At 42.2% G+C, this 288,358-nt stretch overlaps 3 protein-coding genes across 4 annotated transcripts; 2 read left to right on the forward strand and 1 right to left on the reverse strand.

Annotated features, from left to right (window-relative positions):
- Positions 1–16,336: 16,336 nt before the first annotated feature.
- On the forward strand, positions 16,337–20,601 carry ANAPC13 (anaphase promoting complex subunit 13). Its single transcript, XM_063431281.1, has 3 exons — positions 16,337–16,439; positions 18,681–18,787; positions 20,411–20,601. The coding sequence occupies exons 2-3, from the start codon at positions 18,689–18,691 to the stop codon at positions 20,534–20,536; spliced, it is 225 nt and encodes a 74-aa protein (XP_063287351.1). The 5' UTR covers positions 16,337–16,439; positions 18,681–18,688; the 3' UTR covers positions 20,537–20,601.
- Positions 20,602–25,610: 5,009 nt separating this feature from the next.
- FAAH2 (fatty acid amide hydrolase 2) lies at positions 25,611–204,112 on the reverse strand. Its single transcript, XM_063432421.1, has 10 exons — positions 203,544–204,112; positions 149,132–149,351; positions 148,818–149,027; positions 127,786–127,905; positions 111,603–111,738; positions 80,539–80,656; positions 63,219–63,338; positions 45,415–45,514; positions 29,061–29,255; positions 25,611–26,025 (listed from the first exon to the last, which is right to left on the reverse strand). Exons 1-10 carry the CDS (start codon positions 203,718–203,720, stop codon positions 25,853–25,855), a joined length of 1,569 nt encoding a protein of 522 aa, XP_063288491.1. The 5' UTR covers positions 203,721–204,112; the 3' UTR covers positions 25,611–25,852.
- A 36,274-nt stretch (positions 204,113–240,386) lies between these two features.
- Positions 240,387–253,714, forward strand: MEGF9 (multiple EGF like domains 9). 2 transcript variants are annotated; one of them, XM_063432426.1, is made up of 3 exons: positions 240,387–241,102; positions 250,858–251,311; positions 251,358–253,714. In XM_063432426.1, exons 1-2 carry the CDS (start codon positions 240,661–240,663, stop codon positions 251,304–251,306), a joined length of 891 nt encoding a protein of 296 aa, XP_063288496.1. In that variant the 5' UTR covers positions 240,387–240,660; the 3' UTR covers positions 251,307–251,311; positions 251,358–253,714. The 2 variants fall into 2 exon arrangements, with proteins under 2 accessions (XP_063288496.1, XP_063288495.1); XM_063432425.1 differs by having other exon boundaries at positions 250,858–253,714.
- The last annotated feature ends 34,644 nt before the right edge of the window (positions 253,715–288,358 follow it).

The following is a 288,358-nucleotide window of genomic DNA, read 5'->3' on the forward strand; positions in this document are numbered from 1 at the left end:
CAGATCATTATCCTTCATCCTGTATCCTGTACCTGCTGTTTCCTGGTTCCCGTGATTCTGACTCCTTGCTCCTGTGCCTTGTATCCTGTGTATCCTGTGTATCCTGATCCTGTGTTCCGATGTCCTTATGGTCCTGTGTTCTCGTCTCTGCCTGGTCCTGCGTCCTGTGCCTCCTGTTCCAGTGTTCGCTTGCAGTGTTCCTGCCTAGACTCCATTTCCAGTGATTCTGACCTTGCTGCCTTATTTTTGTGTGACCTGCTTTGGGCTTTGCTCCTTGGTGTTTATTTAGTGCTTGGTGGCTTAGGATCTGTGCCCCACTTATATTCTGTGGTGGCTGCACTATCCTGCCTAAGGCCTTTACTTTTGCCTAAGGACAATCACGTGTACTCTGCCTGCTCTATTGTATTTATATTGATTTCTTGTATATATTTATATTTTTGTGGCATTGTACATATTTTGTTTTGTGTATATATATCCTTTGGTTTTCTTTATTACATTTTCTTTATTACTCCATTCATCGTGTCCTTGCATTATTTCTCTGCTAAGTTGGTTCCCACATTTAAAGGGACAGTGCTGTCGCAGGGCAGCACCCCTTCATGTCCTTACAGAATGATCTGACCACTTGGAACCAGCAGAGAAAAATGTCTAGGATCACGATGGATAACATTGTTGGTATTCACGCTGATTCACAGCAAGAGTGTGCTCTCATTGAGACTTGTTGTAATCAGTTAAGACAAATTCAGCGGCAGATTGGAAAGGCCTCTAATTTATGCTTGTCTACTATAGACGTCTCCTGTCAAATCCAGAAATCTGTATTATGTGGATTTATCAATGAACTTCAAACTTTTCACAAAAATATATGTGACTCGTTGCTTTCTCAGTTACCTGATTGCGATAAATGGTAGAGAGCCTCCTGTGATAAGTAGGGTGTATGCACTTATCCGTATGTCTCTTAAAGAAATATCACATAAAAATTTCTGTCATATTTGCAGAAACAAGTAAGAGTAATGCACAATAATTTTGTTGCCTTATTACCCAAAGTTCAATTTCTTATTGATCTTGTACAAGAAAGAATGACTGTCTTTATGCCTGTTAATAATGATGGTATTCCCTTTTCTGATGTACATAGCATAACTAATCCTCCTGACTCAGACTCTGGCAAATGGCTTGTTGGTCCTCCCGCCTGCAAAACCGAAGTTCCTCACGAATTAAAAGCTGAAAGCTTTTCATTCCAAACTGCAGAAGACTATATGGAGGGGTTGTATAGCACGGGCGATCCCCTCATGGACCAGATCTTCGATGATATTGGTGCTCGCTGTATAGCAGCTCTCGATGACGAGCAGCCTGAACATGAACGCTGTACCAGTACGCAGTTTTCAAATATTGTCTCGGTACCAGAGACCCACAGTGCCCTTATGCCACCGTCTCTCTTCTGCAAGATCCACTCGCCTATTCCCAGAGTGAGAATACCGACTACCAAGATGAGCGATCTCGACACCGTTCAGGAGGGTACTAGTCTGGTCAGAAAGTGTCTCAAGCAAAGTCTGCCCAGCCACGAAGCAGAAACAGACTCACCTGAGACAACAACCAGAGAAACTAATTCCTCCATCACCGTGACTATTGAGGAGATCACCAGTAACCTTGACCAGGTAACTGGATCTGATCTGGATAGCAGTCCCGCAAAGGACAATGCAGTTCATGCTCCGAGGGACAATACTGAATCCATAGAAACAGAAGTTCCAATTTCTACACCTCTTCCTGAGTCATCTAATACTGGAGACTCGAAACTGGGAGAGTCACCTATGAAAGTTGCTTAGGGCGATGCTATTGACGACAAGGCTGGGTCACTGAAGTTGGAAGCTAATCTCGTAGAAGATGATCTTCCTGTCAAAAGGCCACCACGAAGGAAACCTGGCAAATGACATACTTCTTCAAAAACCCTGTCTGAGAAACTTAAGGGGAAAGCTTCAGAGCAATCAGTGGAAGAGGAAGTTATCGTCCCAAAGGCAGCTCACGACTTTGATATGGAGAGGTTGGATGATACCAATTCTAACCCTTCTGCCTCCGGGGGTTCGAGGATTGGCACCTCTCTTGCAACCACAACTGTAAAAGATGAGTTGACACCAAGTAAACAAGACTGTCATCCTCAAGTGGAATTCAACGAGTCAAACTTGGTGCAACATGACAAACACAGAAAGGATCTGAATGAGACAGGGCTTGTTCAGAACAAACAGTCTGAAGAAGAATCTACGGTTATAGGCAAGTCTAACCCCGTTCTTCAAATTACAGGGGGGGGGGGGTACTGTCATGACACTCCCTAGTTAATATGCCCTCGTGCAGTACTCGCACTCACCACTGTTTCTGTTTGGCACTGTTTCTCATTTCTTTTCGTTAAGCACTACACCTGGCCCTTGTTTAGCACCTATATATTCTGGTTTCTCCCCTTACTCCCTGTCAGATCATTATCCTTCATCCTGTATCCTGTACCTGCTGTTTCCTGGTTCCCGTGATTCTGACTCCTTGCTCCTGTGTCTTGTATCCTGTGTATCCTGATCCTGTGTTCCGATGTCCTTATGGTCCTGTGTTCTCGTCTCTGCCTGGCCCTGCGTCCTGTGCCTCCTGTTCCAGTGTTCGCTTGCAGTGTTCCTGCCTAGACTCCATTTCCAGTGATTCTGACCTTGCTGCCTTATTTTTGTGTGACCTGCTTTGGGCTTTGCTCCTTGGTGTTTATTTAGTGCTTGGTGGCTTAGGATCTGTGCCCCACTTATATTCTGTGGTGGCTGCACTATCCTGCCTAAGGCCTTTACTTTTGCCTAAGGACAATCACGTGTACTCTGCCTGCTCTATTGTATTTATATTGATTTCTTGTATATATTTATATTTTTGTGGCATTGTACATATTTTGTTTTGTGTATATATATCCTTTGGTTTTCTTTATTACATTTTCTTTATTACTCCATTCATCGTGTCCTTGCATTATTTCTCTGCTAAGTTGGTTCCCACATTTAAAGGGACAGTGCTGTCGCAGGGCAGCACCCCTTCATGTCCTTACATATTCATGGTGAGCCGTAATTGGGGAGGAAACCTTGAGCATTTAATATCTGATGATCTCTTTTGGAGGTTTTTAGTCAAAGTTGAGGTAAGAAGATGAAGTGCACTCTGTCCACATGTAATTCATTCAGGCTGAAGAGACCAATATTGTATGTCCTGGTGAGAGTGAGGGGGTTACAAACTTCTGTATTTCTATTTGATAACGTAACAGAGTAGATTCACTGTATATGAGATCTATGCAAGTAGTTTATTTTTTATCGTTTTCTGCCCACAATTTGCCAAATATACAGAATACGTTAGTGTTTCGAGACGTTATATAGATGACGTCCTGATAGTCTGGACAGATTCAGCAGACATGTTCACTAACTTTGTGGTCGAACTAAATAACAACAATTTTAACCTCAGGTTCACTCACGAGTTTGGAGGACAGAAACTTAACTTTCTTGACATTACCTTAGGGACCACTGATGACAATCAGATTTCCACTACCCTTTATAAAAAACCCACAGCAACAAATAATTTTCTGAACTGGGGAAGCCATCATCCACCCGCTTTGAAGAGGAGGATACCAATTGGCCAGTATCTTAGGCTTAGAAGAAACTTGTCACATCATGCCTTGTTCTGCGGATCAGTCTGGTGATGGCTTCTGGTATCCAGTACTCTTTTACAATTCTTGTTTAGTTTTTCTTGTTTTTTTGGTTTTCTAGTGTATGTCTGGTTTTCTTTAATGCTGGGATTTCTGGGTTCATTCTTATATTCCGTCCCCGAACTTCCCAGTCTCTTGGATTCATTTAAATGTTTGTTTTATTTGCCACACCCGTTTGTTTTCCATCATTCCTTTTTGTTTCAGAGTTCCTGCAGGCAGCTGCTCAAGGCTTCTGCCCTTTCTTGCAGGTAAGTGTTATATATGTCTTCTTTGGTTGTTTTAGCATACATTAGGCAGCATAGGACCTGCCAGATATGGGGTACATTGGCATTGTTGGCAGGCTTATGCAATGTATGATCATATAATGTGACTAAATCCCCATGATTTTCATATATAGTACTTAGTTATTTCTCCTCTTGTTTTGCCTCTCTTATCTGGTCTTGTTTTAGTTTGTATTCCCAGTCCTGTCCAGTCCTGCCCATGTTATGTCAATGTTTCCCTTATGTATTGTGTATATGTTCTGGGTTTAGCTTCCTATCCTTCTCTGGTTCTGGGTTCTACTAGTTTTGTCTTGTTTTCATGTTTGGTGACTATCCTAGCCTTGCCTTGTTTCTGTACTGGATACATACTTGCTGCAGAGCCTCCCTATTCAGCTCCTTTGAGGTCTGCTTACTTCCTAACTTAAAGTTCCTGGGATCCGCTGTAGCTGCATCAGGGTTCTGGTATGTGGCCACACTAACGCTGGTGCTCAACACCAGAGGGCGTGTGGTTACCCTGCACCAGGCCCTGATAATCCACTTCCAGACCGCCACCCGTGACAGAATTGTTCTTCCGTAGGGGAGTCCAAAAGTAAAGCCAAAACTCTCACGGTCCACTTTAAAGCAAAAGGGTACCCGAATAAATGCCTTAAGAGAGCATACCAAAGGGCCCTTCTAACTGAGAGGATAGATCTCCTGACTGATAGCCCCACACAGAGAAAAAAAGTCAGAATGTCATAAGGTGCATTGGAACCTTTGACTCGGGCTGGGTTAGGGTTAAACAGATTTTGGAGAGATACTGGCCACTTTTGTACCAGGACCAACATCTGAAGGAGGTTTTAACCCCCTTTGTCTCTCTCACGGCCAGGAGGGGTCGTAACCTTAAAGATATCTTAGTACCGAGCCACCTCCCTACACTCACTAGCCCCTCGTCGTGGCTGAAGTCTCCAGCAGTAGGCACTTTCCAATGTGGCCGCTGCAAGGCTTGTGAATACATTAAAAAACAATCAAAGACCTTTTCTTATTCATCCAATACGGAGACCCACACAGTGAAAACTTTTATACCTTCTGACTTGTAGCTGTAATATAAAATATGCTGGCAAGACGTTTAGACCCTTTAAAAACCGTATTTTAGAACATATCAACTCGGCAAACACATCTAGACAGACCGACACACCAATCTCACGTCATTTCAAATTGAAACACAGTGGGTCGGCACAGGGTCTACATTTCAGTGGGATAGAGAAAGTTAAGTTGGGCCCTTGAAAAGGGGAAATTGATAAAAAAAAACTTTTACAACATTAAAGTTACTGGATTTATAGACTTAAAACACTGTCCCCCTTGGGCCTTAACGAGGGGTTCTCTTACACGTCCCTTATCTCTGAATAGACACTAACCGCCAGCAACTAACTAGCACGCATTTTAGAGATATCATCTTGTCTGTTAATAGTGTAAATATGTATATATGTACAGTACGGTTTACCCATTACTTATTGATGTCATAGTACGTTCTGCCTAAAAAAACACCCCTAATGGTGTGATTTGTGCCACTAGGACCAGTATGGTTAGACTCTGTCCAATGCTGCTCATTGCAATTATTGATAAATTAGGTAAGCTATGAAAGATTGACGTCTATGCACATAGTTATTCCCATTTTTGGTCCATGAATCCATATATTATACATTTTCAATAACCTCCGAGGAATGAGTACCGTGAATACAGTCCGGTCTATCAGGATCCATATGAATGGATCTGCACCTCATGTTCACAGCATGAATTAGCACATACTACACAGCAATCATGTCTCTTTACTGTCAACCAGGACAATTATTTTTATGGACCTTATCGGGACATCCAGGCAACTATCAATACTGCCTCACACATTCGTATTTCCGCAGTCAGCAGGAACATGTAACATAGTTGCATAGACCCAGTGGTGCATTCAATCAATTTAGCGCTCTCTAAGTACCAAACATTTGTGACGACTAGCGGCACCGGATGGGTTAATAACTCTGTCATCAAGTAATAGCATTGAGCAGGTTCACTTATTACTAGTGAATCATCGCATTGGATTTATCCAATTATAAAAATTGGAAGGGTTGTAATACACTCAGTTATTGATAATTTTCTTTTACATGCAAGGGTTTTATTACATACTGGCCGTTTTATTAAATACACACAAATCAAGCTTGGTAGTCGGCAGCGATATAAAAGATTATCACTGTGGGGCTAACTGATTGAAATCAACCACCGGACAAGGTATACACACGATCAAACCCCACAAGAAGCTACTGTCAGCACACCATGGGGTTAACAGCTGGTGTTACCGCCTGTCGAGCGCGTCAGTCCAGCGCGATTGGATCATTGGATCTTGAAGACAGCATTGAAAGTCATGTTTCAGTGTTTGCAGATGACACAAAACTCTGTAAAATAATACAATGTCAGCAAGATATTATTTTGCTGCAGAGGGATTTAGATAGACTGGGGGACTGGGCACTCAAACGGCAGATGAAATTTAATGTTGAAAAATGCAACGTTATGCACTTCGGCGTAAAGAATACACAAGCAACGTATACCCTTAATGGAAGCGAATTAGGGATAACAACACACGAAAAGGACTTGGGAATTGTTATAGACAACAAACTATGCAACAATGTGCAACGTCAATCCACAGTGACCAAGGCCAGTAAGGTATTGTCATGCATGAAAAAGGGCATTCACTCTCGGGACGAGAATATCATTTTGCCTCTTTATAAATCACTGGTAAGACCACACATTGAATATGCTGTGCAATTTGGGGCACCTGTTCTAAAGAAGGATATTATGGCACTAGAAAAAGTGCAGAGGCAGGCTACAAAATTAATAAAAAGAATGGAACATATCAGCTATGAAGAAAGGTTAACAAATTTAAACCTATTTAGTTTAGAAAAACGTTGCCTGAGAGGGGATATGATAACACTATAGAAATATATTCGAGGCCAATACAAACCATTGTGTGGAAATCTATTCACAAACCGGACTTTACATAGGACACGAGGTCATGCGTTTAGACTGGAAAAAATAAGATTTCGTCTAAGGCAAAGGAAAGGTTTTTTTACTGTAAGAACCATACAGATGTGGAATTATCTGCCTGAAGAAGTGGTTTTTATCAGAGTCCACACAGATGTTAAAAACAGCAACTCGATGCATACTTGCAAAAACAGAATATTCAAGGATATAATTTTTCATTTTAGGATAATAGCTTCTTGATCCAAGGTTAAGTCTGACTGCCATTCTGGGGTCAAGAAGGAATTTTTTTCCTAGCTTGTTGCAAAATTGGAAGTGCTTCAAACTGGGGTTTTGGCCTTCTTTTGGATCAACAGCAAAAAACAAATGTGAGGAAGACTGAACTTGATGGACGCAAGTCTCTTTTCAGCTATGTAACTATGTAAAAAAAAAAAAAAAAAAAACAGTGTAGAACAAGAGTATGTACACACCGGAATGCACCCTAACTCAACTTTTTACCCTAAAAATTTAAAAACTGACTCTATTAAGGTGTTCAAGAAGATGGTAGAAAAAGATGTTAGAGAAAAGTTAACGAAAAAGATTAATAAAGACAACCTAACGAAAAGAGAGAGAAGTGCACTTAAAGGACTCAGGAAAGCTGAAGATCTAACCATCAAATCACCAGACAAGGGAGGTGGGTTGGTCATCATGAACACCAAAGATTACATTGAAGAAAACCAAAGACTTTTAGGGACACTTGCACATACCTCAAAAAAGACAACGATCCTACCTCACAATACAAAGAGAGACTTAAAGGAATACTCGACCAAAGAAAGGAATGAGGCATCATTGATGAGAGAGAATTCAAATACTTATACACACAATTCCTGAGGATACCGGTATTTTACCATCTACCCAAATTTCATAAACAATTGACTAAACCACCTGGGAGGCCTATTATATCTGGAATTGGATCCCTCACTGCCAATCTCTCAGAACACGTCGATTTTTATCTGCAAAACCTGGTTCCATGTCTTTTATCCAATTTTAACTGGGAAGAGCATATGTTTTTAGTGACAGCTGATGTCACCTCCCTTTACACTGTAATCGAACATCTCCAGGGATGCGAGGCAATACAATATTCCCTAGCCATCTACTCTGAGTTGAAAAATTACCAGATCAACGTTTTAATCCAATGTATTGCTTTTATCCTCACTCACAATTATTTCTGGTGTGATGACCAATTTTACCTACAAATAGAAGGCACAGCTATAAGGACACGATTTGCGCTGAGCTACACAAACCTTTTGATGGGAAAGTGGTAAGAAGAGTCCATATGGGACCACTGCCCATTCGGTGTAAATCTGTCCCTGCGGCGTAGGTACATAGATGATTGCTTCTTCATATGGAAAGGGGACCCAGAATCCCTTGAAAAATTCAAACTCTACCTCAACAACAACCCATATCACCTCAACTTTTGTTTTAACCAATCAAAGGAGCAGATCGAATTATTAGACCTTCATTTTTACATTGAAGAAGGAGAACTCCACACAAAAACTTAACAGTCACCATAAACCCACATGGCTCAGGAATATACCTCAGTATCAATTCAGGAGAATCAGAAGAAACTGTTCAAAAACAGATATCTGTAAAGACCAAATGGGTGAAATGCAACAAAGATTCCAAGATAAAGGATACCCAGTACCACTCTTGGAAGATGCCATGAAGAAAGCACTGACCATTCCGAGGGAAGAGACTCTATGTAATAAAACCAAAGATACAGAACCATTCAACTCAATCCCAACATTCATCACCAAATGTAACCATCAATCACGCACTATAGAGAGAATTCTGAGGAAACACTGGGGAATCCTCCGAAATGACACAACCCTCTCTACACTTCTTGATACTAAACCAAAAATCATATTCACCAAGGCTCTCAACTTTCAACTTCTACTGGCCCCCACCATGAAATCCTCAAACAACACCATCGACCAAGAACCTAACAAAGGCTTCACAAGATGCAAGAAATGCATAGCCTTCCTTAGAAACAGTGACCACAAGTTTTCCATCTATACACAATATGGAAGAATTTGATTTAAAGACAGATATGAACTGCATATCCCCCGGAGTTATTTACCTCATTACTTGTCCCTGTCCAAAACAGTATGTAGGACGCACGAAAAGACCACTTAAAACAAGAATTGCGGAACATATCCACAATATTAAAAAGGGACTTCCAACACACAATCTGTCTAAGCATTTCCAGGAATTTCATGGAGGTGACCTGACGGGACTCACTTTTCTAGCCATAGAAAAGGTTAACGTTCATTGGAGAGGAGGCAGTATAGAGAAGAATTTAGACCAGACTGAAGCAAGATGGGTATTCAATTTGGAAACTCTGGTCCCCAAGGGACTTAATGTGGACTTTGAACTTCGTGCATTTTTATAGACCAGTCCAATTTTTGAACTCTTTTTTTTTTTTAACTACCATTCTTTTCTCATCTTTTATTGTCCATTTTTATTATCAAATTAAATTTTTTTTTCATTGTCAATTGCATTTTCTTATTCGTTTTAATTCATTCTCCAATTGTCCAATATGTCTGTTTAGAACTTGGAAACATAGAATATGACGGCAGATAAGAACCATTCGGCCCATCTAGTCTGCCCAATTTTCTAAATACTTTCATTAGTCCCTGGCCTTATAATATAGTTAGGATAGCCTTATGCCTATCCCACGCATGCTTAAACTCCTTTACTGTGTTAACCTCTACCACTTCAGCTGGAAGGCTATTCCATGCATCCACTACCTTCTCAGTAAAGTAATATTTCCTGGTATTATTTTGAAACCTTTGCCCCTCTAATTTAAGACTATGTCCTCTTGTTGTGGTAGTTTTTTACCTTCTCAGTAAAGTAATATTTCCTGATATTATTTTGAAACCTTTGCCCCTCTAATTTAAGACTATGTCCTCTTGTTGTGGTAGTTTTTCTTCTTTTAAATATGGTCTCCTCCTTTACTGTGCTGATTCCCTTTATGTAGTTAAATGTTTCTATCATATCCCCCTGTCTCGTCTTTCCTCCAAGCTATACATTTTAAGATCCTTTAACCTTTCCTGGTAAGTTTTATCCTGCAATCCATGAACCAGTTAATAGCCCTTCTCTGAACTCTCTCAAAAGTATCAATATCCTTCTGAAGATACGGTCTTCAGGTACTGCGTACAATACTCCAAGTGAGGTCTCACCAGTGTTCTGTACAATGGCATGAGCACTTCCCTCTTTCTACTGCTATTACCTCTCCCTATACAACCAAACCTATTTAGTTTTTTAGTGTTCTACATCTAATCTCTACATCTATTTTTCATCTCATCTCCTCCCAATTTTAATTGATCTAGTGAATACTTTTACGTTTTTATTCTCAATTTAACGGTTATTGTGATCTATATTTTTTATTCCCCATCTGCATTTATCATCATTTTTTCAGCCCTCCACTGTCTCATCTGTGACTTTTATTTTTTAGACACACCTTCTAGTCTCTTTCTTTCCAGATTCCCTTTCTTTTGTTTCACCCCCTTACCCCTTTATTTTAGACTATTCCCATTCCACTATACTCCTTCTAGACTATCCATTTCCCACTTCCCTTATTTTTCCTTTCCACCATGCGTTTCACTGTTCTCTATTAGGTAGATCCAGCACCATTCACCCCTAAAACTACCAATTCTCTATACACATCCATATATTTTTTTCCTATAAGCTATCGTTAGCCACTTCTTTCCATTAACCCGTAGTTCATTAGGTCTTAACCCACACGCATCTCACTCTCTTTTACACACCGTTTGTATTCCACACACACATACAGATATATTCAACTCCCCCCCTTCTTTATTCACATCATCGCTAACCACTCCCACTATTAATCCGATCTTACCTTCGCAACCACGTATAACTTTCTTCTTCTCACTATACCGCACTACTTTCTTAGTCATCCCTTAAGACCACGACCACTACTATTTCACATATATCTTCTCATATGTTCCTGTCATTCATTTCCCTATTCACATGCTTCAATCCTCTATCTTAGATATTAACACTATGCATACTACACCTTCTTCACACACGACTGTGACAACCTTCCACTTCATGATTTAATTTTATCATTCTTAATTTTTTTTTTTTTTTTTAATTCTTTATTTTTTCTGTGCACAAGATAACAAAAGGTCTTACGTTGCCACGACGGCAGAAGTAAGCGATAATATCAATGCAATACAAATACATGGCATGAATAAGTGGCACATTTTTAAGTATTATGGTAAACAGGCTAGTCATAGATGTCCAGTTAAGCATTCGAGTAGAAGTAGAGACAAGTGTAAAACAAGTCAGACAATATTAACGTCGCGAGATGGGCAATATGGAAAAACAGAATGAACGTCGCTATATGGGCAATATTTGACAAAACAGTGTTAACGTCGCTTGGTAGTGCTATAAATTAGTGATATGTCAATGGGAGCTTTCTCTGAGTCTGACACGGTGTTAGGTATCCTAACATATTCAATAAAATAGAGTAAACATGCTTAAGTGTTGCAAGACAGAGCAAGCTTCGGCAGGACATTTATATGTTATGGTGAGCTATATAGCTTTCAGACATGCTGAGGGAGATGAACATCACATGCTCACAAATTACTTTTGGTTCATGCTTGGGATAACAATTAGATCTGCTACGCCACTACTGCCACAGGAGACTATTTGACGACATATTGTAACATGGCATGGGAGGTACTGAATTTATCAAGTAAAAAATAGTAAGGAAACATGCTATGCAATAGTTAGAGACGATAATAACATTGTGTATGTTGGACAATATAATCAGCTTTGCAGTAGTAGTGATAGGTATAGTGAGTTATCATTGTAGTGTAAAAATAGGAAAGTAAAGGAAAAAATAACCAAGAAACAAGCCGGGATAATTGTAGTCAGCTGGTAGATTGAACCCCTGGGTATGAAGTCACAGCAGGGTTGTAGATGCAGCTCCGTGGTACGCCTGAGGGAGACTGTCAGGTGTCTGTGCCTTGTGCTGCGCCCGGGTACCTGCATAGCGTCCATAACAGTGGGCACTTCCAGGCCTTGGGAGCCTAGTCAGCCTATGCCCGCAATGGGAATTCTTTTGTCCTGTGATGCATCATGGCAGTGTCCTAGAATGACTTTGCCTGTGTGGCAGGGCTTGCGCCCCATCGGGATCTCCTCCCCGGTGTGCTGCAAACGGGTCATCTGTTGCCTTCGTCCACCTGCAGTCGTCTTTGCTGTGTCCCGTTCAGCAAACCAGCTGGCTTTGTGTGTATCCCCTCGCGGGGTTGCACTTTGATGTGTGAAGGTTGGTGGAGTCGCTTGATGGGAGGCTGGTCGGGTGTACCGGCAGGACCTCCTCTGAGGCTTGTGGTCGTGAGTAATGTTATCAGAGGGTTCCGATGCTGGTTCCCGCCATGATGAGCTTTGGCTTTGCTTCCGATGGGTTGCTGCTCGGGAGTTACTTGGTGGGTACCCCTGCAGGAGACGCCGGGTAGCCGGGCGGATCCACGCCAACACCTCCCTCAGTGCAAGCTTGTAGATTCGTCTTCGGGCTTGAAACTTCGCCCAGAAGTGAGTGCATAGCCGACTGACGAACTCCGATGTGTGCGTGGGTGGCTTAAGGGGTGTTCGTTTGGTCCGAGGTTGCTTCTGAGCCTCCATCTTGGCTAGGCCTTGTTTATCCTGTTTGGCTGGAGATTTTGTCGCTCGTTCAGGCGGTAGGATGGGGGTAGTCGTCCCCTGCGAGGACCGGGATGTCCCCCACCGGTCCAGAGGGGGGGGTAGCAGGGCCGTAGTGGGCTCTCGCTTGTGGGCTCGTCCCGTGTCGGAAGAGCGGCCATCTCCACCGGACCTCAGGCTTTGCCCTGAAGTAGGCCACATGGCCAGTAGCGATTTGTTGGCAGAGCACCGGTGCTGGATTGGTACCGTCCTGTTCAGCATGGCACTCTGAGTCTGGTCCCGGTCACTGTGAGTCGCTTGTGTGGTTTTGTTGCACGATTTTAGCTTGTTTTGTGCCAGGTATTGCTGGAGCTCTGAGAATGTGCTACCAGCCATCTTGGCTGTCAGGCCCCGCCCTCTATCATTCTTAATTTTATCATTCTTCATTGTGTTGTACCACCTATTACATAGATTTATCTATTCCTATTTGTATCAGTTTTATTTGTATTATTTTTATCTGTATTATAATTATTATTTTTATTTCTATCTATATTTCAGAATACTTATTCAAGAATCCATGCACCAGAACCTCCATAGACATTGCGTGTCAATTAATAAGACCTAACCCATTTTACAATTATAGAGGGTTCACAAGTATAGATGATATGTAATGTCCGATCTACAATTATTCCGTGTGCTGATGTTACATGCACTTAGATCTGTCTTTCGTTAGGTTCCGAAAATATCTGTATATATAAACATGAATTCAAACTTTTATTTTATTTTAGTTTACCTTCAACATTTATATGCATTCTCATGATAACTGTTATTTTAGAAGTACATGTTCATGCATAAATGTAACCAATTAATTCACATCAACCTTCCTCCAGCATTCACACCAGTATATGATAACATACCTCACACCAGTTTTTAATTGTTATTTATAAGATATTATTTCCTTGTATTTCTAATCATGATTGCAACAGTGTTCTAATGTATAACAAATTTATGTACTTCTTTCTTCCTTTATATATTATAGAAATTACACGTGTTTCTATTTATTATTGCTCAACTGTATCAAATGTTTTATGACAATATTACAAACTGACAATTGATTGCAATTAGCACCTTTATTAGCATTGAGAAAAATATGTATACACAGAACCACTTGAACACTGTATGTCATCAGGTCTCTGAAGAAGTGAGGCAGACTACCACGAAACGCGTAAGACCAAGACCACCCAGAACTAACAGGATACAGACACGGATTAGAGATCAGCAGGAGAGTCACGTGTACGGTGACCTCTGACACCCCTGGACCGTAGCAGAGTTCGCCGCTCAGAGTGAGGTATGCAGCTGGAACACACTGAGACGCAAGCCATTCTCACAGGCAGCCAGTTCCCAGAGGGCTTACATCTACAACATAATCCAAATCCATCTTAGCCGGATTCGCAGGTTTACTGTTACTTTTTATCTCCACTTTGCTGACCTCATTCTTGTGAACTGTCTCAGATAGTTTTTTTTTTTATTATTTTTGATTTTTATGTTCAATAAACTGGCTTTTATTCATCCAGTTATACCATCTATTTTGTTCAAGAGGTTTTAAGAGATTTTAAGCGGTATTTGTACTGCATTGCAGTAGACAGTTCCGTATACTGTTTTACTACTATCTACTATTTTTCCTCACATCTTTATCACAAAAGTATATTATTTGGTGACTGTATCAACAATCCTGTATTATTACAGAGATCAGGATACCTACACCACATATAACTGTTGCATTTTATATTCTACCCAGCATATTTGTACACATTTTTAAGGCTCCTTTTAAGTTTATAGAAACATTTAAAGACACAGTAACCTTCTGTTATATTCCATATATTCTCCATTTATATTCCTTATTTTATCTATTTCACCCAGCATATTTGTACACATTAAACACACAGTAACCATCTGTCATATTTCATATATCCTCCATTTATATTCCTTATTCTATCTATTTTATCCTAGAGTTGTAACTTTCCACATTCATACACACTGCAAAGCATTTTCAAGTATATTTTAATATATCCATCTTTCTTTGTATTTGTATTCACTTTTGTATCACACAGCTAGGTTGCATTGCTGCTGCCATGTGTTCCCTATTAAGGGTTAATAAGCATGTAGGGATGTATATAAAAAATACCCCTGTCTCATTAAAGATATTTTTTGCCAGAAGCTCAAGGAAGCAAGGCGAATGGTTAGCGTTAGGACCCACCTAAGAGGTCTGCCTTGATGTGGCAGGTGGGCTTACCCATTAATGGCCATTGGAGGTAACTAAAAACCTCCATTTGTTTAAAAATACCATAGGGATGTGGAAAGAGCACAGGTAACTTTTTTCTTTGGTTTTTACTAAATATATCCATCTGAACCTTCCACACAGGCTAGCTCCTGGATCACATACGCCTTACTGTGTAAGACATTACACATTGCCATCCTGGCACCTTAGCCTGATACATTATGGATGCATCCAATTGATACATATTAGGAGACTCAAATTGTATCATTGTGGCATTCATTCTGCTAGTGTGTATCTCCTGTGTCAGTATATCTAGTTATTTTCCAGCTACTCTACTGGGGCGTACTTCTACATCCCAGAGTTTTTTCTTTTCACCCAGTATTTTATTTGTCTGTGTTTTCACATCCTACTGCAAATTACCCTTACCCATGTCCATTCAGTATATTTGAGCATTTTGCCACATTATATTCTTTCAATGTGGTAATTGTAGTATCTATATTTATATATGTTTGTTTAGTTTTTGTTACCAATAAAGTATTTCTTCGATTTTAATTTATTATTGGGACAGATTTTCTCTCCTGTTTCTGACATTAACAGTTAAATTGCCATGCAGAAATTGAAAAATTACAAAATGTCTTAATCTTTTTAGATTTTATTTATATAAAATGGAGTTCCATATATGAATGTTTGATATGAATCGAAAGCTCTGTTTCCCCTGAACAAAATGATATATAATAAGTGTGGGTGCACTTGGTATGACAAAGGTAAATTATTGTTGAACAGACATATAGTCAAACTCTGTGGTTTGTTTACATTTTGTTTTGCTCACTTTGCTCAGTCCTTAAGACACATGACATGTGTGACATGTAATGATTCCCTTTTATTCCAGAAGTTTGGTCCTTAAGGGGTTAATAGAGAAAAAAAAAAAAAAAGCAAAAAGCATCTGTTTTTGTGCAGTGGTCCTACATATTTTTTCCCATTAGATACCCATTTAATGAAGGTTACATTTTTCTAGTGATTTTAACTGACTGAGCTGTATGGTGCAGTAGTAGATGGACACTAAATACACTTCAACCTCACCATGTTAGCCCATTAGCTCTCTGTATGTGATTATTGCTCTCCTATGAATGGTGTGTATCCCTCCTAAATGTCTGTAACTTATAGCTTCTTTAATATTGGGTTTTTAACCCAATAATTCCTTACACCTAATGTTACCACTAGTACACATCCCCTCCACATATATACAAACACTATGCTGTGAACATGCATAAAAAAAAAAAATATTGGTCATCTCTCTTCAGCCAGCCATCCCCTGCCCCCAACTCCCAGGAGAATGACAGCCTCCCGTAGCGTTGTCTGCGGACAGCGCGGTCAGAGAGGCGTGACCAAGACTGGAGAAACAGGAAACAATTCAGGCGACGTCGGAAGTGACCCAGCCAGGTCAAAGAAGGAGGGAGGAAGTGACGTCGCTGTGGTCCCGAAACCCGGAAGCGGTGGTGGACTGAGAGTGAGTTTTGTGTTTACGAATTCATTTTGTGTGTGACTAGCGATTCCGTGCGTGAAATGTTAGGCTCTGATAAGAGGACTACTTGCTTGCATGTGTTTTACCTCTCAGTTGGCTAGGCGTCAAATGACTGCTCATGGGTATAGGCAGTGGGGGGATTACAAATCCCAAAGCTCTGTGCATAGTTCCAATCTAGTGCTTCTGAAAGATGGCATCGCTAGCACATATTGCACTAGTAGTAATCATTGTTTTATAAAGCAGATACAGTAACGTATTCGTATCTTAATTCAGTGTTTGTCTTCAGAGCTCATGCTTTATGGTACTTCTATCTTTTTGTTTTTGTAAGCCATTTACATTACTTTATCAATTCATGCCAAAGATATCCACTTATCTTCTGTTGCAAATTACAAAACATTTTACCCACTCCTTTTCTTTATTGGATTAAAGGAACACTCTGACGGACCACCTGGCAACCTGACCAGGTACCTCTGTCAAATCACTGCTTCCTTTTACTTGCAAGCACCATAACCACCGTAGACCCCACAAACTGCCGCAGCTTGGTTGGGGTCTCGCCGTCCTCCACCCACCCTGGACCCAAGACCAGGATCTAGCTTCCAGTGGGTAAACCTCTCCTAGTCCAAAGAGCGTAGCAGGAACGGCTCTTATAAGAGCTAGTGATTATAATCAGATCAACCGCTGCCCATAACGGTGCTAGTTTGGGGCATTGCCACCATTGGTGTATGTATGTTCCCCTCTGTCCACACTGTTTCCAACAGAGGTCTGTGTCAGTCGTACCCATGTGATATAGTCGAGCGCAGGGCTCGAGTCCTGCAGGAACGCTTGGGAACGGTGTTCCTGCCCTTTTTTTACAGCGGGAATGCCGTTCCCGTTGCTCCTGCAGGAACCCCCGTGTTCCCCCTGTTATGGGGTCCAGTGGGGCTGAAGCCCGGCGGGCGGCTGTGGTGTCTGATGCACGCGGCGAGGGAGCTGCTGGTCTGTCTCCTCTGCTTCCTCGCGCGCTGTCTACGGAAGCCAGAATATGAAGTCATATTCCGGCTCCCGGCATTAATAGACAACCCGCGAGGGAGCAGAGGAGACAGACCAGCAGCTCCCTCGCCGCGCGTATCCGGTACCACAACCGCCCGCCGGGCTTTAGCCCCACTGGACCCCAGGGACAAGTCCACGGCAGCTCTCCAGGTAGGGAGGCTGGGTGGACATTTGTTAAGCATTTTGTAAAAATGTATGTTTGTGAGTGTGAGTCTGGGAGTGTATGTGTGTGTGTGTTTGTCTGTGAGTGTCTGGAAGTGTGTGTATGTGTCTGTCTGTGAGTGTATGTATCTTTCTCTGGGAGTGTGAGATTATGTGTGTTTGTCTGTGTGTGTGTGTGTCTGGAAGTGTGTGTGTGTGTTATTAACAGTGCAGGAGATAAGAAATGTGTAATTAAACACTATGCAATAAGGGAAGAAATTGTGTAGGGAGGCTGTGCGAGTCTTAGTCAGGCAAGATGTGACTATGGCTCCTGAATTGCAGAAAATTATATAATGAGTGCAGTTGCCTGATCTATACACCAAAACCACTTCATTAAACCAAATTTTGTCTTGAAGTTTAAACTGTCCTTTTAAGTACTGCAGTTATACAATACTTAATCATCTATTCTTGTCTAGTTGACGTACCTTAATGGAATAATTAAGATACCTAGAATTATGTAAAGTGATACTCTAAGCACTGCAGCATGTAGTACTGTGGCACACCCTCTTTCTCTATTGTAAGTAGCTATACAATTTTTAGAATGGTTTACCCTCTTACCTGGGGCCCACTGGAAGCTCCTAAGCGGGGTATGCTCGTTGGGTGTTTGCTTCAGCTGAAATCTGGGTGTGATTCTAAGTAGGAAAACATTTTTTTTTGAAAATGTGGGATACTGACCAGGCTGGCACTAAATGTAGTGGAATAAGGCATTTGCCCAGGGCAGTAAAACAAATTATACTGGTATATTATTTGTTTTAGCCCATGAATCATTAAACCCTCTATGCCAAATGACTTGCCAAGACTGTCTAGATATGAAGAGAATTTTGTAAACCTTTAACTTTCAGAAGAGGTAAAACCAAGGAGTTCTGGTGTCTCAACAAGGTAAAAAAAAAAAAAAGTTTAAATTACTGAGATGGTATCTTTAGCGCTAAGGTAACTTTGGATATATGCACTGTAAATAATAGCATATGTTTTCTTTGTTTTTTTCTTTCTTTCCAGGTTTATCCATGGACAGTGAGGTCCAGAGAGACGGACGCATTTTGGATCTGATTGATGATGCCTGGAGAGAGGATAGACTGCCGTATGAAGATGTAACTGTTCCCCTGGTGAGAGAAATCCACATCTAGTACTTTTTTTTTTTTAAATCTTATATTTATTTTTGTAGTGCTAATGATAATAAGTAAGCTTGTTATGCCACAATAACAAACACTTCAAAAACAGACCATATGAAACCATAATATGGCATTCAGAGAGACTGCACAGTTTTGATTGATACCAACATGCTAGCAATAGAGGTAAGTCAGTAGGTAGCAAGGACAAGACTGTCAATCAAGCTATACTGACTGACCGTTTGAGTAGTAGTAAGCTGCACAAAATTACGTTATTTAACAAGATAAGAATGCCACTAGAGTCACCCACTAAATAAAATATAAATGCTAACTGAAAACATAAAAATACATTCTAAAAGCAGATAGTGGGTGGAGAGGGTATGTAATACATATTTAATGGGGCCTTGAGCGCCTCTAGTACCTGTCTGTATGATACCCATACAGGTGGCATTAATCCTGTAATGTAAACATTATTGCATTTTCTAAAACTACATTGCAGGGTTAAAAGGATCATACCTGGGGGCATACAGTCACTTCCAGGAACCTTTTGTTCTTTATGCTGAAGATCTGTAGTAATGACTTTGGCTGTATTTTTTTAGGGTCTTTGCCATTCTGCAGAATAAATTTGGGGCCAATCAAATGCCTTTCTGGTGCTAGTGGCTAGTGGATGGGTCTGTACTTCTCAGCATTGAGGAGACCATTTATTTCTGACCGAATATTTTTATTTGCAGAAATGCAGCCCAAAGCATGCAAGGAAACTATGCCAATTGTTGCCTGCAGACATTCATTTTAATAGAACTGATGCTGTTAAAGGACCACTATAGTGCCAGGAAAACACTCGTTTTCCTGTCACTATAGTGCCCTGAGGGTGCCCCCTCCCTCAGGGTCCCCCTCCCGCTGGGCTGGATGGAGTGGAAGAGGTTAAACTTACCTCTTTTTCCAGCGCTGGGCGGGGAGCTCTCCTCATCCTCCTCTCCGCCTCATCGGCTGAATGTGCATGCGCGGCAGGAGCCGCGCGTGTATTCAGCCGGTCTCATAGGAAAGCATTTACAATGCTTTCTTATGGACGCTGGCGTCTTCTCACTGTGATTTTCACAGTGAGAAGCACGCAAGCGCCTCTAGCGGCTGTCAATGAGACAGCCACTAGAGGCTGGCTTAACCCTAATATAAACATAGCAGTTTCTCTATGCCTCCATCCACTCAGATCTGCTGTGCACAGGCATCCTGTGATTCAGTATCTCCTCCCACTGCATGCAGACAGATTTACAGCTTCTGGCTTGAATACAGTAAGATTTGTACTATATTTATGGAGGCATGAGGGGCCCAGGGGGGGGGGGGGGGGGGGGGGGGCTAGATGGTCAGGAATACATGTAGTTGCACTGGTGACTATAGTGTCCCTTTAATAAACTATTTACAAGTTTATTTTTAAATGCATTATTGATTTACAGCATTTTTTCATTTTATTTTAACATCTGCCTAAAACTTTTCCGGTACATTGCTGTTGTGCTGTTCTGGTAACTATTGGTTACACTTACTTATTCTTGTATTATTTATATAAAGTAATAACATGTTGTAAAATGTAAATAAATACACTTCGCCTTTTTTTCTTTTTCTTTTTAGAACGAGCTCCCTGAACCTGAACAAGATAATGGTGGTGCAACAGAGTCTGTAAAAGAGCAGGAAATGAAGTGGGCAGATTTGGCACTGCAATATCTACATGAAAACATTCCATCATCAGGGAGTTGATATTGTAGTTAAGCAACAAAACTGCCTGGCTAATTGGTTCTTTCTTAATTGGAGTTTGCAATTATAAATGTGTGTACATTTACTTATTAAGAATAAAGTGTACTCTTTTCAAGCATTACAGTTTTGTTTTTTTTCTTTTTTAAAAGATTCATAACTAGGACAAGGCCATTTTTTTCAAGCATTAAAATAAGTGAAAATGCATTTGTACTTGCTATGACCTTCCCAACATGTTCAGTCCACAATTCTGACATATGGGGTTAGTTTCTCCTGACTTAAGGACAGAATGCATTTTGTTTTCCAGTCCTTTTCTCATTCACTGTCCTCTTTTGTAGTTTAGCCTTTTTCACAGGATGGCTTGACTTTAAAACCCTGAAGATTTTGCTATTTTCTTCAAGAGTGAAGGTCTTCTGTTTGCAGAATTCCAGGGTTGATTCAGGATCCCCCAAATTAGGGACAAATTATTCCCACAGTGAAATGTATCTCTCTGGTCCCAGGAGATTAAGAAAGACGTGAGAAGGTTGTCATTGTCCTTGTGGACCTTGAAAAAGTGTAATCTTTGTCTTATTAGGGTGCTAACTTCTCATGGATGGCTCCATGATGCTGGAGAAGATTCACCCCGCTAGCAAACCTATCCTCTTTATATTTCCCTGTGGTGTCTCCTTAATGACCAGGTTAACTTTTTGTGGGGACAGTTCGTTTAACCCCTTCACTGCAAAAAAAGATAACTATGTATGTTTATTTTGTGAAAAAACAAATAAAAAAAAAACTACCCTAGATCTTTAGGTCCACCATCAGGATCCAGCTTCTGAAACTGGGTATCAGAAAGGTCAGAGTGCCGCTGCGTAATGGCGCCGCAGGTTGGGTATGGCAAAGAGTTACTGGTTGGCTTAGAGCAGGCTTCCCCAAACTCCGGCCCTCCAGATGTTGCTGATCTTCAACATGATTCTATGAATGAAACAGGCTGAGAATCATGGGAGTTGTAGTTCAGCAACATATGGAAGGCCAGAGTTTGGAGAAGCCTTGCTTAGAGCATCAGGCGACCTCTCTAGCCAATCAACGACACCCACTACATCTGCATCCACATATTCTGCATCCATTATTTACACACTACATCCCCACACAAACACACACTGCATTCACTATACACAAACTACATCCCTACACAAACATCACACTCTGCATTCACTATACACACACTACATCCACTACACAAACACACACTCTGCATTTATTATATACACACTACATGCCTACACAAACACACTACATTAACTATACATAAACTACATCCCTACAAAGACACCACACTCTGCAATCACTATACATACTACATGTCTACACAAACACACACTCTGCATCGAATATACACTACATACATTACACAAAAATACAATCTGCATCCGCTATACACACTACATCCATTGCACATTCAGGGCACTCACTTTACACACGCACTCTGCATCCACTACACACATTCTACATTCAGCACACAATGCATCCCTTTGGGCGGACTCGGGGGCAGCCCTGTGGGTAGACTCAGTGGTGGTCTCCGAGGGCCCAGACCTTGAGTTGTGTCAGGGGCCCCAAAATTTCTCATGGCAACCCTGTTTCCATCTATTACAAAATACTAGGATAGGCAGTCTTACTTGGACAGTAGAAATAACATTACAGTTACAAGGAGTTACTCGCGAAAATCTACAATTTTAGAGGCACGGTGGTGAGATCTAGACATTGGACTCATTTTTATATAGCCTACAGCTACTATACAGTATAATGGTCATCTTTCCCCTTCTTTCATTATAAGGAATGGAACGAGACAGGGGTGTCCTTTTAGATACACATGTTATTTGTTTCTAGTGATGGAACCACTTCTTCAAGCCATTGGTAGTAATCAACAGATTAAAGGCTTTAGATTTCCTGTGGGGGGAGATGAAGGTGTCGACGTCCACAGACGATATTTTATTTTTGCTGATGGACCCGGTACACACTCTCCCTCATGTGCTCAAGGAGTTAGAGATGTTTAGTTCCCTGACTAACTTCAAGATTAATGTACACAAATGTGAAATATTGGGCCTGTACATCCCAAAAGAGCATAGGACACAGATAGTTAGTTCATATGGTTTTCGGTGGCTCTCCACAAGTACATATCTGGGAGTCTACTTTACCCCCTCTATAGCAGGTTTATACAAAGCTAACTACTTACCCCTCATTGTTCGTATAAAGACAGACCACTGAAAATGGTACCGATCGGAGATAAACGGAAGTGACGTGTCAGGAATGCTCTCCCGATACGTCCTTTCCTTTCACGAGCGGAACCAATGAGCAGAGCCCCAGTGGAACCAATACGCACGGGCATGATCTATACACTAAAACTGATTCAGTAAGCTAAATTTGTTTTGGTACCTATATTATCCCTTTAATTCCTGGATAATGGCAGCTTGTGTCCCTACCTAAGGCTTTGACTGCCCTTCCTCGTCTCACCCCTTCTGCTAGATGCCCCTCTAGACAGCACAGGTCACTGACTCTGATGGCTCTGGCGGCTCAGACCCTGCTGCAATAGATACTGAAAAGGATAGAGTGCCTACACCAGCAAGAGCAAAGACCTGACCACTTCTACACCACGGTCTCATGATGACTCTGAGGAGAGGAGACCGAGCTGATTATGTGTTGCTAGATGTATACGCTGGGTACACAGATGAGGGCTCTACCCTTCCAGCTGCTGATGTTGTAATACTCCCATTTTGTGCGAGAGTTGTTTGTTGGTAACAAAGTTCAGTCATTGTTCAAGAATGTCTTTGCAAAAGCCTGTTTTTACCCTAAGGCTGGACAGCAGTCGAGATTCCACCAGTTCCACCTTCCAAGGCAATATACCCTTATTCTCTGTGCTGTCTACCTCTCAACACCTATTGTAACCATATAGCTCCTTGTTGTGGTATCCCCGGGAATCTGTCTCAAGCTCACCACAGGTAAACACTCTTTGACTTTATACTTTTTTCATTGGCAGACAAAATTTTTACCTCAGTGGTGCTCCCTCATTTGGAATCGTTCAGTCCCCCAGACTGTGACTGGCTATGTTACAGATTCCAACTGTTTCCTCTTGTTCAGGCCTCTTGCACCGATGCGCATCTTAAACACGCAGAACTTCAAAAGCTCTTGGAAAAAGCTAACTAGCCAGTGCATGTTCCTTCTGTGGTTTATCAGCAATATATTTCTGCTGTGCAAGAAGATGGGAGATGTTGTGTTTGTGACCTTGCACTACATCAAGATATAGGGCATTCACCTTTTCAAGCTCTGTCTCGTTGGGTTTTCCAAAACCCAAAATTAAGCCTTTGTGTGACGTTGTGATTTACTCCATTATATATCTGGATGTAATTCTTCTGTTGGTTCAGCATCTGGGCTCTCTTCGACAGTAAACAACCTATCTGGTTCAAATACTACAAAATCTGAGTTTTGTCCTCAAGAAAAAGTCAGCCTCTGTACCATCAGTCTTGGAACCATCCCACTCAGTCCAATTCCTATACTTCGACGTAAAGTCCCAGACAGCTACCCTCTGTCTTCCAGCTCTCACAATTCAAGCGATAAAGGAGACATGCATCAGAATGTGGTTCCCCTCCAAAGTTGGCCAGGATTATAAGCCTCCTGTCATCCTCCATCCATGTCCTCTACATTACTAGGCGAGTTCTCCACATGCAGATGCTCATCAGTCAGCAGCTGCCTGTCACGGCTCCCGGTCCCTCTGCCAGTGTGGCTGCACAAAAACTAAACAGCCATGCCGACAGAGATGTTTCAGACTTACCTTGGTCCTGGCGGGCAGCTGCCCGGTCTCCCTCCGTTCTGGTCCACAGCCGGCGCGACATTTTTAGGAACGCCGGCTGATATGGTTCGTGCTTTTATAAGAAACTTACCTTCGCCCACATCAAAGATGGCGCCAACGTGCATGTGACGTCACATCATAGACGCACATTCACGTTTTCCAGTCAGAGACAGCTAATTTACAGCCTAAGGAGGGTTATTTACACCCAAATTACCTTTTTATCTGTGCCCTGTCGTGGTTTCCACTACCTAGTTATCCAAGAGTGTGTTCCTGGTCGTTTTTATTCTAGTATTTGACTTCCCTGATTTCTGGTATCCTTGACTTTTGGCTTTCTCCATCATTGTGTCTCTTCCTGTGTCCCTGACCTCGGCAAGTATTTTGACTATCCTCAGGTACGTCTAAGGTCCGGTTAAATGTTATCCTTAGTCCTAGGTGTGATACTATTCTGTGTACTGGATCAACAGTAATCCTGACACTGCCATCTTATGACCAGATGGAGCCATTGCTATTGTCCCACTTTGGCCTTGCAGAAGTTAGTTTGTCCACACTGAATACCCTTTCAAAGAGAATACAAGAGGACATAATGGAATATAACCTGCTTCCACTTCAAACTCTTAAGACGTTCAAACTGTCGGCCTGGTGGCTTCAGCAGCAGATCCTGTTTTCAAACTTTTTTCAACTTTTGAGGTTGCTTATGGCAAACTTTGATGTTAAACAAAAGATGGTAACATTACATTATACATGAGTGAATAAATTATTTGCTGCAGCTTATTTTCCTTACAATAAAGTTTACAATTACGATGCCTCTTGTAAAATATTAAACCTGCATGCAATCTCCAGGTTACAATTGTACAGTAATAAGAATCGTTATTGTAATAATGAAATCATACTTTGTTCATAGATAATGGAGCTACCCCCTTTCCAGTTACATTTATCCACAATGATTTGCTAAATTTCTTCATTTTCATCACGTGATTAACTTATGCTTCCCACTGCTAGGCAAGGCATTTGCCCACTGGGTAGAGACATGCACATCTATGCTTACATTTGAAAAAAAAAAAAGGAATGCTGTCATGTGCTTGACTAAATATACGACAAATACTAGCCGAGTAGGAGTTTCGGGGTGAAGTTCAGCACTCCAATTACACATAATGAAATGGAGAGGATTGGCTGATTAGCGTTAGCGCCATTGTTATGTAGGCTGAGCTCAATAGAGGGATATGCAAATGCTTGGAACAAACACAGAGCCGTTAAAACGTTTTTTGTTTTTTATTTTAATGTAATTTGCACATTTTATGAATTAACTAAATAATGCATAATAAAATGGGGTCAGCATTAAAGAGTGTACATTTTACCAAACAAAATTAGCCAATGATACTTCAAGAAAACGTTGTTTCTAGTTGATACAGATCTTCACATACTGGAATGTAGTTTTGTTTTTTAAAGCTCTTCAGAATTATTGTACGAGATCAGGGCTTCATGGACCAAGTTATTTTTTATTTTTAAGCCTTTGGTGGTTTCCAGCCCCCCAGACCAATTTCTAGATGCTTTGCAAGAGCCAATGTTAAGTGATCATTGTAGTGAGAGGCAATAAGTTGTATTCCTAAAGGCAGTCCAGTCTCACTAAGCCCCAAAGGGCACTGAGTGACAGGAAATCCCAAAATATTGAATATCCCTGGAGGAAAAGCATAAATAAATATTTAACAACATTATTTTTCTTTTTTTAAACTATTCTAATTAGCCACATAAATAAGACAAGAAAAACAAAAATAAACAGTGGTGCACTAGAAATCATGTTTAAAGGGACACTATAGTCACCAACACACCTTTAGCTTAATGAAGCAGTTTTGGTGTAAAGATCATGTTCCTGCAGTCTCAAGGCTCATTTATCTGCAATTTAGGAGTTAAATCACTTTGTTTATGCAGCCCTAACGACACCTTCCTGCATGTGACTTACATAGCCTTCCTAAACACTTTCTGTAAATAGTCATCTTATGTTTACACTTCCTTTATTGCATGTTCTGTTGAATTGAGAGTTCCTATTCTCCTGCTCGGTTAATAGCTTGATAGACCATGTAGGAGCTTCATGTATGTAATTAAAGTTCAATTTACAGAGCAGGAGATACAAACTTATAAAGTAAGTTACAACTGATTAAAAATGAAACCATTTTGTTTTCATGCAGGCTGTGTCAGTCACAGCCAGGCTAGGTGTGGCTAGGGCTGCATAAAGAGAAACAACTGTGATTTAACTCCTAAATGGCAGAGAATCGAGCAGTGAAACTTCAGAGACATGATCTATGCACTAAAACTGCTTCATTAAGCTAACACTGTTTTGGTGACTACAGTGTCCCCTTAATAAAAACTTCTCCTCAAAATCAAATCTGTAAATAATATAAAAATATAATACTGCAGACCATCCAATTATAAATAATAATAATAATGTAGTTAAGAAAATATTTATTTATATGGGGTTGCCACTCACATTTACCAGAGCCTATTTTACCCTGGCTCTGTGATTTTATGGCTTCACTTGAGAGGGGTATATCCCACACCTTGCACACAGCTCCAGTATAGTGTTTTGGCTTTAGGATCTTTTACTGGGGGAGATAGACACCAGGACCCAATGGTGATATATCCACACACAATACTAATTTATAGAAAATATATTTACCTCTACAAATAATGGGAAAACCAAAAATAGTTTTTTTAAATGAGGACAGTTTGAGTTTTTTTTTTCTTTTTTTACATAGAGGGACAGCATCCCATTAGATAACCATTTAGAATTTTGAGGGGGCATCTACCGGTAAAATATACACAAATAAGCAGCTATTAATGTGTCATACTACTAACATATTTTAACATAAATAATGTTATAAGTTCCAATATGTAGGTAAAACCTAAACACAGGTACACATCCATTTTGAGCAACATATTAAGAACATTAGGAGAAATTTTAAGGAATATCCATTATCCGCTCATTTTTTTTTTTAAAGCAACACAATGGAGATCAATATCAATTAACTTTTGGATTGAAAAAGTGAATAGGAATTGGAGGGGAAGGATTAGGATAAGAAGCTGTCATGGCAAGAGAGGAGGTGGAAACTAAAAACTATTTCCCCAATGGGTTTAAAGGGATACTAAAGTGACAAGAATACAAAGCTGTATGCCTGGCACTATAGCTCAGTTTGCCTCCCCTCTCCCTCATGCCCCGCCCTCTGCAGTAAATAAAGGGTTGAAATTCCTTTATTTACTTACCTGATCCCAGCTTAGTGCTGCAATGTAAACATTGTGGTTTCTCTGGAACTGCAATCTTTAACGTTGCAGCAATAGGTGCAAAAGGGACACTGCCCTGAATGACACAAAGAGCTGAAGGGTGCCTTAAAGGGACACTATAGTCACCTGAACAACTTTAGCTTAATGAAGCAGTTTTGGTCTATAGAACATGCCCTTGCAGCCTCACTGCTCAATCATCTGCCATTTAGAAGTTCAATCCTTTTGTTTATGAACCCTAGTCACACCTCCCTGCATGTGACTTGCACAGCCTTCCATAAACACTTCCTGTAAAGAGAGCCCTATTTAGGCTTTCTTTATTGCAAGTTCTGTTTAATTAAGATTTTCTTATCCTCTGCTATGTTAATAGCTTGCAAGACCCTGCAAGAGCCTCCTGTATGTGATTAAAGTTCAATTTAGAGATTGAGATACAATTATTTAAGGTAAATTACATCTGTTTGAAAGTGAAACCAGTTTTTTTTTTCATGCAAGCTCTGTCAATCATTGCCAGGGGAGGTGTGGCTAGGGCTGCATCAACAGAAATAAAGTGATTTAACTCCTAAATGACAGTGAATTGAGCAGTGAAATTGCAGGGGAATGATCTATACACTAAAACTGCTTTATTTAGCTAAAGTAATTTAGGTGACTATAGTGTTCCTTTAAGTGTTTTTGCTTTTGGAGTATTAGGGTACTAATGGCTTTTACAAATGTTGCAATGCCTCTCCATTCAGCACATAGCAATACTGGGGTGCATAATTAGTTCCTTATCTCATCTCTATTTAGCATTTACCCTCTGATATTCCTTTTCAACTTTTAAGATCCATTCTCTAAATCACCCAGAAGTATCCTACTTAGGGGTGCAGTTTATTGTTTAAATATGGAAAGGCTGCTGAATATGAGAGCAGTGATAAACGTTATATGTCTAGAGCAGGCATTTCAGGCTCTGGCTGCCACACATTGCTGAATTACAACTCCCATGATTCTCTGGACATCTATTGCACTCAAAGAATTCAAGGAGTAGTAGGCCTTCAACATCTGGGAGATCAGAGTTTAAGATCCCTATTCTAGAGTAGCAGTTTGTCTACCCTTGTTATTGTAGCCTGCAAGTATAGAGCTGCAATCATTCTAGCCACACATCTGATTTTTATCATTGGGTTATTTACTAAACACTACATTTGAGCAAATTCCATCATAATTGCAAAACTGAGGCTAAAATATCCAAGGTGTGATTATAGCCGAGTTGGAGAATGTTTATAAACATAAAGCAATTCTATAACTAAAGCTAGGTGCAGTTTTTATGTTTTTTCATATTGTATAAAAAAGATGCAATTATATGCCAAATTAATAAAACGTGCTTAATAATGGTGCCAAATAATGGATGATGTAATAATGTGTTTGAGATGTTCCTTTTTTTGACTTACAAGGCACTACTAAACTTACCTGTATATGCAAAGTTGAAAGGCATAGCGATTGGTTCATGGTGTCGAGGTGCAATTTTTGGATGTGAAGGATAAATCAGTATTCCATCATCTCCCAATAAGGAACCAATTTCTTCTTTTAGTTGTTTTGCCTTCTGTGCCATCCTCTCATTTGCACCAGTATTCACCGTGGCCAACTTTTCAGTAAGGCAAAGACCTGTACGATGAAAAGAAAGATAGTAGTAACTACTATGCTATCAAATATGGTAATACCATTCCCACACATAGTGAGATCAACTTTCTTCTTAGAGAAAGTTGGCATCAACTGTACCAACAAGTGTATCAAACAAAATGTCAAAATCACATGGCATTGGAGTGTATGGTAACGATATTGCTCAGTCCATTGTATTTAAGGGAACAATCCAATGTTAGTAATTGTCATCACAATCCAAGTTTCATCCAATATGATTTAGTATAAAATAAAATGAGCACCTATGAAAAAGGATGAGCCCATAAAAGTCACTCACATATTCAAAACAAGTTAAAACAAAGGATACACAGAGCCATGTAGAAAATAAAGGTTTGTGATACGTTATTAATATGATTAGAATACAAGGTATCGATTTAAGATATATCATAGAGTCTTTACTAGATCCAAGGTCGTTATTCCTGAAATCAATATTTAAGAGCGTTTGAGAAAGCCAAATTCATTGAATAGAATGCTTAGTCTGAACGGGTTGTCCGAAAAAAGTAGTGTGTACGTGGGGCTGAAGCCGATGTCAATACCTTCTGGTCAAACCAAGGAATAAGCATGGGTCTTACTATAGTAAGAGCTATATTCCTGGCACTATAGCTTCCTCCTTCTCCCCCTCCCTTCCAGCAGTTAATAAAGGGTTAAAAACCCTCATCCCAGTGCTGATGTCCCACGGCGCTGGGTTGCACCTCCTCTGATGACCCTCGACAAGCAAGCGCTAATGCACATGCGTGGAGAGTGCCCTGCACGCACTAGGCCTCCCCATAAGAAAACACTAAATCAATGCTTTCCTATGGGGAAATAGCTGAAACTGGATGTCCTCATGTAGAGCGCAAAAACATCGAGTGTCAGTTACCTGACAAAAAGTCTGTTAGGATCCAGGAAGCGCCTCCAGTGGCTGACTGGTAGACAGCCATTGGAGCCAGACTTAGTGTTGCAATGTGAACATTGCAGTTTCTCAGGACTAAGTGCAATAGGGACAGTGCACCCAGACTACTTTGTTGAGCTGAAGTGGTCTTGGTGCATATAGTGTCCCTATAAGTTATTGCTGACATTGGGTGCGCTCATTTCAGAGGGTTTCTCCAGACCATCTCCTGAAGGAAGCTATATAATCCTTCACCTACTGTTTGCCTTGTACAAGTTGGGTTAGGGCAGTTTCGGCTGTGGTAGTTGTATCACTATGGTTGCAGGCTTCAATAAACATATATAGGTTCTCTGTTAAGGGATCTTTAGTAAACAACAAATTGTTAGCCCATTTGTAAGGATCACCATGGAGCAACTTGATTGTGGTGTGAGCCTTTGTGGAGTTAGAAAGATAAGTAACTCCACAAAGTACGAGAGAAGAGTAACTGACATATACTGACATAACTGACATACACTGCATAGCATGTAGAGGATTTTAGTTGGGCTTGGAAGTCTAATTGCTTAACGTGCAACCCTTGGATTGTTTGGGCAAAACCGCTAAGCCTTTCATTTATGTGTTCCAGGGATTGGGATATGATATTACTATCCATTTTACATTGGGCTTGATTATTTTGTCACATCAGTCACAATCTATGTTTCACCCAACTTGGTTTAGTATAGAATAGAATGAGCACATATGAAAACTCATATGAGCCAGTAAATACCCCTCTTTTATATGTTCAAAAGAAGTTTAAACAAAAGGGTTTTTATGGCTCCAAATAGAAAATATAGGCTTGTAATAAGTGTAACTTTTATTAACATGACTAGAATTCAAGATATCAAATAAAAAATAAACAACCAAAATCATAAAACTTTTAACGGGTCTGAGGTCATAATTACTTAAATCATTATTAAAAGAGCGTGAGAGTAGTAGGCCTGTTGAAAAAAAATTGCAAGTAAGAACTGTTCGGACTGATCTGAACAGATTGTAACAAGGTGGGCTCTATACACACTTAAAGAACGCACGATCAGTGGATTTAAATTCTCTCCACTACCTGATATCGGCATTTACCGATAGGAATGCAGTGACGCCATTTTGGCTTCGTTTGCGTTCCACAATGGAACGCATAGATCACCACTCTATTAAACGCTGCGTCAATTCCGGTGTGACGCGTGCGTTCCAATAGTGGTTACAGGAAACAGGAAATTATATCTGTAGTACACCAGGAGATAATTACTACTAATAGACTGCCTATATAAACTAATGTAACCAGGACTTAACCCACACTTCTGAAGAAGCCTCCACAGGTGAAACGCGTAAAGTGGGACTCTTTTAGCCCCTTAAGACCGGAGGGCGTACTATTACGCCCTATTTTAAGCGGCTCTAAACGCCGCCGGGTATAATAGTTCGCCCTCCTTTTTTTTTTTTTTTTTTTTTAAACTTACCCGGTCGCCGGTGATCGTGGTTGGGGGGACTCCTCCTGGGGGCCCCCTGGCCATGTGAGAGTGAGGTCCTTGCGAGGACCTCACAATCACATGGCTGGGTTAGCTGGCTGAGGCATTGCCAGCAGGGGGACTAACTGTAATGACAGTTAGTCTCCCTGCTGGCTGGAAATCAAATAAAATGAAAGTTAATCAGTGTAGAAAAAAAAAATAATATACTTAGATCATATATATATATATATATATATATATATATATAAAATATATATATATATATATATATATATATACACACACATACACTGTCTAGGTGTATTTTACTATTAATATATATATAATTATATATATATATTTATTAATATCAAATTACATGTAGACTGATACTGATTAAATATATATATATAATTATTGTTATATATATTTATATATAATATTAAAAAAATATGTAAATACGTTAAAAAATAAAATTAAAAAAATAATTAAAAATAAATAATTAAATATATAGATGTGTGTTACTTCGTTCTAACTGTATTGTGATATTAATATATATATATATATTTATATCAAAATACACATAGAACGAAATAATATATATATATCTATATACATAAATATATACGTATATATCACTATATATATACCTATATATAAATAAAATATTTAATTTTTTTTATATATATATATATATATATATATATATATATATATATATATATACACACACACACACATACTTATTTATATACATATATTACTTCTACACATATATTTATGTAATATTTTTACATAATTAGGTATCTTAATTAATTACAATTAGCGGGACCTGCCTGACAACCCATGCCGAAAGTAAAGGGAATTTAATTTGCTAGCACTATATTTAACCCTATAACTTTTCAAGACACCATAAAACCTGTACATGGGGGGTACTGTTCTACTCGGGAGACTTCCCTGAACACAAATATTAGTGTTTCAAAACAGTAAAATGTATTACAACGATGATATCGCCAGTAAAAGTGACGTTTTTTGCATTTTTCACGCACAAACAACACTTACGCGGACGATATTATTGCTGCGATACTTTTTACTGTTTTGAAACACAGATATTTGTGTTCAGCGAAGTCTCCCGAGTACAACAGTACCCCTCATGTACAGGTTTTATGGTGTTTTCAAAAGTTACAGCGTCAAATATAAGCCTTGTGTTTCATTTTTTCCACATTAAAATTCGCCAGATTGGTTATGTTGCCTTTGAGACCCTATGGTAGCCCAAGAATGAAAATTACCCCCTATGATGGCATACCATTTGCAATAGTAGACAACCCAAGGTATTGCAAACGGGGTATGTCCAGTCTTTTTTAGTAGCCACTTAGTCACACACAAACAAATACGAACGCTAACTTTGGCCAGTGTTTGTGACCAAATGGCTACTAAAAAAGACTGGACATACCCCATTTGCAATACCTTGGGTTGCTACTATTGCAAATGGTATGCCATTATGGGTGTAAATTTTATTCCTGGGCTACTATACAGTCCCAAAGGCAATGTAACCAATCTGGCGAATTTCAATTTCAATTGTAACGTGTGTAACTTCCCAAAACACCATAAAACCTGTACATAGGGGGTACTGTTTTACACGTGAGACTTTGCTGAAAACAAATATGTGTATTTGATTGCAGTAAAAGCAAGCAGTATTATGACATTGACAGTTAAAATGTCATGTAGAACTAAAAAAATAACAAGATTTCTTATTTTCTCCCATTTATTTCATATTAAATTATGTTTCATAGCTAAATATTTGATATTAAATGAAAGCCATGTTTCCCCTGAATACAATGATATATAATAAGGGGGGTGCATTTAATATGAAAGAGGTGAATTATGGTTGGACAGACATATAGCGCAAATGCCAGGTTTTGTTTACGTTTTCTTTTGTTCACAACGTGTACATTTGGCTCACTCCTTAAGGGGTTAAAGATACTCTACACAGATTTGTATTATTTTTGTTAATTAATGGTACATTTTTAATTTTTTAAAATTTACTCTATACCTTCGATTTTTTATTTGCTGGTTACCATCATATTCCCAGGTGGGGATTATACCACCCATGCTGTATACACTAGCGCAAGTTCTGCTCTAGTAAATGTGAGTACATTACTTTATTTTCTTTTTAATATCTATAAGTACTTACTTCACTATTGGATTATTTTTCCATGTCTTTTTATATATGACCTGCATACTGCACTTTGCCTGAGACTACCAAGACGCCAATTTCTGCATATATCCTTAGACGGGGATTGTTCCGTCTATGCTTACTAACAGCTGAGCTCTAAATTAGCTCTGGCAAATGTGAGTGATACCATATAAGAGTACTTAAACACTCACTCACTGAATATAGCATATTGCACTATTATTTCTTTGTGTCCTTTTGTTTTTTAGATCAATTGTATATATAACACCACTAAAGACTTGTGTACCTATACGATTTTTAATTATACTGTTTGGGGCGCGGTATCCTCCCTTTTCTCTATACTTTCTCACAAGGTCGGGAATCCTTGTATTGGTTACTGCTGCCCAACATCATCCCAAGTTTATTACTATAGTGAGCGCCTATTCCTTTTTCTTATAAAATATCTTTAATTGAATGCGGAGAGAGTTTGCCAGCCTCCATCTCAAGCCAAAGGGGATGGTCATGCTCTTGATTGAATTTCAGCGCCATCGCTGCATTAGTTGTGTAATCATAATGAATAAAATCCGGCAAACCCACACCCCCGCCAACCCTGAGCTTTTAAAGTATGGATAATGTAATCCTAGATGGTGTTTTAGTCCAGATAAGTTTCAAGAGAGCAGAATGTACCTTTCGAAAAAAAGGTAAAGGTATCGAAAGGGGGATGGCTCTAAGAAAACATAACATTTTAGGAAGGAGAGTAATTTTCACCGAATTAACCCTACCTAACCATGAAATTTCCAGACTACACAATCTCTCAAGATCGTTCCTAAAGTCGGACCAGAGCTTACCCAGGTTATAAGAATGCATCTTGGACAAGTTCTTGCATAGGTTAATGCCCAGATAAGAGATATAAGAGTCCCTCCTATCGAAGTCCAACCGACCTTTCAAAGTTTCTAAATCAAACCAGGGTATGTAGAAAGAGAGCTTGAGTTTTGGCTGTATTCAATTTATAGAGCAGAATTCCTGCAGAATCGACATCAACCGAGTTGGGGAAGTCATTGGGTTTTTAAGCGCTAACATGATTTCTGAAAAATTGCTAATTTTATGTTTCTTAACCCCCTACTGCAATACCTCCAACATCTGCACTGCAGCATATCATCTCAGCCAGGGGCTCCATTGCCAGCACGTATAGGAGTGGAGACAATGGGCACCCCTGTCTGGTGCCATTGGACAATGAAAATTTTTCAGAAACAAAACCAGTCGCAGGTACTCTGGCAGTTGGGTGACAGTATAGTGCAAACACAGCCCTGGTGAAGGGGTCTGGGATGTTAAAGTGTGACAGAACTTCCCTCATGTAATCCCAATGGATCCTATCGATCGCCTTCTCCACATTCAAAGAGAGGAGCAAAGAAGGTGTGCGATTTAAGATGATTAATTAAATTGATGAAACGCCTGGTGCCATCTGTATCAAATATTCTATACAAGGCCTTTTGATTTTTACGCCCAAGATGCATTATCTAGCACTTATTCACATTAAATGTCAGTTGCCACAGTTCTGACCATTTTTCTAGTTTACCTAAATAATTTGCCATTTGGCTTATCCCTCCTGGAACATCAACCCTGTTGCAAATCATAGTATTACTTGTATCACTTTCACTTTCAAATGTGGGGTTTCAACAGGGTATTCAAGCAATGGTTAACCAACTAGCAGCATCTAGTGGTAAAATAATAATACAGCATGTTAATTCTGTATGGACAGTACATTCTGATTACACAGTACTAGAGGTACAGGGGATTTTCTCCATAGTAATACAGTATGTGTATTTGGTTATTTATTACACAAACAACGTTTGGATTTCGGCAATTACAGGATTATATTCAATCCATTTCTCATATATTATTTAAGTGGTTTATGGGATTGTGTAAAAAATATATATTTTTCTTCTTTATCAAAGTTTTTCAAATAATACAACAAGCTCATCATATTATTACATTACACAATTGGATATTTTTTCTTAAGCAATCATTACACATTACAGTAATCATTCTAAGAATGATTACCCAACGCAACGACATTTTCATATGTCCATGGTCCTGAAAGGAATTCTACTCATTTTCCTTAAAACAAGGGAAGACTCCCAAGGTGCCCAAATCTTCAGATATAATTCTAACTGGTTAGTCGTTACATAAAATCCTTTCTTCATTTGAAATTAATAGTTATTTTTTTTAATTAATGAAATTAATAGTTAATTTGATTTAAATTTTTTGCCCATTATTGTTGCCCTTGTCCTTGATGTTTCCAATTTCTAGGTAAACTGATTTTAAATGCAAGCAGAATATGTAACAGTAGATGTAGTAATAATTTTTCCCATATAGGCAAACTGATATAAAAGAGGAGGAGCTTGGTGGTCAAGTTGAGATCAAGTCCAAATATTATTTTATAAAGTGCATTCAGTTTAAATTAGAGGTAATCTAATTAGCTACATTCCCACCATATGTGATCATGGTACTTAGCATTAGCATTATTGCATCTCCAGCATTGGTCGGAATAGTTTTTGTTCATTTTATTTAGACAGAACCATATGGAATTATCCAGTGGATACTTTGTTTAACTAATTTTATACTACTTCTCCATTCCTGGATTTCAAAGGTTGTTTTTTATGTTGGATTCCCATTTAATCTGGGATGCTTTTTTGGTAAAGGCTTCAAAACAACAGAGAAGACAGATTTTTTAAACTGCCGCAATGTTTCTAAAATTTTTATCGAAATAAAAAAAAAAATATTTTGAAGACCGCCAGAAGTTGCATATAATTACATTCATATCATTAAAATGAGTGATCTTCACATCCAAATAATCTATTGCTGAATGGTCCTGTTTAAAATTATATGAAAATCTAAGATAAATAATTTCACAAGGTTGTTACCCATTTGTCATTATTTGCGTCAACCATACTAGAGGGAAACTATAGTGCCAGGGAAACAAAGTTGTTTTCCTGGCACTATAGCTCCCAATAGTGCCATAGTGCCCCCTCCCACCGTTGTGCAGATGGAATTAAAAACCCCTGGTTTAGGCTCTGCCTCCGCTCCTCCACCACAGACGTTATTCAATGCTTTCCTATGGGATTTCGGGTGACTCTCGATGTCCTCATGCATAGTGTGAGGACATCAAGCGTCAGGCGACCAAAAATCGTCCTACGGCACGGAAGTCCCTCTAGTGGCTGTCTGCCAGGTGGAGTTAACCCTGGCAGGTAATTATTGCAGTTTATTAAAAACTACAATAATTACCACTGCAGGGTTAAGGGGCCCAGGACACTGCAACCAGACCACTTCAATGAGCTGAAGTGGTCTGGGTGCCTGTAGTGTCACTTAGAATAATAAATTATAAAGAAATTGACTCAAGTGGATTCACCAGGGTCAAGAGGGCATCATTTGCAAAAAAAGGTGATTTTATGCTCAGTTGAGTTTGCTTTAAACCCCTGTACCTCCATTGATTATCTAATTAGAGCAGCCAAAGGCTCCAATGACAATATATATATAGCAGTGCTACCAAGGGGCAGCCTTGGTGGATTCCATTTTTAATACAAAACTAATCAGACATCAGTCCCAATCATTTATCCACGCAAAAGAATATGAATATAGAATTCTTATGTTGTGGCCAATATTCCCCACCAGGCCAATGTGCTTTAAAACCATGTTCATAATCCTCCTGTACATTATATCAAAGGTCTTTATGGCATCAAGTGCCAAAAATGCTACTATGATATTCTTTTTGCTAACTCTATGGACAAGGTTCAAGACCTTGGGCCCTGCTGCCCTCAACTATTAATGTTTTCCCCCCATGGGTCCAGGTGCAGCCAGGGGCCCGCACACTAAGAAGGCCCACAGGGTGGCCGATGCAGGAGCCCGGTCGTGCACTGGGGCCCTTTAACCCCTTAAGGACCAAACCTCTGGAATAAAAGGGAATCATGACCAGGGAAGGCACCCTTCAAGGTTGGAAACGGGAGGTAGGTTTAAAAGTGTAAATTGTGTATATGTGTGAATGTCTCTGTGTGTGTGTGTGTGTGTGTGTGTGTCAGGATGTCTGTCAGTGTGTGTGAGTATGTCTGTCCATCATTGTGTGTCAGTATGTCTGTGTGTCAGTATGTCTGTCAGTGTGAGTGTATGTGTCAGTATGTATGTTAGTGTCAGCATGTCTGTCAGTGTGTGTCAGTATGTCTGTCAAGGTATGTGTCTGTGTGTGTGCGTGTGTCCTTATGTCTGTCAGTATGTCTGTGTATGTCAATATATCGGTCAGTGAATATGTGTGTCATTATGTTTGTATGTGAGTCTATGTATCAGTATGTCTGTCAGTTTATAGGTTTGTGTAAGTATGTCTTGCACCTCTCTACCTTGGTTCCCCCACTGGGTTAGGGTTAAATGTGTGATTACATGCCAGGGAGTGGGGGCAGGTGGAGGAGGCAGGGTCCAAGGTGCCCAAGAAAATGCTTTGCCCCAGGTACTATTAATATTATAGATAGCTCTTCTAATTCCTTCCTTATTTTTGGAAGTTTTCTTTTAGAGAGAAAACATTTTACTTTTTTTTGTTTATAACTAATAATTTTCTGTTTAAATGCTGTCTTAATTGATTCAATTCTAAAATGAAATTATCATCCAAGTTGTTTTTAATGTACTTTTTCTATATTTGACAAGTTTATATATAATTATTGTAAATTTTTACCTTTTGTTCCTTTAATGAATGAGCGCTCTTTAATATATAGATCTCTCATTATACAGTTAAATGTTGCCCACAGCGTAATATCTCATATATATGGCTCTCTGTGCCTCACTGAATAATACATTCAAATTATTTTCAGACTTTATTACATTGTATTTAACTTCCAACTGAATCTAATCTTTTAATATTATTTTTTATTTCCATAATTAAAGGTGCGTGGTCAGACAACATTATTGGGCCAGTCCTAATGATTTCTTACCAGTGGCTAAAAGTGATTTCTGATTAGAAATACATCTATTCGAGAGTATGATTGTTGGGTATTAGAATAATAATAATCTATTTGTGACGCAGGGATGTGTGACGTTTGTGCATAATGACTTCTTGGCCCCCGAAGGCATACGTACTCAGCTTGATCTGAACCAGGTAGTCCGCCTGCAGCCTACCACTGCACTTCGAGTTACGGGATCATGGTGACAGCCTTTCACCGCATTCATTGATACAATGTCACAGACAGTAAATTCAAACATTGACATTGTATTTTGCCTCTCTGTAGAATCATAGAATACAGTTTGTCTGCAGTGTTCTAAAGTGTAAAAAAATATATGCTAGTTTTAACTTGTTCACAGCTGTGATCACTGCTATCAGAAGAGTAGTTTTGGATACATATTTGAATTTTTTTGTTAGAAATTTAACCATTTCTATCTAAACATTTAATAAAAGGTGTAATCCTTTCCTGCGTTCGGATCACTGTTTTGAGTCTGTGTTTAGACTGATACTGTTTTACTTATGCCATGTGATTGCGGATAGTGACACTCTTATAGCCTCTGACATAGAAGTCATGCTTCTAGGGATGGGGATCCCACTGAACCACCTTCTATTAGAAGGTGGTCAGATTGCCCCATTGTGTCTGATGACTGGGTACCTCCAAATGTATCTGTTACGCAAATACCCCTATTTTTGGCAATTCCTGCATCACAACCAGCACAGATATTTGAAAGTCAGTTAATTATTTTTAACTATTTATGATGGATGACATCCTGAGCATATGGCTACTCAAACCAATATGTAGGACAGCCAATATCACACCACAGTAAAATGAACACCTGGCACCCCACCGACCTCACTGAAATGAAGAGGTTTTCGGCACCAAACCCATTGTGAAATTCAAGGTAAGACTGCTTTTCAAAGAGTATATTGCATCTAAGCGTACTTGCTAGAGAGTTATTTTATAAATTTTGACTGTAATACTGGTTATACCTGGACATTACAGATTTATGAATGGAAAGATTACATAGTTACATAGCTGAAAATCTAGATCCATCAGGTTGCCCTAATTCTGTGGGTACAATTGGAAAACTTGTTTAGAATATCCTCCTACCCTTGACGAACAAAGATTATCACTTATGAGTAGACAATTATTACACTGGCATAGATTTATTTACCTATATCTTTTATTTTGTCACCCTAGCCTATGGCACAATGCGAGAAACATTATTATTATTCATAAAGCACCAACAAATTCTGCAGTGCTGTACAATGGGTGGACTAACAGAAACATATATGTAACCAGACGAGTTGGACACACAGGAACAGAGGTATTGAGTACCCTGCTCAATGAGCTTACATGCTAGAGGGAGTTGAGTATGGTGACGCAAAAGGCAAGGGTAGGGTAGACAAGTAGGTTGCTAGTATAGTATTCACTGTGGGCTTAGTGTTTTGTTTTGATGACAGTTGCAGGAGAGGAATCAGGGTGCTTGGAGAGAAAGTTTTTGACCGTTTAATTGATATGCCTGAAGAAGTAAGTTTTCAAAGATTTTTTGAAGCAGTGGAGACTGGGTTAAAGTCTAACAGAGAGGGGAAGGGCATCCCATGGGAATGGTGCAGCCCTAAAGAAGTCTTTAATGTGAGCATCTGAGGTAGGAGTACATACAGAGGTTAGACGTAGGTCTTCGGACGGGGTGTAGGGGCCCAGACGGGACATATTACCTCTTGTGTCACTTTACCCCACTCCCTATAGAATGTAAGCTTGTTTGAGCAGGGCCCTCAATACACACTGTTTCTGTGCGTCCATGCCAGTGTCAGTCGGGAGAAGTGATGCAAAAATGTAACAAAAAGTGTATTGCTGAGTGCAAAATATGAGGGGAATAGTCTTGGCTGATCCGTGCATTCAGCCATATCTGGTTCACTGCAAAGATTTCCAGAGACTTTGTGGCAGGCGCATTCCTTGTACAATGCCTCAACAGACTGCAAAAAGACAACCCAGAAAAAGTGCAATCTGTTATAAGAAAAAGAGTTTGAAGGAACTGTCTGTGGCATTGCCCTCCTTGCCCACCTCTACCTGGCCCAAGTGTTTCTTACTCTTACACTACTAAGTTAAATTACTCTGTATGTGACTTGATTTAATGGTTATTAAGGATTCCTGACCTTGGCGTGTCCTAATTACTCTTTGCTAGATGATTGTACAGATTTATTGGCTTGTTATACCAATTACTCTGATTTCTGGATGATCTGACCTTGGCCTGTCCCTGTTTAAGCTAAACAATTCAAAATAACCTATTTGAAATACCCTGGGTTGCTTCTGTTTTGATATATGGTATCATGGGAATAATTTTCTTTCCTTAAGTCAGGGCTTGACAAATTTGGGAGCCAGCTAAATAAGTTAGAAGCCAGATTATTTTTTTTATTTTTTTTAAACTTACAAAGCTTCATATTCAATGACAAAAATACAATTCTTAAAGAGACACTATGGTCACCAGGACCACTGCAGGGTCAGTCGAGGGGAGACCAGCATGGCGTGGGAAAAAAAGGTGAACAAAAACACCATTCCCTTGCGAATGGAAGGGGTCTGGCCACATAAATACACACACACCATGACAGACACACACAAAACATAACCATGACAAACAGACACACACGCAAACCATGACAGACAGACACACACACATACCATGACAGACAGACAGACACACACACACACACCCCATAAGAAAGGGATTTTATTGTTCCCAATTAACTGCAGAACTGAGATGAGGAAACATTCCTTATCCAGCTAATACAAAAAAGGCTAAGTTCTAAGACTGATGAAGTCCCAGTCTGAGACACTCAGACCAGGAACAAGCAGCGAAGGATATGTCTCTAGCAGCTTAAAAGAGCTCCACTCGATGATGTAATCCATGAACACAATTAGAGAAATAAGAAATGGCAAATCTATCGAGCCCTTCTGGCCCCGGCCACAGTAGCTCAAAGTCCTGAAGGCCTTGGTGTTCCACAGGGTAATGCCCCAGAATAACCTCTAATACCACCCACTACCTCTTCTCACATGGCAGTTCCTGCCCAACTTGTTGCTCCAGTTGTCAGGAAGAACATTCTGGAGGGCAAAGACGCTAATCTAGTTTCATTACTGATTGCATTACAAGATATGATAGAGAACAAATCCTACTACTATTATCACTACAGGGACATCTTAGTAGTCTAGGCACGCAACCCCAGGCTGCTCCAAGTTCACGCACCACAGAGAATTACAAGTACAGCAGTAGTGTCTTTTATGATTACCACAAGTCCTCAGCAAAGGAACGAGCCACCTTGGACAGAACAAATTGAGGATGCCTACAGTCTTCTTCAGCAAAGCACAAGTGTGCAATAAGCTCAACTCAGAAGGGTGTAAGGTTAGTACATGTACTCATTCACTCTGTTTTAGAGTTCATGCCACAACAATGTGCCCTAACAGACTTTCCAAAACAATGGCTAACATCAGTCAAAACAGACACTCTGGCAGAATATCTACAGAATCACCTCTCACCACACTACGTTTGCTATCTGATCATGGGCTTCACCTCAGGTTTCCACACAGGCATAATTTCAGGCACCCAATAATAACCTAACCCGCAATCAGCAGTTATTTACCCACTCTCTGCCGATCTTCTTTTTGCAGCTGAAGTAGAGCAGGGTTTTATGATAGGTCTTTTCCAGACTCCCCGTTCACTTCTTAGCATATCAATTCATTCAATAACATAAAAACAAACAAAAAAAGGCTTAACACTGACCTCTCAATTCTTCTTCGACACCCAGCTTGTACTTATTTTATTAAAATCAATAAAGCACCACAATTGGCAACAATCAGTAAAGTTAAAGGGGCTTCACGGAGTAAAACAGATTTCAACAATGCATTTAAACTGTTCCGTATCGTTCATTCCTTATGGTATGGCATGGTATCTGCATGGCGTCAACTAGAGGAATAATTACTACTTCACTATTAGACTTCTCTTTAGAGTGAAAAGTATCCCAAAGATTTACGATGTATTCACTCAAATCTTGTGTTGGCTTCTTCTTAACCACTATAGATGCTCAACAGTTATTCACTGTTTAGATTATTTTCTACTACGGTAATTGAGCAAGCTGGAAATGATCATTATCTTTGCTAATGCTTTGCTGCTTAATGGTCTTCGATCCTATTGTCTATGCAAGCCAGTTTACAAATTAAAAAGGTTCAGAGCATCCAGGAAACCATTGCAATATGCTAGCACGCAGTGTCTATACATGTAATCAACTGCAGTCACTCCTGGGCATGCTGAACTTTGCCAAGTGAATTATCCCCCAATGCCTTTCTTTTATTTCTAATTTACACTGCCTCCTGACAGGCCTGCCAGACGACAGCAGAGTAACCTTAGGGCTAATTCTTAGTGATACCTGCCTATTATAGACAGGAGCCTGAACACTAGACTGCTACATAATTTTCCCATATTAGCACTGATACTCTATAATAGAGTGTGTCCAAATCATTACCATTTGCACAAGTGTTAAAGGGCCACTATAGGCACCCAGACCACTTCAGCTTAATGAAATGGTCTGGGTGCCAGGTCCATCTAGGATTAACCCTGCCTGCTGTAAACATAGCAGTTTCAGAGAAACTGCTATGTTTACATTAGGGTTAATCCAGCCTCTAGGGGCTGTCTCATTGACAGCCGCTAGAGGCGCTTCCGCGCTTCTCACTGTGATTTTCACAGTGAGAAGACGCCAGCGTCAATAGAGCATTGAGAATGCTTTCCTATGGACTGGCTGAATGCGTGAGCGGCTCTTGCCCCGCATGCGCATTCAGCCGATGACATCAGAAGAGGCAGGAGAGTCCCCAGTGCCGAGGGAGCCCGGCGCTGGAGAAAGGTGAGTGTTTAACCCCTTCCTCCCACTTCAGCCCGGCAGGAGTGGGACCCTGAGGGTGGGGGCACCCTCAGGGCACTATAGTGCCAGGAAAACAAGTTTGTTTTCCTGGCACTATAGCGGTCCTTTAAGTGGCTACATTTGTTACTTCAGCTTTTTGGAAAGGTTTGCAACCAACCTCCTTTGGTATTGACTTTTAGGTGCTTACCTCTACATTTGTTACTTCACAAAGTGGATAGACAAACCCACTTTTTTTATGTATTTGTTTTATTATGTTATATTTAATTATCTATTAACTACTTTTAAGATATATTTGTGGTGTAAGTGTTTTATGAATGATTGATTTTAGAAATCAAAAGTCCAGCTAGCAGCTGATTTTTATATTTTACTTGGAATTTGTCCCGTTGGGGTTACCGTAATTTTCTTTGTTTTAATAAGATTGAGGCACTGTATGAATTTTCAATGGCCTTCTTACTCGTTTTTATTGATTTTTTATTTGTTATTTTTAACTATTTTTATCTTTATTATCCTGTATTTATTTATGTATGCATTTACTTAATTACTTATCTAGATAAGATCTCCTGGTACAAACACATCTAGTATTCCCAGAAACAAGCAACACCACAAGCAGCCTACCCCCGGAATGCAACACTGTATGCATCCTCTACACACAAATATATATATATATATATATATATATATATATATATATATATATATATATACACATACATTAAATTAGAGGAGCAAAGGTTTAAAAATAATATCATGAATTATTACATTACTCAGAGGGTAGTGGATGCATGGAATAGCCTTCCAGCTGAAGTGGTAGAGGTTAACACAGTAAAGGAGTTTAAGCATGCGTGGGATAGGCATAAGGCTATCCTACCTATAAGATAAGGCCAGGGACTAATGAAAGTATTTAGAAAACTGGGCAGACTAGATGGGCCAAATTGTTCTTATCTGCCGTCACATTCTATGTTTTTATGTTTCATACCCTCTCCTTCCCCTGTCCCATGTATTATACAACCACCCATGTAGTTACATTTACCATGCAAAGGGATATGAGGTGCACTGAGGAAACTGGCCTTGGGGCAGGAAGGAGAAGTTTGTGGGCAGAACAGGAAAGCAGCAGATATTATTCAATGTATTGAGCATTGATTCAAATGATAAAAAAATATAATATTGCCTCTGGCAACATTTTGGTCTTCTGTTTTAAAAAATATTAAGAAACCAGGATAAATTCAGCGGTGAGCAAAACAATTAATAAGGGAATTTGATGATTTTTACCAAGGCATCTCATAGGAGACATAATAATACTGTTTATATTATTATCACAAACAGCTCTCTGGTAACCTATTTTTTAAAGGGTATGTATCAGAGAGAAAAAAAGCAGAAAGAGGTCATCCTATCACATATACAGAAATAAGTTTTCACCCACAGCAGAAGAAAGTATTCTTTAGATTATGGATAATAAAGATGCAGCCGGTTTAGCAACTTCTTTATAGATTTTTAAGTAAAAGAGTTCTGTGGTAACACTTAGAAAGTGGTATCTGCTATAAAGAGTGCATTATTTATATGCTACCGGTATAGAACATAACTATATTAAATAGAAGTTATTTTGTTTGATAAAGATATTATATTATTATTACATTATATAACGTTATATGTTATATTATATTATAGACACAACAGGCAAATTTCACACAAATGCACACAAAATTAGCATGCTAATATATTCTTACCAATTCCTGGCAGCGTGTACTTTGAGAAACCAAACATCCATTTCAAAATTTCCCAGCTTGGCCACAAAGGTCTCTCACCACTCATCAAATCTGCAAAGCTCTGTGGAGAGTTAAAAATATTATATTATAAATTGTCTAACTACATATGGTTGAAAGTGTTTTTTTTATGCATCCTGTCATAGCATGCACAGCCAAAAACAATTATTCTTGCATTATTACTGAATGAATTAAGTGAACATTTGTGTCAATCTTTCTTTTATTGAGACATATGATTAAAACATGACATAAAATATAATTAGGAGTTATGGCACAGGTACAAATATTGCAACCCATTGAAATAAACTCCTAGGAAAGAAAGACTCTTCTTTTCTATGCTAAAGTAAAATAACAATGAAAAAGTAAACAAACAGAATGTATATGTCTAAAGCGTCATAAGAGGATAAAGTTAGTTAGTGGTGGATAACATGTAAGTGAGAGGAGTGAACCCCTCAGAGGGCCCCTTAATAGGCTGAATGCGATTGTGCTACATCGAGATCCAGAAAACCAGATAAAGCACACAAGGTGAGTAGCTGGAAGGCAATGACGAGACACAATGCCAAAGAAAGAGTCCTGTGCCCAGCACTGAAATCAGCTGATGCCCTTCAGGGGCCTAACAGAGTCCCGCCATGAAATCTCCAGGATCGGATTCACTTACCCAATTGTATGGACGTGAGAAATTGCCATGCAGCCACCAGGTAAAGCATGTACAGTCGGCAGAGTTCACCCTGTATTTCTCAAGTCTCAACCATGTTTTGAGGCATAGCCTCACTGCTCTGCTGAACTTCCTAGAATCGGACCTCTCTGGCCTCATGATTGAAATTGAACCCTTGCAGTGTCTTTGCACCATTCGGGCTTGATCGGGAAAGGGCTCTGCCACCCTCCGCACCGCTTCAGATTGTGTACTCATAGGCAAGCTGCTAGTCGGGTCACCAAATGCTGCAGGTATCAGACATGAATTCAGTGGTGCTCATAATGCCTTGGAAATTCTGTTTAGTTGGTGCAGGACAACACAAGTTTATCCATCTTGTGTGCATCTGAGTATCTGTTTAGTCTACTGCAGTGATGCAAAGCAAGGAAGCCTCCAGGGAGTCGTCCAGGATCAGCACCACCAGTCCAAAGGCGGGGGGCACCAAACGGCAGCTCTGTCTCCAGTCCTTCAGGTGCACAACTTTTGTTAAAGGGGGCCTCCAATAGGAATACGTTTATTTCCCATGGGAATTTGACTTCAGTGCACCTGCTCCTTTCTCCCTCACAGTGCCCGATCGGCACCTCAGTGTGACCGCACCTGGCCCTGTCACAGTGCCCAATCGGCACCCCGATGTGACCACAACTGATCGGAGAGGTTACTCACCTTGCCTCCAGCGCCTCTCCCTCCACACAGCTCCTATGACAGAGGCCGGGTCCAACGTTAGAACGTCACGAGTGACGGCGTCATGTTTTCGCTGTGCACGCATGTTCTGGAGTCATGGGACCCAATCTAGCAAATAGCAGGTTTTATTTAAACACAAACCTGCACCTGTTCAGTGTCCTGTCGTGTTTCCCATCCTGTGTTGATTATCTTAGAGCTTGTTCCTGTTTCCTGTTATTTGGTTATTGATCTTGGTTTGCCTTTCCGTATTTCTGATATCCCTGACCCTTTGGCTTTGTTCTTACCGTATTTCTGCCTTTCTGTATTCCTGACCTCGGCTCGTTACTGGTCAAGCATGGTGGTGGGAGTGTCATGGTCTGGGCCTGCATGAGTGCTTCCGGCACTGGGGAGCTACAGTTCATTGAGGGAACCATGAACACCAACATGTATTGTGACATAACAAAATAATAGGTCGCGCTGTACAGAAATAATACAATTTAAAGGTAAAATGAGAAATATAAAATATAAAATAGATAGAAATTTTACTCACATATAGATATACACTAAAATAAATATAAGAAAAAACGTAATAGTCCCAATATGTGGTGGATTCCAATAGGCTGATGGAAACTTGATACTGTAGTCAAAATAGAACGCTGGGTCTTCTATGGTATAGGCAATCTTGGTTCAATTTTATATATATATTTTATACTTGTACTAATAAAGGAATATTGGCTTTTTTTCACCATACATTTGCCATATACCCTTTATTTTATTTTATTTTATTTTATCCGTATATTTTATATTATATTATCTTTTCCTCTTTTACCTGGTTACACGTCATTTTGGAGCTGACTATTGTCTAAAGAATCCTAGGTGGGGATTATACCACCCACGCCATCATATTGAGCAGTATATCCTGCTCATTCAAATGTGAGTACGTTCTCTATTTTTTAAGTCTTACTTTTATATTTATATACAGTGAGCACTATATTTTATTTTTTTTACTTCGAGGAATTACCCGCATCTATGTCCCGCCAGTGGGGGATAAACGCCACTGAATGCTGATTACACTTGAGCAAGTACATGCTCTTGCATAGGTGAGTGAAATACCTCCCCTACACCTATTTCAGTTTATTTTACTTCTGCCAATACAGTCTGCACTATTGGAGTCTCCCTGTCTTTCTATTTTGCATGCCCATCATTGAACCAAGATTGCCTATACCATAGAAGACCCAGCGTTCTATTTTGACTACAGTATCAAGTTTCCATCAGCCTATTGGAATCCACCACATATTGGGACTATTACGTTTTTTCTTATATTTATTTTAGTGTATATCTATATGTGAGTAAAATTTCTATCTATTTTATATTTTATATTTCTCATTTTACCTTTAAATTGTATTATTTCTGTACAGCGCGACCTATTATTTTGTTTTTTCCACATTCTTAATTGAGGACTTTAGAGGGAACCTCATACCCATAGGTTGCAGCTTCTCTCTTTTCTCTTCTCCTTTAGACCACCTAGCGCTGAGCCTATACCCCCTTTTTTCTATGTATTGTGACATACTGAAGCAGAGCATTATCCCCTTACTTCGGAGACTGGGCCGCAGGGCAGTATTCCAATCTGATAATGACCCCAAACACACTTCCAAGACGAACACTGCCTTGCTAAAGAAGCTAAAGGTGATTGACTGGCCAAGCATGTCTTCAGACCTAAACCCTATTGAGCATATGAGGGGCATCCTCAAATGGAAGTTGGGGGAGCGCAAGTTCTCTAACATCCACAAGCTCCGTGATGTAGTCATGGAGGAGTGGAAGAGGACTCCAGTGGCAACCTGTGAAGCTTTGGTGAACTCCATGCCCATGAGTTAAGGCAGTGCTGGAAAATAATGGTGGCCACACAAAATATTGGACATTTCCACTTAGGGGTGTACTCACTTTTGTTCCAAAGGTTTAGACATTAATTGCTGTGTGTTGAGTTATTTTGAGGGGACAGCAAATGTACACTCTTATACAGGCTGTACACTTACTACTTTACATTGCAGCAGAGTGTAGTTTTTTCAGTGTTGTCACATGAAAAGATATAATAACATATTTACAAAATGTGAGGGGTGTACTCACTTTTGTGAGATACTGTGTGTGTATATATATATATATATATATATATATATATATAAATCAAAAAAGTATTACCGGCACTCTTGGAATAAATTCTCATCCAGTTTATTTGTAGATAGAACCAGTCAACGTTTCAGCTCCCGGTCGGAGCTTTCATCAGGACACACAAGGCATAAAACATTGCAAAAGACAAACATATATAAGACATCTCATCCAATAATCACTCACCAAATCAGCTGTAACTCATCGCTCCTCCTGCACGGCGTGTACCCGGCATCACAGCGCATGTGCCGTAGCAGTCCACACTTCCGCATCACGTGATGGAGGGGGGGCCATATGTTAATCCAGGAGGCGTCATAGTATCCTAGCAACCTCCGATACGATCGGCCATGGTTGCTACTATGTAAACAGCTACCGGTGGCTGTTTACATAGTAGCAACCATGGCCGCATCACGTGATGGAGGGGGGGCCATATGTTAATCCAGGAGGCGTCATAGTATCCTAGCAACCTCCGATACGATCGGCCATGGTTGCTACTATGTAAACAGCTACCGGTGGCTGTTTACATAGTAGCAACCATGGCCGATCGTATCGGAGGTTGCTAGGATACTATGACGCCTCCTGGATTAACATATGGCCCCCCCTCCATCACGTGATGCGGAAGTGTGGACTGCTACGGCACATGCGCTGTGATGCCGGGTACACGCCGTGCAGGAGGAGCGATGAGTTACAGCGGATTTGGTGAGTGATTATTGGATGAGATGTCTTATATATGTTTGTCTTTTACAATGTTTTATGCCTTGTGTGTTCTGATGAAAGCTCCGACCGGGAGCTGAAACGTTGACTGGTTCTATCTACAAATAAACTGGATGAATTTATTCCAAGAGTGCCGGTAATACTTTTTTGATTTATATATTATTGGGACCTGGCACCTGGTTACATTTCTTAAGTAGGAGTGCAAGAGGCTATGTCTTGTTTATATATATATATATATATATATATATATATATATATATATATACACACACACACACACACACATATACATACATATATCCATATAGACTAACTACAAGTATATTTAATCATATATAAATAGTACCTATGTTAGTAATATTGAATATTCATGGATAGAATCCCAATGAAGAAAACTAATTATTTAACTAATATTAGCTGAATGTGTGTAAAAGACATGTACAGTTGCAAGAAAAAGTATGTGAACCCTTTGGAATGATATGGATTTCTGCATATTGGTCATAAAATGTGATTTGATCATCATCTAAGTCACAACAATAGACAATCACAGTCTGCTTAAACTAATAACACACAAAGAATCAAATGTTGCCATGTTTTTATTGAACACACCATGTAAACATTCACAGTGCAGGTGAAAAAAGTATGTGAACCCTTGGATTTAATAACTGGTTGAACCTCCTTTGGCAGCAATAACTTCAACCAAACGTTTCCTGTAGTTGCAGATCAGACGTGCACAACGGTCAGGAGTAATTCTTGACCATTCCTCTTTACAGAACTGTTTCAGTTCAGCAATATTCTTGGAATGTCTGGTGTGAATCGCTTTCTTGAGGTCATGCCACAGCATCTCAATCGGGTTGAGGTCAGGACTCTGACTGGGCCACTTCAGAGGGCATATTTTCTTCTGTTTAAGCCATTCTGTTGTTGATTTACTTCTATGCTTTGGGTCATTGTCCTGTTGCAACACCCATCTTCTGTTGAGCTTTAGCTGGTAGACAGATAGCCTTAAGTTCTCCTGCAAAATGTCTTGATAAACTTGGGAATTCATTTTTCCTTCGATTATAGCAAACCGTACAGGCCCTGATGCAGCAAAGCAGCCCCAAACCATGATGCCCCCACCACCATACTTCACAGTTGGGATGAGGTTTTGATGTTGGTGTGCTGTGCCTCTTTTTCGCCACACATAGTGTTGTGTGTTTCTTCCAAACAACTCAACTTTGGTTTCATCTGTCCACAGAATATTTTGCCAGTACTGCTGTGGAACATCCAGTTGCTCTTGTGCAAACTGTAAACGTGCAGCAATGTTTTGTTTGGACAGCAGTGGCTTCCTCTGTGGTGTCCTTCCATGAATTCCATTCTTGTTTTGTGTTTTACGTATTGTAGATTCGCTAACAGGAATGTTAGCATTTGCCAGTGACTTTTGTAAGTCTTTAGCTGACACTCTAGGATTCTTCTTCACCTCATTGAGCAGTCTGCGCTGTGCTCTTGCAGTCATCTTTACAGGACGGCCACTCCTAGGGAGAGTAGCAGCAGTGCTGAACTTTCTCCATTTATAGACAATTCGTCTTACTGTGGACTGATTAACAGCAAGGCTTTTGGAGATACTTTTATAGCCCTTTCCAGCTTCATGCAAGTCAACAATTCTTAATCGTAGGTCTTCTGAGAGCTCTTTTGTGCGAGGCATCATTCACATCAGGCAATGCTTCTTGTGAAAAGCAAACCCAGAACTGGTGTGTGTTTTTTATAGGGCAGGGCAGCTGTAACCAACACCTCCAATCTCATCTCATTGATTGGACTCCAGTTGGCTGACATCTCACTCCAATTAGCTCTTGGAGATGTAATTAGTCTAGGGGTTCACATACTTTTTCCACCTGCACTGTGAATGTTTACATGGTGTGTTCAATAAAAACATGGCAACATTTCATTCTTTGTGTGTTATTAGTTTAAGCAGACTGTGATTGTCTATTGTTGTGACTTAGATGATCAGATCACATTTTATGACCAATTTTTGCAGAAATGCATATAATTCCAAAGGGTTCACATACTTTTTCTTGCAACTGTATATATCACATGCTGTCACATTACTAAGTACTACACATAGATTCACACAAAAACCAGACACAGGATTACAAGAAATAGATAATACTAAAAGTTATTATTTTACTTTTTAAAATATAATGGAGGCTACAAAGTTCCATTGTATTAGAGAAGGTGAAACAAAGGGCAGATGCGTCAAAATCTACTTTATGGCCCAAAAGAACAGACGGTCAGTCTAATAGAATTCTTTGAAGATTGACAGATCTCTGATGGATGGGTATCCATAAAGATAAGAATAATAAAGACAAAAGCATGACTAAATTCAATTAACCCCTTATACAAAGTGGTAGTTGGATTTCCTGATAAGAATTTCTTGTGGTGTTACTGTCAGGGTACCTGAAGTCTCTACCTCGGAGGAGGTTGGACTTTCTGGCGGCCGTCCTCTCAGGGGGACTGATTCACCCAATCCTCACAGCTCTCATAACCGTTTACATGCCGGCCGCGATAGCCCCGCTTCCTTTTATGACGCGGCGCTCAGGAGCCGACGTCATGACGGCAATCACGTCCCGACCTGTCAATCTAGTTCCGAACAACGAATCAGGGCTCGGCAGGGGCAGAGTCATCAATCAAAGAGCTAGGTATAAAATAGGGATGTGTGTAATGGTTCATTGCCCTGTCGTGGTTCTAGCTTGTCTGGTCACTCAGTGCTCTTATTACTATTGTCTCTTTGGTTTTGACTCGGCTTGTACTTTCGTTCCTGCTTATCTCTCGTGTCCTTTGACCTCGGCTCGTCTCTCGCTTACCTGTTCTCTCGTTCCCTCGACCTCGGCTTGTCTCTGACCATTCTTTGCTTTCTCCTTACGTTAGTCCGGCCATTCTAAGGTCCGGTATACGTACCTATCTCCTGTTTGTATTCTGCGTGTTGGATCCCTGTCCCGATCCTGACATTTACAACGCCATCTATTGACCAATATCTAGATGATGAACTGTAGAAAAGATACAACCACCTGACTCTATTGTTCACTTTAAATTAGTGACGTAAAGAAAGTTTAGGGAAGCTTTTCCTTTAAAAATTGAGGCTGGCCGAAGACAGGTCTTAAGTTTGAGATCTGGAGCAAGAAGTTAGAAGGTCTTTGTTCTTTTATCACTAACCAAAAGCTGGACACACCTAACTCTCTGTATCTGTATATAAGTCTTAAATTAGAGGGGCAAAGGTTTAAAAATAATATCAGGGAGGGTAGTGGATGCATGGAATAGCCTTCCAGCTGAAGTGGTAGAGGTTAACACAGTGAGAGAGTTTAAGCATGCGTGGGATAGGCATAAGGCTATCCTAGACTTAAGATAAGGCTAGGGACTAATTAAAAGTATTTCGAATTATTGGGCAGACTAGATGGGCCGAATGGTTCTTGTACGCCATCACATTCTATGTTTCTATCTGTTCCAACTAATTCTGGAACTTAAAAAAAATAAAAAAATCTAACAGCCTATTTCCACAATTCTCTACTCATACTTGCATACACTATTCATGGAATATATCTCCAAGCCTAAAGAGAGCTGGTAAATATGCTGGTTTAATGTAATTTAAATTAATATTTATTTACTTAAAGCAGAAATATACCTGGATAAAAGCTGGTCAGATTTCAAAGCTTATGAAATCATAATTAGCTAAGGAAATATACGGTTATACATTCCATTACATATCAAGCTATTATCCAGAGATATTGACTTATCTGAATTTAGTGATAATTAATCTTTAATCAGGAAAGCTAATCTTCTGCAAATGTAACATTTGGTTAGAATTATTCTTTTGATATTTACTGGATGGAAAGAATAGTTAATTAAACTGATCTGGTGTGAGAAATATTGTACAGTATTTGTTAATTGAATATTAAAGCTATTTTTCCTGTGAGAATTGTAGCCAGCAGTGACAGAGTTAACACTGTGTGATTCAAACTGACAGCAAAAGTTTTTTATTCCTGTAAGCTGCGTCCTGTTGTGAGACGCTGTGAAAAGTTCTGTGTTAAAGAATGTCTAGCTAATTTCAAATCTGTGTTCGGTAGTAAAGCTTTCTGAAATTTGCACCTATGTGGATATGTTGCTATTTAGCTATCTGTAATTGTGTCATAACTGTTGCCATATTGTATAATTATTGTGACAGATTCCCTGTCCCTGGATTAAAAAACTGCTGCTAATGTCTTGAGCCAGATAACACAGGACATGTTCAGACGCATTAAAGCTATTCTGGCAACACAAAAGAGACCTACATGATATTAGTCAGGTGGTTTTAATATTGTGGCTGATCAGTGTATGTGTCTTACCATACCAACTTTGAAGAACTTCACTCCATTTAGAATTTTTTAGATCAATTTAAAAATTCCAAAAATAGCATAATAGCAGAAGGGGTGTGCTTACAAGCTAAATGTGTTTCATATTTAAACAGCACTTTCTCAACAGTTCCCATGTTTAAAAAAAAATCTGTATTTAAACCTAAGGGTATTTAGCTTGTAACCCTGCCTCCTCATTTTACTATATGTGCATTTGCCTGGAGTAAGGTTGCTGCAGCTATCAAAGACAGTGGATGGGGCTTACTTACTAAATGTGGTTTCTTTTTTTTTTTTTTTTTTTTTTTTTGTAAATTTTTTTATTATGACGAACAGGTGAGTACAGAAACAAACAGTCATACACCACAACAGTGTATATACGGCAGGTCAGTTCGAAAATTAACATCAAAAGTAAGCATGTTTATCTTCTGATCATCTGATATGCAACAAACGTCATATGGTTGTTCATTAGCCAATAAAGCGTAGGCAACTCTAGCAAAGTGACAAGCGAACAAATATAGTTAGATGCATCGTTAAAAGCTAATGCCATTCCAGTAACATCAAAAACCTCTCAATGAAAGCTAAATAATGGGATAACTTAGGGCCCCTATTCCGTGGCACCTTCAGGTGGCCCGGTTTGAAGTCTAATAGCCGGGAGAGAAGGTGGTGTTCATATTTGTAGTCATAACGAGTTGCGACATACATGGTTGAGTGCCCCTGCGTAATCCTGAGTGGGAGCAGTGTCGAGGACATGTGAGTATTTATTGATGAGCTAAGTGCATTGTGTAGCAATTGAGGGAGTGATTGTCTAGCACATACAGTGCACCACTAGGGGTGTAACCCTCAAGTCCTCGTCCTAGTCTAGGGTCCCCTGGGGGAGAACCTCCAGTGGCTACTCGTGTTACAGGAGTGGTTTAGGTGAGTCTGTCCACTTCGTAAGTCCGTCAGTCAGACGCCTGATGGGGTGCCTTGGAGTGTCGCAGGGCGTATGTTATGTTCCCTTCCCCTCGTCGGTCTATTGAGTCATACTGTGGAGTCGTTGTTCAGTTCGTTCAGCGTCCTAGTCGTCCCTGTAGTCAGTTTTTTGTTTTTTATTTAATGTTTTGGGGGGTGATGGCACTGGAGCGCCTCTCTGGTATCTACTACAAAGTTCTCCTATAGTTCACGCATCCTCACAGTCAGGTACCCCCGGTCCGGCCCCCCTGGGGCAGTCCGAGCCGCCACCACTGAGTCCCAGAAATGGGTCGCGTGGGGATGAGTAAGAGACCTCGTATATTGTTGGAAGGAGAAGAAGAGGGGGGGGGAGGGGTTGGGTTTAGATATGGCACCAGACATCAGCGCACGCTCGGTCTCTCCAAGACCGTATGAAACGGTGTGTTTCATGGTCTCCCTGCTCCTGGTCGTGAGAGGTATACATACCACGGGGTCCAGGCCTCTACATGTTTGGTGCTCCTTCCTAGCAATTCTGCATATCGCGCCTCAGCCGTGTGGATGTCTTCTACTCTCTGAAGCCAGTCCGTCACAGTCGGTGGTTGTGTTTGCTTCCATTTAGCGGGAATGGATGCTTTAGCCGCATTTAGTAGGTGTCGAACTATCGACCTCTTGTATTGGGCAATTGAGCCCTCGGTGTGATGGAGTAGGGCCATTTCTATGGTGAGGTCAGGTATGTCTCCCAGTATGGTCTTCATCTCTCGTTGTATATCCTCCCAAAACGGCTTAATCCGTGCGCAGTCCCACCAAATGTGTCTTATTGTGCCTGTGTGGGATTCGCATCTCCAACATGCGTCTGAGGATCCCGGGAATATTCTATGTAGCAAGGAGGGGGTCTTGTACCAGTGGGAAAGCAGCTTGAAGTTGACCTCCTGGTAATTGGTGCTGATGGAGCTCTTGTGCTGCAGAATCAATATCTGTTCCCATTGTGTGTCAGTGAACGTCCTATCCGTCAGCTCTTCCCATCTTCTTTTGAACGTCGTGTTCCTGGAGCGTTCTCCCGTTATTAGCCGTTGATATATGACTGAGACTCTGCCATCGGCATCCGAGTCAGTCGTGCAGAAATGTTCAAACCACGTTAGTTCCCTATGTATTGCTACCCTGTTGGGAAGGTTATAGTAAAAATGTCGTAGTTGCGCATAATGAAATCTATGCATGAGTGTTGGATGTGGTATTCCACTCCAGTCTCGAAGGTTCTGTATACCCGCGTTACTGAGGACTTCGGATATCGGGACAAAGTCTTCATTTCCTACAACTGGCCAGGAAGAACGGGGAAGTCCTCCTCCTATATCAGAATTGAAGGTGATCGGTATCAGGGGGCTCGGCTGCGGGGAGATGTGTTGGTTACGTCTCAGGTGGGACCATGTCTTCAACGTTTGAGCGACGGGTGATTCAGCACCTAGCATTGACGTTGTGTCCACCGAAGTATGCCACGTGAGTCTGTGGAGGGCTTTGTTACTACCCTCTCTATTCAGCGCCACCCACAGTTTGGTGTCAGGTGCCACATGCCAATCCCTAATCCGCTGTAGTACCGTGGCATGATAGTATTTGCGGATATCTGGCAAAGCCAGGCCTCCCCAATTTTTGGGTAGGCATAACTTGTCAAAGCTGAGCCGAGCCCTTTCTCCCTTCCAGACGTATTGTATCACCGCTGACTTAAGAGATGCAAAAAATCCCGTCGGGATGTGCCAGGGGATGGTGTGAAAGTAGTAAAGGAGCCGCGGGAGGACGTTCATCTTTATTACCGATATACGTCCCTGCCAGGAGATGTGGTCGTAGTTCCAGCTTTTGAGATCGTTTAGGATTGTGCGCAAAAGGGGGATGTAATTCGTGGCATAAATTTCTTTCGGGTTCCTGGGTATCCAGATTCCCAGGTATCGCATCTGGTCCCGACACCAATGAAAGGGGTATTCACGTTGAATTTGCTCTCCTACGTCCATCGGGGTCGAGACATCTAATATTTCGCATTTAGTTAGATTGAGTTTCAGTCCCGATAACCGGCCATACGTATCGAATTCTCGCATCAATGCCGGCAGGGAATTAGTCGGGTCGCTCACGAAGAAGAGCATGTCGTCTGCGTATGCAGCTACCTTATGTTCCTGAGTCCCATGCCGAAACCCCCTGATCTCCGGGGTATGTCTCACCCTATCCAAGAACGGTTCCAGCGAGATGGCAAACAAGAGTGGTGATAATGGGCAACCCTGACGCGTGCCGTTGTGGATGGTGAAGGCGTCCGTAAGAGCGCCATTCACCCGTACTTTAGCGCAGGGGTCCGTATATAGCGCCTCTATCCAAGCCATCATCCCTCTTCCTAGTCCCACTTTTCGTAGCGTCGCCATCATGAAGCTCCAGTTTACCCGGTCAAAAGCCTTTTCGGCATCTGTGGAGAGCATTAGTAGGCCTGATTTTTCTCTAAGGGCTAATGCCTGAACAGAGAACGCCCGGAGCGTGCAATCTCTGGCTTCCCGTCCCGGAACGAAACCCGTTTGGTCCGGGTGTATCAAGCGTGGTACATACCGTTGTAATCTGGTAGCAATGATCTTAGTGAAGAGTTTCACATCCGTGTTAAGAAGCGAGATCGGCCGGTAGCTGCTGCAGTTTTCGGGGTTTTTGCCAGGTTTAGGAATTACCGTGATGGTGGCTGCCAACGTCTCCTGGCGTAGTGTGTCCCCCTGTTGGAGTCGATTGAGGGCTGTCATTAGATGCGGCGCGAGGATGTCCCTAAATGATTTGTAATATCCCGCCGAGAGTCCGTCCGGTCCCGGAGCTTTCCCTCTTTTTGCTGTCTTAATCGCTGCCTGTACCTCTTCCGTGGTGATCGGGGCCTCCAGCAGTTCTGCTTCTTCTGGTGTTAGAGCGTCGGGTTGGAAACCTTGTAGGTAACGCCATGTTGCGTCTTGTAGGTTCGCTCCGTGGGCGTCGGGGAGTGTCGGTGTGGAATTGTATAGTTGTCTGTAGTAGTTACAGAATTCAGTGGCAATTGCTTCAGGGAATTGAGTAAGTGAGCCATCCGTCTTCCGGAGTTCGTGAACCTGTGCCCTCGCTTGTTGGGGCCGGATCATGCGAGCCAGGAGTCTCCCTCCCTTATTCGCATGGATGTAGAAGAAGGCCTTGGATCGTTGTGTCACCCTATGGTGTTTGCTGGCAACCAGGTCTGCCAGTTGTCGGCGGGCATCCAAAAGTGGGCGATAGTGTTCTTCAAGTTGTGATCGTTTGTGTTGTGTTTCCAAGCGGGAGATTTGGTCGGTGAGCTCCAACAGACGTCGCTGCGATTCCCTCTTCTTACGGGAAGCAATTCTAATGAGGTGACCTCGAAGTACACTCTTATGTGCCTCCCATAGCGTCACTTTTGATACCTCTTCCGTGTCGTTTTCCCTGAAGTAATTAGTGAGGTGTTCGGTCAGGTCAGCCAGCACACCCGGATCCGAGAGGAGCGACTCATTTAGTCTCCACTCCGTCCTGGCAGGCCTGAACAGCGGGGAGTCGAGCTTCACGGTCACTGCACTGTGGTCCGACCACGGTGTAGGTGCAATTGTTGCCGACTGTAGGTGTTGGAGGCCTTCTTGTTGGATCAGAACATAATCAATGCGAGAGTATCTCCTATGTATGGCGGAGTAGTGCGTGAAATCACGGGTTGTTGGATGAATGGTCCGCCACGCGTCCACCAATCTCGAGTCTCGCATGGTCTTCTTGATGGCCCTAATCGCGGATTGTGGGATACAACTGTGTCCTGTCGAGGAGTCCAGCAACGGGTCCAGTGGTGCGTTAAAGTCCCCCCCTATGATGAGGGTGCCTTCCGTGAATGCTGCCAGTTGGCGGAATGTTTTGCATAAGAACATCGCCTGTTTTGCGTTTGGCGCATAGATAGAGGCAAAGGTGTATGTCTTCCCCGTAATCATGCCTTTGATGAAGAGAAACCTACCGTTGGGGTCTGTCTGTCGGTCCAGCAGAGTGAAGGCCAGATTAGCGGCCAACAGTATCGCAACTCCTACCTTGCGGGCTTCGGGATGAGTGCTGTGATAGTTAATTGGGTAAACTCTGTCTTTCAGTCTATGGGTGTCCGAGGGTTTGAGATGTGTTTCTTGTAGCATTGCTACCGAGATCCGTTTGCGATGGAGTTCTCGTAGGAGGTGTGCGCGCTTCTCAGGTGAGTTAAGGCCTCGGCAGTTTTGCGTAAGGACATGTAGAGGCGCTGCTATGTACGCCATTGGGATAGTGCGGGCGAGGTTGCTGGTGACTCCGCGGTCGTGTTTAGGTGTTCTGGGTCTAGTGGCCTTCGCGCGCGCTGCCTGTCGGTGTGAGAGGGGGGGGGGGGGGGGGGAGATGGGAGGGTGGAAGAGAAAAAAGAAAAAGGATATAAGTGCAGTTAAAGAAGAGGAAAGGTAGAACCTTTGTAAGTTACAAGTCCCACGAGTTGGGGGCGGCTCGGCCCACACCCAGTGTAGCCCGTCCCAGGAGGCCCCTGCTGTAAGTGCTCAGTGATACGATATCAATAAGAATTAAAGTTATCCCCTCCACTCGAGGGTGTCCTGTGTAGCTGGGTGGATAACAAGACCGTACCGTTCCCTATCAGGCTAGGGCAGCCACGGTCCTGGGGCCCCCAGTAATGTGGTCTACACAGGTGTATGTCGGGGTGGCGGTGTGGTCGAAGAAGTCCAGTGTCACTGTCCAGTCAGTAACGGATGTACAGTGTCCAGTGATGTAGTAGTGTGTGTACTCTCAAAGGAGTGTCCGTGTCCCACATGTTCCTAAGTTGAATTTAATGGCCAATACTTGTGAAAAAATCGAGTATTACGGTCACGAAGTATGGGGGTGTGGGTCTACAACTGTAGGGATAGGCGGTACGTGTGGCTGCTGGTCCTACCCTGTGTCGGGGCGGGTAGCCCATTGCTGTCGTAAGGTAGTTCAAATTTTGGGCCGTGTCTGGCCGGGCCGGCCGCATAGGGAGTTTGGTCTTAGTCCCCCTGTCTCCCATATCGGGCTCCGTCCCCGTTCCTGTGTTCCGGGGACAGGAAGCGGGGCTGGCCATCCATGGGGGGGGGGGGGGGGGGGGGCAAGAGTCAGGCGGTATTGAAGTGCGTGTGTTTGTCTGCCAAGAGTGAACATCGCAAGTGAGTCTTATCATACATTGCAGGGTATAAACAATGCTACCTAATAAACATATGACATCACATCTTAACATTATTCAGAAATCAGCCGCCCCCCCTCCCAGCCCGACCCCCCCACGCCCCCCCGACCCCAGAAATCTGATACTATGTGTACATTCGTAGGTGTGGTCCCAGGTAAGCTCACTTCGTGGCCCCCATCTCTTTCGTAGCCCTATGTCCCCATGGCGTCTCCTCCCTTTTCCCACCCATAAAGCTATCACACCCAGTATGGCCCGGCAAAAACAATATCAACGAAATAAGAGCAATATTCACATAAAAATCCCCCATTCGTTCCCCACCTCCCTCAATCTATCCCCCTTCTGGTGCCATAGCCGGTGGTAAGTTACAGCTACGACCGGACCAGCTCACATCACAGCTTCAGTAAAACCATAATACATCAAATGCTTGAGTGTCCCGTGAATAACCAACAGTCTCATGAAGCAATCTAGTTCGTGTTCCGCGTGCACAAGTGGGGCATGTCTTGCAAGAGTCCCATCCCGCGGGCAAGCTAGAAGGTGCGTCCTATCTCCCTTAGGCCCCCCTCCCAAGCAACTTAGAGCAGCCTCCCGTCTCCCGGGGCATGTTGAGAATGTGTGGCAACACCCTGCCTTAAGGAAGTCTCCATATTTGTGCACGTGTGTATAGCAGTTCAATAGTCCCGTATAGCGACATAGGTTGTGTCTTACGTGCACTTGCGGGATATGCCCTGCAAATACCCCATCCCATGGGTAGGCCAAACGGTGAGTCCCCCCCCCAACAGGCCCCCCTCCCTAAACAACTTGGGGTAGCTTTCCTCACCCAAGGGCGTGTTAGAAGAGTGTTGTAGCACCCGGTCATGGATAAGTCCCCTTACATGTGTATGCGTAAACAGTACTTATCTGGCATCTGATGTACACGGGATAGCGATGTCATCTGTGGTTGTCAGCGGGCCGTGGTACGTTAGTGTGTCTTGGTCGGTCTTCCTTGCTTGGTGGATACAAGTGGGGGGTAGAACTTTATTCCTCTGGGTCCGTGGGCATCAGTTGCCTGCGGGCCTGTGGGCGCCTAGGTGTGACGTCTCTCCGTCTTCGTTGCAAGTTCGGGGTGTGAAGTCCCTGCCTCTGGTCCAGTGGCCCCAGGATCCAGTCGGTGACCTCTGTAGGTGGGAGGTTGAGGCGCTGAAGGAACCTGGGCACCTCCTCCGGCCAGCGTAGCGGTAACCAGTCGTCATGATGTCTGGCTAATAACATAAAGGGGAAACCCCATTTGTATGGGATCCCTCTATCCCTGAGTAGTGCTGTGATGGGTCTCAGTGCCCTACGGGCCTCAAGCGTGAGGGGAGATAGGTCTTGAAAGAGGGCGACTTCTGCGCCATTGAAACGCCAGGTGGGCCTTGCGCGGGCTTTGTTCATAATTTTCTCCTTCAGCTTATAGGAGTGGAGGCAACATATAATGTCTCTCGGTGTGTTATCAGACGTGCGTGCTCTGTTAGCCCTATGCGCCCTGTCAAACGTTATGGAGTCTGGCGCTTCTGGGCCCAGTATGTCGCGGAACAGCGACTGTAATGTTGCTTCTACGGCTTCCGCCCCTTCAGGTTCCGGTAGGCCACGGACCCTAATGTTCGATCTGCGGCCCCTGTTATCAAGATCTTCGGTTTGGCGTCTCAGGTGTAGGAGGATATTGCCCTGTCTATGTATGGCCAGATTTGAGGCTTCAACCCTCTCCCCAACAGCTTGCACTGAGGCCTCAGCTGCCTGTATCCTGGAGGCCTGAGTGGAGATTTCGGCCTTAATAGAGTTAACCTCAGTGCGGATCGCTGAGTGTAGATTCTCGGATAGGGTCTGCATGTCTGATTTAGTTACCATTGCTGCTGCCAGGGCTTTAATTGCCTTTATGTCCGCACTGATGTCCGCCAGCGTGGGTGCAGCCGTCTCCGGTACTGGTGAGGAGGCCGGGGAGTCGGCCATGCTTGCGCCGGCTGCCTCGTGGTATTCGGCGGGTGCCGGAGCCAGGTAGCCATCCATGGGGCCCGTGTGTGCGGCCGTTGCTGGGTGCCTGGGTGTTTGGGATCCGTCTGGGCGTTTAGTGCGCCCCATTTTCGTGCCGTGCTGATGAGTAAGTCCGCTTTATTAGCTGAGTGGGTCGGAGCTCGTCCTTTACGCGGCCATCTTCGTTCACGGCCAAACCACGCCCCCGTGGTTTCTTTTTTTGGGCACAGATAAATAATGATGAATATATAAATATATAATTAATAAAACAATATAATTATATATTGGGGATCTGCCTAACAACCCAGGCAGTCCCCCTTAGAAAATCTGTAATTCCCGACATTCTGAGTCATGTAATAGGACTCGGATCAGCAGGATCGGATTAAATCTGGTGAGTATTTGCGCTAGAGGGAGTTACCGACCGTTAGGGGGTGCAATGCCACTCCAACGTCATTAAAGCTCTCCTTTTGTAGAAAGGCATAGCACACCCTAACACCCATAAAACTCCCCTAGCGTGTTACTTCCTGCTTCCGTTAGCTCCCATAAAAGAGGTTCATGCATGGGACACTACTTTAGATGATTCTCAATAAGGAGAGGCCTTGCAAAGGCTGCTGTTCATTAGAACTGCACCTTTTGCACCTCCAGTAAATACACACATGAAAAATGCAAGCCTGTATTTATTAAGGGTATATATACTAAATAGTGATTATTTTATTTTATTTTTAGAATTATAGTGTGGAGTGGTCCTCTAATGCATGCAGACAGTACCATGACATATGTAACTAACCCATACAGATGTCGTGTGTCCTGTTTTATCCAGCAAGGTATATTTGTTTTAAAAAATGTTTGTATTGAAAGTATTTATATATATATATATATTAATATATTCAGTTACATAGGAAAGTGTAAATATTTGCTTTCACAATATAAAGAAATATATTTGAACCAATGTACTAACAACAATAGAATTACTTCATTACATTATTATCACTCTTGTATATTACAATAAACCTTTTTTGGCGATAAACAAAAGAGATTTACAAATGAAATAAGTCTGAGGAGGAAAAATTGAATTAATTACCTGTCCTTTGCTCCCATCTGACGACATCATAGCTGACCAGATCTGAAAAGAATAGCGCAGGTTGTGTATGTTGACTGGTTGGACATGAACTCCAAGGTCAGTTTCTAAGTACTTAATCAACTGCAGAGAAAAAAAAAAAATCAACATTAAAATTCATGTTAAAAATCTTTTAAAGGGGGGTGGGGCTTGAATACCATGCTGGCAGGTCGCACATAGCCTGAGCTCCTGCCTGAACTCGCTTAAATTAAGATTTTCAAGGTGCATTTCTCTACAAAAGTGTCTCAAAACTACAGGAGCGGGCGTAAAGCCTGCAAACACCGCTTTTAGCCGGTTCTGGGCAGGCTGCTGCGGTGTTCAACACAGCACACACCTGAGGCCTACTGGGGCAGGTGCGCAGAAGGCTAGGAGAGATGGATGATCTCTTGATTCTCAGCTCCCTCCTTACAGCGGACGATCCACAACCCTGTCCCCCCCTCCCCCCCCCATACTTACCTAGCATGCTCCTTGTCTGAAACGCGATATATGTGCAAATTGCTTGAACAATTACATGCTCACATATATGCCTATCAGAAGCAAGCTAATATTTATTTATTTTGACTACCAAAAATGCCACTTTACATAACCTTTTACTTCTACTCCTACTTACTCGTCTTCTGGCATGACTTGCATTATCCTGTTTACTTCTTTAAAAAACTGTGCAATTCAGTCCTATGTCATGACACTGTCTGCTTTGATTTGCCTGTTACTGTTATTGTGGCACTGCAGTTCTGTTTGTAATTCCTTTGGCACAGCAAAAATAAAGAATTAAAAAAAAAATCAATTAAAATTCTGGTAATTGCTTTATGTTGCCATTTTAAATGCAATATATTGATTTATTTCCTTCATTTTAAGTTGTTACCCAAGTTTAAGAGGACACATAGGTGACAAACTAATTTTAATTGTGGATATACACATACATTCTCAAATTCACAGCCAAGGTCAGTTAAAGTCAATTGGATGGTATGGGCTAAATTAAGGAGCACTCACTTTTTAATCCATGGATACCTTTCATAATCATATTGTGACTGAAAGTAGAGCTTCATAAGGTGAAAGATTGTGGGGGACATTAGCCTCCTTATTTCAGGCACACCACAAATAGTATGCACAGTAAACTGAAAATGTTGACACTCACAGAATCCATTACAATCTTTTGGCTCACACAGTGAGATATATAACGGATTGATCAAACTGGAACATACTTTTCGGTATCTCTTGCTTGCCTGTATTCGCATCAAAACAACAATTCCACCATATGTGTATCTCATCTGCCCCTTCTGATCTGCACCTCCAACACTTCTGAGTATCAGAATTAGAGAATTTACCTAATTTGGCAGGGGTCAAGTACCACCTATTCAACAGTTTCAAATGTGCCTCTATTATATTTAAACAGTGGACTGAAGAATATATGGATCGTAAGGCTGCATGCCACTCTTTATTTCAATTTTAATATGCAAGTCCTTTTCCCATCTGCATTTAGCAGGGGGAGAACAGGAATTTTAACCATTCTTTTAATATCTACACATTTAGTTAATAACTTTGCAGATTTATCATTTTTAATTAGCTCATTTAATTTGAAAACTGAAGATATCCCATTCAGATAATATATAGAGCTATATAGAAAACGTTTTAGTCTAATAAAGTAAAAATTCTGTGTTACAGAGAGCCCAAATACACTCTGTAAATCAGCAACGGACATGATATTTGATTATCTCAATAGATCTGAAATTGTCTTAATGCCCTGTCGTGTCCACTCCTTTATATCCAGGTTATCAATCCTATTTAAATGTGTAAATGGTAATGCCAGAAAGATTTTTTTTTAATTTTATTTTTTAACCCCTTAAGGACCGGACTTTTTTTGCGATGTTGTACATTTGCGACCAGGCATCTTTTTGACACTTTTGTGGTGTTTGTGTTTAGCTGTAATTTTCCGCTCTCTCATTTACTGTTCCCATACAAATTATATATTGTTTTTTTCAGGACAAAAGGGGCTTTCTTTACATACCATTATTTATATAATCTCATGTAATTTAATTTTTAAAAAATGGAAAAATATGATGAAAAATTGAAAAAAATACACGTTTTTTGAATTTTAGGTGAAAAATCTTTTACTCATCTACAAAAAACTGCTAAATAGATTCAAAATGTTGTCCTGAGTTCAAAAATACCCAGTGTTTACATGCTTTTTGCTATTTTTTTGCATGTTATAGGGCTATAAGTACAAGTAGGATATTGCGGTTTCAAAACATACATTTTTAAAATGTATCAATAGTGACATTCTAACACTATTATCTGTCATAAATTGCTAAATAACACCCCACATGTACATATTTTTTTTAAAAGTAGACAACCCAGGGTATTCAATATGGGGTATGTCCAGACTTTTTTAGTAGCCACTTAGTCGCAAACACTGGCCAAAGTTAGCGTTCATATTTGTTTGTGTGTGAAAAAAGTAAAAAACTAAATTGAACGCTAATTTTGGCCAGTGTTTGTGACTAAGTGGTTACTAAAAAAGACTGGACATACCCCATTTGCAATACCTTGGGTTGTCTTCTTTTGCAAATGGTAGGCCATCATGGGGGTAATTCTCATTCCTGGGCTACCATACGCTCTCAAAGGCAACCTAACCAACCTGGCCATTTTCAATGTAAAAATATTTGACCCATATATTTGACCCTGTAACTTTCAAAAACGCTATAAAACCTGTACATGGGGGTCCTGTTCTACTCAGGAGACTTTGCTGAACACAAATATTAGTGTTTCAAAACTGGAAAATGTATCACAACAATTATATCATCAGTAAAAGTGCTGTTTGTGTGTGAAAAATGCAAAAAAAAGTCACTTTCACTGACAATATCATCGCTGTGATATGTTTTACTGTTTTGAATCACTAATATTTGTGTTCAGCGAAGTCTCCTGAGTAGAACAGGACCCCCCATGTACAGGTTTTATAGCGTTTTTGAAAGTTACAGGGTCAAATACAGTGATAGCAAATTAAATTCTCTGGACTTTCGGCCTGGGTTGGCAGGCAGGTCCCTTAAATTGCAATCAATAAAATAACTTAATTATGTAAAAATATTACATAAATACGCACGTAGAATTTAAATATATATATATATTTGAAGTCTACGTGTATATTTATATAATTATTTATGTAATTTTGTATATGGACATATGAATAGTTCACATTCTTTTTATTTATTTATATATACATAGATATATATATACAATTTCATTCTAAGTGTATTTTGATATAAATATATATATATTAATATCAAAATACAGTTAGAATAAAATTTCGTATAGATATATAATTTTTTTTTAATTTTTATTATTATTTTTAATTTTTTTAATTTAATTTAAATTATTTATTATTTGTATTTTATAATAACATATATATACAATATATATAGTTATTATATATATTATATATATACGTGTGTAAATTAATTATAAGTGTATTTTTATATTAATATATGTACATATTAATATAAAAATACACTTAGCATGACATTATATATATGATATATAGACATATATTATATAGGTATAATATATGTCTATATATCATATATATACACATATATAATAATATTTTTTTTTATTTACTTTCACTTTAAATTTTTCTTTGATTTTACAGTTACATAGTTACATAGTTACATAGTTACATAGTTACATAGTTACATAGCTGAAAAGAGACTTGCGTCCATCAAGTTCAGCCTTCCTCACACCTGTTTTTTGCTGTTGATCCAAAAGAAAAAAAAAAAAAAAACCCAGTTTGAAGCACAATTTTGCAACAAGCTAGGACAAAAAATTCCTTCTTGACCCCAGAATGGCAGTCAGATTTATCCTTGAATCAAGCAGTTATTACCCTACATTGAAAGATTATATCCTTGAATATTCTGTCTTTGCAAGTATGCATCTAGTAGCTGTTTGAACATCTGTATGGACTCTGATAAAACCACTTCTTCAGGCAGAGAATTCCACATCCTGATTGTTCTTACAGTAAAAAAACCTTTCATTTGCCTTAGACGAAATCTTCTTTCTTCCAGTCTAAACGCATGGCCTCGTGTCCTATGTAAAGTCCGGTTTGTGAATAGATTTCCACACAATGGTTTGTATTGGCCTCGAATATATTTGTATAATGTTATCATATCCCCTCTCAGGCGACGTTTTTCTAAACTAAATAGGTTTAAAAGTTGCAGTTGCAGGGAGACTGCCTGTCAGCACAGACAGTCCCCCTGCAGGCAGAGACTAGGACACCTATTGTGACCATGTGGTCGCCCTGTTGGGCGATCACATGGCCACAGGGGTCCTAAACCGCCATGGGGAGACTGTCTGGGCTGCAGGCAGTCTCCCCACACCGGGAGCACCGCCGATCGCCGCCGGGGGAACGACGGCGATCGGGTAAGTACATTGGACGGTTAGGACGGTTCAGGACCGTCACCGGTCGGCAACGCAAAAATGCCGATGATGGTCCTGAACCGTCCTCCGTCCTTAAGGGGTTAAAGTGAGTCCAGAATTTAATTACAGGTTTTAATATTAAATTGTCAGTTTGACATATCTTTTATTTTGAGTATTCATTCTTGTTGACCAGAACAAATTAACATGGCTCCTTGATATCATTAGATTCAATTTCAAACCAATTTTGGATATTATTTCCTTGCTTAATTGTGGTAATCGTATGCATTAAAAGGTTTGCTTGATGGTATAAAAAATGTTTGGTAAATCCTATTCCTCCTTGTTCATGTTTTAAAAATAAAAGATCAGTCCCTATTCTGGGTTCTTAGTGAGCCATTTGTAATTTCTAAAGATTTTATTTAGAAGAGTCAGCCATGAGGGCTGTATAGCATTGGGATCATTCTTAATAAATAGATTATCTTAGGAAAGATACATGCTTTTATAGAGTTGACTCTGCCCCATCATGATATTTCCAGTGTACTCCATTGTTTTAAAAGGCGTGTAATTTCTCTTATTAATGGAATTAGATTGGCTTTCATTATGTTAGAGGTATTTGAAACCCTTCTTTTCCCATTTTAAGGCATAATGTTTATTCAAAAAAGATAATCTTTTTCTTTTATATACATGGGCGGTACAACAGTTTTTTGAACGTTGAGTTTATAATTTGTAAGAAGGCTATATTGCTCTATTATATTCATTACTTCTGGTACTGAAGAAATGGGGTTCGCAAGAATTAATAAAGTATCATCCGTATATTGGTTAATCTTAAATTATTTATCATTTCTTTGAAAGCCCTTTATTTTTTAACTCAAACGGATTTCATGTGCTAATGGTTCGGCCACTAGGATATAAAGGAGTGGAGAAAGTGGACAACCTTGGCGGGTGCCATTTGACATGTGAAACCATTCACACCTAATTCCCCCTCCCACTATACTACACGATGGAGAGGAATAGAGGGCCATGATTACCGTGAGAATCCATCCCGAAAAACCAAAAACCTCTAAAGTTGTTCTTATAAAGGCCCAACTAACTCTATCGAAGGTTTTCTCTCCATCGAGAGCCATAGTGAGAAAGGGGATTTTCATGGCATGGACTTTCACATATATGTTTAAAGTTTTCCTAATATGGTTGGACGACGTTCTCCCCAGAACGAAGCCCACTGGTTCTTCTGAAATTAGAGTGGAGATGATATTTTTAATTATTTTAGATAAAACCGAAGTATAGATTTTTTTAGTCGGTATTCAGCAATGCAATTGGTCTGTAACTGGCTATTTCTTCTGGGTTTTTATTTTATTTGAGTATAGGAACAATGATAGCTGCAAGCATCTCTTTTCTCTCTCCCCCATAAATATAGCTGAATTAAGAAAAAGAAGAAAGGATAAGGTGGGGTGGTTACTCCCTCCGCTATTATGCGGGTGGATGTCAACTCCACCATGGGATATCTCTTAAAAGTGCAAATTCATATGTATGGTACAACCTTTATTAAGCCAAAAACATATATTTACAAACTAACTACAAGTGAAAACTTCTAAATGTGTGAAAAGTCTATAGTGAGAAACAAGTGGTAGTATACCTTTAAAAGTTGGGTAGACTAAGTTGTAAAGAGCCACACAATGCCCGAAGTATAATTGTATGGAATACACCGCTTCCAATTACTTAAATACGTATAATACTTCAAAAATATATTGTGTGGCAAAAAGTTAACTAATAAAGCTATAAATGGAGATCGCTCTATTGACAGGATAAGAGGCTTAAGATTCCAAGTCTATACATCCCCACTACACTATATGATGCTATTCTAATCAAGGACGTAGCCTCTGTGGACAGGTTCTATATTTATCTCAAACAGCAAGTTTCTGTATTTGATACTGTTTAAAGTATCAAGATAAAGTAAATTGCTTGTGAACCTGCTACATTCAAATTAGTAATGTTGCAAGTTCCACGTGTGCACACCTCCTGTTAATCTCAGAGTGCACCGGAGAGGGGGTAATATAGTGGGAGTCTTAATATCATTAATCAGACCTAGTAAACGAGACCAGACAAAGCCTGTGTATTTGAGTGGAGGGTTATCAGGGTAGATTAGAGACACTGAACTGTGTAGTCATAAAAAGAAGAAGGGAAAAAGGCAGGTGCTTAGCGAAATCAATGAGGTGAATCTTCAAGTATATATCACCTACAGTTAAAAGATCGCCTATCAGCCAAATCAAGAGACAGTGCTATTAGAGAGAATGTCTGTGAACATTCTGAGCTATCTCCCACTACTGCTTCAAGGCAGCCTGTCAAACTAGCTTGCCCAACGCCCCCCAATCTCTATGAAACACTCCATATAATCAGCTAAGTCCCCCAGCATTAAAAACAAATTGGCACCGAGAAACACTCATAGCTGAATTAAAACAGTCAGCGAATTTCTGAAGGAGCAACTCCATATATATTTTATAGAAAGAATCAACAAAACCATCAGGGCCCAGGAGACTGATTTATTTTAAGTGCATTAATAACTTCTGCAATTTCCTGGGGCGTTTTTCTTTCATTCAATTGCTCTAGCTGATAATTATTTAAGCAGGGAAGATCCTTATCAGAGAAATATTTATTTATAGATTCTTGATTGGATGTTACAGGCAAATTGTATAAAGTACAATAATATTTTTTAAAAACAGTGCCAATTTTTCTAGGGTATAATATTACTTCTTGGCCTTGTCTTATTTTATTTAATGATTTATTATTTTGTTGTAATTTAACTTTATTGGTAAAATTATTTGTCCGCTTTATTCCCCCTATAGTAAAAATTAGTTTTTATAACTTGCATGTTTCGGTTTATTTTAAATATTAAGATGTCATTGATTTTATTTTCAAGAATATTTATTTGATTTGATAGAGCTCTAGAAAGAGATGATATTTTTAATCTATTACATTCATCAAGTTCGATATATAAATCTGATAGAAACTTTTCCCTGGTTAACTTTGCAAAACTGATTATATGACCTCTAATAACACTTTTAAAGGCACACCATTTCATCATAGGTGAAACTTCATTATCCCTGTTATCTAACCAATATAGATCAATTTCCTCTGCGATATGGTCTCTGTTAACTTTAGATATGAGTAATGTATCATCTAATTTCCAATCTGGGCGAGTTCTAGTAAATGTGGTTTTCAGTTGTAATTTAACCATATTGTGGTCCGACCAAGTAATTGAAATAATGTTAGAAGATTTTACTCTCTCCAGCAAATTACGAACTATCAGCATTAGGTCAATTCTAGAACACACAGTGTGTTTTACTAAAACAGGTCAAATCTATTTTGGACGGGTGATAAATACTCCAACAATCTTAGAGAGCCACATTTTGAAGAATGTTACGAAATTTCCTGCCTTGATTAAAGACATTCTTGGAAGGTTTTTTGCCTTTCTCTGACCTTTTATCTAGTTTAGAGTCAATTACACAATTAAAATCTCCCATTACTATAACTGATCCTTGTTTAGGTTTATCTAATTTCGAATCAAATGTTTGTATGTACTGAATTTGAGAAGAATTTGGGCATAGATATATTAGCTATTGTGTACAATTTCTCATCTATATTACAGATCGTTATGATCCATCTGCCCATTTTGTCTATGCACTGATGTTTTATAGAAACATTCAACTTTGCTGAGAATACAATAACTACTCCACCTTAAAAGATAAGTAAATGGAGAGAGGAAAATCTTTAAACTTATATTTTTGTCACCAGCTTGTCACCAATGAGTCTCTTGGATACATATAATGTAAGCCTTTTCTTTTTTCATGCGGTCAACTAAAATTCTCCTTTCTCCGAATTGAGCTCTTGAGCATTAATAGAAACAATATTTCATATTTTTGAAAAACCACATAATATCAAATTGTGTCCCATATTTGGGGCACAAGATACCCTCTGTTTAATATCATGACCTCAGAAGAAAAAATTAGAACCGCCACAGGGGTTATCCAACACAACACTTGTTGATTACATTTTACGTGAAGACAAGACAATAATACAAAGACAGTGACATGTAAAAAGAACAACCCTAGAAGGAAGTCTGGAAGGGTCCCCAATGGTTTACCCCACCTCACTGGGCCTTCCACCACGATCATATTTAATGATCAATCGTGATGCTATGTTACCTCTGTGAGAGAGATTTGTAACAAATAATCACAGAAAACTCTAAAAGCTTGAATTTTAGAGTGAGGGAAGAAAAAAAAAGGCAATACAAATGAAAATAAATAACCTCTTGTAAAGTTTTTCGAACATACATAATTGCGAAAATTGTCATCAAATCAAATCAATAGTGATTTGTGCTTAAGATCGTCTTTATCCTTTTATGTGTAAACATTACTTTACATACCTATAATTTTTTTTAACTGTTATATTCGTGAGCCTAATATTTTAAATCTAAGAGAGAAAGAGAAGAAAAAAAAAAAAACAACCCCAACAAATTACCGTATATACTCGAGTATAAGTCGACCCGAATATAAGCCGAGGCACCTAATTTTACCACAAAAAAAATGGGAAAACGTATTGACTCGATTATAAGCCTAGGGTGGGAAATGCAGCAGCTACTGGTAAATTTCTAAATAAAATTAGATCACAATAAAATTACATTAATTTAATATTTATTTAAAGTGTGTGTACATAATGAATGCAGTGTGTGTTTGTGTAGTGTGTGAGTATAATTAATGCAGTGTGTGTATATCTTTAGTGTGTGTATATAATGAATGCAGAATATGTGTGTTTGTGTGAATGCAGTGTGTGTATATAATGAATGCAGTGTGTATATAATGCAGAGTGTGTTTGTATGAATGCAGTGTGTGTATATAATGCAGAGTGTGTTTGTATGCATGCAGTGTGTGTGTATATAATGCAGAGTGTGTTTGTATGCATGCAGTGTGTGTATATAATACAGAGTGTGTTTGTATGAATGCAGTGTGTGTGTGTATATGATGCAGAGTGTGTGTGTGTGAATGCAGTGTCTGTATATAATGCAGAGTGTGTGTATATAATCAATGCAGTGTATATATAATGCAGAGTGTGTTTGTATGAATGCAGTGTGTGTGTGTTTGTGTAGTGTGTGATATACATAAACTGGATGGGGGGAGGGTATTATTTATTATTTTAATATTTGTATTATTTTAATATTTGTTTTATTTTAATTTGTAATATTTATGTTTAATTTTATTTTTATTTCTCCCCACCCTGCTCATTGCCTGGCCAGGGAGGAAGGGCTATGTAAATCCCTGGTGCTCCAGTGGTGTGTACTATGCAGGGGGGGGGCTGGGAGCGAGCTGTTACTTACCTATACAGCAGCTCCGGTCATCTCCGTTCAGTTCCCCCGTTCAGCTCCCAGTGTAAATCTTGCGGTCTTGCGTGCCGCACGGAGCGTTGCCACGGTAATCCGTGGCAACGCTCTGACGGCAGCGAGTATCGCGAGACTTACACTGTGAGCTGAACGGGGAAGCTGAACGGAGATGACCGGAGCTGCTGTATAGGTAAGTAACAGCTTGCTCCGGCCCCCAACAGGACCGCCGGGCTTGTAATGAGCCCGGCGGTCCTAGTCTGTATTATGGCAATGTAAGTTGCCATAATACAGACACTGACTCGAGCATAAGGCGAGTGGGGCTTTTTCAGCTCAAAAAATGTGCCGAAAAACTCAGCTTATACTCGAGTATATACGGTAAACCGAAAGCAACCTCTTGTAACACTTTTCCAACATGAATAATTACATGCATTATTACTCTTGCATGAATTGTCATGCTTATCATCCTACTTGAAATTACATACAGTGATTAGTGCTTACGGTCATCTTTATCATTTTATGTGACCTGTGTATAGATTACTTGACATGTTATTATTTAATTACAATTCTTTTAAATTCTTTATTTTGGTCACTCAGCATGTCAAGAAAGCAATACATTACAATATGTGGGCTATCACCCTTAAAATTCACACGTAACATTACATGCATAGTCGGTAGTTGGGTCACGGTCCCATGCTGAGTGGGTTTTAGTTTTTTTTTTAAAACAAGTTAGTCCGTTTTAGAACACAACAGAATAACATCTGTCTGGACACTAAAGACAGAACATAAGCAATAAAGGTCTCGTAGGCTTAAGTGTAACAGGGAGATGAGGGCCCCCTCTGGGAGTATATCGCAGTAGGTTATCTTATGTTCAGGTTTAAGGAGTAGGGGGGGGGCAGGGGGGAGAGAGTTTGAGCTTGTGCTATATCGAACTTCTCTAATCTGGGGCCACGTTGTATATGGGCATGGTCACTGTGGCTGCGTGGTACGCAGTCAATTTTAAATACAGTGGAGCTTCAGTCCATTCTGGCATGCCTGGGTGTGCAATGTAATAGGGGTTTTGAAACTATGAGCAACATGCCAGAGTAATAACCTTAAAGCAAAAAGGAAAAAGAACAAAAAAACAATTGTAACTTGGTGAATATAGTCACAGGCTTCAGTGGCGGAATCTGTGGTATCCTAGAGGATGGAGAGGTGATCTGTTGGCGTGGGTTGTTCAGGTTGCATCGCCTGCTGATGTAGTGCATCTAGACGACCTGGGTATAAATTCTTTCATGGCCGTGGGGTCCAGCCTGGACATCGTGGTCATGGACTCTGGCCGTGGGATCGTCAGGCCCAGTTGGCTCAGGTGAGTGTCCAGATCTTGTGGGCTTCTCGCCCGATAGGTGTTCCCTGGGAATGTAAAGGTAAGGAGCCATGGTGTTCCCCAGCGGTACTGTATGTTGTTGGATCTCAGGTGTTGTAGGCTGGGTTGCAACGATTTGCGCTAGCTTGGAGTACTTCTCGTTAGGTCGGGAAACAATAATAATTGAGAGTCCTCAAATGATAGAGGGGTTTTCCCTCGGGTTGCTGTTAGTACTGCGGTTTTATCTTGGTGGGATTGGAACCTCACAATAATGTCAGCTGTGGCGGTAGGGGGTGCGTTTGTCGATTTGGGCAGGCGGAAAAGTCCATCTATTTTGATAAGTTTCGCCTGTTTGGGTTGCAGTAATGTTGCTATTAGGCGCCTCACATAATGTGGAACGTCTGCTAGCCCTATAGTATCCGGTACCCCTCTGACCTTTATGTTGTTCCTCCTCCTGTGATCCTCCATGGCCTCCACCTTCACTGCTGTGCTTATTTGAAGTCTGTGGAGGTCAGACATTCTTTGTTCCAGGTTGTTAAGACGTGTTTGTTTTGGCTTCCAAGTGGGCAAGCCACGTGGTGGCCCCCTCTATGGCCTCTTTGAAGTGTGCTCGGTCTGCTGCCAAGTCTTGTCTGAGTTCCATGAACATTTTTGACAGCAGGGCTGCTGTGACCGGTTCTCCCGCCGGAGATGCTTTGGTCTTGTGCCCTGTAGGCTGGCTGATCGCTGCGCATTCTCCTGGGTCTGGGTAAAAATCTCCTGATGAGTTGGAGCATCCGTCATCCCTGCGTCATTTTCTCCCATGCGGCCTTCTGTGAGTTCCGCAGGAGTTCTCCGATATCATGGCTTAGGGGAGTTTTGTCCGATCTTGGTTTTTTATTTTTCTTGCCCATGATGTGTACCCGTGGTGAAGGTTTGGGGAAGGTAGGTGCCCGGATTCCGCCGTTAAATCGGGTTAATTGTTCGTTTTGGCTTGCTCCGGCCCCACCCTTTTATTTGTTTTTTAAATCTATGTGATATTTGTGAGTTATACGTTATCCTGATATTATAAATCTAGTTTCCTCATAAGAAAAATCTAAAGTATATCAAAGTAATCACTTGTGATACTTTATCAGCGTGCAAAATTACGTGAAATATCCCTCTTTTGAAAACTGTCATACTTATTAACCTGCTTTAAATTTTAATAGTAATTAATACTTAAGGTCATCTTCATTAAAAAAAAAAAAAGTCCTTATACTGTGATCATCTTCTTTCTCTCTTCATTTTTTTTAAGTTTTAGGTACCTCTTAACTCAAATCAAAGTTCAGTTCCTTGAACCACTTAGATAAGGCTAGTGTGTCCGAGAAAGCGTGTGTCTCCGCCTCATAAAAGATAATGATTTTACATGGGTATCTCTAGGCATAATGAATGTTAACTCTTTGGCGTAAGAGTTTTGTGTAAGTTGAGAATGAATTTTTTTTCATCCTGGTATATTAAGACAGATCAGGAAAAATAGAGATGCTATTTTATGGTTCCTTGAGTCTAATCACTCTTGCTTCTTTCAAGACTTGTTCTTTCACTTTATATGATGTGCAACAGATGAGAACATCTCTTGGTAGACTTTCAGGTACAGTAGATGGTTTCATTACTCTATGATACCGTTCTAAAATGTTTAGGGGATTTGTTGGTTGGATGCCTAACTGTAGGAATAAATCTAGAATGAATTACGGTAATTCAGTTTATCACTTGCTATTGTTTCGGCGATTACCCTAAATCTTAAACTGTTGCGTCGCGATCTATCTTCTAGATTGCCTAGTTTAATTTCTAAATCTGCCATTTTCTTTTTTAGACTTTTCTGTGAGTCTTCTAATTGGGATTGTTGGTATACCAAGGATTCTGTTTTTTCTTCATTCATCTTGACTTTTTTCTCCAATAATAGGAGTTCCGTTCTGGATTCTGTAAGACCGGTTTGAATTTAATCTTTAATTTTATCTAATTGGCGCTCAAACATCCATCTAGGTATCCACGTAAATCGTCCTGAATGATCTCGTTAGGAAGCTGTTTAGTAGATATAATCTGTGTTGTCGTTATTTCTGTTTCTTTGACTGCAGGTATCAAAATATCCATTTCTTTCTGATGATCTGTTTCTTGTCTCTGTAAATGAGGCGGAGTAAAAAAGCAGAACCGCTTTTCTGTCTTATTCTCCGGTTTCTTTTCTTTTTCCCCTTTTAAAAGTTGCTTGTTTTCTTGGGCTTTTTTTTGAAACCATAATAAATGGAACGGAACAAGGGCCCTTACTTGTCACAATAAAAATTTAAAAAAGCACAAAAACCTCTTAACTCTCTTTGTCCGAGTCTTCCACTAACCCATAAAACGTCAGTAATATCTGTGCTGTTGCTTTAAATCCTGATTCAAACTTGCACCTTTTCTTTTGCTTGTATCTCTGCTTTTCCTTTAATCTTTCCCCTTAATTCAATTAATTTTTCTGTATTTTTGCGCTTTTGGTCTCAGTGCAAGTATTTTCTGTGATTAAATAGGACTTCTCAGGCTCATTCAGGGGTTCTTATGTTTACTGATAATTCCTCTTAATATATTTTTTGTGTTATTAGTATTCAATTGTATCTGACATATACAGGTTGATCACTCTAATACTAGAGGATGGTTTTACATCACTGAAGGGATGAAGAATAAAAAGGAGAAAAAAAATAAAAATATGAAAAAAAAACTACAAAGGGTATTTAAGATCAATTCACTTTTACTTAGCTTTTACTTAGCATGTAGTGGTAACAGGGCTCGAGTCCTGCAGGAACGCGTGGGAACGGCGTTCCTGCACTTTTTCCACAGCAGGAACGCCGTTCCCATTACTAGTCCTGCAGGACCCAGGGCTGGCACAAGCGGCTGCGAGAGCAGGGGGAGCACAAATCCGAATCCCCTGCCTCTGACTGGGGACTCAGATTTCTAAACTCACCTCTCCCCCTGCAGTCAGTGGAGTCGTCCGGCCTCTCCTGATGATGTCAGTAGGAGGGGGCGTGACTTTCTCTGCTCTTCTCACAGGACCGCTGGGGAGCAGAGGAAGCCACGCCCCCTCCTCCTGACATCATCAGGAGAGGCCGGCTTACTCCACTGACTGCAGGCTGCAGGTTCCAGATCCTGTCCCACCCCTCCTGGCCCAAGGTAAGCCTCAGGGAGGGGGGAAGGCACTTTAGGTTTTTTTTTGTGTTTTTTTTTTTTTTATCCCTTTCCTCAGTCCCTGTCCCTGTCCCCCTAGTTAAGGCCCTGTCCCCCCTCCTCAGTCCCTGTCCCCCTATTTAAGGCCCTGTCCCCCCTCAGTCCCTGTCCCCCTATTTAAGGCCCTGTCCCCTCTCCTCAGTCCCTGTCCCCCTAGTTAAGGCCCTGTCCCCCCTCCTCAGTCCCTGTCCCCCTATTTAAGGCCCTGTCCCCCCTCCTCAGTCCCTGTCTCCCTCCTTAGTCCTTTTCCCCAGTCCATGCCGCCCTCCTCAAGCCCTATCCCCTTACTCAGTCCCTGTCCCCCTCCCCAGTCCCTGTCCCCCTATTTAAGGCCCTGTCCCCCCTCCTCAGTCCCTGTCTCCCTCCTTAGTCCTTTTCCCCAGTCCATGCCCCCCTCCTCAAGCCCTATCTCCTTACTCAGTCCCTGTCCCCCTCCCCAGTCCCTGTCCCCCTCCCCAGTCCCTGTCCCCCTCCCCAGTCCCTGTCCCCCTCCCCAGTCCCTGTCCCCCTCCCCAGTCCCTGTCCCCCTATTTAAGGCCCTGTCCCCCCTCCTCAGTCCCTGTCCCCCTCCTCAGTCCCTGTCTCCCTCCTCAGTCCCTGTCTCCCTCCTCAGTCCCTGTCTCCCTCCTCAGTCCCTGTCTCCCTCCTCAGTCACTGTCTCCCTCCTCAGTCACTGTCTCCCTCCTCAGTCACTGTCCCCCTCCTAAGTCCCTTTCCCGAGTCCCTGTCCCCCTATTTAAGGCCCTGTCCCGTTACTCAGTCCCTGTCTCCCTCCTCAGTCCCTGTCTCCCTCCTCAGTCCCTGTCTCCCTCCTCAGTCCCTGTCTCCCTCCTCAGTCCCTGTCTCCCTCCTCAGTCCCTGTCTCCCTCCTCAGTCCCTGCCCCCCTCCTCAAGCCCTGTCTCCCTCCTCAGTCCTTGCCCCCCTCCTCAGTCTCTGTCCCTTTCCTCAGTCTCTGTCCCTTTCCTCAGTCTCTGTCCCTTTCCTCAGTCTCTGTCCCTTTCCTCAGTCTCTGTCCCTTTCCTCAGTCTGTCCCTTTCCTCAGTCTGTCCCTTTCCTCAGTCTGTCCCTTTCCTCAGTCTCTGTCCCTTTCCTCAGTCTCTGTCCCTTTCCTCAGTCTCTGTCCCTTTCCTCAGTCTCTGTCCCTTTCCTCAGTCTCTGTCCCTTTCCTCAGTCTCTGTCCCCCTCCTCAGGCCCTGTCCCCCTCCTCAAGCCCTGTCCCCCTCCTCAAGCCCTGTCCCCCTACTCAGTCCCTGTCTCCCTACTCAGTCCCTGTCTCCCTCCTCAGTCCCTGTCTCCCTCCTCAGTCCCTGTCTCCCTCCTCAGTCCCTGTCTTCTTACTCAGGCCCTGTCCCCCTCCTCAGCCCCTGCTCCCTTCATCAGCCCCTGTCCCCCTCCTCAGCCTCTGTCCCCCTCCTCAGCCCATGGCCCCTTCCTCAGCCCATGGCCCCCTCCTCCTAAGCTCCTGTCCCTCTTCCTCAGCCCTGCCACCTTACTCAGCCCCTTCCTCAACCCATGTCCCCCCCCCTCCTCCTAAGCTCTTGTCCCTTTTCCACAGCACTGTCACCTTACTTAGCCCCTGTCCACCTTACTCAGCCCCTGTCCACCTTACTCAGCCCCTGTCCACCTTACTCAGCCCCTTTCCACCTTACTCAGCCCAGTGCTCTTACTCAGCCCCTGCATACGAGCATCAGCCCCTGTCCCCCTCCTCAGTCCCTGCCCCTCTTCTTCAACCCTGCCCCTCTTCCTCAGCCCCTGTCCCTCTTCCTCAGCCCCTGTCCCTCTTCCTCAGCCCCTGTCCCTCTTCCTCAGCCCCTGCCCCTCTTCCTCAGCCCCTGCCCCTCTTCCTCAGCCCCTGCCCCTCTTCCTCAGCCCCTGTCCCTCTTCCTCAGCCCCTGTCCCTCTTCCTCAGCCCCTGTCCCTCTTCCTCAGCCCCTGTCCCTCTTCCTCAGCCCCTGTCCCCCTCCTCAGCCCCTCAGTTCCTGTCCCTTTCCTCAGCCCCTATCCCTTACCTCAGCCCATGTCCCCTTCCTCAGCCCATGCCCCCCCCCCACCCTCCTAAGCTCCTGTCCCTCTTCCTCAGCCCCTGTCCCTCTTCCTCAGCCCCTGTCCCTCTTCCTCAGCCCCTGTCCCCCTCCTCAGCCCCTCAGTTCCTGTCCCTTTCCTCAGCTTCTATCCCTTACCTCAGCCCATGCCCCCCCCCCCCCACCCTCCTAAGCTCCTGTCCCTCTTCCTCAGCTCCTGTCCCCCTCCTCAGCCCCGTGCCCTTACTCAGCCCCTGCATACATGCGTATAATTTTTGGGGGGTGAGGGGGAGGGGGGGCGGGGTGTGGATCTGGATCTGGGGTGAGTTCCTGCACTTTTTTACCCAGGACTTGACCCCTGAGTGGTAATCACATAGCTCGTCTCCAATATGCTGGCTTTAGGTTTCTTCCACAAGTCTTTCATCACAGACTCCACACTCTGTTACTGCATACTTGGCTTTATTTTTAATTTTTTTTCCTCTTCCAAGATGTACACCACGTGATGCACTGTTTATTATTGCGGGTTACCCCACACCTGATTCGCTGCTATTATTCTGGGGGTCCGTCTGTGGGTCTCTGCCGTGTCTCCACAGCGTCTCTCCAGGGGAAGAAGGAAAGCAGGTGCAAGTCGAAAGTTTGCCGGTGCAAAATGAACGAGCAGGCCGTGGTTCAAAGGTATATCCTCATACTTCTCACCCTGGGTCACAGCATCGCCACAAGTGTAGGCGCGCACATCACGCGCGTCCTACATCATCGCTCTTCCCCCCCCAGGGCTCCAACTTATTAGTGCAATGATGCAACAATTACTGGACATAATATTAAATGTCGTATAACTATTTAGAAAACAGTGCAATTTTTCTGGCGTTTTTTATCTTTAACATAGAAATAATTGTGCCTTCACAAATCCTTCTAAACACTTGTTTTTATATATTTTGTCTTACCTGTCTCTGTGCTTGAATAAGTTCCTGGTCTACATCACTTACAAAAATACCACCCCCATCATTCTCCATGTAAAAGAACTGAAGACTACGCAAGGAGACTTCCCGATCAAGAGACAGGCTATAAGGCAAAAACAGAGACCATGATCAACATTAACCATTAAAAGATTCCAGAAGTCATACCACCACTGTGTCAGTGAGGAGGTGCAGCTGATACTCATTGGGTAGATTCAGTACTATTTTTATTATGATCATTAATAAAAAAAAAAATTCATTTGATTTGTGATATGTTATTGTCAAGCATGGACTGATTAAGAAGGTTGGATTCTAATGGCAAACATAGATAGGATAGAAGAACATACTAGTGACCTTAAAGTGGTTGAAGTTAAAGGAACACTATATGGTCAGGAACACATTTATTCCTAATTCTATAGTGTTAAAACCACAATTTAGGTGGCTTGCCCCCACTTAGCACCCTTAGAAGGGGTTAAAATTACCTTATTACCAGTGCCGCACAGGTCATCTGGCCCCACCCCCGATCCGCCTCCTTAGTGACGTCATCTTAATGTATGATTAAATTCTGATTACGTCACTAAGGAGGAGGCGGGATGGGGCGCGGTCAAACACCCTTTTGGCCAATCAGCACCTCTTCATAGAGATGCATTGACAATGCATCTCTGTGAGAAACTTTCAGCGTCTTATGTGCAGCACTGCCCCAGGAAGCACTTTCAGAGGTCATCTGAGGAGTGGCCACTGGAGGTGTCCCTAGGGGGCAATATAAACACTGCCTGTAGGTAATTATTATACTCACCAGAACAACTACACTAAGCTGTAATTGTTCTGGTGACTATAGTGTCCCTCTAATGTTAAAAAAAATTAAAATCTCTAAAAGGTTAAATGTCAGAAACAGGAACAAGCCAAGATCAGGGATGCCAGAAGTTAGAATGATCAGATAACATGACAGGGTATAGGCAGCAGGCAGAGAGTGGCCAACTGAAAAGTTTGGTCAGGAATACAGAAGACATGATAATCAAGGAAACAAGCCACTAGTTTAATTGCCACCTGTAAAAGTTTGGTCTAGCCTTGTCACAAACAAGCACTATGTGTCATACAAGACAATAAATGTTGCACAGATCAAGCACCCTGCGCCAAAAAGTATGTTAGGGTGCAGATGTGACGATAGTTGTTCGGTATTCCTAACAGCTATAACTGAATAGAAACTCAAATTAACAACCAAAAATAGAATGGTGTACATGAGTCTACTAACCCATTAAATGTGTTTGGCTGTATTGTGTCACACTTTCCATGTTTGAGAGTGAGATCATAGCATCAATGGAATGCATACATATGAGCAACAGATTGCCAAAACTGCAACTCTCCCACTTTGTGGGAATTTTGGAGTATTCTACTTCTTCTGTAAGCCGGCACAGGGAGGGACCTGTCAGAAGTCCCAAAAGACAAATACAAGTTGTATATGATACAACTCCTGATGAGCGATAATTTACTCTTTATAATTTTACTACTGAAGGATCCAGAGTTATTTTAATTCCTATATACTTCTGACCTACTTTAACCCCTTAGGGGCTAATGACGGTTCAGGACCGTCATCAGAAACATCCCCTTGAGGACCAATGATGGTCCTGAACCATCAAAACGGTAATAGTTACTTACCTAATCGCCGCCGTTCCCCCGACGGCGATCGGCGTTGCTCCCGGTGTGGGGGGACTGCCAGACAGCCCAGACAGTCCCCCCTCGGTTAATTAGGCCCCCGCGGCCATGTGATCGCTCTAACAGAGCGGTCACATGGCCACAATAGGCATCCAAGTATCTGCCTGCACGGGGACTGCCTGAACTGACAATCAGTCTCCCTGCATGTGAAAATAAAACTTAAAAATTTTAATAAATAAAAAAATAGAATGAATTATATAAAATATTAATAAAACAATATTAATATAATTAATTAATAAGCATGTTCAGTTAACAGTAGATTTGTGTAGAAATAGTTTATTTTTTCAAAATGGTAAATGTACAGAATATCGGTAAATTATCGGCTATCGGCCTGAAAGTTCACAGATTATCGTATCGTATCGGCTCTAAAGAAAATATATTGGTCGATCCCTAGTTAATTTCCATTTTAATTTGGTTTTTTTACTGTTTATTTATATTCAACCAAAGTGGAGCTAGAGGATTTTTCAAACTACGCGCAATTGCAACCTTTCAGCCAAAAAACATTGTATGGTTTAAAAAAAAAACATAGCTTGTGGCTTAGTTTAAGCCAATTCAGGTGCAAAAGACCTATTTCTGGATTGAAATTCAAATATAAATTAGTATGAGTTTTTATAAAATGAATAATCTTTTTCCAAGTGTTAACAATTTTATCACAGCTCCACCATATGTGAATCAACCTTATTGCCTCTCCAACATATGTGAGTGTGCAGGGTACACACCATCTGTGTGTTACTTTGAATTGTATTTCTGCCCAGTTTATATAATGCATTTCTTTTTTACCTTTATCAATGCCTCACACCATTCTTTCTTATTTATAGTATATTTTATTTCTCTTTGCCATATTTGTAAAACAGGGAATGTTTGTAATATTTCCATACCTTTAGATGTTAAATCATAGACAAAACTTTAGATGTTAAATCATAATTTAAAATATTGAAATGTTTGTCTATCTAAAACAGTACTAGAGTTTCTGACCATAACCATCTTATTTGAGTCCTTTGCTTGCCATAACAGAGAATTCAGATCCTCTAGGTGGCAAGATTCGGTCTCCCTTTGATACCATGCGCTAAAATATTTTGATTAAGTCTTGTTTTTCCCCCCGCCAGATGAAGTTTATAATACGCTTCTGGATCAAACTTCACCAATCTGAAACGTTTAGAGGAATCATCCTAAACATATATTAACATTTGTGGAGAATATATGAGTTCATTATATTAATTCTTCCCATCCATTATTTTTGTTTTGTCGACGTTAAAGGACCACTCTAGGCACCCAGACCACTTCAGCTTAATGAAGTGGTATGGGTGCCAGGTCCAGCTAGGGTTAACTAATTTTTTTATAAACATAGCAGTTTCAGAGAAACTGCTATGTTTATCAATTAGTTAAGCCTTCCCCTTTTTCCTCTAGTGGCTGTCTCACTGACAGCCGCTAGAGGCGCTTGCGTGATTCTCACTGTGAAAATCACAGTGAGAGCACGCAAGCGTCCAAAGGAAAGCATTATGAATGCTTTCCTATGCGACCGGCTGAATGCGCGCGCAGCTCTTGCCGCGCGTGCGCATTCAGCCGACGGGGAGGAACGGAGGCGGAGAGGAGGAGGAGGAGAGCTCCCCGCCCAGCGCTGGAAAAAGGTAAGTTTTACCCCTTTTCCCCTTTCCAGAGCCGGGCGGGAGGGGGTCCCTGAGGGTGGGGGCACCCTCAGGGCACTCTAGTGCCAGGAAAACGAGTATGCTTTCCTGGCACTAGAGTGGTCCTTTAATTTTATAGTTTGCTACTCGTCCATATTCTGCTCTTTCATTAGATATTCTAATAACCTGTTTGGCTCTGAAATTGTAATCAGTAAGTCATCCACATACATATTTATTTTTTGTTCCCCTTCTTTACATCTATATCCCTTGATGTTCTTGTTATTTCTTATGATATTACAAAAGGACTCAGTGGACATAATATAAAAGAGTGAAGACAGGGGACATCCCTGTCTAGTAACATTACCAAGCAAAAACCAATTTGAACATAAATTTGGTCCCACTACTCTTGCTGAAGGTGTTGTATATAAAGCCATTTTGGCCCAATGTATCCAACCCTGAATCCCAAATGATTGACTCAAATTCCCAGCTGACCCTGTTGAACGCTTTCTCAGCATCCATCGACAAGGTTAGCAAGGGAACTTTTTCTTCTTGTGACAAAATCGATAAAATAATTTATTCTCCTTGTATTACATAAGGCACTTCTTCCTGGCACAAAACCAATCTGATCTGAATATATTATAGTACTCAATATATTTTTCAATCTATTAGCTTAGATTGCAGAGAACATTTTGGTATCTCCATTATTAAACAAATTGGCCTATAACTTTCAAGTGCTGTTGAATTTGTCCCTTGTTTTAGGATTGGTAATAGATTAGCTTGTAGCATTTCGGTGAGACAGTATAATTAAAGGTTTTAGTCAGTTGTTCCACTAATTGGTCTTTAAAAGTTTTATAAAATAAATTACTAAGACCATCTGGGCCCGGTGTCTTTATTTTTTCCATTTTATTTATCTCATTCTCAATTTCCAGTTTAGCTAGTATGGTTAAAATAGTTTCTTTGGGATTCTGCTATTTTATTTAATTATATTTAATTAAATTTAATTTATCATTTTGCCTCTTTTAGATTTACAGAGAGCTGTAATACTCCCTAAAACTTTGACCTATGTTTTCTGGTGTTAATGCCATCTCTCCATTTCTTATTATTTTAGTTATTAGATTCAGACTTTGTTTTTGTTTTTTTAAGTTGTGCGGTGGGAGAAGGTTATATGCTTTATTCCCTTTACTGTTCGGTCTTTAAAATTTAAGTTTTTCCATATTTTTATTCATTTTTCTGCTTAATCTTTCATTTATGTGTTTTTGTACCTCCCTCAATTATGATTGATAACTGTTTAATTCTACTATTTTATTTGTATTGGCTCTTTGATTAAATGTTATATATAATTGAGCTAAACTTTCTCCTCATTTTTTTTTTTTTTTAAATTGAGTATTCAATTTTATCAGATGCCCTCTTAAAACAGATTTGAAAGCACACAAATTTATTGTTGGGGATGTATCCCTAGGGTTATTTTCTAAAACATAATAATGAATTATTTCTTTAATTATTTCAATGTTTGATTTATCATATAATAAATAGTCATTTATACGCCATGTAGAATATTTCCTATTTCCCACTTTGTCTTTCAGATTCCAAATAAGAAAATCATGATCTGACCAAGTATTATTTATTTATTTTTTATTAGTTGCCCATCTCCCCATACCATATCTGTCCTGGAAAGAGACAAACGCACTTTCGAAAAGTGAGTAAAGTCTCTTTGATCAGGATGTATCTTTGATCAGGACACGCCATATCGAATAAATCATTTTCATTTACAATATTTGATAATGCATTAGCTTGTTTATAATTCGCTTATCCATTGTTTGTCCTTTTAATATGTTTTTTATCGATATTTGGGTTTAGAATGCCATTAAAAGCACCTGCTATAATTATACGTCTTATTTTTATTTTGTCTATAATATCAAAGATTTTTTTTCAAAGTTGGAATTGTATTTGTATTTGGTAGATATAGATTAACCGACGTATATATTGTTTTATTAATTTTACATATGAGAACAATATATCTTCCCTCTTGATCTATAACGTGATGCTTTATTTCTACTAACACTTCTTTTGAGAATATTATAGCAACCCCACACTTTTTTTTTTTTATCTGTGTGAGATGCATTGATTATCTTGAGAAAGTTTTTGCCTTGGAGTAATGCCAGGTTTATTTGTTCTTTTCTCATAAAATCATATAACATCGACCTTTTATATTGTGTTTTCAGACCCTGGATGTTGATTGAACACATTTTCATCATCCCCCCCCGAGTACCGCCTTCCCGACTTCCTTTTGGCTACAGACTGATTTCGGTACATACTACCAAACAACAAACGTTTATACACTTTAAACAAAAAAACATATAATTGGAATGACCATCCAACTACGTAGTTGGATTCATTCTTTTGTGTTTTTTGCTTTATAACACAGTTCCTGCGTTCAATACTAGAGTGCATGGAAGGGAGTATTTCCACCCTGCTTGGTACCGTGTCACTTTAAGTATCTGCTGCTGATTATTGTTGGCTTTAGTTACCGTATATACGAGTTTTTCGACACATTTTTTTCCTGTAAGTGAAACTATTATTTGTCGCATTGGGGTTCGGATATGAATATGTCAACCCCAAAATTTTTAGACCAGTCTCTAGCATACTGGCATCTTTCAAATGGTTCATATGTCTGAAGCGCTTGTTAACATAAGGATAATTGTTTCTGGAGAGGGATAATGCATAAGTTGATTTTTTTAGATCCTAAACAATGTTTTACGTGTGTCTATAGATTCTTTTCCTTGAACCATAGATCAACAAAGTGATATTTGGATATATGCATATTGGAGTGGTCGAAGTAAGTGATACATTTCTTTTGTGCAAACGTCTATACGTCTATACCTGCCGTCTTCCACTGGTTGATATTAAAATGTGGGGGGCATGGCCTGGACGCCGACGGACATGGCCGCCTAACAGAGGAGCTCCGTCCCGCGCAGCATCTTAATAGCGCACACACAACAGCATACCTTACCCGATGGGCCGCAATAAATGGTCCGACTATCACCCGACGGAGACAGGACCCCAGCAATCACACCACACTGGGACCGGGACGGGTACCTGAGAACGCCGACCAGACAGCCACGCGCTGTATCGGGATCCAAGATGGCCGACCTCCAGCACAGGTACCTGAAACACAGGAGCCCTCCCTAGCAGATATCAGGGCAGATATTAGGGCCCTCACAGCAGCCATGGTCACAAAATCTGACCTTCAAGCCCTGTCAGCAAACGTACATGAAGTCATTAGATCAGAGGTGGCCACACTGCAGAGAGACCTCACAGCCCAAGATGGCCGCATACAGACCCTAGAAAGCGCACAGCAAACAGCTGCAACCAGAATAGAGGCCACAAATGCAGCAGTTACTAGACAGGGGGCAATGTTACTGCAAATAAAGAGACATACAAAAGACCTAGACAATAGGGGGCGCAGATCCAACATAAGGATCCGCAATATACCAGAAGCCCCTGGGGAAGAAGATGTGGGGGCCATGCTGACAGACCTGTTCAGTGAAATTCTGGGCCCAGACGCCCCACAGCACTTTGATTTTGACAGAGCTCACAGGGCGCTGAGACCCCTCACTGAAGAACACCCACCAAGAGACGTTATATGCTGCCTCCACGAATACAGGATAAAATAACTTATAATGAACAAGGCTAGAACCAAACAAACCTGGCGGTTCCGAGGAGCTGACGTGTCCCTGTTCCAAGATCTCTCGCCCCTCACACTAGAGGCCCGAAGAGCCCCGAGACCAGTGACGCAGTTGCTGAGAAGCCGAAATATACCATATAAATGGGGCTTCCCCTTTTGCCTGACAGCTAAACGTGGTAACGAATGGAAATCCCTACGCTGGCCAGAAGAAGTACCCACATTCCTACTAACCATGGGTCTACCCCACACCGAAGTAACAGACTGGGTCCTAGGCCCACTAGAGCAGAGAAATCACCAAATGGCTCCGAGAGCGCCCAGACGCCGCAGAGAAGATTGGCCACAAGGACGCCAAGCGCGCAGACACCAACAGCCAGCGATACAACAAGCACACCCCGGAGCGGAATAGTCCTCAGAACAGGAGATGGACCCCATGGCACGAACCTGCAGAGGTATACAATCTCGCAGCAGACAACAGACGAACTTCACGTAGAGATTGGCCAATCACCTGTAGGCCAAACACCTGCTGGAGATGCGGGGAGGAACCCGGCACTTTAAGACACATCTGGTGGGGCTGTATTAAAATAAAACCCTTCTGGGAGACCATCCCCCGGGAAATCAAGCGGATACTGGACGAACCCACACACCTGACAATGGCAGCAGCCCTTCTACATCATACAGAACGACCAATACCCTCCTACAGGAGGTCGATACTGAGGCACTTGCTAAACGCTGCCAAGTCCCTGATCCCACTACACTGGAAACAGGAAAACCCACCCACGATAGACGAATGAACACGCAGGGTAGAAGACATCAGGATAGCAGAGGCGAAAATAGCAGATTCCCAAGGGAGACATGACAAACATATGGAGAGATGGACATCCTGGATACTATACAGCACTTAAGTAGAGATGGAAGACGAGATGCACAGTGACAGGGGGCGGGGCGTGTGTCGGGGGGGGGGGGGCGGGCCCGGGCGCGCCGGGGGAGATGGCAGACTCAACCCCCCCTCCTCCCCCTCACCCTACCACAACCCCTTCCAACCTCCCTATATAACCCCAGGGCAAACACCAAGTAAGAGCTTCATCACACACAACCGCGATGAAGGTTGGAACCGCAGGGAGTCCACCTGACAGACCTGAAAGTGAAATAGGAGTAAAGAGCAAGCGGAAACCAACCCCATAAAAAACTGGAAAAAAAGGGGGGGAGAACCTACACGCAGAGACCGAACGCAACAGACAAAACCAGACAGATAACACACGTAGGAAATGCAACAAAAGCTCAAAACTATGAGGCGGACAACGCGTAGAATAGGGACGTTACCTCACGTCACGACACTGCCAACGCACAATAACAAACTGCCAGACACCCATAGACGATAGCTGATCAGACTAACTAATAGCCAAGAAGAACACAGGGAGACGGAGGTGGGGAGATAGACACACCAGACCGCAATAGAGCAAGTAATCAGGGGAATGCCAGACCCCAAAGATAAAAGAGAGGCCACCAGACACGCGCATATAGTCACGTAGACCCTACATAGCAACAGAAGAAACACACGTCACAGACCACACAAAACAGGAGGCCCGCAAGCCAAATCATAGCAATAAAAAACATGGAGCCTGCGTGCTCGCACAGATACATATGATATGCGGAAAATACGATAGAGACCTGCGAGTCTCCATGCACACAATATGATCCCCATGCAGAACTCTTCTTGTGATATGACAATAAATAAACCTAAAAGAGAAAAATGGGTGTGCCTGCGTGCACACACAAAGGCATATGGTGTACGGTATATATTATAGAGACCTGCGAGTCTCCATACACGCTGTCTGATCCTCAAGCATAAGTCTATGTATACTACAACAAACATTCAATAAAAAAAATCATATGTACAAAAAAAAAAAGATATTAAAATGGGGTATAAAATAAGGTTTAACGGTTATTGGAGCAGCTTTGGAAAACTGGCCTGCAGTAGTAAAATTGAGTTTATGCCTAACCCATTTGGCCACTGGTGCCTTAGTAATTGGTATAATTGAAGGTATGAATGGACTCCGTTCTGGGAGAGTTCAGAAAAATTTATATATCCAAATGTGGCCAATGCAACGCTCCTTAATCTTAACCCACGCCAGGTTGTATTTGTAGATAGCAATAGAGCTATTACTGCCGCATTATAATTCCTGTCCCTCCCTCACTGTAGTTCCTATGTAAAATCTTGGCAGAAACCCTAGACCTCTTTCACTCCAATTCAAATGCTAGCAAGTCTCTGTACATAGCTTTAAAGAAGGAACTACCAATAAAGAGAAGGCCTCTATTGGTAGTGAACGAAAAATATATTGAATTTTGGGTAAGAGCATAATTCTGAATGTGGCAATCCTACCAAGCCATGCCCCATGTTTACTCCTCCATTCTAAGAATGAGTTTATAATCTCCATCCAGATCCAAAGATATTTATCTGTAAAGAGGTTAGTTGGATGCCAAGAAATCTAAAAACCCAAAAATGTAGTGTGTCTGTCCAGTCACATCTAAATGCCGATTTAAGGAACTGTATCACGGACTGAGAGAGATTAACACACAATACTTGAAACTTGGTTTAATTTAACTTATAGTACAATTCCATAATTCATAAGGGCTTTGTGCATATCAACATTTGAGTTAACTTCAACAAGAGGTTGTCCGCAAATATATTTATTCTGTGTTCATGTGTCCTAACTATGTTGTGGACATCTGATGCTGACCATATCAAAATGCAAGAATAAATGGTAGTGGCAACCCTGCCACATATTAATTAGCTTAAACCGAATAGACGTGAATCCACCCGCAGACACCATCGTCAAGGGCGCCATGATCATGAAAACAAAGTGCTCCGGAATGCCGAACCCAGAGAGGACAGAACCAAGAACCTCCAATCCAGCCGACTAAATGTTTTTTCAGCATAAAGTGAAAGCAGGAGGCCACAAGCTCCGCCCCTAAAGATGGCATAACAGATCCACCACGCTATGCAAGTTGTTAGCAGTCTGTCAACCAGTGACAAACCCCACTTGAGAACAAAACAACCAGAGATGGCAGCACATCTGTCAAACAATTAGCCAAAATGTTGGCATATATCTTAGCATCCACGTTTAGAAGCAATATTGGCCTGAAACTCTTGCATTCATTAGGTTGTTTGCCTGACTTGAGCAACATAATTATATTTGGTGACTAACAATATGTGTTATAAGGAGCTTAAAAATGTGTTCTAGGGGGCGGGGCCTGACCAGCATGGCGACCAGACGTGTTTCTGGGGAGCTCCCTGGAACGCAATGTACAAACTGAAATCCTGAGCTAATCCAGCAACTATACCTAAGCCTGATACCCCCTCTCAGTCCTACGACATGACAGAGGGACAGAGGAACACACCCTGCGGCCCTCTCACGCCATTCGGTAGCCAAGATGCAATGGGGCCTAGCGGGCGCCCTGGGGGGGAGAGACGGCCGCTCTCCCGGACAGGCACTTGCGGAGCCCCAAGCGAGCTACTGATATCCCACTGCCCCCCCCCCCCCCTTTGGACCGGTGGGGGTTATCCCGGTCCCCACCCGGCAGGCTTTCGTGACCCACTAAGGAGCCACAGCAGTACCTCAGAAGCCGACATTACTGCCAAATGTCTCCCTAAGATGGCGGACGCTGCGGTGGCCCTCACCCAAGGAGGAGTGGTGCCCACTACTCTCCAGCGCCTGGATGCCCTCATTGTAGCATTTTGGGAGAAGCTGAGGGCCAAGCAACCACTACACGAGACCGTGATAACTCCTATGCGACCTACCTGCCACACACCAAGCAGCCCGACAGCACTTTCCAGAGGCCCGCTACGCCTGAGACGGCGGAGGAAGCCCCCACGTGCCACAAAACAAGCCGCGCGACGAAAGGCAATGAGCAGACAAGCAGTGAGCAGTGGAGCTCCACAGCCATCCAGCCCCTTGGAACACACGAACGACAAGCGGAGAGCCGAGGAGAAGGGAGAAAGGCACAAGCGAGATCAGCAGCTGCCACCTCCGGCTGTCGGTGGGACAGTAAATTCCATATGATGGGGATAGGCTAACAACCAAGTCAAGCACTATGCTACATGCTATAACTATGGTAGCTGAATGTAAGCTTAACATGCTCTTTAGTAATCCCCAGTTCAAGAGTACTTCCAGGTTACCCACTTACATTCCACTTTGTCATCCCTGTCTGGATCTTAACCTCATCTTAATTTTAATGTGCATTTTATGTGTCCCCTCACTGACAACCAACATAGAGCTTATAAATGTACATCCACTCTCTGCATAGCTTAGTGGTTTCATTCACTCAGCATACAATGGCATCGTCCCCGAGCATGTACATACAGGGAGTGCAGAATTATTAGGCAAATGAGTATTTTGACCACATCATCCTCTTTATGCATGCTGTCTTACTCCAAGCTGTATAGGCTCGAAAGCCTACTACCAATTAAGCATATTAGGTGATGTGCATCTCTGTAATGAGAAGGGGTGTGGTCTAATGACATCAACACCCTATATCAGGTGTGCATAATTATTAGGCAACTTCCTTTCCTTTGGCAAAATGGGTCAAAAGAAGGACTTGACAGGCTCAGAAAAGTCAAAAATAGTGAGATATCTTGCAGAGGGATGCAGCACTCTTAAAATTGCAAAGCTTCTGAAGCGTGATCATCGAACAATCAAGCGTTTAATTCAAAATAGTCAACAGGGTCGCAAGAAGCGTGTGGAGAAACCAAGGCGCAAAATAACTGCCCATGAACTGAGAAAAGTCAAGCGTGCAGCTGCCAAGATGCCACTTGCCACCAGTTTGGCCATATTTCAGAGCTGCAACATCACTGGAGTGCCCAAAAGCACAAGGTGTGCAATACTCAGAGACATGGCCAAGGTAAGAAAGGCTGAAAGACGACCACCACTGAACAAGACACACAAGCTGAAACGTCAAGACTGGGCCATGAAATATCTCAAGACTGATTTTTCTAAGGTTTTATGGACTGATGAAATGAGAGTGAGTCTTGATGGGCCAGATGGATGGATTGGTAAAGGACAGAGAGCTCCAGTCCGACTCAGACGCCAGCAAGGTGGAGGTGGAGTACTGGTTTGGGCTGTTATCATCAAAGATGAGCTTGTGGGGCCTTTTCGGATTGAGGATGGAGTCAAGCTCAACTCCCAGTCCTACTGCCAGTTTCTGGAAGACACCTTCTTTAAGCAGTGGTACAGGAAGAAGTCTGCATCCTTCAAGAAAACATGATTTTCATGCAGGACAATGCTCCATCACACGCGTCCAAGTACTCCACAGCGTGGCTGGCAAGAAAGGGTATAAAAGAAGAAAATCTAATGACATGGCCTCCTTGTTCACCTGATCTGAACCCCATTGAGAACCTGTGGTCCATCATCAAATGTGAGATTTACAAGGAGGGAAAACAGTACACCTCTCTGAACAGTGTCTGGGAGGCTGTGGTTGCTTCTGCACGCAATGTTGATGGTGAACAGATCAAAACACTGACAGAATCCATGGATGGCAGGCTTTTGAGTGTCCTTGCAAAGAAAGGTGGCTATATTGGTCACTGATTTGTTTTTGTTTTGTTTTTGAATGTCAGAAATGTATATTTGTGAATGTTGAGATGTTATATTGGTTTCACTGGTAAAAATAAATAATTGAAATGGGTATATATTTGTTTTTTGTTAAGTTGCCTAATAATTATGCACAGTAATAGTCACCTGCACACACAGATATCCCCCTAAAATAGCTGTAACTAAAAACAAACTAAAAACTACTTCCAAAAATATTGAGCTTTGATATTAATGAGTTTTTTGGGTTCATTGAGAACATGGTTGTTGTTCAATAATAAAATTAATCCTCAAAAATACAACTTGCCTAATAATTCTGCACTCCCTGTATAGGCATAGGTCCCTTTATCTAATCCAGGTTATGCAAGCCGTGCTTGACCCCTGGTTTCACCCTGTTATCCTTCCACAAACCACCAGTAGCACTTGGTGCATAATTAACAAAAAAAGTACAGACTAAGAGCTATTGCTTTGTCCACCTAGGACATGTCTCTGAAGTCACTCATGACAAAAATGTGACAGTTTATTAAATAGCTTGTTACTGCTATAGTTAATGCCTGATTATCCAAATCCATTAGTCATCATGGCACAGAATCGCAAACTGGTGCAACTGTTTATACCATGTTACTGTTTTTTTTTCTTAAGTACAATCTCTAAGTACCAAGGCGGTCAGGATGCTTCAAGCATGTTCAATCTCATACGGATTGTTATCACTTAGACATGTCTGCCTAGCTTAATATGTTATTTAAAACAAAATTGTGCAAATTTTTTCCATGCCACAGTTTAACCTATGTTTAACAATAAATATACGCTGTTGTGGCGTATGTATGCGCCTTGTACTCACCTGCATAACAAAAATAAAGAATAAAAAAAAAAAAAAATACCGTATATACTCGAGTATAAGCCGAGTTTTTTAGCACATTTTTTGTGCTAAAAAAACCCAACTCGGCTTATACTCGAGTCAATAGTCTGTATTATGGCAATTTGCATTGCCATAATACAGACAGGGGGAGAGGGGGGCTGGCAGAGCTGTAACTTACCTCTCCTGCAGCTCCTGTCAGCTCTCTCCTCCTCCGCACCGTCCGTTCAGCACCTCGGTCAGCTCCCACTGTAAGTCTCGCGAGAGCCGCGGCTCTCGCGAGACTTACACTGGGAGCTGACAGAGGGGGCTGCACGGACGGCGCGGAGGAGAAGGGAGCTGACAGGAGCTGCAGGACAGGTAAGTTACAGCTCTGCCAGCCCCCCTTCCCCCCACTGAACTGCCAATGCCACTGGACCACCAGGGAAGGAGAGCCCCCCTCCATGCCATATATCAAGCAGGGAGGGGGGACGAAAAAAAATAATTAGTGATAATAAAAAAATTATAATAATTAAATAATAAATAATAATACAATAATAATAATAATTAAAATAATTAAAAAAAATTGCCCACCCCCCAGCAAGGCTCTGCAACACACACACACACACACACTGCACTCATACAATGCACTCATACACTCACACTGCATTCATACACACACGCTGCACTCATACACACACGCTGCACTCATACACACACGCTGCACTCATACACACTGCATTCATACACACACACTGCATTCATACACACACACTGCATTCATACACACACTGCATTCATACACACACTGCATTCATACACACACTGCATTCATACACACACACTGCATTCATACACACACACTGCATTCATACACACACACTGCATTCATACACACACACTGCATTCATACACACACACTGCACTCATACACACACACTGCACTCATACACACGCTGCATTCATACACACACGCTGCATTCATACACACACGCTGCACTCATACACACACTGCATTCATACACACACACTGCATTCATTATACACACACTGTAAATAAATATTCAATTAATATATTTTTTTTAGGATCTAATTTTATTTAGAAATTTACCAGTAGCTGCTGCATTTCTCACCCTAGTCTTATACTCGAGTCAATAAGTTTTCCCAGTTTTTGGGGGTAAAATTAGGGGCCTCGGCTTATATTCGGGTCGGCTTATACTCGAGTATATACGGTATGTGTTCTAGAGGTAAAAAAACATGTCTTAGTGATTTTAATTAGCTGCTCTTACACCCTCAAGTTATCCTTTAAATATTATAAATCCAAACTGTGTAAGTTGTTATGGTGAAGCGCTTAGTAAATTATTCTAATGTGATATTCATTTGTGTAAATACCTGACAATCTTTTAAAGTGCAATCTCAACCTCTTGTATACTGTAGAATCTAGTGATCCCAGCTATAACCTAATCCTGTCTAATAAGAGATACCACACCAGAACAAAACAATACATATTATCATCAGCACATATACAACACCCAAATATATAGATAAGGAAAAGCCCAGTTGTGTTTCGAAGCGAACCAAGTGGGAAGTGAGTTACCGTTTTAAGGGCTATGGCAACTTCATGGGGCAGTGGCAATAGAGGACATCACTTATGACCCAAATGGTCTCATTCAGTTGCTCTATTTGCTAAGCAAACTATACTAATACATTGCTCATTATTATTATTCATGAATCATGTTTGGTAAGATAATCTGATAATTAAAAAAAAAAAAAAAATGTCTTTTGCATATAATACAACTCTCAGAACCTTATGGCTCCCATATATAGGTGATAAATATTTCATGAAATAAATTGAATTTAAAAAAAGCAACAGTAGCTGTAAACAAATGCCTCAACTGTATGTCAGGTATATCAGCTGTGCTAAACCCTTAGACCTCAAGGTCATCCCTCCCTTCTTTTAGAAAGACAACCTCCAAACCATATGCACGATTCAGGTAACCTTTTGTCACTCAGCGGATAGACGTCTGAGATCCGTCACGGTGGAGGGTCTAGGGTCTTTGACAGGATTGTCCTAATCTTTTAGCATCAAACGACCCTCTTCTACTATTTTGATGGAGGATATTGTTACATTTTTCATCAGTGGTAAGGTATATCATGAGAGCGCAGAGCTGTCTTGATCAGAGAAAGCCCCTTCCTTTGTTGCAATGTGACAGGGGACAAATCCACAAATGTGTAGGGCCCTGTATTCCTTGGGTTGTTGTTTTCAGCTAGCCCCCATGATTTTCTCTTTAACCCCTTAAGGACGGTGAGCGTTCTATGCCGTCCTTGGGGACCCGGTCCTAAATACCGGCAGGCGGCATAGAACGTCCCCGTCGTCCTTAGTGCTTCCAATCCGGCCCTCCTGGGCCATGTGATCGTGAGGTCCTTGCAAAGACCACACGATTATATGGATGGCATAGCCGTCCACAGCTTTGCCAGCAGGGGGGCTACCTGGAATGACAGATCAAGAACCTTGGAGTGTTGCCTGTGTCTTTTGCTAGACTACAGCAGATCGCGGTGTCTGCTGTTTCTACGGAGCACCTCTCTGGTGGATGGCCAGATTTCTAAGCGGTACCTGAGTGTGGGGTAAATTGTTTCTTATCAAATTCTGCAGTGACTCTGAACACTGGAGAACTTTAACAAGACAAAAGGAAAAGTGAAAAGTTTTTACAATTGGTACATTGTTGGATTTTGTTTTCAAGCTAGTCTAACTTGCTTTCAGTGCTGGAGGCATAAAGAAGTTGGCTTGTTCAAGATTCTGTATTTTTTATATTTTAGAAGTATTGCCTGCAAGACATGTACTGGGGTATTCTATTAGCTAATTTGCATTCTTGTATGATATCACAATTGCCTATATTTGAAGCAACGTTGAATTTATGAGGAGTAGTGGGTCACATACCATGTGCAGCTGCTGTGTTGATTTGAAAAGGTGCCAGGTGACACAGTCATGGGCATCCGCAGGAGGGGGCAAGGGTAGGCACTCCATCTCTGCTGTATGATTCACTATTACCACATTGTGGACTATGATACATTAGAGAAAAGGGAAATAGCTACAGTCACAAAATGGTTAACTAGGTGCATTACTGCTGCCCACAGTGTGTTTGGGCAACACAAAGCATACACAATACACTGGGAAATGGCAGTATACCCTTCCCTAACTCCAACATGTCAGAAACCTGTTGTCTTGCTCCTTGACTGCAGCCATGAGTCACGAGAAGCCTGTAGTCTTTCTAGCAAGTCATATCAAACTTCTCTCTCTTATCCTAGCCTTCAATAACATTGTAGCCATATCCTAGCCTTTGAAAAATGTCATATTGAGCCTATTGCAGGGACTGGATCCTTGGTGTTACCAATGAATGAGAGAGGGCTGCTTGATGTGTGTTTGTGTATTCAGCAGTGAGTGTATGTATTCAGCAGTCTGTGTGTATCTATTCAGTTTTGAGTGCATATATTCACCAGTCTCTGTGTGTATTCAGCAATCTGCGTGTGTAAATTTAGCAATCTGTGTCTGTATTCAACAGTCTGTGTGTGTGCATTCAGCAGTCTGTGTACGCAATAGAACTTCTAGCCCCCTTGAAAAAAACTTGTCTAGTAAGACAAGCAGATAAAAACCCTCCCTGGTTTAATCAGGCGACCAGGGAGATGAAATGGCGATGTCGAGCAGCTGAAAAACGGTGGAGAAAAGATTACAATACCGACCTTAAATTGGAATATTTAAAATCTTTAAAATTATATAAATCTAGTATTAAAAATACGAAAAAACAATATTTCACAGATAAGATTACAAAAGCGAAAAACTCAGCGGCAGAGCTTTTTCGCACAACAAACCTCCTAGCAAATCCTAACTGTTCGCTTCCTCAAGAAGAAACATCTCAAAAGTTTTGTGAATCCCTTTCTCACTTTTTTAAACAAAAAATTGATCTAATCAGGAGCAACATAGTGGTGGAACCTGATGCAGAAACTTTTACACCCTATGATGGCTCGATGTTCTCGAATTTTAAACCCGTTAGTTCATCTGAGATTCTGTTCATCCTCAAGTCTCTCAGGGCATCGTCCTCATCGCTGGATCCCTGCACTGCTCAGCTGGTGAAGGATGCCGCTGATGCTTTGGCCCCCTATATTGCAGACATTGTTAGTATGTCATTTGCCACCGGAGTTGTTCCTGGCATTCTGAAGCAGGCTGTGGTTATCCCTCTGCTGAAGACACCAACTGTGCCACGCTCCGAGTTGAGCAACAATCGACCTATTTCCACCTTGCCTTTTTTGGCCAAGATCATCGAGAGAGCGGCGGTATGGCAAATTCAGCCTCACCTGGAATCTAATCACATTCTGGATGACTTCCAATCGGGATTTCGACCTGGTAGAGGGACAGAAACTGCCCTGGTTAAAGTCCACGACGATCTCCTGTGGGCTTTGGAAAGAGGGGAGGAAATTGCCCTGGTACTCCTGGATTTATCGGCGGCCTTCGATACCATCGATCATGATAGATTGACAGAGAGGCTACTTACTGTGGCTGGTGTGGATGACAGGGCGCTAGCTTGGGTGACCTCGTTTCTCCACGACAGGGTTCAAAGGGTAAAATTGGGGACATTTTACTCCTCTAACATCTCCCTGACGTGTGGAGTCCCCCAGGGTTCGGCTTTATCTCCAATCCTGTTTAACATCTATATGAGGCCACTGACCCATATCATCCGCCGCCACATGCTTCCCTATCATATCTATGCCGACGATACCCAGTTGTACTTTCGCCTGGCCAAGAAAAAGGAGGATCAAATCAATCTTTCTTCATGCCTACAGGATATCCAGTTGTGGATGGGAGCCAATTATTTAAAACTTAATGGCTCCAAAACTGAATGCATCATCTTCAGTAACCAGGAGGTGAATAGTATCTTTCCCTCATGGCCGGACTCGTTTTCTCCATCTCCGAGTCCTGCCACTAAGGTCAGAGATCTGGGAGTCATTCTCGATTCCAGGTTGACACTGAAGCCTCAGATTAATCAGGTGGTAAGCTCTTGCCACTACCACCTGAAGCTTCTGAGGTCTATTTTCAGATTCATTGCCCCCTCCGATCAAATCTCGGTGGTCAACGCCATCATCAGTAGCCGATTGGACTACTGCAATGCTCTGTACATTGGACTGCCTCAGAACATCATACACAAGCTACAGTTGATACAGAACGCAGCTGCAAGGCTACTTACGGGTGTGGCCCGTAATGACCATATCACTCCATCATTAAGAGCCTTGCACTGGTTGCCCGTTCGTGAACGGGTTCTGTTTAAAAATGGTTGTTTGGTATATAAGGCAGTCCATGGTATGGGACCAGACTATCTGAAGGATAAATTCACACGCTATACTCCCAGTCGATCCTTGAGATCGGCTGATTTAGCCTTATTGAAGATTCCAAATTTTAAAAAGAAAAGGTGCGGAGGGAGAACGAGTGATGTTCAGGGAGCGCAATTTTGGAACTCCCTGCCTCTGACATTAAGACTTGAGAATGATCTACTGAAGTTTCGCCGGAGCTTAAAAACAGTTTTATTTGCTCAGGCGTATGGGATGACATGAAACTTTTAACCTGGTTCAAATGCATGTGATTATAATGCTGTTGTTTGCTGGATATTGTTTTGTCTGTTTTATTGCTGGTATGCGCATCGAGACCCTATGGGTAATAAGACTGCGTTTCTTAAGAATTTTTAATAAATAAATAAATAAATGTATTCAGCAGTCTGTGTGTGTATATATAGTGTATATAAAGGTGGGGAGCAGAAACACAGAGGGAATGGAGAAGACAAAGACATAGAGGGGGGCTGGGGAAGGGGACAATGACACAATGAGGGGCTGGGAAGGAGATTGGAACACAGAGGGGCTGGAGTAGAGAACAATGACACACAGAGGAGCTGGGGGTGGGGACAGGGACACACAGAGGGGCTGGAGAAGGGGACAATGATACACAGATGAGCTGGGGATGGGGACACACAGAGGGGCTGAGGAAGGGGACAATGACACACAAAGGGGCTGGGGGAAGTAAGAGACACACAAAGGGGCTGGGGGAAAGTAAAACACACAAAGGGGAAAGTAAGAGACACACAAGGGGGGGTGTAAGACAAAAGGGGAAAAATGGAGGATAAAGTAAACTAAGAGGGGTAGATACACTAAGAGGGGTAAGACATTCAAAAGATGGAATAAGAAGCACAAAATGGGGGTTAAGAGACACATAGGTGAAAATGTGTTTTTTTTTTCGAACAGACTAACTAATGGATGCTGAGACGGCGTCTGTTAGAGGGCCCCCCTCCAGGGCCCTTTATTATTATTATTACTGGCATTTATAAGGTGTGGGAAGTGTTGTGGGCGCATTCTGGTGTTGTAGCTAGTGCTGTGAGTGTCTCCTAATACTGTAGTAACTGCTGTGCATGCTACCTAGTGATGTGGCAATGACTTTGTGTGCAGTCATTTTTATAATTCAGTTATAGTGCCTTGATCATGGATATAGGACTAATGTGGTGCATTGAATAGTGTTAACATTAAAACAGATTAGAAATTGCAACACTCAGATCAGACAATGGCAACTTGATTATTTTATTAAGCTTTTGCATGCCTGCACTTCATGTGATAATGACTATGCCCCTCCCCTTCATGACACTGTCAAAAAGGGGCAGAGCATTAATGTCATTACAATTATGCTCCTCCCCCCCTGAAATTTTCCTGCGGACGCCCATAAGCACAGTATTTGTAGCTGCATTATTGCACTTTCTGCCCCTTGCATTTATTCCATCCCACACAAAAACAATAAATAGGTAATTAAATAATACATTCTTTTTCCACTTGCTACTGAATCCAGCTGGCATTTAGAATTTGATTAACTCTATTTTAAAGAAAGATAGGTTGCTGAAAAGCAGGTTTACAGTCTTTTCAGGAGCAATAAGTCTTTGGAAAATCTCTGCACCAGAACCATCCAATATAAAGTTTTAAGAGTTGTTGTTGTTTTTTCTCCAAGAAAAAAAAATGTATGTGATCACAGTTTTATCACATGTGAAAAAGTATTTTAGCAGTAGCAACAGAATATTCTATCCCATCCCGAGGCCTTGCATGCATCAAATCCACTCCAAGCAATAACTTCCATTTTCCCCAGTAACTCCAGCAATTTCTGAGGTACTGAGGGCAGCTTTAAATATTTTCAAGTACTGTCACTCTGCCTTTTGTTTACTCCCTCTGTGACTACACATTTTTTTCTTGCATTCTTATTATTTTCTTTAATTTTGTGATGTAATTCTCTGTACATGTCATTTTTATTGTATTCTGTATATGCAGTCTATTTGTATTTACTGTACAATATTATAAACACGTTTGTTCCTCCCTCTACCCAGTTCTTTCCCCAGATATACATACCTTTACCTAAATGTTTTCTCCGTATTCTATTACATCTAGAGGCTTCATAAACCTTAAAGGGACTCTCCAGGGAGGTGATTTTGCTCACCTCGTTCCAGCCCGGGAGCCTCGTGAAGCCGCGCCCCCTATTTCGTCAAAATGACGAAATAGGCGGGCGCGAGTAGGGAGCAATCAGACGCTTCCATTTGGAAGCGTCATTGCTCCCTTGTGCGCATGCGCGGCTTCGCCACACATGCGCACATACTTCAGAGGGCGGCATTCATGCCGCCCTCTGAAGTGCTGAGCGCACTACCGCGCATGCGCGCGGTGTGCGCGGCCGCGAGCTGAGTGACAGCTCAGCTCGCGGTCTTTGCCCGCCCCCCTCCTCCGCTGACAGGCTGGAGAGAGAAGGCGCGCACACAGTGCCTTCTCTCTCCTGAACACGTCAGACGTATTTTAATACGTCTGACGTGTTCAGGGCCTTTTTAGGGCCCTGCGTGATGGGAAGTCCCTCTAGTGGCCGTCTGAGTGACGGCCACTGGAGGTATTCCTATCAATGTAAAGACTGTATTTTCTCTGAAAATACAGTGTTTACATTATATTGCCTGCAGGGAGCTATAGATAATACCTGAACAACTACATTAAGCTGTAGTTGTTCAGGTGACTATAGTGTCCCTTTAAATCCACTCCAAGCAATATCTTCCATTTTCACTAAGCCCTTCCCGCAATCCCACTTCCACCACCAACTTTGTTTCTGCTTCCTTTACAATATGCCTTTCCAGGAGTTGACATCTTCCTCAATTAACCCCTTAAGGACACATGACATGTGTGACATGTAATGATTCCCTTTTATTCCAGACGTTTGGTCCTTAAGGGGTTAACTCACATATTAGCAGTCTGTGCAAATGCGGACTAACAAATTGGATGACTAACCCTCATCTCATCTGTGCATAGATACATCTACCTATTTGTTAGCTTGTTTGCAGGACTATCTGACCCTCACCCTAATCTATCTCTCACAGAGTTAAAAGTTATCCACCCTCAGTATCAAAATCATGCCATACCCCCACTTACCTTACCCACCCAAGAACCTACACATTTTCCCCTCTCTACTACACTCCTCCCTTCTCCCATCTCATGCCCTGCGCCAATCACTAATTTCTCTGTCCAATTTTTTAAACAATCTCATCCTATATCCCATTCATACAAATCTATCTCTCACCTCATTTCCTCTCCTCCAGATTTTAATTTAATGAATCATTTGTTTACTGGCTACCAAACTTCCTCTCCTCTAGAACTTCCTTCTCTTATTCTTGAGGACTTAAATATATCAATCAGCAACACTAAAAACTCCTTTGCATCTTAACTGCTCTCTGTAACCTCCTCCTTTGGCCTCACACAATGGTCTTACTTAGCAAATCATATACCTGGACACCTTCACCAATCTCTGTACCACCTCTAATCTCCCCAATGTTCCTTTCCTCACCATCTGCTGATCAGTCTTCCAGAATCTTCCATTGTCTTTGCCTACAATTCTCTACCAACCACATGTGCCCTAGCTCTGCAATCTCTCTCTATAACTCCACTCTCTCCTCTGAACTTGCCTTGACCACTGCAGTCTTCTTCTCATTGGTCTTGTGCATTCCCAGCTTGCCTTGTTACAGTCTATAATGAAGGTGGCGGTAAGGCTCATCTTCCTGTCTGCCTGCACTGCCCACGTCTCTCCCCTCTGTCAGTCCTTGCACTGGCTTCCCATAAGATATAGAGCTCAATTTAACATTCTGGTACTTGCTTAGAAATCTTTACATAACACTGCTCCTATCTACCTATCCTCATTAATACACAGGTATGTCTCGTCTAGGCACCTAAGCTCTGCCAAAGGCCTGTGTCTTTCCTCTGTTTGTACTCGCACCTCTGATGCCTACCTTGAATACTTCTCTAGGGCTGCACCGTTCTTTTCGAACTACCTGTTCTACTAGACTCTCACCCATTCCTTTAAAAAAAAAAAAAAAAAATCACTGAAAACTCACTTCTTTAGAAAAAGCATATCAATTCAAATATTTATAGCTTTCTCTGCCCACACCTTGGTAATCCACCTTGCCTCCTCTCCTGCAACTGTGTCATCCAAAAAACAAAGCCTTTACTGAAAACTATTCTAGAAACCTACTTTTCCTATACATGAAATATATTCCCCTCTTACCTCTTGTAGAATTTCAACTTCCATGATGCTTTGCATGCCTCTAAAATGCTTTAGAATGACAAAGCATCATGGAAGCTGTAGTTTTAAAACATCTGGTGATCTACCTTTTTGGAACACCTGCTATAGAATGTAAGCTCGTTTGGTCAGGGTCCTCAACACCTTCTGTTCCTATGCGTCCAATTCGTTGTTGCACATACTTGTCTGGTAGTCCACTATTGTACTGTGCTGCAGAATTTGTTGGCACTTTATAAATTATAATAATAGTAATTTCTGTAATGGAAGGAGCTCGGTGGTTTGCCTACAACACTTTAGTATTATACTTATTTTGGTTAATTTAAAAATCTATCTTGATTACTTGCATGGTAACCACTTCAGAGTTGACCAGGTTTCATTTATACTATACTACTTTTCTTCTATTTTAGATAAGCTAGTATGTCTAAGAGCAGTTAGCTTGGATATTGATATTTGACCCTTGAAGGCAGAAGTTGAGCACTATTTAGTCTAGTACTTATAATAACCTCTGAATCTACCTTTTTTTTTGTATGTATTCTCAGGCTATTCATAGTCTGTGCAACCACTATCCTATATCGTTCTCCTAGACCAGTGATAGGCAACCTTCGGCACTTCAGATGTTTTGGAGTACACCTCCAATTATGCTTTGCCAGCATTATGTCTGTAAGAGAGTTGTGAGAAATGTAGTCCACAACATCTGTAGTGCCAAAGGTTGCCTAACCATTTCCTAGACTATTTGTAGTCCTTGTTGGTTAGGGTTTTATCAGAAAGGGATCTTTTTGTCAGGATCGGGACAGGGATCCAACACGCAGAGTACAAACAGTAGCCAGATACGTATACCGGACCTTAGAATGGCCGGACTAACGTAAGTAGTACAGTATAGAATGGTCAAAGACAAGCCGAGGTCGAGGGTAACAGAAGACAGGTAAGCGAGAGACAAGCCGAATCAAGGGTAACAGAGATAAGCAGAGTAAGGTAAACAAGCCGGGTCAAAACCAAAAGGGATAATAGAATACACAAGCACTGAGTGACTAGAACAAGCTAGAACCACGACAGGGCAATGAGCTAATGAAAGAAGCTCTGTTAAATACCCTGTTCAGAGCAGTAACCACGCCTCCAAGGCGTCCTGATTGGTCCTGCAGCCATTGACTGACAGGTTGTTCCGGGGGAGTGTCCTGATGACTACTTCCTGCCTAGATGCTGTAAAAGGCAGTCACTCCCTCGCGGCCGGCCTAGCATGACCGGATAGACCGCGGGGAAGGGAGCCATCAGACCGTCTGGATGGAGGAACAGCTAAGTCTCTACCTCTTTCGGAGGTAGAGACCACAGGTACCCTGACACTTTTACACCTACCATCTAGGAATCTGTCCATCACTCCATTTAGTGACACACTGTTGTTTTAGTACAAAGATACTACGCGATCGATACTAGGGCATTTAATTCGCTCCTAGCAGTTTAAAATACTTGGTACTCATATTCATGATTCTCTAAGTCCTCCTTCATGGTACTGCTACAATATTGCAACAGTGTTTACTGTGTTCTAATTAGTATCATATTCACCATTTGATACATTTGTAGTCCCAGCTTTCCAGTGATTCATTGACTTGCTATCTAATAGAAGTACCGGATTGTAGTGGAGTTGGTTTAATTTTATTTTACATTTTTAATAATTAATAAAGGTTAAGTTGTATCTTTAAGTTCATCTTTAATTCTAGGAACTCTCTTTTCTTCTTATTATTTTTTTTGTCTTCTCTGTGCCATTTTGTAATTTTTGTAATGGCTCCATATCCGTTACATCCAAAGTTTCCCTGCTCTTACTGTCTCATGTGCCCTTCATAACCTATATTATGATTATATCATCTAGCCTAGTACTTTGTGTAAGAAGGCTGTAAACATTAGATCTAACCTCATGGGTTTCCTATTCCTCTTACAATACAGAATATTATAAGTGAAATATGTGTAATTAAATAGTGGAGCGATAGTGTATAATAGGATGTATCTAACCCTCTTGCAAAATATCTTGCAGTGGGTTAAGAGTAGTAGCATAGGCAAAAATATAACAGAGGGAAAAAAATATATAGTGCAGAGGGTAATAAAATATTGCAAACTATATATCTTTTCCTTTTTTTATAATTTTGTGCATGTACTACTCTGAACCCCCTTCATGATATTTTGCAATAGGGTTAGATTTCTCTTATTATACACTAGCGCTCCACTATTTAATTATAAGTATTTCACTTATGCTATTTTGTATTGTATTGTATTTTGGAGTGAGGAAAGTAAGGTACCCTTCATGAGTGTTTTTGAGCCGCTGTTATATTTATTGGACCACACTAAGTTTTTTATTCCTCTTGTCTATACTGTACTTTTTTCTTTGATTGTACAGAGTTTCAGAATATGGTGGCACGTTATAAATACCAGTAAAATAATATGAAACTCAAAATAATATCAAATTGTGCATTTTCAAATATCCAAATGACCAAAGATTAGGGTAATTCACTAAACTCCGAATGGCCCCATACCAAATGGGGCAAAACCGTCTGGTTCTATACAGAGCTTATTCAGAATGTAAAATCCAGACATTGCTTAATAGTGTCTGGATTGTGCAAACCAGGCACAGTATGAGCTTTAATTTGGTCAAGATTCAGCCGGAATCACCGCTGCAAGATGGCTATAATTCAGACTCAGATTTTTAAAATCCAGGCCTGCATGCTTCAAAACCAAACTATATGCCAGGTGGCAGCACTAGCAAACAGCTGGCAAATAGTTAAAAACCCTCTGCGGCACAAGGGTTAAACATGTGGCACCTGGCCAGCACTTGCTAGCCACGCACTACAATAAATATGTGTGAAAATAACAAAAAGCTTGCCAAATAACAGGGAAGATTGGACCCTCTGTGAGCACTGGGTGGGGGAGATTTAAATCTTTTGTGACCAGCAAATGGGAGCTATGTTTAAAATAGGGGCCCGGGGGTGGAGCCTGATCGCCAAGCGAAACAGACAAGGGCGCCATGAGCTCCTGCATGACGGGCACAAAACAACGATACGATAGCAGCCACGAAACCGGGAGGCACAATTGGGTGCACTACCCATACTGGGGAGGCACCACTGAAGCGGCAGACACAATTCCGAAGTCCGTCACGCACGGGGGCGCTTGATACTAGATGCGGCCTACTAGAGTTGGAGCTGGGGCGAGACGGCCGCTCTCCACGGTCCAGAAGCTCCAAGCGACCACACCAGCACCCATCAGGACCAGTGGGGGTTATCCATACAACGCGATAGCTTACCAGCGGGCGGAACAGACGGAGAACCTAGCCACGACCCATCGGAGGAGGAACCTAAAGGGGGCACCTACCCTGCCGCACAGGTAAACCCAGCACCCAAGAGACTCACACACAATGCCAGCGGCTCAGCAGAGCAGGCGTCGGCTGAACACAGATGTCTCTACAAACTGAGGCCTGGACACCTCCCCCAGGCACCGGAGACGGCTCCTAAGCAACAACACAGACTCTCAGTGCACCCGGTTATATTGCCCTACTGACTCTCTCTGACTAATACCCTCTACAACTTTCCACGCTGAGAAGGGCAATCTACACGGGACTCTCACATTAAGTATTGCTCTAACGTTTTGCTTGACGCATCTATTCCTAATCTCTGCTTGATATCAATATGCCTTCTCATACCGATGCAACTATTCCTAATCTCTACATAATATCACTATGTCTTCTCACACCCACTGGTTGTGTCCCTAGACAGCCTGCTACTGGCCATTCCCATGCCAACTAGCCTGCGTGTCTGGCAACCTACCACTAATACATGCCCTTCTATGAATATAAACTTAAGTGCAACAATTTTATAATATGCTTAATTAGTCTAACCAGTTCACCACTAACCACAAGCATGTCAACGCCATGTTATGGCAAGTTTACTACCTACTAAAATCTATAATCTACTATTAGTTCCATAGAGTGTTAACCTCATGTTCCAGCATGTCTACCACATACAACAAACTACAGATGCCTCATAACTTGTTAATTTTATATTATACAAAAATGTGCTGTCTAATCTGTTGCAATTCGAAATGCAATGACTATGCTTGCAGCAGCTGTTGTAGCTTTGCACACTTGCTGTTAATCCGAGCACAAATAAAATAAAGAATTTTAAAAAGAAAAGAAAATAGGGGCCCACCTAGTGTACCCCCTAGCCCCCACCAATAGCTAGTAGGTGGAGAATGTAATAAAAAAATTTTTTTTAAATGGAGGACCAATATACCCCCCAGCCCCCACTCATGGGCGGCTGGTGAAGGCCATAATTGGGACCTAATGCCCCACCAGTTGCCATCCACGGAAGGCAGGTGGGAACTAACAGTAAAATATACATGGGGATATTAGAACATATATTATTGTCCACACCTCCCTAACCTAATTTTGGCCATTGTCCTTCCAGCTCCAAGCCCTAGCCAGCCCCCATACAAAGTATCCTGCTTTCACCCCCTCATCCTGGCATATCATCCTAATAATAGTAAAGAGGGCCCAATACATCTATTAACCTGTGAAAAACAAATGTACACTTACCATCACAGGTCTTTCTTCTTCTAAAGACTTCTTTACTTCAGCCCCACAAAAGGACAAAAAAAAAAAGAAAAGAAAAAAAGCCATTACATCCGACATTACTATCAAAATAAAAAATGCACAATATTCTCAGGCAAGTCTTGAGAGAAATTAGCCTTTCCCTATCAGGGCACTCTACTAAGAATTGAAAGAATTGTTAAACCTTTATAAAGTATTTTCCCACCTTGAAATCTCTGCCAGGAGCCATCAAAGGGCCCAATTGGATTTATTTTTGATGCAGCACAGTTTAATGTTTTGCTGTGTTTTTTTGCATTTTGGTCTTTTTTATTTTTTCATTTGAAACTCCAGGATATTATGGAGTTTCTTGGAGCTGTTTTTTCGTTTAAAGGACCACTCTAGGCACCCAGACCACTTCAGCTTAATGAAGTGGTCTGGGTGCCAGGTCCAGCTAGGGTTAACTAATTGTTTTATAAACATAGCAGTTTCAGAGAAACTGCTATGTTTATCAATTAGTTAAGCCTTCCCCTATTTCCTCTAGTGGCTGTCTCACTGACAGCCGCTAGAGGCGCTTGCGTGATTCTCACTGTGAAAATCACAGTGAGAGCACGCAAGCGTCCATAGGAAAGCATTATGAATGCTTTCCTATGTGACCGGCTGAATGCGCGCGCAGCTCTTGCCGCGCGTGCGCATTCAGCCGACTGGGAGGAACGGAGGCGGAGAGGAGGAGGAGAGCTCTCCGCCCAGCGCTGGAAAAAGGTAAGTTTTACCCCTTTTCCCCTTTCCAGAGCCGGGCGGGAGGGGGTCCCTGAGGGTGGGGGCACCCTCAGGGCACTCTAGTGCCAGGAAAACGAGTATGCTTTCCTGGCACTAGAGTGGTCCTTTAACTCTAGCCACTATTGGTTGGACAAGGCCAAAATAGAGGTGGTGGGCAATGGTATGTTTATCCACCTTTGCATATTTTATTATCAGCCCCACCTGCTGCCCATGATGATTCTCTTTATAGCTCCAACCCACGCGTATGAGTGGGGGCTAAAGGGAGACACTAGGTCTCCTCAACACTATTTAATAAGTAGCCCACATTCACTGACCACAGGATGTTCACTACTTTGTCTTATGTTTCAAAGAGAACCAGATCAGAAAAAAAAAGAAAAGAAAAATAGATCCTGAGAGTAATTAAAAAGGAAACAATAGGAGAAAGTTCAGCGTGATAGTGCCGCTTTAATATCCCGCACCTGCTTGCGATGGGTGGGAGCAGGGGAAGGGATACACTGTGTGCAGAATTATTAGGCAAATTAGTATTTTGACCACATCATCCTCTTTATGCATGTTGTCTTACTCCAAGCTGTATAGGCTCAAAAGCCTACTACCAATTAAGCATATTAGGTGATGTGCATCTCTGTAATGAGAAGGGGTGTGGTCTAATGACATCAACACCCTATATCAGGTGTGCATAATTATTAGGCAACTTCCTTTCCTTTGGCAAAATGGGTCAAAAGAAGGACTTGACAGGCTCAGAAAAGTCAAAAATAGTGAGATATCTTGCAGAGGGATGCAGCACTCTTAAAATTGCAAAGCTTCTGAAGCGTGATCATTGAACAATCAAGCGTTTCATTCAAAATAGTCAACAGGGTCGCAAGAAGCGTATGGAGAAACCAAGGCGCAAAATAACTGCCCATGAACTGAGAAAAGTCAAGCGTGCAGCTGCCAAGATGCCACTTGCCACCAGTTTGGCCATATTTCAGAGCTGCAACATCACTGGAGTGCCCAAAAGCACAAGTTGTGCAATACTCAGAGACATGGCCAAGGTAAGAAAGGCTGAAAGACGACCACCACTGAACAAGACACACAAGCTGAAATGTCAAGACTGGGCCAAGAAATATCTCAAGACTGATTTTTCTAAGGTTTTATGGACTGATGAAATGAGAGTGAGTCTTGATGGGCCAGATGGATGGATTGGTAAAGGGCAGAGAGCTCCAGTCCGACTCAGACGCCAGCAAGGTGGAGGTGGAGTACCGGTTTGGGCTGGTATCATCAAAGATGAGCTTGTGGGGCCTTTTCGGGTTGAGGATGGAGTCAAGCTCAACTCCCAGTTTCTGGAAGACACTTTCTTCAAGCAGTGGTACAGGAAGAAGTCTGCATCCTTCAAGAAAAACATGATTTTCATGCAGGACAATGCTCCATCACACGCGTCCAAGTACTCCACAGCGTGGCTGGCAAGAAAGGGTATAAAAGAAGAAAATCTAATGACATGGCCTCCTTGTTCACCTGATCTGAACCCCATTGAGAACCTGTGGTCCATCATCAAATGTGAGATTTACAAGGAGGGAAAACAGTACACCTCTCTGAACAGTGTCTGGGAGGCTGTGGTTGCTGCTGCACGCAATGTTGATGGCGAACAGATCAAAACACTGACAGAATCCATGAATGGCAGGCTTTTGAGTGTCCTTGCAAAGAAAGGTGGCTATATTGGTCACTGATTTGTTTTTGTTATGTTTTTGAATGTAAGAAATGTATATTTGTGAATGTTGAGATGTTATATTGGTTTCACTGGTAAAAATAAATAATTGAAATGGGTATATGTTTGTTTTTTGTTAAGTTGCCTAATAATTATGCACAGTAATAGTCACCTGCACACACAGATATCCCCCTAAAATAGCTATAACTAAAAACAAACTAAAAACTACTTCCAAAAATATTCAGCTTTGATATTAATGAGTTTTTTGGGTTCATTGGGAACATGGTTGTTGTTCAATAATAAAATTAATCCTCAAAAATACAACTTGCCTAATAATTCTGCACTCCCTGTAGTTATCTGTACACCCCCATTATTTAATTTAAAGCCCCCCGCAATGAAGGGACCTGGTTATCTTTAGGTTCAATCATCATGGGTTTTGGCCTTTCTAGCCACTGGGCAACAATGAACGCCCAATTGCCGGTTTATATTTATAGTGAGCAGCTGCTGGCTGCTCACTGTTTAGTAGTTATGCCCCCACCCACTGCATGGCAGGTTGAGACGTAAGGAAACTGGAAGACATTCCTTAAATAATATTGGGTTCATATAGATGCTATACGTTAATTTTATTTTTATTTGGCGCAGGCTAGCAAGCACTGACCAGCTGCTACATAATTAACCATTTTGCTGGCATACTGGTGCAGATTCAGCTGGGTTGGACGAATTCCGACTGAACAAAAATCTGCTATCTAGTCAATTATTCTGTATATTTCTCTTTAACCCCTTAAGGACCAAACTTCTAGAATAAAAGGGAATCATGACAAGTCACACATGTCATGTGTCCTTAAAGGGTTAAACAAAGTTGGAGGCAGGGAAGATTAGCTACACAGCACTTATTCAGATGCATAATATACCAAATGTAAACCAGACTTCTCTTCCCTCAAAGTCTTTATCATAATCCATTAGTTCATACTAACCGTTCAGCATTCTTTCCAGCCATCACTTTAAGAACAATGGTAAGGTCCCTGGCATATCTACACATTGGGCCAGTGCAGAGGAAATCAGAGCGGCAGCCTTGAGCATTCGGAAACTGTCCTTCATTGGGAACAATACCTGGTGGCAAACATTAACTATTATGCATCTGATAGATTTTTTGAATATACACAATTATAAGTCACATTGTATGTGTGCAGCCTCAGGCAAAAATGTCCTTTAATCTCTGTCTTATGTAAAGTATTAAAAACTGTGTTAACTCTGTCTGCAAAATGCACAGAATATATAAAATGTTTCACTAGTAGCTGGAACTTTTGGCAGTTCAGAGAGAAAAGAAGAAGGAAACCTGCTAACGAGAGAGAGAAGTTTCCGGAGTGAGAGCTGCTGGTTCCAGTGTGAAGCCCCACTGGAATGAGGATTTCAGCAGGCATCTACATCCTGATTCAGGCACAGAGTGGTGTCTTTGGCAGAGACTTGCTAGAGAAGGAGAGAGAAAATCCCAGAAGCAGCAAGAAGCAGTGTTTCCCCTTCTGACTGGCCCTCATTACATTTGGTGTGGTAAGCCTGCACACTCGCCCCCTGAACACAGCAGGGCACCCCGACTTTGGGCTGCACAGTTTAGAGACTTGGACCCCTATTCTTACTGATTAGTGAAAGCCCTCTACAGATTTTCAGACCCATCAGGTGGATTACAAACAGCTTACTGGGCCCCAATTACGTGCACCGACCGCTTGTACCCAACGGCCACTGGGGTAAAGACCTAAGGAGGGGTGGGGGGTGCGGGGAGAAGACCGCAGTCTTAATGTGGGTGGGCATATATGTGAGGTACTCCATTATGCCTCCGATTTAATTGTATTGTATTCTATTGGTATATGTCACGTTGCGTTACATTCTGCCACCCACAGCCACACTCTGGATGCCCACCTGGGTGGAGGCACTGCCATAAGTGGGTACCCCATCTCCCAATTGGCGGAGGCAAAGGATCAGCCTACCGAGCGCAATGAGGTAACCGGGGTGAAGGACCCCAAGGGCATAGGGGGGGGCCTAAGGAAGAAGAACCTGTTACATAGGTATGCAGAATAAATTTCTACTAATTTTGTTATATGCACTCTTTATTAAAGGGACACTATAGTCACCAGAACAACTACAGCTTATTGAATTTGTTCTGGTGAGTAGAATCATTACCTTCAGGTTTTTTGCTTTAAACACTGTATTTTCAGAGATTTTCAGAGATGGCTGTTAGAGATCCTTCCTGGGTCATGGTTGCCTAAAATGCATCCAAACATCCAGTGTCTCCAACCTCTGCATGCAGACACTGAACTTTCCTCATAGAGATTCATTGATTCAATTCATCTCTATGAGGAGATGCTGATTGGCCAGGGCTGTGTTTAAATCTTGCTGGCTCTGCCCCTGATCTGTCTCTTTGTCAGTCTCAGCCAATCCTATGGGGAATCATTGTGATTGGCTCAGACCACCACTTCTGATGATGTCAGCAGACTGCTTGTTTTTTTGAGACAAACAGCATGCAGAGTTACAGCTTCAGGCTTAGATACAGTAAGATTTTGCTATATTTATGGAGGCATATTAGAATGGAAAGTGACAGCTCACTATTAACAAAAAGACAACTTAAGCTTAGTGAAGCAATTGTAGTGTATAGAGCATGCCCCTGCAGTCTCACTGCTCAATTCTCTGCTATTTAGGAGTTAAATCACTTGATTATGAAGCCCTAGTCCTAAACATTTCATGTACAGAGTTATCTATTGTTTACACTTTATTGTAAATTCTGTTTAATTTAGAATGTCTTATGTTTTGCTCTGTAAATACCTTGCTAGACCCCGCAGTAGCCTCCTGTATGTAATAAAGTTCAATTTACAGAGCAAGAGTTAAAAACTTTTCAAGTAGTGAAGAAGAGATAAATATTTTTTATTTTATTTTTTGTATATATACACAGCTCCTATGAAAACATAGCTCCAGGAGATGTAATCTCTAAAGTAAGGACAAATTATGAGTACTCTTTGTGCACTTGTAAAATCTGTCCTATATTGTTATTATAAGGTTAACTAGTTTTTCCCTTATTTGAAACATAACTTCGTTAAGATACAAAACTTTGCCATGTGTTTGTAAAACATCCGCTCTTATATTGTGTCTTGTATTGCGGTTCTGATCTCAGTAAGCTTTCTCCTAGGTAGGCACAAAGTGGTCCGACTGGGCTCTTTGGGCTCTTTTCTCACATACACATTTTCTTTCACTTAAAGCTATCTATCACCATGTGCAGGCAACCAACATCCTAAGTATGGTTCTGCACATGGAGGCACTCTAATTACTTTTTTCACCTCCTTTTTCTGTTGGGTCACTATTTTATATTGGAGTCTACAGAGGGAGTTCCTCTGGGTGTTATGGGAAAAATTTTCAAGCATGCTGAACTCATCTTCTTTTTAGCTATGATAACCATGTATAGGTTAGCACTATAGTGTAATAGCAACAAGTTATAGGTGCAGTTGCATGCTATCCCCAATGCCGAATCTGGGTTTCTTTTTGATTTAAGCAGCTATCCACAGCCGTAGAACTATAGGCTCCAGGGACGGACTGACAGCCTTCTGGGCCCCCGGGCAAAATCGTATCATGGGCCCTACAAAGAACAAATATTAAGTATTAAAAGGGACCTATAATCACCAGAACAACTACAGCTTAATGTAGTTGTTCTGGTGTCCACAGCCAATCCTTGCTGGCTTTTCAGAGAAAAGGCATTGTTTACATTACTACCTAGAAACACCTCTAGTGGGAGGCACTGATGTTCAACGTCCCTACACACTGCATGGAGACTTAAACACTTCCCACAGAGTTGCATTGATCCAATGCATCTCTATGAGGAGATGCTGATTAGTGCAGCAGGCCTTTTGCCGCGCATGTGCAATTGCCTCCCAATGCTTTTCTATGAGAAAGCATTGGATTGGCTGAGATCATCACATCTGACAAAACCGGCGCAGCACAGGAATAAAGTTGAGTTAAAACACTTTTTACTCCTCTGACAGGGGGCTGGCCTTTTAAACTATGCTTTCAAAAATAAAGTGTCAGAAATACACATTTGTATTCCTGATGCTATATTGTTCTTTTAAGTAAATGTTAAATATATCTTTCAAAAAACCCGGTCAGGTTTATTCTCTCAAGCAAGAATTGCTGGGGAAAGTGAATTTTAAATTATAGGCCTAAATAGTTGTATTAGAAAAATTCTCCAGGCCAATTTTGTTGTTCACTTTGATTATTTAGGCATTCAATTTGAAATTTGAAATTCAGTTTGAATTTCAAAAAATTCTTGCTTTAATAAATCACCCTGTGTCCTTTTACAATTTAATATTATTATTCTATGTGTCATAGTAGGAGTACATGTGTGTGTAATGCTGATGTGTGTAAATCCTACAGCATAATTTGTGTAGTACCAGAGAGTATGAAATGCCGACCGTTACTTGCATGTAGTAAATGTGTAAATGCATTGTTCTATGAGTAAGTAGAGCAGATGTTTGTAAAAGCAGGAGCTTATTTGTATGGAACGTTGAATGTGAATGCAGGGGTGTATTTTGTGGAGGACTTGTGTGCGAACACAGGGGAATGTTGGTGTATGAATGCCAGTGTGTATTAGTGTGGAAAGTCTGCATATGAATGCCAGTATAGATCTGTATGGATTGTCAGTGTGTGAATGCAGTATGCTTGAACAGTGTATATGTGAATGCTGTACTGTCTGTGTATGTGTGCAGAGTGTAAGAGTGTGAATGAGGGTATGTATCAGACATCTGTCTGTGTATGTGTGAACGAGGGGTGCATCTAAAACCTGGGTCAGAGTGTGTGAATGAGAGGTGTATTTGTGTGTATGTGAATCATATTAAGTCAGTGTCAGCATATGTAATGAGGCATATCAGGGCCGTCTATAATATGAATAGGACCCTGGGCAAAGCATTTTCTTGGGCCCCCTAGGCCCTGCCCCTTCCGCCCGCCCCAATTACGCCCAACCCCCAATCACACTGACAGACCTTCTGACACATACACACACAGAAAGATATATTAAAACATTCGCAGATACATACTGACTCACATACACTGACACACAAATATATACTTATATACATTTAGACATACTGACACCCACACATACATACAAACACACACAGACACATACACTGACAGATATACTGAAACACACACAGACACATACACTGACAGATGTATTGACACACACAGACATTCTGACACACACACAGGGATACTGACACACACAGGCATACCAACATACACACCGACAAGCATGCTGACACACACGCACACTGACATACACACACACACACACAAACATACTGACACACACACACAGACATACTGACATACACACACATAATGACACACACACACAGACATACTGACATACACACACAGACACTGACATACACAGACATACTGACACACACACACACAGACATACTGACATACACACACAGACACTGACATACACACACAGACACTGACATACACAGACATACCGACACACACACACACACTCACACACACACACACATACTGACATACACACACACACATAGACACTGACATACACACACACACACACACACACACATACTGACATACACACACACATACTGACATACACACACACACAGACATACACACACACAGACAGACATACTGACATACACACACAGACATACACACACACAGACATACTGACATACAAACATACTGACACACACACACACATTTAGCCACCCTCCAGGTTCTTACCTTTTCCTGGAGGGTGGTTTCCCTGGGGTCCAGTGGCAGGCTGAGGCAGATGGGAGTTCTCCTCTGGCCATTCTCCTCCCGCGTGGCTGTGCTCTCCGGTGGGAGGAAGTGACGCGCGGCACTCACTTCCTCCCAGCCGGTACAGGAAGGGGCCCGGTCGCGCTGATTAAGCGTCACAGCGCCCGACCGGGCCCCTGCTCAAACATGCTTACCGGGTGGCCCTTAGTGCATGGGCCACCCGGAGGGCCTCCTTAGTTGGCGGGCCGGTGCGGCTCTGTGCAGCCGCACCGCTGGGTACATGGGGGCTGCTCAAATCGCGGGGCCCACGGGGCAGCTGCTCTGGGGCCCCCCAGGAGCAACTGGGCCCGGGGCAGCTGCCCCGTTTGCCCCGCGCTAAAGACGGCCCTGAGGCATATTTATACGCTGCAAGCATTTTTGTTGTTGTTTTTTGACTCTCCACCTTCTTATAAGTTTCTATCTCTCTCAATCTTCACCAATCTGTATGTGTGTCTTCCCATTAACGTCTTCTTGTGACTCTCTAACACCACTTTTCACCCATTTCTGTCCCCCTCTGCATCTCTTACTTCTCCTTTCCAAATTACCCACATTTGTCTTTCATCTTACTGAAAGGACACTATAGTCACCCAGACCACTACAGCTCATTGAAGTGGTCTGGGTGCACTGTCCCAGGTCCCTTAACCTTGCAAAGGTAATTATTGCAGTTTTTAATAAACTGCAATAATTACCTTTGAGGGTTAACTCCACCTCTAGTGGCTGTCTACAAGACATCCACTTGAGTGACTTCCGGGTGATTAGGCGAATTTTGATCACCTAACTCAGGGGTTCTCAACCCGTGGTACGCATACGCTCACATTAGTACTTCCCCTAAAAGAATTACTATCCTGTTTTGCCACAAGGCCAGAGAGAATTTTGGATACTTTTTTTCTCACATTCGCTACAGCTGGGTGCCCAAAAGGTAGATGCTTTCCGATGAAGTTTTACATGACGCTGGATCTCATTTATGAGGTTTTACATGACGCTGGGTGTCATGTATGGGGTTTTACATGATGCTGGATGTCCTCATGCATAGTGTGAGGACGTCCAGCATCAGTTAGGTCAGTGGTTCCCAAACTTTTTTCATTTGAGTACTCTCGGCAGCCCATCCCTGCCTGCACCGCCGCCATTGTCTTTTTTTTTTTTTATTTGCATATCGCCCTGGGTACGCAAATGAAAAAAAATAGGTAATAGCGGCGGTGCAGGCAGGGAGACCCTGGGTCAGAGGAGAAGCAGAGGGAGTCTGGGGCAGAAAGCAGGGGAGTCTGAGGCAGAGAAAAACATGAATTTCAATGAACAGCAACTATATTAATAACAAACATTTCACTAATTTGAGGGGTACAATTTATGGAAATGGGCTACCAACGGGAACTCAAGTGAAAAAGGTTGTGAACCACTGATCTAACTGATGCTGGATGTCCTCACGCTATGCATGAAGACGTTCAGTGTCAAGCATTATGCATGTTTTCCTATGGGGGGGGGGAGTACTAATGTAAACGCGGCCATTGCTGTGCATGCGCATTAGGTCTTAAAGGAGCGGAGGTGGAGCCTGTACCATGAAAGAGGGGCAACGGCACTGGAATCCGTTTTTAACCCCTTCTGCACTACAGGAGGGAGGAATGTGGGGAGGGCAATATAGGGAGCTAAAACAACTTTGCTTCCCTGGCACTATAGTTTCCCTTTAATTTTTTTAAACAATTTGATAATTATTATTTTTTTTTATTTCATCTTTCTTAAATTTTGGACAATATAAAACATTCATGACACATTTACATATTCCTAAGCATAGGGAACTCGCTTAGACAGCAAAATAAGTAATATATAGGGAGTTGTACAAAATAAATGATGTAAGCAGGCAAGCAATATGGTAATGGCACCTTAGTAACAAATAACAATTTAAAAAAAATCCCTATTAGTGGAAAACTCATGAGTGCCTCTGCCCTGTCTAACCCCTTCACCCCTATTCTGCTTACCTGTACCAGCCTGAGTATTTTTCCTCCTTCCAGCTTGGGAGGATCTGCCGTTCTCACCCTCCATCCATGCTGTGTGTGCTCCGTGTGAGAGGGGAGCAGGGGATGTGATGTCACTTCCTGCCCCCTCCCATCCCACACAGAGCACCGGGCACCAGCTACAGGGAGAGAGAGAGGGGAGACCTGGCAGTGAGAGCAGGTAAGCTGCCAGGTCTCATGCTGAATGGGGGGGTGGGATTGCAGGGTGACAGGTTGCTGGGCCCCCCTGTATCACCATGGGCCCCTGCAACCTTCCTTCTGACTGTGGAGATCTCTGATCTCCACAGCAGAAGCATGGCTTTGCTGCCGGGCCCCCTGACTGCCTCGGGCCCTCGGTCCATGACCGAACTGCCCGACCTGTCAGTCCGCCCCTGATAGGCTCTGTTTGTACTGGTATCAACTAATAGCCATTCGGCATTCACCTATAGGACAGACTCTTTAGTGACCTCTCTTGAATACCTGGGTCAGCTATCTGACAATTATCTATGATTTACACTCTTATCCACTGGACTTGACCATGCTAAATTGCCGATTAAAGTCAGTATCCAGTTGTGATTGTTTGAGTGAATAGGATATTAGGTATCTTTGGAAATATATAGAGGTGAGCCATTAGGGCTAGTTATCACTGTATTTTGGTTTAATCTACCTATCCTATCCAGATTACACGGTATCCACGTTACTATTAATTTATTTATTTATTTATTCATTTGTTTATTTATTTATTTATCTATTTATTTATCGATTTTCTCTCCAGGACTATACTCAGCTAGTCTGGTTCACTCCAGCCCTTTTGAGTATTATCAATTTTTTTTTTTTTTTCCTTTTGACTTGAAGGGGTTAAGCCCCAGGACACCCCTGGAGTGTCCATTAAGGTGCTTTTCCACTAGTGAGGTGGTGCCAATTCTTTTGACCCATCATCATAAGTGGAATCTCTCTAGTTACTATCTGATAGAACCTTCAGAACTATAAATACCTTTTAAAGGTTGAGAAAATTTTGAGATATGAGACCTAAGTATCTGTTATTGTCGATGTTGTAACAAGTAGATAACAAAAATTATATGAACACTGTGCTCAGCATTTTTTAAGGATTGTTGACTTCCGGCACTCAGGCATATAACACGGATTCACCGTAGGATCACATTATGACACAATAGGAACATCTGAGTGTAAGTTATTAAATTACTGAATTATATTCACTATATATTAGGATATTAAAATTGTATTGTTCCCTAGTGATCACACCCTCAAACCCACAACTTATAAAGATTTTTTTTCTCTCTCATTTATAGCACTTAAAGAGTCTTGGGACACGCAATCTCGAATGTTAGGACTAATTATGAGTACTCTTTGTGCATTTGGAAAATTATTTGTTTTATATTGTAATTATTAGGTTAACCTGTTTTCCCCCTGCTTGAAACATAACTATGTTAAGAAATGTGCCCCTTGCTATGTAACTGTAAAGCATCTAGTCTTATATTGTGTCTCGTATCACAATTATAGTCCCGGTAAGCTTTCCTCTAGGTAGAAACAACATATAGGCACAAAGTGGTCAGATTAAATGGATTAATTATCTGATAGAACCTTCAGAAATATAAATATCTTTTGAAGGTTGAGAAAACTTAGAGATATAGAAACCAAATATTGTTATAAGTAGATAACACACAATGTTATGAACTCTGATCTCATCATTTTCGAAGGATTGCGGACTCTCGGCACTCTGCATATAATATTGACTCATCTTAAATTCATCGCACAGATACATTATGGAACAATAGGAACGTTTGAGTATAAATTATTAAACTACAGAATTATATTCACTATATGCATATGTCCTGCACACAATATATAAAGATATTAAAACGTATTAATTACTAATGATCACATTCGCAAACCTACAACCTTTTCACAGGACTAGCACCTACCGACCTTTAAATTAAAAGGTCTTCAATATTAGGCTTATTCCAGTTCAGGAATTAAGACTGTTATATATTTATATTATAAATAATATATATATTAGTTAATTAGTCTTGTTTACCAATCTGGGTTCCTGCGGCGACAGCAGGAATAGTATGGAGACATTATTTAGCGGCCTTCCATAGAAAAGAGTGAATGTACAGTTAGACTGTACAAAGTGGTTGCTTTCCCAGAGGCCAAGAATGCGGGCCTTCTGGGAATGGAATGAGTTGGTATGTTTGCATAGATGACTGATGGGCGTCTGGAAAGGAGAAAGAAAGGTGGAGGGAATTGGCCAGATGTCACTTAAAACACGGTCTTTGAATGTCAGGGGCCTAAATTCGGGACAGAAGAGAGGTTATCTGTATAAATTGTTGATGTATAATACAATTGACATAGGATTAATTCAGGAGGCCCATTGGGTCGAGGTAGGAGAACGTTGGATGTCAGGGCAGGAGCACGTTGGACAACATTGGGAAAATTCTGACTGTTATGCATTGCGCAAGTCAGCATACATACCCCTTCGGTCTGGTTGCCCTTGATGCCGAGAAAGCCTTCGTTGGGTGGAGGTATTTGGAAGAGGTCACAGGCTTCTTTTGTATCTGGTGCACCTTCAAGGATCACACCATGGCTCTATATGGGGACCCGCAAACCAAAGTCTAAAGTCACAATTTATAGATATTCCCCTAGTGTGAAATATCACTAAATATAAACAAGTCCCTAATCTTAACTCTAATTTGAACCCTAACATTAACCATAAATGTCCCATGTTCTAAATATTGGTGCGGTGTAAGTGACAAGGACCTACACCTATAAGTGGAGCGCTCAAACACCTATATAGCTTACCAAAACGTAGTCTCATTCAATGGTACAATATGGGGTACATGTCAAAGTAAAATACAAAAAAATACAATATAGTGTAGATGGTACTTTAAATGGCTTAGGTCCCATGTTCTAAGCTTACTGAATGCACTAACTATAATGAAAGTGTAAAACTACCTTTACATACCTTCCAGGACCTTGCTGTGGAGGAGTAGCAGGAGTGCTAGCACTCATGTGCAGCACAGGATCCTGCTGATTTCCCTCACCAGAAGTGACGAGGGTAGGGGATTTTCACAGGTAGGGAAATTTGATAGAACACCGTCAGGACTGCCCTTTAGCCCCACTACTTTATGTCCTCTCCATGGAACCCCTGGCAGTAGCTATTAGACAGAACAAAGATATCAAAGGCATAACTATTAATACATCTGAAATCAAGATCACACTTTATGCCGATGATGTGCTCCTGTCCCTTACGGACCCTGCCGGATCACTACCGGAACTCTTTCATTTATTAGAGGAGTTTGGTAAATTTTACAGCTACAAAGCAAATATTAAAAAGACACAAATTCGAACAAAGGGCTGTTAAATATTATTGAGGAAGAACAGCTGTTAGAGCAAATTGAGAAAGCTGCAAATCAAGGTAACACGTTAATTATTGGAGATTTTAATTACCCAGACATAAATTGGGATAGAGGGACTAGTACTTCAGCAAGGGGAATCAGGTTTTTGAATGTGCTAAATGACACCTTTATGTCACAACTGGTACAAGCACCAACTAGAAAGGATGCTTGTCTGGATCTCGTCATAACAAACAATGTTGATCTTTTAATCAATATTCAAGTAGTGGAGCATTTGGGAAATAGTGATCACAATATGGTAAATTTTTAAATAAACTCAAAAAAGCAAAAGCAAGTGGGGTATACTAAAACATATAATTTTAAAAAGCCAATTTCAATAAGATTATGGCAGCTCTACAACATATCGACTGGCATAAACTCCTTAGTGATAAAAACACTGAGGATAAATGGAAACTATTCAAACAAATATTAGAAAGGTACATTTCTCAGTATGTACCATTGGGTAATAAATATAAAAGAAACAAATTAAAACCAATGTGGCTTAGTAGAGAAGTAAAACAAGAGATTAAAAATAAGAAAAGGGCATTTAAAGCATTTAAATCAGACAAATCAGAGGCATCCTATTTAAGATATAAGGAAGCCAATAACACTTGCAAAAAGGCAATTAAAGTGGCTAAACTAGAAAATGAGAAATTGAGAGCTAAAGAATGCAAAACCAACCCCAAAATTTTTTTCAAGTACATCAATTCTAAAAAAACAAGTGTAGGTACACTGGAAACATAGTTGGGTTTATTAGCTAATGAAGACCAGGAAAAAGCTGAAATTTTAAATAACTATTTTTCTTCAGTATATATTAATGAGGATCCTATGGCAAGAGATATGCAAATGATTGCTGCAAATAACTTGTGATTGGATAACTCGAGACAAGGTGCTACAGCTATTAAAGAAAATGAATGTAAATAAAGCTCCGGGGCCTGACGGTATTCACCCAGTACTTAAGGAGCTAAGTGGGGAAATAAGTGAACCTCTGTATTTAATTTTTCAAGATTCTTTTGTTTCAGGTGTTGTACCGGCGGATTGGAGGAAGGCAGATGTTGTTCCTATATTTAAAAAGGGTTCAAAATCCTTGCCTGGAAATTATAGAACTGTGAGCTTAACTTCTGTAACTGGAAAATATTTGAAGGGCTATTAAGGGATAATATTCAGGAATTCGTTGGGAAGAACTGTGTTATTAGCAATAATCAGCATGGTTTTATGAAACATAGGTCATGTCAAACTAACCTAATTGCATTCTACGAAGAAGTAAGTAGAAGTATAGATCAGGGTGTTGCAGTGGATGTGATCTACTTGCATTTTGCCAAGGCAATTTGATACATTTCCTCACAATAGGTTAGTCTTCAAACTAAAAGAAATTGGTCTAGATGAATATTCTTGTTCTTGGGTAGAACATTGGCTTAAGGATAGAGTACAACAAGTTGTAATTAATGGTAAATTTTCAGGCTGGACAAAAGTGGTAAGTGGTGTCCCTCAGGGTTCTGTTTTGGGACCACTTCTATTTAACATATTTATAAATGATCTTGAAATAGGCATTGAAAGCCATGTATCAGTGTTTGCAGATGACACAAAACTTTGTAAAGTAATAAAATGTGAGCAGGATATTGCTTTGCTGCAGAGGGATTTGGATAGATTGGGGGACTGGGCACTAAATTGGCAGATGAAATTTAACGTAGAGAAATGCAAAGTTATGCACTTCGGGGTTAAGAATGCACAAGCAACTTACACACTAAATGGTAGTGAATTAGGGATAAGCACACACGAGAAGGATTTGGGAATTGTTATAGACAACAAATTAGGCAGCAATATGCAATGTCAATTTGCGGTTGCTAAAGCCAGTAAGGTTTTGTTATGTATAAATAGGGGCATAAATTCTTGGGATGAAAATATAATTTTGCCTCTTTATAAATCCCATGTGTTCCCTATTAAGGGTTAATAAGTATATAGGGGTGTATATAAAAAAATACCCCTCTCTGTCTCATTAGAGATATCTTTGCCAGAAGCTAAAGGAAGCAGGCTGAAGGGTCAGTGTTAGGACCCGTTTAGGGGGGGTCTGCCTTGACGTTGGCAGGCGGGCATTCCCTCCAATGGTCATTGGAGCAACTAAATTATCTCCATTTGTCTAAATATACATAGGTATTAAGGAGAGAGCGCAGGTAACTTTTTCTTTTCTTTATAAATTGCTGGTAAGACCACACCTTGAATATGCTGTGCAATTTTGGGGGCCTGTTCTAAAGAAGGATATCATGGCACTAGAAAAAGTCCAGAGACGAGCTACAAAATTGATAAAAGGAATGGAGCATTTTAGTTATGAAGAAAGGTTAAAAAAATTAAATCTGTTTAGATTGGAAAAACGGCGCCACTCCATTAAAAAAAAAAAAAATCTTAGGGCTTGAGCTGTCATGGTTAGGCAGAATAGAGGTCATTAATTCCTTTTTACTGCCTAGACTGTTATATTTATTTAGGAACATCCTGCTGACTATATGCGGGTTTCAGAGACAGTTCTCTGAATATATCTGGCAGGACAAGCGACTTAGAATAGTCCTTGAGGTCCTACAGAGAGGAAGGTGGTGTGACAAACTCCCCTTTTTACTTGAGTTTTCCACAAGCTCTTGGAGGAGCCTGCTTGTCAGCCTCCTGTCCTGTGACTATGGCCCCTGGAATAAACTGTGGTTAAAGACACTGTCTGTGCCTTTTGGACTTGTATGGTTACACTTCGAACTCCTGAAGCGGTTCGAAGCGGCACTTCGAACTCCCGCAGCGGCTTGAAGCATTCAAACACGTGGCGGCGGCCATCTTAAGCCGCAAACACAATGAGCGGTGTTTGGTCGTCAAGTATATGAACTCAAATCAGACACTCAATGGCTCGAACACCGCTAACTACTTACCTTTCATGGATGTTCAGCTATTCGAATGGGAGTTGAACGGCGTTCGGTAAGAATAAACTCCCGAACTAGAGATATAAACGGAGACTACTCCCAAAGCTATACTTTCGGTATTTGAACTGTTTTATGTATCCTCGAAATAGACCGACCGCACAGCCTGATTCTTTGGAACTGTTTGGGCATCGGACCATGCATGTTGTTGGTCAAAATGTAACTTTCATAGAATTCCTGAACCCCTGAGCTGATATAGGTGATTTTTGGATATGTGTGTCACACAGATCAGGGCTATCAGGGGATGTAACATTTGTGGGTTTCTAAAATATGTGTTTTTCCTGCCTGGAGATAATCGAGTCAATACAGTATCTGACTCAATTATCTCCCAGGCAGAGGGGAGGGATTGTATGTCTGCATGTGGGAGTATTGTGCATTTAAACTCTTTTGTCATTGGTCTGTGACTTTGTATTGTAGTTCCCCTCAAGGTCCACGTGGTAGTGCCCCTGCATAAAAGGCCAGTTGTGGCTACCATTAAAGAGAGATTTGTTTAACCCTTCATGAAGTCTAGGCTCATGTTTGTGGGATTGGAAATCTATATTCACACTCTGGGGGTTGCTATAATCACTATACTTATAAGAGCAGTCTGCTCTGGACTAGGAGAGGTCTACCCACTGGAAGCTGGATCCTGGTCTTGGGTCCAGGGTGGGTGGAGGACAGCGATACCCCAACCAAGCGGCGGCAATTTGTGGGGTTTATGGTGGTTATGGTGTTCCAGTGCAGTGCTTATGGTGCTCGCAAGTACTTGGAAGCAGAAACTGACGGGAGTATCCAGTCGGGGTGCCAGGCGGTCCATCACAGGTGAACTGTCCTTTCTGGGCGTCCAAAGGTCTTACTTAGTAAGTGCGATGGTACATTTTGTCGCCTGCGATAATTTCACTTCTTCCAGACCAATCTGGATAGATCTAGAAATAACAGGACTTAACAATGTAGAACTCTTTTACCTTATATATTGTGATATTGAGCTTCTGAGTAGTATAAGAATAGATAACCCAATAATTAAAGCATTACTCTCCATAATAAAATATATAAGGAAAGAATTTGGTTTGGATAAAATATCCTGTCATCCTCCCATAGAATGTTTAAAATATTATATAGAGGATTAAAGTACCCAAGAATGGCAAAAATCTAGAGTGAGAGACATCTTCGAACGAATAGATGGAGAGACAATCTCTTCATTTCCCTTTTTGCAGTCTAAATACAACCCCACCTCCACAGAGCTTTTTAACTACCTGAGAATTAAATCCTTCTTAATCGGCAAACCATTAACTGGTTCAACATCGAAAGATCAGTTTTTAGCCCAGCATTTCAGTAACAAACGTACGTCTAGGTTCTCCAAGTTTATGACTAACCAGGGGCATAAAGGAAAAGTTCCGGCAATGATGAAATGGGAGCATGAACTCCATGGATGGATGGATGCAGGGCTTCCTCTTTTTTTTTTTATAAACTTGTCTACCGATGATATTTGGTCCCCACACGACTATCCCGAATTGATCATCAGGTATCCCCAGATTGCTGGCGATGTGGTAAGGCACTTGGTTCCCTCCCCCACATTTGGTGGAAATGTGAAGAGACTTAAAAGAGACTTTGTTTAGAATTGTAAATTGTATCTTTATGAAAAATGTAAAACTTAAAGCGCATGGCAACATCACTGCTAAAAGCCTTCTGGTTCACATATTTATGGCCACGAAAATAGTAATCGCCAGACACTGGAGAATCATAGGTCCTTTGAAATGGTCAGAAATAAGTTCCCAGCTGAATCTTCAGCATAGAATGGAGACAGGCTTCAACCCAGATAGACAATCCTTTGATAAATACAATGAGGTATGGCCCCTTGGTTTTAATTTAACGGTCTCGCAACCGCTAACTGCAATGCCCCAGACCAGTCACCCGCTGTGTGATTGGTTCGTATCGAGCATGATCGAACTAACCCAAGATGGGAGATTATAAGATTGAACATTTAACAGTACTGATAAGAGGACTATATTCCATAATTTCCTTCTGAGAATCTTCTACACTTTATATCTTTGATAGTCCCACTAGGGAATCAATATAGCTAATATATAACCTTATTGCTAATTATAACGGAATCTCTGTATAGGATGTTTCATCCCAGCATAGAAGGGTAGTATGATTTAATTCAAATAGATTGGCTATTGACAACCACAAAGAGCTATTGGCCCCATGGATAAAAGAAGAGAGAGAAGAGAAAAAAAGAAAAGGAAATTCAATCGGACTTAGTGACTGTTAGCTGTAATTCCCTAGTTATCCCCCACCTCAGTAACCGGTAGTTATGGAGTATGATTGTACTAGGTCAAGTGGGAACGCTATAAGATTCTACAATATGGATGTAGGACTCCACTTCTTTTCTCCTATGGTCTGAACTCCTACATTATTCTTGCATCTTAACGGAAATGTAATCCCCATCATTGACCCAGTAAATTTAGGGTACAACATCTGTTTATTTAATGGAATGTTTGTATAAAGAATGCTTTATATATAACTGTACAAAATATGAAAAAGAAGAAGCAACTTTAAAAAAAAAAAAGTTTTAAAGTAAGTTACATCTGATTGAAAGTGAAACCATTGTTTAAGTGAACCAAGTTCTCTATTACCTCTCCAGCAAAAAGAAATATAGAATATATATTTAATTTCTTTAAAAATTCTAATTTAAAAAATTGTCTTTGGAAAGTGAAACCATTGTTTTTAATGCAGACTGTGTGAGTCACAGCAAAGGGAGATGTGGATAGGGGTGCATACACAGAAACAAAAGTGATTTAACTCCTAAATGGCAGAGAATTGAGCAGTGAGACTGCAGGGGCATGATTTATACACTATAACTGCTTCATTAAGCTAAAATTGATTTGATGACAAAAGTGTCCCTTTAATGAATTTACCAGATACGACATAGAACAAGTCAAGGTGTGTAGAAGTATACGTCAAAGAAGTAGAAATGAAAAAAAGTATAAATACCTGTTGTTGGCTTGTGCCCATAAATGCCATTAAAGAAAGCCGGCATACGTATACTGCCTCCAATATCAGATCCCACTCCAATTACAGACCCACCTGCTGAGATTATGCAGCCTTCACCACCTGTTATTTAAAAAATAAGCACAGATAACATCTATAAGCAAACATAATTCACAGAGCCTAACAAACTGTAAAATTTAGTTTCCCATTTTCTTCTTTATTTAACAAAAGAATCTTGTATTTCAAGGGCTCATTTACAAAGTGTTTGCTAAATGTCACCTGTAAGTTATTATTGTTATCAACAATTGGTAGATAGTTGCAGCCACATATTACCGAAAGGTTGTCAAAGTTCACTTCTGCCTTTAACAATAATGTCTACTGCTACTGATACCAATCACAACATAGCATTTGAAACTATAGTGTCCTACCATTACTGTACTTGACGCAACCCATTTCTTTTTTTCCTTTCTACTACATAGCATTTACCAGTTTGCAAATTGTAAAAAAAATAAAAAAATTACAAATATGCATGGTATTATGGGAGTAATTTTTCATAGCAGCTCCACCAGAACAAAGTTTTAATTAACCCTTTTAGTGCACTGCTCTTTTCTGCAACACTAAAAGGTGCATTAATATGTATACAAATAATTAATTAAATATTTAAAAAGTACTGGGTAGGGGTTCCAAATGTAGCCCGTTGTCCCTTTTTCATCACATAGGCTGCACTGTGAATGATTACATCTTGGGAGAAATTACCAGTTTGTTGGCTCTCTAGTTAATTTAGGTATTAGTCCACTTCTTGAATTTTACGGGTGCCCAGTTTTCAGGCGCCCTTAAATGGCACATAAGAATTAATTCCTTTTAATTCCTGTTTAATTCCTGTTTAAATCCTGTTAAATGTTCATTCTAGAAATCTAAAGAGACGTTTTTTTGTTTTGTTTTTTACAGGCAATACTGCAGATTATTTGGGTCCCTTCTCTCAATATTGAATTTTAGGGTGGGGGCGGTAGGTTGAAACATATTTTGGGAGTGACCTACAGGCAGGGCCAGATTAAGAGCTCAGTGGGCCTGGTGCTGACAATTATGATGGGCCTAATTACAAAATCTTATTGACCAAAAACACTAAAACAGTCCTACCTCCTAAGCGTCATGTTTCTGATAGAGATGGTGCTGGAGATAAACTCATAGGATGCAGTTATGAGAAAACACATACCCTATGCTAATCTCACGCTTTCATCTTTCAAGTAAACCCATACCCCCTAACAGAAGTGTCCAGTAAAGCAGGAAGTCTATGGATGGGGTAAAAGGGTGGGCCACTGACACAAATCACATAACCGGAACTGCCGAAAGGGGCGAACATACACAAAAAGGGGGCATGTCTGTGTCCCCATGTCTCCCAGTCCCTTAGTGTCTGTGTCCCCATGTCTCCTAGTGTCCCCATGTCACTAGGACACTAGGGGACATTGAGAGACATGGGGACAATGAGATACTAGGGAACACTGGGAGACCTGGGGACACATACATGAGGGGACACTGGGATACATAGGGGACACTGTGATATATAGGGGATTGTGAGAGAATGGGGGATTCTGAGAGACTAGGGGATTCTGAGAGACTAGGGGACACTGAGGGAGGCATGGGGCACTGAGAGTCTGATACATAGGGGACACTGTGATACATAGGGGACACTGGAGACTTGATAAAGACCTGGGTACAGATCGAAAAGTTGCGGTGTCCAATAAACCTGCTTAAATCTATCACAGTGAGTGCCTGAGATTTTTTCTTTTATACTAGGGGACACTGAGACACTAGGAGACATGAGGACACTGGGAGACATTGGGACACTGAGACACTGGGAGACTAGGGGACTTTGGGAGACTAGGAAACACTAAGACACTAGGGACATTGGCACACTACGGACACAGAGACACCAGGGACACATGGGGATACTGAGATACTAGGGGCACTGGCTGGGAGACATGGGGACACTGGGAGTGCACCATATCTCCCAAGTCTCAAAGTCGCCCAGTGTCTCCATGTCTCCCTGTGTCCCCTAGTGTCTCAGTGTCCCCATGTCGCCCAGTGTCCCCTAGTGTTTGTATCTCCATGTCTTCCAGTGTCCCCTAGAGTCTGTGTCCACATGTCTCCCAGTGTCCCGATGTCACTAGGACACTAGGGGACACTGGAAAACTAGGGGCTCTGGGACACAGACACTAGGGACACAGAGACATCAGGGACACTGGGAGACATGGGGACACTGGGAGACATGGAGACACTGGGAGACATGGAGACACTGGGAGAAATGGGGGCACTGGGCGACATGGGGCCACTGTGTCCCTAGTGTTTCAGGGTCCCCATGTTCGCCAGTGTCCCTATGTCTCCCAGTGTCCCCAAGTCTCCCAGTGTCCCCAAGTCTCCCAGTGTCCCCAAGTCTCCCAGTGTCCCCAAGTCTCCCAGTGTCCCCAAGTCTCCCAGTGTCCCCAAGTCTCCCAGTGTCCCCAAGTCTCTCACCATCCTCATGTCTCGCAGGCTCGGAGCTGCTATCTGGACTCTCCCCCGCGGATCAGTGAGTAGAGAGGCGGGGAGGGAGATGCGGTAACTTCTTATCCCTGCCTCTCTCCACACAAACAGCGAACCCTACTTGTTGGCGCTGGTATTGCAGAATAATCTCTGTTTATACTGTGACAGACATTTGTATTGCCGGTATTACTGCAATACCGGCACCGGCTAGGCAGCCTCAAATACCTGAGAAATACATTAGAAATACCTGGCAACCCTAAGAGTAGTCTGTAAATCAATGGGCCTATTCCATGGGCCTAGAGCTGCAGCTCCATCAGCCTCTATGTTAGTCCGGCCCTGCCTACAGGTATTCATTGGACATCTGACTGATATTATTGGGTTTTTCGTATCCCCACTTTTTTCCTTATTTAATAGTGAAGACAGAAACAATAGAGTCCCATATAGGAAATATTAAGAGTTCTTAGTTCTTACCATGAATTGTGTATCTATACACAAAGAAGGGGCAGGTTTCATTTTTGATTGCAGTCAAATGACTGCCAAGGACACAAGTCAGTAAGTCATGGTTATTGTCTCTTATAGGATCCATTAAAAGTTTCTTCATCCAAGAATTACCAGTCATTAATGGTAGGGTTTTGCAGTTTTAAGTTAATGAAATCCACTTCAATGAGTAATTAATTATTGGTAAAGCCCATTGAAAGCAAGCCACAAATTAGCCAATTGCGCTGTTGGCTTAAACCTTAAAGGGACACTTCACGCACCTCCTATGAATCTATACAGAATGAAGCAAAACATTCTCATACAGCAAATATCAATGCAGCACCACTATTTTCTACCCCTCCTTCAACAGAAGTGACAAATTAAGAAATATACTTTATAAAAGTACTTAAATATTTCCTTCTAAGTTTTTCGGGGAATTTCTGCTCTATTCCGGTCTGACAGGAACTGCTTTTGAAATTGTTATATATGCGTTTATTGCTCCTTTCAGAGTGATATGGACGTTAAAGGAACACTGTCATAAGATATAACCCCAACACGCAGAGTCTAGGTTAGCAGTAATAAACTGGACTGAAAACTATTTATTCCTGTGCCTTAGAGTAGCTGAACCTAACGTATTATAGAGAGGGTATATGGTCAAATAGAACCCTAGGTCTGTATAATAGAGTGACGGTGAAACCAAGAACTAGCAGAAGTCATGTACACGTTATGTCAATTACACAGACAAACAAGACAGGAAAGGGTGACAGAAAAACGCAGGGCCAACAACAAAGCCAAGTTCAATACCAAAAACATTGAAATGTATCATGGAACACACTAGAGGGTACTGAGAAAAGAAAGCATGACAGGGCACAGCAAATGTGACATGACACCCCCACTGCCCTTTTGAGAATAGGCTCTGGACACGATCAGCGTTCTTTTCTGTAAAATTCAGGCCGTATGGGTGGATATTACATTCAGCGCGCACAGCCCATTCACATTTTCCTGTCCCTTGTACATATATATATATATATATATATATATACACACACATACATACATACACACACATACACGTATAGAATTCAAAGTTGAGTTGTGACACAGGGGTTTAAGCGACATGAGTGTAGACAAGGCACAGGTTTGATAGAAATATATGTGTCCTCTTGCTCAGAAATGCTTTAGACTTGAGAAAGGGAGGTTCTCCCAAAAGCTTGTCATTAAAAAATTCTGTTAGTCCAATAAAAAAGGTATTACAAGATACAAATGTTATCTATTATTTGTGTATGTATATATATATATATATATATATATACATATATATATATATATACACACACACGTAAACATATACACACACACACACACACACACGGCAAAAAGTGCATATATACACAACTTTAAAAGCCTTTCTTGTCAGACCAGAATGCAGTAGAAATCTAAAGATTTCAGCCCCTTTTCAGTCTGACAAGAGCACTACACAGGTTAAAGCACTTACATGAGCAAGAGTTAAAAAAAAAAAGCTTCAAGAAAAACAAATTTAACATCAAATCAGACAAAAAGAAATCGCAAATTACAATGGAATGTAGCGGAAATCTAAGAATCTCTGCATAAAGCAAAGAGCACACTGGGAAAGAAAGGGGATGAAAGGAGAATGAAAGATATATAATCAGTCAAAGATTATAGTACAAAAAGGAGAAACTTCAGCAACTACTATGTTTCTGGGCAGCACACTCATTGAGTAACCATACAGATAAAATGGTAAGGAGGAAATCCCAAGGCGGGGAGTGCAGTTGAGGCCTATTATTTTATCCCAAACATGTCATGGGCCAGTAAATTAATTGTCAAAAATTGGGAATTTGAAGATTTAAATTGACGTGTCTATACTTTGATGGAAAAAAAGACAACAATATTGACTTTGTATGCTTTTGTAGTCTCAAGTACTTATTCTCTAATATGAAAATATCCTTTAATTCTAAATTAAGATAGTTCCTGGAGAGGTCAGGAGCATGCGAAAAGTGTGGCAGCCAACAGGGGCACCTGATATAAAAAAAAAAAGAAAAGAATTGGCCTGCGGAGTTCCACAAGGATCCATGTCTCCCATGCTATTCACAATTTACTTGCTACCACTGGGGATTCATCAGACAACATGGCCTAAGGTATCATGGTTACGCTGATGACACATTAATCTACTTCTCATTTGCTCCAGATACTACCGACCCAACACACCGCATCAACAGTTGCTTAGCAGACCTCATAGAATGGATGAATGCTAGTTGGCTAAAAGTGAAGCCGGACAAAACAGACTTACTCTTGGTGAGGGGACCAGGCAAGAAAAATACCCCATGATCACCCAACTGGTTTGGGGCTTGGAGGCTCTGAACTCATTAGTTCATTAGAGGTACGAAACCTCGGAATGACTCTGGACTATTATTTAAACAGCAGATTTCCTCCATAATAAAATCTGCCTACTTTCATCTAAAAAACATAACCAGGATACAAGACTTAATTCCACCGGATGATATGCAATCATTAATCCATGCATTTGTATCCTCTCAGCTAGGTCACTGCAATATACCTTGCCTTCAGACAGTAAAAAATGCAGCAGCCAGGGGGCGGGGCCTGACAGCCGAGCTGGCAAGATGTGTGCACAGCGAGCTCCGACACAAACAGGCTTAAAATTGACTCATATTTACCAAGATCTCGACTAAAGCTGTCCAGCTCGCTGATAATCCACCGCTGGATCAAGTGGGGGCTTGTGGATACCCGTTTTGTGCAATCCTGCTGAGAAAACCACGCTCCACAGATGCGGCCTAGCAAGGAAAGCGGCCTACTGGCTGGGAGAGGCGGCAGATCTCCCGCCCTGGGGACCGCTACAAAAAACAGCTCTCCTGGAGTCCCGCGTCCCCCCCCTTTGGTCATCCCGGTCCCCACTGGGGAATCCCACTAACATGCCTCAAGAGGCTGGTTTACCGGAGTGGAGATCGCAGTTCTGGACCAAAATGTCCGCCGAACCACAACTCATGCAGTATCAAGCATGCCCCACAATCCAGACCTGGAGAGTGCACTTTGAAGCCCGATTCGACCAGATATGCCAGGGATTCTGGCAGCGTATAGAGCACAAAGCCACCCACCCTGCTATAAACTACTACGAAGGGGAAGGAGGCAGCGGTGGCAACTTACAGATCCAGCGCCCACAAGAAGCTGCATCCATCCTGCAGACGGGCCCGCCACAGGACTCTCCCGACGCCTCACAGCACAGCTGCACGCCAACATGGACCACCCACCCCACGACATCGCTGCAGCCTCTCAGCACGGCACTCGGGTGGGAGCAACACACCTACCCACGAACCACTCCGGTGGAGAGCACACGCATGGCAATGCAGACCCAGAGCACAGCGGAGGCCCAAGGGACAGTACCCGACAGCATTGGATGGCAGTACAGCTACCATGGTCCATGGAGACCGCTGTCTCCGCCTCCGCGACGCTCCTCCTCTTCATTGCGTCGGCCGGTGGGCGAGATTCATCTCGCCCACCGGCCGAGGGGACCTAATGCGCATTTCAATGCTTTCCTATGGGGTTTTGAGTGACGCTGGAGGTCCTCACACAGCGTGAGGACGTCCAGCGACGCTCTAGCACAGGTTTCCTGTGCTAGAACCCAGGAAGTGACCTCTAGTGGCTGTCTAATAGACAGCCACTAGAGGTGGAGTTAACCCTGCAATGTAATTATTGCAGTTTATAAAAAACTGCAATAATTACAGTTGCAGGGTTAAGAGTAGTGGGAGTTGGCACCCAGACCACTCCAATGGGCAGAAGTGGTCTGGGTGCCTCGAGTGTCACTTTAAGCATGTTGTTACACCTATTTAAAAATTGTGCATGTCTTTCTCACTGCCCTACTACATGTAAACTATGTATTGCGAATCTATTGTCATTGGCTGTTGGGGCATGACAAAAATGTGTATATTTCTCTGCACTACAAAATAAAGAATTAAAAAAAATAAAAATAATGCAGCAGCCAGACTACTGACCAGTCAAATCTCACTCCTGCCACATAACACCTGTCCTCCACTCCTTGCATTGGCTTCCAATTAAATGGCGAACATTTCTAAAATTGGCCTGCTGACCTTCAAAGTCTGACACCCTATTTTCTATCTCGTTCACTTCAGTCAGCCAGCAAATCCCTCCCGTCAGTGCCAAGAATAAAGACAAACTCAGAATGCAGGGCATTCAGCCTCGCTGCCTCTACCTTCTGGAACTCTTTACCATGCTCAATAAGAGAGGCACCGTCCTTACAGACTTTGAAAAAAAATAAAAAAATTAAATGCTAGAGACCCACCTCTTCCATCCTGCATTCAGTCCACTAAGCTAACCATCAGAAATCCTCTAACAGTTATGTTTGTAAATTTGTAACCTGCTTTGAGTCTCACAGAAAAGCGCTATAAAAATCTCTAATTATTCTTATTAATTATAAATATCAATTGGCTAAAACATATTTTTAAATGTGTTGTGAGTTCAAGTTATTCATTCTCACTTGTATACATGTTGTTAAGATGTTTAACTTTAAAGAGGCATCAATTGTAAGCATCAAATCCCTCCAATACTGTTGACAAAACATCTAGGGAGATGTGATTTACATATGGTATGCTGAAGGTTGCCTACACCTGCAATACATCTGAATGTGATGGTTTTAGAGCAAAGACCCTAATCTTGCAGTCTGACAAATATAAACATTGCCGTTTATGAGAAACTGTATTGTTTACATGTGTCAGATAACACAACTCATACACGCACCACTAGAGGCATTTCTTCATAAACCCCTTGATAGACAGACAGACAGATGGATCCACACGCACACACTTTTAAACATTATATTTATATATATATATATATATATATATATATATATATATATTATATTTATATATATATATACCATGTGGATAGCACTCCAGGGACTTCATCCAACTAAGCTAAAACTTAAAAGCTTTTAAGGCTCACATAAATAAAAATCAACGTTTCAGTCTGCCCCAGCAGACTTTCCTCAGGATAAGCTTACAGTAAAAAAATACACCAAATACAAAAATAAGATTACCTTACCCCACCAATGTGCACACTGGACGTCCAGAACGGACTGCATGCACGGCGCGGCCACCACGTGATTATGTCATACAGCGTGAGTTCGTGCCATGACGTGATGTCACTCAGAGCTATCTTAAAAACTCTATACATAAAAAATAGAATCACAATACAAAACTTGTTATATTATTAGAGGATCTAGATTAAGGTATTAAGCAACTCCTTTACTTACACCTTGCTAAATCAAACGGGTCAAACCCGTGCTATCAATGGCCGATTGGCTGGATCAGGCTAAAGACGAGAAAGAGAGCGTGCGTGCGTGCGTACGTGTGTTTGTGTTTTTCTCTCTCTCTCCGCCCTCACTGTGATCTTCACACAGATATTTATGACCCTCTGCAAGAATAGTGTCTATTTTTTTATCAAACCTGTGTCTTATCTGCACTCATGTCGCTTTAGACCCTGTATCACAACTCAACTTTGAATTGTATGTGTCTTCTTTGCTCAGAAATGCTTTACACTTGAAAAAGAGAGGTTCTCCCAAAAGCACGCACGCACGCACACTATATAGTTTATGGTGGGGAAAAATTGTGATTGAAAACCCCTTCCACCTGAAGTCTGTGGATAGTTAGTACAATGTTAAACAAGAATCTGCACACCAGCCAAGCCATAAGACTTGCTTTTCCCACAGAAATCCCAAATCTGCAGTGATGTTACAACCGCAAAGGAGTCTGGGTGGGCATATGCAAATTAGTTTAACAAAGAATCAGATTTTTGCCTCATTCCATTTTAAACATGGATTCCTTTTTATTTGTGTTTGCAGTATACAACTGCTTGGAACACAATTTAGGAAAAGATGCAAAACCAGTGAACCACTCATGGACAGCTGTTTTGTTGTTAATGCAACTCATCAGCCTCAATAAGCAAACCAGTAACCAACCTCAAACCAGTGATTTGCATACCGTGACTTCCGGTCATTGCACATCGCATGAGATACTTCATTCACTTTCATGTAAGATTTTTAATGTAATTTTGTAATAAATATTGTGATTTTATTTTAATTGATTGTTATCTTCCTTGCAAACTCTCCATTGGAAGAAAACCCATCTATTCATCTCAACGCAAATACTGCACATAAGTGATACTACCTGAGCCAGTTTGTGACATAAACAGGCTCTGATAAATGTGAGTTAGACCATATAGATATTTGAGTGGACTTTTTCCCTGTTGCAGGATTATCCTATGAGTTTTTATTTTATGTCATATAGGAATATCTATGGTTCTTACCTAAAGATTGGAGAAGAAATTTCATTGTATAAAAAGGTATATTCCACACAATCCATATAGAGCCAGGAACTCAAACACACATATCCAAACATAGACCGTTCACGACCGCGGGTCTACCCTAAGCTTAGGTCAATCACACGACCCAGACATACACCGAAGTTGGCCATCGGTTATCCAGACTAGCCCCCATGCCCCGTCCCCTCTACGGGGGCCGCCCAAACCAGGTTATAAAAGTTCTAAGAGCGCAGTTGCGCCTGTTTGTTTAATACACGTACAGGAACTGTAAGGGAGTCTTCAACCACACTGGTTTACAGCCTGGGATATATATACCCTGAAACCCGGGAGCTTATAGGCTTTCAAGGCTTTGACTCTAAGCATCCGGGGCCTTAATGTCATCTATTGCTGTTGATAGCTAGCATTCCACCCGGATAGTATACCTGACCCGCACAGCCCATTGTTTCTACTTCGCCCAGGTTTTGTTTCCTTCAGCTAAAAATGAGGCTTGCCTACTCGCTTAGGGTCCCTGCATTTACAGCGCATGGAGGATCCCTTAGCATTCATTTCTCCTTATGTATTAACCACTACTGTTCATTCCGCAAAAGTTGTAACAGTACCAATGTATTGTCTTTTGTTTTTTCATTTAAACCTCAATAAAAACACAGAATGTCAAAAAAAAAAAAAAAAAAAAAAAAAAAAGGGTATATTCATGTGAATTACTCTGGGATTTTAAAAATCTAAAATACTCCCTCTTTTTGCGCTGAGCACTTTTCTTTCTAAATTGCACTTTGATTATTGGTGGAATTTTTGTGGTTAGTTCCCCAGTGCTTATAGCTGCATGTCTTAAGCGCTCACATTATTACACTGTTCACTGTACTTAGGTGTTCCAGGTTCACCAAATAAGACAGAGGGACCAGTAATACAGTAATACATTTCTTGGGGGTAATTTTAGACTCCGTTCACATGCAAGATAGCCTTCCCATAGAGTAGATTAAACGCATATTGTCATTCATTGATCAGTATCTCGAGGATGGCTCATGCATAAGAGAGAAATGCAATCCCTGTTGGGTTGCCTCAATTTTGCAATGAAAATCATTCTGCAAGGTCGGGCGTTTATAGCGCTTGATCAACATCCCATCTCTGATTTGTAGAAGGAATTCTTGCTAAAATGGAATGGGAAAAGCATGTTCATTCCCATATTAACCGACAAATCCTTTTCAATTTGGATAGAAGCACCTGCCACTTCCGGGTTTGCAGCAATTTTTGGCAACGAGTAGTTATGGGGAAATTGGCCAGAGGAAATTAAGTATGTCCCGTAGTTCGCTACCACCTCGGCCTTATTTGAACTACACCCAATTGTGGCAGCTGCAGTAAAATGGGGCGCATACTGGACTGGTAAAATGGTAAGGTGTTTTTCCGATAATATGGCTACATGCCACATTGTTAACAAAGGATGCCCCGCATCCCCGACCATCATGCGCTTTATGAGGAAATTGACATGCCTAGCAGCTACGCACAATTTTTTATTGGTAAGTGAACATATTCAAGTTGTTCTTAATATTGCAGCTGATCACTTATCTCGATCTAAATTGCTACCCCGGCACCACTGTGGCAAGACATGATTATGGATTAGATAAGTTATTAGCTCACAGTCGTCACTTCTCACAGCTAGCACTTTCTGCCAATACTAAAAAAGCTTATGATATTGCTTTCCACGTTTTTAACAGGTTCTTGCTAGAGTTCAATATTGTACATACGTTTTTCATAGAGACAATGGTCGCTTTCATTTCCTTTTGCCACCTTCACTTAAGACTATCTTTAATAAATATACTTAACCGACATACAACACCATATACTCACCTTATGGCCTAACAAACACAGTTTTCTTTCATCCTATCAGATTAAATTACGTAATATTAAAAGGTATTAAAGATTCCAGCCCTATTCCTACACCTTCTAGATTACCCATACACGATCAACGGTTTCAGTCCCTTTCGGATCTCATAGATACCTCACCGTTCGAAACACAAACAAATCATGTCATAAAAACCGCCATTTATCTGGCCTTTTCCAGCCAAGAGAATTCACTGCCACAAACGCTAACTCCTCCGACTTTATCAAAAGAGCTCACCTTGTAAAGACACACGACAATTATGTACTATCCCTAAACCATACCAAAACTAGCAGAATGGGTCAGACAGTTAAAATCCCTTATTACCCAACCGAAAATCAATAGTTCTCCGTCAAAATTCTGGATACATACCTAACCTCCATTCAAGGTTCTCCAGACCAACCTCTGCTTGCTCAACACTGCAATACCCTGACAACTAGTAGATTTATACTAGTAGCTTGTAAGCTCACAGACAGGGTCCTCTACCAGTTGTATCGGTCTGTTCTTATTGTGTTTGTCTTTTCCCCAATTGTACAGTGCTGCAGAATTTGTTGCCGCTTTATAAATGCCAGTAATAAATAAATAAATAAAAAATGTATGCTTTACGTTGGGATGCTATTGGTAAGGTTAGGTCTTAACCCAGCGAATTACTCTGGTCACTCATTCCGTATAAGAGCCGCTACCACGACCTCCAGGAGAAAGAGGGTGAGTAAGTAACTCTAACAATAAAAATAACCTCGCATAATCTAGGGGATCCATGTGACTACGAAAGCAATAAGTGCAGTTCCCAACCACGGTACACCCTAGTCGGGTCCTCGCTTGCTCTCCATAGTTACAATTGTTCACACAGTTAGGAATAGGAAGCGCGCCTAGTCCCAGGTGGATGGTTATCAGTTGAGTATATTAACTAGTTTCATAACTGTGAAGTAAACTGTAGTTCAAACAAAAATGCAACATTAAGTTAGGTCCCAACCACCTTGTGAGGTTTCGGATGTATCTGAGCCTTTCTACCAAGGTCATCTGACCCAGAAGTGAAGAATGTGCATAATTGATTAGGGGTATGTGTATTTTGCACTCTCTTAGGCCCCAGAATCATGTGAACTTCTGACCTTGAGCATGGTACATCGAGCCCCCACAGATGTCGCCCGCCCACTGTGTGCATCCCTCCAACCACACTCCCTCCCCCCAGAACGTATTTATTTTTTAATTTCCCCCGTTTAACTTTTTATACACATCCCCTCCCCTTACTGGTGTACCATGTGTTCCTCTTTTTAGGGCTCTATCCCCCCCTCCTCCCGCTCCTCCTCCTCTATGTTTCCTTTAGTGTTGTATGTTTCCCCCTGGCGCATGGTCACTTATTCGCCTTTTCCCCTGTTGGGTCCCACCTTCTGGTCGTGCGTGCGGCTGCAGTTCTATGGTTTGGAAGTAGGCCTCATTATAAATTGTGTGTATAGAGATCCCTCTGGCCGTGCATAGTCTAAATTGCTCACTCAGCATGTACAACCTGACGGGAAGTCAAATTCCACGCATACCTCTATTTATGATTGCCAGTCCCATCTCCCACTCCAGGGTATCAGCCTGTCACATTATATCTCGATACACTAATACAACCCCAACCAGCAGCTGGAAGTTCCGGACTAAATGAGGGTGTGTGAAAACTGCTCTGCATGCCCGCGGGAGCGTACCGTCCTGTTCCACACTCCCCCGGGGGGAGGAAGAGTGGACAGCCACAGAACAGGTATGTTGGCACCACGTACTGCAGCAACCACCTTGATAATACACCCGTGCTAGAGTCAATGGCCTATTAGTGTTCCATACCGGTAGATGTAAGAGTCCAAGTGTCCTCCCCAATCCTGTTACAAGTGAGGTACCCGCGATGATGTGCGTATGACAGTCTGTGTGGAGACTTGATCCCTTATCCAAGAGAGTCCCCCTGTGCCTGCTTCCTGTCGGCAACCACGACAAACAGAGGAGACTTGGGTAGCCTATGTGCTGCAGTGAGTTACTTAGCTGGGTTTGGAGGTCGAAGAGGCGGTGTTTCGGTCCTCGATGGGCAGCAACATCCGCGTGGGGCTCAGTCTTTAGAACTTGTGGTGCGGGCTCTCACTCCTCAGACTGGGATAGGTCCGGTCTCCAACCTGGTAGGCCCGCTCCAGTCGCCATCCTTTTCTGATTGTCACCCTACCGCGGTGACAGGGAACTCTCTGTGGTTGTGGTCTTAGCTCCAAAGGGTGTAGCATCCAGTTTTGGATCATGATGGGGGTAACTCCAGCCTTTGCAGGAACGTAGGTATATCCTCCGGACTCAGTGCTGAAATCCACTCGTTACAATGTCGGACGGTGATGCTAAAGGGGAAGCCCACTTGTAGGGGATGTTCCTTTCCCGCAAGGTGATAGTCACTGGTCGGAGGGCCCGCTTGGCATTGTCATTGGTGACAGGTCATTGTTGAGGGCTACTTCGGATCCTCTCTAGGTCCAGTGAGAGCGGGATCAAGCTTTCCACATTATTTGCTCCTTAGGGGAAGGAGTGCAAGCAGCAGACTATGTCTCGCGGAGCCCCATCAGCATTCCGCGGCCTGAGAGCTTGGCGGGCCCTTTCAAAGCGGAAACGTTCTGGAGCTTCCTCACATAGAATCATGCGGAAAAGCTGGGTGAGTATTTCCTCAACGTTTTTCCCTTCACCCTCAGGTATTCCATGGATCCTGATATTGCCATGGCGGCAAGTTGCCGCCGCATGGCCAATATTAGGGAGCCTTGCTGTTGGATGGCTGTATCCATGGCTCTGGCCTGTATCTTGATGGCCTCCGAGCGCTGCTCTACAGTAGTTAAGGGCATCATGCACCGCAAAGTCCGCCTTTAGTTCTGGACTTCAGATTTCAAAGCAGCATGGAGGGTGGAAGACACTTGCTATAGGTCTTCCTTGGTAACCATAAAGGCGACCATACGCTTCAGGTCTCCGCCAATTTTGGCAAAAGTCACGGGCTCCCCACTGAAGCAAGAGGAGACTGGGGATGTCAGCACCATTTTGGACGCAAGGAGCGGGCCGGCGTGTAAATAAAATTATCCATTTGGACAGTTTGTAACCCTGGCATATATATATATATATATATATATATATATATATATATATATATATATAAAAATTCACACTACAAGTATATATGACTACCGACAAGATTGAAAAATTACTGATACCTGACACACAGAAACATAACTTATCCTTCAACGAACAAAGAGCCCTAAGGGAATTCTGCAATAATAAAAGTATCTTTATAAAGCCTTCTGACAAAGGAGAGAACACAGTCCTCCTCAATCGTGACATGTACATTTCCATGTGCATGGACCACCCAACGGACTTTTCCTGCTACGAAAAACTTTCTAAAGATCTAACCATGAGATTCATGGACAAATTTAAACAGGTCCTTAATCGAGCACTTGAGGGTAATGTAATTACCAATGAAGAATTAAAATATATACTGCCCAACTACACTCCAACACTTGCCACAAAAATAGACAACAACCACCGGGGAGACCCATAGTATCTGGCGATAGCTCTTTGACCGAAAATGCAAGTACATTAATTGAAAAACTCTTACATCCTTATGTCACCAGGCTAGCATCCTATGTTCAAGACACAAAGCAGGTATTGCTGATCTTGGAAGACCTTATAGTCCAACCATTTACCCTACTGGCTAGCCTAGATACTGTGTCCCTCTACAACAATATTCCCCATGAGATTGGTTTGAAAGCAACCTCATATTTTTTAAATAAATCTGATACGCTCTCAAAAAGGATTCATTCTGGAATTACTCCATGTTGTACTAACACATTATTATTTTGTATTTAATGGGATTGACTATCTACATATAAGGGGCACAGCCATGGGCACAGCTTGTGCCCTGAGCTACTCCAACCTCTATCTTGGGTGGTGGGAGGAGACTATTTTAAATCAGGACATTGCAACAAATTATGGTGACTTCATCCTTCACTGGTATAGATACATTGACGACGTCCTACTCTGGACAGGCCCTATAAGTATGTTTGAAGAATTTGTACAGACTTATAAGGCTAAAATTAACCCATGTAATTGATAATAAAGAGTTGGAATTTCTGGATCTTAAAATCTTTCTGGCAAAGTTGACACGGAACTGTTTAGAAGGACTGCCTCAACTAACAACTTACTTAATATCTTCGAGCAAGAAGAAACTGCTCTAATGAGGAGTCTTCTTTTTTAGAGAAGCCAAGGAAAATGCTTTAAATTCCAAGGTTATCCAAACAAAGTACTAAAAAGAGCAACAAACAATGCACTGTAACGGTACATTTGATCGATTATGGGACCCAATCAAACAAATCTATTCGGACCATTGGCCAATCATAAACCAAGACATAACGGTGACTTAGAAAACCATCTATCACCACTTCTGAGCATTACAGCTCGCAGAACCAGAAATTTAAGAGACATCTTGGTACATAGCCACATGGAACCTGAAACAGCACCTAAAACTTGGCTTACCACTACCAAAGGAGTATATAGGTGCGGTCACTGTAAGGCAAGTGATTTTGTAAAACCATCTAAAATGGTTGAATGTACACAAACTAAAGAACAATTTCCTATTAAACAATTTATTAACTGTAGCTCTACAAAAATAGTCTATGTCGATACCTGCAGCTGTGGGATACAGTACGTGGGAAAAACCTACCAACAGCATGTCAATACAGTTACCAATTTAAATAACATCACTCCAGTAGCCAACCATATTAGGCAAGTACGTAATAGTGATGTCTCTAACCTTAAATTTCAGGCTCTTGAACTAATCACCCTGAATTCCAGAAAGGTTTATTTTAAAACTACAAAGACAAGAGTCCAAATGGATACATTAGTTTCAAACATTGGTACATCGAGGTTTAAACGAGGAGTTTAATTTCACTCCCTTTATTCATGGATAACATTCACACTTTGTCTTTGGATTGCAGGTAATCTTACTATAATTACCACTAAGACACCTCTTGATCTTTATGACGCTAACTGTTGTCGGAAGTTCAACTTTCAACAATTAGTTCTAACTTCTGAACTTAAAACCTATACTAGATCGATTCCACCTTTTAGCCAACGGTTATTATCTTTTTGTGGCTAGTAACCATCTATTATATTATAGTATTAACTTCATATTTAAGTGATTATATCGGCATGTTTGCTCACTTTCACCTTAGCGTTAATCGAATTCTACTGTGCCATTCATCACTCATCTAGTATCTGGCTTAAGTATGTACGTGCAAATACTCGTGGCCACCTGCCTTCTTAGAATCTGTATATGTATCACCATTTGTAACAATGGAACCGGCAAAATAGTATCATTACAGCTTACACAGAGGACATACTGTGATTATGATTATTGCCATATCTGTTGAAAATTTATTTAATTAAAATTATCGATATCTTCTCTATGTATATACATTATGTCTGGGTATCACAATTACGGACAATTGAATTGTCAAAATAGTATTATCACAGCTCACACAACTGGCACACTATCGCGGCTAATTATAAAATTCTGTTCTTCTATCTGCTGGTACATCCATGCATCAAGCAAGCTGTTATTATTTTTAAGACATCATGATACCATACTCGGAGAGACTTCCTGACTAAACTGCACTTTTCTTTTTTGTCTCCCATTATCTTTGAATTTGTGTATCATTGTCATGACAAACTTAAACTTTGCATCCATTTCTGGATTATACTTTAGCCAACATACACTGTTCTATATATACAGAGAAAACTTCTCGCAATAACAACTTATTTATATATTTCATACATGTTCAGCATCTAGTGGCGATGCTTTCAGCTATATTCTTAGCAAGTTTCTTGGAACTAACTATTCGAACCCAGTGATAATTACTTTAGTGTATAAGATTTATATACATTATTTCTAGTAGGCAACACAATCTGTACGCTTTTTTATTAAGTTTAGCCATACTCTTTATTATTTTTATTTTATTTTTCATTTTATTCTCATGCTTTATTTATTTCTCGGTTTTCACGATGCCATCATACCATAATCGGGTATTTAGTTATACCCATAAATTATACACATTATACTGTGTTTGACTGTGCACAGTTCTGTGGATTGGTTTCTACTCTCCCTCCTCTGTGTTTTCACGATCTCCTTCCCATTCATTATCAAAATTACAACTCCCGGTGCACTGACAGCCCACTGGTGCATTCAAATGTGGCCGATCCAATTAGATTGCAGTATCTCCTTTTTAAACCGGCAACAGTTTATTCTGGTTTTCCCTCTGTTGAGCTGAATAAGCGAAACGCGCGTCTGGGGCACCTCTGCTATCACTAGTATCTTACCAACGAGCTGCTACCAGGCTCATTAGGAACTTTGTTCATTCAGACTACTAGTTACTTATCTTTACAACAAACGGTCCTTTGAGCATTTAATAGCTGCATGCTATTGCAGTGTCTCAGTGCAGTATCTCCTATAATGATAATACTAGGTTTGTTACCATTCTACTATTCTCTGGGGTGGTGGCTATACCTATGATACAGGATAATATAGGGCAAGTTTTGAGTTGCAGTAAGGAGTGCCCTCGAAGGCACAATAGGGCTAATTAGTCTATTTTCTTATTTACCCTTTTCATGTATATTTGTATTCCCCCACTCGTACCATTCCTATTAATGGTGTGCAGTTATACTACAGATATCCTGCCACTGCATTTCCACACGCAGGGGGAAAGACCGACCATAGAACTTTGCAACTATTTTATGATAGTATGTGCAACAACTATTGCAACATTTTATTGTACTTAATATTGGAGTGATTCAACTTACAATACTTTTGCACATTATTCAAGTGCTGAGATCGAGTATAGATACATACTGTCACAACAATCGTTGCATTATTGATACTACTCAATATTAAGATTGGTTAGCATACTATACTCCTATATTTTTGAGCGCAGGCTACAAGGGACCTTGGACACAGTAGTCCATATTATATTACCGTGCTAGTGTGTAGTATGTGTTCATCTATACATATCTTTGCATCTCAACTGTGAAAGTTATCTGACGACATTACACATTTTTCCACTATTTAGTGTTCTTCTGAGAACTCCATTAGGGCGTTCGTTTACTACTTCCACTAGTGACTATTATAGCCATTACATTATACATATTCATTTTTTTCTTATCTATTATTTGTGTCCTTTTATTGTAGTATTATTTGTTGTTTCTATTTCTTTTTTTTTGACCAGTTCTTGTTAGTCCCCATTAGTTGGACTTTTTATTAGACCTATTAAGTTTTAATATCAATTATTGCACAATTTAGTATTCCTTTCCCATTTGTTTTATGCTGCATCCTCCAATTCTCCTTTTTTGTATATTTATCTACAGAGGTTAACCACCAACTAGGAGGTTTTGCAACTACAGGCTTCATCTCAATATGATGAAAATAATGGTATCTTTAGAAAGATCATTTAATCTCGAGAAAAACGGTATATAATATGTGCGGATACAGTAAATGAGTAAGAGGAAAATTAAAGCTAAACACAAACACTGCAAAAATGTAAAAAGAGCACTGGTCCTTAACGGTAAGAAAATTAAAAAACGGTCTGGTCACTAAGGGGTTAAACTTCTGTCACTGGGAGTGTATTTGAAAGGTTATTATGGCATAATATCAGGGATTAACTGGTTACAACAATGTTATTAGCAGAAATAAGCATGGCTTTATGAAAAATAGATCCTTTTAAACCAATATTAAAAGCTTTATAAAAATAAGTAAGTAGAAGTATAGATCCGGGTATTGTAATGGATGTGATTTACTTGGATCTTGCCATGGCGATCGGAACAGTTCCCACAATAGGTTAATTTCAAATTAAAAGGTAGACAATAAGCATAAAGATAGAGTACAAAGAGTTGTCATTAATGGTAAATGTTCAAGCTGAATAAAAGTGGTGTCCCTGTGCTGGGACCCCTTCTATTCAACCTATTTAGATATGAATCTGAAATAGATGTTGAAAGTCATGTGTCAGTATTGGAGATTACAAAAGGCTAGGTAAGGTAATTTTATGTAAGCAGAATATGACTTTGCTGCAGAGGGATTTAGATAGATTAAGGGACTGGGCACTAAAAGAACAGATATAATTTAATGTAGTTAAATGCAATGTTATGCACTTTGGAGTGAAGAATGCATAAGCAACTGACACCCTAAAATCAGGGGTACCCAAAAATTAGATCCCCAGATGTTATAGAACTACAACTCCCATGATGCTTTGTGTGTCTTTGCATGTCTTTAGAATGACAAGACATCATGTAAGTTGTAGTGTTATGGATAGAAATGAATGTAGGTAAAATGTCTATTTACTTTGTATACCTGCATTCAGTATTTATTAAAAATGGCTGCTAGAGCACCCCCTCCCATCGACTGAACACCTCGTGTAACAAGATGGTGTCTCCATCCGGAGTAAAATCCCGAGATGATGGGGACATCACACTGTGGAGGAAGTGCATTAGATAAGACACTTAACACTTGACCAATTAAAGATGTATTCTCTCTGTTATCTTGCATTTTGCATATGATGTATTTCTGCCTTTATAAGGGGCTTGCCGCCCCCCTGATTAAACATTCCAGAGTTTTTCATTTATCTGAACTTGTGTCAGTGTGATTTACTTCAGCGTGCACGCATTCTATTTTTAGCAATCTGGACAGGGGCAGATACTCAAACAAACACTTGGTTTGATCTAAAACATAGTGTCTTATCTAATGCACTCCCTCCAAAGTGTGATGTCGCCATCATCTCGGGATTTTACTACGGATGTAGACGCCATCTTGTTACACAAGGTGTTCAGTCGATGGGAGGGGGTGCTCTAGCAGCCATTTTGAGTAAATACTAAATACAGATATACAAAGTAAATAGACATTTTACCCACATTAATTTCTATCCATAACAGTAGTTTTAAAACATCTGGGGATCTACCTTTTGGGCACCCTTGTGTGTGTTAGTGAAAACAACATTTGGGTTTAAGAAATTGAGATAGACAAAAAACTACACAATCTCCAATGTAAATCAGCAGTTGCTAAGGCCAGGAAGGCATTGTCATGCATAACAATGGGTATTAATTCTTTGGACGAAAATATAATTTTGCAGGTTTATAAATCAGTGATAAGACCAAGCCTTGAATTTGCAGTGCAATTTAGGGCACCTTTTTAAAAGAAGGATATTATGGCACTAGAAAAAGTGTAGAGGTGGGCTACAAAATTACCAAGGGGAATGGATATCTGAGGTCGAGATGGATATGGTTTCCTTTGGTGTATCCAATAATGTATACCTGTGTGTAAATACTTAGGTTTATCTGTGTATAACTACAAATTTATGCCACTATGTTTGTTTAGGAATGCATTCCTTTGAGTGTGTATCTGTGTGTCTGAAAGAGTGTATCCACATGTGGATATATCTGGGAATCTGTATGCGTCTATGAGTTTATCTGTGTATGTTTGAGAGTGCAGGTTAGGGCATTCCCCCAATTTCCAATGTAAGGGGTATATGCGGAAAGTCACAACTTCTAAAGGAATCCCTGACTGCAAAGCATGTTAAAAAAAATTAAACAAAAAGAAAACATAAACTGACCATACAAAAACACAGCTATTTATTTAGACCAAACAATATAAAATGTATAAATGGTGCATTGGCACCAGCCACTTCAGGTTCAGTAAAAGTTTCTCTTCCATTTATCCTAAAATTGCAATAAATTACACATTCCAATTTTTTCCCACGTTTTCACATTGACTTACCAGAGCTGCCCCCAACAATATGCTGAGGGTTGTATGGATTCCGAGTCCTTCCATAAACGTTGTTGCTTGACTCGTACCACATACACAGTTCACTGCAATTAGTGACACCTAAGGGAATTGCTCCAGCTCTCTTTAAACGAGAAACAACCACTGCATCCGTCTCTGGGAAAAATGAACTTCGAGAAAGAAGCCCAGAACTCTGTGGCATGCCTGAAAATAAGATGGTATATGTATGTTAAACACATAGAATAGACCCATGAGTTATATATTTTGCTCCACAATTATCCCCTACAATGAAGAGAACTAGAGCTCACCTTGCAGAGCAAAGGCTTCTTTAACAGTAAATGGAATACCAAGGAGAGGGTATTTGTGTCTGAGAGTTTCCTTATCTTCTGTCCCTGAAGACAACATATCATCAACACTCCTGGCCTCTTGAAGAGCATCATCAAATCTTTCACACACCACAGCATTGAGCACTGTATTCACCTGCTGGATTCTGGATATAAAGGTCTGTACAAGGACACTGCTTCTAAGCTAGACAACAAATAAACAAAAAATTGGTATATAATAAAATGACAAAAAAGATACATCATATAACATTGTGATACAGTGATTCAAACAATTTCAAACACTGCATAATATGTTGGCACTATATAAATGGCAATAATAATGATAATGTTACATATAGCTGCCCTTCTCATGCAGATATAACTGCAGAGGCATTACCTGTTTCCAGTCTGCCAGCCATCATAAAACAAGAAAAATATATAAACTGGACAAAAGTCTCTCTCTCTTCACCTTGTGTTTTGAACCTACCTTGCATCCAGTTACCCACAACATTCTGAGCATTCCCCTGGCTATTTTCCAAGTGTTTCTGATTTATTACATTGTATTTATTACTATCCTATAATATTGCTATATTTGTTTGTTTTGTGGTTTAACAAATCAAAGAGTTTGATTTACTTTAATCCAGCGCTGTACCTATCGCAAGGCTAACAAGATATAAGCCATGGACAGCACTTTCCAGGGCGCTGCCTCCAAACTCTCCGGCAACTTTAAGAGATGCAATGTGTCATGGGGAGACCCATAGGCGAGTCGGCTGACCACCTTAGTACCCCCATGAGGCGGGAAGCTGTGCAGATTGGAGTCGGCGGTCAGGGGCTGAACTCTTCTTGCTCTGAGCATCACTAAATGGCACACTAGGGAGCAGACCAAGAATAGCAGAAAGGATCATAGCAGCTCCACTATACCCACAGGAAAAGTATCCTCACTGATCCTGACCGAGAGGATTCACTCCAGCTCTCTATCTTAAATCAATATAAAAAAATAACAATAATGTGTGAGTGTGTAAGAATCAGTGTCTGTGTGTCTGCAAGTAAGTGTGTGTCTGTGAGTTTCATTTAAAGTACATTTGTGTCTATGAGTGTCTGTCAGTGTATATGTCTGTCAGTCAGTGTGTGTGCCTGTGAGTAAGTGTTTTTGTGTGTCCAGCGGCGTACACATAACCAATGGAGCCCCGGTGCGAAACTGATCCATGCCCTGGTGCAACCAATTATCTTCAGAAGTCACATAATTAGTGAAATTATGTCCACCTGTGTGCAATCTAAGTGTCACATGATCTGTCATTACATATACACACCTTTTTTGAAAGGCCCTAGAGGCTGCAACACCTAAGCAAGAGGCACCCCTAACCAAACACTGCCACGAAGACCAAGGAACTCTCTAAACAAGTAAGGGACAATGTTGTTGAGAAATACAAGTCATGGTTAGGTTATAAAAAAAATATCCAAATCTTTGGTGATCCCCAGGAGCACCATCAAATCTATCATAACCAAATGGAAGAACATACCACAACAGCAAACTCTGTGCGTGATTTGAGGCTAGGACAGAGGTTCACCTTCCAGCAGGACAATGACCCCAAACACACTGCTAAAGCAACACTTGAGTGGTTTAAGGGGAAACATGTAAATGTGTTGGAATGGCCTAGTCAAAGCCCAGACCTCAATCCAATAGAAAATCTGTGGTCAGACTTGAAGATTGCTGTTTACAAGCGCAAACTTAAAGGAGATGGAGCAGCTTTGCAAGGAGGAATGGGCAAAAATCCCAGTGGTAAGATATGGCAAGCTCATAGAGACTTATCCAAAGTGACTTGGAGCTGTGATTGCCGCAAAAGGTGGCTCTACAAAGTATTGACTTTAGGGGGGTGAATAGTTATGCACATTAACTTTTTCTGTTATTTTGCTTCACAATAAAAAAAAATTAAAAAGTTGTGGGCATGTTCTGTAAATTAAATGATGCAAATCCTCAAACAAACCATTTTAATTCCAGTTGTGAGGCAACAAAACACGAAAAATGCAAAGGGGGGTGAATACTTTTGCAAGGCACTGTATCTGTTGTTATTATCACGAACAGCAAGTATTATCCTGTTTTTTTTTCACTTAGCCAACATGTTTTTGTCAATGCATAATATGATTACTGCAAAATCATTCTACTTTGTAATACTGTATGTGTGCCAATGTGAAGGATAGCCATAACCTTATCTATATGATGTATCTTATAGCCATAACCCATTCATTTTTAGTTACGTCATATCATCAGCCTTTTGCTCTTTCTAGGACCAGTCCTAATATTTAACTTCATGATGCTTACACATGTTATGTTTTATGTATGATTCATTGCAATACTCAATACAAAAATAATACCGGTAGTTATATGATATGCACTTTTGTCGAAAGGTATTAATTATGCATTAGGTTTCTTTATATTGCTTTCCTAACTGCTTTACGTGCACATTATGGTTGACGTGCATATACAAACACATGTTTAGTAGGTGTATTGATCTATGTGAGTCCTAGCTGTTACCTTAACTTTTCATGTTCGTTCTTGATTTTTAAAAAACTTCATTTCAAAAGCATGCGCACTATACCAAGACAAAAATATATATTCTGAACTCCTCTATAGCATTTTGCTTTGTTTTTTTATTGATGTGATATGCTTTGCAATTAGGTTTAGGGTTTAAATGAACACTTCAGTGTCAGGAATATAAATGTATATTCCTGACACTATAGGACTAACTTTGTTTAGCTCACTTTCTTCCAGCACTGCTTGGGTCCGTTCACGGCTGGTACTGTCCATGCTCAGCCCCCTTGGCTGAGATCATCAAACTTTATGATCCCAGTCAATTTAATGCTTTCCCATAGGACATGAACAAGGTTATTCTCTAAAGTAAAAATGGATAAGAATTCAAAGTGATTTTAAAATCTGAGACCCTAGAATTGGCTTGGATTTTTTTTTCTCATTTTTCTTTACATTTTAAAATTATCCTTGAATTCATTTTAAATTCCCGGCAAGTTCCCGGTGGGCCAGTCCGGCCCTGCCGGCAACTCTCACTTCAATAAATAAGCTTTCTAGTACGGAAACAGACACTTATCACTAGCATTGGCAAAACCCATTTTAGCATTTAGTGGCTTTTGAAACTAAATGACAACATAGAAAAGAGCATTGAGTGACCAGTCCATTACAGTTTTTTGTTTGTTTTTTTTAAATAGAAAATTGATGACATATTAGTATCTTACAAATTCAAATTACTCCATGAACATTAGCACACATTAGCAAATGTAGACAACCCAGTGTATCTTACACAATATAATGCTCTCCTTGCATTATATCTTTCTTATGCAAGAAGTTTAGTAATTTGAAGTAAACACATAGTATCCTTAATATGGAGTGGTTTTTCACCCACCTCCTTATGGCAGAGGACAAGCCTATTTGGGTTTTCTTGCTGTTAATGTGTGCTTTACTTTGATATGTTTCAATTTGAGGCCAATATGCTTTAGGAGCACGGTCTGTTTAACAGATCGATATGCTCCTCATTCACCATACTTGAAATGTGCATTTAGCACACCAGCCCCGTTTGGGATCTTTATGTATTTTCCAGAGCCTTTACAATTATTATTAAATAAGAAAAGAAGAAGAAGAAGAGAGCAAGTGGAGCCTAGAGTTGCATACCCTCCTATTGGAGGTTAACCCCAGTGTAAATGTACAAAAAAGGAACAGAAAGGAATAAAGCACTGGACAGAACCAGATCCTAAATCCTAATTCATTTATATAAAACTTAACATTTAAACAGTAAGATAAAAAGTCCATAGAATGGACTAAAAGGAACAGGTCTCTTTGACCTGTCTGCAGCTTTTGACACTGTTGATCATCAACAGCTTCTTCTCATCCTCTGCAATATCGGTCTACAAAATATTGCTCTCTCCTGGTGCTCCTCCTACCTCTCCCAGCGCTCTTTCAGTGTTTCTTTCTCTGGCTCTGCTTCTTCTCCCCAACTCCTCTCTGTTGGTGTCCCCCAAGGTTCAGTCCTTGGTCCCCTACTGTTCTCCATCTATACTGCCTCCCTTGGTAAACTCATTAGTTCCTTTGGCTTCCAATATCATTTCTATGCAGATGACACGCAAATCTACCTGTCCTCTCCTGATCTCTCCCCATCCGTCTTGACTAGTGTCTCTGACTGCCTCTCTGCTATTTCTAACTGGATGGCTGCCCACTTCCTTAAACTAAACTTGACCAAAACTGAAATTCTGGTCTTTCCTCCCTCAAGTGTTGTTACTCCTGTGTCTGTCTCCCTCCAAGTCAACGGTGCTACCACCAGCTCCACCACGCAGGCTCGCTGCCTAGGTGTTCTCTTTGACTCCGACCTCTCCTTCAAGCCTCATGTTCAATCTATTGCCAAATCCTGTAATTTCCAACTCAAAAACATTGTGCGCATCCGCCCCTACTTAACGCCAGATGCGACTAAGGTGTTGGTCCATTCCACTGTCTTTTCTCGCCTTGACTACTGTAATCCGCTTCTCAGTGGTCTTACGTGCTCCCAACTTGCGCCGTTACAGTCCATAATGAATGCGGCGGCAAGGCTCATCTTCCTGTCCGTCGGCACCTCCCATGCCTCACCCTTCTGTCAGTCCCTACATTGGCTTCCTATAAAATATAGAGCTCAATTTAAAATTCTGGTTCTTGCTTTCAAATGTCTACATAATGCTGCTCCCACCTATCTATCCTCCCTTATACACTAGTATGTCCCGTCTAGGCCCTTACGATCTGCTGAAGACTTACGTCTATCTTCTGTCCGTACTCACATCTCTGATGCTCGCCTTCAAGATTTCTCGAGGGCTGCACCGTTCTTGTGGAACTCGCTTCCCTCCTCAGTTAGATGCTCACCCAGTCTCCACTCCTTCAAAAAATCGTTAAAAACCCACTTCTTTATAAAAGCGTATCAATTAAACTGTTAATAGCTCCCAACTGATTCCTCTTCTGCAACTGTTACTAGTCTAATACTATCCTTACCTTTTGTGTCATTTTACTCCACTCACTCTAGCATGTAAGCTCATTGAGCAGGGCCCTCAACCCCTCTGTTCCTGTGTGTCCAACTTGTCTGGTTACAACTACATGTCTGTTCGTCCACCTAGTGTAAAGCGCTGCAGAATTTGACGGCGCTCTATAAATATCATAATAATAATAATAATAATAATAACAACAAGACTGACCACAGACAAAATAAATAAAAAATGTACAAATAAAAAATGATACACAAAAGAATAAATATATTTACTAAAATAGCCTATGTAACAGCTGCAGGCTGACACCTTCATATGCTCTTGTAAAAGCACAAGACACCTGGTATCTGGGTGGAGGTGTTAGATCTCAATAATAGTTTGATGCAGAGATTAATGCAAAAACACACTAATAACTAGCAAATAAATGTGGACTGCTGTTTAACCCCTTAAGGACACAGCTTCAGAAGCTTGTCTTACGCTTAAGGACACAAGCCATTTTTTGCATTTTTTTCGGTTTGTATCAAACGCAATTTGCATCTCTGTCATTTATTGCACCAACACACATATACATCATTTTTTAGAGATCAAATGGGGCTTTAATTTGATGTCACATATACATAGATGCATTCTCATTAAGGATAAAAAAAAAATACCAAAAAAGTGAAAAAAAAAATACCAACAAATTATTTTGTTTCACAGTTTTACTAATTGGCGGTAGGGACCAGGTTGACTATCCCTGACCTAGACAATATTTTGTGAAGTTACAGTGCTGTAAAAGAGACATGACAAGTTCAGGTTTTTAAGTGTGAATTTTCATGGAGGGTTTTGATGCGTCTGTGTCTCACTTTGGAGCACTTGAGCAGGCTACATATTATAACTACACCATAAAGGCATACCATTTCTTAAAGAAGACATCGCAGGGTATTTAAAAAGGCATATTTTGAACCTTAGCGTGGGATAATTTTTCCGCTAGCTTGTACCAAGTGTAGTGGTAATAAGCCTTTTTGACACACAAAGTGAGTTTGCACAATATATATTTGCAAACCTTATGCGTGCTACGACTGTATAATACTTCATATGTTTCTCAGCTATGTTGTCTGTGTACCGCAATACCCCAATATGTACCTTTGCCAGGTATAAGTGGACATGGAAGGGGCACATTTGAGACACAGTCATTACAGTTTTTTTTCTAACTTTGAAGTTTTACGCTGTGTCCATGTTCCATTTTGGAGTAGTTTAGCTGGTTGGTTATTCAAACACATACTATTTATTAAAGAATACACCCTGGGGTAATTCAAAAGACATATTTTGAACCTTAGCATGGGATAATTTTGTATCTAGTTTGTTCCATGTGTAGTGGTAATGAGGTTTTTTTTTTAAATTCGTTTTTAAACTTTTTTGCTTATTCATTTTTTTAAACTTACCTAAACTTTCTTAAAACTTTTTTTTTTTTACAGATTTAACATTTTTATAAACTTTTTTTTTTACCGTTAGCCCAGGGCTCGACAAATCCCAGTTGCCAGATCGCCACGGTTACTAGAAATGACACCCTGGCATCTGGGATTTGACAGCTCTCTAGTTAGTGTGGGAGGGAGCTTTGACGGCGGCCGTCATGAGGAATATTGTGAGGGAGCAGTACTCTGCTCCCTCGCGCTGTCTAATGATGGAGCCGTAATATGACATCATTCCAGCGACAGCATCATTACAGAACGCAAGGGAGCAAAGAGGAGGTACAGGCAGAGTACTGCTCCTTCGCACACAGGATGAGAGCAGCCCCACTGGACCCAGAGAAATACCCACTCAGCTGAGTGGGTTTCAATTAAAACAAAAATGTTAGTGTGTGTATAAGCCTGTGTGAGTCTGTCAGAGTGTGTGTGAGTGAGACTGTCAAAGAATGTGCGTGCAAGCCTATTGTCAGCGTGATTGTGTATGTGACCCTGTCAGAGTGTGTGCGCGCGTTTAGTTACCTGCCCCCTCCGATCGCATGGGGAAGGTGTTTTTACTCAACTTTCTTCCCATTTTCCCACACCGTGCCAGTTTAGCCATGGCTGAGATGATCAATCTTTATGATCTCAGCTAAGCCAATGCTTTCCCTTAGGAAAGCATTGGGATGATTTTGTGCATGTGCAGCAAATGTACCAATCTACATCTCCTTATAGAGATGCATTACATTAATCAATCTCTATGAGGAACATTCAGCGCCTGGAGACACTGAACCTGGGTGCTGCACGTGGTGCAGCAGTGACCCAGGACTCTCTAGTGGCCATCTGAGTGACTTTCACCAGAGGTGTTACTAAGCAGCAATGTAAACTCTGCCATTTCGTAGAAAAGGCAGTGTTTACACTGAAACGCCTGCAGGGACAGGCTATAGACACCAGAACAACTACATCAAGCTGTAGTGGTTCTGGTGACTATAGTGTCCCTTTAAGAATTGCACTTTCTCGTTGAAAATGACTGGCTCCTAACTTTTTTAGCTGGCTCCTATATTCCAAACAAATTTGTCAAGCCCTGCGTTAACCCCTAACTAGCAGTAAACAGCACTAACCGTAAATTCCCCAATTTCCCATAACTCCCACCCACCCCAGCTAGCAAAATATATAATTTTAAAATATTAAAATTAATATAAAAAAAATAATCGGATCACAGTATAATACTGTGATCTGTATTTTGATCAACTGGCAGGGAAGGGTTTAATTTTTATAAGGACTGGGTAAAGGGGGGTGGGATATTTTTTTAATTTTTTAAAAAGGTTATATTACAAAATTATTATTATTTTTTTAAACCCTAGCTAGCGTAACACCAATTCCCCAATTCCCCACTAACTTCCACCTAACCCAGATAACTAAATATATAATTTTATTATATTTAATTTAATTAATAAAATAAAATTAACCCCTGAGGGTTACAAAAAAAAATCTGATCACAGTAAAATGTAGTCCCTGCCAATTGATCACTGTAGTCAGTGATTAATTGGCAGGGAAGGGGTTAATTTTATTAACGCAGGGGAAAGGGGGGTGGGATTTTTACTTTAACTTTTTTTTTAACACAGGGAGAAGATCAGCATTGATCCGTCTCCCTGCACTTCACACTGGATGCGGAAGAGCAGGGAAGCGGATCGTGAGTCCCTGCAGCACATGTGCTCGCTCTGACAGCCTGCTGTCAGAGCGATCTGGGGTTAACTTTACCACATGACGGGCCCAGCGGTAAGGGGTTAAATAATCCTGCTAGGAGTTAAACATAAATGTGGAAGATGTCTAACCAAGCAGAATAATCTCAATGTCGCTGCCCCTATATCTGGCCAGGTGAGCAGAGTTTTTATCTAATGTGCAACAGTGCTGGATGACCACTAGTATCTCTGACCAATCTGCTACAGTGCTGCATTAAAGGACCACTCTAGGCACCCAGACCACTTCAGCTTAATGAAGTGGTCTGGGTGCCAGGTCCTTCTAGGGTTAACCCATTTTTTCAGAAACATAGCAGTTTCAGAGAAACTGCTATGTTTATGAATGGGTTAAGCCTTCCCCCTATGTCCTCTAGTGGCTGTCTCATTGACAGCCGCTAGAGGCGCTTGCGTGCTTCTCACTGTGATTTTCACAGTGAGAGCACGCCAGCGTCCATAGGAAAGCATTGTGAATGCTTTCCTATGTGACCGGCTGAATGCGCGCGCAGCTCTTGCCGCGCGTGCGCATTCAGCCGACGGGGAGGAAAAGAGGAGGATCGGAGGAGGAGAGCAGGAGGAGATCTCTCCGCCCAGCGCTGGAAAAAGGTAAGTTTTTACCCCTTTCCCCTTTCCAGAGCCGGGCGGGAGGGGGTCCCTGAGGGTGGGGGCACCCTCAGGGCACTCTAGTGCCAGGAAAACGAGTATGCTTTCCTGGCACTAGAGTGGTCCTTTAAATGAGGAATTTCAAATGAAATAACAGTGCTTTAAAGTAGTTGCAGAATGATGTTAATCTAGACACTGTGTTGCAACTGGCAGTCAGAGTGTCAAAATTGTAACCTAGGAGAATGATGAAAGAGGGGGAAAGTCCGGGGGAGCAGAGAAAGGGAATATACCAGAAATCGGCTTTCTCACCCTATAAGTGCCTTCGATATGTGTCTGAGATATTCAGCTGCTTGTTAACTATCAGCTCCTTCATTACCTTTTCCACGGTTACTCACCAGATTAGTAGCCAACCCTGTTGCTAAGCAGTGCAGTCTATAAGCAGCAAGTTCCAGTACCTCCTTCCCCTTGCGTGGATTCCTATTTCCCAGAAGACTTCCTGTTTCCTGAGTATTCCTGGTTCCTGACTTCTGGCCTTGTTCCTGAGTCTGCTGCTCTCCGTTTTCCTGATTTCGGCTAGTCTGACTAGCCACTTTGTTGCTTGACCCCTGCTTGTCTCCTGGACTTTGCTTTTGGTTTATTTCATTTGTTGCTATTTGTTTAATAAAGGTGTTTTGCATCTATGTTCTGTCTCTGTCTGGTTCCTGGTCTCTAACACCCTAACACACTCACTGCACCCCTCACACACATTCCATTCCAGAAACCTAAAAGATCCTTTACCCAACTGGATCATCTAAACATAGACACACACACTAGATCCCTATATATAGTGCCTTGCAAAAGTATTCAGGCCCCTTGGCATTTTTTGTGTTTTGTTGCTTCACAACCTGGAATTAACATGGATTGTTTGAGGATTTGCATCATTTAATTTACAGAATATGCTCCCAACTTTGAATATATATATATTTTTTTTTTATTGTGAAGCAAACAACAAATAGGACAAGATAACAGAAAAAGTCAATGTGCATAACTATTCACCCACCTAAAGTCAATACTTTGTAGAGCCACCTTTTGCGGCAATCACAACTCCAAGTCGCTTTGGATAAGTCTCTATGAGCTTGCCACATCTTACCACTGGGAATTTTGCCCATTCCTCCTTGCAAAACTGCTCCAGCTCCTTCAAGTTGGATGGTTTGCGCTTGTAAACAGCAATCTTTAAGTCTGACCACAGATTTTCTATTGGATTGAGGTCTGGGCTTTGACTAGGCCATTCCAACACATTTACATGTTTCCCCTTAAACCACTCATGTGTTGCTTTAGCAGTGTGTTTGGGTTCATTGTCCTGCTGGTGTACCGTATTCATCCACACATAAAATGTGGTTAATGGCATTTACTGTCCTGACAGAAAAAGTTGTGCCAGGCAACCTTACTGTCCTGACAGGAAAAGTTGTGCCAAGCAACCTTACTGTCCTGACAGGAAAAGTTGTGCCGAGCAGCAATCAAATCCACAGGAGTGTTTGTGCTGAGCAGCAATCATGCAAATGGAAACCTGGTAATTGCCTTTGGGGTTACAGCCAATCAGATCCACAGGAGGGGTATTTAGGCCCAGTTCTCCTCTTGCTCAGTGCCCTGTCGTGGTTTCATGCGAATGGTTATCCGAGAGTGCGTTCCTGATCTTGATTTTCTGGTATCTAACTTTGGCTTTTGGCTTTCTCCTTGACTTTCCCTCATCTTTGTTTCTGATTCTGTGTCCTTGACCTCGGCTAGTATTTTGACTGTTCTTGGAGACGTAAAGACCGGCCATTCTAAGGTCCGGTTATACGTTATCCTTAGTCCTAGGTGTGACACAGTACTGCATGCTGGATCAGCTTGTAATCCTGACAGCTGGAAGGTAAACCTCTGTCCTAGCACAGAGTGGTACAGGTTTTGCTCAAGAATATCCCTGTATTTAGCACCATCCATCTTTCCCTCAACTCTGACCAGTTTCCCAGTCCCGGCTGCTGAAAAACATCCCCACAGCATGATGCTGCCACTACCATGTTTCACTGTGGGGATGGTGTTCTGTGGGTGATGTGATGTGTTGTGTTTGCGCCAGACATAGCGCTTTCTTTGATGGCCGAAAAGTTCAATTTTAGTCTCATCAGACCAGAGCACCTTTCTCCATACAAACTCAAAACATGCCACTTTGTTTTTTGCTGAAAGTAATGGCTTTCTTCTGGCCACTCTGCCATAAAGCCCAACTCTATGGAGCGTACAGCTTATTGTCGTCCTATGTACAGATACTCCAGTCTCTGCTGTGGAACTCTCCTCCAAGGTTACCTTAGCTCTGTGCTGCCTCTCTGATTAATGCCCTCCTTGCCCGGTCCGTGAGTTTTGGTGGGCGGCCGTCTCTTGGCAGGTTTGCTGTTGTGCCATGTTCTTTCCATTTAGTTATGATAAATTTGATGGTGCTCCTGGAGATCATCAAGATTTGGATAAAAAAATTTTTTTTATATATATATATATATATATATATAACCTAACCCTGACTTGTACTTCTCAACTACATTGTCCCTTACTTGTTTGGAGAGTTCCTTGGTCTTCATGGCAGTGTTTGGCTAGTGGTGCCTCTGGGGCCTTTCAAAAAAGGGGTGTGTATATGTAATGACAGATCATGTGACACTTAGATTGCACACAGGTGGACATCATTTCACTAATTATGTGTCGCTTCTGAAGGTAATTGGTTGCACCAGAGCTTTTTATGGGCTTCATAACAAAGGGGGTGAATACACATGCCAATTTTCTGTTTTCGATTTCTAAAAAATTGTTTTATGTATATATTTTTCTCATTTCACTTCACCAACTTAGACTATTGTGTTCTGAGCCATCACATAAAATTCAGATTAATAAAACATTGAACTTCAGGCTGTAACATAACAAAATAGGTAAAAAGTCAAGGGGGATTTTGCAAGGCACTGTACACTCTGAATCATCTACACACACTAACTAGATCTCCTATACACACACTCTGGGTCCTTCAAACACGCACACAGCACCTAAATTCCTGAAATACACACTCTGGATCGCCTATGCACACACTAGATTCCTTGTGAGCAAACACATACTACATTTCCTAAACACACACACTACAGCCCCAATGCACACACTCACAACATCCCCTATACACACTATGCCCCTGTCAGGATCGGGACAGGGATCCAACACGCAAAGTACAAACAGGTGGTAGGTACGTATACCGGACCTTAGAATGGCCGGACTTAACGTAAGGAGTAAGTAGAGAATGGTCTAGGGACAAGCCGAGGTCGAGGGAACGAGAGGACAGGTAAGCGAGAGACAAGCCGAGTCAAAGGGTAACAGAGATAAACAGGGTAGTACAAACAAGCCGGGTCAGAACCAAAGAGACAACTAGAATACAAGAGCACTGAGTGACTAGACAGGCTAGAACCACGACAGGGCAATGAGCAGATGCCGAAAGCCTTACTTATACCTTGATTCTAAAGGGTAATCACGCCCCCGACGAGTCCTGATTAGTGCTCGGGACTTGACTGACAGGTCGACCCGGGTTGGCGTCATGACGTCGACTACTGAGCGTTGCGTCATATAAGGAAGTGGATCGGAAGAAACAACCCCTCTGGGAGGATAAACGTCTAAGTCTCTCACCTCCTCTGAGGTAGAGACTACAGGTACCCTGACAGTACCCCCCCTCTCAGAAACGCCCACCGGGCAGAAGGAATCGGGACGAGATGGAAAACGGGAGTGAAAAGCCCTGCGGAGGCGAGGAGCATGTACATCCTCCTGAGGTACCCAAGTCCTCTCCTCAGGACCATATCCCTTCCAGTCAATAAGATATTGTAACTTCCCCCGGGAGATTCGAGAATCGATGATGGAGTTGATTTCATACTCCTCCTGACCCTCAACCTGAACAGAGCGAGGAGAGGATATAGTGGAGGAAAATCTGTTACAGACTAGCGGTTTCAGTAAGGAAACATGAAAGGAGTTAGGGATGCGTAAGGCAGCTGGAAGAGCTAGGCGATACGCAACTGGGTTAATTCGAGTCAGAACCCTGTAAGGGCCAATGTAACGAGGAGCGAATTTCATAGAAGGAACCTTTAAACAAATGTTTCTTGTACTCAACCATACCCTATCACCTGGAACAAAAACCGGAGCCGCCCTTCTGTGCTTATCAGCGTGTTTCTTGAACAACATGGAATTATGTAGGAGAATTTGTCGAATCTGATCCCACAACTTCCTCAAATTGGCAACATGAACATCAACCGACGGTACCCCTTGGGAAGGAGAAACCGAGGGAAGAATGGAAGGATGAAAGCCATAATTCATGAAAAAGGGGCTAGAACGAGTAGAATCACAAACGAGATTGTTGTGTGCAAACTCTGCCCAAGGAATCAGACCAACCCAATCGTCCTGGTGTTCGGAAACAAAACAACGCAAATATTGTTCAATTTTTTGGTTGGTGCGTTCAGCAGCTCCGTTAGACTGAGGATGATAGGCAGAAGAGAAATTCAATTTGATACCCATTTGAGAACAGAATGATCTCCAAAAACGGGAAACAAATTGGGAACCTCTATCGGAAACAATTTCGGAAGGTATCCCATGTAAACGAAAAATCTCTCTTGCGAATATCTCAGCCAATTCAGGAGAAGATGGAAGTTTAGGTAAGGGCACGAAATGTGCCATCTTAGTAAACCTGTCAACCACCGTGAGAATCACAGTCTGTTTTTTAGAAGCAGGTAAATCGACAATGAAGTCCATGGCCAAACAGGTCCATGGTTTCTCGGGGATCTCCAAGGGATGCAAAAACCCACATGGAAGTGTCTGAGGTCGTTTAGTCTTCATACAGACCTCACATGCTTCAACAAAATCCCCAATATCTTTACGTAATGAAGGCCACCAGAAATCTTTAGATATTAGGGAACACGTCTTGCGAATGCCAGGATGCCCAGCCACCTTACTGTTGTGAAAGCATTCTAATAGTTCCCGTTGCAACTCAGGAGGAACAAAGTACCGTGCCCCGGACCCCTGTCTAGGAGCCAGATGTTGTAACTTCATGATCTCGGCAAGCAACGGAGAATGAATCCTGAGACTCGTGTTGGCGATAATATTACACTTGGTAACTATAGAAGACAAAACCGTCTCAGATATAGTAGAAGGCTCATGTTGGCGAGACAAAGCATCGGCCTTAGAGTTCTTAGAACCAGGTCTATAAGTGAGCACGTAATTGAAATGAGTGAGGAATAAAGACCAACAAGCTTGCCTGGAGGACAAGCGCTTGGCCTCCCCAATATAGGACAAGTTCTTGTGATCTGTCAAAATAGTAACAGGATGTAAGGTGCCCTCCAATAAATGTCTCCACTCCTTTAAAGCCATGATAACTGCTAGTAGTTCCCTGTCACCAATGTCATATCTGCTCTCAGGACCTGATAGTTTCTTGGAAAAAAAACCACATGGATGTAAGGGCTTATCCACACCTAACCTTTGGGATAGGATAGCACCTACACCTGTCTCTGAGGCGTCTACCTCGAGTAGGAAAGGCAGAGTCGTATCAGGGTGAACCAAAATTGGTGCAGAGGCAAACAGTTCCTTGAGTGTTCTGAAGGCAAGAAGGGCTTCAGTAGACCAGTTCTTAGTGTCAGCCCCCTGTCTGGTCATATTGGTAATAGGAGCTATAATTGAAGAGTATCCCTTAATGAAGCGCCTATAATAGTTGGAGAATCCAATAAACCTCTGAATGGCCTTGAGGCCCCTGGGTAAAGGCCAATCCAAAATGGACTGGAGCTTATCCGGGTCCATCTTAAACCCTTCCCCAGAAATCACATAACCAAGAAAGTTTATCTGGGATTGGTCAAAGCTGCATTTCTCCAATTTGCAGTACAGGCCATGTTGAAGAAGCTTGCGCAATACCCTTCTGACTTGTCTGTGGTGAGTCTCAATCTCTCTAGAGTGTATAAGTATATCATCCAGATATACAATAACGCAGTCATGTTGAAATTCCCTAAGAACTTCATTGATCAGGTCCTGAAATACTGCCGGTGCATTACAGAGACCAAAAGGCATTACTGTGTATTCATAGTGCCCATAACGGGTATTGAACGCCGTCATCCACTCGTGTCCCTGCTGAATTCTCACCAAGTTATACGCCCCTCTGAGATCTAACTTGGTGAAAATCTTGGAGCCTTTTAGACGATCAAAGAGCTCGGTAATCAAAGGAATTGGGTAGGCATTTCTAATGGTTATTTTGTTCAAACCTCGATAATCAATGCAAGGTCTTAGTGTACCATCCTTCTTCTTAACAAAAAAGAACCCAGCCCCGGCAGGGGAGGAGGATCTCCTAATGAATCCTTTTTCAAGGTTCTCACGAATATACTCCTCTAAGACTAAGTTCTCTTTAGTGGACAAAGGATATACATTGCCCCTGGGAGGCATAGTACCAGGTAGTAGATTAATCTTACAATCAAAAGACCTGTGTGGAGGTAAGGTATCAGCATTCTTTTTGTCAAATACTGCCTTTAAATCCAGGTACAGGGGCGGTATTTGTACCTCTGTAGAGTAGGTAGAATTAATCGGTGTGTTAACTGCGCAAAGCGGTGACACTGTCCGTAAGCACCTGTCCTGACAACCCTGGCCCCATGAGATTATCTCCCCTAATTCCCAATCAATAATAGGGTTATGTTTTTTTAACCAAGGGTACCCCAGGACTATGGGAACAGAAGGAGACGAAATAAGCAATAAAGATATGTCTTCCTCGTGTAAGATACCAACAGTTAATTTAACGGGTATGGTTTCACGAAAAATAACAGGCTCAACTAAAGGTCTACCATCTATGGCCTCAACGGCCAAGGGTGTCTCCCTTAACTGGGATGGGATAGCGTGTTTGGTAACAAAAACTTGGTCGATAAAGCTCTCAGCAGCTCCGGAATCTATCAATGCCATAGTTTCTAGTACTCCCTTCTCCCAAGTTAAAGAAACGGGTAGCAGAAGCCTGTGATCTTTATAATTATGATTAGAGGACAAAATAGAAACACCCAAGGCCTGTCCTCTAGAGAAACTTAGGTGCGAGCGTTTCCCGAGCGATTAGGACAATTTAGGCGTAAATGACATCTGACTCCACAGTACATACACAACCCCTCCCTTCTCCTGTACTGTCTCTCCTCTTCTGAGAGGCGAGTATTGCCTATCTGCATAGGTTCTGGAAAAGGTGAGGTTGTGGATTCAGGACTTTGAAATGAAGGAGCTAGTTTAAAGGAAGGTCTACGGTCTCTCTCTCGAGTGTTCTGCCTCTCTCTTAAACGTTCATCAATGCGAGAAATAAAAGAAATTAAATCCTCCAAATTTTCAGGAAGCTCTCTAGTAGCAACCTCGTCAAGGATTATGTCTGATAACCCGTTTAAAAATACATCTATATAAGCCTGTTCATTCCACTTAACTTCTGCCGCCAAGGACCTGAACTCTAGTGCATAATCCACAAGTGTTCGGTTATCTTGTCTAAGGCGCAACAGTAATCTAGCTGCATTGACCTTTCTACCTGGAGGGTCAAAAGTTCTTCTGAAAGCAGCTACAAAGGCATTATAATTATATACTAACGGATTATCATTTTCCCACAATGGATTGGCCCATCTCAAAGCTTTCTCAACATGTAATGTGATAATAAATCCAACCTTCGCCCTATCTGTAGGATAGGAGCGGGGTTGTAATTCGAAATGGATACCTATTTGGTTTAAGAAACCACGACACTTCTCTGGAGAACCACCATAACGTACAGGTGGAGTAATACGGGAAGAAGCACCTACAGTGGCTACCTCTAGACCTGAACTCACAGGGGAGATAGAAGTATTACGCATCTCCTCTGGTTGATTACTAGAACGAGATAGTAACGCCTGTAGTGCTAGAGCCATCTGGTCCATTCTGTGATCCATGGCGTCGAACCTAGAGTCAGAAGGACCAACCTGAGTGTTTGTACCTGCAGGATCCATTGGCCCTGTCGTAATGTCAGGATCGGGACAGGGATCCAACACGCAGAGTACAAACAGGTGGTAGGTACGTATACCGGACCTTAGAATGGCCGGACTTAACGTAAGGAGTAAGTAGAGAATGGTCTAGGGACAAGCCGAGGTCGAGGGAACGAGAGGACAGGTAAGCGAGAGACAAGCCGAGTCAAAGGGTAACAGAGATAAACAGGGTAGTACAAACAAGCCGGGTCAGAACCAAAGAGACAACTAGAATACAAGAGCACTGAGTGACTAGACAGGCTAGAACCACGACAGGGCAATGAGCAGATGCCGAAAGCCTTACTTATACCTTGATTCTAAAGGGTAATCACGCCCCCGACGAGTCCTGATTAGTGCTCGGGACTTGACTGACAGGTCGACCCGGGTTGGCGTCATGACGTCGACTACTGAGCGTCGCGTCATATAAGGAAGTGGATCCCTCGCGGTCGGCTTGTAAATGGCCGAGAGGACCGCGAGGAACGGAAGAAACAACCCCTCTGGGAGGATAAACGTCTAAGTCTCTCACCTCCTCTGAGGTAGAGACTACAGGTACCCTGACAGCCCCATACATACACTTTTTACAGCACCTAGACACACATACATTACACCACAAACACAACATGACTGAAACCAACCTATTTACCAACCATTGGCCCTGTCGTAATGTCAGGATCGGGACAGGGATCCAACACGCAGAGTACAAACAGGTGGTAGGTACGTATACCGGACCTTAGAATGGCCGGACTTAACGTAAGGAGTAAGTAGAGAATGGTCTAGGGACAAGCCGAGGTCGAGGGAACGAGAGGACAGGTAAGCGAGAGACAAGCCGAGTCAAAGGGTAACAGAGATAAACAGGGTAGTACAAACAAGCCGGGTCAGAACCAAAGAGACAACTAGAATACAAGAGCACTGAGTGACTAGACAGGCTAGAACCACGACAGGGCAATGAGCAGATGCCGAAAGCCTTACTTATACCTTGATTCTAAAGGGTAATCACGCCCCCGACGAGTCCTGATTAGTGCTCGGGACTTGACTGACAGGTCGACCCGGGTTGGCGTCATGACGTCGACTACTGAGCGTCGCGTCATATAAGGAAGTGGATCCCTCGCGGTCGGCTTGTAAATGGCCGAGAGGACCGCGAGGAACGGAAGAAACAACCCCTCTGGGAGGATAAACGTCTAAGTCTCTCACCTCCTCTGAGGTAGAGACTACAGGTACCCTGACAGCCCCATACATACACTTTTTACAGCACCTAGACACACATACATTACACCACAAACACAACATGACTGAAACCAACCTATTTACACAATACCACACCACAATCAGCTCACTCTACACACATGCAATCCCACAAGTAGGTCCAAACACATTTTTGTCTCCTGGTATCCCATTGATGGAGACACCAGAGACTAGTTTCAAGCAAACACAGTGCAAGCATGTTCTTAAATTTGCTTGCGCTGTGCAAAACAAATACAGGGCGTTTTTCTTATGCTAGAGCTCTTCAGCAGAGGTATATGCATTGTCTGCCCTGGACAAGCATTGAACCAACATGCTCACTTTGTGATGGGGCGTGATGGTCATTGGTGATGACAAAACACACCCTTCTCAGTGGGCCGCTGTGATTAAAAAATGCCCGGGCTGAATGTTTTCCCAGTCTGGCCCTGGCTTCATGAAGTTGTTCTGGTGAGTATAATCATTCCCTTCAGGCATTACATGCAAACACTGCCTTTTCAGAGAAAAGGCAGTGTTTACATTGCCCCCCACTCCTCACATGGTCACTGAAAGGTGCTTCCTGTGGCAGTGCACAGTAGGCAGCACTGCTATTCAGCGTCTCTACATTCTGCATGGAGACGCTGAATTTTCCTCACAGAGATGCATTGATTCACAATGAAGCTTCAAGATTTATCTGCAAAGGTCCTATCCATAAGTATGCTGGAAAATCGCATAGGATGTGCGTTGACCATGAATGCACATTATGCGCGTTCATTGTCTGCATTTCCACTAGGTAATGAGCCTAGTGGACGGTATGGCACCGGCACGTATTCAGGAGGAGCCAACACAAGGTTTCCGCGAAAGTGTCAAAAATTATTGGACTACTCTTCAACCCGAAGGTAAGCCTAGTGAAAAAATAATACAGGCCTTTCCATTTAATGCCATAACGATGGGTGAATGGGTAATAATTTAAATGCGTTGACAATGACAGGCTTGCTGAGCCAGGCCCCCCTGCCAGCTGTCAAAATAGCATGTATGGCATTATCAATTGTAGTGTACTGTAGAGAGAACTCTTCTGAGGGGATCAGTGAGTTTAGACTTAGGACCACTGAGGAGTGTGGTGCTGAGAGATCTATGATCAATCTCTGCTTACCCGAGTATTTTCCGGAGACTAGGCCAATGGGATTAGTTCTCCAGTTGAAAAAAGGAGGCTCCATGAAAGACCCTAGTACAAACCCTTGCTCAACTTCTAGTTGTAATAGCACCTCTACTGCCTCAGTATCGGCCATGGGTGAATTAAGATTGTTACATTCCAATATCCCTGTTGGCATGTGTATAAGGCTTGTGTGGAAACCCTGGGTAAAACCTGTTATCAAGAAATCCACAAGGTGTTTTGAAGGATGACTGGAAAGTAGACTAGCTAAAATACCAACATTAACAGAGGTCAAATACGGTTTATAATGCATTTTATTAGGGCACATGGATTTTGCATGTGCCCTGAAACAGAGAGAGCAAACATGCAACAGGCACTATAACCACATGAACCTTCATTAAAATTATTGCAAATCAGTGACCTCCCAAGGTATACGATCGGGCAGCCTAGTTTATCTTTGCCCTATTTATCAACCCTTGCTTTGCCCGAGATTGCTGTACTGGGGGTGACACCAGGTGAAATTGGACAGAAATTTGCTGAATGTGCGGCCAAAGCACAAATTGCACAAGCTGGGGTCCTAAGCCCAGCAAAGTGTCTAAGGAAAAGCTCCGTGTCCAGTTGGCTCTAATCCGTACTGACATTGTACTGGGCCAGAGCTGTAGACACCCTCGCTGAGAATGATCGGTTGTAGTCATAAAAAGATGTACCACCATATTTGTTGCCCAGGTCCACCAACTTGTGCATAAAGGAGTTTAAGCATGCGTGGGATAGGCATAAGGCTATCCTAACTATAAGATAAGGCCAGGGACTAATGAAAGTATTTAGAAAATTGGGCAGACTAGATGGGCCGAATGGTTCTTATCTGCCGTCACATTGTATGTTTCTATAAAGAGATCCAGCTCTTCCCTTTTATTTGGGTGTACTAAACACATCCCTATTGGTCTCTTGATTTTAGTACTACCAAGATATCCCCACATGCGAATGTGTGATTCTCTTTGACATCCTGGGAGGCAATCAGAAGGGAGGCGAGATAAACGACTTTACCTTCCAGGATGTCCTTCTTGGGATTCGCCGGTACCATGTGGGCTGGGTTGATAACATAAGATCTTGAAGCAGCAGGTACACTATTACACGGTTGTAACTGGGGCGTATAGAAAAACAGCAATAATACTGCTTAAAACCGGAGACTTTACTGGTCGGCTAGCGAGTGCCAAATGGCGAAATGATTCACCAAGTAGTGACAGGTGAGCCCTCACTAGATGCCAAGCAGCTTGAGAGGCTCTAAGAATTGGCGCAAAGGGTATGTTTGCCACCTAATGTCGTGGCGGGTATCGGCCTCTCGGTGACCATTAAAGCATAAAATAATAAGGGCGTGACAAGTGAAGCCCCTTCTATGCAACGAGCGAGGCAGCTAGCTATGATTTGGCCCATGGGAAGTATTACCTCTTGCGTGGAGGATGGATGTTGGCCTCGTGGGACCACTGAGGCTAAGGCAAAGAGCGCCCAAACGACAGTTAAAATAGGCTAATGGAGGGGCGTGGCCTGGCAGCGCGCGGAGATGGACGCGTGATCTGTTAGCTCCCGTGAGGGCTCCTACTAAACAGCGATTACAAGAGCAATATCTGCCCTGATTTAGGTTTGTCAAAGAGCTTACGACAACCTGCACCACCATGTCCCAGAAAGCGCCCAAGAGAACGAAAGTTCGACCGGCAGTGACCCGGGTATCCTCCTTCACACCGCCGCGCACCAAAATCCAAGATGGCGCCGGAGGCCCAGAATCACCAACAGCAGCGTCTGAAACCAGCGACAGCACCTCCATCTCTATGGGGACTAATGCCCCTGCCTCAGAACTCACCCTGCACAAGATGCTACAAGATTTACAACAAAATCTACAAATGGAGTTCGCTAAATTAGCTCGCGACGTCAGAGCTGATATCAAAGAGATCAGTGAACGCACGAGTGCAATTGAAGACAAAATGGAGGAAGTAATCAGTGCTCACAATGATCTGGCGGCATCGCACGATACGATAGCTGCTCGAATGGCGTATCTGGAAGCCAAGATTGCTGACCACGAGGATCGTGACCGGCGCAACAATATTCGCCTGCGAGGCATACCGGAGGAAATCAAACCTTCAGAATTGAGGGATTATGCTATCGGTCTCTTCAAGGCCTTATGCCCAGGCCTCACTGAAGGAGACCTCCGACTAGACCGCATTCACCGCTTACCACGACCGAAATTTCTGCAACCCACAGCAGCAAGAGATGTGATCTTGCGGATGCATTACTTCACCTCCAAGGAACTGGTTATGCGAGCTGCAAGAAACCCGGATAACATACCACCTGAATTCCAACATGTTAAACTGTTCGTGGACTTGTCCGCCACCACGCTAACTAAGCGCAAAGAACTGAACCCAATCACGATGGCACTCAGAGATGCAGAGATCCTGTATAAATGGGGATACCCTACCCGCCTCATCATCAAGCGGAATGGCACAGACTACCACATATCCACAGCAGCAGAAGGAGCGAAACTACTCCAGAGTTGGAACATACCGGTGACCCTACAAGACGCCAAGGCTCCATCTCAAGGTCTCCGATCATCTCCTCTGAAAATACCCAACGAATGGTCCACTGGGACAAAACACAAGTAACATAGACTGACATTACATAAAGAACTGTATAGACCTGATTATGGCACCGTGCCCTGAAGATATGTAAGCATATGATTCCATTATGTTGTTGTGCTCCTATGCTCTATTCTCTAATACTAAAGTGTATGTTTGTGCATTATAAGGTTTGTCGGATACCTAGCATTATAGAGAGCCAGACTACATACATGTCTCTGATGCATTTTGTGCCGTACACCCCCGCTACATATTGATGGTTCTATACAGACCCTCAGTACTGCCGCCATAATTTTCCGGGCAGTTCAAACCACAGTTTGCCCTCCCCTCCACCTAGGCTCCATGGGGCCGCTAAACTTGTTTTCTGGATCGGACACCCCCTGTCTGACTCCTCCTTTGTATATAGTTTTTGTTCAATACCGTATTGTCTACCCCACCCCTAATGTGACCCTTTGTCCCCCCACAAATGTACTTTATGCACAATCCAGTCTTAAGCCACCCGCGAAAATGGTAACTTGCTTTAAGATTCAACGACACCTGTTGATACATAGGGCGTTAACTCATGGACTGTCCCATGAAAAACCTATACACGTCTGTGCCACACTCAGCACACTGGTTGTAACTCCATGGCTTTAAATATATTTTCACTGAACGCTAAAGGCCTAAATTCCCCCCACAAACGGAGACTAGCTCTCGAAGAAGCCAAGAAGGCGAAAGCTATGATAGCCTTCTTTCAGGAAACTCACTTTCTGAATGCTAAAAAACCTAAATTTTCATCCAAATACTATCCCATAGGATTTCACACAGGTTATGCCAAAAAAAAGAGAGGAGTCTCCATCCTGATTAGTAAGGATGTGGCCTTCTCCCTACAAAAAAAAATTGGAGACAAGGAAGGAAGGTTTATTCTTTTACAATGCAATATTAATAATGAGCAATATACCCTCATCAACGTATATGGTCCGCATGATAACCAGCTACCCTATCTAGAGAAAATATTGTTGTTAGCGGATACCCATAAATTCGGAACTGTAATAATAGGAGGTGATACGAATTTTATCCTAGACGATGTATTAGACACGTCTTCCGCTGCGGGAATCTCTCGCAAAACTGCTAATAGACGCACTCACTCTACCATTGCCATAGGGTCACACTTGCACAAAGCTCAATATATAGATGTCTGGAGGACCCTACACCCCTCTGACAAAGACTTTACCTTCCATTCACAAGCACACAACTCTTACTCAAGAATCGATAGATTCCTCTTACACTCCTCCCTAATATCTAAAGTGCAATCCACACAAATAGGCCTCATACAATGGTCTGACCACGCACCTATAACTATGTCAATATCGACCCGCTTCCCCACTACGGGGCGAAGCTCCTGGCGATTGAATGAGTCGCTACTCAGAAAACCCCTCATAACGCAACAAATCAAGCAGGAACTGGAGTTGTATTTCCAGCACAACGTATCAGATGATATTTCAATAACCACACTCTGGCAAGCACATAAAGCTGTCATTAGGGGCTTATTCATCAAACACGCTAGTTACGCTAGCAAGCAGCGAAAGCGAGAGTTTGATGACCTAATCCAACAAATAGCAGTCCTCACTCATTGCAACAAAATTACCCCCTCACCAGACCACTATGCAAAATTGAGAACCCTACAATCCAAACTCGCTGATCTTGAACTAGATAGAACCAACTATATCCTACAAAAATTTAAACATAAATTCTTTGCCCACGGGAATAAAGCGGGAGCGACCCTGGCATCCCAACTTAAACAACGTATGGCCAACTCTAGAGTGGCATACGTTTTTAAGCAAGACAAGACAAAAGCCATGAACCCACAAGAAATAGTAGAAACATTTGCACAATTCTATAGCTCTCTCTACAACCTCAAAGATGACTCCTCCTCACCTCCACCATCACCGGAACAAATTCGACTTTTCTTAGACACCGTACAACTGCCAACGCTCACCCAATCAGACATTGACACAATCACTAAACCCTTTACAGTAGAAGAAGTAAATGATACGATTAAAAAACTTCCCCTGCATAAATCACCAGGACCGGACGGTTTTACCAATCTCTATTACCAGACTTTCTCGGACACATTGACCCCATACCTCACACAACTTCTTAACCATTGCTTTACCACAGGCGCACTGCCCCCCGACATGCTCCAGGCGCACATCTCCACGCTCCCTAAGCCAGGTAAACCACCCACAGCCTGCCAAAATTTCAGGCCGATCTCATTACTAAATTGTGATACCAAAATATATGCTAAGATCATAGCGGACCGCCTCACACACATATTATCCCGCATCATACACAATGACCAGTCTGGTTTTGTTAAAGGCAGACAAGGTTCGGATAATACGAGGAAAGTCCTGAACATCTTAGCACATATGGAAACAAACCGAATGGAAGGCCTTCTACTAGCGCTGGACGCGGAGAAGGCCTTCGACAGGCTCAACTGGGCATACATGGAACAAGTACTACTCAAATTTGGTTTTCCTACATCCTACATAACTGGCATAATGGCATTATACTCTAAACCGACCGCGAGGGTATCCAACGCAGGATTCCTCTCGAGCCCTTTCCCGATCACGAATGGCACCCGCCAAGGCTGCCCGCTCTCCCCTCTGCTATTCATCTTATCGCTAGAACCCTTGGCACACAAAATTAGAACACACAATGACATAAAGGGTGTCACCATCAACAAAGTAGAATATAAATTATCTATGTTCGCAGATGACATTCTCCTTTCCCTCACTACACCAGACCGCTCCTTACCACACCTCATTGACACACTCAACGAATATAGCACGATCTCCTACTACAAACTAAACCAAACTAAGACCCAAGCACTACCAATCCGCCTCCCAGTGACAGATATCCTAAAGCTTAAATCTACGCACTCCTTTGATTGGAGACAGACTCACCTAACATACCTGGGGGTGAAAATTGCAGCAACGTATAGAGGTATTAGCACACATAATTTTTCTACCCTTCCGTTGATATGCAAACAAACCCTCCACAAATGGAAAAATGTGTTACTGTCCTGGTTAGGCAGGATTAATGCTGTAAAGATGATTCTTCTCCCAAAGTTGCTTTATGTGTTTCGGATGTTACCGATACCCCTATCGCCCACTATATGCAAGCAGCTACAAAGCATAATCTCCACCTATGTATGGGCTAAAAAGAAGCCGAGATTACCCATATCTCTCCTACAACTCCCTACAAAGGAGGGAGGCTTGGGACTCCCCAACATCGCAAAATACCACAAGGCTGCTCTCCTAGAAGGTGCAATAAAATTGCATGCACCACCTCATGCTCTACAGTGGGCAGACATAGAGAATAATTATGACCCCAAACACTCGGCTATTGATTTGATGTGGACACCCAAACCCCTTAGAGGTACACGCAGGACGCTCCTGCCACTCACTACTTATGCAATTCACGCATGGGATCACCTGCATAACCCCCATACAACAGAACCGACATTCTCCCCATGGGCCCCACTCACAGCCCTTAACTCGGTCTCCCCGTGGCTTTCCTTGCACAGATGGACAGACATGGGAGTGAACCGCATTACAGACATTTGCCAGGCAGGAACTATTATGCCATTCCCTGAACTACAAAACAAATTCCGGCTACCCCTGTCATTCATCTTCCCATACCTTCAGTTGAAGAGTCTGGTCTTGAATGTGGTTACTACCCCTACACAAGCCACACACAGACCACACCAAGATCTGTTACGTCTATATGAGCGCTGTCACAATTCACCGACTAAATCCAAAGCTCTCTCAATCTGCTACACTACACTACAGAATCGACAGGCCTCCCCAACCTTTACGTACCGCACACAGTGGGAAAATGAATGCAATTATTCACCCACAGGTCAAACATGGTTAACCTCACTTCATGCCCTGAAAGGCATCACCTCCTGCTACTCACATATTGAAGCACACAAGAAACTTATTTTCAGGTGGTACTACACACCGTCCAGACTCCACAAGATATACCCAAATACCTCTCCTAATTGTTGGAGATGCGAGACAGAAGAGGGAACAATGTCTCACATATGGTGGAGCTGCCCCGAGATTAGGCCACTGTGGGTAGAAACGCAAAGAATTTGGGAACAACTGGGAATTACACTCACACCGTTCACACCTTCCATAGGTATCTTTCTCGTTCTCCCAGGTACTATACCCCACGCAGACAAGCAATTAGTGATACTGTCAATTTTGGCAACTAGGTATATCATTGCATGCAATTGGAAAAAAACAGGGTGTCCGCCTTTGGTAATGGTGAAACGCATGATCAATCAGTTCCTCAAATACGAATTGCTATCTATGACCACATTGAAACACTCTAACATCACGAGAAGCAACTGGCAGAGGTGGGCAGAGCTAGAAGGAACCGTACACACGTCCTAACACCTCCCACTCCCCACTCCATCCTTACAGTGGAGCCACCGCACACCTTGTACCTACCCCCAAACACTTCCAAATGCCCTCAGATTCCAACGAGGTAGGAGGATAGGGGCGTCTGAATTGTGATATCCTATGTTGTGATATATAATATGCTATACTGTAACATGACATACCGTTATCTTGTACTGTTATCTAGACCCTATGTCCATTATGCTATGTAACGAACTATTATTGTAAGTACCTTTGCCACACTTGTGGTACCATCTTCTGTGAGAAATGCATATATATGTATATTTGTTTCCCCCTCCCCGACCTCCCCTCCCCTTTTTTTCCTTCTGTACCCCCTTTCCCAGAAAAAAAATATCCAATAAAATACTTATTGAAAAAAAATAGGCTAATGGAGCGGACTCGGGAGTTTTGTACCTGTTAGTAAGGTGTGCGTTTGAAGGATCCGCCATGCGACAATCAGAGATCCCAACTAAGGAGGGAGGCCTAAACCAAATAAAAAATGGTATATCTATTGTCATATGGAAACTATTAAGCGGATACAACCCATACTACTACAACCTTACGGACCTATGAATTAAGGTTGAGGTTGTAAAGAGCCAAGCATGTCTCAGATGGTACCTTGTGGTCTGCAACACATGACATACAATATGAGGCCGTGGATTAGCGAGAGCAAGTGATTAGTAACAACCGACCCATGTCCAACTACAATACCTCTAAGGCAAGCATGTCAAACTCAAATTCTAGCACGGGCCACATAAACAAGGTTTAAGTTTATGTGGGCCACAAAAAAAAAAAAAAAAAAAAAACTTTAATTTTGATAGAAACGTAGGTTTATTTTGAAAATTACAGTATTAAAAAAAAAACAGCATCCCCTCTACTAAACCACAGCACCCCTATACTAAATCCCAGTCCCCCCCCCCCCCCCACATATACTAAATCCCAGTCCTCCCCCTCTACTAAATCTCAGCACCCCCCTCTAGCCAACAAGAAGACTCCACTCACATCGCCACTGCCAGTATGCGACTCCGAAGTCTGGTATACCCCAAATGGCCCCATCCACACCCTGTGCCAAATCTGATCCTCCTGCTACTTCTTGAAACCCTGTGAAGGTGGAGCACGTTGATGTCACGTCGGAATGTGACGTAGCGTTGCGTGCCTCCATGCACCTCCAGGTACTCCACTGTCCAGTCGCAGCCAATGCAACACTGACAAACACACACACACACACTCAGACACAGACACACAGACAGACGTGCTCATTGACACTCACTGAGACACAGACACTCACTGACAGACACACACTTACTTTACTTTATTACACCCTACCTTTTGGATCTCCCTGGGGTCCTTCTATCTGCTACTCGCTCACCGGTTTGGTGATGCCGGGTGCCGTAATATGACGTCATATTACGGTGCCCGGCTTCACTACAGACCACGCGCGGGAGCAGGAATACTGAGCTCCCTCGCTGGCCCTCCTCACCGTCCGGGTATGTTTTTTAAGCAGAGTAGGCTCCTGCAACGAGGGGAAAGCAGGTGCCTACTCTGCTATAACATCAGCATGTACTCCCGGCTCGCTTGCTCTAGTTCAACATATCAATTGGATATGCATAATGTGAGTATAACATCTGAAACCGTGAGTATGCCATTCCCAGTACAGATCAAAGACAATACCGGGTACTGCCCATAAAGTGCTATAAGCCCGACCTGCTCGTCTGGTCCTGTGAAACCGTGGGAATTGTATGGTGTAGCATGTTTAAGATCCATGACCGTAGCAACCATGCGAGTATGCTTGCAACCCTCCTCCATATAAACACCCTGTAGTGTACCCTACCCATAGGTAGGCACCATAAAGATGCAGATTGGAGCCTTAATTTACTTGTAGCAAGTACCATATTGAAAGCTATGTAAGACATATGTATACTCATTTAAAGAGCAGAACATCCCCGCCACCCGACTAATGCTATTGAAGGTAAAACGGAGACACAGAGGCCCTATATGGCCATAGTGTCTCCGTGTCCTTATCACCCAACCCCAACATGTGACCGTGACCCCACCCGCCGGCATGTGGAAAGAGCTGCACGAGTGGCCTACGTGCCGGTGCAACGTAACAATACCGCTGCGAACAGGCCCATGAAACACAACCTTTGCGAGAGGAGGTTGGCTTACAATTGAGGGACCACGAGACAGACAGTAATGGCATCACTGGAGGGCGCCACCGAGACAGAATTTTCCGGCCTGACAGGCAAACCTCCGGGAAGCAGGCTGCGGCAAACGGGGCCTAGGAGAAGTGGCTCGATACCACTATGAACCCGATACCGGACAGCGGGCAACACCGGAGCATTCTCATAAGCGGAAATGGCAGTCAGCAGCGTTCCCAGCAGCAGATCGTCTGACCAATGGCGGTAGGGTAGGGAAGTCCCTTTCAAATGTCCATAAGCCCCTCCCACAACTGCAGGCCATGCCTTCCAATATATATCTCACCAAAAGATTAGAGTACTTACTGGATTTAAATCAAAGTCACATTGTACTCAACTTTGCAAAATAAATCGACATTTCGATCTTGATAAAGGCCTGTAGGATAAAACATCTATTTATTTTTAAAATTTGAATACACTTTGACTTAAAATCAAGTGAGTGCTCTTATTTTTTGGTATTCTATTCAATATAACCATCGTTATTTTTGGGATTTTGTTTATGCATTTGGGCAGAGTGCCAGACAGAGGATTATTTTATATTCCATCTCCACACAGCGAGGTGAAGGGTTTAAGCCAACCAATCAGAGCACTCTCAGTCAAATTGCAGGGCACGGGAAGGCTTTATAAGCCTTTCCCTACTCTGCGGAGCTCAGTCTGTGCGAAGCCCTCACTGGATGAAGATGGATTATTTTTAGCATCGGGATTGTATTTTTTCCATGTTTTTATTTTGCAATCAGGTTTTATTTTATTAATTCGACGGGCTTTATGGATTTTTATTTGGCTTTTATTAGGGCTAAAAAAATAAGAATTTAGAACCATTATTTTGCTGGGGGGGTGACTATGGACTTGAGGAACACTAGTCACTGGGAGGGTGACTGGGGCATTGGGGACCAATAGTCACTTGGGGGAGGAGTGGGTTATTTTAACAAATGTAATAACCGTCAGAGCCCCTTTTGTCACTTAGGGCCCCCACCAGCCGCTAACTGGCTGGGGAGGAGACAATAGGTCCCTTTTGTCACTTAGTGCACCCACTGGCCGCTAATGGGTGGGAGCCCAACAATAGAGAGGGTTAAAAAAATAATAAATAAATAAAATCATATGTGGCTAAGATAACGGCAAAACAAGCAAACTGAAGCAGTGTCACTAAGGGGTTAAAAGGCTGTGTGCAGTGAAGAATATTTATCATTTTGGCCCAGCTGACAGAGGGAGGCATTTACACAACCTCAAAGGAACACTTCAAGCACTACAGTGCTCTTTTGTGATTATGGTGCCAGGATTGCCCTTGGACACTCCTAGGATAAATATTTAAACCTTCTAGAAAACTGATTATCTCAGCCAATAAGCCAGCCCTGCTTGGCTCAAGGGAGCCGAGGGAAGTGTAGCAGAGCTAGAGTCCTGACAAGAACTTTTCCTTCGCTGGATCTATGAAGACAGGAACTCTGGAACAAGGCGCTGTAAAGTGAATGGCTCTATCCCTCCCCAGTAACTGGACAACACACAGTTCTGGGAGTACAACTGATTTATTCAGCACAAAACATAGCCTTTTATGTATAGACCCCCAGCATGGGATCTCCATTCAAAATTACACAAGCCCCTCCCAGGCGTCCCTGTGTCTGGGAGATAATGGAGTCAAAACTGAGTAAATCAATTATCTCTCAGTTACAGGAACTATGGGAAACATGCATAAAACACCCCAAAAACATTCATAATTTACAGGAACCCCACAAGTTATCACCAAATAGGTGTTCAAGTTGTCCAAATAGCGCTCGGATCCATTTGGTAGAACAGAATCGCCATTTGGGTAAAGTCCTGACCAAGGTGATGTCCCAACACAGTTCCAGAGAAATTAGGGCATGGGCCAATCAACTTTCAGGGATTCATGTGCAAACACTGACAAATGCTACCCCTGGCTATCATGGAGCGAATGCTCCCCCTAGTCAGTAGATCCTATCTCCCAAATGTCATTCGTCTAGTTGGTCGGGCAGTACAATCTTTGCCCGGGTTTGTGAGATCGCGTGGCCGAAAAGAGTTCCAGGTGTTCAACGACCAAGTACCGCTACCTGTATTCGGGAGGTAAAATGGCTGCCATTCTATGGAACTCGTGCGTTTGGTCATAAGAATAGCGGCCACCCAGGGAAAGCACTCAACCGTAAATAAGCTATTAAGTCAATAGGGTCGATCAGTGTGTGGGGAGTGGGGTATAAAACCCACACATCATACGTACGGGACATGAACAAGGGGGTACGGACAACCAAACAGAAAAGGAAGAAGTCTGCAACAGGAAGCTCCAAGCAGAAGTGGAACAAAATTAATTTGTAGCAAGAAGGAAGAGAGATTGGCAGAGCGAGAAACTAGAAAGGTTGAAAAGGATGGAAAAGAGACTGAAGGGAGCTGTGCCATACATGATGGGAGTATTGGAGTTTTGATATCAGAATTGGAGGTTAGCAATTTTTTATTTACTCCAACTGTACTAAATTGTGGTAATCAATCTACATTCAAATGAAGAAGGGTTTGAATTATGTATGTATGTATGTATGTATGTATGGATGTGCTCTTCGTGGATCAAGAAACCATATTTTTGTAGATCTGAGATTAAAGGTGGAAAGTAGCCTGGTTTAGCAGTCTGCAAATCATACAAATTGCAAATACTAGTGCCAAGTCTTATTATACTTTTTAATTGCATTTGTACAACATGTGTTATTACTGTGTATGTGTACAAAAGAAAAGAAATGGGGGAACATATGCATTTGGGGCAGGGCTTGATGGCCAACCGAGCTAGACGCGTGTGGCCAGAGCTTGTCAGGGAAATCTGAGTTTTAAGCCATATACTGGACATTACCACTATAAGTTTGGCACTAATCCTGCTAAATTTGCTGAGGAATGCTCCGCAGAACTTTGTGCGTGCCTTTGGTGGATATAGCCTGTGGCTTCTAGTCGGCCTTCTAACAGTCGGCCTTCGGGAGGCAGCCGATCCTCTGCCTTGTCTGGAAGACAGCTTGTTTAAGAGCCCTGCTCCCCCCCACTCTGGACCAGAAGGGAAATCCCGGTACCCACTGGTACTCTCTTGTGCCCAACATAGCGAGACATCAGTATTGAGGGTGAGCTGGAAGGCTGCGACCAACTACACAAAATGGCCTCTGCAACAGGGCTTGCCCACGTCCACCCGCCCAGGATGACCCACTCCTTTGGGCTTTGGACTGTCTGTTGACCTAATTTTGGGCAATGCTCTCTGCTCGCACCCCTACCATACCTACCAACCTCAGGACCTGACCCAAAGCGCTCCTAATCCGGTCTGACCAAGGCGGCAGAGCGGGGTTTCCATGTGTGGCAACACTGCAACAGAGACACAAGCGGCTGGTTCTTAGGCCTTGAAAATGTAACACTCACAACTGCTCCCGTTCAACTGGCTGGTGCGGCAAACATGGCTCTCTCGGATGTAGGGCCCACGACAAGCTAAGCGGGAGGCAAGGGGCAGATGGCTCACTAGCACAACTCCCAGCCGTTGAATAAGGCTGGAAGCCGAATAGCCTTGTGCCGAAGAGTCCTGAAGTGCGGTCCCAAAGGGGCGATCTCTTTCAAACAGCTGAAACACGGCTTCATCGTGTAGCTCCCTGTGAGGGCATCAGCCTCTCTCACTATATACATGATTGTTATGCTTATAATGTTTTACTCTATTGCTTTGCTTACATTGGCAAGCAACTGTAGTTTACCTTCCAGCAACCAGTGGTATCTCTCTTCTGCTAGTTATTACTACTCAACATTATTATCATCTTTAGTTTCTGACACATTTAGCTTGCTTTTATTCGACAACATGTTCTCACTATAATTGAACACGGTCGTAATTACTCTTGGAAAATTTAACTTTCAGCTTGCATGTTATGCTAAGCACGAACAAAAAAAAAAATTTTATGCACTTTTCTAACTACTAGTTTCCAGCATATATATTTATGTTCCAGGTTCATTAAACAGGAACCAAAAATGTATTTGTTTTACATATTTCCCTTTTCAATGCACTTACGTTTAAAACTTTGAAAAACTTTAGCCATTTGTTTTATTAGTTTACAATCTAAAGGATTAATCAGGTGAGGTAGCTCAATTGGTAAATTACCTGACTACAAAGCCTGTTCAAAAAATGCAAGGTCACAGGTTCAGCCCTTCATCCTTCCGAGGTCGATAAAATGAGTGCCATCAATTGGGTAATAATAACAACATCTATTATTATTATTCAGCTACCAACTTAGTTAATTCAGAGAGCATGCGCTAAAAAGTGCTTTGAGTCCCACTGGGAGAAAGGTGCTATATAAATACTAGTTATTAGTATTATTACTGTTCTCCAAAAGCAGCAAAAAAAAAAAAGTAAACCAATTAAAAACAAATCAGATATGAGATGATGTCAGGTCAGTCACCAATTTCTTTTCTGCTCCAGCACAGGTTGCTCTCTCTGTCTCTGTCTCTCTGTCTTTTTTATTGTACGTCTGGTATTCCTGAGATTTGGACTTTGTATTTTAGTATCTTATTTATTGTCTCTATTACCTTTGCCTTATTTCTTTTTGTTCTTTATGTCCCTATTTTGTTTCCCATCTGGGAATTTAGTGAGATTTACTATGTGCTTTCTCACTTGTTTATTTACCACCAGCTACTTCGCTGCACTTTTTAATTTGGTATGTCATCCGTGGTGTGACCTCATTTTGGTGCGGTTTTAGGTCAGGGGATCTTTTCACCTAATTGATTGTTGGAAACATCCGTTTACTGCAGTCCAGTAAGTGATAACATCCTGATCATCTGGCAAAATTCATGCAGTTCTGTTTGAGAAAAACACTGGACAAAAACAAAGAGTGGAGAAATCAACTTAACCACTTAAAGACACATGACATGTGTGACATGTCATGATTCCCTTTTATTCCAGAAGTTTGGTCCTTAAGGGACACTATAGTCACCTAGACCACTTCAGCTCAATTAAGTGTTTTGGGTGCCAGGTCCCTCAGGTTTTAACCCTACACACGTAAACATAACAGGGTCTCTTCCTGACAGCCGCTAGAGGCGCTTCTGCAACGCTGGATGCAAAATTTGCATCCAGCCAGTGGCGTCTCTAGGATTCATTTTTAGGGGGGACACATGGTGGGCCAGGGACAAAAGTAGGGGGGCACATTTAACCCCGCCCTGACCGCTGTTTGACCCCGCCTCTGCCGCATGTTAAGCCCCACCCCCGACACAATGTGTTTATTTATTTTTTTAATAATCCCTGGTGGAGGATTTATTATTTTCCACCAGGGATTATTAAAAAACAAACACATTACATTATACTGGCTTGTCGCCTCCTATGCTTCCCCCCTCCCCCCCCTTTTTACCCTACCCCACAGATAGGCAACCTTCGGCACTCCAGATGTTGTGGACTACATCCCCCATAATGCTCTTATACCTATAATGCTGGCAAAGCATCATGGAAGGTGTAGTCCAAAACATCTGCAGTGCCGAAGGTTGCCTATGCCTGCCCTACCCTATTCTTTGTTCTGTATCCATTTTTGTCTTTTATTTTCTTGAAAATAAAAACTTTGAATTTTTACTTTGAAAAAGAAAAAAAAAAACATTTCCCTTAATACAGTGCCATAGTTGGTACTGTATCCATATACACAGTCCATATACAAACACACACACACACACACACAGACTGCTGAGTCCATACACAGACTGCTGAGTCCATACACACACAAAAGCTTCCTCACTAGCAGACACACACACACTACTGAGTCCATACACACAGACACAGACTGCTGAGTCCATACACACAGACACAGACTGCTGAGTCCATACACACAGACACAGACTGCTGAGTCCATACACACAGACACAGACTGCTGAGTCCATACACACAGACACAGACTGCTGAGTCCATACACAAAGACTGCTGAGTCCATACACAAAGACTGCTGAGTCCATACACACACACACTGCTGAGTCCATACACACAGACACAGACTGCTGAGTCCATACACACAGACACAGACTGCTGAGTCCATACACACACACAGACTGCTGAGCCCATACACACACACAGACTGCTGAGTCCATACACACACACAGACTGCTGAGTCCATACACACACACAGACTGCTGAAACCACACATACACAAGCTTCCTCACTAGCAGACACACACACACACAAGCATTTCAAGCCTACCTGTCACTGGAGGCTGTTGCTGGGCAGTCAGACAGCCATCTTCCGGACTTCCCAACAGCAGCATGGTCTGCTGCTTAACGATGGGGGCGGGGCTTATGTGCGAGAGCCTGTGCCACTGAGCCTGTCAGTGCCCCAGCATCTCTCCACAGACAGCACCCAGCACTGCATTTCCTTGGACTGTTTAGTGGACATGCCCCTACTCTCGGTATAGCAAGTATGGGCATTCAGGAGATTTTAATCTCCCTTATGCTATTATGGAGGTCATATCGACCCCCATAGAGTGAGGGAGGACATGGGGGGCTTATGAAGTGGTGGGGAGCACTGCTCCCTGACGCTTCTATCTTTACTTATTACAAGGAGGGAGCTGCGCGCCGGTAGCTCCCTCCTCGTAATAAACTGAACGAACAAACGAACACTGATACTCAGTGTTTGTTTGTTCGTCTGACAATGCTATTCATTCGTCTTTCTGACGATTGAATGAATAGATGAAATTCCCGTTCGCATGCCCAAGAGTTTAACTGGGCATGTGCGGGAATCTCACATTCTGTCTAGTGTGGACAGATGACGTGTCCCACAGGGACTTCCTCTACCCACACAAAGATGGCGGCGCCCTGAATATAGATCGGGGCATTTAGATGTAGTGGAGGCGGGAGGGGGGGTTAAAACAAAAAATAAAAAACGGGATTCAGCCATGACAGTGCCGCTTTAAAAAGGCAGAAACACATCTGCCACCTGGAGCTTCTACAAACAAAGGAGTAGTCTGAGTTGCTACCTCCTTTGCTGCTGTATAGGATCCATCCAGCTTGTGCAGGGGCGTATTAGCCGCGAGGCAAACAAGGCATTTGCCTTGGGCGGCATTTTCCAGGGGGCGGCAAAAAAAGCCGCCCCCAAATGCCCAAGGCAATGTCTTGTTAGCCTTGTGGCTAACAGACATGCCGGCGGGCTGCTGGGCGATCGGGCGGCACTGCCTGGCGGGCGGCCGGCGAGGGAGCACTTCCCCTGAGCTGTCTGCTCAGCTCCCTCGCCAGCCGCAGAGTGAGGCTGGGAGGCGGAGCCGGAATATGACGTCATATTCCGGCTCCCAGCCTCACTCTGAGGCGCGCGAGGGAGCTGAGCAGACAGCTCAGGGGAAGTGCTCCCTCGCCGGCCGGCCGCCCGCCAGGCAGTGCCGCCCGATCGCCCAGCAGCCACTGGACCACCAGGGAGGAAGAGACACCCCCCCTCCCCAGCATTCCCAAAGGTAAGGAGGCTGGGGGGGGTGTTAAATAAAAATAAAAATGTGTTAAAAATAAATTTTAAAAAAATGTGTTAATGTGGGTGGGTGAGTGTGTGTCTGTGTCTGTTAGTGTCTGTGTCTGTTAGTGTGTGTGTGTGTCAGTGTTTGTGTCTGTTAGTGTGTGTGTGTGTGTCTGTTAGTGTTCGTGTCTGTTAGTGTCTGTTAGTGTGTGTTTGCCTGTGAGTGTGTGTGTGTATGTTAGTTTGTGTCTGCTAGTGAGTGAGTGTGTTTGTCTGTTAGTGAGTGTGAGTGTGTCTGTTAGTGTGTGTGTGTTTCTGTTAGCGAGTGTGTGTGTGTATTTAGAATGCGGGGCGGGGGGAAAGGTTGGGTGGGGGTGGCGCGGGGGGAGGGGGGGGGCGCCTGAGTTTTGCCCTGCCTAGGGCAGCAAAAAAACAGGATACACCACTGAGCTTGTGGATGCTTTGTATAACCGTATAGCCACTGTATGGCTGGAATTCCTTTATAAAGCAATGCCATTGATCCTTTGCTTTTTTTGGCCTTCATCCAACTAATAAATGGCTTACTGATTGCATAGCTTCAATAAAATGAGATACAAAAATCAGCTACAGTTAAAACTGCTTTATGTGTAAGATTAGAATACTATAATATAACCAGTGTTATTTAAACAGAGTTATAAAGTACACAGTCACAAAGTTCATGGGCTTCAGATACTGACATGGTATAGTTATATCAGGCTCATCACTGGAGAGCAGGTCATAAAAAGATATGGAGTGTATATAAATGCTTGCAAGGTCCCATCTGGCTTCTTCATATTATTCCAAATTGTAGTGAATTTAAAACCAAATTGCTAAATGTAGACTAAAACAGCAGAGTTTAAGAAATCAGCTCATTTTTCCTTGATTTTTCAATGCTATTCTTAAATCTCTACATTTAGGTTTTTAGTTAATAAATCTATATTTTTATCTCCTTAGTTATACCAAATGAAAACCTCTAAATGCGCCATTTTAAATTATAGGGTCCAATTTCCACACCAAGAGCACTAAGGACTCAATTTTATTATTTTGGATAATTGTTTTAAATTATTACCATCTATTAAAGAAACTTTTCAAATGATTTCTCTATAAAAGCCAATGGTGTGTTCTGTAGACAAATATTTTGAAAAGCTTGAGCAAAATGCTTAATTTTAAAGCTGCACGGTCAGTTGAATGGTCCTTGCGATTTTTAAAGGGTTACTCCAGCCCTTTAGGTAAATATGCTTTCAATATTCCAATGCCCTATTGGGCACTGCCAATAGGCCCCACCCTTAAGGTATAGAGTAAAAGATTTTAAACTTACCTCTAACCCAGCGCCAGGCGAAGCACCTAGCGCCGAACTTGCTTTTCTATTTAATTCTTTATTTTTTCAGTGCAAGAGTGGTACAGGTAGTACTGAGGTGCCCCGAAAGCAATCCCCAGGCAATTCCTCGCTTAACATGCGGGGCATAGAAGTAACAGGCACAGTTTTATATTTTAGACAAGCTTGGTTAAGTAGATTTACACCGATTATATTAGTAAAGGTAACATGCTAAGATTTAAAGAAGACAGGCTGTCAGCATAGTTTTAAAATATGAGAGTCATGCGAGGCAAACGTTTCAAGACTTTAGATACAGGCTATCTATAATTAGGAGAACTCACTGAGTGTTATTACTGTCAGATTATCTGGAATGAACAGAGATATATCTAAGCTGTAATGAAGCCTACGTGTATACAGACTGTGGAAGGCGTGATATATACCAGTAGCTGCATTAAATGGGTATGCATATTTTATCTCGTTGAATATGACATTTCCTTTCATATCATGTATATGCTGACTGCTGATGCTAAAGTTGTGTGTGCTAGTTATTAAGCTCTTCTTGAGCTGACTAATGTGGCCGAAAATTCACATTGTGCAGAGTATCACGCAAAGGGTTAAGTTAGGCAGTATATAGCTTTTACAACTACAAGTGATTCTCCTAAGCTAGGCAGCCAGCTTTTTGTATAATACAAGAAAGTCATATATGCCTTATGTCGTGTTGGTCTCGAGGCTGTGGTGTTCCACGGGTTCCAGGGCCTGATGTACATGGTGCCGGTTCCCACGTCTGGCAGAGGCTTGCGTTCTGATGATACCGTGTGGGTGGTTGTGCCTGAAGCATGTTTGTAGATTTACCCGGTGTTGCTTCTTGCCGGATATGGCTACGCCTGTGTGGTTTCCAGACATGCTCTCCCAAATGCGGAGCTGAGTGGTGGCAGGTAAGTCTCAGAGTGTCATAAATAGCCCAGCACATCTGAAGCTGTTCAAAGGGGGCTGCCGGTTTATCCTGGAGGGAATCCAGGGATGTTACCTGGGTCTGTGGCACCGGCACCCTGTTGTGGTCGTCTCGCCCCGCCATTACGCATGTGTCTGCGTGTTGTCGGCCACCTTAATACCGCACTTCACTGCTGGGCTGGTGCTTGGGCCTTGCGGTTTGTGCGTCTGTCGCCCGTGGGGACTGGGATAACCCCCCCAGTCCAAGGGGGGGGGGGGAATAGGACCGGATCCGCCGCAGTTTAAGGTGCCTCTCGAGTCACGTTGGGCAGGATAGTGGGGCAGCAGTCGTCTGCCCCACTCACCGCCGGATAGGGTCCCGCCTGAGTTAGCGGTAATCTCTCCCCCGAGGGACTAAAAATCCCTGAGCAAGCCTCTCCTCGGGTCCGGTGGCTCGTGGTCCTTGGCGGTCGCGGCTGTGGGTCTTAGATTTGGTATCCATCTGGTTTGTAAGTTTAATATGTGGAGAGTTGCAGGAGCCGTTCTTTTCTGCGACCGTCCATCTTGGCGGCCCGGCCCCGCCCCCAAACTTGCTTTTCTCATAGTGAAATCTGTAATTGGACCGTTCCTATGGCTCAGAGTGCATGGTTTTGAAGGTAGGGAGAGAGTGCAGGGAGAAGGGAAAGATCTTCAATAAAATAAAATAAAAAAAATATCAGTGAAGGAAGGTGGAAGGGGGGGAGGGGGATTGTTCTTCCCTTGCGGGCATGTTGTGCTTGCTAATAGATGTAAATTATGCACAGAAATGACATTAGGCTGCCAAAGTCTTGTGCCAGTGGTGTAAATAATTCCTGGCACAAATGTGCAGTGTGGTCATGGTGGTTGGAGTAACTGTTTAACAAAGAGCTCCAAATCCGATAAGCCGACATATATGTTGGTATCAGAGGAGTAGGAGAGTAGGTGAACAGGTATACTTACCAGACGCTGTCCCTTCACAAATATAGCTCTTGGTGTATTCATTTGCAAGGAGACATCAAATGTGCATGAGCTCAAGTGAGAAAGGCCAAACATTGCCACTGATTTGGAATAAAGTGTCTGCATGGTCCTTTGTTTTAACAGTGTGACGTCACTAGGAAACTACAGGCACAATAACCCCTTCAACAAGATGACATGATTATGGTGCCTAGAGTATTCCTTTAAGGAACCTGGTCACATAACATTAGTTCTGTGCCTACCTATATCCCTGTTGGTGCTTTGAGGATCTAGGTATGTACAGGTTTCAAGCTGTCTGATGAGATGTATGCACTTCTGAAAGTGAGCATGAAAATTACCAAGGCTGAATATGACATCAACATGTATTTTATGCCTCAGCCTCTGGGTATGACATAATGCAACCTAGTGGCCTTACCACAAAATGGAAGGCAGCGATTGGCTTTTGCTGTGACCATCTCAAGGATTGTAAAGCCCACCAAGAAAATATCATCGTTTCTCATGAGCCAGTCCAGTACTAAGCAGGCTGGACATTGATATTTTGACATCTTGAAGATCTGGGTATGTACGGATTTCAAGCTGACTGAGATGTAGTATGCATCTCTGAAAGCAAGCATTGACAAGATTGAATACATGATTTCAATGGTTATTTCCCTCGTGTGGAAACCGGCTGCAAGACAGATAAGGGTCTGACTGCAGGAAAGACCAGATAGGGGTCTTTTATGGGTTAGCCTGAAAATACTAAGATCCTAGTCTCCATGCATATTCATTTTTGCTACATTGCCGTGTGACTAAAGCTGGGCTATGCAGTCAGCCCATTGCCAATCACCATTAGTGATTTGGCAGGGAGAGGGAAAAAAATAATTTTGTGACAGCATGATTGGTACAGCCCATTCCTGATCAGATATTAGTCTGTCCCCAACACTTTCAAAGTAGCATTAGAAAATTTAAAGGGAAACTTTTTTTTTTTTGCAGAATTTAGAATTAAATGGACACTGTAGACATTAGAACCACTATAGCTTAAAGAGAAACTCCACTGTCGAATAAACCACTGTTTAGAAGATATATCCTCAATACAAATATGCATGCATTTAGTTATACATTTTTTCGTTGGGGTTATATCGGAAAACGGCTTTAAAAAGCTGCCATTCTCTTGTCCGCTGTCTTTGCAAGCCTTCCTTTTCTTCCCAAGGCAAGACTTAATGAAGTGGTCTGGGTGCCAGGTCCAGCTAGGATTAACCCTTTTTTCTGTAAACAGTAGTTTCAGAGAAACTGCTTTGTTTACCTGTGGGTTAATCCAGCCTCTAGTGCATGGGTCATCAACCTGGTCCCTACCGCCCACTAGTGGGCGTTTCAGGATTCCAGATGGGCAGTAGGGACTTTCTAATTTTGAGAGACCGGGCGGACGGGTGCGAGCCGGTGGTACCCCATGCGACCGGGTACCGCCATCACCATTTGCGGCTCCGGCGGCAAACCGCTGGGGCCACATATTGGGGGTTCCATCGGGTGGCCCATGCTGTCAGGGCCACCCGATGGATGTGGATTGTAAGTGGGCCCGGTCAGCGCTGGGCGCTTTAACAGCGCGACCGGGCCCCCCTGTGATTACATCACCGAGCTGGGAGGAAGTGACTGCACGTCACTCCTCCCAGCTAACACTGAGAGCCGCGCGGGAGGAAGACCAGGGAGTTAGAGTGGGAACTCTGATTCCCATCCAACTGAGCCACCACTAGACCCTAGGTAAAGTCACCCTCCTGCACCTAAAAGGTAGGAAACAGGAGGGTGACTAAAATACTTTGTTTGTGTATGTGTCTTTGTATGTATGTCTTATGTGTGTCTGTATATGTATGTGTGCCTGTATGTGTATGTATGTATGTATGTGTGCATGTATGTATGTATGTGTGTGTGTGCCTGTCTGTTATAGTGGGCTATAGTAAGTAATAGTAAGTGGGATACCTAGCTCAGCCATTCTACTGGGCATTGCTATAAGGAAGGTTAAAAAAAAAAAAAAAAAAGGTGGGGAGGGGAATTGAGGAGGGGAGCTGACGCACAGATGAGAAATTATATTATGCGCAGAGAAGTCGTCTGAATATCACCGAAAGAGGAGACCTTCGTTTGTTCCTTACGAAAATCGATCCAGATATCAAATATTTAGTCTTGCAGCATCAACCTCAAGGATCTCATTAATCACTAGTAAACATAATTTCAATTTACTTTATTGTTTTCTCATTAAACTTTATAAAGTTAAAAACATTATAAACATGCATTAAGTAGAAATAAAAAAATAAATGTACGTACATTTATTTATTTTTTTAAAACACCCTCCTTTCTAAAAAATATTCCGCACTTGCGCGAAAACTGGTGGGCGGGAAGGAAATTTTTTCAACCAAAAAGATGTATTAGTGGGCGGTAGCTAGAAAAAGGTTGACTACCACTGCTCTAGTGGCTGTCTCATTGACAGCCGCTAGAGGGCTTCCGCGCTTCTCACTGTGATTTTCACAGTGAGAAGATGCCAGCGTCCATAGGAAAGCATTGATAATGCTTTCCTATGGACTGGCTGAATGCGCGCGCGCGGCTCTTGCCGCACATGCGCATTCAGCCAGTGACTGAAGAAGAGGGAGGAGAGGAGGAGGAGAGCTCCCCACACGGCGCTGGAGAAAGAGGTAAGTTTAACCCCTTCCTCCCCCTAGAGCCCGGTGGGAGTGGGACCCTGAGGGTGGGGGCACCCTCAGGGCACTATAGTGTCAGGGCACTATAGTGGTCCTTTAACCCCTTAAGGACCAAACTTCTGGAATAAAAGGGAATCATGACATGTCACACATGGCATGTGTCCTTAAGGGGTTAAGGGAAAAACTGACAACAGTTTCAATGAGATACTCAATGACCCACACTCAAGCTGAGTGACACAGACACTTTCACTGACCCATATGTACGCACGTACACACACATTTAGTGAACTTTACACACACTAACAGATCCATACAATCAAACAAAAACAGACATACACACCATTCCATCAGTTGTCCAGTGCCCCTAATGGGTCAACGGTGGATCTGCTCTGCATTTTGTGCCTCGGCCTTTGGGTATGACACCATGCACCCTATTGGCCTTCCGCAAAAAGAAAGGCAGTGGTTGGCAGTGCTCCTTGAACATTGCCTTACTCAGCCACTTTTGTTTCTTTGAACTTTTGCTGAGGTCAGTTCTAGGCTTGTACAGCCCACCTGGAAATTTCACGGTTTCTCATAGGCCAGTCCAGTCCTAGGCATAGGGCTGGAGAGGGAGATTTATTATTTTTTTTATCTCCCTTCTGGCACTTACAGAGTGAGCCCCTTAACTGCCACCCTTTGTACTGGGTACTTTGCAGCCTCAGCTCTCTGCACCTAGGTGATGGAATTATCACTTTAACATTATCAATGTTCATTTCATAAAACATGGATGACAATGACTGCCTAAGAGTGGTAGGAGATGGTTAACCCCTTAACCCCTTAAGACCGCAGCCAAATGTACAAGTTGTGAACAGAACAAAACGTAAACAAAACCTGGCATTTGCGCTATATGTCTGTCCAACCGTAATTCACCTATTTCATATTAAATGCACCCCCCTTTATTATATATCATTTTATTCAGGGGAAACAGGGCTTTCATTTAACATCAAATATTTAGGTATGGAACTATTTAATATAAAAAAAATGTAAAAAAATGGGAGAAAATAAGAATTTTTTACATTTTTTTAGTTCTACGTGACATTTTAACTGTGGATGTCAAAATACTGTTTGCTTTTACTGCAATACAATACACATATTTGTATTCAGCGATGTCTCACGTGTAAAACAGTACCCCCTATGTACAGGTTTTATGGTGTTTTGGGAAGTTACAGGGTCAAATATAGCGTGTTACATTTGAAATTGAAATTCACCAGATTGGTTACGTTGCCTTTGAGACTGTATAGTAGCCCAGGAATGAAATTTACACCCATAATGGCATACCATTTGCAATAGTAGACAACCCCAGGTATTGCAAATGGGGTATGTCCAGTCTTTTTTTAGTAGCCATTTGGTCACAAACACTGACCAAAGTTAGCGTTAGTATTTGTTGGTGTGTGAAAAATGCAAAAATGCCAATTTTGGCCAGTGTTTGTGACTAAGTGGCTACTAAAAAAGACTGGACATACCCCATTTGCAATACCTTGGGTTGTCTACTATTGCAAATAGTATGCCATCATAGGGGTAATTTTCATTCTTCGGCTACCATAGGGTCACAAAGGCAACGTAAGCAATCTGGCGAATTTTAAATGTGAAAAAAATGAAACACAAGCCTTATATTTGACGCTGTAACTTTTGAAAACACCATAAAACCTGTACATGAGAGGTACTGTTGTACTCGGGAGACTTCGCTGAACACAAATATTTGTGTTTCAAAACAGTAAAAAGTATTGCAGCAATAATATCGTCCGTGTAAGTGCTGTTTGTGCGTGAAAAATGCAAAAAACGTCACTTACTGGCGATATCATCGTTGTAATACATTTTACTGTTTTGAAACACTAATATTTGTGTTCAGCGAAGTCTCCCGAGTAAAACAGTACCCCCCATGTACAGGTTTTATGGTGTCTTGGAAAGTTATAGGGTTAAATATAGAGGGAAATGGGTGCTGAAGGGTCTCAGATAACAAACGAACTCCGAGACCCCCAGCAACCCCTGGAAATAAATGTAGCCTAATTGGACAAATGCAAAATATAAATGCTACTGGCTAAAGTGCCCAAAACAGAGGAGGAAGTATTCCAGCTCCAGTAAATAAAGTATATACACAAAGTCTGATCCCTACTAGCCCAGCAAGGCTGAAGTACGGTACAAATGCACTGACATCAAAGTGCAGAGGTATACAGGGGATACTAAACATAGAAAATAATAAACATACTTTAATGAGGAAATCTAGATGAAAGTATCCATACCCCAACTGACCCTAAAACCCTGCAATCCTCAAATGCCAAAAAAATTAGCATACAAAAAGCTGGAACTTAAACCCAGACCTCTGTTACAAGGTATAGGTCCCCAGCCCCCCTTCCGGTGTGCAAGAGTCTTAAAAATAGGGACTCAACGAAAATACCTGTGCACAGGGGTCCTGCAGGACAAAAGAGGAGATAAAGCAGTATAGGGAGAGAGGAAAGTATAGGAGAGTCAAAAATCAGTGACAAATGCACCGATAGTAAAATTATTGTTATTATTATAAAGCCTCTCTCCCTGGTAATCTTGCTAGACAGACATAGTAGGGAAATAAAAGGAAAATGAAAAAAATCAAACGAAGTGGTTCAGAGCATCATCAAGGTGCTCCACACCCAAAGTGTCTAAAAGGTGCCCATGTGAAGACAGGAAAGTGACATTAGCAAAACGCCCGACGCGCGTTTCGGTGCTTAGGTACTGCACCTTCGTCAGGGACTAACTGGATGGGATAACTAACCTCCCTTAAGTATGCTAGGTGCCAGGAGTACCCAGACTCCTGTATCCAATTACAGAAGTGCTCGACAAAATACCTCAGGTGCTGCAGAGTTACCTCAATCAGATCGGATAAACGAGGGAATCCAAATCAGGTGAGTATGTCACGTGACCGCTATTTCACCCGAGCGGATTGGTGTCCTAATGGGGCTATCGGATTGGGTACCTCCCACGTGGGGCCCATCCAATAGTCGCATAGTGGATACAAAGAAGACACTCCCCTTGGGCGGATACCCAATAGTGCCGTTCCTAACCGGTTCAAGACTACTAAACCGGGTCGGAATAATTCCCAAAGTATCTCAACCAAAAGTGTAGTGAGTGACACTTATGATCGTAAAGCTATGTAAATGCCGAAACCTACATGTCTACACTGTGGATGTATTCCTCCTTAATGAGTGGTATCATCCAGGGTAATACTAGCTCCTATAGCTCTCAGGCAGCCATCTAGTGATGACTAGGGACGGCATCAGAACGCCCACCTAGGTGTAAAAGGTCGCCCAGTATGTTTTCCCAAATGGGAATAGTATATGGATACATCTAGGGTCTCTTATAACCCCTATGGCTCTCAGGCAGCTATCCAGTACACACAAAATCGAAAGAAAGTAGGCACGACATCTAATGTTTATGGATGTGCAAATGCCCGATATACAGTCCAATGGGTAAACAGTAATAACACCATATAGTCCATCTAGTGATGACTAAAGGCGGCATCAGAACGCCCACCTAAATGTAAAAGGTCGCCCAGTCTGTTTATCCCAAATGGGAATAGTAAATAGATACATCTAGGGTCTCTTATAACCCCTATGGCTCTCAGGCAGCCATCCAGTACAAGCAAAAATAGAAAGATGGTAGGAACGGCATCTAGAGTTTATGGATGTGCAGGTGCCCGATGTAGAGTCCAGTGGGTAAACAATATAATCCTAGAACCCGGGCTAAGTAAACCTCTAGTAGGGCATTATATGTATCCCATTGTCTATAAGGAACTGAGGCACATTCAAGGTTCATTGCCATTGCAGACGATAACTGTTTAGAACGGCTTTAATGTATAGAGGATGTGGTAACCCATTAAAGGGTGTACTTCCATACGCAACCAGTTGAGGTAAAGGGTGAAGGGTAGCCTGGCACTGCAATACTAGTTGGGGGCAGGGCCAACAGCGTTAGGTCAATAAAGAATCCAAAAGTGCTGTACATACATATAAGAGTGAATGAGGCGTAATAGAGATTTTTTTTAACATATTTACAAATTTACAAAAGGGACTATATGGTTCAATCTGAGATAAAGGATGTATATGAAAAGCCCTCATTGAGACCAAGGGGTGAGAGTGTCTTGAGTTTATAAATCCAAAAACTCTCTCTTTGTAAGAGTTTTTTGTCAAGGTCTCCACCCCTTGGTCCCAGTGTAACCTTTTCCAGGCCACAGAACCTGATCCCATCTGGAGACCCCCTGTGGTGTAATTTGAGATGTTTAGAGACTGGTGTATCTGTCAGTCTCCTGGGGTTCACTGAATTAACGTGTTCCCTTATTCTCAATTTAAACATCCGGGAGGTTTTGCCAACATAAAGTTTTTTACATGAGCATGTAAGTAGATAGACTACGCCTTTCGTTTGGCAGTTAAAAGTTTTTAACCTTAAACTCCTGAGAATAGGAGGAGTCTGTGAAAGTTTTTGATGGGCGACGTATAAAATGGCAGGCCTTACATCTACCACACTGGTATGTACCTACCACTGGGGATTTTAACCAGGTGGAGTTTTGAGGGGTGTTCTTGAGATGACTGGGGACTAAAAGGTCCTTCAAATTACGCCCCCTTCTGGCGGTGACCGATGCATGGGGAGTGATAACTTTATGTACATGGGGATCCTGATGCAACAGGGGCCAGAATCTTTCTAAGATCTTAAGTATTTGGTTCCAGCCAGCATCATAATTCCCAATGCATCTGATCACTTCCTGTGATGATTTACGGTTAGTGTCCTCTAGAAGTAGGTCCTTACGATCTACAAGTAAAGCACGTTTATATGCATACTTAATGCATCGATTAGGGTACCCTTTCTGTTTGAACTGGCTCCGAAGGGTCTTGGCCTTCAGTTTGAAATCCTCCAAATTGGAGCAATTTCGTCGGAGCCGTAGGTATTGGCCTATAGGTATACCTTTTTTAAGGGGTGGGGGGTGGTGACTCTCCCAGTTAAGCAGATTGTTAGTTGCTGTCGGTTTTCGGAATAACGTGGATTTGAGGTAACCATCCTCTGTCAATGTGATGGTAACATCCAAAAAATTTATTTTATTCCCCCCCACTTCACTTGTTAATTTCAAATTAATGTCGTTAACGTTCAAGATCGTCACGAATTCATGGAAGAGGTCAATGGTGTCCGTCCAGATCAACAGGACGTCATCAATGTATCTCTTCCAGATTTTGATGTGTTTGGTATACTTTTGCATATGCACACTAAACACCATGGTTCTCTCCCACCAACCTAGATAGAGATTGGCATATGAGGGGGCACATGCCGTCCCCATAGCTGTCCCTCTTATCTGATGGTAAAATTTACCCTGGAACATGAAAAAATTATGGGTCAAAATGAATTCCATTAGGTCATGTACCAGGCAATTATGTGGGGGAGAGGAACCAGGTTGTTCATCCAAGAGAGCCTGCATATGCTTGAGACCTACTCTATGTGGGATAGAGCTATAGAGGCTCTCAACGTCAAGGCTACACAGGATGGCGGCCCCCCGTGATCTTAATTTCCCCAATAATGTTCAAAGCATCTTTTAAGAAGTGCCTTAAAACCCATCTCTTTAGTAAAGCTTATGGCCTCCAAGACTAACCAATACCTCACATACCTGTCTCTTGCCCTCTCCTAAAGGGCAGTCCACCTTATTTGATTGCAAATTCCTGTCCTAATGTGTTTTACACCCCACCTCCTATAGAATGTAAGCTCGATCGAGCAGGGTCCTCTTCAACCTATTGTTCCTGTAAGTTTATTTGTAATTGTCCTATTTATAGTTAAATCCCCTTCTTAATATTGTAAAGCGCTACGGAATCTGTTGGCGCTATATAAATTGCAATAATAATAATAATAATAAAGTGTGCTTGGTATCTTTCAGGTAGGGTGGAAGAGCAACGACTAGTTTTCGTAGAATCTGGTCTACATAAAGACTAGTGTTCTGGGTGAGGTTCCCCCTACCCGAGACAATTGGCCTCCCACTTAGATCAGGTTTTTGTTTGTGTATTTTTGGGAGAGCGTAAAATGTCGCTGTTGTGGGTTTTTTTGTCAGAATGAAGTTGAATTCATCTTTAGAAATTAAAGATGAAGTTAAAGGACCACTCTAGTGCCAGGAAAACATACTCGTTTTCCTGGCACTAGAGAACCCTGAGGGTGCCCCCACCCTCAGGGACCCCCTCCCGCCGGGCTCTGGAGAGAGGAAGGGGTTAAACTTACCTCTTTTTCCAGCGCCGGGCGGGGAGCTTTCCTCCTCCTCTCCATCTTGATCGCGACGTCATCGGCTGAATGCGCATACGCGGCAGGAGCCGCGCTCGCATTCAGCCGGTCGCATAGGAAAGCATTTACAATGCTTTCCTATGGACGCTTGCGTGCTCTCACTGTGATTTTCACAGTGAGAAGCACGCAAGCGCCTCTAGCGGCTGTCAATGAGACAGCCACTAGAGGATTTGGAGGCTGGATTAACCCTCATTATAAACATAGCAGTTTCTCTGAAACTGCTATGTTTATAAAAAAAAGGGTTAATCCTAGAGGTACCTGGCACCCAGACCACTTCATTAAGCTGAAGTCGTCTGGGTGCCTAGAGTGGTCCTTTAAGGCCGTATCAAGAATGTTTTTGAGTTCTGCTAGATACTTCCTAGTGGGATCACAGGGGAGTATTTCATGTGTATCTTTGTCCTGTATGAGGTTATGTACCATTGACACATAATCCATTTTGTTCAGGATCACCGTGTTGCCCCCTTTATCTGATGGTTTAACCCCTTAAGGACCAAACTTCTGGAATAAAAGGGAATCATGACATGTCAGACACGTCATGTGTCCTTAAGGGGTTAAAGATCACCTTGTCCAATGTTTGCAGATGTTTAAGTGATATCTGTTCCTGTAAGGTAATGTTACTAGCAGGTTGGACTTGGAGTTCTTTAAACTTAACTTGTCTATTTCCTCACACGTCAGCTCAACAAATAAATCAATATATTTGAATTCCGCTAGGTGTGGGGTGAAAAGACTTTTCCTTCTCAATTGGGTAAATGGGGGTTGTGAGCTTGTTAGTATGTCATTACAGGAGAGAAGCTCGACCAGGGTGTCTAAAAGGTCCATATCTGAGGCTTGAAGGCCCAAGTTTTTGGCTCTTTTTTCATCGCGAAGGCGGTGAAATTTATGTAGAGCCAATTTCCTCGCAAAGAGGTGTATATCCTTCGTCCAGTTAAATTTATCAAATTTAGATACTGGAACGAAGGATAAACCTCGTTGTAAGAGTTGTAATTCAGGATTAGTAGGTATATACGAGGAAAGGTTGATAATCTGGTTTGCTATGGGAGTATTGGTTAATATCGTTTCTTTCTGAACCTTTGAGAAGGTCTGCCCCTCCCCCGTCTTTGGGAGATCGTGTTGTCCTCCATGAACGGGTTCCCTAAAAAAGTCACCCCCCTTTTAAGGATACTTCTGGTGTTATATTCATGGGGTGCCTGTGTGCTTTCCTTACTAGATTCAGAATCGGAACCACTCGTTTCGTATTCTGAAGTCGAGATCGGTTCAGAGAACTCCTCCTTTTTTTATTATTTCTCCTATATACATTCCCATTTTTAAAATCCTGATTGTCCCTTAGAAACTTAGAATGCTTGCGAATCTTTATATTTTGTTGGTATTTATCAAGATTATTTTTAAGCTTCGTTTCTAAGAGTTCAAAGTTGGATTCGTTCTTAAATTTTTCAATCTTGTCAATCTGTTCATCTACCTCTTTATTGATAGTTAACAATCTTTTCGATTCAAATTTACAAAGGATTTCCATGAATCTATTTGAGCAAATACCCGCTGCCTCTTCCCACTCTTTAATAAACTCCTCTTCCTCAATATGTGATGCTGGGATATTTTGTACCCTCAGACCCCTTGGGATAAGTTGTTTTTTAAGATAATTTTCTAGGGACGCGATCTCCCAACCTGTTTTGATTTGTTGTTGAAATAGGTTTGTCAATCTATTGAAAGAAGAGAGAATGTCATCACTAGTGGAGGTATAGCTTAACTCTTGGTCTGAAAAAACTTGATCAGTATCCTTACACCATACGTCCCTTTTGGATTTATCAAACAGAAAACTCGCCATCATACAACTCTAAGCGGTACTATGGTATTGAAACCAAATAGCAAAAAAAAGAAAAAACAGGAGGCAGGTAGCGAGGTACAGACCGAAAAACTAGACCCAACCGGGACAGTCACAGTCCGACCGCGCTATCCTGTGTACCGCAAGGAGACTCCAGGGGTCTCCAGGGGCTTAACCCCTAAACAAGTTAATGACAAAACAGAGGGAAATGGGTGCTGAAGGGTCTCAGATAAAAACGAACTCCGAGACCCCCAGCAACCCCTGGAAATAAATGTAGCCTAATTGGACAAATGCAAAATATAAATGCTACTGGCTAAAGTGCCCAAAACAGAGGAGGAAGTATTCCAGCTCCAGTAAATAAAGTATATACACAAAGTCTGATCCCTACTAGCCCAGCAAGGCTGAAGTACGGTACAAATGCACTGACATCAAAGTGCAGAGGTATACAGGGGATACTAAACATAGAAAATAATAAACATACTTTAATGAGGAAATCTAGATGAAAGTATCCATACCCCAACTGACCCTAAAACCCTGCAATCCTCAAATGCCAAATAAATTAGCATAAAAAAAGCTGGAACTTAAACCCAGACCTCTGTTACAAGGTATAGGTCCCCAGCCCCCCTTCCGGTGTGCAGGAGTCTTAAAAATAGGGACTCAACGAAAATACCTGTGCACAGGGGTCCTGCAGGACAAAAGAGGAGATAAAGCAGTATAGGGAGAGAGGAAAGTATAGGAGAGTCAAAAATCAGTGACAAATGCACTGATAGTAAAATTATTGTTATTATTATGAACCGGTTAGGAACGGCACTATTGGGTATCCGCCCAAGGGGAGTGTCTTCTTTGTATCCACTGTGCGACTATTGGATGGGCCCCACGTGGGAGGTACCCAATCCGATAGCCCCATTAGGACACCAATCCGCTCGGGTGAAATAGCGTCCGATCTGATTGAGGTAACTCTGCAGCACCTGAGGTATTTTGTCGAGCACTTCTGTAATTGGATACAGGAGTCTGGGTACTCCTGGCACCTAGCATACTTAAGGGAGGTTAGTTATCCCATCCAGTTAGTCCCTGACGAAGGTGCAGTACCTAAGCACCGAAACGCGTGTCGGGCGTTTTGCTAATGTCACTTTGCTGTCTTCACATGGGCACCTTTTAGACACTTTGGGTGTGGAGCACCTTGATGATGCTCTGAACCACTTCGTTTGATTTTTTTCATTTTCCTTTTATTTCCCTACTATGTCTGTCTAGCAAGATTACCAGGGAGAGAGACTTTATAATAATAACAATAATTTTACTATCAGTGCATTTGTCACTGATTTTTGACTCTCCTATACTTTCCTCTCTCCCTATACTGCTTTATCTCCTCTTTTGTCCTGCAGGACCCCTGTGCACAGGTATTTTCGTTGAGTCCCTATTTTTAAGACTCTTGCACACCGGAAGGGGGGCTGGGGACCTATACCTTGTAACAGAGGTCTGGGTTTAAGTTACAGCTTTTTGTATGCTAATTTTTTTGGCATTTGAGGATTGCAGGGTTTTAGGGTCAGTTGGGGTATGGATACTTTCATCTAGATTTCCTCATTAAAGTATGTTTATTATTTTCTATGTTTGGTATCCCCTGTATACCTCTGCACTTTGATGTCAGTGCATTTGTACCGTACTTCAGCCTTGCTGGGCTAGTAGGGATCAGACTTTGTGTATATACACTTCATTTACTGGAGCTGGACTACTTACTGTTTTGGGCACTTTAGCCAGTAGCATTTATATTTTGCATTTGTCCAATTAGGCTACATTTATTTCCAGGGGTTGCTGGGGGTCTCGGAGTTCTTTTTTATCTGAGACCCTTCAGCACCCATTTCCCTCTGTTTTGTCATTAACTTGTTTAGAGGTTAAGCCCCTGGAGACCCCTGGAGTCTCCTTGCGGTACACAGGATAGCGCGGTCGGACTGTGACTGTCCCGGTTGGGTCTAGTTTTTCGGTCTGTACCTCGCTACCTGCCTCCTGTTTTTTCAGGGTTAAATATAGTGCTAGCAAATTAAATTCCCTATACTTTCGGCATGGGTTGTCAGGCAGGTCCCTCTAATTGTAATTAATTAGGATACCTAATTATGTAAAAATATTACACAAATGTGTAGAATATATATATATATATAATTTTTTTAAATATTTGTATTTATTTATAGTGATATATACGTATATATTTATGTATATAGATATATTATTTCGTTCTACGTGTATTTTGATGTATATATATTAATATCACAATACAGTTAGAACGAAATAAAACACATCTATATATTTTTTAATAATTTTTTTTATTATTTTTTTAATTTTATTTTTTTACGTATTTACATTTTTTTTTTTATATGATATATAAATATATATATAACAATAATTATATATATATATTTAATCAGTATCAGTCTACGTGTAATTTGAGATATATAATTATATATATATTAAAGGGAAACTCCAGTGCCAGGAAAACAATCCGTTTTCCTGGCACTGGAGGGTCGCTCTCCCTCCCACCCCCCAATCCCCGGTTACTGAAGGGGTGAAAACCCCTTCAGTCACTTACCTCAGGCAGAGACATGTCCCACATCGCTGCCTGCTCCTCCCCCGCCGCTCCACCTTCTTCCTCCGTCGGCCGGTGGGCAAGACTGATCCCGCCCACCGGCCGAGGAGTCCCAATGCGCATGCGCGGCAATGCCGCACATGCGCATTGGCGCACCCCATAGGAAAGCATTGAAAATGAATTTCAATGCTTCCCTATGGGGAATAGAGCGACACTGGAGCTCCTCACACAGCGTGAGGACGTCCAGCGACGATCTAGCACAGATAATCTGTGCTAGGGACCAGGAAGTTCCCTCTAGTGGCTGTCTAGTAGACAGCCACTAGGGGAGGACTTAACCCTGCAAGGTAATTATTGCAGTTTATAAAAAACTGCAATAACTACACTTGCAGGGTTAAGGGTAGTGGGAGTTGGCACCCAGACCACTCCAATGAGCAGAAGTGGTCTGGGTGCCTGGAGTGTCCCTTTAATATTAAAATACACCTAGAAAGTGTATGTGTGTGTATATGTATATGTATGATCTAAGTATATAATTATTATTTTTTATACTTATTTTAACAGTTTTTTGTTTGATTTCCAGCCAGCAGGGGGACTGTCATTACAGTTAGTCCCCCTGCTGGCATTGCTACAGCCAGCTATGCTGGCCATGTGATTGTGAGGTCCTCGCAAGGACCTCACTCTCACATGGCTGGGGGGGCTGAAGAGGACTGAGGTGCCGCGGGGGGCTCCCTGGGAGTCCCCCCAGCCGCGATCGCCGGCGACCGGGTAAGTAACAAAAAACCGGAGGGCGTATAATTACGCCCGGCGGCGTTTAGAGCCGCTTAACCCCTTAAGGACCAAACTTCTGGAATAAAATGGAATCATGACATGTCACACATGTCATGTGTCCTTAAGGGGTTAAAAAAGGACGTAATTGTACGCCCTCCGGTCTTAAGGGGATAAAGGGACATTATAGTCACCAAAACAACTTTAGCTTAATGAAACAATTTTGGTGTATAGATCATGTCCCTACAGTCTCACTGTTCAATTATCTGCCATTTCAGAGTTAAATCACTGTTTATGCACCCCTAGTCACACCTCCCTGCCTGTGACTTGCACAGCCTTCCTAAAGACTTCCTGTAGAGAGTCATCTAATGTTTACACTTCCTTTACTGCAAATTCTGTTTAATTTAGAATTCCTTATCTCATACTCTGTTAATAGCTTACTAGACCCTGCAGGAGTCTCCTGTATGTACTTAACGTTCAATTTTCAGAGCAGGAGATGCAAACTTTTAAAGTAAGATACATCTGATCGAAAACGAGACCATTTTGTTTTCATGCAGGCTGTGTCAGTCACAGCTAGGGGAGGTTTAGCCAGGGCAGCATCAACAGAAACAAAAGTGATTTAACTCCTAAATGGCAGTGAATTGAGCAGTGAAACATCAGAGGCATGATCTATATACCCAAACTGCTTCATTAAGCCACAGTTGCTTTGGTAACTGTCCCTTTAACACCCCTAGTCTAGTTTCTGAAAGCAGGCCTATTGGTCCTTTAATATTGCAAATGAAAATCTTAATAGCAAAATCAAGGCCAAGCTGTGACTATAATGCAGTTGGAGAGTTTTTACAGAGAGTTTTTACTTTGCCTAAATATTACCATTTGGATTTCAATGTGATGCTATTCTGAATTTAGTGATTAACCCTTATCGCAAATGTGCTAAAAAAAAAAAAAACTGTACTTAAAATGCAATAAGAAAAAAAAAGAAGAAAGAAAAAAAAAAACACACCAAATTTGTCTCAGGGAAAAAAAAGGCTCAGTAACTAAGGGCAATTACAGGGAAAATGTTGCCAATATTTATTAGGGAAAGTACCATTTAATTACCATACACAAACTAGTTTGTTATGTTATGCATCCTCCTATACAATCGGGACTATCATTATTCTTCTGATCAGTTTTTTTTGTTTAACAATTTCTCACCTCGCCGTTTCGAATTTTTTCTGCCAAATCCGACGCAGAAGTCAAGAGCAACGGATCGGTTGGAGGATCCGGCCTGGGGTACTTTCGACTGAAGACGGAAAAGCAGCGGATCAGCAGAATGAGAAGTCGAGACGCTCCACGCAATGTGTAAGATAGAACACTGCGGAAAAGCTGCATATTGCAAGTGTACAAAGAAAAATATAAAATATATATGACACGCAGGGACGATCAGTGAAGATTAATACCGCGTCAAAATGTCACTTTTGTTTCATATACGCGCTACCATGAAACCACTTGCTCGGTCCAACCTAGAGATGTAATCAATAAAAATGAAAAAGTCATGTAAACATGGTATGGTCTTTGGCCCGGATATTGTATGTAACAATCTAGTGGTAAAGCTTTCGACACAACTGTAAGGGGTGTGGCAGCAAGGTCGCACTAGTAAGGCTATCTATACGTGATAAAATAAATAGGACAGATAGAGTGTGCGGTTTGTTATCTGTCCTGGAAAACTTCCTAATAAAGAAACGCAGGACTTAGGATTTATATTATGAGAAAACATGCCGGCGCCTCCCTACTTATTACAATACAGGAAGGGCAAAGCACACGTGGGAGGGATTTATCGTATGCGTTCTGCGTATACTGGATGAGTTCTATGCTGTGTGAGGTATTGCTGGTGTTTTGAGCGTTCGGTGGGAACTTGGGATTTGCAGCTATGAAATAAGTGGAAATCCAGCCATAGCTCTCAAATAATACACATTTTCTATATATGCTTTTTGCTCACTTCCTGATATGCTGGTCAAGACCCCATCCTAAAAGATATTCTCGGCCAAGAATGCTGAAAGTTACACCTGTGCATAGTGACAATTTTTACATTTGAAGTTGTTACTAAAATTAGGCTAGTTGGATTAATGGTGTTTAGGGTTATAAATAGCACAAAACATTGATACCTAATAGGGTTGGGACAGTCAATTAACCCCGTAAAGGGTCACTATAGGCACCCAGGCCACTTCAGCTCATTGAAGTAGTCTGGGCGCAGTACCCTTAACCCTGGAAAGGTAATTTATTGCATTTTTCTTTAACTCCTCCTCTACTGGCTGTCTAGACAGCCATTAGAGGGACTTCCGTACCGTTAGGCGACTTTTGGTCGCCTGATGCTGGACATCCTCACGCTGTGCATGATGGTTGTGGATCTGCTCCGAAAGTAGACCTGATCTCTTGCGCATGCTCGCTAGCGCATCCTCACTTACAAACCAATTATTTTTACGACCAGGTTGTAAGAACGGAACCACGTCGGCAAGTGAGGAGTGTATGTATACACTAAAGTCAAGTGACCTAATGGCTCTTTCCTTCTGAGTGTATAACATCAATTGTTTATTTTCTACACTATTATTTTCTATTTTTTTTCTCTTCTGACAGTAACCAACCATATTCTGTGTATTAAGGTACATTATATATTCACTCATTATGTGTTTTAGTGACAGAAGAGGTACAAAATGTGAGCTATATCTCTGTTCACGCAGAATTCACCTCTTTCATATTAAGTGCACACAGACTTATAGATCATTTTGTTCAGAAGAAACAGGGCTTTCATTGCACATCACATATTTATATATGGAATATAATTTAATACTGTTAGCTTTTACTGCAATAAAACACATATTTGTGTTCACAAGTTCAATAGTACCCCACATGCAGGGGTGTATTAGCCACGAGGCAAACAAGGCATTTGCCTTGGGCGGCATTTTCCAGGGGGCGGCAAAAAACGCCGCCCCCAAATGCCCAAGGCAAATGTCTTGTTAGCCTTGCGGCTAACAGACATGCTGGGCTGGTTGCTGGTTGCTGGGCGGCCGGCGAGGGAGCTCTTCCCCTGAGCTCTCTGCTCAGCTCCCTCGCGCGCCGCCCGCAGAGTGAGACTGGGAGCCGGAATATGATGTCATATTCCGGCTCCGCCTCCCAGCCTCACTCTGCGGGCGGCGCCCGAGGGAGCTGAGCAGAGAGCTCAGGGGAAGAGCTCCCTCGCCGGCCGCCCAGCCTGCCCGCCAGTTCCGTCCTGCAGCCACTTGACCACCAGGGAATTGGAGAACCCCCCCACCCCCAGCATTCCCAAAGGTAGGGGGGAGGGGGAGTAAATAAAAAAAAAATGTGTTAATGTGAGTGTGTGTGTGTGTCTCTGACTGTGTGTGTCTGATAGTGTGTGTGTGTCTGTTAGTGTGTGTGTGTGTCTGTTAGTGTGTGTGTCTGACTGTGTGTGTCTGACTGTGTGTCTGACTGTGTGTCCGACAGTGTGTGTCTGACTGTGTGTGTCTGACTGTGTGTCCGACAGTGTGTGTCTGTTAGTGTGTGTGTCTGTTAGTGTGTGTGTGTGTGTGTCCGACTGTGTGTGTTTGTTAGTGTGTGTGTCTCACTGTGTGTGTCTGTTAGTGTGTGTGTCAGACTGTGTGTGTTTGTTAGTGTGTGTGTCTCACTGTGTGTGTCTGTTAGTGTGTGTGTCAGACTGTGTGTGTTTGTTAGTGTGTGTGTCTCACTGTGTGTGTCTGTTAGTGTGTGTGTGTCCGACTGTGTGTGTTTGTTAGTGTGTGTGTCTGACTGTGTGTGTTTGTTAGTGTGTGTGTGTGTGTGTGTGTCCGACTGTTTGTGTTTGTTAGTGTGTGTTTCCGACTGTGTGTGTTTGTTAGTGTGTGTGTCTCACTGTGTGTGTCTGTTAGTGTGTGTGTGTCCAACTGTGTGTGTTTGTTAGTGTGTGTGTCTGACTGTGTGTGTTTGTTAGTGTGTGTGTGTGTGTGTGTGTCCGACTGTGTGTGTTTGTTAGTGTGTGTTTCCGACTGTGTGTGTTTGTTAGTGTGTGTGTCTCACTGTGTGTGTCTGTTAGTGTGTGTGTGTCCGACTGTGTGTGTTTGTTAGTGTGTGTGTCCGACTGTGACTGTGTGTGTCCGACTGTGTGTGTCCGACTGTGTGTGTCTGTTAGCTAGTGTATGCGTATCTGTCAGTGAATGTGTGTGTATTTAGAAGGCGGGGCAGGGGGGAAGGGTTGGGTGGGGGTGGCGCGCGGGGGGGGGGGGGGGTGTCTGAGTTTTGTCCTGCCTAGGGCAGCACAAAACCAAGATACACCACTGCCCACATGTACAGGTTTTCTGGAGTTTTGGAAACTTACAGGGTTAAATATAGGGCTTTCCCTTTCCAGTTATTACACATTGAAATTTGCCAGATTGGTTATGTTGCCTTTGAGTCAGTATGGCAGCCAAGGAATGAGAATAACCCCCATCATGGCATACCATTTGTAAAAGTAGACAGCCCAGGGTATTCAAAATGGGGTATGTCCAGTCTTTTTTAGTAGTCACTAAGTTACAAACACTAGCCAAATTTAGTGTTCATATTTGCATTTTTCACAAATAAGCTGCTCTTTCACTGATGATATAATCAGCATTATACGTTTTATTGCTCTAAAACACACTTATTTGTGTTCAGTAATGTCTTATGAGTACAACAGTACCCCCATGTACAGGTTGTGTATCTTTGGGATGTTACAGGATCACATATAAGACGTGCCCTTTTCTGTTGTTGCACATTGAAATTTGCCTAGATTGTTTATGTTGCCTTTGAGACTGTCAGGATCCCGCGGGCGGCTGCGAGGGGAGGCTGCAGTTCGCTCGCGGCACTCACCCTCCAGCCGTCCGCGGTCCCCTTCCTGGCGTGCGCTCGGTGAGCGGCATCCTCCCAGCCACGGATGCCGCCCGCGTCTTCCTCTACGTCCCCCAGCGGCAGCATGCATGATGCTGCACACTGGGAGACCGCCCATTTTAATAAACACCGGGGTCAGCCACCTGACCCGGCGTTAAAGGCACAGTGCCTCAATCACAGTGGGAGGTCTAGATATCTCCCACGTGTGATTGGATAATTTCCAATCAGAATTAACAATCAGAATTAACCTTTGGATTTAAATACTTACCTTTCCTGTTCCTCTCTGCCTTGTTGTGGTCTTTGCTTGCTAGTATTGCTACTGAACTTGTGTTTCTGGTTACATACTCTCTGGCTTGTTTATCTGACTTTGTGACTTTCTCCTACCCTTTGACCTCGGCTTGTTTCTCGTTATTCTGTCTTCTGGTTCCCCTTACTCGGCTTTTCTCCTGACTATTTTTTGTGTGCTTAGCCCGGCCACTCTAAGGTCCGGTACTGCACCTTTTCTCTGTGTGTGTTGGCGTGTTTGGTTCCCGGAATCGTGACAGAGACCATATAGAAGCCCAGGATTGAGCATTACCCAGTTACATAGTTACATAGTTACATAGCTAAAAAGAGACTTGCGTCCATCAAGTTCAGCCTTCCTCACATATGTTTTTTGCTGTTGATCCAAAAGAAGGCAAAAAAACCCTGTTTGAAGCACTTCCAATTTTGCAACAAGCTCGGAAAAAAATTCTTCTTGACCCCAGAATGGCAGTCAGATTTATCCTTGGATCAAGCAGTTATTACCCCACATTGAAAGATGATATCCTTGAATATTCTGTTTTTGCAAGTATGCATCTAGTAGCTGTTTGAACATCTGTATGGACTCTGATAAAACCACTTCTTCAGGCAGAGAATTCCACATCCTGATTGTTCTTACAGTAAAAAAAACCTTAACTTTGCCTTAGACGAAATCTTCTTTCTTCTAGTCTAAACGCATGACCTCGTGTCCTATGCACAGCATTTTCAATGTGTGGTCTTACCAGTGATTTATAAAGAGGCAAAATGATATTCTCGTCCCGAGAATGAATGCCCTTTTTCATGCATGACAGTACCCTACTGGCCTTGGCCACTGCTGATTGACATTGCACATTGTTGCATAGTTTGTTGTCTATAACAATTCCCAAGTCCTTTTCGTGTGTTGTTATCCCTAATTCGCTTCCATTAAGGGTATACGTTGCTTGTGTATTCTTTACGCCGAAGTGCATAACTTAAAATTTTTCAACATTAAATTTCATCTGCCATTTGAGTGCCCAGTCCTCCAGTCTATCTAAATCCCTCTGCAGCAAAGTAATATCTTGCTCACATGGCATAGCATTTGCAAAAGTAGACAGAGGGACAAGGGATTCAAAATGGGGTATGTCCAGTCTTTTCTAGTAGCCACTTTGTCACTGGCCAAAGTTAACGTAATATTTGTTTTTTACAGAAAAGCTACATTTTCACTGATGATATTGTTGTGATATGTTTCACTGTTTTTAAAACAATCATTTGTTTTCAGCAAAGTCTGCCGAGTAAAACAGTACTCCCCATGTACAGGTTTTATGGTGTTTTGAAAGTTACAGGGTTAAATATAGGGCATGCAAATTAAATTCTTCACTTTCTGCCTGGGTTGTCAGGCAGATCCCTCAGATTGCAATGAATAAAATCACATAAATATGTAAGAAGATTACATAACTATACACATATTTATTCATAAAATATTTTACCAGGAAAGATACATTGAGATTTCTCTCGTTTTCAAGTATGTCCTGGGTCCACAAAACATTGCATTGATACATTATGGTACAATAAAATACAAAAACAATATTAATACACAACATATACAAAATTTAACATAGAACAGTCAGGTAGGAAATATGTAATCAACCATCATAGGTGCATTCTGTTTTGAGGTATGCAGAGACGGATTTCTTAAAGGACTTTAGGCTTGGGGAATATTTGAAAGTGTGCGGGAGATCGTTCCATAATTGCTGTGTTCTGTAGGAAAAGGAGGATTGGGCTGCTTTCTTTTTGTATTGAGGTAGACTAAATAAAGTGCTGACTGGATCAGAGGTTATAGAAGGTGAGAATAGCCAGGGAGAATATTCTGCTCAGGTAGGGAGGGAGCTTCCCAGAAAAGCTCTTATACGCAAGGCTGGAAAGATGAAGGGTGCGTCTGGATTCCAGCATGTCACAATGGTGGGTCCTGTAATTACATTGTAGCACAAGTCGTAGCACAAGTTGTACAATGTATTGAGTTTATTAATAAGGTAGATTTGCGGTGCAGGTACATATTCTACCATAATCAATGATTGGCATCAGCATTTGCTGTACAATCTTTTCCTTTACTGTAGGGCTTAGGCAGGATTTGTTTCTGTACAGGGCACCTAGTTTTGGATAAAGTTTAGATGCAAGGTTTTCTATGTGGAAGCCAAAAGATAGATTGGGGTCTAACAACATACCCAGGTACAGTGGCGTACACATGACCCATGGGGCCCCGGTACGAAAATTGATCCGTGGGCCCCCCCAGCGCTTACTCTGCGCGGGCCGGGGCCGCAACACATGGCGGCGGGCACCTGGTCACAGGGGTTGCAAGGCTGCGACCACGGTATGTACGCCAGTGCATGCAGATGCGCACACACACTTAAAGGACCACTACAGACACCCAGATCACATCAGCTCAATGAAGTGGTCTGGGTGTCAGGTCCCTCTAGTTTTAACCCTGCAGCTGAAAGCATAGCAGTTTCAGAGAAACTGCTATGTTTCACTGAGGGTTAATCCAGCCTCTAGTGGCTGTCTCACTGACAGCCGCTAGAGGAGCTTCCGCGATTCTAAGACACTGAACGTCCATAGGAAAGCATTGAGTAATGCTTTCCTATGGGCGGTTTGAATGCGCGCACGGCTCTTGCCATGCATGCGCATTCGGAGCTGAGAGGCGGAGGGATCCCCAGCGCCAAGGGAGTCCGGCGCTGGAGAAAGGTAAATGCTGAAGACACACACACACACTCTCACGAACAGACGCATACACACTAGCTAACAGACACACACATTTACTGACAGAGACACACTCAGCGACAGACAAACATACACTCTCACTGATCAACACACACTCACTAACAGACATCAAACACACTCACTGACACTAGCAGACACACACTCAACAGACACACTTACACTAGCACACACACTAACACTCACAGGAACACACACAGTAACACTCACACATGGTTTTTTTTTTAATTTAATCCCCCAAGCCTCCTTACCTTTTGGAGTGCTGAGGGGATTCCCTGGGGTCCAGTGGTGCTGCTGGGCTCCTGGGCGGCCGGTCACTGGGCGGGCTGGCTGGAGGGCGCGTGAGGGAGCACTCTCCCCTGGGTGCTTCCTCTTCAGCTGCCTCGCGTGCCGCGTAGGGATGCCGGCGCCGGAAGATGACGTCATCTTCCGGCTCCGGTATCAGCGCGGTGCGCGAGAGAGCTGAAGAGGAAGCACTCAGGGGAGAGAGGTATTAGCAGTAGAAAGAGGTAAGTGCTCATGCCCTTGTACAGAACACTGGTGAGACCTCACTTGGAGTATTGTACGCAGTACTGGAGACTGTATCTTCAGAAGGATATTAATACTCTGGAAAGAGTTCAGAGAAGGGCTTCTAAACTGCTTCATGGATTGCAGGATAAAACTTACCAGGAAAGGTTAACGGAACTTAACATGTATAGCTTGGAGGAAGACGAGACAGGGGGATATGATAGAAATATTTAAATACATAAATAGAATCAACACAGTAAAGGAGGAGACTATATTTAAAAGAAGAAAAACTACCACAACAAAAGGACATAGTCTTAAATTAGAGGGGCAAAGGTTTAAAAAAAATTCAGGAAGTATTACTTTACAGAGAGGTTAGTGGACGCATGGAATAGCCTTCCAGCTGAAGTGGTAGAGGTTATGTAACGGATCACCTGGCACCCCGACTTGGTACCTCCGTTAATGGATGCTCCTAGTGCTTCCTGAGGACTCCAAGCACTCTGGCAGACACCATAATCACCGAATCCGAGAAACCTTTAAATTCTCCCAAGCGTATGAATGCTGTAGACCATTGAATAGGAACCATACGAATAGGCTTGTACTCCTAGCAGTCAACTGGAACAGCATGCAATAAATCCTTCCCCCAATAATGAGACGACACACCACTTTGAGGGTAAAACAGGAACTCTGGACTGGCTCATCCAGCCCGGCTTTTATTCACAAACAGGTACATACAGGACACTCCCAGGGGGAGGATGAAATTGACCAATCACATGGATGTACCTCCCACACCTTTCCTCCCCTTAGATTAACACTTAATCCAATTATATAGTACACATTTTTCCCCAATTCCTGGATGTACCCCAAATACATATGATACACCCCTAAAACAGATATCCCCTGATAGCCCTGATCTGGGTGAGCAACATACTCAAAAATCACCCAGATCGGACCAGGGGTTCGGGAGTTATGAGCAGGCAAAGTTTTGACCGACCACATGGGTAAAGTATCCGAAAACAGTTCCATGCATTTTGGCCCTGCGGTCGGTCACAAACAAGGGAATGAAAACAGGCGAATTGCCTGTGTTATAGAGCCTGGAGAGGGTTTGAATGAATTCCCTTGTTTGAGGGGTTCTTTCTACCGAACGGCGGGCCATTCGGTAGTTTCTATACGAAATCCTGGAAGTCTGGAGGTCTCAGCGGTGTTTGCCTAGTCGAGTGTCCGATTTTAGTTCCAGACGCTCGACGGCAAAACACCGCTGTTCGGTAGTTTAAGATGGCCGCCGCCACGTGTTCGGCTCCCGAATGGCGGCCACCCAGAGGACACAGACACACTGCACTGATTGCCAATTACCTGTTTGCAACATTGTTGCAAACGGTAATTGGAGGCACACTCATTCCTGGGTGGTCTGGTTGTTCGGTAGTTTCACTCAATATACTGAATGGAGTGATTCTACCGAACAATCAGATGAATGCTGCATACAAATCACCCAGGATAAACTTAACACATCTATAAATACATATATAATATTACAGGCAGTACACTCGAATATGCTTCACAGTCTTAAAGGGACAGTAGTCCCAAAAGTCCCAATATGTCCATAGATGCTGTTAAAAGGGCCAGTAGCAGCAATATACAGTACAATATGCCCAAAATAACCCAGGGGCCATAGTCAGTAGGTAGGAGGCTAGCAAACAGGCTTCTCCAGGGCCCAGTGGCGAGGTTGGTTTCGCCACAGGTTAACACAGTGAGGGAGTTTAAGCAAGCGTGGGATAGGCATAAGGCTATTCTAGACTTAAAGGGACACTATAGTCACCAGAACAACTACAGCTTATTGAATTTGTTCTGCTGAGTAGAATCATACTCATAGAAAATGCAGTGTTTACATTACAGCCTAGTGATAACTTCACTGGCCACTCCTCAGATGGCTGTTAGAGATCCTTCCTGGGTCATGGCTGCCTAAAATGCTTCCAAACATTCAGTGTCTCCTACCTCTGCATGCAGACACTGAACTTTTCTCATAGAGATTCATTGATTCAATTCATCTTTATGAGGAGATGCTGATTGGCCAGGGCTGTGTTTGAATCATGCCCCTGATCTGCCTCTTTGTCAGTCTCAGCCAATCCTATGGGGAAGCATTGTGATTGGATCAGGCTACCACTTCTGATGATGTCAGCAGACTGCTTGTTTTTCTGAGGCAAACAGCATGCAGAGATACAGCTTCAGGCTTGCATACAGTAAGATTTTACTATATTTATGGTGGCATGAGGGGCCCAGGGGGGCTAGATGGTGGGTTTAAAAATATAGGGTCAGGAATACATGTTTGTGTTCCTGACCCTATAGTGATTCTTTAATGTAAGGCCAGGGAGTAATTAAAGTATTTCAAAAATTGGGCAGACTAGATGGGCCAAATGGTTCTTTTCTACTGTCACATTCTATGTTTCTATGTAAAACTAAAAAAACCAAATAAAATCTGTGAGCTTTGAAGTTGCTGTTTAGTGGATGAAGTAGTGGTTTAGTGTATGGAAAAAGTCAGTCAGACTGAAACGTTGACTGTACCACCTTTGCCCAAATAAAGGAAATATTGCACAAGACTACAAGCCCTATGAGTGAATTTCTCTGGGATGTATTGGGAAATTAAATAGCACTAAGGCAAAAACAGGACAGGAATGTAAGTTTTAAACCCATGTTGGATATAGATATCATTTTTTTTATTTATTTTTTTCATATAAATGAAACCAAAATGGCTGCACTCACCTGAACATGCATACATTATAGGGTGCTGCTGGGGCCAATTTATACAACATACAAAATGCAGTGTGCTCGCTCATTCACTAAACAACGATTTCAAGTTTCACAGAATGTAATAGTTTTATTTAAAAACACCTCACCTAGGAAAAAAATTATGGGGGTTTAGTTACATTATATGATCATATATTGCATAAGCCTGGCACAACGTCAATGTACCCCATTCTTGGCAGATCACACTCTAGCAGCCTAATGTCTGCTCTTATGAGCTTAATCCACGTACTTGGGAAATACGTCCTCCTGGGACTCTCTAAGTTAGTCTTGTGTTTTGTTGAAGATAGTATTTTATTTAGGTAAAGCAAACACATTGCTTTTTCGTCGTTTTTCATACTTTGTCAGGAGATGCCGACGATACACTGATTCGCTTAACCCCTTAAGGACACATGACATGTCTGACATGTCATGATTCCCTTTTATTCCAGAAGTTTGGTCCTTAAGGGGTTAAATAAACACTATTTGGTTTTTACTCAACTAAGCCTCTAAATGCTCACTCGGTGCATCCCTATACTCATGTCACTAAGGCTCGATTCCTTAACCTATGTCCAACATCAACACTGTATAACCTGCACCTATGCTACTACTGTTCCATTTCTAACGTATGACTATGATTTCTTGTATCTGTTTCTATTTTCAAGGGAGACCAGATCTTTGACACTTAACTGGGGATTAGATGTTATCACTAGTTATGTATAGTAAGTTACCTTAATTATTGCCTTGGTGTATAATTATTTAACTAAGTTTAGGATCCTTATCCTAATTTACCTGTAATGGTGGCTTCCTTTACTACTTGCCTCAATTCTACTCAAGTGTATAGTATACTCTCTTGACTATATTACCACATTTATGTCCCTTAACAGCACTACTGTTTTATCTTAAGTCTGTTGTTCTACTCTTGAAGAGGTCCCGGGCAGGGTCACGCTCATACTTCTTACATAATTAATTATATCTTTAGGTTCATTATTAGGACTGCTGCTTTCACTTGTATCCGTTTTTTCTTCCATATGGGTCATGGGTTAGACGCAGGGCTGTCCAACCTGCGGACTCCCAGATGTTGCTGAACTACAACTCCCATGATTCCCTGGCTATCTGTTTTATTGAAAGAATCATGGGAGTTGTAGTTCAGCAACATCTGGGGGGCCGCAGGTTGGACAGCCCTGGGTTAGAGGATATTCGTATCAAGGGCATTACTGATAACATGGTTATTACAGGTTACGGAGGACCCCGCATTTAAGGGCAACATTACTCATCATACCCCTTATACTATATTCATTAGGTAGGTTTTATTGATTATTCGGTTGGATCCATGAGCTGGCCTTCCATCTCACTTATGTACATTACATCATCGTATCATTAGGTGCTAGGTATCTACAATTTACTGCACAACCTACTACTTCTGGTTGTACGTTACTTTGCTGTGTATCCTGTTAGGGAGACCAGGATATCTACTTATACATAGCATACCACAATTCCTACAATATCTTGTTACCCCTGTAGGTCTGCACCAATCCAGCTTCTGTGTCATAACACATTTCTGACAACTCATTCTCAGATGCGTCAAATTACACGTACTTATTCGATACCTTCCCCTGCCTCCCTTAGTTAGTTTCATTACTGGCTGACAGGACACCAGGAACCTGATAGCTTATACTTTCTCAGGCCTCTATGCCTTACGTTAGTGGTCCCGTTAGGCCAACACCCATCCTCATACTCGGAGGCCTTGCGCCCATCCGCCCAAATCATAGTTAGCCACCTCGCATGGTGGCATAGAGAGGGCCTCACCTGTCACTCCCATTCTATCTTCTGCTTTTAAAGTCACAGAGAGATCGACACCCCGCCACAACATTCGGTGGTCACGAAATCCCCTCGCGCCAACTCATAGATAGAGCCTCTCAAGCAGCTTGGCATTTAGCAGGGCCTCACCCATCACCAACCTTGTTTAATGGTTTTGCCACTTGGCATAGCTAGTAAGCCAGTATATTGTAAGGGTATACAAAACTACTTCATGCTGTTTAACATATCTCAATGACAGGAAAGTGGAGAGTCCTGTCCCTGCCCAGCACTCCTACTAGGTCTGATACAACGTCACACAAGGGACATGGCTAGTCTTACTTCTGTTAGATCTTGGACTATACCTCACATCACAGCAGAACTTTTGAATGGCACATAAGGTACCAGCAACAGCTATATAGACCAAAATTATCTAATTGCATACTTACATATTAATATACGTACCGCTAAACAGGCTTTTAGAAGGAAGGCAACTGCTTAGTTATAGAACTGTGTCTAGTATTGGAAATCTACCCTGTTGTTTAATTATATTGAGCAGATTTATTTAACTTGGACGTAAATCTGTGCAGCCGGTAAATTAAATGTGTTTGAAGTTATGTGGCTGGTACTATTAGCTATTGGTAAGTTCTTCTATTACAATAATACTTGATAAGAATATCATGTGAACTATATTAGGTGCACACGGTTGTTTTGGTTATCAGTAACATATGTATAGGCCTATCACTGCAAATACTAGTCAGGTAGAGGCCGTTAACTGGTTAGATACAGTATGATTAAAAATAGGTTGCCTATGAATTTGGGTATTCAGGTATTCAACATACATTTCATTCACGTTCATATCAATTCAAGACCTCACTCCGTTCTCCTTTACGTCTCGTAAATACATTCAGTTTCTATACTGTCATTCGCCTTAGCGCCCCTCAATAACAGGTGTCGCTGCTGACCGGATCAGTTATATGCCTGGCTCGCAAACTGTAGATAACCACGATATACATCATACATATCTTAATAGGTAGATATATACGTAGGTATATAGTGGGTGGAGGGGGGGGCTGTACGCATATATAGGTATATACATGTGCTCTCGTGTATTCACTCACACTCTGGTTCATTATTTAAAACTATTGCACTCACTGTTATGTTGGTAATATGCGATTAAGTTATCTTCGGTTCCTATGTCATAACTCTAGGGTCGTTTAATTATTTTGGCTCACCTATGGCATTTCTCACGTATCTACATGTGCCTCGAGCACATCTTGTCTTATGCACTTCGTGAGTATACTGACTTGGTCAGCTGCTAATTACTACTTTATCGATATATGACCCAGGAATTGACAACTTTGTTACTGATCACTTATCTTGTTCTCCATTACAGGCTTTCCGCCGAGGGTCTGCAGTTTAACCGATTATGGCTAGATTTATATGTTGTAATCAAGCTTCTTGAGTATAGTGGTCGATTTTACTTATTTTACCACCTTTTACTTAAATATAGTAACACTAATAGGGATGCACCGAAATTCCTGCTGCCAAAATGGGCCTATCCCGTTTTGGCCGAAAACGGGTCAAATTCGACAATTTTTTTTAATTTTTTTTTAAACAAACAAATGGTTTTTTTTGTGTGTTTTTTTTTTTAAATATATATATAATTATTTTTTTTTTGTGTGTGTAGTGCATAGTTTAACAGAAATGCTTGCATTAACAATTCAGATGATTATATATCACAATGAAAGATATTAATGATAACATGAAAAGTCATGAATACTGCACTGGACGGGGGGGAGAACACTATGGGTCAGGGGAGGGGGGGAAAGAACATTATGGGATGGGGATGGGGGGGAAAGAACACTATGGGATGGGGATGGGGGGGAAAGAACACTATGGGATGGGGATGGGGGGAAAGAACACTATGGGATGGGGATGGGGGGAAGAACCCTATGGGACAGGGGAGGGTGAAAAAAACAAAACACTATGGGACAGAGGAGGGAGGGGGGAAGAACACTATGGCAAAGGGGAGAGGAGAAAAGTACACTATGGGACAGGGGAGGGGTGGAGAAAAGAACATTATGGGATAGGGCAAGGGGGTAGAAAAGAACACTATGGGATAGAGGGGGGATAGAACACTAAGGGACAGTGGAGGCGGGGAAAAACACTGGGTCAGGGGAGGGCAGAAAAGAACACTGGGTCAGGGGAGGGGAGAAAAGAACACTATGGGATGGGGATGGGGGGAAGAACCCTATGGGACAGGGGAGGGTGAAAAAACAAAACACTATGGGACAGAGGAGGGAGGGGGGAAGAACACCATGGCAAAGGGGAGGGGAGAAAAGTACACTATGGGCTAGGGGAGGGGGGAGAAAAGAACACTATGGGACAGGAGAGGGGGGAAGAACACTGGGTTAGGGGAGGGGAGAAAAGAACACTATGGGACGGGGAGGCAGGGAAGAACACTGGGTCAGGGGAGGGGAGAAAAGAACACTATAGGACAGGGGAGGGGAGAGAAAAGAACACTATGGGACAGGAGAATACTGCACTTGGGACGGGGGGGAAGAACATTATGGGACAGGGGAGGAGAAAACTATGGGACAGGGGAGGTGGGGGAGAACACTATAGGACAGGGAGAGGGGGAAGAACACTATGGGATGGGGATGCGGGGAAGAACCCTATGGGACAGAGGAGGGTGGAAAGAACACTATGGGACAGAGGAGAGGGGGAAATAACACTATGGCAAAGGGGAGAGGAGAAAAGTACACTATGGGACAGGGGAGGGGTGGAGAAAATAACATTATGGGATGGGGCAAGGGGGTAGAAAAGAACACTATGGGACAGGGGAGGGGTGGAGAAAAGAACACTATGGGATAGAGGGGGGATAGAACACTAAGGGACAGTGGAGGCGGGGAAGAACACTGGGTCAGGGGAGGGCAGAAAAGAACACTGGGTCAGGGGAGGGGAGAAAAGAACACTATGGGGGATAGAAAAGAACCCTATGGGACAGGGGAGGGGGGACACTATGGGACTGGGGAGGAGGGGGGAAAGAACACTATGGGACTGGGGAGGAGGGAGGAAAGAACACTAAAAAAGAGGGAAGGGAGAGGAACACTAGAGGGGAGAGAGAGGAACATTAAGGGGGGGACTAAAAGAGAAGGGAAGTTTTTCATATTCGATTAATTAAATTCATTAAAAAGTCTAAAATTATAGGAAAAAAACTTTTTACAATCATTTAGGGAAAAAAGTCATTTCCGGTGTCGGTTTTCGGCCAAGGGCATCCTTTTCGGTTTTTAACTGTTAGGAATACCTGTGTTTTAAAACATAATACATTTTGATTATTTTATACCATTTATGTCTATTGGTATATTCCTATCTAATACTCTATCTATATCTTGCACACCACTGGGGGAGTGTATATAGATATATGAGCTCTGCACAATATTGCTAATATATTTGTATTGGAACCCATTGGAATTTAGATTAAATTAGAATTGGGACTGATCTACTAAGCACTTACACTTTCAATTCACTATTTGTTCTAAGATTTTAGGAATAATCTTTTATGTGTTTAGCAGCTAATAATTTATTATAGTTTTACCATTATTCTTTATGTTTTTAGTATTATTTGCGTTTTTTTGTTTAAAAATGTTTACTCTATATGAAATTAAATATACATACATTAACAATTGATCTTTTTTTTCAGTTTTGCAGGTTTTGTGGACTGTCTGACAGCCGAGCCTGTCTACCTGCAGGCCGTAACGGCTTTATAGAGTTTAAGAAACATGATTATCTATATAATACTGCAGTGCTATACAACAGGTAAAACAAGATAAACAATTCTAAAAAAAAACAAAAACTTTGACATATGGGAAAAGTAGGTTAAGAGAACCTAGCCCAAACCAGGTTACAAACTAAAAAAATGAGGGACGAATAAATAAAGTGAAGTGAGTCAATCAAACTATGTGGATATTCCTGAAAGGATAGCCGGGTGGATGGTAGACAGCAGAGTAAGGTTGTCAGGGATGAGGATTTAAAGGGATACTATACGCATCAAAACTACTATAGCTTAATAGAGCAGTTTTTTGTTTTTTCTTGTATAGCTCATGCAGGCTCATTGCTAATTTATCTGACATTTACGAGTTAAATTACTTGTGTTTCTGTTTATGCAGCAAATTACTTGTGTTTCTGTTTATGCAACCCTTGCTGTGACTCAAAAGGCTGTGCAAGTCACATGCAGGGAGTTATGAATAAGGCCATATAAACAAAGTGATATAACTCCTAAATGGCAGAGAATCTATACAACAAAACTGCCTGATTAAACTAAAATAGTTTATGTGCCAATAGTTTTCCTTTAAGGAGCAAGCATCTCTATAGAATTATTTTTAATGGAACACTGTATGCTCTATAACTTTATCTAATTTAAGTTATTATAGTGGCTACAGTAGATTCCTAATACTAAGTGCCCCCAAAACATTTTAATAATTAGAAGATTTGGAATTGTGGCTTCAAGCCACACCTCCAAGGCCTCTGTGGCTGGGGCTAATACTGCCCAGCTCTTACCCAGGCATAACGGGATATCACACATCCTGCGCAGTGCAGTCAGTTACTGCGCAGTGCAGTGCCCTAGAGAATTATTGCATTAATGATTCGCTAAGACAAGAGAATCAACGGCGGATTGTTGTGCATGCACCTATGGTCACTAATGCTCCAGGATAATTGATGTCGCAGACCCTGTCTTATCCCCGTTCAATTGCTTGTATCTCCCTTTGATTTTCCTGAACAAACTGTGTCCCCCTGGTTTGGTAACTTCCTTCTACCTAACGTATTACCGAAAGTACGCTCTCCTGAATGCTCACAGAAGTACTTAGCCGCGAACTCCCTGGAACTTTTTTCGGCCACTTGACCACACGGTTCCCGGTCTATTTGTTTTGCTGTTTTGCCACACTTACCAACATGCCAGGAGAGTGCTAATTAGAGAGAAGGTACTATGGACTATAAGGAACAATCACTCCCTAAGAGCCAGGGGGAGCACCCGTTTACTTGACCACAGGAACTCCTGATATTTGACGGCCATGACCACTTTTGCTCTGAATCTATTTTGGGCTTAGCCCACGTGTGCGGCGTGTCAAAGGTTTACCCCAGTGATGATTGTACAATTCCTTATGGATCCGGGTGCTATTTGGACAACTTCAGACAATTTGGGCGTTCAGACAAGAGCTATCCAGGGATGTGAGATATGTGGAGTACCTCTGTGTTTTGGGGTGTTTTTATGTTTCATATTTTATGTTCGGCTCTCTGTACTCGGGAGATAATTGGTTTACCAGTCAGTATCTCAATTATCTCCCGAACACAGAGCCGCCTGGGCAGGAACTGTGTACAGACACCGGAGACCACATGCTGGGATCTGTGCATAAAAGGCCTAGTTTGGCTCAATAAAGAACAGTTTGTCAGTAAGAACAGTTTTTCATCCAGTTACTAGGGAAATGGGCTATATTCACTAAGCAGCGCTTTGTTCTAGCTCGAGAGGAGTTCGATGGAGATATTCGGTCCTAGGATTGCAGCTCCGCTACAACTGGTTGAAAGCGGTGGGATCCAGATCTCACAGCGGAAGAAAGCCACGGCTCAGTGGATAGCAGGCTCCCGAATGGACGGTGAATGGAGGCGAATTACTCTCTTCTCAAACTAATGATATTGAAGGAAATCCTGGAAGCAAGGTGCAAAGTAGCCAGCAACAAGTCAAAAGCTACCCTTGTTGCCGAACTCATGGAGGGGGACCGATTCAGCAGCGCTTCCTCTCTCGCATCTCTAGAAGTAACTTCGTCGAGAGGGAAGTGCGTTTTCGGCTGGCCTTCTACGGCGGGAACCCCGTCGCCAGAATGATGTTGGAGATGCAGACCTACATGATGACCTGGGAGGAACGGACGAACCAACTTCAACTGACTGAATGACGATCCAGGGAAGGATCCCCAGTAACGTCCCTTAGCCAAGAGGGTAAGCCCAAAATTCCATATGGTGCTTTTAAGAACTCGGAAATGGAGTAGGATATTGATGGCCAAAAATGCCATCAAGGATTATGAGCGGCAGTGCAATTTGCACAACATCAACCCCACGGATTGGTTACCACTTTTGGCTGCCAAACTGTCATCAAAAACTGTCAAACGAAGACATCAAAAACTATGCCCGGGTAAAGCTGGTCATCCTGGCCCAGTATGCCATTACTCCAAAGGCATACCGCAGACGATTTCAGGACTTAAAAAAGATGGACAAAGATTCTTATGCAGAGTTGACATGCCGGCTACACCGAGTCACAATAGTATGAGCTGCAGTAGTTCCTCCATGGTGTTAGCCCACCAAGCTAACACCATGGAGGAACTACTGCAGGTGTTAGCCCACCAAGCTAACACCATGGAGAAACTACTGCAGCTCATACAACTAGATCAATTTCACAATGGACTGGCTCCAGAAATTTAAGAATGGGTACAGGACCATAACCTTAATATCCTCACCGAAGCAGCACGGCAGGTGGACAAATATCAGGATGCCCACCACCATCAAAGACCACCACCCAGACTGTTCTTTCAACCAGCCCTACCTACCACTGGCCACCATGCAAAACTTTCAACAGTGTCGAACAGGCCCTGAGGGCCTGGGGTGGAAGGACCTCTTCAATGCACGCTTTGACGAAAGCTGCCAGAGGTTCTGGGAGCATATTGCCCACAGATCTGACACACTCACCACTCTTGATACACAGCCGAGCCGGAGAGCAGTCTCCGCTGCTTGTAAAACTTCTGGGCTGGTTCCCAAATCAGAGACACCTCCGCGCCAGCGACCGGAAGCCAGCAAACCTGCGGACCCATGATCCTGCCACCACGAAAAGTGGATCCAGGGACTTAAAGTGGGGGCTTCCTATCAGGCCTGGAGCCGAAGATTCATGGAGCTGCAGTCCCAAAGGCACATACAAAACTAAGTTCAAAACACACAAAAATGTGGAATAGGTGGCGCTTTTTGTATTCGTGTACAATTTAGAGAAAATAGCCGCTAAAACACTCCGTGGGTACTCCTACAAAACCCACCACATATAAAAGATCACCAAAAATCAACAATGAAAACCTACGTTTTCTTGAGTGTAGCGCTGAGTGTGATAGAATAATACAACAGTGAATAGTGCTCTTAATTGCACTTACCCTCTTTTACACACTTGTATACATGAAAAAAAGGGGAAAATAGACAAATAATTGTGCAGTATGTTTAAGGTGAATTACAAAAAATTTTTTTTTTTTTTGGTGAATTCTGAAGATAGAGTCAAATTCACTCACATTTATTAGAGCCTTTTATAGATATAGGGCTCTAAACTTCCTGGCATCTGTGTCTTTTAGGGTAGACCACACGACCCCCCTCTCACGATATACGTATACGTATTCTCCTCCAAGTTTAGATAGAAAAAAGACACAGGTAATCTGATCTGAGCGTAGTATTTCCAAATACTATAAATATCAATGAAAAATAAAATATAGTATTGCTCACCTTTTTTAGAGCCTTTGTTAACCGGCTCTAAGTATATTGGCCTAGTGTCAATTTGTGGGGTGACACTACCCCTTTCTGGAATCACTTCGACAGGATACAGCAAAGAAGGTTGAGTATAAAAATATATTTATTATAAAATGAATTTTCTAAAATTATGTATACAGTTTTACTAGAAAATAATAAAATCTGAAATTTCATATATAAAATACAAATATTTGTTGCCAAAACGCGTTTCGCCGTCACACGGCTTCCTCAGTCGGCTCCTGATCTTCTTCTGAATGAAATCGCTTATATGTCTTTAAATCGACCGCCAAAATCTCCTAAATTTTTAGTCCGGTGTGTTTCCAGTGGCTCGGGTTGATGTCGTCGCGTCACTTCCGGTCCTCCGTACTACATCTCCCATGGTGCTGTGCGGATCTCGGCGTCACTTCCGGTGTGTGTCAGCGGTGTTATGGGGAATTGAGTCCAAAGTGACATCGTTGAATAGTTCGTTTTTAGTCCGTGATTGTATTTCAAGCATATAGATCATATGTTCCGGGTGGAAGTAGAACGAGATAATTGTAACGTTAATATTCAAGAACAATTAACAGAAATGTGTAAATATTAAGATGACAATAAATAGAAATAAAATTATAAGAAAGTGTGATACATTATAGATTTGTCTATATTTGGTTACTTTGTTTAGTGTCATATGTCCACCCCTGCAGGTTTGGCTGGGGGTTGTTTTTATCCTTTCGACAGTAAAAGTGGAATACGATAAAGATGCAATAGAAGTAATTGGATCCCTTAATATTTCTAGCAGCATAGATTCTGAAGATTCTAAGGGTTACAAGTTATTTCTGTTTTAAAGAGTGTAAAATTTGTGATTTGTTCGGACATAAAAAGTCTCCGAGTCTTTTCCAATATGGGTTGTGATCATATAGATGTCCTTAATTGTTATTTAGTCAGGGATGGGGATGAAAAGTGGATATTAGTAATGCAATATATTAGTAATAAATTTTATAGAGAATACAGTCTATTGAAGGAATATTTGACTTTGGATTGCTCTTTGAGTCTATTTTCAAGAAATTCTTAATTTGGTTGTGGTGCAATTGCTCACCCTGTCTGATAAGACATAAACTGCATACAAAACTGCTCACCCTGTCTGATAAGAAATCGGGAATTGCCACAGCTATAGAGCTGGTCTTTCTGCCGTGGCCTAGCATGGAAATTACCGGTCTCTGGAGGCCTCTCTGTGGCATTGGATTAACAGAGACTTCATTGTTATTTTCCTGTCAATATAGGGATTTCTGTTCTCCTCTCTCAGCTTTTCAAGAGTGTCCAATACCCAGTGGCCATTAAGCTAATGTGCTGTTAACTTTAGTCGTGTGTCTTTTCTATTATTTTTAGTATCTCTCCTCAGCCTACCTAACTTAGCATTCACTTGAGAAAGCCCTAAGGGGAGAAACGCGCTGTGGCATTTTAATTGCTGTATTTTATTAAAGGTATTAAAGGTATTTTGGCCACTTTCAACTTGTGAGTCAGCCATTTTACTCTTTTATTTATTTTTACCTGGCACCAGAGTTTTTATTGTTCCAGTGAGAATTTTACTCCAAAGAATCCTTGGTGGGGATTATACCACTCAAGCTTTATCCATAGAAACATAGAAACATAGAATGTGACGGCAGATAAGAACCATTCGGCCCATCTAGTCTGCGCAATTTTTTAAATACTTTCATTAGTCCCTGGCCTTATCTTATAGTTAGGATAGCCTTATGCCTATCCCACGCATGCTTAAACTCCTTTAAGGTGTTAACCTCTACCACTTCAGCTGGAAGGCTATTCCATGCATCCACTACCCTCTCAGTAAAGTAATACTTCCGAATATTATATTTAAACCTTTGTCCCTCTAATTTAAGACTATGTCCTCTTGTTGTGGTAGTTTTTCTTCTTTTAAATATAGTCTCCTCCTTTACTGTGTTGATTCCCTTTATGTATTTATGTATCCATTGTATTTATGTATCCATTGAGCAATCTGCCTGCTCAATAAAATGTTAGTAACCACTTGGTATTTTATTACTTCACCTCTGGCTTGAGCACTATTATTGTTTCCTTTACATTTCATATGGTCCTTATACCAACACGATATCCATCCACTACAAAACTTCACGTATCCCATAAGTGGGGACTGTACCACTGTATGCCATCCACACTAGATCTAGTCTTATAGCTCTGGAAAACGTGAGTAGGACCATATAGACCTCTAAAAACAGTACTTAGTACCTGTTGGGATATACTGCACCATTATTTGCTGTATTTTCATTTTTTTCATATGGATTTCACGAATATCCCATGTCCATACGTTACTGAGGAATACTTCCACTGACAAGATTGTGACTGACTTCTTATACAAGGTTTTATTTGGACTTTTTTTTTGCTGAATTTATCAGGCATAGACTCTTTTGGACTTAATCTTTGGACTCTTCATTATTTTTCATTATCCATATTTCAAGCTCTTTTTGTTTTTTTATCTTGTATGTATTTTCTCTTATATAGTGTCTTGTATATGTGCTTGTATAGTTTATAATCAGGTTTATTTATTTATTTAGATTTTATTTCACCTGTGGCGCCGCCTGCCCCTTCACCTTTTTTAGTTCTGACTTAGCATATAGCTTGAATAATGACACAACACAAAGAAGTCGTTAGCCATAAGGCTTTACATCTAGCTGAAACACATACCATTACTCGGCAGACAGCTTGTCCATACTCTTGTTTCTGTGTCTACACACCTCTGACCAAATCATTACTTTATGCTGAACAAGTGAGCTAGTAGGCTAAGCAACTTTCCTATTGTATTATATCTCTGTTTCATAAAAAAATGTGCTAAACGTATTCTTAAAAATGTGCCGCTTAACAGAGTGCCATAATACTGCTCATCCTGTGTAATCCATATAAGCTTGTATCTGTTGTTATGGCAATACAGGCATGTTTTGTACTTCTCAGCACAAAAAAATAAAGAATGTAAAAAAAACACACCACAATATACAGTAAAAACCCGCAGGGACCCCACAAGTCCTATATCCTCGAATACCCCTGATTTGAGCACCCAAGTTGTCCAAAGAGCGCTCAGTTCTGTCCAGTTTAGCTGAAATGCCATTGAGGTGAAGTTCAGACCGGCTGCCAATGTAGAGGATGCCCCAAATAGTTCCAGGAGACAGAAAGGTATCAGTTGGCCAACTTGTGTGCGAATAAATGAATGCTCCCCGTGGCTCCTAGGGTGCGATTGCTCCTCCAGTCTGTAGTGCATTTCCTCCAAATAGTGCTCTCCTTGTCTGTGAGAGGGGAAGACAGCGGTATAGTTTTTAGGGATGTGCATGGGCAAAAATGTTGGTTCGTTCGGAAATTTGGGTAAGTAAAAGAATTTGCAATAAATTGGCGCTATGAAGGTGCCGCCAAGTAAAAGAATTGGTCTGCCTCGGCAATTCAGACCAATGGCATTCAGATCGGCACTTCGGAACTGCCAAATTGCATTCAGTTCAGACAGTCGGGATTCGGGCACACGGCATTAGAGCATTCATTTCAGGCATTCAGCAGTTTGGCATGCCATTCGTTTCAGGCATTTGGCAGTTTGGAATGTTGTTTGTTTTGAAAAATCAACATTTGTGTGTTTCTTTTTTTAAACAGCAATATTTTACATTGCATAGAGGACCACAGCAGCACCCAGACCACTTAATCTTAAAGAAGTGGTCTGGGTTTAGTTAATAATTAGTAGTGTTAGTTTAGTATATATACACAATTTACAAAACGATATTTTCACTGCACAGGTAGTGCAGCCAATCAGGGAGCACTACCAGCAACACTTCTGCACACTATATAATCCCACCCCTGTGACACCATCTTTGTGGAGAGTTTAGGAGCAGAGAGCGAGAGCAATTTGTGTGTGAACAAGCAAGTGAGAGAGGGGAGAATGTGAGGAGTATGTGGACGATTCATTATGGTTTCTTTTGTTTTATTAAATTGTTATTTAAATTAAATCACAGAAAACTAAAAAACACAAAATTAATCACTGTAGCAAAGTCACAGTGCAGCAGAAAGACACCCTGGCAATCAGACTACCTGGCTTGCACCTTCTCTAATATACCCGGGTACACTCCCCTAGTGACCCACCTAGTGGAGACACCAGGATAGCTACCTCCTCTCCAGCACCCCCTACCGAATTCCTAAATCGGTCAGGGAGAACATGAGGAAGGAGATCCAGGAGATGCTCCGACCGGGGGTCAGTGAGTTGTCCGACAGCTCCTGGCCCCCCCCAGAAGTGCTAGTACTGAAGCGGGACGGCATGACCCGCTTCTGTGTAGACTACCGGAGACTGAACGATAAGACTGTGATGGATGCATTTTCTTTCCACTGGATAGAAAATAGTCAAAACCAATAAACAATTGCTTTTGACTATCACCCTGGAAGCCTGCCTCCAGAATGTCATGTGAGGAGGCGCAGACGGCAGAGTAGAGGGAGATTCAGCGCTGGATTTCTTTTATCTTTTAAATTACGCAAGGTCCAAAACTAACTAGGAACATTGAGACTATAGTGTTAAGAATACAGATTTGGAATTTGTGAAGATGGATTAATTTTCGTTGTGGTGCATATTTTAATTTTATTCCCAGCTTTTTTATTTCATTAGTTGCGTGGGAATTATGAATTTTTATTTGGCCTTTTTAGGAGCCTGAAGAACAGAAAAATTAGAAGAAAGAAGATTTTTGATAGTATGTATCCTTTTCCCCCCACAGGTATTAAATGTATTGCCCCACCTCCTTCAGGTGAGAAGGGTAGGCATGGTTATTTATTTTCATTCGGGGGTATTTAGGGGATTGGGGACCCCTGGCCATTTGGGGGATTCAGGCAGGACACTATGTTTTCCTTCTGAATATGAATTACTTGATAATGGGGTGATAAGCGGGGGATACTAGGTCCTCTTCCGTGAATATTAGAATAGCCCCCACCCGCGGTCCCACCGATTACTTTTTTTAAAAGTCCCCTGTTATTTTACATGCCTTATCTTCATTGGTAGGGTCCCTTTCTAGCAACTGGGCAGCAATTACTGCCCAGTCACTAGATTTAAACATTTGCAAACATGCCCATCATGCCAAGTAAAGGCAATTGGAGGAAAGAAAACCTTTCATTATAGTAATATGAGAATCTTCTTGACCCCCATAGGAATTTTATTTAATAATTTATTATAATTTTAATTTTTTTTTTTATGTCGTGACTGGTTAGCACGTGCTGGCCAGCTGGCAAATGATTAACCCTTGTTTTGCCAAAGTTTTTTTTTTAAACTAATTGCCTGCTGGCTGTGGTTTTTTTTTTTAAATTTTAGATTTATTTTAAATTCAGGCCTAGATTTGTATCCTCTGGGCCTGGAATTAATTAATTCAGTCTGAATTACAGTAATTTGGCTTGCCTTCAAACCAGGTGAAATCCTGACCAATTCAGACCCGTTTGGGGCCTGATTTGGTCAGAATACCGGACACCACAGATACCTGGCAGCATATTGAAATAGGCAAATAGGGAATATTTGTGGGTTAAAAGTCCTCTATAAGTTCAATAGACTTGGCAAACATATACAAATCAATTATTAGCAAACAGCAGTAGGTAACAAATTCACGATCACTGGGAGCACCCTAAGGATAAATAAAATGCTATCATAGAAAATATAAATAAAATATTTTAGTAAGTTTAAATAACTAAAGAAAATGTAAAAATATGCAAATAAAATTATAAAATATTTTACTTTTTTTTTTAAAAATAATGGCAAAAAAAGTTCTTAATGTACCAGAAACTACAGGACACATTTTTTCTGTTTTGTTTTTTCCCCATACCTCAGATTATTTTTAGTAATACCTGCACTCATATGTCTTTTTATTTTACAGCTTTGGTTGGTGTCTGAATTGTCCTACATAGACAAAATCAGCAATAACATTTCACACATCTAGTATACAGAGTGTGGGTGCCATACAACTGATGTTACATAAAAAACAGTTAGGGAAGTATTTAAATATGGTGCTGTACGGGGGCGGGGCCGGACGTGCTCTGTCTGAGCTCCCGCTTTGGGGGACCGAAAATCGCGCAAACTGGAGGCAAACTCTCTCTAGCAACCGGTAACGGAGACTAAACTGAGCCCCAGACCCTGGGGTACGAGGAGATGCCCCTCAAGATCCTATCTGGCACCTACAGTAACCCGACGAAGGCCCGAGGTGCGTTGGAGCTTGAGCCGGGAAGAGACGGCCACTCTCCTGGGTCTCCGGTTGGTGTCCGGCCTCCTCCCCCCCCTCAGGACCGGGGGGTCATCCCGATCTACATAAGCAACTACTATGACGCCAAGCTAGGCAGAAAACAATCACCCTGCTGGGAAAAACTCACCGGCAGCACCCTCCCAAGATGGCCGCCGCACGCCAGCCACATGTGCGAAGTACCCACAGACTGGAACTTGCACACAGAGGAGTCGATGCGGGGCTAGCAGTCGATGCGGGGCTGGGGAATCGCCGGCCGGTCCTCCAGCCCCGAAGTCCTGCAGATGCAGAACCTCCCCTCCCCCCCTTGGACCGTCGGGGGTCATCGCGGTCCACCACGGCACGGTCACAAGCATGAGCTTACAAGTACAGTCCCTGTTGGACGGCCACAGGCGGGTGGAAGCAACAACACCCCGCTCACTTAAGATGGAGGCAGCCTATAACACAAAGATCCCACTTGCAACGTGGCCTCAAACACCAAGGAAGCCAACGACTGAGCGAGTGGCAGGACAGGTCAGTGGCAGCAACCTAACGAGGGACGGAGCCCTGGGGGAGATGTAGTGAAGGAGAAAGCCCCCAATCATACAACGGAAAGAGGCCTTATCCACTCCCTCAGGCCGTAATGGCAGTCATGCGATCCAGCAGCATCTAGTTCCGACCTCCTCCTAGCCACAACCTGGGGTTCACAGAGACAGTCACAAACAAAGTCTCACCCTGGGACTAATACCTAGCCTGAAGAACATTCTCAGCTCCTTAGCCAGCCGCATGCCGCTTCTGTTCTGGCCTCCAAGAGTCACCATGCGGGCAGCTGATCCAGACCAACAAGGAATTCTGTGCAGCAATACCTGCAGCCGCCAGCGCAGGCAATGACCAACTCCACAGGGACTGACCGGCTCTGCCACACACACAGCGTGCCGGGGTATGCACTGTGAGGACTCTGCATATGCCTAAAGCTCTGCAGGGCTTTACGGTGCATGCCCAATAATTACATGCTTCAATCTGCCAATCTTAATATTCAGATAACCAAGCTTGTAAACCTAGTGACACTGCCACGGCTCACTTGAAATGTTTTCCCCACAACACACACCATAAAGTCATACTACACCAGAATATATTAAATGTGTTGTAACCTTACCTACATTACAGGACAGCCGAGCAGGACACTGCTCCACAGCTTGAACCTAACCTGTATACCACATGCTACAACCCTGTATCACACATTTGGTACACATGTATACTGAAACACTCAACTGATCCTAATCAACTAGACCAGGGATAGGCAACCTTCGGCACTCCAGATGTTGTGGACTACATCCCCCACAATGCTCTTACACCCATAATACTGGCAAGGCATCATGGGAGGTGTAGTCCAAAACATCTGGAGTGCCGAAGGTTGCCTATGCCTGAACTAGACTAAGCTTGTTCAAAAATACTAGCCTGAGCAACCACTCACCCCCTGCTTACAGTTTCTCTTGTTAATAATTAATATCATAGCGTTGTGCAGGGCAGCTATGTAACTAAGTTTTAAGAGCGAGACTAAAATATAAAAATGTGCATTGCTTTTATGTGCCATGTCAATGTATAACTGTATGAATAACTCGGTTTGCCCTGCTGTCGTGGCATTGCAGACTATACTTCTCTGCACGAAAAATAAATAATTAAAAAAAAAAAAAAATATGGTGCTGTACTTATTTATTTAGTAATTCCAGGGGTAATTGTTTTAGTGTTTCTGTGATTTTATCCTCCTGTAACTTTTTATTAATCTTTGACAAGAATTATGAGTAGCAATGTGTTCAAGGAGTGGAACATTGAAGAAGCGATGGATATGTGTTGGATAGTAGTGCGATCTTGTTAGTCTTTTGTAATTACCTTCTTGGACATTATTGCTGATAGTCGATTTATATACATTAAAGAAAATAAGTTTACATTGTTCTGGAGTCAGAGAAATGTTAAGGTCCTGGGTCCATGATGTAATGAAATTGGGTACTGTGTTGCAGAGTTCTTTTTTAACTAAATTAGAGAAAAACTGAAAGGTGTTTAGATTTCACATCATGAGTCATACAATGTGATTCGAAGGTTGTGAGTTTGTCTAGCTTTTAAAATCTCCTGTTTTGAATGAAGGAAGTGTGTTAATTAGGTGTAGCAGAAGTTTTGTAAAATTGAGGTAAGACAGCTAGTGGCTTAATACCTTGTTGAGCCTAAGGTAAGGTCATTTTTGTCAAAAAAGGCTTTGTAGGAGCTGGCTGACCTACCTGGTGGAAATTGTGGGTTATGAGTCAATGGAAATAGGGGAGACAGGTGAGGGAATATGTCTGGGGATTTCCTAACCGAAGACCAGAGTCTTAATGTAGGCATGACAGTCAGGTGTGTATAGTGAAGATGTGACAGGAAGGGGCTACCTGATTTGTGCCATGGGATTGTCTTACTCTTGATAGGTAGTTGGAAGATAGACTTTTCAAGTGTCAGCCACTGTTTCTGGTTATCAGGGTTAACCTATTCATACATTTTAGGTCAATAGAACAGCTTTATGATAAATCTCTATATTAGGTAGTCTAACACTCCCCCTCTCCCCCAACCCCCCCTCCACATTTTATGCCTAGTCAAGATAGAGTATGGTTATTGACTGTCAATCATTCTCAAAAGCACCAGTGGTGGGTTACCACTTTAGCACTCTAATATGGGAGTTGACAAGAGAAACAGACAGAGGCTGCATGACACCCTTCCCGTAACTTTAGGGTTCACTGAAGGTAACCTAATTTACCCTCTGACCCATGAGCGGACAGAGCTACATCTTTGGCCTGGTGGGCCCCTACATGGGGCAGTAGGGTATATCCGTTGATCTCCTCTATTGGCCTCGGCTCATTTGCTGGGTTGCAAAATGGCCAGTACAAGCCTGTACAAACTTACGGTACACACACACATAATCTCAGACAAATACACACAGAAAAAAATATTTTATTTTGTAAGAGGTCCACCCAACCTCCCTACCTGTGCCTTGGAGAGCTGAAGTGTATCCTGTCCCTGGTGGCCAGTGGTTGCTACTGTAATCACTGTGCTCTTCCTGCACAGCTCCCATGCCTGCCTTGTAGTTATTGCAGGACCGGGGTGGCAACATATGCTGTGTGACACACACCAGTTTATTTGGGCAGAGTAGGCACCTGCTATGTTGGTAAGCAGATGCTTACTCTGCTAAGTGAAAACAGAGCGCCCCCTGAGCACTATTGCCCTAGCCTAAGTGGCTTAAGGGGTGCACATGCCATTCCTGAGACACTTTGGCTAGTTGTGGCAACTGTGTGCTGAGAGCTAATACCTGGTGTGTTTCATAGTAGCAGCAACATTTACTAGAAAGCTAAAGTTGTCAAAGAGGGTCTCTACAGGTGATTTTATTAAAGACACGGAGGCTCATATTATGCATAACTCTTTCTTTATTTCCTCAGCCGCAAAGATAGAGGAATATGAATATTGTAAAAATGAAAGAAAAAACAGTATAGATACACAGGCAACCAATCACATAACAGAGGAAGTGAGTATATAAGGCCTGTGTTTCCCACAATCCCCCTCTTTCTTTGCTGCTTCCTCAGATCAGCTAAGTATTTTATCTTGCTCTGCATGTTTTCAGCATTTATTGATATTTATTGCTGTTTACACTTTGCTCGTTTGATTGTGTATTTAACGTTTATCTCCTGGTGTGCCTAGTGGGTTTTCCCTCCCTCTGTTACTGTTTTTTCTCCGCGGAGGGGATCCCCTCCCTTGCTTCCCCTGCGGTTGGTTTCCCCTCTGGGTGCTCGCTCGCAGTTTTTCGTGGGCGGCTGTTTACCGCGGTCTGTTTCTTCCGACCGCGGCTACATGTCTCTCGCCCTCTCGGCATACGTGCCGCGGGGATAAGGTGCACGCGCCCCTTCCCCCAATAGGTTCGGACCGCGAGAGATACCCGCCGGCCTCCTCGTGCGGCGGCCATTTTGGAGGCAGAGCTTACTCGCGGCCGGTACTACTGCTCCTCTGCGGCTCGCGGTCAGCCTGCTGTCCGCCTCTGCAGTCCCCTGGGTCCCCTGGCACACCTAACAGCATTTTTTCTCTGTTCTCGTGGGTTACTCAACCCTGTTGCTCTGCATATCCTTTTCCCACGGCATCTGTGAGTATTTGTCCCTGCCATTATGCAAGACAAGGATGAAGGGCAGGAAGGCCTTACTGGCACTTTTACTCAGGATGCTCCAGAGGGTAATATAGCTTCTCAGGAATTCCATGCCCTCTTGGACGCCACTATGGCTTCATCCTTGCAGAAGGCCTTTGCCTCTGCCATGGGAGCGGTGTCCACATCGTTTTCCCAATCTCTACAGAGTATGCTTTTGCCCTCGTTGGCGGCTCCCTCCCCCCTGGGTGATGGGACCCCCCCCGCCGGCCCCCGCCATGCCTGGGGCCCGTAAGGCAAGGGCTAAGGCGAAACACGTCAGCTCCCACTCCCCGATGCAGGCTATGCCTGCCATGATGGACTCGCTTGACGCGGTCACAGACAGCGCGCATCCCACGCGCAAAAGAGCCCCTGGCCGGGCTAAAAAGGCTAGATTATGGAAACGGGCTAGAGCCCTCAATGATGTGTCGGATTCCGACCGGAGTGTGGAGAATGAGTCTGACGCTATGGAGTATGACTCCTATGATGAGGATGGTTCAGGCGAGGATTTGCCCCCTACGGGTGTAACCCCCTCGGGATCCTCTGCCGCTACTAAGGGCCATGTTCAGGACCCCGCTGGGGATAGTAAAGTATTATTTGACCCTCAGGGTAACCCCCTGTTTGACCCCGACGACCTCCGCCATCCCCGGTCAGCTGAATGGGTTCCCCCGGAACACATAGCCCATTATGTGGCCAGACGCATGCGTACCCCCCTGTCTAAGGAAGGTCGCAATAAGTTGCGTGCGGAGTGCCCCAGGCCTTCCCTCCCGGGCTCGGCCTGCAAGACTCCTGATATTGACCCCCAAATTGCCCAGTTCCTGAATAAATTGGGCTGGAAGTCCAAAAAGGGCCTAGACTACACCCTTAAGGGCTGTCAGGACAAGATTTTGGATACCCTGGGCCCACTTTCAAAGCTCTACGAGCTGCTTGACGCCACTAGAGCTGGCGATTCGATTTTGGACATCGATGTAGCCATCGGTTGGGTACAAAGAGCTATATGCCTTGTGGGGAACGCAAATACCGCCATGTCCTCAGAGAGGCGCAAGGCGATACTCCTCAAAATTGACCCGAAATTGGCTGCCATGACGGTAGCGGAGCCGGGCCCTTCCGAGGAAGGGGTCCTGTTCGGTAATTCTTTTGTTAAGGACCTGGGGTCATATGTTAAAACCTTTACGGCCATAGACAAAGCACAGGCGAACATGAAGCGCATGTTCTCGCCCAAGGTTTTTGGAGGGGCCGGGCGTAGCAGGAACCGTCCACCCGGCCGTGGTTTCCGAGGCTCCTTCCGTGCCTCCAGAGGTTCATTTTTCCCGTCCCGGGGATTTCAGGACTCAAGGACGCCTCCTTTCTTCCCGGCCAGAGGGAGATCTTGGGGCTCCAGATACCCCCGCGGTGCCGCTTCGGGCAGATGCCCTTATGGTGAGTACCCTTTCTTCCCCTGTCGCTCATGGGCGGGTAGCGGGGAGGCTGGCTCTGTTCCACCAAGGGTGGGAAAATATTACTTCGGACGCTTGGGTCCTACAATGTGTGAAAGGTTATCACCTGGACTTTGTCTCTCTACCTGTCCAATCTTATGTCCCCAGGGAACTGTCTCTTCCCCCAGATCAGGATAGGATGATCTCCGCGGAGGTCGAGGAGATGTTGTCCAAAGGCGCCATAGAAGAATTGCCGTTCGCCGCTCCGGGCTTTACGAGCAATCTCTTCCTGGTACCGAAAAAAGGGGGCGGAGTCCGTCCAGTGATAAACCTCCGCCCTCTCAACGCATTCCTCCGCTACCAACATTTTCAGATGGAAGGTATCCACTGCCTCAGGGACCTCCTTCGGCAGTCAGACTGGCTGGCCAAGTTGGACCTGAAAGACGCATATTTCACGGTCCCAATAGCGGTGGACTACAGAGACTATTTACACTTCACCTGGCACGGAAGGCGTTGGCGCTTTACCTGTCTGCCATTCGGCCTCTCCTCGGCTCCTTGGTGTTTCACCAAGATCATGAAGCCTGTAATGGAGTTCCTCCGCACCCGTGGAGTGCGGTTGATCATTTACCTGGACGACATTCTAATCATGTCCCAGTCCAGAGACCATCTTCTAGTACATTTGAGGTGGACGATCGATCTGCTTCAGAACCTGGGTTTCATGGTCAACTGGGACAAATCGGTCCTGGAACCCGCTCAGTCGATGGAATTCTTGGGTTTCAAGGTGGACTCCGTCCGCCAGTTTCTATACCTACCGGACTCAAAGGTGAAGGCCATCCGGAAGGAGTTGCGAAGGGCTCTTCGTGTATCAGACCTGTCCATCAGACAGTTGGCACGGGTTATTGGCCTCCTTACAAGCGATATTCCCGGGCCCGCTGCACTATCGTGCCCTCCAGAGGCTCAAAGGTTCGCACCTCCGGTCGGGTCATTCATACGAATCTCGGGTACGACTGGACGAGGAATCCAGGGACGAGCTGGCGTGGTGGCTGGCGCACATGGAAGCCTGGAACGGAAGGGCCATCTTCGGTTCTGTCCCGGACGTGGTGATCGAGTCAGATGCCAGCTTACACGGCTGGGGTGCTTGCTGTGGCAACGTTTCCACCGGAGGCAGATGGTCCGAGATAGAGAGATCCCTGCACATCAATTGCCTGGAACTCTTAGCAGGGGCATTCGCGATTCGCAGCCTTACCCCAAGACGAGCGAACTGCTGCGTTCTCCTCAAGATGGACAACGTATCGGCAGTACGCTATATAAACCATCTCGGGGGCACCAAGTCCAGGATGTTAGCCCTGTTGGCAAAGGATTTTTGGCAATTTTGCCTTTCCAACAATGTCTCCGTGACAGCGGAACACATTCCGGGTCTAGACAATTCGGACGCGGATTGGAACTCCAGACATTTGAGAGACTCGGGAGACTGGCACTTGCACGTTTCGGTATTCCAAAGCCTAGACAAGCTATGGGGACGGTTCAGGATGGACCTGTTCGCGTCCCGTCTGAACACTCAACTACCGGAGTTTTACAGTTGGAGGCCGGACCCGGCGGCTGTGGCGACAGACGCATTTCTCCAGGAATGGCCATCGGGATGCCTGTATGCGTTTCCCCCATTCAACATGATCGCCCGAACGATCTCGAGGTTGGTTCGTCACGATTGTTGCCTGGCGTTGGTCACTCCCCTGTGGAGATCCCGGCCTTGGTTCCCACGCCTGTTGGAGTTGTCAATAGACTACCCCCGATTGATTCCGAGCTTCCAGGACCTACTTCTGGATCCGGACGGGAACTCGCACGGTCTGGTGCTCCAACAGCAACTGCCTCTGGTAGCGTGGCTCCTTTCAGGGGAACCTGGACTGTCCCGGATGTTCCGAGATCAACTCTCCTGCTCCTCGATAACGCCTGGGCTCCCGGTACAAGATCGGCCTACCGGGCCTCATGGAAATCATGGTCTAATTGGTGCATGGAACGGGCAGTGGATCCCATATCTGCTCCTCTCCATCTGATCCTGGAGTTCCTCACGTTGCTATTTGATGCGGGCAAGGCGTACCGCACGATCAACCTTTTCCGCTCGGCGATTTCGGCCAAGCATAGTGTTCTGGATGGTTCACCAGTCGGCAGACATCCTTTTGTATGTCGTCTTCTCAAGGGTATCCGTCTCGCTCGCCCTCCTAGATCCCGTTTCTCGGTCTTCTGGGACGTCAACGTCATGTTACAGTTCCTCTCTTCATGGTACCCTAATCATGAACTGAGCCTCAAGCAATTGTCCTCCAAACTGGTGATGCTTCTCTGTTTGGTTTCGTGTAAAAGGGTGTCTGATGTTAGGGCCCTTGATTGGGACGCTATTGCTTTTACCCCGGAAGGTGTCACTTTCAACATATCCAGAAGGACAAAATCGGCATCCAAATCGTTTGTGTATCCTAGGTTCCCAGAATGTCCGGCTCTATGTCCGGTTGAATGCTTGAAGGCTTATCTGGACGCTACCCAATCTATCCGCTCCTTGGACCTACATCCTTTATTCGTGTCTTTTAAAGCGCCTCACCGACCTGTGTCAACTCCGACTCTGGCGCGTTGGGTGCGCTGGCTTTTATCTTCAGCGGGTATTGACACTTCGGTCTTTACGCCTCACTCTGTTCGGGGTGCCATGGCTTCAAAGGCGTCCGCGGTCGGCTGTTGACTGGAGGACATCATGCATGCAGCGGACTGGTCTAGGGAATCGACCTTCCGCGATTTCTATTTCAGACCTATTGAACATATCGCATCTCAGGTGATAGCACAGCTTTAAACTTGCATAATATGAGCCTCCGTGTCTTTAATAAAATTCCCAGATTTTACTATTAACATGACGTAAAGTCATGATTTTATTAAAGACACGGAGGCGAGTATTATTCACTCCCACCCTCCCGATGTGGGTTGTTGGGATGAGATGCTATTGGACTCTTCGGGTAAGTTCAATTCGGTCTGTCTTTTGTTGAGATTTACGCATGTCATTTATATGTTATATTAATGATATTCCTTATGTTTTTCAGATTCCAGTTTTTCTGTCATTGGAGCTATCGACATTATGTTTTGATTCAAGTTTTTCTCTCATTGAATTGCCTACAGTTTGTTTTGGTAAGTCTACAGTTTGGAGTTTGGATATTACCATATTTCTCTCTCTCTTTTAGCTTGACGTTATCGGTTGGTTACCGTTTACTGTTCTGGACAAGTTGGATTTCGTTCTTCTTACCTGATCTTCGGTTTTCGCAAGAAAGAGGGGGATTGTGGGAAACACAGGCCTTATATACTCACTTCCTCTGTTATGTGATTGGTTGCCTGTGTATCTATACTGTTTTTTCTTTCATTTTTACAATATTCATATTCCTCTATCTTTGCTGCTGAGGAAATAAAGAAAGAGTTATGCATAATACTCGCCTCCGTGTCTTTAATAAAATCATGACTTTACGTCATGTTAATAGTAAAATCTGGGAATTGTTACTGAAGATCAGATCATAAAAGTGAGTGCTAGAGACTCAGAGAGGGCTAGAGAGCTAGAGTTAGATAGAGCTGGAGCATTATACAGAGGCATTGTACTGTGTGGGTATTCTGTATTGCAGCTTTGTGTAATCCATCGCACTGTCCCGGCTGTGAGATAGTTATAGGTATCTCCTTATTGTGCAAGCTCTCTGTGTTATGTATTTTACTCAGCTATGCCTGTGGGATGGGTATTTCTGCATTTTGTCCAGATCTATTTTATGGGTGTCTTTGTGTTGTGCCCAGCTTTGTATTGTATCTCTGTAATATGTTCAGCTCTGCGTATTGTATCTCTGTAATATGTTCAGCTCTGCGTATTGTATCTCATTATTTTTCTTTATATTGTAATGGTATATCTGTATTGTACTTGACTCTACTTGTAATTGGACAGATTCCACAGTTCAGAAGATGATGACTGCAGAGTTACAGGGCATAGCCGAATTTGGGGAGGAGGGTGGGTGGCAAGTCTAGAGCTCCATCTTAAAACTTCACAAGTGCCAATGGATCACGTGTGCAGCAGACATCCCAAGTCTCCCGGTAGTGCCGGGAGACTCCCGCATGCGTAGTGCTGCTCCCTGATAGCTGCAAGTCATACACAATATCTCTGAAATCACACACAATATGATGTGTTTGTGTGATTTCCATTATAATGTGTATGATTTGCTTCCCCTGACATCCCCATACTACTCATTAAACACTGGCCCAGTCGGGTGCCGGTCCTTTAAGAGCCCACCGAGCCCCTGTTGACATCAGCCGGCAGGGAGGAAGTGACAGCTACCTCCTCCCTGCTTTACAGAGAGCTGCCCGACTGAGTGGACTGGAGTAAGGAAAGGGGTGGAGTGAGCTGCTGCATGCTCACTCCCATCAGCCTCAGCCAGAAGTCCAAGCAAGCCACCCTCCTGAACACAAAGGTAAGTTAACAGGAGGGTGGTTGAGTGCCAGTGTGTGTGTGTGTGTATATCTGAGTGTATGTGTCAGTGTATGTGCCAGTGTGTGTATCTGAGGGTCAGTCTGTGTATCTGAGTGTCAGTGAGTGTATCTGAGTGTATGTGCCAGTGTGCTTCAATGTGTGTCAGTGTGTATGTGCTAGAGTCTTTGTATGTGCAGGTACGTGTGTCTGTGTGTGGGGGAGGGGGGGTGGAGGACAAGTATCTTGTGAAGAAACCTCCCTGAAATGCATTTTTGCATGTTGGGATGTCTGGCGCAGGGACATTGTGACTTTATGTTGCTGGTCTGCCTCAGACACTGAGGCAGAATATGGTGACTACAGAGTTAAGGGACACAGCCAAATTCTGGGGTACAAGTCTAGAGCTCCCTTTTAAGCGACTTACCTGAATCCAGGGCTGATGTCGCTCGGTGCTGGGTCAGGCTCTGCCCACGCTCCTCCTCCGCCAACATCAACAGGCGGGGGAGACCTAATGCACATTAGCAGCAATGGCCCCACACGCGCATTAGACCTCCCCATAGGAAAGCATTGTTCAATTCTTTCCTATGTGGAAAATCGGATGCTGGTGGTCCGTGAGGACGTCCAGCGTCAGATAACCAACCAAAGGTCGGTTTGGATTCCGGACCTTTGGTTTACATTGCAGCACTAAGTGCAAAAGGGTCACAGCACCCAGACTACTTCAATTAGCTGGAGTAGTCTGGGTGCCTGGAGTGTCCCTTTAACCCCATGATCGCAGCGCTCTAGTGTGACAGAATTATTCAGTCACGTTTCCTTTCGCATAGGACATTCATGACGGAATAATTCTGTCATTGGTTGCTAGGGGTATAATAAAGACGCGGCATAATCTAGGGGACATCTCTACACTTATTGCTGATTTTATCTCCCAAAACGTTAAACAACCAGCCTGTCAAAGGATAGGCTGCCAACAGCTAGACTGTTGAATTAAAGCTCCTGTGATGCCTTGTCAGCCATAAGGCTGGCAAAGCATCATGGGTGTTGTAGTTTTTCAAACAGCTCTCTCTCTCTTCTAGCCACTCTGTGTGTATTACGATCGTCTGTCTTTCACACACCATACTGTCGCTCACGGGGTTTTGTGTGAGGGTGAGAGGGCTGAGAGCGGGGCTAAAATAATGGGCGGGAACAGGAGGGTGCAGCAGGCGTTGACGACAGCAGCTCGTGATTGGCTGCCAGCTTTGTCCGTCAACTGCAGGTGACCTGTTCGGTGTTTAAGGTAGTGAGGAAGGGAAAAGGGGGCTGAAAGCCGAGGAGACGTCACGCTGCTCGTGTCCGCCGGCTGCGCTCCGTGTTGTCGCTGGGGGGGTCATTGCGGTGCAGGTGGTCTGATAGCTCCGCATTGCCAGTCTGAGGGGAGCCCTGCCGGTGTGGAGGAAATGCGGTCCGGCAGTCTGGATGCGGTTGCTGGAGGTTTGGGGCCGTGAGGTAGAGGATGATATTCAGAGCGAGGCTCACGTTATTTTTAGCAGTTTCCTCTTTGTTGGCCCATGAGTGCAGGGGCTCCAATGACACAGAATTGCCATCGACGACGACAGCACCGAGCACGGATTGGTTGTCAGCCTCTGGTACCCCGACACCCGAACCGGTACCGGCTTCTAATGGAAGCGGACCAAGTGCCTTGAATAGTACATCCAGCGAGGACCTACGGACATCCGAGTCTTTATTAAGCACATCTGCGATCACCCCCAGGGACCAGCCTTCTGAGGCCAGCAGCTGGAGCCCAGGATTAATTCCCAATTACACAAAGGCACCTGTCAATCCCACACCGGAGGCACTGACCAGAGCAGGGGGCAAATCAATTTCTGTAACCCAGTTATTAAATTTCACTCAGAACACAGGCCTTGCAGAAGAACCAACATCGAGCAGTACTGGTGGTGAGTGTAAGGCAGATACTGTGATTTAAAAGGGGGTATCACAACCCCACTTGGCCTCCTTTGAAATAAAAAAAAAAATGCAAATGTAATGAATACAGTGAAAAGCACAGTTTAAGAAAAAAATATCTATGTATTGTCCACCATCCTATTGTATACGTGCACACAGCACCATTTTGCCTGGTAAGCATAAACAAAGGGGGTTATTCACTAAAGAGTGTGTTGTAATATACCACTAAAACCTTGTTGTAGGTGGGTTCTCCTGCTCAGGTCTTTGCTTAATCTATGCTGAAGAATTGGCAGGTTGAGAATGCCCCTATTTTAAAATGAGTTTTATCTTCCTGTTCATTTGCTTGCAATTCTCTTAGCTCGCTGTATAGATGAAATATAATTGACTTCAGTAATAATACAACAGGCCAAATAACTTGTGTTTTAATGGAAAATCCACACGGTCATCTGTTCTCCTATACTTTTCTAGAGGGATGCTAAATGCAAGTGCACTGGTAGCTCATGTTTGGATAAATTAACCATAGAGCTATCTGTAGTAGGCCTAGCCCTCCAAAACAACTGGGGCTCTTGGCAACACTACATGGCTGACATTGGCCCATAGTAAAGGAACATTTTATATTTTTCTTCTTTCTCTTTTTTTATTTTTATGATCACTGGTAATAAAAGATTACATGTATTCTATCCATGGTGTGTATTATTTTATAATAAATACATTTGTAACACTCCCATGCAATCTTTTGTTTACCTTTGCTATGTGGAGGTAGATATCATTAGCCAGAAACATTGCTAATCTGCTGAGACCTTGCATTATGTAAAGATACGAACATTGAGTGCATTTTCCAGATGTGTTGCACTCACTAATGAACACAAACTTGCTTTTCTCTTCAGCTTTTGATTGATTCAACTCTACACCCAACAAGGGGACTTAAGGGGCACTCTATGTACCATTTAAATTTCATCTTATTGATGTGGTTATGGTACCAGGAACCTGTTTCTGGCCCTTAAATTCTCTGTTTCCAAAGCCTTGACCATAAATAAGCTGGGTGTTGCATATCCCATTACGTAGTATGCATACCATACTGGAGTTGGGGAACTTCCATGTTATGCACAGAGGCTAGATACTGCCCTTGTCTCTGTCATCAGTGCTGGTTGTGCAACTCATTGGTATGCTAGCTGACTGACAGGGCTTGTGCTTAAAGCTGTATCATGTCAGTCTTACAATGGGCAAACTTAAAGGACCCCTCTGGACACAATTACAATTTTTTTACAATTAACTTATGGGGCGAGGAGGTCCTGGGTGAGATGGCACCTCACCCAGCTACTTCTTTATCGGCCTGAGGCTTCTATTAGGAAACCTTGGACTGGGTGACATGGAGAGCTTCAGCGATACCCTTTCCTTTATACACTTACTGTATAAAGCCGAAGACAGGAAGAAGCTAGGCAGAACGAGCTGGGGCTGTCTTCTAAAGTTTGGGTTAAACTGTTTAGTTAACAGATTAAGCTCCTAAGATAAGAAGGTACCTGAAACCTCCATAGTGATTAAGTTGTTATGGCATCATAACTACTTTAATAAGCTAAACTGGTTTGGGGCACTAGTGTCCCTTTAATGACAGCTGCTCCATCTACAAGGCAAGCTACTGAAAAAGTTATTTATAACTAAATAATACACAGGATCTAATACATGTAATCTTTTATGTTAAATATATATTTATTAAAAAAAAAAAAACTAAATTGTCAATTTCCATTGTTAATGGGAAGGCTGTGTGTATCTCAGAAAATCCAACCCCACACAAGCTTTTGGGATATGTAATTCAGGAGTGGTGAACTGTTTCATTGGATATGGGTATTCTTCCTCATGTGTGCAGGTGCTGTACAGCCTTTTTCATAGAAAGTCCTGAGAGAACACATACAAGACAACAAAAGACTGGAAGATTTTCATTCACTAAAAACAGTTTGAAATATAATTTGTTTTTGTTTGTTTTTTAAGCTAAAATTGGAAAAAAAAAATCAAATTAAAGAGACATTCCAATACAATGACAAGTCATTTTGGGGGTTGGTTAGTAACCTAGGTTGAAAAAAAGACTCCAGTCAATCAAGTTCAAACCTGTAAAACATGTATTTTTAAACCCTTAATTTGAAGCAATATCCAATTATGCCCCAAAAAGGAAAGAAAAAAAATACTTGTGGATTCCATAATGTCTATCCATTTTTTTTTTTTTTTTTTGCATTGGTCAACGAGCTGTTATTAATTATATCCTTAAATATTCTGGTTTTCTAAAAAAACAAAAACATCCAAGCCTAAGGCTAAGACTGTCAAGGAAGCAGAGCCAGCAGAAGCCAAACACACCCCTGGCCAATCAGCATCTCCTCATAGAGATAAATTGAATTAATGTATCTCTGCGGAAAGTAATCATTTTATTTACTGAGTGAGGCTACCGATTTGTGCACAGTTGAAGAGGATGATACACACATGTAAAGGGACACTACAGTCCTAAAAACAACTTCAGTTTAATAAAGCAGTTTGGATATATAGATCATGCCTCTGAAGTTTCACTGCTCAATTCCTGTCATTTAGGCATAAATCACATTGGTTATACAGCCCTAGGTACACGTCCCTGCATGTGACTTACACAGCCTTCCTAAACACTTTAAAGAGTCATCTAATGTCTACATTTCCTTTATTGCAAATTCTGTTTACAATTTCTTATCTCCTGCTTTGTTAATAGCCTGCTAGACCCTGCAGGAGCATACTATATGTAAGTTAAATTTACAAAGCGGCAGATATAGACAGTTAAGTTACATTTGATTCAAAATTAAATCATTTGTCAGTCCCAGCCGGGGAGGTGTGGCTAGGGCTGCATAAATAGAAACAAAAGTGATTTAACGGCTAAATGGCAGAGAATTGAGCAGTGAAACCTTTAGATGCATGATTTACACACAAACTGCTTAATTAAGTTAGTAGTTTTAAAGATTATTGTGTCCCTATTACCAGAGGGGGTACTTCCAGCAGGGTGCTCCAGACAGGGAGGGCCAAGTTCCCACTGAAATCCAATGGTACTAAATATAAGGGTCCGGGCACATCCAATGGTTTCTTTTTAAAAGGCGGTCTTTGTTTAAAACACAGGAATGGAGCCAATGTTTCGGCTCCTACCTGAGCCTTTGTCAAGTCTCGTCAAAACTTGACCAAGGCTCATGCAGGAGCCGAAACGCTGTCTCTCAGGAGAGAGATCAGAGGACTTGAAATCCAAGAATAATTAAAGTTACCAAGATAGGCAGTGTAAGTGGAGAGTAGAAGATGACTTGGGGAATACCAACTGAAATGGACTTTGTTGAGGATGTGGCACCAGAGTAGGAGACAATAAATGATTCCGAAAGAACAGGGTCACGGAGTCCATGTTTGTGGATGTTTTTAAGAAGACCGTAGTTAGGGATCGACCGATATTGATTTTTTAGAGCCGATACCGATACCGATAAGCTGTGAACTTTCATGCCGATAGCCGATAACTTGCCGATATTCTGTACATTTACCATTTTGAAAAAATAAACTCTTTCTAACGGTAAATGCACAAAATATACATGCCACATGTAGTGGATGAAGTGTATTTAGACAGGGGAGCTGTGTGTGTAGTGGATGCAGTGTGTATTTGTGTAGTGTGTATATATAGTGTATGCAGAGTGTATAGTGAATGCAGTGAGTGTTTGTGTAGTGTGTGTGTATATATATATATATATATATATATATATATAGTGAATGCAGAGTGTGTATAGTGAATGCAGAGTGTGTGTTTGTGTAGTGTGTGTATAGTGAATGCAGAGTGTGTGTTTGTGTAGTGTGTGTATAGTGAATGCAGAGTGTGTGTTTGTGTAGTGTGTGTATAGTGAATGCAGAGTGTGTGTTTGTGTAGTGTGTATGTATGTAATGCAGTGTGTGTGTATGTATGTAATGCAGTTTGTGTGTGTGTAGTTTGTGTATGTAATGCAGTGTGTGTGTGTAGTTTGTGTATGTAATGCAGTGTGTGTGTTTGTGTAGTGTGTATGTATGTAATGCAGTTTGTGTGTGTTTGTGTAGTGTGTATGTATGCAATGCAGTTTGTGTGTGTTTGTGTAGTGTGTATGTATGTAATGCAGTGTGTGTGTTTGTGTAGTGTGTATGTATGTAATGCAGTGTGTGTGTGTTTGTGTAGTGTGTATGTATGTTATGCAGTGTGTGTGTGTTTGTGTAGTGTGTATGTATGTAATGCAGTGTGTGTGTGTGTTTGTGTAGTGTGTATGTATGTCATGCAGTGAGTGTGTGTGTGTGTGTTTGTGTAGTGATGTAATTTGTGTAAAATGGAGGGGGGGATTTTTTATGTTTATTATAATTTTTTTTTATATTTAAATTGTATTGTTTTTGTTTCTTTTAGTCCCCCCCCCCCACACCTGCTTCTTACCAGGGAGGGGGGGATATAGTATTCCCTGGTGGTCCGGTGGCTTGTTAAGTCCCTTAGTGCCGCGCGGAGCGTTGCCATGGTAACCCGTGGCAACGCTCTGCAGCCGCGGGTCTCGCGAGATTTAGACATGGAGCTGCAGGAGCTGCTGGGAGGGTAAGTCAGCGCTTGCTGCCGGCCCCCCCAGGATCGCCGGGCTTGTAATGAGCCTGGCGGTCCTAGGAGGTATTATCGGCAATATCGGTAGCTATATTGGCCGATACCGATATTTCCGAAAATAACGAATATCGGCCGATTATATCGGTAAAACCGATAATCGGTCGATCCCTAACCGTAGTCAACAATATCAAGAGGCAGTGAGGTTGAGCAGAATTAAGATAGTGATGGCCTTTAGTTTAGCAGCGATTCTCATAAGTCACTCGAGAGAAGTTTCAGTAGAAAGGAGGTAGTATTGCAAAGTGAGTAAGATGGGTAAATACAAGTAGCTTAGAAGTGAAGGAGGAAAACATGGGATGGTGGTAAGAATAAGTATGGTCAAAAGATGGCTTTGGTGGGGCAAGAGGATTGGAGACGTTTAGAGACCTCATACTTAGATACATTGGGAAAGGAGTTAAGAATGGAAAACGGCACAGAATGGAAGCTTGAGTGAAGGATGAAAGAGAGAAAATCGCATTCCTAATTTGATTAATCTTGTCAATAAAGTGACAGGCAATATCACTACCTTTAAGGTTCGTTGATAATGGGGCTTCAGTGGGTGAAGAAGGGAGCTAAAGGTATAAAAAAAAAAAAGTTTGGGATCATGAGTAGGAGCAGATGAGAGAGGTGAAATACTCTTCCTTGACAAGGGAGAGGGCTGAAGTATAGAATAATTTGTATACATGAATTTCTGATATAAGAAGTCAGGTGTGATGCAAGACTATCTCCGATGATGTTCAGCAGTACAAGTACATCGTTGGAGATGGAGTGTGAGATTGCCGTGCAATAGTTGAAGGCGTGGTTGGCTCTTATAGTGAGCTTTACATGATAAAGTTATGTTTAGAGCAGAAGGCAGGACAGAATTGCAGTTTGAGAGGGATAGGACATGAAAGGATGACAAATCATGCAGATCAAGGGAGCTTAGATTTTGAATAAGCTGAAATGAGCTAGATTTAAGATGTTGAGTGAGGCGCAGATTGACAATGCTTGTTAGATGATGATAGTCAGACGGATTGAATGTATTAGAGAAGTTAGAAACAGAGCATGGGAAAGACCATATCAAGGGTATTGCCAGATGTGTGTATGGGAGTCAATTAAATAAAGCCAAAGAAGAAGGTGATGGACATTTAGAGGCAATTTAATTGTTAGGGATGTTGGAGTTGCCAAAGATGAGAAGGAATGTAATATGGAAACCAAACAGAAAAATGATCATGGAAGTAGATGACAAAACGAGCGGAGAGGGTATTGAAGAGAATGATGGAGTGTACTTTAAATGCGGAGAAAGAAAGAGAGGGGAAAGGTTGGAAATAACAATAAGGGAAGAGTAAAAACCTCTTGCCACCACCCACCTGCAATCCACCATAGAGGCTGGGGTAGCAAAGTCAGAGGGTTGGGTTAGGTTTCAGTGCCAAGAGGTTTAATAGTGTGAGAATGAAAGGCAGTAAACCACATGGTTTACACACAGACTGAGCCTGCATTCCAAAGCACACAAAAGAAAGGGATGCAGTGAAATGACCGGGCGCATGCAAGACCTTCTCATTTATCCTGGTGGAACTGTGGGTGGGTTGTGTATCAGGTGGGCTGGGAATCGCCCCCAGCTATTAAAAGCAAAAGAGTGGACAGAGAAATAAGACTTGAATGTATATCTTGGTTGTTGGGATTTGGAGGAGGGCAAGTAGATGTGTGATAAGATTGCATGGGATAAAACAAGTGGTGGAGGAAGTATAGAGGGAGCAAGATTCTTTGGTGGTAGTAATGGTTAGAATAAAATTATTTTTTGGGGGAAAATGGTAAATGAAAAGAATAGCATTGAGAACTTTTGGATAAACAGCTTTATAACACCTGGGTAGGTAGAATCAGGGAGTGTACCTGTCTGACAGCAAGACAGGAATTGTGGAGAATTAAAGAGGGGTAGTAATCAATGTAAGAGTGCTGTTTGCAGATATTGGCTAGCAGCTCATGACCATAATTAAAGGGACACTATGATCACCAGAACCGCAAGTCCCGCTTAGTCCTGCAATGTAAATCATTGCAGTTTTTTTAGAAACTGCAAGAATTACATAGCAGGACTAAGACTGCCTCTAGTGGCTATCAATCATGGTTGCTAACAGACTTTTGGTTCCCTAAACGAGGCTGGACATCCTCACGCTCTGCAAGAAGAAATCCAGCGTCTGTAAAACGCTTTCCTATGGGGAGGGTCTAATGTACTGGCAGTGGTTGAATGACATCACAGGAGGCTGAGCTCTGAACCAGCACCGAGGGACATCGATGCTGGAATAGGGTAAATAAAGGAATGGTTTTGAACCCTTTTCATAGTAGAGGGGCAGAGGGAACTGTAGTGTAATAAATGCAGATTTGCATTGCTAACACCATAGAATCCCATTAATGTAGTGGTTCTGGAGTCTATAGCCTGACCATGCAGCCTTTTCACCTCTAGTGGTATTCACTTAATCAGCCACTAGATGTTCAGGCTCTGCATGGAGATATATATGCATTGATTCAGCAATTGGATTGGCTGATCAAGACTGATGATCTCGGCTATGGAAGCAGAGTCAGGCACAGTAATAACCGTCGCAGCGTGGAAGTAAAATTAAGGGGAGTAAAATTACCTTTAAAGTGCAATTGGAGCAGGTCGGTCCAATCCTCTAAAATGCCACATCAGGACTATGGTGTCAAGAATATATGTTTGTATTCCTGAAACTATAGTGTTCCTTTAACCCCTTAAAGAACCACTATAGGCACCCAGACCACTTCAGCTCAATTAAGTGGGTGCCAGGTCACCCTAGAGAAACTGCTATGTTTACTCTGCAGGGTTAATCCAGCCTCTAGTGGCTGTCTCCCTGACAGCCACTAGAGGCGCTTCCGCGATTTACACCGAGTAAATTGCACTTATTTGACGCTGGACGTCCTCACAGAGTCCATCGTCAAAAAAGATCCCCATAGCAAAGCATTGAGCTTTCCTATGGGCGGGTTTGAATGCACGCGCTCCTTTGGCAGCGCATGGGCATTCGGCTTCATGGGGAATGGACGTCGATGGAGGAGGAGAGGTCACCAGTGCCGAGGGAGCTCGGCGCTGGATTAAGGTAAGAAAATAAATGGTTAAATAACCATTTATTCGCCGTGGAAGGGACCCTAGCTAGTCACCATTTAGGTGACTGGGGTTCTCTAGCATTAGGAATACATATTTTTATTCCTAACGCTATGGTGTTCCTTTAACGACCGCGGACGTACTAGGTACATCCGGCAAAAAACGGTTGTTGAAGACTGCGGACATACCTAATAGTCTACCGCAAATATGAGCAGTAAACTTACCTGGACCGGCAATCCCGGTCGGTGGGACGACTCGAGAGGTTGTGAAAAATCAGGGAGGACAGATACATTTGCGTGTCATCCGCATAGAAATGATACTGGAAGCCGAACAAGCTGATGAGTTTACCAAGGGAGGCAATGTAGATTGAGAACAATAGGGGACCATGGACAGGCCCTTGGTCAACACCAACAGAGAGGGATTGGGGAGAAGATTCAGAGCCATAGAAAGAAACATTGAATGAGCGCTGGGAGATGTAGGAAGAGCACCATGAGAGAACAGCATCTCGTAGACCGAGCTTATGGAGGATGAGAAGAAGCTGTTGATGATCAACAGTGTCAAAAGCAGCAGACAGGTTGAGGAGTATTAGGATAAAGTAGTGGCCATGGAATTTTGCAGTGACAAGAACATTGGATACTTAGGCCACATCTGTTTCAACAGAGTGATGAGCGCGGAATCCAGATTGAAGCAGGTCAAGCAGAGAGTTGAATTCGAGGAAGTCTGTCAATCTCGCATACTCAACTCTCTCAAGGATCTTGGAGATAGGGCGGTAGTTGGACGGGGATTAGGGTCATTGCAGTATAATACATTTTAATGGTATAGTATAGGGATAGGCAACCTTTGGCTTTCCAGATGTTGTGGACCACCTCTCCTATGCTCTTACACCCATAATGCTGGCAAAGCATCATGGGAGGTTTAGTCCAAAACATCTGGAAGATTGCCTATGCCTGGTATAGTACTATGGCATTATGAATTTATTTTTATTTACTTATTACTGAATTATATTATTATTTTGGGCACTTTTATACTATGGCCTGTTATTAGCATGAACCAGATAATTGGTTAGACACTAGTTGATTTGTCCCTTCATTATTAATTGTCAAATGTCTCTGTCCTCATTGCTTTGTTCCTGGAGAATGGGAAAACTGATTCTCTTGACTAACACACTGGATGCAAAATACTGTACATTTAGGGGCTTTTTTTGTTAAAGTGCCCCACTGTATAAGGGAGACTTGAAAAGTGAAATAAAAAAAGATAGATTCGTACCTGCCTCTCTGTATATATGTGTATAATGCTAAAATTTGCCATCTATACAACTTACATTTCGGTCTATATATGTATATGCAGGTTATGGCAGTTAAAATTGTTTTACATGCAGGCAAAAGTGCCCTAAAGGTATTCTCCACTGCCAGCAAAACAAACCCATTTTTCTGGAACTAGAGAATCCTAGAGTGCCCCCTTCCCTTCCACCCACCATCCCACGTCGCTGAAGAGGCTAAAACCCCTTTAAGACACTTACCTGAATCCATCGCCAATGTCCCTCGGTGCTGGATCAGGCTCCGCGCATGCTCCTCCCCCACCAACATTCGCCGGCGGGGGAGACCTAATGCGCATTAGACCTCCCCATAGGAAAGCATTCAATGCTTTCATATGGGGATTCTGGCAACACTGGAGGTCCTCAAGCATAGCGTGAGGACATCCAGCGTCATTTAGACGACCAAAAGTCATCTATGAAGCTGGAAGTCCCTCTAGTGGCTGTCTGGTAGACAGCCACTTGAGGAGGACTTAACCCTGAAAGGTAATTATTGCAGTTTATAAAAACTGCAATAATTACTCTTGCAGGGGTAAGGGTGATGGAAGTTAGCACCCAGACCACTTCAATGAGCTGAAGTGGTCTGGGTGCCTACAATATCCCTTTAAGTAATATTAGAAGCTATCAGTATACTGTGTAGGCTAGAACAGAATTATCTTTAAATGATATGTTCCGTAATGAAATTGATAATTTAATTTCTAATAATTTTTTTTCTTTTTCCTGTTAGAAATTGTAACAACTACTGACTTTGGACATGCATTCATAAATGCATCGGCTGCAGTTACAAAAGTGGAACCCCTTACATCGAGCAAAGATTTAATTTCAACAACTGTACAAACATTTTCTAGATCTAGCTCTCCTGATAACAGCACTACTTTTCTGGCAGATGTATCATGGACTCAGTTCAATGTTATCATTTTGACTGTTATTATCATTGTATTGGTTATTTTAATGGGATTTGTGGGAGTTGTTTATTTGTATAGAGAATATCAGACACAAAAACTCAACGCTCCATTTTGGACCATTGAACTGAAAGAAGACAATATAAGCTTCAGCAGTTACCATGACAGCATCCCAAATGCAGATGTTTCAGGCCTACTGGAAGATGATGCAAGTGAAGTAGCACAAAATGGCCAGCTCTCCCTTACAACGCCAATGCACAGCTATAAACCATAACAAATGTTTTCAGTTTAGGATCGAAAGATAGTTGGCATTAGAAGCAGTCAGGATGTAAATTTCTGCATTGATGTGGTGCTCAATATTGTTAAGCAAAGTTAAAAAGAAATCTATGTAATATTCTTTAATTTATAGTTCTTTTGAATTTGTCTAAACATTATGAGATTGTATATACACACATTCCCCTTATTAAATTGTACTTTACAGGTCCTATGCACTACTAATGGGCTAATCAAAGCAATGAGTGACAGGAGCTTGTCATGTATACTTGGCTTGTGAAAGCAATCTGCACTGCTTGAAGCTATGAATCAGTGTTTCTCGTACAGATGCATGTTTGATCCATAATATGAAAACTTAACTCAATGCACTGGGAAAAACAATGGCAGATCATCTCCTGGATGCTCAGACTCAGGAAGCACTGGTACAAGCAAGGTAGAAGAGATTATGTCTGCTCCCTGCTCAGTGGACCCACCAGTGTTGACCTTCCTACCATAGTGTATAATAGGATGGCTTCATAGATCACAGGGACGTTTGAGTATGGATGGTAGAGAGATTGAATAGTGGACTATTGTGAAATGGTATGAAAATATATAGGAAGAGGTGGTATATTCTTAAAAATGTTTTGTGAGGGGTTGGAAAGAGAGTCTGGTGGAATGTAAGTGGTAATACATATGAGTGGCCAGTGGAAAATTTAGTGTGGTTTGGGATAGAATAAATTGTGAATAATAGGTGTAGGAGAGAGTGTTAGGGTGGTAGGGTGTAGATTTGCTACTTTTATGTTGGGGGTGGGAGAGAGTGAGTAGATATGGAAGTGGTGTATAGTGAAATGCTCGTAAAATAACACAGAGTGTGTTGGATAAACAGAAAAGAAAACCTCGTAAAATAAAGGGGATTTGTGTTGGCAGGTAGGGAGAAAGAGGGTGTTCTTATTGGGTGGTAGTATGATCGGAAAAAGAGACGTGAAATGTCTGAGAGCGGTGTATAGGGTAGAGAGAGAATGGTGGAATAATAACGGATGGTTACAGTGTTTAGGAAGAGAAGCTGATACACTAATAGAGAAATATTTGGTATGGACAAAATAAGCTGATGGTATATAGTGAGTATTGGGATAAGAATTTCTGTGCAGTATACATTGGGAACAAGAGGATTGTAGGATGTTTCAGGAAAACCCCTGGGGTAATACTGGGAGTGGATATCAAGGGTTAGAAAGAGGTGGAATTTATATGGTGAAATACTGGCGTAACATAGGAGTTGAGCATGAGGCTGAAGCATTGGGTAGCATGGTGAAGAGATGGTGAATATTTGGGGATGAAAGTATAGAGGCTGGTGGAAAATTATGGAGTGATGGGTTGTAAAGAGGATACTAGAATATAGATTTTGTTGGAATGATGAGCAATAAGGAGGGACACGTGGAATACTGGGTTGATATGTGGAGAAAAAGAGGCTAATGAATGGTGAATAGTAGGAGAAGCTGGTTGAATATTGTGAGACAATAGATTAATTTGAGTCGTACATTGGTAAATGTGGAGATTGAATGAATCTTGAGAAAATTGTAAGTAAGAATGGTGTCTATGGAATGTTGGTTGTATGGTTCTTGCAAAGCTTGGGTGTAGTAAGGCGGTGGGAGATGGATTGTATTAATCTATACTGACCAATAAAGTACTAGAGCACAGATGCTGTGTTTGAGTAATGCTAATTTAAAGTATATTTTTCTATGAACAGCTTTATGGGCTGTTAAATGCATAATGTTTTCAGCTGTCTTATTTATTTTGCCAGTTTTATTTTCCAAATTTGAATACTTAAGTATAGTTTAGACACTGATCTCTGGTACAAAATAGAGACTGATAATGTTGTGTTACAGAATTTAATTTAGATTTTTAATTTGGTAATTTATTTAAAGTTTAGTATTTCAATTTGCAAAGGATAATGCTTATTTGGCTTATTCATCAACTATAGTACATGTTTAATGCTCTAGCTTGCAGGTGAGATTCAATCACATTTTAATGCATCTTTCGTCAATCAAACATTCTGTGGATCATTAAAATATGTAAAAGTTGGTCAAGTCACAAATCCCAGGACTTACAGGTCAATTTTTTTTGTTGTGTAAAAAAAAAACTTGACATAAGTATGCTGGACTGGCATGGCAAGTTTGGCAGTTTTGGAAAAAGCCTATCTGGGTGTTTTAATTGTAGATTATTAGGGATTTATTGACTCCTTAAACATGTTAAAAAGTCTGTTGCTGGAGCTGGAACTTCAGCTCAAGTGTTTTGTTTAGTGAAATGTGTTTTTATGTACACACATGAGCAATTTTCTTAATACATTAATTTGTCAGTACATCGATATGTATGGCATTACTACAACCATCAGCCTGTCAACAAGCTTCTGAAATAAAATCCCCATTTTGTTTACAGGAAGTTTGAATTCCTTGTTAATATTTTATTTTAAATATATCTTGCATATGCTGTATGTAAAACATGTCTTCATCATGTGAAATATATGAAATAAGGAAAATTAATGCATTTCTCAGTAGTGGTGCTGCCATAGAGACCAAATATATACAAAATACAGATTAACCCCTTACAACCGGAGGGCGTACTATTACGCCCTATTCTAAGCGGCTCGAAACGCAGGGTTTTTCTTATTTACCCGGTCGCCAGCGATCCCAGGCCGGCAATCGCGGTCAGGGGCCTCACCTGGGATCCCAGGTAGTCCCCCACGGCGGATCCTGCCTCCTCCGCCCCCCCCCCAGCCATGTGAGAGTGAGGTCCTTGCGAGGACCTCACAATCACATGGCCGGGTTAGCTGGCTGCTGCGTTGCCAGCAGGGGGACTGCCTGTAATGACAGTTAGTCCCCCTGCTGGCTGGAAATTAAATAAAATAAAGTTAAAATCAGTGTAAAAAAAAAAAAATTAGATGCTTAGATTATATATATATATATATATATATATATATATATATATATATATATATATATATATATATATATATATATATAATCTAAGTGTATGTGTGTGTGTGTGTATATATATATATATATATACATACACACACACACACACACACATACACTGTCTAGGTGTATTTTACTATTTATATATATATATAGATATCAAATTACACGTAGACTGATACTGATTAACTATATATAGAATTATTGATATATATATATATATATATATATATATATATATATATATATATACACGTTAAAAAATAAATAATTCAAAAATATATAGATGTGTTTTTTTCGTTCGAACTGTATTGTGATATTAATATATATATATATATATATATATATATTTATATCAAAATACACGTAGAACGAAATAATATATATATATCTATATACATAAATATATACGTATATATCACTATATATATATATACCTATATATAAATATTTACAAAAATGTTTATATATATATATATATATATATGTGTATATATATATATATATAATAAATACACAAGATCCAGCGCACTCTCCTATCTACTAAACAGCAACTTCAATGTTGACAGATTTTATTAGTTTGTAAAAGTTTTTTTTAAAAACACCTAATCTAGGCAAAAAAAATGGGGATTTAGTTACATTATATGATCATACATTGCATAAGCCTGCCACAACGTCAATGTACCCCATCTTTGGCAGGTCCTACTCTCACAGTCTAATGTCTGCTCTTATGAGATTAACCACTTACTTGGGAAAATATTCCATCTGAGGCTCTCTGCAGTACAAGGCTAAATAGGGACCTGAGATGAGGCACCTGTAACAGGGAGGGGTGCAGAACCAAGGAGTTGGCTAGACTCCCAAATATATATAGGAAACATGGGGGGATGGTTGCACTCACCTAAACATGCTTAAATGGGGTGCTGCTGGGGGCCATATTATACAATAAATACACAAGATCCAGCGCACTCTCCTATCTACTAAACAGCAACTTCAATGTTGACAGATTTTATTAGTTTGTAAAAGTTTTTTTTAAAAACACCTAATCTAGGCAAAAAAAAATATATATATATATATACACACATATATATTAATTCTACATATTTATGTAATATTTTTACATAATTAGGTATTTTAATTAATTACAATTAGCGGGACCTGCCTGACAACCCATGCCGAAAGTATAGGGAATTTAATTTGCTAGCACTATATTTAACCCTATAATTTTCCAAGACACCATAAAACCTGTACATGGGGGGTACTGTTTACTCGGGAGACTTCGCTGAACACAAATATTAGTGTTTCAAAACAGTAAAATGTCGCCCGGATCACACTGGCGACGCGCAGGGCGATAGCGGAACTATGGGCAGATAAAAGGATTCCCGAGCTTTCGACCATAGTCAGCAAAATTAAAGAAACCCGCGACCTGGACGAATTAACGGCACAGATACACGACACGTACAACACATTCCACCGAATCTGGGACCTCTGGAATATGAACCACATGAAAATAAATGTAAACTGAAAGGGCTATCCGCCCTTAACTACCTATCTCCACTCTGCCACCGAAATCTCCACGAACAGGAAAGACCCGGCACGCGATGAAAGCCGCAACCGACACAACAACAGCATACCCAGCCAAGACACCACAACAAGGAACCTCCCCCCCTCCTGCACCCCACTCCTTTCCCCCTTTTCCGCACCCTCTTCCACCCCCCCCCCCCCCGCCCTACCAGGGCCTGGCGGGCGCACGGGGTGGGAGACCAGCCCACACCCAAGGCCACCCACAACCCCCCTTGCTGACCCTACACAATACCTGGGTAGATCGGAACGGGGCACAACCCCGGTAGGTGACACCCCAAACACCTGAACCTAAGGCCGGCACATACAAGGGCCATAAAACCAGGCCCAGAACCACACCACCGGTGACTAACACCGGGAACGGCCAAGCATGAAGGCCCCCCAGAAGGGGACGCAGACCCCCCCCAACTCGCGCCCCCGACTGAAAAACTATGCTCCAACGGAGGGTCATGCTCCCACCCCCCACCCCCCCTCATAAACCACTATCAAAACAAGAGACACAAACCTACACACCCATTGCCCCCTCCCCCCCACCTTACACCCGCACAGGCAAACCCCCAAAACAGGATCATCAAATTCAAGCCATGACAGGCTCTGAGCCCACTCATGGATCAACAATAGTCCTCCCACACCCTACCGGCACACGGATACCCCCCCCACTACACACACACACACACAACATGCCACACCACACGGCTAAGCCCTTCCACAACACACGGCCCTCTCGGGCAGCCACAGACCAACAGAGCCTCCACCTGGCAAACATCAACAGCCCAAAATGAACCCACAACTCGAGGCACAACCGAGAGCCCCTAGTACTGGAACACAAATCACAAAAACACACATAAAAGGGTATAGAAACGCTGTTTAAGAACCAAACTGAATTGTTGTGCAAACGTGAATATACCTGTTACTCCCCCCTTTTCTTTTTACATTTCTGTACCCCAAAAATTGCATACCGTAAAATGTGAACCGAAACTGCACAAATAAAGAATTTATTAAAAAAAACAGTAAAATGTATTACAACGATGATATCGCCAGAAAAAGTGAAGTTTTTTTGCGTTTTCCACACACAAACAGCACTTACACGGACAATATTATTGCTGTGATACTTTTTACTGTTTTGAAACACAAATATTTGTGTTTAGCGAAGTCTCACGAGTACAACAGTACCCCTCATGTACAGGTTTTATGGTATTTTCAAAAGTTACAGCGTCAAATATAAGGCTTGTGTTTAATTTTTTTCACATTAAAATACGCCAGATTGGTTACGTTGCCTTTGAGACCCTATGGTAGCCCAAGAATGAAAATTACCCCTGTGATGGCATACCATTTGCAATAGTAGACAACCCAAGGTATTGCAAATGGGGTATGTCCAGTCTTTTTTAGTAGCCACTTAGTAACAAACACTGGGCAAAATAGTTTTTTTTTTTTTTTTTTTTCACACACAAACAAATATTAACGCTAACTTTGGCCAGTGTTTGTGACCAAATGGCGACTAAAAAAGACTGGACATACCCCATTTGCAATACCTTGGGTTGTCTACTATTGCAAATGATATGCCATTATGGGTGTAAATTTCATTCCTGGGCTACTATACAGTCTCAAAGGCAACGTAACCAATCTGGCGAATTTCAATTTCAAATGTAACGTGCCATATTTGACCCTGTAACTTCCCAAAACACCATACCGTACTGTTTTACACAAGAGACTTTGCTGAATACAAATATGTGTATTTTATTGCAGTAAAAGCAAACAGTATTATGACATTGACAATAAAAATATCATGTAGAACTATAAAAATTGTTTTTATTTTCTCCCATTTTTATCATATTAAATTGTTTTATAGCTAAATATTTGATATTAAATGAAAGCTCTGTTTCCCCTGAATAAAATGATATATAATAAGTGTGGGTGCATTTAATATGAAAGAGGTGAATTACGGTTGGACAGACATGTAGCGCAAATGCCAGGTTTTGTTAACGTTTTGTTTTGTTACCCAACGTGTACATTTGGCTCAGTCCTTAACCCCTTAACGACGTTACGGCGTTCTATGCCGTCCCGCATTAAGTGGGCTTTAAAGCCGTTGAGGCGGCATAGAATGCCGTAACGGCTTTGAGCCCCTGGAGATCGGAGGTACTTACCTCGGCCGCGATCCTCTTCTGGAGAGCTGTCTGACAGCCCAGGCAGCCCTCCCCCGGCAAATTAGGCCCCCGTGGGCCATGTGATCGCTCTCAAAGAGCGATCACATGGCCCCTATAGCTGGCTATGGATCTGCCAGCAGGGGGACTGTCTGAAATGTCAGACAGTCCCCCTGCTGGTGGGAAGAATAAAAAAAATATATTAGACATGTTATAAAATAAAAAATAAATGTATTTATATATATATATATATATATATATATATATATACATATTATATATATGTAACGTCATACAAAGTGTATTTTAATACTAATATAAGTACATATATTAGTATTAAAATACACTTAGAATGACGTTACATATATATAATATATATATTATATATTATAGATATATACACACATTTGTGTAAGGGGGCAAATAGCCGTATATGGAGTAAGGATCCAGCATAAGCGTAGGATAGTATAAAGGGAGCAAGTCGGTTGTGGTGTGCCGAGACCAACGATACGGTAGGCCTGTAAATAAAGAGGGCCCACCAAGGAGTAAGAAAGTAAAGTAAATGGAAAGAAAAGAGAAAGTGTTGAAATGAGGAGTGGGTGGGAGGGTCATTCTGATGCTGACCTCAAGCGATATGAGTCAGGTAAGGGGTGTCCCTTATATAGGGGAGTGAATTAATTTAAGCCCCTCCCACAAATACAGGCCAAACGGCCTTAATACTTGTGTAAGGGGCAAATAGCCGTATATGGAGTAAGGATCCAGCATAAGCGTAGGATAGTATAAAGGGAGCAAGTCGGTTGTGGTGTGCCGAGACCGACGATACGGTAGGCCTGTAAATAAAGAGGGCAAAAAGGAATAATCAAAGATTTAATACAGTCAACAAATATATACAAATTAACCAGACATTTCCTTAAATGCATTACAGTATTTAATTCCTGGAAGAATTTTGAAGGTAGGAATCTAGGACCGAAAGTGGACACCATTTGTTGTGGGTAGGATAGTATGTTATCTCTACTGTTGGTCCGTGTTGACTCGTTTCGGAATGTGGTAGAGCCAATAGGTAATGATATATGTGTTTACGTACGTGGGATCGTTGAAGACAATGATCTGTCTGAGTGGTGGTGATGGTAGTGGATTCTCTGGCCCGAGAAAGGCATAAAAGGCAATGCGCATGGCTGGTAATGGCCGACTTGGTAGTATAATTGAATGGTTGTAGATCTAATAGGTCCGATAAGGATGAAAAGTTGGATGGCTATTGGTAATCTCTGAGAGTATCGTGGGGGAATGGATTCCTGAAAACCTCTGAGTATATTCTTGTCTGTTATGATAGCTTTGGCCATAGGTTATCCTGTGTTGTTGAATGCCTGTAAAATATATAATTAATGGTGTGTGAGATAGTTTAAGGTGGCAAAAAGAAGCAAAACTTAGGAGAAATGTTATGACACAGGTTGAGCTATGTTGTGTTCCAATGAGATTCTTTAAGCCAGGTAAAAGCTGTGTTATGTGTTCTACAAGTATGGGATGAAAGTGCTAGATGGGATAGTGCATGGTATGCTGCATGAGTATGTCTAATCCATGATTTTGTCTCTGGAACGAAAGAGTGGCCGTGACTGTATGGGCGGCTGTAGGAAGCGTATGATGAACATGCCTGGAATATAAATGAGACAATTGTCGGCCGGGATGTATACCCCCGTCTGGTACATGAAAGTGAAATGTGATAAGTGGCCAACCAAGTGAGTTCCCCATAAATATCATGACCTTATGGATGAGTAGTGGCGTTTGTTGATGATATGACATGTGCCTAGTTGTCTGAGTAACAACGGATTGATGACCCTGACCATGATTTACCCCATGCCACAGCAGCTGCTACAATGGGGTAGATCTCCCAAAGGGGCTGAGGTGGTGCAAAAATTTCCAAACCTGGAAGCCATGACCAACAGCTCCAAAGCAATTGTTCCCGGTAGATCGCTGCCAAACCCGTGGTAGACGCCGCATCTGACCATCTGGTTGGATAAGTGTCAGACAATCCTGGAAGGAACATGCTTTTACCATGCCAAGTGGTTAAGAAATTCCCCCCTATGTGCAGGTCTGCTGTTGCTGAGGTGTCTAGGAGCATCCTCTGATCGTCATGTTGGAAGTGTGGAAAAAAGGGGAAAGTACTCTGGATGTGAAAGCGTGGTCTTGTGGTATGATTGGCATGGCAAAATTAAGGAACCTGGTAGGGATTGTAGTTCCTTGCAGTTGTAAGTACTAAGCAGGAGGTAGTGATTGATGTAGTTGAGAATGTTCCCTATTTGTCTTGTGGTAACTTGCGTGTATGGATGCCGACTCAAGTCATATGCCCAGTAATGTGATGATAGTGTCTGAGCCTTCTGTTTCTTATGGGGTACTTGGACGCCCAAGTGGTCAACCAGACTAAGCTGCCGTGAGGCTTCTAGTGAAAAATATGTTATCTTTGATCAACAAGAAGTCTTCTAGATAGTGTATGACTGTAAGGCCTCTGGATATGTTATCATAACCAGAACAGAGTATCTGCGAATATCGATAGTAGGCTAATCTGTAGCTCGAAAGTTGAGAAGGGAAAGGATTGCCCAATTTATGCCATGTAAGTGCCAGTGTGTAGGGTAGATGGTAGCCGTTTACTGCGTTGATGATATTGGTCTTACTTAACCAAGCTTCAACCCATGCTTGAGTGATAGCTGTAAAGGTAGATCAATGGTGTTGTATAGTAAGAAAACTCCTCGGAGGGTATGAGGGAGTTGAGACTTGGGGTAGCGGAGGTGTGTGGTGCCAATAAGTCTATGGTTAGTCTTTGTTTAAGGGAAGATTCCTTGTGACAATACCAATGTTTTTGTGTTTGGTGCCATGCTGTAAATGGTGGAGATTGGAAGACCCCTCTGCAAATCTTGGCTATGAGTGTGTATACAGCCAATGGTTTTGTTGTGCTGACTGTAAGTGAGGGCATGCTATATTCCTTGAAGGTGTGTTTATGATACCTGTATGGGAGCCCTTTGAAGCTCCAGAGCTTTCGTAAATCTACTACAAGTCTGGAAGGGTGATGAGTCAGTAGTGTTGAAAATGCATTAGTGTGTACAGATGGTGAGTACGTTATTTGTAAGTTGTATTGGGACACATGGTTTGTCGTGTGCCCTGAACCATTTGAACATATATTGAACAGTCTATATGCAATGCAACTACTCATATCAATTGTCTCTGGTAGTTCAGAGGTGCTAATACCTGGAGCCTGAGAGTGCTCGTCCATTTGTTTGGGACAAACTCCCTTCTGTATGGGTACTGCACAAATAAACATCTCTACATATTCCAAATGCCAACCCAACCAAGGGATGGTCAGTTCCCGATTTACCTGGAATCCTTGGATATGACCATCACCGATACATCATCATACATATATATGCCTTGCTTCCCCAATGTGCTGGGATCATACGTGCAGGGTTAACGTCTTGTGTGTCATAAGAATTGATTGTACCAGGTAACCGAGTTTCGGTTGGTGCTGGTTGTAGAGTAGCGTGAGGCCCAGCCTTGTGAGGGCTGTGGTGACCAACTCGAGATTGCCAGTCTATCATAATTTTTTTTTTTTGGCTCATGAGTTTATGAGTGAGGCTAGCATAGCCTGGGTGTCACCTGAGTTGATGCAGCTGGGCCTTCCCCTGCCTCCGTGTTGTCTGTTGATGTATGGAGGAGTTTGAATAACTCTGCTTTCCTTGCTGTAGCAGGGTAGGGGATTTGTCACCTCCTTAGGTCGGTGGTAATGTGTGGGATCGTCCAGGATCTGATTGCTGCTGGACTAGCAACATCTCCTCTGCTTGAAGGTGTATCAATTCTAGCCAGGGTGCTAGGAAGAGGTGATTCTTCACCATCTTTTGGAGAAATACTTAAATAACAATAAAGATTGCAATTATTATTTGTACCCAGGGTTCTTGTACTGGCTTGCTAGCTAAGCCGTAAGGCGAAACGATTAGGCTTGGTGTTTTTTGTTTTGGTGACATGTGAGGCCCTGCTAGTTGCCAAGTGGCTTGAGAGGCTCTATCTATGCTTGGCGCGAGGGGATTTTGTGTGGCCACTGAATGTTGTGGCAGGATGTTGGCCTCTCGGTGACAGTAACCAGAAAATAGGAAGGGGAGTGACAGGTGAGGCCCTCTCTATGATACAATGTGAGGCGGCTAGCTCATGAGGGGTGTATGCCTCCGAGTGTGAGGCGGGGTGTTGGCCTCGCGGGACCACTAACCGAAGCATAATGCAGAGAAAAAAGGGGGTAATACCTATTGGGCCCTAGAACCCTAATTGCCAGTACACTATTACTATTCCAGGGAAGGTAAGAGATGAATAACTATGTGAGCAGGTGTATGTACCTGGTAGTATGGTATTGAACCTGACAATCCGTATAGGTTTTTAGTAGTAACTGTAACCTGAATGGATAAAACCGTATGGCATAAGGAAATGTGGCATAGACCAAGCTTATCTTAATACGTACAGTATATGTGAAAAGTAAAGTGCCGTGATGTGTAAATATTAAACATCGTAGACATACTGGTTAAATATGTATCAATCTTAACCCATTAAGTGCCGTATGTACAAGTGAAAATGTGGTCTGTCCCCAGCTTGTAAGTTGTATGTCCCCTTGCTAGGGGAAAGACTGTTGTGTGAGCAGCGTGCGGTGAAAAATGTATGTGAACTATATTACCAGTTACGTATATACAGATGCGTCTGCTACTGTGTAATAATATATGTATTTATACCAGATGTTGATATAGTGCTTGCTATGTGAATTGTTGTATGTCTTATTGAATGGTAGGGGGCAGGCCCGGACTGGCCATCGGGCAAACCGGGCAAATGCCCGGTGGGCCGCGATGGCCATGGGCCGAGGCCGGCAGGAAAGATCAAGAGATCTCCCCTGCCGGCCCATGCGCAGCAGCACCGGCCCCAAGATGGAGTTCTATCCCATCATGGGCCGATGGGGAGATCGGGAAGGGAGCCGGTCTCCCTCCGCGCACGGCGAGCAGCTTCCGTTCTCTTCTTCTCGCGAGCTCCGAGATTATCAGAGCGTTGCCATGGTAACCCGCAGCAACGCTCTGAAAAACGGCGCTCACTGAATTACCTGCCGCTGGACCGCCAGGGATGTGTGTGTGGCGTAGCCCCCCCCCCCCTCCTCACTGGACCACCAGGTATGTGAATGTTCCCTCCCCCACATAAAAGTTAAAAGGGGGAATAAATTGATTTTTTTTTTTTTTTTTTTACTTTTTAATAATAATAATAATTTACGCACATACAAACACACTACACACACTGCACCCTTGCACTAACACACACACATTCTGCTCCCCTGCATTAACACACATACACACACTGCACTAACACACAAACACACACTGCACTAACACTCACTGCACCACTAACACACACACATTCTGCTCCCCTGCATTAACACACAAACACACACTGCACTAACACTCACTGCACCACTAACACACACACATTCTGCTCCCCTGCATTAACACACAAACACACACTGCACTAACACTCGCTGCACCACTAACACACACACATTCTGCTCCCCTGCATTAACACACACTGCACTAACGCTCACTGCAGTAACACACAAACACACACTGCACTAATACACACACTGCAGTAAAACACAAACACACTCTGCAGTAACACTCACTGCACCACTAACACACACACACATTCTGCTCCCCTGCACTAACACACACTGCACTAACACACAAACACACACTGCACTAATACACACTGCAGTAACACACAAACACACACTGCACTAACTCACAAACATACTGCTCCCCTGCACTAACACACACTGCACTAACACACAATGCAGTAACACACAAACACACACTGCACTAACACGCACTGCACTAACACACACTGCACTAACACACTAACACACAAACATACTGCTCCCCTGCACTAACACACTACACACACAGCACCCCCTGCACTAACACACTACACACACAGCACCCCCTGCACTAACACACAAACACACTGCATACACTCTATACCCCTACATACACACTACAGCCCCTGCATTAACACACAATACACACTCTATACCCCTATATCCACACTGCACCTCCTGCACTTACACACAAACACACTACACACACTCTATACCCCTTATATACACACTATTCCCCTGACACTCACATACACACACTAAACACACTCTATACCCCATAAACCTACACTACACTCCCTGCACTCTCATACGTTATACCCCTATAAACACACATCACACCCCCTGCATGCACCCACACTAATTTATATCCCCTATAAATACATATTCTGCACCCCTTGTACACACTACACCACCTATGCATACATTATCCCCCCTATACACATGTGCTCTACAGCTCCCATATGCATGCACACACTAGAGCCCCTAGATACACTCACAAACACACAGTACAGCTCCTTACATGCACACACTCCACAGGCCCTATATAAATACACACACACAAACACACATACTTTACAACCCAGAGACACACACACTACAGCCACTAGCCACATGTAGTACGCCACAAACAGACCTCTTCACACACACAATTGCTCTACACACATGCAACGTCCAAACATTTACAACAACACAAGGAACATCCCCACACATGCACAACACTCTTTAACAGTCCGGTTCCTGTTTTGATCTCTGGTATCCCACTATTGAGGACACCAGAGACAAATCGCCAGCAAACGCAGCACAAACTCAACCCCCCCCCTTCCCCCCCCAAAAAAATCCTGGCATTTATTTTAGCCAGGAGCACTGGATGCTCTGGAGCAGTCACATTAACATACTCATTTGGTGGGGGGGGAAGGGGGTGTGCGTGTCAATGGTGGTGACATGACATGCCCCCTTTCTGGCCCCGCCCCTAATAGTGGGCTGCTCTGCCTTTAATTGCCCGGGCTGAATTTTTGTCCCAGTCCGGCCCTGGTAGGGGGTCAGTGAACATGGTGTTGCAAAATGCAAGTGCACTGGAGATCTGCCGAGTGCCCTATAGGTGGCAGTGTAGTTGGATACTGATTGGTATGTGAAATGTTGTTTGTCTGTTGACCTATAGGTGTCAGTGTTTTGGTGTTTGTAAAACCCCATGAAAATTGTCAACATACTTGACAGACCTGTAGGTGGCAGTGTTGATAGAACCACTGTTGGTCTTGATGTGAAATGTAAATTATTGTGACTTAAACCTGAAGTTGAGCCCGTGCTGGAGTTTAATTTATGGTTTATGGTTATGTTTAAAACAATCTTATGTGTAATTTATATTGGCTGGTAAATTGTATATGACATGTGAAGACAGTTTTGCTGTTGACCAGTAGGGGTCAGAAATGCTGATGTATGTTAAAATACCCTTTAACCCCTTAAGGACCAAACTTCTGGAATAAAAGGGGATCATTACATGTCACACATGTCATATGTCCTTAAGGGGTTAATCCTACCGTTTGACAGATAGGAGTCAGTATAAAAGCGAAAATGCTGTAGTTAGTTTGTTTGCTTATGAAGTGAAATAAAGTCTGAGAAGCCTGTAGTATACCGATTGACCGGTAGGGGTCAGCATGTAGGCGAAAATGCCGTGGTTAGTTGGTTTGTACATGAAATGCAATAATCTCTGAGAAGCCTGTAGTACACTGAATGGCCGGTAGGGGTCAGTGTGTAGGCACAAATGCAGTGGTTCGTTGGTTTGTACATGAAATGCAATATTGTCTGAGAAGCCTGTAGTACACTGAAGGACTGGTAGGGGTCAGTTTGTAGGTGAAAATGCAGTGGTTTATTGTTTTGTACATGAAAAGCAAAAACGTCCTAGAAGCCTGTAGTACACAGAATGACTGATAGGGGTCAGTGTGTAGGTGAAAAATGCAGTGGTTTGTTAGTTTGTACATGAAATGCAATAATGTCTGAGAAGCCTGCAGTACACCGAATGACTGATAGGGGTCAGTGTGTAGGTGAAAAATGCAGTGGTTTGTTGATTTGTACATGAAATGCGATAATATCTAAGAAGCCTGTAGTACACCAAATGACCAGTAGGGGTCAGTGTGTAGGCGCAAATGCAGTGGTTCGTTGATTTGTACATGAAATGCGATAATGTCTAAGAAGCCTGTAGTATACCAAAAAACGGTAGGGGTCAGTGTGTAGGTGAAAAATGCGGTGGTTGGTTGATTTTTACATGAAATGCAATAATGTCTGAGAAGCCTGTAGTACACTGAATGACTGGTAGGGGTTAGTGTGTAGGCGAAAATGCAGTGGTTCGATGGTTTGTACATGAAATGCAATAATGTCTGAAAAGCCTGTAGTACACGAATGACCAGTAGGGGTCAGTGTGTAGGCAAAAATGCAGTGGTTCGTTGGTTTGTACATGAAATGCGATAATGTCTAAGAAGCCTGTAGTACACCCAAAGACCAGTAGGGGGTTTAAACAAATGATATGCATGAACTTGCAATGGTTTTAGAACAGACTTAGACAAAATGCAGCCTTAAAGTGAGGACCTGACCCGTGCATGGTGCCGTGGGACTGATGCCTGGCGTAACGGGTAGGTCAACTTACGGTTTGTGAGTCACTTGGACACCATCCACGGCGATGGATTGAAGAAAGAAGGTGGTAGGCCGGAAAAGCCTGTGGCTGGATTCCTGACACAGCTCTGCTTAGAAAACCTCATGGAGTAATCAGGTAAAATGGCGTCTGGATGACCCGGAAGTGGAAATCATTCTGATGCTGACCTCAAGCGATATGAGTCAGGTAAGGGGTGTCCCTTATATAGGGGAGTGAATTAATTTAAGCCCCTCCCACAAATACAGGCCAAACGGCCTTAATACATATATACGTATAATTACAATAATAAATAAATAAAATATTGAAACAAAATCTAATATAAATGATACATTCATATGTAATTTCATTCTAACTGTATTTTGTTATTAATATATATATAGGTAACAAAATACACTTAGAATGACATTCTATATATATATATCTATATATAAAATACAAATAACTGCAAATATATATATATATATATATATATATAGATAAACATATAATTACATAAAAGATTACATTAGTATACACGTAGAATTTAAATACCTATAAATGCATATATATTAAAATTCGACATGTTTAAGGCCTGTATTTGTGGGAGGAGTTAGCGTTCCTATATAAACGCTACTCCCCCCTTCTTACCTTGCCGTACGCACGCTGTTCACCTCTGGGCCTGCTCGCCTCCCCTTGTCAGCGAACTTCCGGCTCCCGTCAGAGCTCTTCCGCTCCCATCATCCTCGCGGCTTTTCCCGCCAGTCGCCACCCTTGTTCGCACAAACAAACAAACATTCGTTCGACATTTTCATTCAGCGGTTTTCCTTCCCAATACATGCGAACAGTTGTCCATTCGTTAAAACAGTCATTCATTTAATTCTGCCGAACAAGGTCTGTCTTTTGTCATATTATCTTTTATAGCCATCAATGCAACTCTTGAACGGGCCATGGGCATTTTCATCTTGTCTGACTGTTTGGAGTTAATTATGTCTGGGATTTATTTACAAACTGCTGATCAGGGGCTATGTGAACAGGAACCACAAGTATTAAACTGTATTCATTGCATGTCATTATGGTCCCGTTCAACCTCTGACCCCGGTAAATTCAATACAAGGTGCATTGGCTGAATCCATAAGTCCATAACAACTTTATATATATATATATATATATATATATATATATATATATATATATTATTATTATTTTTTATTATTAAGTTAATCACATCATTGTCAGCCTTTTGCATTGTATACAACACTTGGGAAACATTTGTGTCAATCAAGTCAATTCATGCAATTACTGTGCTTTGTGTTTAAGTTAAAGGACCACTCTAGTGCCAGGAAAGCATACTCGTTTTCCTGGCACTAGAGTGCCCTGAGGGTGCCCCCACCCTCAGGGTCCCCCTCCCGCCCGGCTCTGGAAAGGGGAAAAGGGTTAAAACTTACCTTTTTCCAGCGCTGGGCGGGGAGCTCTCCTCCTCCTCTCCGCCTCCGTTCCTCCCCGTCGGCTGAATGCGCACGCGCGGCAAGAGCTGCGCGCGCATTCAGCCGGTCACATAGGAAAGCATTCATAATGCTTTCCTATGGACGCTTGCGTGCTCTCACTGTGATTTTCACAGTGAGAATCACGCAAGCGCCTCTAGTGGCTGTCAGTGAGACAGCCACTAGAGGATTAGGGGGAAGGCTTAACTAATTGATAAACATAGCAGTTTCTCTGAAACTGCTATGTTTATAAAACAATTGGTTAACCCTAGCTGGACCTGGCACCCAGACCACTTCATTAAGCTCAAGTGGTCTGGGTGCCTAGAGTGGTCCTTTAAACAAATGAAGTTAACTGCTGTATGTAATGTATTACTTCTGTCAACCATTAAGACAGATTACAGTGAAAATATGGTGCAATTTCTGGTGTATAAATCCCCTCCTTTCATTCATTTACTACAACTCGGTTGTTACTCCATTAATTTATTATTAACATACAGGGGTTGTTAACATACAAGGTTGTTTACTCGCCTTGCCTCGTCAGGCCACGGCGTCACTCGACCACTCGTCATACGTTATAATCAACGCACTATCTCGCAATCAACATCCTGTAACTCGCAATAAACTCCTGTATCACCTTTCATTCCTTCACCATTTTCCCTCCATCAATACTACTATTTTAGGGTTATCTTTTCCTTTTTTTAAACTGCACCTTGATTTCAGGTCCAAGACAACATTCTATCACCAATCAATTGCTGGCTCGTTTTGTCTACAGGTTTCAACCAGGTACAAATACGTTTCGTTCATTTACTGCCTCATCAAGGCCACGAATTTACACGTTGGGGTATTGTGGTACGGGGGCTTGATTTCCCGCCTTGCCTCGACGGGCCACGGCTCTACTCGATAACTCATTATACGTTTCCTCAAACTCGCTATCTATGGACAGTCGTCCTGTTTCACACAAGCCTCACTCTTATCGACCTCCTCTCCCCCTCTGATACTATCATGCTTTCTTGGCACAACGCCTTCCTGAAAATCTCCCTTCAGGGTTATATTCTGTGTTTCTTCAGTACCCTCAGGGTCTATGGTTACTATGCTATTATCCACATCTCCAACAACTACACTGGGCTGCTCATATTTTTCTCTCTTCTATCCCACATCCTCAGTTCCTTCTCTTCTTCTTATCTCTTTTTTTTACCTCCCTGTATATGAATCTCACGGTTCCTATCAACCTCGAATCGGTTTGTTAAATATGTTACGTTCCACCCTCATCAAGCCCCCGTCTAGGGTTAGAGAACTGGCTGTTTAGGGTTAGGATGCTGGCCTTAGTTGTACTACGGATCTGGTCCCGCGAGGCCAACTCCCCAATCTCAACACAGAGATTTTGCCCCTCGGCCCAAATCATAGTTAGAGCCTCGCTTTAGCCCACCTATCGGGTTCATAGCTAGGGCCTCACCTGACACGGCCACATGCATTTGGATCTTTACTGTCACCGAGAGGCCAACACCCCGCCACCATGCTAGTGGCACGAGCCCCACGCCCAATTCATAGGTAGAGCCTCTCACCAGCCGCTTGGCTACTAGCAGGGCCTCACCTGTCACGGGGTAGAGAGCTTTTCGCTTTGGCACTAGTTAGCCAGCCAGTTCTACGCTTATTCAACTGTTTTGTTATTAATCAATTCTTTGTTGTTGTGATGTTTTGGTTTTTAGCACATCCCAAGAAGGTAATATGGGAGACGAACTATTCCTCCCTTGTACGACTACTGAACCGAACCCAGAGGATTCTGTGTTGGGGATCGGCTCACAAGGAGAAATTTCTGCCATAATAGGAAGTCTAAACACCATTCTGGACAATCTTCAGTCGTTCAATAATAGACTCTCCGTCTTAGAGAACACCAGCCCGGCTCATATAGGCCCTCCACACACGCTCATTCCCTCCACCCCACAGAGTTGGACCCCCGCACTGGGTACTCACCCGCTTATTTGCAATGATTTTAACCTGGGCATATGTAGGTCTGCCAACTGTGGGTTACTTCACGTATGTGCTATATGCCTCGGGACTCACGTCAAGACCGTCTGCCCATACAGACGAAACTTGCAACTTAAAATTTCGGGAGTCACGTCCGTCCGGCACTTGGTGGTATATTCATCACACGGGTTCTACACTAGGTGGGGGTCACTCACATTGTGCACCCTTAAAGTCTCCTAAGCTAATCACGTATTATTTAATGTGCGCCACCGGATATACTAATAAACATCGCCTCAGCATTATTCTGTCTGTTCCACTTTCAGTCGCATCCTGTGCCTTAATATCATCACCCAATTCTCTCGATGCTATAATCACTAGGGATTGGAGCATGTCATGGGCAGGCGTAACTACTTGGCCTAGCAGCTAGCAGGACGGAGATCACCAACTCCTCCACGTGACATTCATCCCTACAAACTATTGGTTGGGGACTGCCGGTCAAGTGGCGCTCAGTCTATGGCAATACCTGCATTAGTCAAGCTTACCAATAGCGGTAGCCGCATTAACAGACAGACCCCTAGTCAAGCAGGTTAGTTGAAGGTTAGGCCGACTGCATGGTGGTCTGCAACATATTCAGTACAATCATTCACCTTCTCAACCTTTTGGGTAGATGGTTCACAGACTGACGGAAACAGGGTTAGAAGGTCCTTCGGTGTAGCAGTCCGGGTCAGGTAGAGGGAGTCAATAGAGCTCGAACTGGGTTATGAGTTCATCCGCCTGGTTCCGACCAACTCCCAAATTGCACAGTTAAACCAATATCCTGGGTGGAAGCATCCACATGACTATTAGGGATTCCTGGTCAAGATTCAATTGGCTTAGTATCTCACCCAACTTACAACACCCAGTTCCTGGTCATCACGGTTACTTTCCGCATTTCATAATCTGCATTTTTAACATCCTCTTTCGGTCACCCGGCTCTTGGGACTCGACAAGTGATCACGTATAGCGTTTTTTTTCAATTGCACTAAAAATACATACGACAGAATGTGACATTCTTACAAGACTCAGTGGAACACAACATTCACAGGCATACTGTACAATTGTAGTCTATTCTGCTTTTTTGACACCTTTTATTCAAACCTTCATACAACACGATCGCACTATACCGAACTAACATACAATAACACGTTCTGACAAGCCTTTCAAACCATACCCCGTCTTACCATAAGATAAATAATTGGTTATCACTCTACAGTAACGTACGTACACAGATGGGAATTCTGGGCAGTATCAGACTCCCTAAACAGCATCCGCACCACACAACCTGGTATTAAATCTATGTGCCTGCAACCGTACAAGGGTTCCGGAACCCTACAACTCCACGATCACAACTAATCAGACCAGGCAATCACGTCTCCTCAAGGAAGACTTAAGAAGGTACAAACACTACATCATGTCACGCCAACATTCAAACCAGACAATCAAGACACTTGACCTACTAATCTTTCCTAACTACTTCTACGGTTCTACATTCATACTCCTGGCATTAGAGTAGGTTGGGACCACTGGCTCCTATTTAGCACATCCTTTCAATAAGCACGGCATCCAGAAGCAGTACACCGGTACACATAATAAGAGTCACTAGAATCAGCTACATTATACAGGAACATTCCTAACGGATAAGAAGTAAGGCAAACGGATTTTATATCATAATTATATTGCAATAAGTGTGTTTTCTTGCATTTCTTTTTGCCCTCTTTTACAGGCCTACCCCCAATCACAAGGTATTTCACTATACAATATTAACCGACCACAAGTTTAAGGCTGTAAGGCCTGTATTTGTGGGAGGAGTTAGCGTTCCTATATAAACGCTACTCCCCCCTTCTTACCTTGCCGTACGCACGCTGTTCACCCCACCCACCTCTCCCTCTTATACAATTCATTCGGGGAGGCCCTCTTTTACAGGCCTACCCTCTTGGTCGGTTCCGGCACACCACACCGACTTAATTCCAATCACAAGGTATTTCACTATACGATATTAACCGACCACAAGTATATTTAAGTAATCTTTTAACATAATTATGTGATTTGATTAATTAAAATTTGATTGACATGCCTGACAACACAGGGAGAAAGTGCAGAGAATTTAATTCGCAAGCACTATATTAGACCCTGTAACTCTCCAAGACACCATAAAACCTGTACATAGGGGGTACTGCTTTACTCAGGAGACTTCGCTGAACTCGAATATTAGTGTTTCAAACTGGTAAATTGTATTACAACGATGATATTTTAAGTAAACTTTATGTTTTTTGCATTTTTTTTTACAAACGAACTGCACTTTTATGGACTATATTATTGTTGTAATATGTTTTACTGTTTTAACCCCTTAAGACCGCAGCCAAATGTACAAGTTGTGATCCAAAAAAACGTAAACAAAACCTGGCATTTGCGCTATATGTCTGTCCAACCATAATTCACCTCTTTCATATTAAATGCACCCCCCATTATTATATATCATTTTATTCAGGGGAAACGGGGCTTTCGTTTAACATCAAATATTTAGGTATGGAACATAATTTAATATGAAAAAAATATTTAAAAAATGGGAGAAAATAAGAATTTTTTAAATTTTTTTAGTTCTACGTGACATTCTAACTGTGAATGTCATAATACTGTTTGCTTTTACTGCAATACAATACACATATTTGTATTCAGCGATGTCTCGCGTGTAAAACAGTACCCCCTATGTACAGGTTTTATGGTGTTTTGGGAAGTTACAGGGTCAAATATAGCGTGTTACATATTTCAGTTTTTTTACATTGAAATTCGCCAGATTGGTTACGTTGCCTTTGAGACCATATGGTAGCCCATATCAGCTACATTATACAGGAACATTCCTAACGGATAAGAAGTAAGGCAAACGGATTTTATATCATAATTATATTGCAATAAGTGTGTTTTCTTGCATTTCTTTTTGCCCTCTTTTACAGGCCTACCCCCAATCACAAGGTATTTCACTATACAATATTAACCGACCACAAGTTTAAGGCTGTAAGGCCTGTATTTGTGGGAGGAGTTAGCGTTCCTATATAAACGCTACTCCCCCCTTCTTACCTTGCCGTACGCACGCTGTTCACCCCACCCACCTCTCCCTCTTATACAATTCATTCGGGGAGGCCCTCTTTTACAGGCCTACCCTCTTGGTCGGTTCCGGCACACCACACCGACTTAATTCCAATCACAAGGTATTTCACTATACGATATTAACCGACCACAAGTATATTTAAGTAATCTTTTAACATAATTATGTGATTTGATTAATTAAAATTTGATTGACATGCCTGACAACACAGGGAGAAAGTGCAGAGAATTTAATTCGCAAGCACTATATTAGACCCTGTAACTCTCCAAGACACCATAAAACCTGTACATAGGGGGTACTGCTTTACTCAGGAGACTTCGCTGAACTCGAATATTAGTGTTTCAAACTGGTAAATTGTATTACAACGATGATATTTTAAGTAAACTTTATGTTTTTTGCATTTTTTTTTTACAAACGAACTGCACTTTTATGGACTATATTATTGTTGTAATATGTTTTACTGTTTTAACCCCTTAAGACCGCAGCCAAATGTACAAGTTGTGATCCAAAAAAACGTAAACAAAACCTGGCATTTGCGCTATATGTCTGTCCAACCATAATTCACCTCTTTCATATTAAATGCACCCCCCATTATTATATATCATTTTATTCAGGGGAAACGGGGCTTTCGTTTAACATCAAATATTTAGGTATGGAACATAATTTAATATGAAAAAAATATTTAAAAAATGGGAGAAAATAAGAATTTTTTAAATTTTTTTAGTTCTACGTGACATTCTAACTGTGAATGTCATAATACTGTTTGCTTTTACTGCAATACAATACACATATTTGTATTCAGCGATGTCTCGCGTGTAAAACAGTACCCCCTATGTACAGGTTTTATGGTGTTTTGGGAAGTTACAGGGTCAAATATAGCGTGTTACATATTTCAGTTTTTTTACATTGAAATTCGCCAGATTGGTTACGTTGCCTTTGAGACCATATGGTAGCCCAGAAATAAGAATTACCCCCATGATGGCATACCATTTGCAAAAGTAGACAACCTAAGGTATTGCAAATTGAGTATGTCCAGTCTTTTTTAGTAGCCACTTGGTCACAAACACTGGCCAAAGTTAGTGTTAATATTTGAAAATGCAAAAAACTAATTTGAACGCAAATTTTGGCCAGTGTTTGTGACTAAGTGGCTACTAAAAAAACTGAACATACCCTATTTGCAATACCCTGGGTTGTCTACTATTGCAAATGGTATGCCATCATGGGGATAATTTTCATTCCTGGGCTACCATACGGTCTCAAAGGCAACCTGGCGAATTTTAATGTGAAAAAACTGAAACGCAAACCTTATATTTGACTCTGTAACTTTTGAAAACACCATAAAACCTGTACATGAGGGGTACTGTTATACTCAGGAGACTTCGCTGAACACAAATATTAGTGTTTCAAAACAGTAAAACGTATCACAACAATTATATCGTCAGTGTAAGTGCCATTTGTGTGTGAAAAATGCAAAAAATGTCACTGTCACTGACGATATCGTCGTTGTAATATATTTTACTGTTTTGAAACACTAATATTTGTGTTCAGCGAAGTCTTCCGAGTAAAACAGTACCCCCCATGTACAGGTTTCATGGTGTCTTGGAAAGTTACAGAGTTAAATATAGTGCTAGACAATGTAATTCCCTGAACTTTTGGCCTGGGTTGGCAGGCAGGTCCTGCAAATTGTAATTAATAAAATGACCTAATTATGTAAAATTATTACATAAATATATGCGTAGAATTATTATATATATATGTGTGTATATATATATATGTGTGTATATATATGTATATAATTTTTTCTAATTATTTTTATTTATATATAGGTATATACATAGTGATATATACGTATATACTTATGTATATAGATATATATATTATTTCGTTCTACATGTATTTTGATATCAATATATATATATTAATTTTAAAATACAGTTAGAACGAAATTACGCATGTTTATATATTTTTTATCTATTTATTTTTTATTATTTTTTTATTTATTTTTTTAACGTATTTATATATTTATTTATTTTTTATTATATATAAATATATATATATATAATGAAAATTATATATATATTTAATCAATATCATTGTACGTGTATTTTGATATTAATATATATATATAATTATGTATATATTAATATTAAAATACACGTAGACAGTGTATGCATATTTATGTGTATGTGTGTATATGTGTGTATATATATACTTAGATCATATATATAATAAATATATATATGATCTAAGTATATATAATTTATTTTTACACTGTTTTAACATTTTTTATTTATTTTTCAGACAGCAGGGGGAGTACCTGTCATTACAGGCACTCCCCCTGCTGGCAATGCGATCACATGGCCCTGGGCGGCTGAAGAGGACGCAGGGGGACTCCCTGGGCTCCCAGGTAAGTCCCCCATACCGCGATCGCCGGCGTGGGATCGCCGGCGACCGGGTAAGTACATAAGATCGCAGGACGTACTATGCCGTCCTGCGGCTTTTAGAGCCACCAAAATAAGGACGGCATAGTACGTCCTGCGGTCTTAAGGGGTTAAAACACTAATATTTGTGTTTAGTGAAGTCTCCCGAGAATAATAGTACCCCCCATGTACAGGTTTCATGGTGTTTTGGAAAGTTAGAGAGTCACATATAAGGTTTGCATTTCATTTTTTTGACATTGAAATTTGCCAGATTGGTTATGTTGCCTTTGAGAGCGTATGGTAGCCCAGGAATGAGAATTAGGTGCTAAAACACTTTCAATATGGTTATGAAATGGAATTTGTCAGTCTTCCTCCTCATATATTTTTCTGCTCAAATTTTTATCTACAGAAAAACAAAAATCAACCAATTTTAATAGAGGTTTTTCTAAAACCAGGTGTGACGAAAGGAACCTTGCCACTGGTTCTTGGAGGGACCTGTTTGCCAGCCTCCTGCCTCAGGACTATGGGCCATGCAAAAAGGCTCATAAAATACCTTGTTCGTGCCTTTTTTGCTATTCTGTTCTGTAGATTGCATTCTCCTCCTATTTTAACATAGTCCAATTTGACTACCGAACAACTGCATGAACCAGGGACCACTCGGGAGCTTGTTAACACCTATTAACAACTTGGAATGGTTCTCACCGCAGTGTTCTTATTGTTCGTCTGGGTGGCCACAATTCCTATGGACAACCACGAGGTGGCGGCCATCTTGTTCGCATGAACGCAGGCAGTGGTGTTTGGGCATGAATCTCATGGAACTAAAATCGGACACAGAAACTCCCGAACACCACTGGACTTCCATCATCGCCTGCGTTCGGTTCTATACTAGTTAGAAGGGCACTGTTCAGTGGAATCGTTCGTCTGGATGAGGGGAACAAGCTCCAGGGTAAGAACATTGACTATGTTCGTTAGTTTATTCGATTTTAAACTACCAAACTAGAGCGACCGCAAGCCCTGTTTCTCTGGAAATATTTTGATCATGGGACCATGCTTGCGGTCGGTCAAATAAATGACTTCCATGAAATTCCTGAACTGATCAGGGTGATTTTTGAATATGTTGGTCACCAGATCAGGACTATCAGGGTATGTAACATTTGTGGGGGTTTTGTATGTTTTAAACGTATTTTTTTTTTTTTTTTTTTTTTTAAATGTGTGTTATGTGTTTGGAGATAATTGAGTTTAGTATAGTGCTTGACTCAATTATCTCCCAGGTACAGAGGAGGGATTAATCTATTATGTGTGGGAGTGTCCTGGATCTGAGAGTCAATGTAATGGTGTATTTGTTTATACTGTGGTTTACTCTCAGGTCCCTTGCATATAAGGCCATTTGTGGCTACCGTTAAACGAGTTCCTGCTTACCCTCAACATAGAGCCTCGTCTCGTGTGTGGAGGAAACGGCTGTATCTACTCTGGGGATTGCTAAATCACTATACTCCCCTGGGATTATAATCACTAGCTCTTATAATAGCTGTTCCTGCTATACTCTCTGGAGTAGGAGAGGATCACCCACTGGAAGCTGGATCCTGGTCTTGGGTCCAGGGTAGGTGGAGGACGGTGACCCCAGCCAAGCTGTAACGCTGGAAGTGGGGACTACGGTGCTGATGGTGTCTGGTGGAGTGCTTGGAGTCCTCGTGAGCACTAGGAGCATCGACTGGCTGAGGCACCCGGTAGGGGTGCCAGGTGGTCCGTCACACCAGGTTAGTGGGAAACACGGAAAAACTAAAATCTTTAGGTGCTAAAACACTTTCAATATGGTTTTGAAATGGAATTTGTCAGTCTTCCTCCTCATATATTTTTCTGCTCAAATTTTTATCTACAGATATACCGTAAGTAATTTTCTCAAAAAAGCAGTTTCAGATTTTCAAATAAAACCGGTCATAAAACAACTTCCTAAATAAGAAAAATGTCAAGGTCCCTCTTCAAGACTTTTTGTCGTAAAGAAACCAGATTAATCTTTTTATCCTATATTGGACCTCACAGATTCAGTCAAGGGAGTACACGGATTCATGTCAAGGAAAATATTCAGGATGGAAACATTAATTCAGCAAATCATCTGATTAGAAAGGAGGATTTTCTAGCTTCTTTGAATCCGAAAGATGTGTACCTCCACATTTTTATAGCAAAATATTTTTAAGATTGTGCCTTAAAGGGAGTCTCCAGTCCCAGGAAAACAAACCCAGACCACTCCAATGGGCAGAAGTGGTCTGGGTGCCTGGAGTGTCCCTTTAAGGTAAAACAACAAAATCATACATTTCCAGTTAAAGAATTTACTGTTGGAAGGAAGCCTACTTTTCTTGTTATCTATGCCCCTTACAGCCAATAATACAGGAAAAGATAAAAACTTTAAAAGAAGGCTAAAAGTATATGTGATCAGAGGTCTTTTCCTGTCCTACTGCCTTTATGATAGGAAGCCAGTTTCTATTTGATCTATGTAAATATTCCTTTTATTTTTGAAACATATTTATTTTATTTATTTTCTCTCTTTACAGAGAGTTATTTACAGTCCCTTATCTCCACATAAGCCCTGGGGTATGTAAATCGTTCTGTATAACGTACTGAGCCTTTTTTCTGGTTTTTGGTATTTTGGTATATGCCTATCTCGGATTCAGTGTTTGGTTTTCTACCTGTCCCCCTGCTTTGGCAGGCTTCCACGCACACTTTTTATTATGCTTTGGGACATGTTTTTCGATCTTGGAATTGGATGCCCGCACATGCACAGTAGTGGCGGAAATCTAATGTAGCTCTTCTATGAGGATAAGCTGTGGAAAGGTGAGGCTAGCTTGAGGTGCCCATTTTGTATATGGGCAAAATCTAGTACTATACTAGAGGGGATAGATATTTATATTTTGAACGTCTCTATCATATCTCTATTATACTTGTAATGTGGAAAAAAAAATACTATAATTTTTTTTCCCTTACAAGAGGAAGGAGAAATCATCTTTATGATCCGGTTGCAATGGGAAGGCTATAGAAGGGAAAAAAAAAAATCTATGCTCAGATGGTCTTAAAGTGAAGGCATCCACAATGGAACAGTCAGCAGATATAAATGTCCTAGAATAGAAATACGGTAGCTCAGGATATTTCTGAGGCTATGAAGACCAGAAATACGGCTGAAAAAAGACCAAAATTTGAAGATTCTTCATCTTCCAATCTGGAAGGTTAGACTCCTTCAGGAGAATTTTAAATAATGAAATAGATTCCAGTGAGGATAATTCAGAAACATTAGACAACAAGATGACTGACAGGCTTATACTATTGGTCAGAAAGACTTTAGAAATCCAGGAGGAAGTGCATAATCCAGAAGCTTAGAATAGGTATAGGCACAATCAAAGATATTATTTCAGGGTAAGCTGACGGGCTAGACTTCATGTATATGGACAATGAAGCAGAAGAATCCCATATAAACCATCAGGGTGGCACACTCCGTAATCTTCTGATGAGGGAAATTAAACCACTTATGAAGTAGGCTCAAAGACATACCCTGTAACGTTCACTAGGGAAGCCAAACACGCAGACAGGACACAACAGAGAGAATTGCAATACCGGTCCTTAGAATAACCGGGCTATGCAAAAGGGACAGTCAAAGTAAGCCAAGGTCAAGGGAATACAGAGAGATGGAGTAACGTAGAGATAAGCCGAGGTCAGGGATAGGGAGGACAGAATAATCATAAGACAAGCCAGAGATCAGTAAAAGAAAATCCAAATATAGTGTAATGCTCAATGGTAAACCAAAGACCACAACAGGGCACTGAGGAAAGGGGGAGGTTAGCTTATATAAACACAGGGTGTGTGATTGGCTAACCTCCAATTAGTGTTAACCACAACAAGTGGGAGGATTTTCTTCCTTCCCTTGTCTCTGAGGTCATTACTGTGTGCCCGGCCACATGACCGGGTCTGGCACACATATAAGGATGCTGCTCTGGAGCGTGCAGCATCGGACACACTGCCAGTCTGGAGCGCGGTGGCAGGACCAACTGCCAGGAATAAAGAACAACTTATGAATTCACCCTCAGTCGGATGGAAATAGACAAATATGAATGGAAGTTTGCCTGTCCAATATTTCAAGGATTTATGAAATTATAGGCTAAGCCACAAATAGATTTGATTGCGACAATCAAACAACAATCAGGAAGTGACAAATTTATCTTGGAACTACGGCCAGAAAGCTCTTAGCCAGGATGCTCTGTACGAACAATGGAATTTTCAGATTGCTTATTTTCTCCAATATCGCTAATAATTAAAGTCATAAGAAACATTTAAAAAGAGAAAATAGAGGTGATTGGGATAAAACCTTATTGACCGAGATGTCCTTGGTTTCCTTATAGCACTACGGATATGGTGGGAAACTTCCAGGGAACTGCCAATTCTGCAAGATCTACTGATCAGTGAACCACTACTACATTCAGACCTTAGTTCCCTTCAATTTATGGTGTGGAGGTTGAGTGGGGTTCTCTATTGAATCTAGGTATCCCAGAATTGTTAATCAGCATCTTACGAAAGGCTTGCAAATGCTCAACATACTCTATGTACTATAGGATTTGGCAAGCCTTTGTAACTTGGGCTGCTAAAGAAAAGGTAAGTTTAATTTCCCTATCAATCTCTATAATTTTAAGTTTTCTTCTGTCGGTTCTAGACAGGCCTTAGCTATAATACACAGAATGTTCAAATGTCTGACCTCTCTGTACTTAAAATCGCCTATCTAAGAAAACAAATATGGGGATTCAGTTCCACCATATGGCCATATTGTGTTAAGCCCACCGCTACTTCACAGTACCCCTATATCAGTGGGTCCTACACTAATTCCAAATGTGGGAGACAAATTAAATAGTCCCTCTGGCGCTACAGGATATGATCAAAACATAGTTTGAACCATTACAATCAATTACTTTGACTGTTCCGTCATAGAAGTTACTCCTGTTGGTGGCTCTAATGTCAGCCAGGAGGATTTGTAAAATCCAAGCATTATCGTGGGAACCACCTTCCACTGTATTTCAGGACAAGGTAGTACTCCTGTAGACCAGTTCCCTAGGGTACTGGTTAGAAACAAATAACCAATTTTAAATGTTCTTATTCATGTGTAGTAATATCTCTTACTCCTACGTGGTCCATGGAGTAAGGTGACATTGAATGAGTTAAGATGGCTGCTGCACATCTAATGAGCCATGTACTTTTAGAAGTAATAGACTTGCTTTTGTAGTTATTTCCTGCCAAAGCATGGCATAATCTTGGATCCGCCTTTACTTAAGACACTAGTCACCTCCTACAGGTTACAGGTTTAGCTGTGGCTATTGGTCAAGTGATTGATAGATCTCTTTGGGCAGTCACTAATTTAGAGCGCTATAAAAGCAGCAATCAAGAGTGGAGAAGGCTTGAGGAAGAAGCCAGGTGTCTCTAGAGTTGTCCATGATCTTCTGAACATGCGACAAGGAACTCACCTCATTGTCCTGTGTCTGATGCTGGGTCTCACCAATTAGAGAGAAGTAGCTTTTCACTTGATATATTGTTTTAGCAGTGTATTCCGAACGTTTTTGCTTTGTTTCATTCATGGTTTTTTTTCTTGTCTTTTTATACAGTGAGGGAAAAAAGTATTTGATCCCCTGCTGATTTTGAACGTTTGCCCACTGACAAAGAAATGATCAGTCTATAATGTTAATGGTAGATGTATTTTAACAGTGAGAGACAGAATAACAAAAATCCAGTAAAAAAGCATGTCAAAAAAGTTATAAATTGATTTGCATGTCAATGAGTGAAATAAGTATTTGATCCTCTATCAATCAGCAAGATTTCTGGCTCCCAGGTGTCTTTTATACAGGTAATTAGCTGAGATTAGGAGCACGCTCTTAAAGGGAGTTCTACCAATCTCAGCTCGTTACCTGTATAAAAGACACCTGTCCACAGAAGCAAATCAATCAATCACATTCCAAACTCTCCACCATTGCCAGGACCAAAGAGCTGTCCAAGGATGTCATGACAAGATTGTAGACCTACACAAGGCTGGAATAGACTACAAGACCTTCGCCAAGCAGCTTGGTGAAAGGATGACAACAGTTGGTGCGATTATTCGCAAATGGAAGAAACACAAAATAACCGTCAGTCTCCCTTGGTGTTGTGCTCCATGCAAGATCTCGCCTCATGAGTTTCAATGATCATGAGAACGGTGAGGAATCATCCCAGAACTACACAGGAGGATCTTGTTAATGATCTCAAGGCAGCTGAGACCATAGGCACCAAGAAAACAATTGGTAACACACTACGCCGTGAAGGACTGAAATCCTGCAGCACCCGCAAGGTCCCTCTGCTCAAGAAAGCACATGTACAGGCCCAAGAGAAAGGGTGCAGAGAGATAAGGATGCGCCTAATAAAAAAAGGAATATACCCAAATAGTAAATACAATAGCAGATAAAATATTAAAATACTTTATAAAGATAAAAAGTCTATTTAAAGTCTTTTTGAAAGGGGATGGCTCAGCTTGATTGTCTTGGATGTTTTCGATAAGGTGATTCTTCTTAATCCAAGATTACATGTAAGTGTCATGCCTTAACTATGGTATCCTCTTACTTCCTGGTTCCACGGAGCCTAGCCACACCCCTTTATGACACGGTCTCCTTATTTAATCCGACCGCACCAGCTGATCGACGCTGGATTATTGAACTACGTTCCGTACTCACGAACCGGCTACAACTTCGTTGTGAAAGCCTCTGTTACCGGACCGGACTGGAAGACTTCAAGTTCCCTTCACCTCTCCTCATCCACGACTAAAGCTGACTCTCTCCATTCATGATAACCGCCTCTGAGGAGATCTCGGGAACCAGTGTTCTATGTGCCGGAAGCTAAGTAAAACCTCTGTGATAAGCGTTGCATCTCAAAGCCGTTATTTCCTGTCTCCAAAGTCCTTCGATAAAACAAACCAGTTACAGCTAACTTCAACTCATACTCTATATCAGTTAGCTGCATCTGTCTTGCTTCAGTTAAATACTATGGAACGGCTATTGTAACTTCTTATCACCTAATTCATTAATACTACTAAGAGACTCTTTCTGATTCAGTGTCTGCTAATTACTACCGTTTACTACTTAAAGCTACAGTGCCTGTAATTGTGGACTTCAGTTATCGTTTACTACTTAAAGCTACAGTGTCTGTAATTGTGGACTTCAGTTATCGTTTACTACTTAAAGCTACAGTGCCTGTAATTGTGGACTTCAGTTATCGTTTACTACTTAAAGCTACAGTGTCTGTAATTGTGGACTTCAGTTATCGTTTACTACTTAAAGCTACAGTGCCTGTAATTGTGGACTTCAGTTATCGTTTACTACTTAAAGCTACAGTGCCTGTAATTGTGGACTTCAGTTATCGTTTACTACTTAAAGCTACAGTACCTGTAAATTGGACTTAACGTCAATACCTTTTACTTTTTATAATAAATATTCAAACTATAAGAAATCTGCAGTTGTGTTCCTTCATAACAAATGTTTAGACGTGACAGAATAATCCAGCCCTTGTAATGGATCCAGCAGATTTCGATTCTACGATAACTACGCTGAATCAAAGAGTTGATACACTAGCCCAAGGTGTGCAAGACCTGCAAGTTACTAACGAAAGAATTCTCACTTATGTCAGAGATTTACAAACTCATACTCCTCATACTATTCTGCACTCGGCTAGCGATCCTGCTGTATGTAACCCTGAAAAGTTCTCTGGAGATCGTTCTAAATACAGGGAGTTCCTTAACTCTTGCAAACTATTAATTGCTTTGAAACCTAGATCTTATCCTACAGAAAGAACTAAGGTTTGTTCGGTTATTTCCTTTCTAAGAGGTGAACCTATGTCATGGGCCCATTCCTTTCTGGAAAATGATGACCCCATCTTAGACTCACTGGATGAATTTTTTGAAGCCATGTCTCTTCTCTATGAAGATCCTAACAAACAAGCCACAGCTGATTTAACAATCAGAACTCTACAGCAAAGACATAGACCCGTTGAAGATTACATTGCTGAATTTAAAAGATGGGCAGTAGAAACGCAATGGAATGACATCACATTGCGCAACCAATTTCGAATTGGTTTATCTGAAGCTGTAAAAGATGAACTATCTAGAACAGAACTCCCTACTACTTTGAACGCTCTAATTCACCTATCAATCAGCATTGACAGAAGATTAAGAGAAAGAAAGGCCGAAAAAGCCCTCTTACATTCTAAAGACCGAAAACCTTTCACTCCTTCAAAAGCTCCTGAAAGGACTTCCTTACCAAGCGAACCTATGGAAATAGGGGTAATAAGAAGTCCTCTCACTCCTGAAGAGAAGAACCGAAGACGTCAATTAAACCTATGCATGTATTGTGCTTCTCAAGATCATTTGGTTCCTGATTGTCCCTTATTGAAACGGACAAAGGCCGGTAGGCAAGCCTATGCCTCTGCTATCTTAAGTGCACTCCCTTCTACACCAACCACTCAGTTCACTCCTATATCTCTCATACTACAGTGGGATAAGGTGAGAATTATGACTGAAGCTATCATCGATTCTGGTGCAAATGGAGTATTCATCGATTCAACCTTTGTAACAAAGAATAAAATTCCTTGTGTTCGAAAAAACACTTCTGTTCCTATTAGAGTGATTGACGGCTCCCTTATCTCCTCGGGACCGATTCTTCATGAAACCATCCCTCTAAAGGTAACCACCAATCATATTCATACTGAATTTCTAGTATTTGATGTTATTCCATCACCTCTCTATCCCGTTATAATAGGGATCAACTGGTTAAGGAACCACAACCCTCAAATTTCTTGGTCTCCTTTCTCTCTCACCTTTAACTCCCATTATTGTAAAGAAACATGTTTACAACAAATTCCCATTCTTCAGATCTCCAAAGAATCAACTATACCTTCTTGTTATTCAGACTTTTCAGACGTATTCAGTAAAAAAGAAGCTGAAACGCTCCCACCTCATCGTTCCTACGATTGTCCTATAGACCTCATACCTGGTGCACATCTACCCTCTCTCTGAGGCTGAATTGCAAATTCTCAAAGAATATCTGGATGAAAACCTACGGAAAGGGTTCATTAGACCCTCTAGTTCACCTGCTGCCTCAAGTATGTTTTTTGTGAGAAACAAAGACCAGACTATACGTCCTATCATTGATTACAGAGCTTTAACCCCTTAAGGACACATGACGTGTCTGACACGTCATGATTCCCTTTTATTCCAGAAGTTTGGTCCTTAAGGGGTTAAACAATATAACAGTTAAAAATCGTTATCCTCTTCCCCTCATCAATGAACTGGTTGAACGATTAAAAACTGCTACCATCTACTCTAAGCTTGACCTCCGCGGGGCATATAACCTCATCAGGATAAAGGCTAATGATGAATGGAAAACTGCTTTCCGAACAAGATATGGCCTCTTCGAATATCTGGTAATGCCTTTTGGCCTCTGCAACGCCCCTGCAACTTTTCAACATTTCATAAATGATATCTTTAGAGACCTATTGGACGTCTGTGTTATCATTTATTTAGATGATATTCTCATATACTCCAACACTCCTGATGAACATAGAAAACATGTCAGATGGGTGTTATCCAGACTCAGAACTCACAAACTATTCGCTAAACCCGAAAAATGTATTTTTCATGTCAATGAAATAACCTTCTTAGGTTATGTTATTTCCCCTCATTCAATAAGTATGGATAATTCAAAAGTCGATTGTATCATCAACTGGCCTGTTCCCTCTACAGTAAAAGAATTGCAGCGATTTCTAGGGTTCGCCAACTTCTATAGAAAATTTATTAAAAACTACTCTGAGATAGCTCACCCACTCAATCAACTTAACAGTAAAAAACATCCCTTCAATTGGAACGAGAAGGCTCAAACGGCCTTCAATGAATTAAAGAGAAAGTTTATAACAGCTCCTGTTCTTCAACTTCCAAATCCTTCATATCTTTATGTCCTTGAAACGGATGCTTCGGAAATTGCAATTGGAGCTGTCCTTTCTCAACATAAAACTCCTCAAGAACCTCTTCATCCTGTCGCCTTCTTCTCACGATCATTATCTCCTGCCGAAAAGAATTATCCTATAGGGGAAAAAGAATTATTAAGTATCAAAGTCTAGAAACAAAAAGGCTGATGCCCTTTCCAGGATCCATAAAGATACTATAATTGAACCTCCTCCGCCTACAGTCATTGGAATCTTATCTTCTCTTATTGACGACATTAAAGATCTCAGTGAAGATGCTCTTGAACTTCCTAAATCAATTAAATGATCCAAGAAAAACGGTCTCTACTATTTTAAAGACCGGATTTATGTACCTCCCTCTTTCAGAATTAAAGTACTTGAATTTATTCATGATTCTCCTCTGGCAGGTCATCCAGGTATAAAAAAGACCCTTGAATTGTCTAAAAGATACTATTGGTGGCCTCGTCAAGAACAAACTATTGAATCTTATGTCAAATCTTGTTCTATATGTCAAAGATCCAAACATGTCCATCATCAACCATTCGGTCAATTGTTGAATTTACCGATTCCTGAACGACCTTGGCAATCCATTTCTATGGACTTCTTGGTGGAACTACCTCCTTCTCACCATCATACCACCATTTTAGTGGTAGTAGACCGCTTCACGAAAATGTCTCATTTTATTCCTTTAAAGAAGTTACCCTCATCCTCTGAACTTTCAAAAATATTCCTTGACAACATAGTTAAACTTCATGGACTGCCAGACGAAATAATTTCAGACCGAGGAACTCAGTTTACCTCCAAATTCTGGAATGCATTATGTGCTACTCTTCATATCCAACGTAAACTGTCATCTGCATATCATCCTCAAACAGATGGACAAACTGAAAGAGTCAACCAATGCTTAGAGCAATATCTACGATGTTATTGTTCTCACTTACAAGACGATTGGATAACATGGTTACCCATGGCAGAATTCGCATACAATAACTCTTTTCATACCAGCAGCAAAATGACTCCATTTTTATCCAATTATGGATTTCATCCCTCCTCATGGGTACTGTCATGCCTTAACTATGGTATCCTCTTACTTCCTGGTTCCACGGAGCCTAGCCACACCCCTTTATGACACGGTCTCCTTATTTAATCCGACCGCACCAGCTGATCGACGCTGGATTATTGAACTACGTTCCGTACTCACGAACCGGCTACAACTTCGTTGTGAAAGCCTCTGTTACCGGACCGGACTGGAAGACTTCAAGTTCCCTTCACCTCTCCTCATCCACGACTAAAGCTGACTCTCTCCATTCATGATAACCGCCTCTGAGGAGATCTCGGGAACCAGTGTTCTATGTGCCGGAAGCTAAGTAAAACCTCTGTGATAAGCGTTGCATCTCAAAGCCGTTATTTCCTGTCTCCAAAGTCCTTCGATAAAACAAACCAGTTACAGCTAACTTCAACTCATACTCTATATCAGTTAGCTGCATCTGTCTTGCTTCAGTTAAATACTATGGAACGGCTATTGTAACTTCTTATCACCTAATTCATTAATACTACTAAGAGACTCTTTCTGATTCAGTGTCTGCTAATTACTACCGTTTACTACTTAAAGCTACAGTGCCTGTAATTGTGGACTTCAGTTATCGTTTACTACTTAAAGCTACAGTGTCTGTAATTGTGGACTTCAGTTATCGTTTACTACTTAAACCTACAGTGCCTGTAATTGTGGACTTCAGTTATCGTTTACTACTTAAAGCTACAGTGTCTGTAATTGTGGACTTCAGTTATCGTTTACTACTTAAAGCTACAGTGCCTGTAATTGTGGACTTCAGTTATCGTTTACTACTTAAAGCTACAGTGCCTGTAATTGTGGACTTCAGTTATCGTTTACTACTTAAAGCTACAGTACCTGTAAATTGGACTTAACGTCAATACCTTTTACTTTTTATAATAAATATTCAAACTATAAGAAATCTGCAGTTGTGTTCCTTCATAACAAATGTTTAGACGTGACAGTAAGACATAAAAGAGGAAACTCCAATGGCACAGTATACAGAGAAATATGTTGAGTAATAGTGTTATTGGTAGGTATAGATAGTATATTACTCATATTTACCAGAGCTATGTCCTGCTCTGGTATATAAAGCGCAAAGTGGAATGATCTCCACTTCTAGGATATGTAAGGTAGATTATACTTCCAGATCTTCCCAATATATGGTAATATTTCACCGGAAAGAAAAAAAAAGGGGGGGGGTAGCAAATCTAGTGCTCACTGTATAAGAATACGTTAAAAGTATGTATGAAAAAGACGTACTCACACTTTGACGAGCAGGCTTAATTGCTCGGTGAATATGGTGGTATAATCCCCACCTAGGATTCTTTCGTTGTCACTTAAAATAGTAGGATCAGGATGCCAGGTATGCAAGATTTAAAAAGATAGTTTATTGATATAAATATAAAAAAGAATCTACAACGCGTTTCGCCTTGCAAGGCTTCTTCAAGTAGATAAAAAGAAAAAACTTTTTTTAGATTGCTCCTAGATTCCAAGCAAATTTGTTAAGCCCTGTTATAATAAATGTATAAAACTCTTCAATATGACCTAGCAAGAATCTAATGAAATACGTCTCATAGTACAACCTATATACCTGAAACAATAATCTGTAGGATCCTCACTTGAAGTCTAAGAATAAATCATACCAATTAGCCTATATAGATGATAACAAACAGTAGAGAATAAAAAGGTCTCACTTAAGACAACAGAATAAAAATAAAGGAAGATCCAGCCAGATAAAATACATAATGTGGAGGT

The sequence above is a fragment of the Pelobates fuscus genome, chromosome 9, assembly GCF_036172605.1.
Source record: "Pelobates fuscus isolate aPelFus1 chromosome 9, aPelFus1.pri, whole genome shotgun sequence".
Classification (NCBI taxonomy): domain Eukaryota; kingdom Metazoa; phylum Chordata; class Amphibia; order Anura; family Pelobatidae; genus Pelobates; species Pelobates fuscus.

Excerpts from the sequence above, each read along its gene's own strand:
- FAAH2 (XM_063432421.1), bottom strand. The coding sequence starts at position 203,720 with ATGCAGCTTTTCCGCAGTGTTCTATCTTACACATTGCGTGGAGCGTCT. Across the intron at positions 149,352-203,543 it reads AAAAAATTCGAAACGGCGAG|CTTAGAAGCAGTGTCCTTGT; the intron begins GTGAGAAATTGT and ends TTTGTTGTCTAG. Across the intron at positions 80,657-111,602 it reads GCTGGAAAGAATGCTGAACG|CCTGTCTCTTGATCGGGAAG; the intron begins GTTAGTATGAAC and ends TTTGCCTTATAG.
- ANAPC13 (XM_063431281.1), top strand. The coding sequence starts at position 18,689 with ATGGACAGTGAGGTCCAGAGAGACGGACGCATTTTGGATCTGATTGAT. Across the intron at positions 18,788-20,410 it reads AAGATGTAACTGTTCCCCTG|AACGAGCTCCCTGAACCTGA; the intron begins GTGAGAGAAATC and ends TTTTCTTTTTAG.
- MEGF9 (XM_063432425.1), top strand. The coding sequence starts at position 240,661 with ATGATATTCAGAGCGAGGCTCACGTTATTTTTAGCAGTTTCCTCTTTG. Across the intron at positions 241,103-250,857 it reads AACATCGAGCAGTACTGGTG|AAATTGTAACAACTACTGAC; the intron begins GTGAGTGTAAGG and ends TTTTCCTGTTAG.